The sequence below is a fragment of the Carassius auratus genome, chromosome 9, assembly GCF_003368295.1.
Source record: "Carassius auratus strain Wakin chromosome 9, ASM336829v1, whole genome shotgun sequence".
NCBI classification, from domain to species: domain Eukaryota; kingdom Metazoa; phylum Chordata; class Actinopteri; order Cypriniformes; family Cyprinidae; genus Carassius; species Carassius auratus.
The window spans coordinates 10,142,178-10,380,091 of NC_039251.1; the positions used below are offsets into that span (position 1 = coordinate 10,142,178).

The 237,914-nt window shown below is 36.8% G+C and overlaps 2 protein-coding genes across 8 annotated transcripts; both read left to right on the plus strand.

The window, feature by feature from the left end:
* Positions 1-55,928: 55,928 nt before the first annotated feature.
* Positions 55,929-93,522, plus strand: cwc22 (CWC22 spliceosome associated protein homolog). Its single transcript, XM_026271288.1, has 21 exons — positions 55,929-56,077; positions 59,712-59,811; positions 63,201-63,421; positions 64,845-64,897; positions 64,992-65,078; positions 65,197-65,457; positions 66,818-66,946; positions 67,832-68,000; positions 68,084-68,137; positions 68,231-68,366; positions 68,459-68,665; positions 70,018-70,080; positions 71,166-71,270; positions 72,471-72,555; positions 77,034-77,094; positions 87,976-88,053; positions 88,533-88,685; positions 88,866-88,993; positions 89,076-89,177; positions 89,260-89,456; positions 92,625-93,522. Exons 1-21 carry the CDS (start codon positions 56,015-56,017, stop codon positions 93,191-93,193), a joined length of 3,021 nt encoding a protein of 1,006 aa, XP_026127073.1. The 5' UTR covers positions 55,929-56,014; the 3' UTR covers positions 93,194-93,522.
* A 3,032-nt stretch (positions 93,523-96,554) lies between these two features.
* Positions 96,555-220,545, plus strand: znf385b (zinc finger protein 385B). 7 transcript variants are annotated; one of them, XM_026271291.1, is made up of 11 exons: positions 96,555-96,874; positions 107,466-107,572; positions 121,797-122,111; positions 190,536-190,678; positions 202,480-202,590; positions 210,894-210,989; positions 212,507-212,690; positions 216,031-216,348; positions 217,944-218,128; positions 218,328-218,429; positions 219,236-220,545. In XM_026271291.1, exons 3-11 carry the CDS (start codon positions 121,799-121,801, stop codon positions 219,446-219,448), a joined length of 1,665 nt encoding a protein of 554 aa, XP_026127076.1. In that variant the 5' UTR covers positions 96,555-96,874; positions 107,466-107,572; positions 121,797-121,798; the 3' UTR covers positions 219,449-220,545. The 7 variants fall into 7 exon arrangements, with proteins under 7 accessions (XP_026127076.1, XP_026127075.1, XP_026127080.1 ...); XM_026271290.1 differs by lacking the exon at positions 107,466-107,572 and having other exon boundaries at positions 96,556-96,874; XM_026271289.1 differs by lacking the exons at positions 96,555-96,874; positions 107,466-107,572 and adding an exon at positions 120,970-121,721.
* Positions 220,546-237,914: the final 17,369 nt, after the last annotated feature.

The following is a 237,914-nucleotide window of genomic DNA, read 5'->3' on the forward strand; positions in this document are numbered from 1 at the left end:
ATGCTTATATACAACTTTTATTTAAATACTGATTATCAAAGAATATTTTTATTTCAGTTTTAGTAATTTTTGTACTAATCTATTTCAATTTATTACGTTTCAACATGTTCAAGGCAATATTTCTAGTTTGAAGTTTTTCATCTAATTTGATTTTAATTGTTTTAGTCTATTTTAGAGTAGTTTAGTTTTAGCAAAAAAAGTTGCTTTAGGAGTTTTGAATGGCCTAAGGCTGAAGCTGAAGAAATTTAATTCCATTAAATTTCATTATGTTCCAAAAAAAAAAAAAAGTTTTTTTATGTTACACATGTCAGTGAATTCTAATTATACATTCAACAAGCAATGAATTTGTGTATCCCATAAGTCAGAGTAAGATGAGGCTCACTTGTGTCACACCTGTTACTTTAATAAGAGGTGACACAATGTGCCATCCTGCAGCTCTGTGAAATGTAGATCAAACCGCAGCGCCTGTGATTTGTGAGGCGGCTGGTGGTAAACGGCAGCTCCCCGCGGTCAGATGTGATAGAGGGAAGTGCTGCGGTGCTGGTGCATTAAAGAGGCATGACCAGGAATGGTCAAGGCGCCTCACCGGGACGATTCCACAAAATCATCAACAAGATTTACTGTGGTGTTTGCTTAATGTTTGTAGAATATAAACTGACAGGCTATCATGTCTTTTAGTGAATTCCTTAATCAAACAGAAATCGTGTTGGTAAAGTAAGTTATTAAAATAGCTGCTCAAATATTACTCTACCGTGTGGGAAGAATGGGTGTCTAAACAGAGCAGGAGCTAGTTTTGCACTATTAATGCCTTTTGTTGTTGTACCATGTAGACTTAGGGAGGAATTTGCTAAGAATGAATGCCATGCACCCGCTGATTGTGTCATTTACTCAGGCCCATGCCATTCCAACCCAGTTATGTTTTCTTTTCTTCAATGAAAAACAAAATGATTAAGCAAAATCTCCAAACTAGTGATGCACTGAAATTTCATCAAACAAAAATCATTGTCATTTTAGCATTTATATGTCATTTTGATTTTGTCATTTTTGTTAGCTTTTGTCTTTTTAAATATATATACAAAATATATATATATATATATATATATATATATATATATATATATATATATATATATATATATATATATATAATTTTTTTTTTTTTTTTTTTTTTTAAAGGGGGGGTGAAATGCTATTTCATGCATACTGAGTTTTTTACACTGTTAAAGAGTTTCAGCGTTTTAGTGATAAAATCAATTTCAGTGCATCTGTCCCACACAAGGAAAGTAAAATCATGTTTTTACCACCTCAGTAAAGCAGCGCTATAAAATTAGTTCATACAACGTGTGCTGAAGTCTTCTGAATCCATATGATAGCTTAGCGATCAGTGGACTGAAATATGTCAGAACTACTGTACATATGGTAAATAAATGATGACTGCTCATCAAATCCCAACCCTGGATAAGTCTTCAGCTTATTGTACATTTGCAAACTTAAGGTTCATTATGGATATAGGCACTGACAGCTCATCGTTATATGTCAGAATAGCTCTCCATTACGGCAGGGTGGTTTCATGACTTCTGACATCTCATACACGACTGTGGCGCTGCATGCATGTACACATGATTTGCATGCTTGTATTGTGAGTATTTCTCTATGCATTCATTCGCTCCATTTGCTTCAATCAGACCACAGCTGACCTCAGGTTCTCATGAATACATGATTGATGGCTTCTCACATCACCCATGCATTGTATGCAAAAGTGATGCGCTTGATAGACCTCTGGAGAACCTGCCACAGAATTCAGTTTATACAGCAGTTTGTTTTTTTGTTTTTTTCTTACCTGAACATTGTGAAACCAGTTATGGTATGGTCTGACTAGTTTAGTAAGGTCTACTAGTTTTTCTGTACTTATTAGTAATTTAGAGGCCAGATTTCTTTTATAGATTATCTAATGACAGTGTTATGCTTGGTTTCAGGTTGCTTTGGCAATTTTTTCAAAAGTGGTAAAGACCTAATTTTACTTTCCCTTTGTGGAACATTATGCACGGAAATTGATTTTTATTACTGAAACTGTGAAACTGAAAAAACGTTTTAATTTTGTCGAATCCCCAAAACAAAACAATAAAGTTAATTTAATAATAAATGATGTTAACAAATGTGTTTAATAATCAGCAATTTAAGTAAAAACAGAGTTTTATATTTTATTATGTTTCTTTTCCAGTTTATTGTTGAAATTTAAACTTATTAGTGGCTGTGATAAAATAAATATTTATTTATATTAATAAAGTTAATATAATAAAAATGAATAATATAGTGCGTATAGCTGAAATTAAATAAAATAATTAGATAAAAATTTACATTTTATCTTGACAATTTACTGGTTTCAGGTTGCTTTGGCTTAAAAGTGTCTGTTAATAAATAATAAATGTAAATGTAAATTTTAAAAACCCAGGGTGCAAACTGGAAAAAATGACATGCCGTCATTGATATAATCTCAAATTTTAATTATTATTTTTCTTAAATAATTTGTTACAGTAAAATATTACAACTGTAATTTTGCTTGATATTATTGTTAGTTATTTTATTTAATATAATAACAACAATGTTTTTATTATTAATAACAATTATTTTATTGCACAGTTTTTACACTGAAATATAACAACTGTAATTATTTTTATATATTTTTATATATACAGGCACACTTTAAAAATAAATGTTCTAAAAATAAATCAGACATTTTTACATTTTACATTGGAATCACAATACAAAGAAGCTTGAAGAACAAGCTGTTCTTTTTAGGTTTACTATAAGTTTACAGAAATAAACAGAAGCTAAATGGATGAAAAAAAATAGCATTTTATTGAGGATGTAACCATAAATGCAATATACTGTTTGAGTGTTTTTATTCCCTGTAGAAATACTACATTGACAAAACGTTAGTACATTCATTATGTAAGATGTCTATACATTCTTTAAGAAACATACTTGAAAGAAAACGTGTAGTTTTAGAGGTAGCCTACTCTTCACCTATATAATGTTGATGTAATTGGGTTTGTGGAAATGTAATGATAAGAAATCAATCATTTCATTTAACTCCCAATCATAACGTGAGATAAAGTCGACTGGGACATCGTGCGTTCACAGATTATTGATTTCCCATCTTTTTGTAAGATCATCTTCTCTGCCGCATTCTGACAGCTGAGCGAATGCTTCACTAAAAGGTTTCTTACGGTGAGCTGCGGATCACTTTATCGACATCCGTGAGGGATGACCCGGTCTGCGTGCACAATACCAGCGTGTTGTGATTCATTTAAACAAAATTTCAACTTGGGACATGATCCTTTATGGACCATTGAGAATGTGACGCATGTCAGCTGAATTAATTTCCCTTTGAAAAGCGGCTGTCATTACCGCCCCATTGGCCAGGTCCTGCTCCCATCGTGCCCAGGGCGCCCTGTCAGCTTGTTCAAGCTGGGAGAAGAGGTTAAACAGGCATTTCCGATGAGCTGACTACTCGATCGGTCCTCCCGTTAATGGGCATTCACAGGACACGAGTCAATGTCACTCAACATTAGCACACTCAGATGCGTTCAGATATGGCACTCAGGGGCTAATTGATTATCATCCAGCAAGCTATTAAAAAGATATTTTCCCTGCTGTGACGCTGTGGCTTTAAGCAAATGGAGCGCAGTGTGTTTAAAGCAGTGTTTGATTGTTTTATTGTGGTGCAGTCAGCCCACAGGCCACTGTTGGTGAGTATCAAAGTAAAAGCAACCACACGTCTATGACTTAACTGCAATTTCCAGTGCCTTGGATATGTTTAGTGTGGCAGTTTTGTAACAAGCTACTTTGTCCAGCAATTAGAGGTGTAGCATGACTAATCATCAATTATCAAATGTGATAAACTGATACATTTCTCTCTCATTTGTAGGTTGGGTGCCATTCAGGCTGGAATTTGAATTTGGGGAATTGAATTTGAGTTAATGTTGCCCTCAGAATACAGAATAGAATTTTGTTTAAATTTAATTTCAGGAAGTCAGATTTGAATTTTGCTTTGAAATCTAAGAGCATACGAATATTACATAATGCATCTATGAATATCAAGCAACTTAGAGGTGCTAATTAAATTGTAAAGAGTGGTTCATTTTGGTTGATTGGTGTGTTTGAATAAATTAATTCATGTAAACATTTAAAATAAAACCGTTTAAAAGTAAAGATTCACCAGTTAATCAGTTGTTTTATATCTATCTATCTATCTATCTATCTATCTATCTATCTATCTATCTATCTATCTATCTATCTATCTATCTATCTATCTATCTATCTATCTATCTATCTATACACACACCCACACACACACACACACACACACACATATAATAAACACATTTTATATTTCATATTTGACTAATCTTGAAAAAAGTAAATACAACTTTTAAAACGTATACTTAAAGGGGGGGGGGGGGTGAAATGCTCATTTTCACTCAATCTCCTGTTAATCTTGAGTACCTATAGAGTAGTACTGCATCCTTCATAACTCCAAAAAGTCTTTAGTTGTATTATATTTATAAGAGAAAAATAGCCTGTGCCGATTTTTTTCAGAAAAACAAGAGACGCTGGAGGCGTGATGTGTGGGCGGAGCTAAAGAATCACGAGCGCGAGTAAGCTTTTGCGTTGAGAGCGTTTGGAAGTTGTGACATTACCGTGAGGAAAAAAACATCATCCAAAACAAACCATGGCTAACAGTCAGATTCAGCGTATATTTATGATCCAGAATCAGATCCAGAGGCTGATATTTAACAAGAGCAGCAGCAGCAAGGACTACAGCAGGACGTCTCTATGTGGTATGTATTGAAACTGTATATATTTGCTTAGCGGTTCCACTTTATGTCGTCTTTTTTTTTTCTTTAAAGGTGTACAAGGTTTACTTGATGTGCTTACACGCCGATAGCTAAGTTAACAACACAGAGATATTTGAAGCAGTTTTACTCACCACCTGTGGTTCCAACACACGATCGTGACTCTTTTTCGTTGGGACTGCATCATCCTTAAGAAATAAACGATATGCAAATCCGGCGTCAAACTGGGCCTTGTTTGTAAAACAAGCATCTTCGAAATGCAGAGAACAAACACAAACACTTGCACAACTCCATCGATGCTCTATAAAAATAAACTCCGTCCACTGGTCCCTTAATGTTTTTTTTTTTTTGGTAATCTGCAGGGTTGTCTTGCCCTCGCAACCAAAAACACACTTCTTTTGTGACATTTCGCTCTCTTGCTCTGATCAGTTAATGTCTCTGCTCTACTCTATGGGAGCGCGCGCTCTTCCGGCAGAAGTGCCCTTAGGACCCATATAAGGAAATTCCACTCCATCTAACGTCACACAGACCCATACTCGAAAAAAACTTACCGAAACTTGTGACAAACTCCTTCAAACGTACAACTTAATTTTGAAACTTTGTCCATGTTTAGCATAGGAATCCAACTCTTTAACAGTGTAAAAAACTCAGTATGCATGAAATAGCATTTCACCCCCCCCCCCCCATTTAATTTATTAAAATAGCACAAACATTTAAATAAATTAAAGAGTATACATAGTATTTCACACATACACACACAATATTAGTTAAAAGTGTGCATGTTATTTAGAGATGAGCTTACATATTCATTCACGGAAAGAGCTGTCGACACAGCACACACCTGCAACCTTTAAATCAAGAGTGCATGCCCAGGGGCAACGTCGAGATTCAGATTTCAGCGTGGAGTGACAGAGAGATAAAAAGCTTTTGGAAACAGTCTTTTGAAAGGGGACTGCACGGCACCATCAGCAGAAAAAAAAACAGCAACAGGAGGGCATGGAAATGATGGCTGTGTCCCTCTCCCACGCACATGATTGAGCCGCTGGACCTAAATGCACTCTAAAAATACACTCAGCACTAAATGACTTCTCAGATTGCACTTGAGGAGGATTCCTGCACCTTTTGGTGGACTGGATCTCTGTTTTTAGGGAGGGTGGTGTGAGGATATTGCATGTGTAGTTGTTTAATGGCTCAAAGATCTGATCTGAAACCAGCTTTAATCATTTACAAACTGAATAGGAAAAACAATGGAACTGGTTTCAGATCCGCAGTAAAAATGGCTTTAATCAACACCTGCTGTTCCAGCATGCTGTCTCTGAGCTTTTGGGTGAGTGTGGTTAAGACCTGCAATCTAGTAATGTGAATATTCCTGCATGTCTCAGTGCCTCCATTAGTCATAATGAGGTTCAGCCACTGCTGCTAATGACAGCCTGTTTCAAAGTGCAGTACAGCACACTGGCGTTTGAGAGGCTTCTGTGCTTTCTAATTGATGGATTTTTCTGAGTTTACAAATTTATTTGCCTCTAATTTTGTGTATGTGGGTGGGTGGATGGGTTAAAGCATGTCTGTGTCATTTACCTTATCATTAATTCGGCCTCAAATATTCAGCAGTTAATCACATTGATAATGTTCCTCAGATTTTATGCAATGGATTTTCAAAAATGTCTATCTATCATACTATCTATAGTACTATCTATCTATCTATTTATCTATCGTACTATCGTACTATCGTTCTATCTATCTATCTATCTATCTATCTATCTATCTATCGTACTATCTATCGTACTATCTATCGTACTATCTATCGTACTATCTATCGTACTATCGCACTATCTATCGTACTATCTATCGTACTATCGCACTATCTATCTATCGCACTATCTATCGTACTATCTATCGTACTATCGCACTATCTATCTATCGTACTATCTATCGGACTATCTATCTATCTATCGTACTATCTATCTATCGTACTATCTATCTATCGTACTATCTATCTATCGTACTATCTATCTATCTATCTATCTATCTATCTATCTATCTATCTATCTATCTATCGTACTATCGTACTATCTATCTATCGTACTATCTATCTATCGTACTATCATACTATCATACTATCTATCTATCTATCCATCTATCTGTCCTATTATCACTAATCTATATAATGTATCTGTGTATAGTACTTTTTATCGCAGTTAGTATCATACTATCTGTCATTCTATCTATCGATCATTGATTCTGTCTATTTATCGTTCCCTTATTCTAACAATTGTTCTGTCTATCTATCATTCTAGCTGTCTATCAGTTTCTGCTATTCTGTATTGTCCTGTCTGTCTTTCTATCCTTCTGTCAGTCTATCATATCTATCTATCTACATTTCTGTCTCTCTATTTGTCTATTTATAATTCTGTCTATCATTCTATCTATCCTTCTATCTGTCTCTCTACCAGTCAACCTATCTAACGTTCTATCTGTCTAGTGCTCTATCTGTTGTTCTATCTATTTCTATCATTCTGTCTTTCTATCTAACATTCTATCTGTCTAGTGCTCTATCTGTTGTTCTATCTTTGTGTCTACCTATAGTTGTTACTATTTATCTATCAAATGAAACCTAGTTTATCCTCATCTTGACACTCCATTGACACCTCTTGATTGTGTGTAATCTTCATAAAGCAGTCCGGTCCATGAATGCTGTAGCAGAACCTTTACTGACTGACACATTTCTGCAGATTCAATTAAATTCAATTCAAGTTTATTTGTAAAGCACTTTTTACAATACAAATCGTTACAAAGCCACTTTTTAGCAATATTTAGTAGTAGCTTATGGTGGTGACTGTCAGTTTGTGCACGTATGACAGGATTTGTAGAAAAATGTATACAAGTCGTAGTCAGCCAGATGATGAACATTATTAATATTATTAATAATTAATAATGATTATATGATGCAGTCACACTTGTAGCAATATTTGTTAGTTCTGTTTGTTGATTCAGGGTTAGCATCATCTGAGGTCCTCTGAGGGTCAGCATCATCTCTTCTCAGGTGTTCTGGATCCAGACTGGAGCTTGTGGGATGTAAATCCCGTGGCAAAAACATAGAAACAAATAGAGACATCATTAGCATAGCTGCTGATCCAACAAAGTCAAATTAATTAGTTTAACCCAAGCTAAAGAATAAGAATGCACATTTGATCAGATACAACTATACTCACAATTTAAGATACATTATTCATATGCTTAGCGAAAGAGCTGTGTTTTGCATGCATATACCATCATGTCGCATAGCTCTAGCTAACATTAGAGGACTTCATTGAAATACAGTGCAGCAGTGTAGAATATGGCCCCCTTAATCATTATTTTTAATAAAAGACTAGAGCTGGTAGATGTGATCGCCCCATTGTGCCAGATGTTTTATAATTCCCTACACTGATGTCAGAGAACAGCCCAAACGTGCTGTCCTCCTACCATGCAAATTGTAGGCTATATTTACAGGTTATGTGATCCACCCTTCTTTTCTCTCCTCCATCTCTTTGTCTCCCTTTCTCTTCCTCTGGCGTGCTGTAATAATGATGTAAGACTCTGTCTCTCTCTCTCTCTCAAGCTCAGTTCTTCCCAGCTGTTCCAAATGACTGCATTACAAGCAATACATTTCTCTGTTCCTCACACACATCACATCAGGCACAGTAATTACGAACGAGAAACGCGACTGGCACGAATGTTTCAGAAACGTTCCCAGTATTCGATTGTTTTGAACAAAACCCCCTCAGCAGCGGCCGCTGATAACAAACAAGTAGCAGCTCGAATGGATGGAGATGTTTCCTTTACAGTCAATGCATTATTCATTACAGAGACTATTTTTCATTCATAAAATTTCAGTGCGAGGAAACCCTACTGCCTTTCTCTGCTCACTACTTGACATGCAGAGCTTTTCCACTGCCACAGCATCTTTTTTACATATGTTTACACTGTGGCTGTTCAACAGCATGACAGCATTTACATGCTGATTACAGTAACGTCCTGAGCCAGACGAATAACACAAAAAATGTTCTTATACGTTTTATAGAACAAGAATATCTATCTATCAGATCTATCTTGTTTGTATTATTTAGTAGTATTATTTATGGTGAGAATATCTTATTTGCGTTAATAAAGCCAGGTTTTACTACAGTAGTGGTTTATCTCGGTTGGCTTGTTGTGACTTTAGAGTCGATAATAAGCTTGTTTCTCTGTCAGGGGTTTGTATGATGTCAGGGTCTTTAGCGGGTTCTTTATGTGCTTGCGGTCCTGTGGGCCGCGTCTGCTAGCTGCGTAGGTAATGAAAATTGAAGCGGACCTGTGAAGAGGTGGATTATTGCTGGGATTTTCTCTGCGATTCTCGCAGGAGGAGACACAGATGCTCTCTGACTGCTGAGATAGCAGCTGACCTCAGCTCCGCACGCTCGCAGATGACGTGTCGGACAAAATCCTCTCCCAGCAAGTCAGTATAGTTCATCTTCCATGTTTTAAGATTTTATTTCAACCTGAAAATCTTTATGCTGAAACCAGTTAGACTTTTTGGGGGGGGCGTGGGGGGTTGTTACACTACCATTCCCTAGCAATATAGAATTTCAGGTTTCGTTCTAAGTAAGTAAGTGACGTGACATTCAGCCAAGTATGGTGACCCATACTCACAATTTGTGCTCTGCATTTAACCCATCCAAAGTGAACACACACACACACACACACTGTGAACACACACCCAGAACAGTGGGCAGCCATTTATGCTGCGGCACCCGGGGAGCAGTTGGGGTTTCGGTGCTGTGCTCAAGGGAACTTAAGTCACAGTATTGCCGGCCCAAGACTCGAACCCACAACCCTAGGATTAGGAGTCAAACTCTCTAACCACTAGGCCATGACTTCCCCTGTAGAGTATGTATGTTTTATGTAAGTAGAGTATGTTTTAGAAGAACGCTTTTCAAAATTTCTACTGTAACATTCACTTTATAATTCAGTTTTGCTTATTTGTATTTGTTTGTGAAATTTACTAGCAGTTTCTGAGTGAAAATTGTTTATACAGCACATCTTTGGGAAAAATAAGTTACAGTAATGTATGATATTTTTAAAAGCCATGAAACATTTATGAGCATTTTTCCCTAGACTGGATTATTATAGTCAATTAAAACTGAAATTAAAATGAAAACAAATAAAAATGGCATTACTTGAAATTAAATCAACTTTACATTTAAATTTAAATTAAATTTTAAATTAAAAACAAAACTTAAAAATTTGGTCACGCTTTATTGTAGGGTCCAATTCTCACTATTAACTAACCATTAACTATGAATTTTGCCTCAATTAACTCCTTATTTGCTGCTTATTATAGTTTATAAGGTAGTTGTTAAGTTTAGGGTATTGGGTAGAATTATGGATGTCATGCATTATATGTACTTTATAAGCACTAATAAACAGCCAATATGTTAATAATAGACATGCTAATAAGCAACTACTTATTAGTGTGAAATGGACCCTATACTAAAATGTTAATAAAAATAAATAAATAAATATTAAGGAAATATTTCATTTAGTTGCCAATTTTTTATTACATTTAAATTGATGTACTAAAATAACTAAAACTGAAATAAAAATGAATTGTCTAATTATGTCAAGAATGCACAACATAAGACTAAGATTTTAAAAGAAACATGGAAAAATAAGTATAGATTTTGTTGTGTAAAATGAAACAAGATCTATATTAAGAAAGATTTAATTTTTTTGAAGACCACCATCCGTTTGAATGACTCCAGAGGCAGTCTGTGACCCGGTTTAAATGAATGGCAGCATCTGGAGACTGATCAGCAGCTCTTATCTTTAGATGGCAGTGACCCTGTGCTGCTTCTGTGTGATGGTCCTCATCCTTAACACTCTGTGTTAGCATGCAGCCAGGAACAAACACTCAACACCGCTGCCTGCCTTTACAACAGACTGGACACTTCCAGTAACTCTCCACTTAGTTATGACAGCCTGTCATGTGATTTCAGATTGCACTATGTCTTTCTCCTCTCTTGCTGTCTGTCCCATCTCTCATTCTGTCTCTCTTTCTCTCTCACTTTCATCTGGTTCGTTTTGACCTGATTATGCTGATTAAGTGCAGTGAGTGTCTGGAGGTTCGCTGTTAGAATAGGAATATAACCATTCCGATTTCACTTAATTTCTTTACTCTATTTTAGTACTTGGAAGACATTCTTCTCAATAATTGGACCTAACTAACAGGGATATACCAATATCAATATAAAATGAATATTTTCATGTTATGGCTAATGGAGATTACATAGCTCCTAAAGGGACATGGTGATGAAAAAAAAGAGATCAAAGGATAAATAATACTTAAATATCTTTTTGAATGTGTTCCCTCCTGCATATGTTTTGTGTTCCCCTGGGAAACTATTACTTTGTAAAACTTTTGACTACTTTGTCAGCAAAAGCAAAGTTTTTCAGCAGAATGCACAAAGAATGCAAAAGCATTGAAATCAAATTTTTCATCACTGTGTGGGCTATCTATCTATCTATCTATCTATCTACTGATCACAAAATTTTGACAACCAAAGCATTGACTTTAGTATGAAAAAAAAAAACATACGCATACAAACAAGTGGAGTGTGGGTTAATGATGGCAGAATTTGTATTTTTTGCACGAACCGTCCCTTTAATACAACTCTGATGAATTGAGTCATAAGACTTCATTAGAGAAACCAGTGACTCATGAGTCTTTTTGTACATTTCATTATAAAGAACCGAGTCATTTTTCACAATCAAACATGCTGTTCATACTGCATTTAACAAGATGGCAAGTGATCTAATTATTATCTTTAAGCTCACAAAAATTATTAGAACATAAAAATAGTTGACTTCCACTGACACACTGGCTCTGATTGATGTCTTTGGCTCTCCTGGTTTTGTTCCATTACAGTTTCTGCTCTTCACGCTCAACACTTTGGAGACTGATTGGACATCCTCCATGCTTAATGGATGTCCATTCATACAAGGTGTTTCCATGAACGGCCTTTCGGAAGAATCCCAAAGGAAAATCCAAAACAAGGCACATTGTGTGGCGGCCCCTTGTGGCTGGTGTAATTTGAACGGACAGCGTCGTGAATGAGGTCCATTCTGCCATTGCCGCTTTCATTTGACCGTGATGAATGGTGCTCTGTGCCACAGGAGAGCGGTCACTCACACTGAGGATCACGGCTGGCCGGCAGAGGGATTTTCGTGCCGTTACAGGTTATTAATCGGCGGGTCGCTTCCCTCTGGTGCTTCTTGCCAGAGATGGAGGACTTGACATGGCCAGAGGTGCCATGCTGGAGGAGGGTATCACAGTCTGGGAGCTGGGCCTTCACATTCAGCCCAGAACAAAAGGCTTTGTTGTGATAGATTGGCAGAGCTTTTCTCTACGCCTCTGCCTCCACAGGCCTCTTCTGCCCTTTTCTTTAGTAATGCTCTTGTTAGTGCACTAGAGTTTCCTGACCGCTGGTTTCATTTCTGGTTGTGGAAAAAAGCTGTCACTGTTAGGCAGGAGCACGGCGCTACTTAAGAGTGATGCATTTCATGTCTTCTTGTGCTTTTTCGAGGTGATATATGTGGTTTTTTATGTGTTTTTTTTTTTTTAAGCTCTAATCTGACTTGTGACTGGCTTTATGCTTCTTAGTTACACTACTGTTATTTTATTTATTAATTTGTTAAGAAATTCCTTGCCAATTTGAAGAAAATTTAATTTGGCAAGGACACATTAAACTGATTAAAAGGGACTGTAAAGACTCGAAATTTTTAATATATTAAATAAATATATTCATATTTAAATATATTATAATAATTGTTTTGGGATGTAAAGTTTTGACTTTGTATTTATGATCAAATAAAGGAATTTAATAATAGTTTCATAAATATTTATCTGATGTTTTCTACTCTGTTACTGAACACAGGGAATGGAAGCATTTTCATTTAAACATTTTTTTAACTCCCAATATATTTTACCAAATCTTTTGATATCAGACTTTATTTGATCAGTATCAGTCAATATTGTATATTTAATTGTTTATGCCCTTTTTTACATTTATATTAGGTTTATTGTACATCATTTTGTTTAAAATTAAACATTCTCTTTTAGCAATTAAAATTATTGGTTTTTAATGTTTAAATTATTTAGTCAATTTAAGAACGTCGAAAGGGATAGTTCACCCAAAAATGAAAGATCTGTCATTAATTACTCACCCTAATGTCATTCAAAACCCATAAAACCTTCGTTCATCTTAAGAACACAAATGTTCAGTAATGTTTTTGTATTAAATCTGAGATGTCTCTGAACCTTCATAGACAGCAGGGGTTCAACTGTGAGTTTACAAAGAAGCAAAAATAATTTTTGCGCTTAAAGAAAACAAAGATTTTGAATTTATTCAACAATTCTTCTCCCAGAGTTACCGTCTTCAGCTATTTTGTAGCGTACCCTATAATCAGCGAAATCAGTGTTGTTTACGTTCAGCATGTGCATGCTTTCTGCTGAACGTTAACAACGCTGATTACGTTCTGGAGTACTCTCCAAAATGGTGGAAGATGGTAGAAGAAGATGAAGGTCTTATGGGTTTGAAACGACATGAGCGTGAGTAATTAATTTTTGGGTGAACTATCACTTTAATAAGTCAGAACTATGAATATTTAACACTATCTCACGACCAATTCGTACGTATTTTACATGGTAGCTAATTGGTACGAAATCCTTTGACCTCACTCATACAATTTTGTAAGATTTGTTTAGTGATGGGTAGGTTTAGGGGCGGGGTTAGGTGTAGGTCATTCTACAAATTCATACAATTTGTGCAACTCGTAAAATGTGTGTGATTCAGCAAAAATCGTATGCATTTGTACGAGTGAGGTCATACGAATTCGTCACATTATAGCCACCTCGTAAAATATGTACGAATTGCCGTGAGATCTGTCTGGGATATTAATGCATCACTTATTTTATTTTTAAGACCAGTAGTAGTGTCATAAAATTCTAAATGTATTTTCAGGAAACCTGTCTGAAAACAAAATTTTTGCAAAGGCATTTTTTGAAGCAGAATTTGCAGATTTAATATTAAGTAGGCAATTTTTATTATGTAGCAGAATATTTGACAGCAGTCATCTTTTTCATTTAAACATGATTTATTTTTTCCCTCACTTGGTTTGCTGAGCAGCTTTCTGAGTGTTTTCGCTCGTGGATCTGAGGCCTGCAGTGGCTGTGAGCGTGCAGCCGAGCGGAGAGGTTTGAGACTGAAGAATGTGGGTCATGTTTAAGTCGACTCGTGCGCTGAACCCCATCTTCCCATGAAGTCTTTATGCAATCCATCTGTGGCTGTCAGAGCAAACCCGAGTGTTTTGTTTGTCTCCGTGCTGCCACAAATTACTCTCCGTGCTCCCTCGGGGAGCCTCCATTAAACCTGGCTCTGAGATTTTACACAAAGCCAATTTGTCTCAGTGTTTTAAAGTCCTGAATATCACCGTCGCACAGCACCTCCGCTTTGTGTGAGAAACTAATCTGAGTTGAGTGGATCTTATCGGCCTCCTTTCTTCTTGCTTCCTCTCTCTCTCTCTGGTTGATATGAGAGTGATTCTCTGGAGTGCAGTTGTGCCGTGTAAGCAGAGAGCTGTGTGTTCTGTGTGTGGTGTTTCACTGTGCAGCACTGTGGGGCATTGCACTTCATGCACAATCAGTTTTTTTTGTTTTGTTTTTTTGCACATTTATTCAACTCTGTATGGTATACAGCATTGCTATATGGCAAAGTATTATTTTCCTCACTTTCTCCCCATAACACACTTTTCAACTTTACAAACTGCTCCTTAATGTCCAACAATACATTAATATAACCAATAATATGCTGTGGCTAAGTGACCTTTGTTTTTTTATTTTTTATTTTTTTTTATAGATGAAATTTTGGTAACACATTAGAATAAGGTTGCATTAGTTAATGTTAGTTAACTACTTTAGTTAACATGAACTAAGCAAGAACAATCCTTCTATAGCATTTATAAGTCTTAGTTCATGTTAATTTCAACATTTACTAATGCATTATTTAAATCAAAAGTTGTGCTTGTTAACATTAGTTAATGCACTGTGAATTACCATGAACTAACAATGAATAACTGTATTTTCATTAACTAACATTAACGAAGATGAATAAATACAGTAATAAATGTATTATTCATTGTTTGTTCATGTTAATTAAAACATTAACTAACATTAACTAATGGAACCTTATTCTAAAGTGTTACCGAAATGTTTTGTTAAACAACATTGCTATGTTTATTCAGCATCGTGATTTTTTTTTTTTTATCTTTTAAGTTGACTAGATGTTGTTGTTGTTACAAAACAGTTTTTAACAGCTTTTCAGAAAATTGAGAAAGATGAATTATGGAAGAATTGTGAATTTTGCCATATGACAATGCTGTACCACAATGGAAAACCTGCTGTGCTGCCATTTGGATGTTATGCATACAATGGATTATTTTCAGACAAAATGAACGTGTGTGTGTGTGTGTGTGCGCGCGTGTCTGTGTGTTTTAATAATTTAGAAAATCTATTTTTCATTTTATAGTGGTGGTTTGACATAATTGTGTCCTCAGATTTTTTTTTTTTTTTTTTTAAGTTGAGAAGTCAACTAAAAACTATGTTTTGACAGCAGGACAATTTCCTCACATTTTTAAATATATCAAAATATATAATATTCATATTCATATTTTAGGCCGTTTTAAATATATTTTCTATTAGAATGCAGTTATATGCCCCTAATATTATGAGGGCAAAAAAAAAAAAAATCTCACAAAAATGAGACTAAATTAATCCATGTTTTTCCTAGTTTGCCTATTTTCAACCAGCCTTGTTTTGTAACAATGTAGTAGTAGTAGTATACATACATGAACAATGTGTATTAACTGTTTCCCTGCCCCAGGAAATTTCTGAAAAATACAAGTTTTTGTATTTTTTTGGCCACAGCTCTTTTTCTCTGTTTTTGTCTGGAAAAAAAGTCAGAATTGCTTGATTTAAAAAAAAGTCCGAATTGTAGGATAAAAAAAATACCCCACACTGATGTTTTTATTCAGTGGGGAAATGGGCTTCCATAGTTTTCTCTAGTCGATTCTGTAATACTGTAATTAAAAACATTTCTACTGCTTAAACAGACAATTTTATTAAAACCTCATAGTGCCAGTGATGAATTACCCCTTTAATTTATCCACCTGTGTCTGATCCTGTGGTAGTGATCTGAAGAGACTGTGGACAGCAGGGGGTAGAGTTCACTGCTTCCCTCTGGAGCTCCATGTTAATGGAGGCCGCCTGGAATAGATGCCAAGGAATGAATGTCGAATGCAATGGGTTTTCAGACCCTGGCCAGTATCCCAGAGTTTAGACAGTTGTGCTCCACTTGTCCAGTCTCATCCTCAGACATGTTTGATGTGAATTGCCCTTAAAATGGCAAGAGCTTCCTCAAAATGTCCAATCTGATCAGCTAGATTTATGCAGTTTCTGGGAGTCAATACACAGGTTTTTATCAGTCCTTTGGGAAACCGTCATGTTTACAAGTTCCCAGGCAGTGAACGCTTCCAGGGAAGAACAACTAGAATTTGCCAGAGTCTATGGCATCAAACCTCTTGACTCAAAGATTAGTTTGAGACACTCAGTAGAATGTAAATAAGGGTCTTGAGCGCAGCTTTGGCAGTGTTTGGATGGAATATTGGCTATTTACTGAATACTGCACAGTAGATACTGTTTACTGCCATCAGTTATTAAAAATAAAAGTGAAAGGAGTTTTTTCTTGGTAAATTCTTGCAATACAATATGCTACATTATTGTCACGTGATCTTTTCACATTGCCTGTACATGGCAATCCAGATGGCAGATTTAATGGTTTGTGTTATGTGTTATATTAAACATAAATGCATTAATATATACTAACAATCAAAAGTTTGGAGAGATAAATAAAACTTTTATTTATTTATTTAAATGTCCTGGATTTCACACTAGTCAAATAATCAGTCAAAAAAAAAAAAGAGGTGAGGTCACGGCTGGAAGTGGAAGGCCAAACGTTGCATTGTGGGATGCATTGTGCAAAGTGTGCTTTGTTGTATAAAATTTTCATTTTCTTTTCACAATTGTTCATGCTAGTAGTGTATCAAGACTATGAAAATTTAGCAAATTTCTTCTCTCTATTGTCTGATTCTTTATTGGCCTTAGAGGCCTTGTAAAACAAAGTGAAACTATGGTTGATTATTAACTCTTTTGTGGACGTTCCTGACCAGAATCCTCTGCAGTGTGGATCTGTCTTTATGTGATGCCAGTCTCAAGCTAGATTTGCACTCTAATTTATTTAGTCTCCCTCCATTCCATTTCTCCTTCTTGCAAAGCAAAGGCCCTTCCCTAACAAGACTGCGCTATGGGAAAGTGGTCGGTCAGCAGCTGGAGGCCGAGATGTCACGGCGGCTGAGCCCAGCTGGAACATCTGTCCCCTGCATTGGAGCTTCTCTGTCAGGGGACGGTTCTGCCTCTGTGTCACATTCAACCCCCTTCAGGGAGGAGAAAAGACCCTCTGTCCCACGGGGGGAAAGAGATGCAGCTCAGTCTTAAGTGTGAGGCGTCTTTATTCTCACGTTCTCTCTCCACCGCTCTCTCTCTCTCTTTGCCGCAGTTCTCAGCTGGATTTAATTTGGGAGCAGATAGCAGTTTTGTCACGTATGGCGCTCTGTGGTCATCTGTAGTGTTGCTGTGGTTTCCACAGGGCTGAAGCCCATTGAGATGATCTTTGTGCTGCTGTGGGGTGTGCAAAAGAATAGCATTGCTCCATCTGTCGTCACGGTGTTGAATTGTGTGCAGATTCCACAGCGTCGCTTGAGAGATTTGCTGTCGGTTAATGGACTTCTTTTGCTTAAGGAAACACTGTCAGGGTATTTGTGTACCCTTCAGGGCCCTTTTACTTTTATTGCTGCTTTAAAGTTATGTTTCAGCTCAACTTCCTCTAAACATTTGTCTTTTTTGTTGTATTTTGGGGCCTTTTGCTTCTTCTTTACTGTAAAGCAGCAGAGAAAAGACGAGAAATTATGGGATAGAATGAGAGAGGGGGAATAGGATGAGGATAGGACTGTCATTATTCTTGAGTTAACCCCTTCAGGGCTTCACATTGAGCTCCAATCACCTAACCAGTGTCATTAGTTTTGTTTTGCAGTAATGACCGGCTAGCTATAGATTATTTCTTACATAAATCGTATGCCAGTGATCCTCAGTATGCCTCAGTTCAGTACTATAATTAAACTGGTTTTGTCTTTTTCAAATTTTCAATGGTTATTCATATTGCTGTTGTAGTCATTTATATAAAATATTAATTAAATATTAAAATATATATATATTAACATTTATAATGTAATGATGTAGTGGGTATATAATTTATTATGTATATAATTTATTATGTATTATTACATTTATATATTAACCCTTTTTTCATGTCGCAGTGAAGAGAATGACATTCTTTTTAAAATTATTGATGATTAGGGCTAAAACAAGTTTAGCCTAATAATCCTGAAAATGTTAAGGTTATTGCTAGAATTTAAATGTATTTTATTTGATTTAAATGTAAATTTTAATTTTAATTTTAATTAATCCCTTTTTCATGTCACAGTAATGAGAATTGGGGGTTAAAATGTGTCCCGAGTGTAATGTTGTACTGCTTATTTATTACTACATATTAATTAATTAATCAATCAATCAATCATTAATTAATAATTAATTCAGTAGCACTTTATTTTACAGTCCTGTTCCTCATGTACATACTATGTACTTATAATAGTAACTACAACTAGAATGTACATTTCCTGAAGAAAATGTGAGTGGTGCTTGCAGTGGCAAAACTCGCCCCTCTGTTGCTAGGGTGTTGCAATGAGGTTGCTAGGATACATGGGGTGGTTGCTAGGTCAGTTGCTAGGGTACCAAGGACGGTTGCTAGGGCCATTACTAGGGTACCCAGAGTGGTTGCTAGGATAATCGAGGCGGTTGCTAGGGTGTTGCTATGTGGTTGCTAGGGTACCCGGGGTGGTTGCTAGGGCCGTTGCTAGGGTCCCCATGATGGTTGCTAGGGCCGTTGCTAAGGTACCCAGGGTGGTTGCTAGGGTACCCGGGGTGGTTGCTAGGGCGGTTGTTAGGGTCCCCATGATGGTTGCTAGGGCCGTTGCTAGGTTACCCAGGGTGGTTGCTAGGGTAATCGGGGTGGTTGTTAGGGTGTTGCTATGTGGTTGCTAGGGTACCCGGGGTGGTTGCTAGGGCGGTTGCTAGGGTCCCCATGATGGTTGCTAGGGCCGTTGCTAAGGTACCCAGGGTGGTTGCTAGGGTAATTGGGGCGGTTGCTAGGGTGTTGCTATGTGGTTGCTAGGGTACCCGGGGCGGTTGCTAGGGCGGTTGCTATGGTAACCTGGGTGGTTGCTAGGCAGTTGCTACGGTACTTGGGGTGGTTGCTAAGGTGTTGCTAGGCGGTTGCTAGGGTGTTTTGGCTGGTTGCTAGGCAGTTGCTATGGTATCCTGGGTGGTTGCTATGATGTTACTAGGTGGTTGGTAGTTGTCACAGATGGTCACTATGTAGTTATTATAGAGTTCTTAGCCCATTTGAGCACTTAGCTAATCACTATTAGCATGTAGCTAATCACTGCTAGCATGACTAGCATGTTGGAAGTCCATTGTGCTAGCATGAGTCAAAAAATCCAACCGCCATGTCTGTACGATGTTCTGATGCAGAGATATAGGTCGTGCAAAACGGTTACTAGGGTACTCCATTTGGTTGCTATGGAGTGGCTTGACAGCTGCCAATGGTGATACTCCAAAGGCTGCTCGCCAATATAAACCAACCCCCATGCCTCTACGATGTTCTGATGCGGAGATATAGATCTTGCAAAACGGTTGCTAGGGTACTGTGTTTGGTTGCTAGGGAGTGGCCTGGCAGCTGCCAATGATGATACTCCAATGGTCGCTTGCTAATATAAACCAACCCCCATGCTTCTATGTCTTTCAGATGTTAAGATATCTCTCTATACTTTGGGTTGCTAAGTAGCTCTTAATGGTTGCTAGGGCGTGGCTAGGTTGTCTTGAAGGAGATACATGTTTGGCCGTTTGCTGCCCAAGTCAAACGAGCCCACCCTCATGTTTCTATGACACTTCTATCCAAAGTTATTCATTTAATCTTTTTCAATGGAAGCCTATGGGTCTTGTTGCTATGGGGCTCTATATGGTTGCTAGGGCGTGGCTTGATAGATTCACAGTGATCCTGAGAGACTGATTGGTTGCCTGATTCAAATGAGCCCACCCCCCTGTCTCTATGGCATTGTGATCCAGAGTTATGTTTAATTCAAAATCCCTATGTAATTTCCCATAGTTGGAAAAGCCCTCCCTATACTTTGTATTGGGGGCAAATTTGGGGGGCTCTTGCGCCCCAGGGGTACAACTTATACCACATTGCGGGGTATGATCTTGCACAGTCTCATAGTCTCTCCAAATGTGGTGATTCACGTGATTCTGCAAAATTTTCTCTCTGAGCTATGATCCGTCAAAGTTGGCCCCAATGCATTGTCTATGGGATTTGTCGCCCGATTTTTCACCCGGTGTACGAACATCGTACACCCGATCGCTTATAAAAGTCATAGCACACCATTCCCGTATAGGCCGCACGGTTTGACGCCTGTTTCATTGGTCTGTGACAAAAACTGCGGGACTAGTTACCAAGGGGCAAGGAACTCGACCGGAAGTTGAAGTCGGGTGGGGGCTGCCATCTTGTAGCAGAACTTCACTTGCGTTAGCATTCCCATTGACTCCCATTCATTTTGGCGTCACTTTGACAGCGAATAACTTTACATCTGAGGCGTTTAAAGACTCCGTTTGTCCATTATTTATTTCTAAAGATACACGACAATGTAAAAAGGGCTCCATTACCTTCTATGTTACATTATGGCCCCGTATAAACAGTTTTTGTAAAAAATAGGCTAACGATTGCGTCATAACCACTCGGCTCTCTGTCGCATTACCGTACAGACAAGAGGAGAAGCTCGCAGGCAATTAACTTAATATGGCGTACTGGCGTTACATTTTAAAATACTATACAAAATAATTAATCAGAATACTTACTCCTGCTCACTCACGACAAACTCTCCGCTCAAGCTCGCCGTCTCTGCAAGATTAACGATGGCAGTTTGCACGCACAGCCACTTAGAAGATTTACATCTGGCAGACAGGTTGCTGACGTCATCAAGCTTCGTTTGAGTCTGCGCGTCAGAAACGGAAGTGCTAAAAAACGCTAAAACTGGGCTTCATTTGTCTCAATTGAGTTCCAATGGGGTCGCTGTGTCCATTTCTTTTACTGTCTATGCTAGTTACGCGCCAAAATTTGTACGGATCTAGAAGAAGAAAAAGAAGAAGAAGAATAATAAGTATGTGAGATAGTAATAGTGATGCCTTGCCTACGGCAAGCACCACTAATAACTATGTAATAACTATGTACTAACCCCGAACCTACCCCTAAACCTAACCCTACCCCATGTAGTTACCTTGTGTTACCAGAACTTTCTTAGATAAATACACTGTAAGGACACTATAAGTACATGTTAGTACACGTACTGTAAAATAAAGTGCAACCATTAATTCATTTATTCATTCAGTCCATTTTAACTAATGATTCTAGAAAGAAGTGAAATAAAGGTCCCATGACATGGATCATTTCCTTATCTTTAAATGCTTTTTAATGTTCTCTTAGGTGTACTTATATTGTTAGTATGGTTTTTTAATGTAAATTTTAGAAATAAAAAGCATTTTTAGATCCTGATATTAGCCCTCTGGCTTGAATGCTCAGTTTGAAGGGGCGTGTCTGCTGTGAGACGCTGAGTAAACCACAACTGTTGTGATTGGTTGACATCGTTGCATTTTTTTTTTTTTTACTATTACAGCTGTCGAGATTAACGAATCGTGGAAGTGTGGATTATATAAAAAAAATTATATCTTTTCCACATGAAAGGCTGCAGTGATGAGCATTGAGTAGACAGCCTGTTTATCGCGTGAATGCAGTGATCTCGTCATTATTGCAACACGTTTTCTCTCACAAAATGCTTTCACCACAGCTAACAGCAAACACATGAATACAGTAAGAGCTCCGTTGTGCAGCATAACAGCGTCATTCATTGTAACGGCAGTTTGGGCAAGTGTGCAGATATACTCGTGATGTGTAACAGCTCTGGAAAAAAGCGAGCGTTCTTTGATCGCTCTCTGTAGTTAAATCACAATTTAAATAACAGATTTCTTTCATGCTACTAAGAGAAGTGAAGTTGATCGTTTAGTCACTGGCTTGATTCACTGATGCATAAACAGTATTAAACGATTTAGAAAGAAAGACTGTGTGAACTTGAATGATTAGCTACACATCAGAAATCACTGATCACAGATTAGGCATTAATGAACACTGTTACTCACTGTTTGTGCCGGTGCTGTCGAATTCATATCATAAAAGTCTGTCTGTAACACCTGTGCTGACATTGCGACTGAATTATATGTAAATATTTGGGCGGGCAAAGCAGAGAAAGGGGAGGTAACAATTCTCGTTGCAACGTCACAACGAGGAGATTCAAGATCAGCACGTTTGAGTTTCCATTTTCTCAAAGGCAGAGAAAGATAGAAAAATCTCGATTTACACCGATTCAAATTTCTAGAAACTTGCGGACCATATACAGGCTAGGGGAACTCATATTAATGTTAAAAAACCTCAGAAAGTGAAATTTTCATGTCATAGGACCTTTAATGTAAATACAGGTGCTGGTCATATAATTAGAATATCATCAAAAAGTTGATTTATTTCACTAATTCCATTAAAAAAGTGAAACTTGTATATTATATTCATTAATTACACACAGATTTATATATTTCAAATGTTTATTTATTTTAATTTTGATGATTATAACTGACAACTAAGGAAAATCCTAAATTCAGTATCTCAGAAAATTAAAATATTACTTTAGACCAATACAAAGAAAGGATTTTTAGAAATTTTGGCCAACTGAAAAGTATGAAGTCAAGACAAGTCACCTTTATTTATATAGCGTTTTAAACTAAATACATTGTGTCAAAGCAAGTGAATAACATTAATTAGGAAAACAGTGTGTCAATAATGTAAAATGACAGTTAAATGCAGTTCATCATTGAATCCAGTGATGTCATCATCTCAGTTCAGGTAAATAGTGTGTGCATTTATTTGCAATCAAGTCAACGATATCGCTGTAAATGAAGTGACCCCAACTAAGCAAGCCAGAGGCGACAGCGGCAAGGAACCAAAACTCCATCGGTGACAGAATGGAGAAAAAACCTTGGGAGAAACCAGGCTCAGTTGGGGGGCCAGCTCTCCTCAGACCAGACTAATCCAGCAGTTCAATTCCAGGCTGCAGCAAAGTCAGTCCCGGGTTTCGCCAAAATCTCCCACTCTTTTGGGGGAAGTCGTGGCCTAGTGGTTAGAGAGTTTGACTCCTATCCCTAGGGTTGTGGGTTTGAATCTCGGGCCAGCAATACCACGCCTTAGGTGCTCTTGAGCAAGGCACTGAACCGTCACTTTCACTTTTCACTTTCAGATTGTGGAGAAGAATCATCTGTTTCCTGTGGTTGCCTGAGACAAGGTCTTTACAGGGGATCTGTGTCTGGGGCTCTAGTTGTCCTTGTCTCCGCTGTCTTTCAGGGATATAGAGGTCCTTTCTGGGTGCTTATCCACCATCTGGTCTGGATACGTACTGGATCCGGGTGACTGCATTGACCCTCTGATCTGGATACAGACTGGATCTGGTGGCTACAGTGACCTCGGAATAAGAGAGAAACAGACTAATATTAGCGTAGATGCCATTCTTCTAATGATGTAGCAAGTACATCGGGTGTTATGGGAAGTGTTCCTGGTTCTGGTTTACATAATTAATGCAGCCTAAAAATCCTTTAATGGATTTGGATATTAGAAGCACATTAGTGTGTTATTTGTAAGCCAGGTTAAAGAGAAGGGTCTTTAATCTAGATTTAAACTGCAAGAGTGTGTCTGCCTCCCGAACAATGTTAGGTAGGTTATTCCAGAGTTTGCCAAATCCTGTTGGAAAATGAAATCTGCATCTATATAAATTTTATCAGCAGCAGGGAGCATGTAGTGCTCTAAAACTTCCTGGCATACGGTTGCATTGACCTTGGACCTCAGAAAACACAGTGGCCAACACCAACATGACATGGCTGCAAAACCATCACTGACTGTGGAAACTTTACACTGGACCTCAAGCAACTATGGGACCCTGATTTCCAAAGGAAATGCAAAATTTACTTTCATCAGAGAACATAACTTTGGACAACTCAGCAGCAGTCCAGTCCTTTTTGAAGCAAGACTCTTCTGACACTGTCTGTTGTTCAAGAGTGGCTTGACACAAGGAATGTGTGTAGTGGTTCCTGAAGCACTGACTCCAGCTGCAGTCCACTCTTTATGAATCTCCCCCACATTTTTGAATGGGTTTTGTTTTACAATCATCTCCAGGGTGTGGTTATCCCTATTGCTTGTACACTTTTTTTTACAGTTTTAGATCTGGAAAGTGTGACTCTTTATTATCCATTTCAAATGCCTCTGAGGACTCTCTTGGGGACGTAGATGCTGAATCCTGCCATGTTTCACAAGCGCTTGTGTCCTTGAGGGCTCATCATTTCAGTAAAGTTTAAAGAAGCTCGTCTGCAGAAAATATTATCTAGAAAATATTTAATTTGTATTAAGTTGACAGCATATTATTAGATATGAGTAGAGTGGTGTATAATCCTGAAGAGAAAGAGCCCTAAAAGGAATAGTTCTCCCAAAAGTAAAAATATTTGCTGAATATTGACTTGACTATGTTTTTTCATCAGAACAGATTTGGAGAAATTCACCATCATATCACTTGCTCACCAATGGATCCTCTGCAGTGAATGGGTGCCATCAGAATGAGAGTCCAAACAGCTGATAAAAACATCATAATAATCCACAAGACTCCAGTCTATCAACTGATGTTGGATGAAGTGAAAAGCTGTATGTTTGTAAGAACCAAACCTCTTTGTTCTATGACCAGAGAGAAAGAAAAAATCTTGAATATTTGGTTGCCTTGCCAGTGCTAGCATGCTCAATTTCATTCTTCTTCTTGTATATTTATTGTTCATTTGACTACAGCCATTTAAAATTCATTAGAAAAATCCCATGCTTATGGGTCCACTGCTTGAATGGCCTCTCTTGAAGATGAGCCTCTAATAAGAGGCCTTCTTTAATCCCTCACACCCAACTTTCAGCTTCTTGAGGCCATGAGAGGTTTAAACTAATGTTACACATCACAGAGGTTGATAGATTGGTCTGCAAGGCTCCCGCTCAAATCAAATATGACCCTGACTCATTTAGACTGACTCCAATTATGAATGGAGTGAATTAATTCAGTGATACTTTGCCTAATGAAATGTGATTCATATGGCTGTTTTAAGGCAGCGATGGGACATAAATCAATGGCTCATCCACCCGATTGACTGTTTGTAAATCGGGCTGTGACCTCCCACTCGTGTTTGGAATTTGCTGGAGCTTTCCGCCATATTCCGTCATAAAATATGGATGTTCTTCCACACTCCAGTATGTGATTTACAGAGCTCTTCTCTGCATGAACACACACCTTTGCAGTCAAACAGAGCTTAAGGTAAAGTAGGACATCTTTCCAAGCCTCTATAACAGTTAGATTTTGAAAATGGATGCAGTTTGGAAGTTGAGCGTGCTTTGAAAGTGCTGTTCTTGAAAAAGCTCATAGCTGTGTGTGTGTGTGTGTTTACTGTAACAGATGTTTGAGCTTTAATACAGCATCATTAGTGTCATTACAAAAAGCATGCCATAGAAAGATGCTTAAGTTTTTAATGCAACATAATTTCCATAGATTTGTACAACTTCTGGATAGGGGCCTTGGGAAATAAGTATACGCTTCTGCTTCTCAGCAAGGACCATGTGTGTGTATTTGAGACAAACCAGCCCACTGAAAGAAGTGCACCCCAAGGAAGCCAGTGCTGATTGCATGATTGTATTCAGAATCCTTCCTTGCTGCAACTGAGTCCCTCCCTTAAGCTCCTCTCTTTCCCTCCACCAGATGATCCAAATTAAATGTTGACTCTCCATCTCTCCTTGAAGACAGTGCAGTGGAAACACATCTCTGGACTGTTAAATGTGAAGGCAGCTGGTGATTCTGAAACACAGATGTCACAATGGGAGCAAAATGTGTCCTTGATTTCTATTTTCCATTTAGGTCAATTAGTCAGTTTATTATGGCGTTTATTATGTTTTTACTGTATTTTTGATCAAATAAATACAGCCTTTGTGCGCATGAAATATTTCTTTCAAAAATCTTACCAACTCCAAACTTTCAAACCACCTTTTCTTCACTTGAATTGTGAATGAAGATTTGCATGGCACCTCATCAGTGGAAAAACTAAAACACCTGCATTTGCCAAAATGCAAAAGTAATTAAATGATTTCATTATGAGTGTCTTGCATCTAATAATCCCAAAACCATAATCTGAGCTATTTTATCCAAATTAATTTTACATCTCTACTGTATGCCAACAACCATCTCTTGTTTCTATTTTTATTCCTCCTAAGGAGCAGACAGGCAGCAGCACACTCCCTGTGTTTTTCTCTGGGGGTTTTCAAGGCTGTAAGTGAGAAGAACACTCTAATGAAGATAGCCAAAACAAGACCAAGCACAGCCCTCTTGGGTCTGAAGTCTTATCACATTTACACTGACGTCTTACAGAATGCAAGTAACCAAAATCTCAGCTTTATTCATTGTTTATAGCCAACAAGATCTTATCTTACCAACGTTTCTGAGGTTTCTTCTCTCTCAAGCCAGTTTTAGATCTGGAAAGTGTGACTCTTTATTATCCGTCTCAAATGTCTCCGAGGACTCTCCCGGGACGTAGACGCTGAATCCTGCCATGTTTCACAAGCGCTCGTGTCCTTGAGGGCTCTTCATTTCAGTAAAGTTTAATGAAGTCTTTACAGTCACAGGGAATAAGCTGTCGCTCGTTTTTTTTACAGTTTTAGATCTGGAAAGTGTGACTCTTTATTATCCATTTCAAATGCCTCTGAGGACTCTCTTGGGGACGTAGATGCTGAATCCTGCCATGTTTCACAAGCGCTTGTGTCCTTGAGGGCTCATCATTTCAGTAAAGTTTAAAGAAGCTCGTCTGCAGAAAATATTATCTAGAAAATATTTAATTTGTATTAAGTTGACAGCATATTATTAGATATGAGTAGAGTGGTGTATAATCCTGAAGAGAAAGAGCCCTAAAAGGAATAGTTCTCCCAAAAGTAAAAATATTTGCTGAATATTGACTTGACTATGTTTTTTCATCAGAACAGATTTGGAGAAATTCACCATCATATCACTTGCTCACCAATGGATCCTCTGCAGTGAATGGGTGCCATCAGAATGAGAGTCCAAACAGCTGATAAAAACATCATAATAATCCACAAGACTCCAGTCTATCAACTGATGTTGGATGAAGTGAAAAGCTGTATGTTTGTAAGAACCAAACCTCTTTGTTCTATGACCAGAGAGAAAGAAAAAATCTTGAATATTTGGTTGCCTTGCCAGTGCTAGCATGCTCAATTTCATTCTTCTTCTTGTATATTTATTGTTCATTTGACTACAGCCATTTAAAATTCATTAGAAAAATCCCATGCTTATGGGTCCACTGCTTGAATGGCCTCTCTTGAAGATGAGCCTCTAATAAGAGGCCTTCTTTAATCCCTCACACCCAACTTTCAGCTTCTTGAGGCCATGAGAGGTTTAAACTAATGTTACACATCACAGAGGTTGATAGATTGGTCTGCAAGGCTCCCGCTCAAATCAAATATGACCCTGACTCATTTAGACTGACTCCAATTATGAATGGAGTGAATTAATTCAGTGATACTTTGCCTAATGAAATGTGATTCATATGGCTGTTTTAAGGCAGCGATGGGACATAAATCAATGGCTCATCCACCCGATTGACTGTTTGTAAATCGGGCTGTGACCTCCCACTCGTGTTTGGAATTTGCTGGAGCTTTCCGCCATATTCCGTCATAAAATATGGATGTTCTTCCACACTCCAGTATGTGATTTACAGAGCTCTTCTCTGCATGAACACACACCTTTGCAGTCAAACAGAGCTTAAGGTAAAGTAGGACATCTTTCCAAGCCTCTATAACAGTTAGATTTTGAAAATGGATGCAGTTTGGAAGTTGAGCGTGCTTTGAAAGTGCTGTTCTTGAAAAAGCTCATAGCTGTGTGTGTGTGTGTGTTTACTGTAACAGATGTTTGAGCTTTAATACAGCATCATTAGTGTCATTACAAAAAGCATGCCATAGAAAGATGCTTAAGTTTTTAATGCAACATAATTTCCATAGATTTGTACAACTTCTGGATAGGGGCCTTGGGAAATAAGTATACGCTTCTGCTTCTCAGCAAGGACCATGTGTGTGTATTTGAGACAAACCAGCCCACTGAAAGAAGTGCACCCCAAGGAAGCCAGTGCTGATTGCATGATTGTATTCAGAATCCTTCCTTGCTGCAACTGAGTCCCTCCCTTAAGCTCCTCTCTTTCCCTCCACCAGATGATCCAAATTAAATGTTGACTCTCCATCTCTCCTTGAAGACAGTGCAGTGGAAACACATCTCTGGACTGTTAAATGTGAAGGCAGCTGGTGATTCTGAAACACAGATGTCACAATGGGAGCAAAATGTGTCCTTGATTTCTATTTTCCATTTAGGTCAATTAGTCAGTTTATTATGGCGTTTATTATGTTTTTACTGTATTTTTGATCAAATAAATACAGCCTTTGTGCGCATGAAATATTTCTTTCAAAAATCTTACCAACTCCAAACTTTCAAACCACCTTTTCTTCACTTGAATTGTGAATGAAGATTTGCATGGCACCTCATCAGTGGAAAAACTAAAACACCTGCATTTGCCAAAATGCAAAAGTAATTAAATGATTTCATTATGAGTGTCTTGCATCTAATAATCCCAAAACCATAATCTGAGCTATTTTATCCAAATTAATTTTACATCTCTACTGTATGCCAACAACCATCTCTTGTTTCTATTTTTATTCCTCCTAAGGAGCAGACAGGCAGCAGCACACTCCCTGTGTTTTTCTCTGGGGGTTTTCAAGGCTGTAAGTGAGAAGAACACTCTAATGAAGATAGCCAAAACAAGACCAAGCACAGCCCTCTTGGGTCTGAAGTCTTATCACATTTACACTGACGTCTTACAGAATGCAAGTAACCAAAATCTCAGCTTTATTCATTGTTTATAGCCAACAAGATCTTATCTTACCAACGTTTCTGAGGTTTCTTCTCTCTCAAGCCAGTTTTAGATCTGGAAAGTGTGACTCTTTATTATCCGTCTCAAATGTCTCCGAGGACTCTCCCGGGACGTAGACGCTGAATCCTGCCATGTTTCACAAGCGCTCGTGTCCTTGAGGGCTCTTCATTTCAGTAAAGTTTAATGAAGTCTTTACAGTCACAGGGAATAAGCTGTCGCTCGTTTCCTCTCAAGTTCAGCAGAAAATATTATCTGGAAAATATTTAATTTGTATTAAATTGACAGTATATTTTTTCTACCTATGAGTAGAGTAATATATAAACCTGAAGAGAAAGAGCCCTAAAAGGATTAGTTCTCCCAAAAGTAAAAAAAAAAAATTGCTGAAAAATGTCTCACCCTCAGGCCATTCAAGATGTAAGTGATTTAGTTTTTTTCATCAGAACAGATTTGGAGAAATGTTCCTTCATATCCCTTGCTCACCAGTGGATCCTCTGCAGTGAATGGACAAGGTGACTTTTTCACTGGAGAAAGTATTTTGGATAGAGGATTTGTGTTTTAACTAGAAGCAATGGTTTGAATTTAAAAACGTCCTAATGATGGATTTCTTAAACACAGATTTTGGATTGCTTACAGTACTGGATTATTATGATGTTTTATATCAGCTTTTTGGATTCTCAGTTTGAGAGCATCATTCACTAGAGAGGATTCATTGGTGAACTAATGATGTAATGATACATTTCTCCAAATCTGTTCCAATGAAAAAACCTAAATCACATCTTGAATGGTCAGAGGGTGAAGAAATGTTTAGCAAATGTTAATTTTGGCGTGAACTGTTCCTTTCATACAGTTCAAACAGGTGGTGAGGGGAAACTCCTTAAAACGATACAACAAATACTTGAATGTGTTCTTTTTTTCCCCCACTTATATTAAAGACCAAGTCTGTCAAAAAAAAAAAAAACATACCTGTTTCCTTCCGGTCTTAAAAAGGCATGATAATATACTTTACTTTACACGTTTTATTCTCTGTTGCGCTTCTACATTTTAGCATTTAAAGCTATACATTAGATTCAAGGATTCAAAGATTCAAGTCTTACATTTCATGCATTCCCTGTTAATCAAACCCATGACCTTGTATCTATCATCATGTTGTAGCAAGAATGGCTCGACAGAATTTCAATGGCATTTTTCTGCTTTACGCTCATCTGAATGACCGTAAACTCAAAACAAACTGGTTAGTCGCTTGACATGTTATTCAACTGCTTTACTTCCAAAGTAGGCAGTTTTTTCTGCTTTCAGGCATGAATGCGTCGGCTAGCTGAAATCAGTTAGCCTATATCTGTTTAAACATAGATGCTAAGTACGTTTGTCCTCAGTCCCAAAACATGAACATGATCTCAAGGCTTTAATGTAGCCTTGTGTGAAAACCTACACATCAGTTTCAATTTCTGCATTGTTTCTTCGTGGTCATTACCTTATCTCTTTCCTGTCCTCCTTTGCTGAAATCTGCCATTATTGATCATGAGTGCTTCCATAATGAGCAATTGAAATTGCCTACACAAAAATTACAGTTACAATTCATTATAAATAATGTGTTGAAAAAACGATCACATGCAACACAGTGGTCAAAAACAGGGCTATATTCAGCTTCCTATTTTGCAAATTCAATGCTTTACACATCTACCAAAGTGATGTAAAGTCTTCAAATTATCGTCATTATGTGATGAATTAATCTATAAATGATTTTTTTATTGATTTGAATTGAATTGGGTTTGTATATTGTGATGAGTTTTGTTCATCAAACCAAAAAAAGTTCTGGATTTGTATAGTGCATTTTTTAATGCAGAATGCAGATCTTCTGCTCTCTGTGTCCTCTGTACTGTCTGTTCTTGGCCAAACAAGTGAAAAGGGCCCTTGAAGGCTCATGCAATCTTGCATTTCCCTTTTCATTTTTCTGAGAGAGCGCCGTAACCACAGTCTTGTCTAGTGAATGAATTGACATGAAATAAATATGGAAGCTTTTAAACTGCAATCTCTCTGAAAGGCTGTAGACTTTAAGATCACATTACAGCTTGTGAAAAAGAGCCATGCTCTTTGCAAAGCTCACACATAATAGTGGATTCATTATGGTGATTCCAGCGCTGGGGGAGATAATGAAGAACATGACACAGGTTTATCACTTGACAAGATGATAAAAGCTGGTGCGTAATAAGAGCCAGGATGAAAACTGCCTCGCTCAATCAACTGAGTACAAGTGCTTTTTTATTCAACTATGGCCATTTGGATTTTTGAATGAAACTCTCTTAAAGGCATAGTTCACCTAAAAAATATAATTTCCTCACTCTTATTTCTTGTGACAGAAAAAAAAAGCTAAATATTTCAGTTGTTTTGCCCTGTAACAAAGTCCAGTATAGAAATAAATCCATGCAAAACATTGCTCATAAACAATCATAATACTTAATTCTAATTTTGTGGTGGAAATGGCGATTTTGAAACAAAATGACAAACTCCTTTGTATTGATAAGGCTGATTTTATCGCTAGCATTTATTTATCCTAAATATATACATTTACATAATATTTTCACTATTTTTTTCTCCGGAATTTCACAAAACTGTAAACATATAAATGCCATTTATTTATAACTTTATACCATATATATATATATATATATATATATATATATATATATATATATATATATATATATATATATATATATATATATATATATATTTAATTTCTTATCTATCACTGTTGTTTCCTGGTAAACAGGTACACAGCTTTTGAAAAACCTTTATTGATTGCAAACTGTTGTGGAAACATAATGTAATTATAATATAATAACATTATATAATATAATTTATGTAAAATACTAAAAAGGTTTACCTTTATTTCCATTTTTGTTTACATCTTCGCTTTAAAAATGTCTATATTTAAGACTTTCTGTATGATTTTGACAAGAGTAAGTTCTAAATAGTATCAAAACTCAAGACAATGTGGAAGAAAAAAAGGAAAAACAATAATAAAGGCATTTTAAGACAAATTGTACATAAAAGCACCAATAAAAAGAGTGGGAGTCACCAAACAGACCTTTAGACAATACAGCATGAGTGTAATGCAGCATCGTTACTGCTAAAAGACCTTCATGAAATGTAATCACCTACTCTTGTGTAATTTACCAGGTGTTTCAATTATGCATCCCTGCCTTTCTGATGGAGTCTGGCAGATCCAGCGCGAGTCTCTTTTAAGGAAAGGAGCTGCTGTGACCCAAAGATGCTAGAAAAAGTGAAGTGCTTTCATGGAGGAAAATAGAGATGTCAGCATCATGTGGTGAAATGAACAATGTGCTTGATACGTTTTTTTTTTTAGACAAGTAGACCTCATTCATTTCACCAATTATTTCTTTTGTTCATTTCACATGTTGTTGTTGTGATGGGGAGTCAGCCATTAACCGAGCTCGTCGAGGTGTGAGTGTCTGACTGCATCCATTTGGTGTTGGAGGAAGACGGTAAGCCTGAAGATGTCTTCTGTCAGCTCTTGCTTTGGAGCAGAGAGAGATTTCCCACAGCGACTGGTCGCATGAAATATTAATAAAGAGGAAGTGGACTGGATCGCAGACACTAAAGTGAGAATTAATTCTGGAGGGCTGAAAAACTAGATCTCGCTGAGATGTCTGTCTGTTCTGAAAATCAGATGAGAGATCTGGTCACCATGGCCTCCAAAGCATCAGATCAAACTGGGTTTCTTTAAAAATAAACAATTGCCAAATTAGCACGGATATTGATTTCGAATGAATGAATGAGATCAGCTTTACTGTCCCCGAAGGGAAACCGTCTTGTATTCATGCCACACACAATTACTTTTTTGTTCAGTCATTGTGTGTCAGTAAGTGAACAATAATACCACATAAATCATCTCACAGTAGACCTATAATAAAAAATATAACTATAAAATAACATGTTCCTCTTTTTTTTGCTCAAAGTCTAGTGATCTGCTTACATAGACATCATTACTTACTATTATAGTTGCTTTCCAGAAAGGAGGGACAATTAAAATTCTTGGCCACAGCTTTGCATATGTGCTTTGTGAAGAAAGAAACTTCCTTAATACACCGTGACAATACCTGTAAAAAAAAAAACTATTAAAAAAGAATTGGTGGACAAAACAGGAAGTGGCAACTCGAAATCTACTTCATTCAGTACTTAAAAATAAAAGTGCTTCAAAATGTACTTCAAGCGATGCCATACAAAAGAACCATTAGGTCGAAGGTTCTTTAAAGAACCATCTCTTTCTTACTTTTTAATAATCTGAGGAATCTTCTTTTGCCACAAGGAACCTTTTGAGAAACAGAAAGGTTCTTCAGATGTTAAAGGTTCTTTATGGAACCATTTAGACAAAAAGGTTCTTCTATGGCATCGTGAAGCACCTTTATTTTTGAGAGTGTACTTGAAAGAATTAATCAGATGTTTTAGTGTTATCCAAAATTGACTGTAGAGTAAAATGGCATTACCTTAGCAACATACTATGACCAAACTCTTGAAAAAAAAAAGTAACTGTGGAGTTGCTCTGCAAAATTCAGTCATTTTGATAGGAATCTAGGCAAACTGGAATTTCACGTAAGGGCAAAACATTTCATCAAGCAGATTTTGCATTGTTTTGTTTTTTTATGCAAATATGCTGTGATAACCAACAGAATGCTATTTTTGTCTTGAATGTGACTTCTTGTGTGAGAGGCATGCTATTTACAATGGAAAATGTCTTTTTTTAATCTAGTATGAGATTATGATGTTGCTAATAGAAAGTAGTTGTCTATGGCTGCTCACTAGTTTATAAACCAGAACCAGAGGCATATGATATCGGTCTCCTTTGCAAAACATCTTTCTTTCCAACAATTTGCCACTAATGTGTGGTTAATTTGCGGCAGCAATGTTTGCCAAATGTTTTCTAAAGGGATTTGGCACAACTCTCTAGTTTTGCAAGGGAAGTCATTTGTAAAGAGTTATTTATTAGTGTAATTTAATCGATTTAAATATTAGATAAAAATAATAATAATACTAAATAAAGGCCTGAATCTTTAACTGAAACACATAAAATGTTACTCTGTAGAATGGGTTCAATTTACACGGACATGCAGACTGATACATGGAATATCCTCATATAAGTACAACATCTGCCAAATTAATGTAATTTAGTGGGTTTTTTTTGTTGATGTTGTTGTTTGTTTGTTTGTTTGTTTGTTTGTTTGTTTTAGATATTATGATTTGTCCTCATATTACAGTGCGGTTAAGTTGCTCTGCAAAATTGCCAGATGCGCTTTAAATGTATGACGCTCAGAAATATTGTTTCATATCGGTATGATATTTCATTTTAGTTATGATGTTGCCACAGAAGGCAGTTGCCTATGAGTGTTCACTAGGTTTTAAACCACAGACAGAGAGACTTAAGATATTGCTTTTATTTGCAAAACCTCAAAAACATATTCTTTGCAACAATTTGCCATGTGTGGTTAATTTGCGGCAGCAAACGTTTTCTGAATGGATTTGGCGAAACATTATTTTTATGTGTGTTTTTGAATATTTTTGTATAAAAAATGAAAGGCCTGAATTAATCACTGAAGCACATGAAGACATTATTCAATAGCTTAACTGTACAGCCTTGCATTGGCCTCTAAAGGTCATGATATCGATTCCCAGGGACACGCTGATACTGATAAACTGTAAATCATAATGTGTATAAAGCATCTAAAATGAATTAATGTTATTTAATGAGTTTGTTTTCTATTTTCCAGTGATACTGTCTCCCGCTCTGTCTGCTTCAGAATAAATATTTTATAAGATGGGAAAATATTCTTCTGCATGTGAAATCCCTTTGAAAGCCTCAACGGCACCAAAGTAATGTGCTTTTACACCCAGTAATGTATTTGGCTTGAGAAACAATGAGTGCATTATACGGCGTGCCCCTGGAAAGGGGAAAGTGTGCTGGCTGTTGCGTGTGTCCGGTGTCCGGTGTGGCACACAGGCACAGTCCTACCCTGCAGCAGACCAGTATGCCGAGTAAAGCTGCTTTCACACTCAATCCTTCATGTCTGAATTGGAACATACAATTCATATAGTGCAAGATACTGTAGTGTCCAAAAGTCTGTCTTTTTCTATCTGAAGTTATATCATAAAATATATTCTCTCTGTTTGTATGTCTATCTGTCTATCTATCATTCTCATACATATATATATAAAAGACATATTTAAAATTCTGCACCTTATCTACAAAACATATGAATCTGCAAGGAAAATGATCTTGAGAGATGTGTTCTGTGGTTTTCAATAGTAGATAATTCATCTGACTGTTTATTGTTCCTGTGCAACAGCATAATTGATAAACTATTCAGCTGAAAGGTGTGCTAAATTCGCCTGTTTCTGGCGTGAACATGGTGTGCAAAACATGAGCCAGGAGCTTTTCATCGACACCCTTCTCACTTTCTCTGTCTCTCCTACACACACACACACACAGTGACTCTGGGTCCTCTCTGGTACCTCTGGCATTCAGAATGTGTCCTGCCCTCCTGTGGCGCTCAGAGCGGAGAACTTTTTTCCATCCTCTCTGTTTACTATTAACCTCTTTTTCATCAAATTTTGATTTGTTCTAGACATGAATCTCCATTTTGAGACTCCATAAATGCATTTTTTTTTAAAATAAAAAATACAGTAAAAACAACACATTTGTGAAAATATTATGACAGTTTAAAATAACTGTTTTCTGTTTGATTGTATTTTGAAATTTAAGTTATTCCTGTGATTGCAAAGCTGAATTTTCAGCATCCATCACTCTAGTTTTCTTTGCCATATGATCTTTCAGAAATCATTCTAATATGCTGATTTGATGTACAGTAAGCGTTCTTCAGTGCTTAAAATGAACTGCAATCTTCTGTAACATTCTAAATATCTTTGCTTTATCTTTGATCAATTTATTGCATCCTTGAAATAAAGTATGAAGTAAAAAAAAAAAAAAAAAGAAAAAAAAAATATATATATATATATATATATATATATATATATATATATATTAGGGATGCACCGAAATGAAAATTCTTGGCCGAAACCGAAAACCGAAAAAGAGAAAACCAAGGCCGAAAACCGAAACCGAAACACCGAAAGAAATTATGCCAATTATTAGTACCATTGCATTTATTGCTATGACTGTGTACTACCTTTACTAAAATTAAGACATTGCAATTGCATAAATTAATATTAAAGTTTCAAAGATAATGACAATTACATAACTTATTTAAAAAAAAACATAAAAATACATAATTACAAACGATGCAAATATTTATTAAGCACATTGCAACAATGCACAGTATAAAATAAAATTCAAAATAAAAATGTATCCCACTCATGTGTATATTTAATAACAATGTACAGGCCTACTGGCCTGCAGAAACGTTTTAGAATGAACAGTTCTCTCATAAAAACAAAGTGCATTTAGGTGAAGTGCATTTGAAATTTTTCTATGTAGGACTAGAAAGTGCATTACTTCTCCAGTTGGCAAGACTCTTATCACTTCTGGGGATGGGGACTTCAGACAGATAACCATCTGTTTGCAGCTTTACTCGGCATGCTGGTCTGCTGCAGGCTAGGACTGTGCCTGTGTGCCACACCGGACACCGGACACACGCAACAGTGCACTTCTAGGTGGTTGTCCTGCTTCGTCAATAAACAAGCTACAGGTAGTCCAAAATGCAGCAGCTAGAGTCCTTACCAGGTCAAGAAAATATGATCATATTACCCCAATTTTACAGTCTCTGCACTGGCTACCTATTAAGTTCCGTATCAGTTATAAATTATCATTACTTACCTATAAGGCCCTAAATGGTTTAGCTCCAGCGTACCTAACTAGCCTTCTACCACGTTACAACCCATCACGCACCCTAAGGTCACAAAACGCTGGACTTTTGGTCGTTTCTAGGATAGCAAAGTCCACTAAAGGAGGTAGAGCTTTCTCACATTTGGCTCCCAAACTCTGGAATAGCCTTCCTGATAATGTTCGGGGTTCAGACACACTCTCTGTTTAAATCTAGATTAAAAACACATCTCTTTCGCCAAGCATTCGAATAATGTATCTTTTTAATTGTGAGTGTAGTTGCATCTGTTCAAAGGTGCATTTTTATTCATTAACTTGGGTTAAACTAATTTTACTTTGTTGGATCAGCAGCTATGCTAATGATGTCTGTATTTTGTTTCTATGTTTCGCCACGGGATGTAGGATTTAAACAAGCTCCAGTCTGGATCCAGAACACCTGAGAAGAGATGATGCTGACCCTCAGAGGACCCCAGATGATGCTAACCTTGAATCAACAAACAGAACTAACAATTATTGCTAAATGTGTGACTGAATCATATAATAACTTAATTAATAATATTGATAGTTCATCGTCTAGCTGACTACGTCTTGTATTATTATTATTATTTTTATTTTTTTCTAAAATCCTGTCAAATGTGCACAAACTACTAGCTACTACTAAATATTGTAGAAACATAATTTTCTGTAAAGTTGCTGTGTAACGATTTATTTTGTAAAAAGCGCTATACAAATAAACTTGAATTGAATTGAATTGAAATTGAACCATCTAGCTGTTGAGCAGTTGAGCTTGTCATCTGCCTGACATTTGAGAAACATTTGAGAGAGTGTATTTAAATAGGACCAGGGCATAAATAAACATTTTTATCAAATTAAAGCAGAAATCTAGCAGAAAATCTAGCATAAATATGGCTACAAACTGATATTATGTATGTATATACAGTATTGTTCAAAATAATAGCAGTACAATGTGACTAACCAGAATAATCAAGGTTTTTCGTATATTTTTTTATTGCTACGTGGCAAACAAGTTACCAGTAAGTTCAGTAGATTGTCAGAAAACAAATGAGACCCAGCATTCATGATATGCACGCTCTTAAGGCTGTGCAATTGGGCAATTAGTTGAATTAGTTGAAAGGGGTGTGTTCAAAAAAATAGCAGTGTGGCATTCAATCACTGAGGTCATCAATTTTGTGAAGAAACAGGTGTGAATCAGGTGGCCCCTATTTAAGGATGAAGCCAACACTTGTTGAACATGCATTTGAAAGCTGAGGAAAATGGGTTTGTGGCGAGTGGGGCGGGGCCGAGAGGCGTGGGAACGAGGAGTGAGGCCAGGTGTAGCGATTGGAGATGAGCTGCACCTGCGCCCCGCCGCCGGTCTTGAGTCCCACGTAGGAGATGGAAGGATATAAAACTGGAGTGACGACCGTGAAGGACGAAAGAGGACCAGGCCTGGGACATTATTTTATGTTTTGGCTTTTATTTATGCGCACCAGTCGTCCGTGAGGGGCTGGTGCGCCATTTTGTATTTACTTTTGATTATTAAAATGCTTTTTGATTGTGCGCCGGTTCCCGCCTCCTTCTTCCCGATGAATATGGAGATTTGTTTGTTACAGTGGTGCCGAAGCCCGGGAGAAGGAGGGACGCGCTGCTGAAGATCCCTCGCAGCTGTGGTGAATCCGCGGTGCCCTCGAGCTGGCGAGGTACGTGCCGCCATGGACGCTCGAGGCGGTGGGCTGGAGCGAGTTGCCGGGGACGGGCGAGCTCGCTGCCGACCGCCCACGACAAGGAGGGGCGGCTGCCGTCCGGGAGGGAGCGGAGGAGTCGGCGCCGTTCGCCAGGGGGCCGGAGCCTGCCGCCTCCGTGACGGAATCCGGAGGGGCAGGGAACGGGGGACTCCTGCCGCTGCCCAAAATCGGAGGAGCCGTCGCCGTCCACCGGGCGGCGGAGGAGTGTCGTGCCGTCCGCCGAGGGCCGTCCAGTGCCACCGCCGGGCACCGCGGAGGAGATCACCCAGCCGGTGGAGGGCCGAGCAGCAGTGCGTCTGGGAACCGGATTTTTTTTTTTTTTCCTCTCTCCCCTCTCTCGTCCCTGTCGCTCCTCCTTCCATCTCCTTTTCTCTCGCCTCGTCTGTCCTACCCCCAGGTTCCCGCAGGTCCCCGTGAGCGGTCTCCCCCGGGGGGGGGGGGGGGAGTAGAGCGCAGACTCGAGGGTACCCCCCGGCCTGCGAGGGGCGATGGGGGTATGTGGCGAGTGGGGCGGGGCCGAGAGGCGTGGGAACGAGGAGTGAGGCCAGGTGTAGCGATTGGAGATGAGCTGCACCTGCGCCCCGCCGCCGGTCTTGAGTCCCACGTAGGAGATGGAAGGATATAAAACTGGAGTGACGACCGTGAAGGACGAAAGAGGACCAGGCCTGGGACATTATTTTATGTTTTGGCTTTTATTTATGCGCACCAGTCGTCCGTGAGGGGCTGGTGCGCCATTTTGTATTTACTTTTGATTATTAAAATGCTTTTTGATTGTGCGCCGGTTCCCGCCTCCTTCTTCCCGATGAATATGGAGATTTGTTTGTTACAGGGTTGTTCAAGACATTGTTCAGAAGAACAGCGTACTTTGATTAAAAAGTTGATTAGAGAGGGGAAAACCCATAAAGAGGTGCAAAAAATGATAGGCTGTTCAGCTAAAATGATCTCCAATGCCTTAAAATGGAGAGCAAAACCAGAGAGACGTGGAAGAAAACGGAAGACAACCATCGAAATGGATAGAAGAATAACCAGAATGGCAAAGGCTCAGCCAATGATCACCTCCAGGATGATCAAAGACAGTCTGGAGTTACCTGTAAGTACTGTGACAGTTAGAAGACGTCTGTGTGAAGCTAATCTATTTTCAAGAATCCCCCGCAAAGTCCCTCTGTTAAAAAAAGGCATGTGCAGAAGAGGTTACAATTTGCCAAAGAACACATCAACTGGCCTAAAGAGAAATGGAGGAACATTTTGTGGACTGATGAGAGTAAAATTGTTCTTTTTGGGTCCAAGGGCCACAGGCAGTTTGTGAGACGACCCCCAAACTCTGAATTCAAGCCACAGTACACAGTGAAGACAGTGAAGCATGGAGGTGCAAGCATCATGATATGGGCATGTTTCTCCTACTATGGTGTTGGGCCTATTTATCGCATACCAGGGATCATGGATCAGTTTGCATATGTTAAAATACTTGAAGAGGTCATGTTGCCCTATGCTGAAGAGGACATGCCCTTGAAATGGTTGTTTCAACAAGACAATGACCCAAAACACACTAGTAAACGGGCAAAGTCTTGGTTCCAAACCAACAAAATTAATGTTATGGAGTGGCCAGCCCAATCTCCAGACCTTAATCCAATTGAGAACTTGTGGGGTGATATCAAAAATGCTGTTTCTGAAGCAAAACCAAGAAATGTGAATGAATTGTGGAATGTTGTTAAAGAATCATGGAGTGGAATAACAGCTGAGAGGTGCCACAAGTTGGTTGACTCCATGCCACACAGATGTCAAGCAGTTTTAAAAAACTGTGGTCATACAACTAAATATTAGTTTAGTGATTCACAGGATTGCTAAATCCCAGAAAAAAAAATGTTTGTACAAAATAGTTTTGAGTTTGTACAGTCAAAGGTAGACACTGCTATTTTTTTGAACACACCCCTTTCAACTAATTGCCCAATTGCACAGCCTTAAGAGCGTGCATATCATGAATGCTGGGTCTTGTTTGTTTTCTGACAATCTACTGAACCTACTGGTAACTTGTTTGCCACGTAGCAATAAAAAATATACTAAAAACCTTGATTATTCTGGTTAGTCACATTGTACTGCTATTATTTTGAACAATACTGTATGTGTGTGTGTATATATTATATATAGTAGCCTAAGATCAAAATAGCCAACGTATTATTATTATTTGAGGCACTTTCTTGCAGAATTCCACTGAACATATCAGACAACGATGGTGCATGCCCCTCATCTGGTGCAGAGACCAGTCTTTTTTTCTGCGCTCTGATCTGTCTCCTGCGCTTGGCGCTTCTCCGTCTCCATCTCCACGCGGGTTCTCCGCATCCAGCGCGGCCTGGATCATTTCGCGTGCGCGCTGCCTTATTTCCGCATCCAAGTAATGGTCTTTATAACGCGGATCAAGCACATTCGCGATGAAGTGCAGAGGATCTGAAAAGATCTCAGTGAGACGTGTGCTAACAGACTCTATAAGACTGTACTTTTCTTTGTTTTTACTTCGTGGTCCGTCTTAATCTCTTTGTTAGGAGACGCTTTAGTGCTGCGAATAAAGGAATACGAAGAGAGAGAATGTTCTCACTGGTGTTAAGTGAATGTCGCGTGGAGCTCGTGGTCTGCGCTTTGCAGGTGCACGTGCAGGTCGCGGTTTCTGTTTGCGTCATCACAACATTTCGGCCGTGTTGTTTCGGTGATAAAAGTTTATCGGCCGAAAACCGAAAAGGCCATTTTCGGCCGAAAATTTTCGGTGGCCGAAATTTCGGTGCATCCCTAATAAATATATATATATATATATATATATATATATATATATATATATATATATATATATATATATATATATATATATTATGTAATGGTCTAATTCATCTTGATACTTGTTGGTTTGTCTCTCAGAATATATTTTTAAAAAAAGGAGATAACATTAGCATGATATCACTGAAAGCTAACGTCCCAACCTCCCTGCAATCGCCGTCCAAAGCCACGCCCCCTGAACGCATTTATGCTCACAGAGCAGAATACCATGGATGAGACTTTCACCAGTATAACAAAAAATGTCTCTGAAGACAATCACCTATTGCACCTTTAAATTCACACTGGTGAAAATGAATGGGGAAAAAATACTTTCGGATCCAAAGCTGCTAAAAACAATTCCCCTTGTATAACAATAAAACGTCAAACCCGCTTGTAATTATGTTGTCTACTTGCTTTAATATTTTTCTTATTCGATTTTTTTATGAGACACAATTGGTGTGCAAAGAGCAATTTCTCCAGGCTGTTTAAAGCTCATCTCATTTATTTCAGGCCAGGTGGCTGTCACTGTGCACATTCTGCTTTGAATGCATTATGACAGCCTACAGCGAGCTGTTTAATACTCGATACCTAGTTTAAAGCTTACCTCAGGTTACACAGATCACACTACCCCAGGGCAATGCACTTCACTTAAAGATACATTACAATGTGCTGTCGCTTGACAATGAGCATTAAGCTGGAAGTGTCTGTCTTTGTCCTTGTCTCAACGCTGGCAGAATCAGGATTCTGTTTACTGGCCTGTTTTTAGCATGGATTAAGCAAGCAAGTCATATCATATTTATCATACTTATGCTTGTAAACTATCTATCTATCATTTTATCATTTGTTCTATCTGTCAGTCTATCTATCTATTGTTATATCTTTCTACTGTTTGTTCTATTTATCCATATAGCTGGTTTAAGTGAGTATTTTTTGGCAGAAAAACACATAGCAATACCACGGCTTAAATTTCTTTCAAACGTAATATCTCCTTAAACTATTACATTTTTTAAGGCTTATAACCTTCAAATGTCAAACTAATCTCGAAACTTCTAGGCTAGGTTTTGTCATCCCAGTATTCTAAGACTGTTTTGACAGACCTTTCTAGTTTTTAATACAAATAACATCCTGTCAGTGCTGTTATGATGGCGGATAGCTCGAATGAATAATTTGAAATCAAATGTGAAGTGTATCTAATGCATCTCAAATTATTCTAGTGTAAGTTAATATCTCACAGTTAATTTTTTTTTCTTTTTGGCATCCATATCTCCCTCTCTCAGCACAATTATCAGATATGGAAGTGAGTGAAACCTGATCAGTGTAATTAGGAGCGTATGCTCCAGAGAGAACCTGCACTGTGTATGATTATTCCAAGCTCACTAGATGCGCTGCGACAATTAGTTCCTGCCCTGAACATTAGCCGACAACATACTGTTTGCGTTTAGCAGCTGTAGTGAGAGCTGATGTTTGAAAGAGATGTCATCCTGCATTACAGCCTCAGGCTTGTTTCCTCATAAGGGGCTGGATGATAGAGATGCACAAAAATGCACAATGTGCACGGTGTGTGCATGTCAGTGGTTCCGGATGGTGCACATTTGTATGAAAAATGTTCAGTTCTGACAAACAGCTGCAAACAAGCTTTGTTGAAAAAAAATCATTAAATGAATATTTCATCCAAAAATGAATAGTCAGCTGGTCATTGTCACAAAATACACCCTGATAGCTGATCAATACATAACTCTTTAATTGTCCTTTTTAATACAGTAGTTATAGGTCCTCAAATATATTGAGATTTTTCAGAGAATCTTCATGCAAGTTGAACACACACACACACACTTTCTATCCTATTTTAATAAAGGCAAAATGGCAAAAAAAAAAAAAAAAAAAAAATCAAACAAGCTGCTGTCCTTACTAAGGATTCATCGAGGTATTTGCTCAATCGATTTTATTTTAAAAGATTGATTCATTTAGGGGATGAAAAATGTAATCATTTTTAAAAACAAGTCACTGAATCATTCACTCAACCTATTTGTTCAACCACTGATTCATTCAGGAACATACTGCATTAATAACAATGTACTGCATTCATAAGTTCATATGACTTTACGCTGTAGAAATAAAAATAGAAGACAATGAACGCAGCTCTGAAAAGGGGCGGATAAAAGTATAATCAATCATGAAGGAAAATAAAAGCATTAGTTGGAACTAAATGAAAGTAAATACTATTTTTAGAGTGAACTATATGTTTAACAGGATTTTTTATTATTATTTTGTATTTTTTTGTGGAGAACACTGATTGGCTGTTGTTTCTTTAGCTCAGATTTCCTGGATTGTGGTGGTCCTTCATACTGAATTGAATTTCCAAGTTTACATCTTCAGGATATCGAATGCATAATTTTAAAATCCATGTATATCAAAGCTGTATTTTGCAGTAACATGGTTAAATCAAAATTATATGCTTTCCAAGAACTTCAGATTACAACAAATTCCATTGTTTATGACAGGCGTTCCAAGCAGTTTCAGTGAGAAAACAGTGTTTTTTAAAAGCTCCTCAGCCTTTATGTCAGCTCATCAGACAGAATCATCTATCAGCCTGTGTCGTCATAAGTGGATTAAACATTCTGTTCCGAGTCATTAACGCTATTATTCAAAACTAATGAAATCTATAGCCAGATTACTGTAATGCTTCTGAATTTACTGACATGAAATAAACCTCCTGTCACATCCGCTCAGAGCCGGGAAGCTAACGCGGCAGCCCTGTCTGTCATCTTAATTATGCTGATGGATAGTAATGCACTTTGAAGGTGGTTGGTGTGCCGGTTAAGACTAAGATTGCTCCCTCCAATTAATCTGTGGTTATTTATGGAGATGATATTGATGAGGATGCTTATAACAAGTACACGACAAAGCTAAAATTACCTCTGTCACGGATAATTACAAGCCGGACACTTTAACAGTTTGTGAAGTTCTACTTGGTGCAAGCTGAAAATCCAAGTGATTTCATTTTAACCTTTAAAATATGATGCTGGATAACTATCACTTTTTTATTGTCAACAGAAGTACCAATTTCATCACAGCTAAGCTCCACCACATTTATTGTTGCTAACACTCAATGTTCAGTGGTTCAAACAGTTTCGCTTTACTTTCACTCTCTTCTTATTCTATTTGTTGATTTATTTTCACGAACACAAGCATTTGTTTTGGTGCTGGAGGGACCTCGGGTGACCCTTCATAAACAGACCTGCATTCTTCAACACCCTGCTCTTTCTCATGTGTCAGGGTTTGGAATGACGGGACCCCCATCGACCTGCTCCTGATGGTTCGCGATGACCTCTGAGTCATGAATACAGACTGAATTCTTTCCGCTCAAACCTGTTGCTCAGCATTGCACAATCATGGACAAAAACCAGTAACGTTCATCAGGCATTCAGAAAGGCACTCAAGGGGCCTGTTAATTGCCAGAGGCTGGAGATCAGGGCCTTTCACTGATGAAAACCGAGCGTAGTTCATGGTCAAACGACACTAACATGCACGTTTCCTTCTATTTGACAAGATTAAAGAAATAGTTCATCCAACACTGAAAATTTGCTGAATTTTATGCACCTTCGAGCCATTGAAGATGTAAAGGTTGTTTCTACAGCGGAACAGATATTGGATTACATCACTTGCTCACCAATGGATCCTCTGCAGTGAATGGGTGCCGTCAGAATGAGAGTCCAAACAGCTGAAAAAACACAATTATCCAGTCTCCAGTGACATCAATTAATGTGAAGTGAAAAGTTGCATGATTATAAGAAACAAATCCCTCATTAAGGTACTTAACGCTCACCAGAGCCGTCACTTCTGGCTAAAATATAATCCATATTCAGTAATCCATCATAACGCTTCCTCCAGTAAAAAAGTCTGTCCCTAGTTGTCCTCCCACATCAAAATTCACCAGCATATTTGTTAGATATGTTTTCGCTCTTGTAAGCTGGAAGCAATGGTTTAAATTTAAAACGTTTTTCTTGCAAACACGCAGCTTTTCTTTCCGAAGGACATGAATTGGTGGACTCTCATTCTGACGGCACCCATTCACTGCAGAGGATCCACTGCTGAGGTGTACTGTTAATGCTAAATTTCTTCATATCTATTCAGATGAAACTCATTTACATCTTAGATGAGAATATGTAATTTTTTTGGAGAACTCTCCATGTAAACAGTTTTTTTTTTTTTTTTTTTTTTTGACTGACAGAAGCCTTTGTGCTATTCAGGCCAGTATTTGTTATTTCAAAAAAAAAAAATCCAGTGAAAATGAGTTTGAAACAAAATAAGGTTCAGAAAACAATGACAGAATTTTCATTTTGGGATAAACTATTCTCTTAACTATTGTAAAATGATGCAAAACGTGTCTCATAACATTGAATTTACTACATTTCTCTGTCTTTGAATCTCCCTGAGCGTACATTCTGTATTAGGCAGCAACATAATGGGCCATTTTAATTATTTATGATGAATTTAACATTGTGCTCAGTGTCATAAGCAATATAGGTTTCAGCCGAGTGTGTGTTTGTTGGATTAAAGCAGCGCTATCATCTTTTGACAGGCAGGGCTGTGCTGCCTGAACAGACATGAATAGGCATTTATATCTGTATGAAAAAGCTAACTGCATCTGAACACATAATGCAGATAAGAGAAGTCTCATGGGCTTAACCGCAAAGACGATACTCCCTCCAGAAAAACCTTTGCAGGATGACACCACAAATTGTGTTAAATCATGTTTAATGAAAAGGTACCTCCGCAAGGCAGTCAAGTTAGATTACATAATTACAGGAAACTAGGGCATCAGCCCGGCAGCCGCGACACACACGGCATACACCAGGAGACAAACACCTCAGGGGATGAAAGGCCCACAAAACAAACAATGATTTATCATCCTTTCTCAATATTGCCTTTCTCCTCTCGCCTTTGCACTTTTCATTAATAATCAACATGAAGTCAAAACTGACACCATATACTGTATTAATAGTGTCTTATGGTGCATAATTTGTCGGTTTTAAAAAAGCAGTTAGAATCTTTCATCGAAATGCAGTTGCCTCAGGCTCCGCAACAACTTTTCTTTGGTGGATAACACCAAGAAGACTTGCACTTTACAGCCCTGGCTGTATTAATGTCCACATCAATTCCCACCTTACAATTTTTCTAGTTATTTCTGTTTCAGACAGAAATAAACTTAAGAAGTCCTCTTGTCTGAATCAGGGGAGAAATATGCACAGATCAAGTGAAAACATTCCTAAAACTTACAAACAATGATGACAACAGGGGGTGGACCTTTTTTTTTTTTACTGGTAGGAAACGGTTTATGCAGTCGTATTTTAGCCAGATGTAATTGTTTAACATTTAAACACTTTAATAATAGCTTTCTTTCTTACAAATACACAACTTTTCACCCTACAAGAAGTTAACTGATGGACTGGAGGTAAGTGGATAGCTTGTGGATTACTGAGATGTTTTATCAGCTGTTAGGACTATCATTCTGACGGCACCCATTCACTTCAGAGGTTCCACTGGTGAGTGATGTAATGCTAAATTTCTCCAAATCTCTTCTAGTGAAGAAACAAACTCATCTACATCTTTGATGAACTTTTTTTTTATGGTTATGGTCTGCTGTTTCTTGATATTGTGCTGGACCTGCTAGTTAGAATGGGATAAATTGAGCTCTTATTGCTCAATGCTCCCGTCAGGTTTTCCTCAGCTTGATAATATATTCTTTTCGTGGGTGCTCTTTGAGAGTTGTGAATGTTTCTACTGCCTCTAGGTCTTTGAATGAACAGTTTTCACAAAAGTGAAAATCATAAACTGAATTCATACAACCCAAGCCATGAGACGCGCTGGGTAAACAGATGTTCAATAAACCAGGTAGCATTTTATTGTCATGTACTGCAGATATCATGTGAAAAATGTTTCCTGAATTTAATTAAAATGTCTGCTAAATGTTGGTCTGTTCCTCCCACAGTTTCACCTCCTACTGCGTCACTTTATCACATCCCATGTTCGTTTAGAAAGAAGAGAAGCGCTGCGGTTGCCCACAGAGTAGGTAGAGGTAGACTTCTAAATAAGCATTGCTATTCAGTTCAGATAGCAGCTGCATCCCCTCTGGTCCAATTGGCCACTATTCAATTTATAAAACACAAGGTTGCAGGGGTTACAAAAATTGTCAGATCTCCCGCTTCTCAAACACAGTCTTGTCAGATGTAAATGACAGACCAGCATTAGATGTCTGCCTCCCAGCGCTATGCATCCAGCAGCACCCCTTTCAGACACTGTGATGTTTAATGGAGTGTAGAACATCTCAACAGGTCAGAAAAAAACAAAAAAAACAACAACACTGTGAACTAAATCTTGGACTGTGTCTACTCTCACATATAGAAATATAGATATGGATTATTGACTAAATGACAAGTTGTCTGCTTATTTTTGTGGATATTATGGTCTGCTAGTGGATGCTTACACTGTTAAAAGAAGTCCTGTAAAAAATTGGTAAATGACTTGCAGCTACGGCTGCCAAATAAAACTGTAAAATGAAAGTAAAATATCATAATTAAAACAAGGAAAAATATGTAATATGTATAATGTGTATATATATATACATATATATATGTATGTATAATTAAAATGTCTGTAAAATTATTGTTTTTGCTATTTATTTAAATAAAGTTATTTTACTTTAATTTAACGGTTTTTGTTTGTCAGCCATAGCTGGAAGTTGTTGTTTTTTGTTTGTTTGTTCGTTTTGTTTTTTGTTGTTTTTTTTAAAGTGTATATTGGCTGTAACCTCAACGTTTTTTTTACGTGCATTTCATGGAATGAGAGGGGGCATGAGCCAAAAAAGTTTATTTGTGTAGCACATTAAATTAGTTTAGGCTTAATGTTTACAATATATGTTGTTAATAATGAATGACATAATTTATGGTTGTTTTATATTTATAATTTCATTTCTGTTCTGTTTTGAATACTGTTAAATTTAAAGGATTTATTTTGGAGTAAAGAGAATTAAAATGCATGTTTATAGTAAATAGAACGTTTGTCTTATTTACTGGTATTTTACAGTATTTCTGAATGAAAACATAAAATTTGATTAATACACTGATGTGACCTACACAGTCTTATTCTAATTTGTAACAATTTTTTTAGTTTTGGTGAATAGGGGGCTTTGGAGTAAAAAATAAATAAATAAATAAAAATTGCTTACATTTCATTTTGTGTGTGTTTGTGTGAAAAGTTTATACACATTAGTGAAACGTTACTTTTGAATGTTCTCTGAATCTTCTGAAACAAGTAGTAATATTTGTAAAAATGTTAAGATAAATGATTCGGGGGGAAAACGTTCCATGAACAATGTGTAAGGTTTTTGTAATAATCTTTGAGAACGTTAAAGACCACATAACTCTCAACCAACATTCTATTAGCGATACTGTAAAGAACTTTAAGAACATTGCCAGAATATTTGCCAAAGTTCTGAAAACGTTAACTAGCTGGGAGATTCATATGAATTTGTACAATCTCATTTAGTACAATCTGGTTGCGTCCTATGGTTATGTTCAGCAGTGGACTTTACTTTTCTTCTAAACATTTTAAGTGTTCGTACAAAACATATCTTACGAATTCATACGAAACTGCAAACCTCATAAAATAGTTGTTTTCTCACAAGATTGGTTTAGATGTGACTCAGTGTGTGTGTGTTTATTTTTTTTTATTTTTTCTTTATTTTTTTTCTCAGCAATGCAATTTTGACCTGGTGTTATTTATAGTCAAGTGAATATGATAAATAATATTATATATAATTAAATCTAATAAAAGCATAGTCTCAACTAACTGCTGAACAGCAAACGCCAGCAAAAATAGTGAAAAATGCTTCAATGCACTTTGAAATGTACTTAGTAGCAAGTACAGATTCTTTCACAGACACGTCTTAGAAAACATATTGGAGAAAGTACTTTTGTGAGCAAAAATCAAAGACTATGATGGATCCGGCTCTCTCAATCCAGAGGCGAGGTGTACTTTTCATGAAACACCAAGAGCATGTCGATCAGTTTCTCTGTTGGCTCTGGGAACCCCAGAGAACAGTTCACTGGGATGAAAACCAACAATCACATTGTGTATCATACCATTTATTTACTTTGAGAGCTCATCTCTCCCAAAGGCTCGCCGTGGCTCTGTTCCAAAACTTACCAAGCTGCCTTGCAATCTACTCGCTACATAGACAGCAGCCATTTGAGGGAACATCCTGACTTAAATGAATCCTTGGAGAGCTTTGGAGAGGAGAGTTAACACACAGGGAGCTCGGCTAAAATTGATTTCAACAGAGTCTGACAAGTTAACGATGCAACACTTATTAAACAGAAGAACACACCACATAAGTAAAATAGCTGAATGTTTTTTTAAACCACTTTCAGATTATTCATACATATCAATTTTAAAAAATTGACACTTAAAACTGGTCTTGTCATCATTTACAAAGGGTTTATGGTAGGCAGCGACTTCCATAATATTTTTTACATGCTATGGAAGTCTATATATATATATATATATATATATATATATATATATATATATATATATATATATATATATATATATATATATATATATATATATATATATATATATATATATATATATATATATATATATATAAATCTTATTTTGATTTATCTCACACTGGTTAGAAACAACTTGTGAGTAAATGACAGAAGTATTATTTGAGGTGAACTATCCCCTTTTATCTAACAGCACTATCCAGTCCACAATCAAACATTTTTTACTTTTGAATGATTTTTTCCCCACTCTGTGGCTCTTAACATTAGGCATCTTAGAAGGCTAGACGATTACTGTTGAAACAGTCTTTGTGTCTAACACACAATGGTTATAGCACACAAGCTTTTACAGACTCTTCATGACATTCTTTAGCTTTTTTCCTTTTACCACGGTATCCTCTTGTTGTTCTTCCTGTCTCCTGTTGTGAAACCAGTGCGAGTCGTCTTTGATTTCACATTCAAACATATAAAACTCTGAGCTGTGATAACCTGCTCTCTAAACAATATTGTGTCTCATAACATCATGCAGGACCGTGATAATGGCTTGAACTCATGTCAGCTAAAACCTATTAGTCACACTTAATGGAACAGAAAGGAGATAAAAACAGGCTAATCATTTATTCATATCCTCCCTGGACAATGTGAAAATATCATACCTCTTTTTTTTTTTTCTTTTTTTTTTTTGTGATATTGAATTTGGAAATGATCTAACATGTGTTTGCAGTGCTATGAAAACATTTCTGCAAACATCCTGTGGATATTTGTTCTGGGTCACATGCTGTGACTTCAGCTATTGTGTGGTGTACTGTAAACTGTGAAGTCACAGTGGATTGGCATAGAATATAGGATCTTTTAAGACTGTGTCATCACAATGCTGCATTTATTTGGTCAAAAATACAGTGAAAACTGTAAAAATAATTGTGAAATATTTAAATTAACTTTTTCCCTATTTAATATATTTTAATATGTAATTAATTCATGTGATGGCAAAACTTAATTTACTTTGGTTTGCAGCATTTTTGTGTATTTGAACCCTTTCCAATAATGACTGTATGATTTTGAGATCTATCTTTTCACACTGAAGACAACTGAGGGACTCGTATGCAAATATTACAGAAGGTTCAAACACTCACTGATGTTCCAGAAGGAAAAACATTACGTTAAAAACAGAATAGAGATGTGTTTTCTTATTTTGCCTAAATATCTTCTTTCTTTACATTTAGTACTGTCCTTTATAGGCTACAAAAGATAGTTACATGTTTCTAAGAAGACAAAATAAGTTAAAATTACCCTGCTCTACAAATACAAAAGTTTTCACACCCCTGTCTAGTCTTAGGCCACTAGTATTTTCACCAACAAAAAATGTTTTTAAGTCAATTATTTTCATCTTTTGCTCTAGTGTGTCAATAAGAAATATCGGGTTACATTATTTTTGCTATTTTTGCTATTATTTTGCTATCCAGCGAGATTTTTGTTTGCACAAATGGTCTTGTGCCCCAGCCAGTGCTCCACACAGAGATCTGATCTCATCATCATCATCCAGCAAAAGATAAATATTTCTATAAAATAATGTGTGGAAATGTAAACTGATATTTCCTATTGACACAGCAAAAGATAGAAATAACTGACTTAAAACCATTTTTTTTGTTGGTGAAAATATAGTGGCCTAAGACTTGCACAGTACTGTACTGTATGTCAGGCTCAGAGATCCGCTCTGTATGCAGGTACATTAAAGGATTTATTATGCTGTTTGTTTATCCTGTAGTTCATGTTCAGCAACTCTGAAGGATATAATGTGTATTGCACATTTAGCAGAAGCATGAAACGTTTGGCTGCTGTGAGCAGCTCTATATCTACTGCTTCAGCTGATTCTGGACAGAATAAATGTCTCAAGTCTTCACAGCAGCAGCAGCAGCAGCAGCACGTTAATAGTAAAATGAAAATCAAAGTGAGGCTGTCTGTTCAGGGTCAGGGTCAGTAACAGGACACCCATTTCTTGTCTATTTCAGGTTATTTGGATCTTGTCTTGATGTTTGGAGATGTTTGAAATAAAAATGTCTAATTGAAATCTTAAGATTTAAAGGAAAAATGATGTGTACACTTCTGTGTATTCACCAGAGAAAACATTTCATTACCTTTTACCACCACACCACTTAACATTTAAAGTTGTAACAGAAACATAAAAAAACCAAAAACAAACTGAACCAACATGAATACAAAGATGAGATTTCTAAGAGCTTAATTAAACTAGATTTAGCTCTGTAGAGCCATATCAGGTATTCTGAACATTTGAGTACTGTCATTTTAATATTTAATTGGTTTAATAAATCGTGTGCTCTAATTTTGAATGTACTGTATGAAGTAGAGTCAATGAATTGTTTTGGGTACCAGTAGATGGCAGTGCTGTCTTTTGAATCTGAGATGCAATTAATTTATATGGACAGAAGGGAAAAACACTTCTCCTAACTGTAGTTTTAACTCACCTTATATAATGAAAATGATAAATAGAACATTCAAAAGAGCAGCATTTCTTTGCAATGTTATTTTGTAACATTAAAGTCCTTTACTGTCACTTTTTATCAATTTAATGCATCCTTGCTAAATAAAAAAATACTAAAATATAAAATCTTAAAATAAAAATCTTACTGACCCCAAACGTATGAACAATTGTTTATATTTAATACTTACAATAATATAATTATTTTTGTCTTTACAATAAATCTTAAATTAAGCATATTTGCATGATATATATTTTTTTCAAAGATGCAAAATGTTGTTAAATAAAACTGTTATCTGGAAACATGGTTTTAGTTTATTTAAATGGAAGCAAGATCACCTAACCAATGTAAACAGTTTAAATAAAATGGTTTAATTGATATTTATTTATTGATATTTGATTGATACTTACATATTTACATATCTGTTACATGCTGTGCATTTTTTATTTAATAAGATTTTTTTCTTTAATAAGATCATTTTTTTATTATAAAATTATTGAAGTAAGTTCCACAAGAAAATACCATTTCAGTCTTTCTCCTTCCAAATGTCATGCCTAATTCAATCTGTAATTTGACATTTCTTTGTACTTATTTAAAATTTACTAGCTATTTCTGAGTGAAAAAAAACAGCAAGTTTTTCAGCATATTACCCTTTACCTCTTTGTTATGTCATACTGTAAATCATTTTAAGCTTCATAATTGTTTTACTGTAAACATTTAAGAAAAAAAGGTGACAACTAGCCCCTACTACTACACCCTCCCACACACTATTGTGAAAAGCTCTGCTCCTGAAAGAGAAGGAGATGTCTTGAGTAGCCTAATATTTCATGTCCCTTGACATTCATGCTTTTGCAGACTAACTGTTTTGAGAGAGTCAGAGGTGGAAAGAACAGCAACAGCAGGGAGGCAGTTCGGGTCACTTCACAACGGATGTGTCGTTTCAGTTAAAGAAAATGTCACATAAGCTCTTAAACAAACACAGGGAAAATAAACCCCCTTCGGGATGAAATAATGTTTAAACTAAACCACTGTCTTAACCTTTACTAAAAAAGAGCTGGATGGGTTACGAATGCTTCACATGAAGTTATTAAAAGCTCATGAAGATCTTTTCTTTGTCATCATACTGTAGATAAATACAACTTATGTAGTGCATCAAAAACATGGTTTGAAAGCAAGTGTAGATATTTTTTCAAACCGCAAGATGTTCATGACTCATGCAGTACATGACGAGGCAGAATTTATAAGAATGATGCTTCTAAGAAAGCATGCAGCCAGAGCCAGAGACTACAGGTGATGTAAATAAACGTGGATTTGTACAGTGGACCAAATGCAATCCTTGACATGATAACTGTAAAGAATTATATAGAGCCTAATAAATATGGACATTGTGTCATGGTCTGTAATTAAACTATGATCTCTTATAATCTCTCATGGACATAAAGCATCCAATCTGTTTTGTTCAAGGGAATATTTCAATTCAATTCAATTCAATTCAAGTTTATTTGTATAGCGCTTTTTACAAAATAAATCGTTACAAAGCAACTTTACAGAAAATTATGTTTCTACAATATTTAGTAGTAGCTAGTAGTTTGTGCACATTTGACAGGATTTTAGAAAAAATAATAATAATACAAGACGTAGTCAGCTAGACGATGAACTATCAATATTATTAAGTTATTATATGATTCAGTCACACATTTAGCAATAATTGTTAGTTCTGTTTGTTGATTCAAGGTTAGCATCATCTGGGGTCCTCTGAGGGTCAGCATCATCTCTTCTCAGGTGTTCTGGATCCAGACTGGAGCTTGTGTAAATCCTAGTTACCGTGGCGAAACATAGAAACAAAATACAGACATCATTAGCATAGCTGCTGATCCAACAAAGTAAAATTAGTTTAACCCAAGCTAATGAATAAAAATGCAACTTTGAACAGATGCAACTACACTCACAATTAAAAAGAAACATTATTCGAATGCTTGGCGAAAGAGATGTGTTTTTAATCTAGATTTAAACAGAGAGAGTGTGTCTGAACCCCGAACATTATCAGGAAGGCTATTCCAGAGTTTGGGAGCCAAATGTGAGAAAGCTCTACCTCCTTTAGTGGGCTTTGCTATCCTAGGAACGACCAAAAGTCCAGCGTTTTGTGACCTTAGGGTGCGTGATGGGTTGTAGCGTGGTAGAAGGCTAGTTAGGTACGCTGGAGCTAAACCATTTAGGGCCTTATAGGTAAGTAATGATAATTTGTAACTGTAACTGATTTCATGAGCCTCAATGATGAGAGAGAATGTTAAGCAGGTTATTGATGCTTATGGTTTTAAGCTTTAGATGCATTTTTGAATTCGCAACAGATAACAATACATTCATGTTGTAGTTGTACTTCAAAAAAGAAACATAATTATTTAAATCATTAAACCCCATTCATCATAATCTGAGGGTTCAATGTGAATAAAGTTAATGATTAACTTTTTTGTCCCCTATAAGAAACAAGTTTTTAATGATAAAATATTATATTATTAAATACATTATATATTGTGTCTTTTTAATGATCTATTTTTATAAAGGTGTAGAAATGTTAAATTAAATTGGTTAAATTAGTCAATAAATACATACATACATTTTCTATAAGAACCTATTCTTACTTTATTGTATCATGCCAAACATTTTAGACAGCATCTTTTAAACTCTCCCATAATAAATGGATGCAATTTAAACAAATAAATACATTTTATTTGGCATATGTTATTTTGTAGTGATAATGTGAAGATCAGAATTGTTGTTCATTAAAATATTTGTCTTTCATGATCTGATTGTAGTTGTGTTAGGCATCAAATAATTGTATTATTATTATTTTTTTTTTATATATAAATATATTTTTGCTGTGATTGACAACAACAAGACAACACCTTAAAATAAAAGGCAAGGCTATGATTAGATCTTTATTGTAAGGTATGTGATAAATGAACTAAGACAGATAAAGTTACAGTGCCACTTATTGAAGAATATGACATTTACACCTGGGACACGAGAAAAAAAAAATCTTAACATTAATAATTCATTTTCACTTATTTTGCCTCGGCGTAGACATTAGCCTCAATACATTAATATAATGTAAAGTAATATCAAGACATCTGTTTCCTGTCGCAGAGCTGTTGTTGTTTTTTTCCCTTAGTGATAATCATCCAGCATATGTTCAGTAATGCAGATCTACTGCTGAGGGAAAACGCGTTGAGCTCCTCCACGGAGCCTCGCGGGCATCCGTAGCATCACTTCCGGAAGACGGCGGGAAAGATGGCGGCCGAGTCAAACGAGTCCGAAATGGCATTGAATATGAGTTCTACATCCAGAGAAGAGGTAGGAAAATCATTATTCTACCTGCGGTAAAACACGAATATGTATGTTTTCCACGGCGGTGTAGTTTAAAGCGGGTCGATTTTGTGTTAAGTTGTGTTTACGGGGGTGGGCCTGCACACATGGAGCAGATGGCGCTGCTTTAGTGTGCGCGTGAGATCAGTTGTGTGTAATATTGATATAAGCACTGACAAAAAACTATAATAAACCCTTTTTTTTTCTTCATACAAGTGTTTTATGGGTCCCTTGATTCTCTAAAGTGAAAATCTGTTTCCTAGACAAGTTATCAAAGGGACAAGACTTAAAAAAAAATAAGACAACAACGTGATCGAATCACAAAATCAAATCAATGTCAACGTTAAACGTTTTCTGACTTTTTAAGAAAATGTTAGGCATCATATAACGTGGTTATTTATTAAGTAGGCCTATTTTTTTCATATTATATGTGGAAACCCCTTTGAAAACATTCAGATTACAAGCATAAACCACAATAGAAGGTGTAGTTCAGTAGTTGAAATCATTGTTCTCTCCTTGTGGCCAATTATTGTTTACATATTGATTACAAATCATATCGCACTTTGAGAAGAACCATTTATACCTTTCTGTTTTCCTGAGAAATTCTCCAAGCAGTGTTTCATTTACGTACTTGAGGGTTCATGTCATTTCAAAGCCTTATGACCTTAAAGCTCACTGTTTTCCTGTGAATAATAACAGACAAACTGAATTTTCAGAGTCTGATGAACAAACTACCGAATGCCCTTAATGAGGCTACGTTTATTTTATCATTATTTGTGAAAAAAATTACAATTTAAAATAAAATGCTTCTTTTAGAATGAATTTTAAAATGCAATTTATCCTTATGATGGCAGGGCTGAATTTTCAATGTCACCTGATCTTTTAGAAATCATTCATGGATCCAGAAACATTTCTCATCATCATTAATATTGTAGTTGTGCTGCATAGTATGTTTGTGGAAAGCATGATACATTTTTCAGGTTTTCTTGATAAGAAAGTCTGATAGGAAAAAAAAAAAAACATTTATTTGAAATAAATCTTTTGTAAGGTTTTAAATATCTTGCTGTCCGTTTTGATCAATTAATTTTTAATTATTTGTTAATGTTTCCACATTATTTATTAATGTGTCCTTCCTTAATGAAGAGAATTACAAATATCTTAAAAAAATGAAATGGATGTAAACCTAGACTGTAAACCATGATTGTTTATTATACTAAAATGACTCGAAACCGTAAATGAAATGTAATTTAACAAATTTGATGAAACCTCAAAACCCTTAAGAACATGTTTGTCTCTCTTGACTTTTGGGACATGCTCATTTCTGTTTTGTCACATTATTTTTGTTAAATTTGACGTTACAGGTAATCCCAGCTAAAATGGTGTAAACCAAAGGTGTCCAGTCCCATTTCTGGAGTAGGACCCAAATGAGATCTGTTTTATTTGTTCACTAAATTTGTCATTATTATTACCCCACACCCCTTTTCTTTCTTTTTAGGATCCATTTTAATGGTTTAAATGTAAAAAAAAAAAACACGTTTATTTAACGGAGTTCATAAAACCTCAAAAGTTTAATAATGTATTGCCATTATTAACAGAGCCCTATGAAATGTTTTATTTTTTCCAACAAATGGCCTCGTTCTATCAGAGTTTAGCTCCAGCCCCAGTTAAACACACCTAAACCAGCTAATCAAGGTCTTCAGAGCCAAGACATACTTTCATGCAGGTGTGCTGGAAGAACTGAGCACCCCTGGTATTACCCAGGATCCAGCTGTTCGTTATTAGCTGTATTTTTCTTTTTTAAATGAATGCTGCTCTGTTACTTTCTTTATTGACATTGAAAGAAACTCCATTCTTTTCGGTTTAGGCTATGTAAAGTGCTGATATGGCTTTTGCTTCCCTCTTTTACTTGTTCTCCTTTTTTGTCTTCGACCAGGCACTGTGTTTCTGAATGATTTCTTCCCCAAGTGCTCAGCGTTCTCAGTGTGTGTATGACTCTGAAATCCCAGCCTATCTGCTGAATGGCAGATCCGTGTTTGAAAGACCAGTTTCCCATAAGCTTGCAGAAATCACTTGAGTCACCCACAGCGTATGGCCAGGGGTCAGGCTCAATGGGGACAGATAGGATGTTGAGAGCGAGAATGTTTCTTATACAGAGGAAAGCAAGCTCATGGCTATTCTTTGAGTGTCCCGCATCCGTCTGCGGCCAATGCTGAAACAGCACGGAGAGTTTTGCATTACCGACACCCCAGAAAACACGCATCTGCTTCCTGCCCGTCCTGCTGAAACAGCAAATTGAGTTTTGATTGAAAGTGTGGCAGTGGCAGGTGTGTGTGGCATATTCAGTGAAATTGAATTTGGAGAGTGATGTTTTACTGCAGCTCCAGATGTTAGTTCACTGATAGCTCCTCTGCTGTCTGATGGTTTCTCACTGCTGCTTGTAATTGAAGTTTACTTCCCTACTCCAGTATACTGCATTACTGTCTGTAGTGTTTTGCATCTTCAGCATCTCTGGCCTCTGATAACAGCCATTTTCAGGCTTCGTCATATTCCCACACAAATGAGCTTTTTTTTTTTTTTATGACTGCAATGCGACCAACTATCAAAAATGCAGTAAAAACTGCAGGTATGATTCAGCAAAAAAAATTAAAATGGACATTTTGTTGTTCCAATTCTGAATAAATTTCTTGTGTTCAAAAGAAGATATTTTGAAGAATATGGGTAACCAACACAGTTTCTGGTTCACGTTGACATTCCATAGTGTTATTTTATTTATTTTTTGTTCATAGGCATACTATGGAAATCAGTGGGGACCAGAAACTTCTAACTCCTCTAATATTTAAAGTCTATTTTGTTAATTCTTTGGGTTAACTGTCACCTTTAAGTCATAAGGCCTTTCTCCTCATCGCCTCTCAATATTATGGTTAAAAAATGTACTTACAATTTTAAAAACTTTTAATTAAGGCAACATGTCACATTTTTATTTGAGTTTAAGGTCTTCATCTACTGTTTTATTTAATTTGATTTCAGCTTTATCAGTAGAATAATTGTTTGTGCAATAATTGTACATTTTCTTCTTAAATAGAAATGGAAATCCATTCCAAAATGTTTTTCCAGTAGCTCAAACCTCATTCAAAGGTGGTCTTTAGAGACCCTCGAATCAAAATCCTGTCACAGGAGACATTTGACATGCATGTTCAGTGCTTCCCACACATAGACTTCACTTGGGCGGGCTGTGGTGGATATTTCACAAAGACAGGGCGCGACAGTGCAGGGCTTCAGTCACAAATAAAAATAGATGTGCGGATAAAGCAAAATCCCTCAGTTTTTTATTTATTTTTATTCTATGTCTTTAAATCTCTTCAAAACATGAAATGGTAAAACAAACGTCTTAATGATAATTTTAAGTTGTCTTATATTTTGATGATGAAAAAACATAAATTGTGATACAGCAAATCGATTATGAAAAATGATTTTATTAAAAAAAGAGCGCTGCATGTTGCAGTGTCACAAGACGGAGCTGTTGCGCGTTTAACAGGCTCAACACTCATACACTTAGACCTACTGTACTTGTGCTTTGTTGCACTACTGTGCTCTTACTCTGTGTCCTCTCTCTGCCTTCCAGCCTCCCAGTCCAGGAGAAATGCAGCAGCGGGAGAGAAAGGCCAGCACAAGTTCATCTGAGGATGGAGACAGTGATGGTGAGGACAGCAGGAGGGTTGTTGGTAAGTTTGTCCTTTTTATTTTTTTTTTTTATTTCTTTTTTTATTTTATTGCATTTTAACTGTAGTCACATAAAATTGTGAATTATCTTAAATCACATTTTGCTATTGATTGTTACAGGGAAAGTTCACCCCAAAATGTACTTTATTTTATAATTTGGAACACAAAAGATGTTTAAAAAAATTATATCTTAATAACAAAATCTTTTTTGTGTGTGTGTGTATATATATATATATATATATGTATATGTTACTTTTTTTTTTACATTTTTGTTTTGGTAATTTTAGTATTAAAACTTATTTTGTAATTTAATTTGTTTTTATTGTCCTATTCCATAATTAATACAATTACCCATTAATTAAATATCCCATTTAATAATTAAAAGAATAATTGTTTGTTTCCACACAAAAAAAGTAAGGAATGATAGAGAGTGAGTAAATTATGAAAATGTTATTTTTTTTAGGTGAACTGTTCCTTTAAATCGTAATTCCACTGGCCTTATATCCTCTGAAAATAATTCCGCTCCGGTAGAACAAACTGTACATACAATGGGCAGAAAACGGTTGCCTCAGCACTAAACTGGCACATGAGCCTGCTTGTTTCCTCACAGCTGAGACCTACTTCCAACCTATCCTCAGTCAGCAAAAGGACGAACAGAGTGACAGAGCAATGCTTCACTGTAGATGCACCTGTTGTGGGCGAACACACAGTTTGTGTAGCTAGCACGTTTCAATTGACATGAGAAATTACCTCAAATACAAAAGGTTTTTTTCTTACAACTATGAGGAATAAAATCTTTGGTCAAACTGTAAAATTAGGACTCATTGTTTTTCTTTTTTTAGTTCTTGCCATTTTCAGCAACTGCAGTTGAATCTGATTTGAAATGCCTTTTATATGAAAGGTTTTCAGTCATTAGTTTTTCAGATTTAGTCTCAAAGGAAATAGTTATATTTTTCCATGTGTAGTGTGAATAAATCAAATGTAATCTTGAGGGTCTTAGATGCAACTCTTCCATTAATAGTACAGCTAGTATGTCCCTCAGGTGGCTCCTAAATCTTGTACGGCAATGTCAAGTCAGTCATCAGTGTTTTTCCATAGAGGTCTGTATCTCAAGGCTCATCTGCATCCGGCCTCAGTATAGTGATGCGCAGACGTATAACCTTGCTTCTCATGCCTGTTTATCTGATCTATTGCTCCCTGGTCTCTAGAGCTCATCACCAGCAGTCTCACTTCAGTAGCTCTCATAGTCTGTGTTATCATCCATAAAATGCTTTCAATCATCCCTTCTGCTGAGCTGCTGCAAATCCAAAATCAGACCCAGTGAGAACGGCACAAGTCTCTATCCATCCCTTGACACCTGCACAAGGATACTTGAACACATTTGGGTGATTTTATTTTATTTTTTTCATATTTTTATGATTTGCCCTACAAAACCCAGGGGCATATCTCACCTGTTGTTGAGTGTGCAATTAGAATATGTATTTCAGTACAGCGCATTTAACATTTGGCACGAAATTGAGGCAAAGCTCGACCCTGGTCTGTTCTTTTGTTCAGCATTATATTGGAAAACAGAAGAATATTTGGCATTGAAGGACTCCTCTGAGGTTATGATACCATTTCATATCTCTGTAGAGTGTGTGTAGTGGGACTAAGTGCTTTTCTTAGCAAGGATGTCATGTCTGATTTTTTGATTTTTTTTTTTAAGTTGTTTTGTATTTTCAGTAGAAAAAGCAGTTTTTCGGCGAGACCACAGAGTCGCAGCATCTCGCATTTCAACCGTATGTTGTGATATGTCAAAAATCATGGTTGTAAAGGCATTTGTTACAAATTCAAATAAATGCTTTTCTTTTGAGCTTTCTATTCATTAAAGAAACTTTATAAATATTTCCAACCAAAAAGAAAGCAGCACAATGGTTTTTGACATTAAAACGTTTAAGCATCAAATCAAAATATTAGATTTCTGAAGGATCATGTGACACTGAAGACATGAGTGCTGCAAATTCAAGTTCAAATTTTTTATAATATTTCACAATATTGCTGTTTATGCTGTATAATTGGTCAAATAAATGCATTCTTGGTGAACATAAGAGGCTTCTTTCACATGCACTAAAAATTTTACTGACCATAAAGTTTTGAATTGTTTTAGTTTAATTTTATTTTGTTTCACTAATGTATTTGTTTCTGGTATTCTAATTTAAATGTTTTGTTCCCAACCATATTTATACACAGCTGTAGCATTATAAGGTAACAATAATAATCATAATAATAATAATAATTATTATTATATTTTTTTGAAATATTTTTATTTATTTTTTTCAAGGAAAATTCCACTTATGTGGCACCATGAAGAAAACAAAAACTGTAGACTCTTTAAAGTATTTAACATTTTTATAAGAGAAATTGAGGTTTTTACTTTGATTTGATTCAAATGCATATCACTTACCTTCATTTTTAGATTTTTATTTGCATACCATCTCAAGACACCTGCCAGCTGGTTTAAGTTGGTGTGTGGCAATTGTTAATTTTAAGCCCTGGCTGTGTTCATTCCTCAAAGTCTTTCTGAAATGTCAGGATCACTGTTGAAGCTTGACATTAAGAGTGAAGCTGTCACAGAGATTGAGCTCCATATCTGGAAATGAGACCAGCTGTCTTGGAGCCACTTCACATCACGACTGCAGCCATTATATATTTCAAGATCATTTAACAAGAATCATCCTTTCATGCATTTTTAAAGCGCTGCGCTGTTGTGTGCGTGTTGCGATAAGTCATTCTTGTAAATGCCTTCGAAGAAAGAGTGCAAACTGCATTGATAAAGGCTTCAGTCTTTTTGTTCTCTTTATTTGGTGGCTGTGTTTGAAGTGACAAAAGGATCCACAGGAAAACAGCAGGTGTTGAGTCGCAGGCCCACTCGCAAGCTTAGCAGAATGATCTGCTCTTTATGATTATTTCATGGGCTTTTATGCTCCCTGGCATCGATTCAGCGCTCAGTTATTGAGCTTTGGCTTCTGTTGTTGTGAAATGTCACTTCAGGTTTGCAAGAATCCTGCATTAAATCATTCTCCCAGAAGCGATTTATCTTAAATAGAATTTTGAAATGCATATCAGGATTTGACTCCAAGCCTGGGTGGTATGATGGCTTGTGCACAGTGTAACTAAAACTGAATACTTGAAATACTCCATAAAATAATAATTGGTTGACTGCTGGTACTGGGAGTCCAGTGTTTGTATTCAAGAATTGTGTTCTTCTCTGTATCATGCTTTTAAGAGGATGTAGTCTCGTTTTCTGCAAACATCATCTTTGTTTGTTCATCACTATGTTTTTGAATGATTGCAGCTGTCTTAAAACCAAGTCTTAATTAAGACTTAATGCTTTTTCTTTTTTTTTTTCCAGATGGCCAACGTAACCCTGCTGCAGGTAGACCTGAGGGTTCAGCTCAACCTGAGGATGCTGGCTCCAAAGATGGGAGTCCACGGGCGGGCAACCCTGGGGCGAGAGCATCGTCCAGGCCCGGGCACAATCAAGAGTCCAGCGGCTCAGACAGTGACAGCAGTGAAGACGACAGTGATGACGGTGTTATGCACAGGATGAAGAGCAGTGTCACGCATATCAAGGTGAGTTACAGTCATACATAGTGGAGGGTGATATGCCCAAAGATTTATATCATAGTATTTTTCAAAATTATACCGGTTTCGTGGTATATGACGGTATTTTTTCTTTTTCATGCATGACCGGGTGTAAACAACATTTTCTACTGATTGAGAGAGAAAATAGACTACTGCAGTAGATTGACTTGTAGAATGCCTATTTTATACGGTCATGATGAGGAAATATTGTAGAAAAATTCCATCCTAAATAGTGACGAAACATAATACATGTTAAACTGGAGTCACTCATTTATAATTGCAACATCGTCTGATAATATCGACATGCATCTTGAGCGGCTATGTGGTGGTTTTGGCGATATTATTATTTTTGTCTCATACAGCACACTGCCTGAGTAAAACAAAACACGACAAACAAAAAGTGCGTAATATTAACAGATGACCTATGCTCATATTTATAATTCCAAACAGTCAGTAACGGGACTCATTTATTGATGAGTCGGCTGAGGTACGGACAGCTGAAAGTGATGCTTCTCTGCTGCTCACTGCACAGAACAAAACTGAATCAAAGCTACAGTTTATCCAAAAAAGTCGCTAGGTTTGTCAGTGTATGTATTCTATGGAAAATGAGCTGCTAAAAGCATCTGAGGTTTGCTAAATCTAGCGCTGAAGTCACGCTCGTGTTTGTGTCACGTCTCGGTGGATATTTGTGGCGGTCAGTGTATATTGTGGATGAGTTCTTCTGTGTCGTCACGTTCTCCTGCTTCTACAGCTTCAGTTTCAGAACTTTCACCAATAGTAACACATATAGCCGTGTCCTCGCAACAGTGAAAAGAGACCCCTCTCAGACGCGTTCCGAACATTATTTAAACGGCACTAGTATTGGGGTGTTTTAAAAATGGATATCATGAGAAAAATAAACGCTGGTGTTCGTTATGAACCGGTATGCAGCCCAGCACTAATCAAACAGCTTTTTTATTATGTCAAAGGGTGGATGGTTCCGTTTGTAGATTCCAGATGTGCTGGTTATTTTTTTGGCTATTATACATTATAATACATATTACACATTAAGAGTAATTAACAGTCATTTCAAGTAATGTGTACGAAACATAGCTGCATCTCAACTGAATTACGTTATTTACTTGTTTAAAGGTAAATAACAAGTACTCAATCAGTTTGTTTAATAAACAATAATTTATTGACCATTAAATAAAAATTCCTAGTTTTTATAAGCCTTAAACACTGCCATCCATTAAAATATAAGTGTGTGAATCAGATATGCCATTGCAGTTTACTATTAATGTCGCACTGTTGCCATGTATAAAGAAATAATAATTAGAGCCATATAACCTATAAGTAGTTGACACAAATCCAGAGCTTGACTTATTGGTGCAACTACTATGCTTGGCTAATGTGATTGTGTTTGTTTTAGCGTGCCTCTGAAGATGAGAGCAAAAACCGACAAAGAAGCTCCTCATCTGATAGGTAAGTCTGTTATTAATCTCAATAAAAACAATTTTAAAAAGCCACTTCAAATTCAGACCTTTATTTAAACTGGTTTCATTTGTCTCCATTTTAGGGATGAAAAGAAGTCTCAGTCAAGATCCCGCTCCAGATCCCGCTCTAGATCTCGTTCTCCTCAAGAACGTTATGGAAGGGGTCGTAGGTGAGGGAATGTGTGTTTATGTTCTAGACAAATATGCTGTTGCCTTTTTCGTCCTGATGTAATAAATTGCACCTTTCAGTTCTAATGTTTTCTTTGTTCTTCGCTGTCCTCGCATCAGGTCCAGGGAGCGTGAGCGAGATCGAGGCCGCTATGATGACCGGGATCGTTATGAAAGGCGCTCCAGCAGAGAGAGGGATTGGGAACACAGGAGGAGGGGAAGGTCAGCATCCCCAGCCAAAAATGATAAATCTCCCACTGAGGAGCCTCCAGTAAAGAAGAGGAAGGAAGCGCTGGACCCCATCCTTACCCGCACTGGTGGGGCCTACATCCCACCGGCCAAACTGAGAATGATGCAGGCTCAGATCACTGACAAGAGCAGGTTGGTTTCACTACATTTTGTATCTATATATTTTTTATAGGGTTAATCATGGTGTACTGTTGTTGTTTGATATAAAGTTTATTTACCTTAGGCTATATATTTATGATATTACACTTTGAAAATCCATCAATGGGTTTTGAGCTTTCAAGAAAAAAAGGGAATTAATAAGAAGTTGGGCAACATACTGAATATTGACAATATTTCTGTGATTGAATCTAAGTGTAGAATTTATCATAATAAAATATTTTTTGTAAGATTAATATACACTATTGTTCAAAGGTTTTGATGCCAGTAAGATTGTTATAAAACATAATTTTACAATAAAAATTTTTTACAATAAGACATTACAATAATAAATAATCTATTTCCATATACTTTCTCATAATACAACAGTTGTGCTGTATTTTTGTGGAATCCATGATAATCCATGTTTTATTTTAAATAGAAATGTGTGACTTTTGTAGCACTGCTCTTCTTGAGTAAAATTCAAAAGAACAACAAAATAATGTACACTACTGTTTTGTTGTTCTTTTGATGCCTACATATTTATGGAAAAATCTGACATTATATCAGACTTTATCCAACTTTATTTCTTCTAATCTAATTGTCTTCAAATTACTATTGTTTAATGATCAGCCATTTAAGCCATAAATAATATAAATGTAAAAATACAAAAATGGTGAAAACTGCCAAAAGACCTAAACATTGAGAAATATAATTTTTAGTTTTATTGCCCAGCTCTAATAACGAGTGATCATCAGATAAGAAAGGTGATCTTTGTTGATCCATATCGAATGGGATTGATTTTGAAGTATTCTCCGATATTGTGATAAGAATAGATTGGGATTTATTGATGGTGGGAAACGCATCCACGTTAATTTAATGAAGGGGTCGATAAAATTTCCTCATGTGGCAGAATGGAGGTCACCAGCCAGGAAATATAGAGGTGTCCCTTAGGGTTGTGGGATATCTGTAGCAGAAGGAGTGGAGCTCTGGTCTGTGCTTGAGGCCAGACACTGGATGATAGGTGATCGAGACAGTGCATCAGAGATCAGTCTCAAGAGCTTAGTTGTTGGGGAAAAATAGCAGTTCTTTAAGGAGCTGAGCACGACTTCAAAACTCCTTATCATCAGCATTTTCCAGGCTATTTCATGCTGAAGTACAGACTGAGAAGCAGACGGCATTGAAGGTTTTTTCCTGCTATTACAGTTGTGCCAAATAAGACCTTTAAAATGGTCTATTACTGGGCACTAAAGACAAATGTTTCAAGATCACTGTGGTGTTAACAGGCTGAAAGTGTCTGCTTTAACAGATTTGTGTAGATGGTTTTTCATCCATTCTTTTCTTTTTCATTCCACAGTTTGGAGTATCAGAGGATGAGCTGGGAAGCCCTGAAGAAGTCCATCAATGGTCTGATCAACAAAGTAAACGTTTCCAACATCGCCAACATTATTCAAGAGCTGCTGCAGGAGAATATAGTGAGGGGCAGGTAAAGACCACAGCTCTTGTGTTTGACTCCGAAACAGAAATAGCTTTGTTGCCAGGTATGTTTACCAGGAATTTGTTTTGGTGACAGACTACTGACTCTATGGACATGTTCTAAGCTCAGGGCTGTTGAAAAGAATGGCGCAAATCAAAACATCTTACTGACATCTAATGTACTCTCTGTCACTGCCTAAAGGACATAGTATCATAATACTATTCATTTACTAACTGCTTGTTTTCTTAAAAACAAACAAACAAAAAAAAAACACTAGCTTCCCTATTCTTTTTGTATTCTATCCATTTCTTTTCATTTATTATACAGTTAACAAAAGCAACTAACACTAGCTTGCTCTATTCTTTTTCAATTCTATTTTTTATATTTATTTTTATATAAGAAAAAACCTTGTTACTTGTACTATGTTACGCTAACTGAGACTTGTTATAGCTCTTGCTTTTCATTGCTCTTTTGTTGTTTTTTGATTGCTTCCATTGTCATTGTCCATGCTTTGGATAAGGCATCATTTGCAAAATGACAATCGACAAACCGACACATTTTTTCAAGAATCTTTTGAAAAAACCCCAGCATTTTTTTAAATTGAAATTTTTGTGACATTTTAAATGTTTATTGTCAGTTTTAATGCATTTAAGGGATTCTTGCTAAAAAAAAAATTTAACTGACCCCAGATGTATGGTAGTGTATACACCAAGTTCGATTGAAATCAGTTGTGAAGTTAAGTCTCCAATGATATTTGTATGATGCATGAGTTGTTACCCATGTAAATGTAAACCAGTCACTTATGAGGTTTCATTTCAGTTAGGATGCTTCCTGTGTAGACAGGAAACAGTAAGTTTGACTAACTGTTTTTGGTCCTCGTGTGTCTCTCTCCAGGGGTCTTCTGGCCAGGTCGACACTTCAGGCTCAGGCTGCCTCTCCCATCTTCACCCATGTGTATGCTGCAGTGGTAGCCATCATCAACTCCAAGTTCCCTCAGATCGGAGAACTTATTCTAAAGAGACTTATCCTCAATTTCCGGAAAGGTTACAGGAGGAATGATAAAGTAAGTCTTAAGGAAGCTGGCTACTAAATGGAGCACCAATTTAAATTACATTCTAACATTTTTTTTTATTTCTGTCTTTTCAGCAACAATGTCTCACAGCATCCAAGTTCGTGGGCCATCTCATCAACCAGAATGTGGTATGTCCTTCTGGTCCTTTTAAAAGATTTTTGTCTATAAACCACAGCTTAGTGTAGTGCTTAACTGCATTAACTGCATTTCTTTGTCTCAAGGCTCATGAAGTCCTGTGTCTAGAGATGTTAACTCTGCTGTTGGAAAGACCCACTGATGACAGTGTAGAAGTGGCCATCAGCTTTCTAAAAGACTGTGGTCTCAAACTGACAGAGGTCTCCCCTCGAGGCATCAACGGTACATTACTTTCTATTTTATTTTATTTACTTATTTTGTTATTGAATGGATGATTTTATCTTGTGTTATGTCTACATTGTCATATTTTTCAGCTATCTTTGAACGCCTGAGGAACATCTTGCATGAATCAGAGATAGATAAGCGTGTACAGTACATGATTGAGGTGATGTTTGCCATCAGGAAGGATGGGTTTAAGGACCACCCTATTATCCCAGATGGGCTTGACCTAGTGGAAGAAGAGGACCAGTTCACACACATGCTTCCTCTGGAGGACGATTACAACACAGAGGACATCTTAAGTACGATCAGCTGCACTTCTTTAAGCCATTTTAGAGTGTTAAACCTTTTACCTTTCTCCATATTAGAAATTGTCAAGGGCAGATGACTGATTTTAGATTTCAGTAAAAATTGATTGGAGATCTCCGTGAGTACAGTTCTGATAATTTTATAAACTCATATTCTATGTGGTCTCTCTTGCCAAAAATATTGCCTCCTTTTATTTAATATTTAAATAAAGCACTTATGTGAAAGTTCTATAATCTTTTTTAGTAACCGCTGATTTGAGATTCCAGTAAACTACTGACTTAGGATATCATTCAACAACAGATTTAATATTTCAGGAATTAGAATTTCAGTTACTACCATTTTGCTACCAAGTTGGGTCTGTAGGACTTTTTCATTATTTTGAAAAGTCTCTTGCACCAAGTCTGCATTAATAATAATAATAATACATCTTATTTGTAATGTGCCTTTCTCAAACTCCAATCCATTTTTTTTTGTCAGAAATGAAGTAAAATAAAAAAAAATTATATTGTAAATAGTGCTTTATATTTGAATGTATAAAATGTAATTTACTCCTGTGATGACAGGATGATTTCAACAACTTCATTCTTCCATGAAGATATCACATGATCAATCCTTCAAGACATATTTCTTTTCTTCTCATTAATATTTGAAAGTTATACTGTTAATATTTTTGTGGATACATTCTCTTTCGAACCAAAAGTATTTTCTTTCAAAGAAAATTCTATTGACCACAAGCTTTCAAATGGTCATGTAGTTTTAATTCATAAATGTATCAGTCATGATGAAACGCATGCTTCAAGTTTCTAATTTCCACTGTCTTGTTTAAAACGGTCCGGTTTTCATCATTGTTCCTGAAGGTGTTGAGCGAGTACGATTCAGTACCTCACTCACCTAACCTGCCAGACCTCAATTTCTCATGTTTAGCAGCTAATTACCTTGATACGATCATAATGGATGACTTCCTTCTCTCTAAAGCCACCCACGAGGGAACTCATGCTCTCAAACCAGAGGCTGCAGTCCTTGCTCTGCCTGTGTGTAATTGGGAGTTTTGCTCTCTCAGTTCTCATATTTAGCTTCTGTCTGTACTGATGTTTGCGGATATGCATCTTTACTGAGGCTTCTGAGACAAAGTGTGCTAATTGAAAATCCATACAAGTGGCCCTTTGGGGAGCATGAACAGCCATTATCACATTAAGCTCTTTTTATGTATTATGGCTAATACACAGCAAATTCTTCTTTATGGGTAATTGCCTCTGATTACATCTCGTTGGCACTGACTTAATTGCTGCGTAACGTGTAATTGCAAACGAATGTCTGCTTTACATCAACAATATTCCTTTTGCAGATGTCTTCAAGTTGGATCCCAACTTCCTGGAGAACGAGGAGAAGTACAAAGCAATTAAACGGGGTGAGTTAATGACTCTTTTATATATATATATTTTTTTTTTTATGCATTCTACGTTCTCATTATTGCCTATTAAAAGAGATGCCCTCTGATACACTGTCTCTGCTAGCGCATTAGAATTTTAATTGTGTACTAATTGTACAACGGACTGGAGGCAACCATATGGTACAGGAAGCTGAAATGGTGGCCCTTGATTGCAACAATTGGAGATGCTTGTTCTCTGATGCGAAGATGATTACTTCATTTATGGCTTGAGAAGCAAAGCTAATGTAATCGTTCAGCAGTGGAAAAAGTGAGAGAACATAGTTGTGACCTAAGATGCCAATGGGATAACTGGGCAAAGACGAGAGAGTGTTTGTGTGTGTTACGCTTGTCACTTTTTCCTAAAGTCAAATCCAAATGAATCCCAAGTAGGGTGACATTTTAATTGATAGATGCAGTTCTTTAGGATAATGTAGCTCATCGGTCCCTCCACTTTCCACGCTCTCCACTACAAACATATATTGAAAGAAAAATATGGAAAATAAAATGAGCCATAAACCAAATTACAATTAAAATTCACGAAAAACACATGGTGACGACTATCATCATGAAGTCTGGTCCACTTCACAACTTTTTATGGCCTAGAACCATTCAGTTAGATTGGAAGGACAAGGATATCACTGTTATATGTACTCTTATTGATATATTAGGGGTGTAATGGTTCAAAAAATTCAAGGTTCGGATAGGACACGGTGTCATGGTTTGGAACATTTTCTATTGGCAGTGGGGTTATAATTACTTAATTCGCAGTGTTGGAAATATTTATGTTTTAAACTATGAAGGTGAGCCAATGTATATCACATAAGCAACGTGCAAACTTTGCGCAAGAGTTATGCCACTCAACTTCTTAATCTGTCAATTCACTGTGCAAAAAGTGAAATATATATATATATATATATATATATATATATATATATATATATATATATATATATATATATATATATATATATATATAATTCTTTTATTATTTGTTATTATTTAAAGTTTTATTTTAAAATTATTTCTAAAAATTTATTTCTGTCTCTTTTTTTTTCATACCTCAGAAATTCTTGACGAAGGAAGCAGTGATTCTGGTGATGACGCTGGTGGCAGTGGAGATGACGAAGATGATGATGATGATGAAGGTGAAGAGGAGGCAGCTGGAGAAGGTATTTGAAATATTTATCAAGCGTCACATGCTCTACCATATACTTATAGAAAAATAGGCACAATTGTATTAATATTCAGTGTTATGATGTGGCTTGGTGGTGCTATACTTCATGTTCTTATTCGAGCACTTATGTGTTTGGGGACAATGCTTTGCATTAGTTTCCCTAGATAATCCTGCTCCTATGGTCTCTTGGGTCTTGAGCTGAGAAAAAACTGCATAAAACGCTATGTCTGTCAGGAGACTACCTGTTCCAGACTGTAGCACATTGTGTTTCAGACATTAAATGGATCATCACTTTTTTTTTTTCCCCTCTGAGGTCCAGAAACTATGTTTCTTAAACTTAAAACAGTTTAAATCCAGAAACACACTCTGCAGAAGAATGCAAATGCAAATGCTTGGCCAGTCCTACACAAGCATGTGGTCCTATTGAACATTTGCGTTGCTACGCTAGTAACAAACCTCAACAGGCTAATAGGTGATGGTTACTTTCTGATGTCTTTTTTATCTGCTGTATATCTGTAGACATGCTCAGCACGATTGGCTTGAAATTGTTTCTCTGTCAGTCAGTTTTTATCTTCTTTTTTTTTCACTTTAATTTAAAAGTTATTTTGTTGTGTTATACGTTTTGACAATAATATTGTCTATACAATATTTATTGACTTAACAATTTATTTAATCCAAATAAATTAAATTAGAAATTTTGGCAGCTAGATTAATTTTTTATATATATTTTATTATTTCAGTCAACTTTTATTCGAAGTAAAAAAAAAAATTGTATGCCTTTGGTTTTATTTTTAGTTCATTTACAATAACACTGAAATAAATAGTTATTTTTATATATACATTTGTTTTATTAAAGTATTGTAAAATTGTGTCTATTTCTGTAAAATGTTCCTTTATTCCAAAAGATCAAAGAAGATGATTTGTTCATTATATGCCGGATGTCTCGTTGATTACAATGTGAAGGTTCAAGAGCTCCTTGTCATTGAGTGCAGACCGTGTAAGCTGTGTGTCTCTCTGCTATTCTTTAGTTCCGTTCCTGTGATCAGATGAGCTTAGCTATGTTAATTGCTTCATCAGAGAAGGCTGTGAGCCTGTGAATTAAAATAACTCTGCAAAGAACAAGTGCTATTGACCTCTGGAGGGAGACATATCATATGACAAACTTCAGCCAGTCTCTGTCTTTACTTTATTTTAGAACAAGAGAAAGTCACCATCTTCGACCAGACAGAGGTGAACTTGGTAGCGTTCCGTCGAACGATTTACCTCGCCATCCAGTCAAGGTGAGTGTGTGCATCATGTGATCTAATGGTTCCGTGTCGGCTTTCGTGCTTCCATCAGCAGAAAGGGAGCAGCTCTAAAAGCCACCAGAAATAGTCTGTGCAAAAGCTTCTTTTGGCTGGAATTGAAAGACAACCTACTTTTGAGATCCCATGTGTAGAGATGAGGCTGTTTTTTCTTGTTTTTGAACCCAAGCTCCTGAAGCCCCTGAGGGCCGCAGCATGCAGATTGAATTAATAACTTTTCAGATTAGTTGTTTTTAATTGAATTTCGCCGGCACGGTGCAGCAGAAGTACCATCACGGATCAGAAATCGCTGTGGTGAAGGACTCCAAAATGAGTTCTCCTTTAATATCAATGAAAAATGTTTAAACAACAATTCTGTGGCTGGAGGAAGGCAGCATAAGTCTATTTCCCTTGCCATCACAGAACCATTTCTCAGTATGACTGTCCTCCTCATGCACATGGAGTTTTACAGCTTTTTAATGATATTTAATGCATATTGATATTTGGGCTGTTGGAGCATGTTTTCATGAGAGAATTTTTGTTTTTAATCGTCAACATTTAATGTTAGGTCGTTTAGGAATTTCTTTTGAATTTAAGGATAGTCAACATTCGAGTTATAGGGTCTGTAACTGAATTGTTTTTTCCATAATTTTTTTTTGTGCACTAGGTTGCTTTAAATGTTTTATTTTTTGTTTTTTTTAATAAATATGCCTGTTTTTTTCTCCAGTTTTGTTAAGTACATAAAGGATTGAAGGGTTAGTTCCCCCCAAAAAGTAAATTCTGTCATTAATTGCTCTCCTTCATGTTACACACCTGCAAGCCCTGTATTCATCTTCAGAACACAAGATATTTTTTATGAAATCTGAGAGCTTTCTGATCCTGTATTTATTTATTTTTTTACTAAAACATTGAATTAATTTACAGAAACATTGTTTAACAATTAACATGCGTCTTATGAACAATTTACATTGTACATTTTTAAGTATGATCCAAAACAATTGTTAAATCAGAGTAAAGTCTATCACGTGGACTGTTTCAGCTGAACTCAACTTACAAACTTAACATGATTGCCATTTTTTCTACTGAGGTTTAAATCAGCGGTGCTACAACACCTGATTTCACACTCTCTCATAATGGTGAGACTTGAGAGCGGGGGAATGTTTGCTAAATTGCTTAATGAGGCTTAAGGAATCTTAATGGTTAAATAAAAATGCTTTAAAATAATCATAAAGTAACAAAATTGTGTATCACCTTCAAAACTACTGTGAATCTAGCATGAATATTCATGCATTCCTAGCAGGCACCGAGTCACACTCTACTCTGTGTGTGTGTGTGTGTGTGTGTGTGTGTGTGTGTGTGTGTGTGTGTGTGTGTGTGTGGACTCAGAAGCTTCCTCACAGCTCCCTGTTCCACTTCTGTTGCCTGAAGCTTTAAAAAAAAGCCTCTATTGTGGAGAATGTTTGAAAGCACTAAATCTATGAGCGCCTCGGGGCTGCCGAGCACTCGCAACTTAAAGATGCAGCGGAGGATGATTCTGTATCTAGAACTTAGAGCAGTCAGGAGCAGGCTTTGGATGTGCTCTAGCTTCATTTAACCTCTTTTTGTTTAAGTGCATGAACTCTGTATATGATCACAGCTATATGAAACACGTCTAACATGACACACAGCTTCCAATGAGGCTTCTTTCAATACATTCATCTGCTGTGTGACAAGCTTTTAAATATTTCACTACCTGGGAGTCAACTGACTGACTTAATGTCTTTAAACTCTCCTGCTGGCAGCTTGATTCACCTTTTAAAACTAACCTGGTTTATCGCAGCGCTCCACTGCAGCTCAGTGAGGGGTCGGCTGGTGCTGCAGTCTCTCTGTTAACTGGCCTGAGTGCAAAGCTTAAAGAGAGAGGCACTACAAAGATTCTCACTCTGCCTTTCTACGAACTGCTTTTAAGGCCAGGATGAAACTGATTTTGCCAACAAATCCTCCACCCAGAGGCGAGGCTGGTGTATGGACAGGAAAAGTTTGACCCAGTAGGAAATTAGATTAGCCCCTGCTATTCTTCTGTTGAAATCAAGTGCATTGTGGGGTTTTCCTTCCTTTTATATAGAGAAGAAAGAAAATGATGAGAAAAGAGGGGAAAACAGTGTCTAAGTTGGTAAATTTTGATGTTGCCACATTATAATCTGGCTGACCAGTGAAACTGGCACTTTTGTTCACGTGCCTTATGCTGCTGAAGTTGCAATAAAACACTACGTGGTGGTACTCAAGCACAAAATGGTCTTGCCGAGCACATTTGAATATCTAACAATGAAGAGGAATTAAGTAGACTGCCAAAAGGAAAATGGAATTTATTGCTGTGATGCAAAGCTGAATTTTCTGTATCATTACTCCAGTCTTCAGTGTCACACGGTCCTTCAGAAATCATTCTATGCTGATTTGCTGCTAAAAAAATATTAACTATAATGTTATAAATGATTGTGCTGTTCCTTTTTTTTTTTTAAGCAGTGTTATTTATTATGGATTTTTTTCAATAAAATTTAAAAGAGCAGAATTGTTTTAAAATATAATTATGTAACATTACAAATTAATTTTTTGTCACTTTCAACTCATTACATTTTTGAAAATAAAAATCTCCCTGACCTCAAACTTTTGAACAAACATGACCAGGAATGTTTATTAAAATGTCAAATGGAGTGGGAATGGGGGCTGATTTAGGGGTGCACAGTATACAGTGACTGTACAGCTGTGTGTTGATGTAGATAGGGACTGGGTTGACTGACAGTCATGTGAAGTTGTCCTTGTGGCTAACTGTGCAGCATGGGACCTGTAGTGTCAAGTCTAGCAATCATATCCCTCTCTTTTTAGCTGCCCCTGCCCTTTGAAGTGGTCATGGCACAGCATTCAAACATTAAAGAAGTAGAGCAGAGTGAACTTTATTTAGCACAGGGATTCAAGTTTGGTCCGATTTGACCAGGTTTCAACTCCGTAAACTAAACCATTAATCTGAGTTTGTTTCTCAGACTGTGTTGGTTTGTGTGCAGGAGAGATTAGTATCTGTAGGCATCACATGACTGTGTTTATCAGCAGTTTGTGAAACTAACTGATAGATGCAGAATTCTGACAGAAATGTCTGAAAGAGATGCCAGACTAATGACCACAGCTTTAGTTTACTTTGCACTGGTAAAGATTAGAAAGACTTGTCCAACCAAACCCTATTTAATTTAAATGCCAGTATTAAAGGGATACTCCACCCCAAAATGAAAATTTAGTCATTAATTACTTTACCCCACAATTTAAGATATTTTGGATGAACATTGGGAGGGTCCCATAGGCTGCCAAGTAAATAACACTGTCAAGGTCCAGAAAAGCATTGTCAGAATAGTCCATCTGCCATCAGTGGTTCAACCATAACATTATGAAGTGATGGGAATACTTTTTGTACACAAATAAAACACAAATAATGACTTTATTCAACAGTTTCTTTGTCAACAGTCTCCTCTGTCACTCCATATCACTGTATGTTGCATATACTCTTCTGTGTCAGCTGCACCACAAGTATGTGCTGTTTCTACGTGTATTTATGCTTTGATTTGAAAGAAAACAGTGCATCCTTGTGGTGCGGCTGATACAGAAGAGCATGTTGAGAATCCAGTGGTCTGTATGAGAGAATAGTACTCAAAGCACCAAATCTTAACTGCTCTAATGCAAGATACACAAATTTGTATGGTCCTGTCAAGCAGGCAAAAACCTGAACATGATGAATAGGACATACGACTTTGTTGCCAGCTATTTTGACAATGGCTGAATATTAAGTTATTTTTAGAGGATAGTAAATCTATACTGCTATACAAGCAATACATTGACTATACATTGATCCAAGTTTAATTTCTATAGTATTGTTCCTTGAGAAGATATACTAAAATGGTTGCTGAAAGGTGAGGGGTGTACAAACTTTCGTGTGATACTGTAGACTGCAGATTCACAGCTCAGCTATAATATAATGTCTTCATCCATACTGCTACAGATCCAACAGCTTTACAGTAAACATTGGCTCAAAATGTGTCCCAGTAGGCTTTAGAGCAAGAAAATCTTGGTCTGACCTTAAATGAAGCACTGAAGAGCCAATACAATCCCTGGATGGTCAAAAGGGTCGTCCTGCTTAAGATAGAAAGCTTCATTTCTCTTTCACGCGGACATATTTTGTAATATCTTTTGGGGATTAGGACTGTATTATTATTCTGATCATGGTCTTCCCCTTGATAACCTTCAACAGATGATGCCCTCTGGTGTTGTGATAGTTTTGCTTAATTTGGATGCAGTCTAGTTCATATTTAATGCTTATTGCATTTGATTTATTATGTGCTGCAGTTGTATGTAATGTATTAAAACTGAATGCACATTGTGGGATCTGGTTAAATGTGTTATTTTATTAGCACATGAGATGCAGAAGGTGACGTTTTCATGTTTTATTTTCACAGCTTGGACTTCGAAGAATGTGCCCACAAGTTGATAAAAATGGATTTCCCCGAGAGCCAGACGGTACGTACATAAACGCTGCTGTTCAGTCTAAAATCCTGCAGATCTGCGTTGCTTTCCATGTCCCTGCACACAGCTGTTTATCGGAAGCTTTTAACTTCATCTAAATATTTGTTTTCAGTCTCAGAGGTAATTTGTGCTTTTGTGGTCACTTGGGAAGCATTTGTCATCTTAATATCTTTGTTTTTCACTTACACAGTTGGGATAAATGGCTGTTTTGGCTTATGGCAACTGGGTGTTCCCTCCTGTTTAACTGATCAAATGTCTTTCTCCAGAAATGGCCCGTTTCTGATTGTCACCCTGCTGTTTCATAAAACGTGAATTCAGTGCCAGCAGCTCATCAGTTTGATGGAAATTTCAGTATTTGTCAGCACCTGAGCTGTGCTTTGTGAATCTGCTGCTACAGCGCTGGAATAGGGTTGGACAAAATATTGAATATTTGCTAAATCTCTTTGCAATTTTAACTATAATGAGTGGAGACTTTAAGATGAATTTAACAATCCCTTTTCTCTTCACAATGAGAATTTTTTTTACAACTATAATTAGAATTATTTATTTTGTATTTGAAACATTTAAAAGAAAAATGCTACATTTTTAGTTGATTAAGGGTCGGTTCACGCAGAACAAATTTTTCCACTCCACTTGCACTACTTATCCATTGTTTTTCTATATAAACTCAATAGACAGACATATTCGAGTTTTGCGTTCACATCTCGTCTCTTTTGCAGTGTCACGTGCAAGTTTAGCTTTAGTGAAAATGTATTAACTTTTTTTTGTTTCTTTACTAATATTGTGAATCTAATTGGCTGCAATGAAACAAAATGATTCCTATGTTTAAAAAAAAATAGTTTTAGAACAAATTCATAAATATTAACTATGTATCATATGTCATCAAATTGCTGAAGTATGGAGGTAGATGTTCTTGGCTATATTGCTCAGTCCTTCTCTGAACACATTGGTTTTCTTGGCTCTTAGCCTTTTAATCAGTCTGTTTGACCTTTTTAATGGGGAGATGTGGCTGATAACTGGATTCGATCCCCAGAGTCTCCTCTGCCTTCTTATTCCAAATATGGACTGTCTTGTTTAGCTTGTGCTGTACAGATAAATCTGTATGTTTTCCCAGGAGCATATATGTAATGTCAACATAATGCATGGTTGGGATTATCATGTTTTTTTACCCTTTTGAAATGACTTCCGCTAAGTCGAACTGTATCAAATAAGATGGGATTGTAAAAATGTCCCGAAATAGAATAAAGCCCCCTCACCCTCACCAGCGCATCTGCCGCTTTTGGCCATTTGAGAAAAGAGCCAGTGAGGTGCACAAGATGGAAACATTGTGTTTGCAGGCCTGAGGGAGATTGTGTAACAGGGGTAGCATCCTACAAATGTCGTCTTTATCGCGTCGCTCCAGCCCTCTGCACAGGCTCAGGAGGGGGAGAGACATCTACTCACTCCCCACCATACAAACATATGTCAGCTGTGCTGTGGGGGTGACATCATTACAGCCCACTATCAGCTCCAAATAAATCTTGGCAATAAGGATTTTTTAATTTTATTTTCTGTTGTTGCCAGTAGTTCAATTTTGCACGTCTCTTGCCAATAATTTAAGTCAACATCAAACATGCATATTTACACGTCAGATTTTTTATCTTATTTTTTTCAAATTTTCATGATTTATTTGGAAAAATCTGAATCAGTGGTGTCAATCGATTTAAAATAAATTAACTAATTACACATTTTTCTGAAATTGTGATTAATCCCACCTAATGTTAAAAAAATAAAATATACATTGATATTGTAATAATTCCACATTAAATCTTCAAATTAATGTAAAAACAACATACAGTATATTTTTTTATATCTGTTTAATGGCATCTTTATTTATGATTGAAGGCCAGTATCACTGATAACAATATTACTGATGTCTCTATGAAATGGTTTTCCCCCTAATATTTTACTGTTGATTATAGCCATTCAACATTACAGTATAATTGAGAGCTATCGATTTTGAGTGAACTTAAAACAATCTTCACATAAACCCATTATAATATGTCATATTTACCTGTGCCCTTTATCAGAAATATACAGGAATCGATCAAACACTAAATTCTAAATTAAATATAGATGAATACTTATAACAATATTAGTTATTGATTTATTTTCTCTCTCTCTTTGATGAACAGATATCACAGCAGCTGGTTATTAGGTTTTTATGACTGCTATTTCTTTAAGAGCTGCCGCGCGTTATACTTTCTCTTAACCTTTGAAAATCTTTTTTACCTTAACCCTCGTAAAGACGTTCTGCGACTGAATAAGTGCACTTCTTGCAAGGGGAAAAATGACAGAAACAGCAGTTGTGAGTGGGGTGGCCAACCCTAGCTCCGCCCCCCGTTAATTGCGTTAAATATTAATGCTTTAAACTAAAAAAAAAAGAATCACCTGCAGCAATTTTGACAGCACTAATATTACAATATTTACTTATATGTTATGGTTTATTTATTAATATTATTTCACAGCTGTGAGTGAACATAAACCAACAATTTTTAGCTAACTGAAATTAACAAAGATAAATATTAAATACTGTTACAGATGTTCTACTCTTCATGTTAGTAAATGCATTAATTGTTGGCAAATAGGACCTTATTGTAAGGTGTTACTTGTTTTATTTAATAAAATTATGAAATATATATTTAATTATACTATATAGTTTCTGGCTATTTGGTAATATTATTATTATTTATTTATTATTTACAGCTGTTTCCGTACATTGTTTAGAAGCGTTAAGCAAATTGACAGACTGCTTTATTGAGCTGATTAATGCAGCTCTTAAGTGATTTAAATCATGAAATAAATACATGTGTAAATGATTACCTCGTTGCAAAGAAATGCTTGTGTTTGCCAGTTTGTTAGCAGTGGGATGTACTCAAATCTGTCTCTGGAGCCAGAACTGGCAGAACATGGCTCAGTCCTTTGTCATCATATTCACACACACACACACACACACACACACACCTGAGCCTGCCTCACACCCCCAAGTGACTGTGCAACATGAGGAAACACGTTGACTACTCTGGTTTCCTTAACATCAATGTTTGATAAATAAGTTATTATTGGAACTAGACATCTGAAACTGGAAATCTGAAAGTTTGGCTTGGGTTTCATTCAGCCAATTAAGTGTACACTTATACAGGCATCTCAATGACATTAACATGTAACGTAACAGAAAACTAATACATTTTTGTCTGATTTGATTTGTCGGCCTGATTTCATTTTAGTCGTATGATTGATGTACTATGGCATATTTATCTTTTAAAGGTCATTCCCTTTAATGAGACGCAACGAACGCAGTCGCTTGTTTAGAGCTCGTTTTAACATCACGGCATGCGCTGTTTATTTCACACATATGGGTTCACGTCCTTGGAACCCACTGTGTTTTGTCCCTCCTGGGTTGTCGCTCCAGAATAAACCGTCCTTGAGTTTTTAGTGATGGCTGTTTCTACCCAGTGATCAGTCTTTGCTCCTAAATTGCAGGGTTTCCACAGTCATGGAGAACCTGGAAATATAAGGGATTTGAAAAATGGTCCATCTGAATGATTCAGATTTGAATTAGTGATTCAATCTGAATTTGAATAGTTTCTGTTTGTTGATGTTGCTTAATCCCTTATCTGTATTTATGTATTCATTCATTTTCATTAAATTCACTAGTCAATAAAACCCTTTAAACACTCAGTTTGCCTAACATAGCTGTAATTTCAAGTTGAACATTTATGGTGAGAGAACTTTTCTATTTTAGGAAAATCCCTCTGGATGAGGTCATTCACTTTCACATGTTTTAAAGATGTCTATAAAAAGGTGGAATGTAGCTTTAAATTCCGTACAGCTGCTACTGATTGGCAGGTGTCTCCATTAGGGTGGAGCTTGTTTATAGTCTGCAAGAAGTCCACCCCATGTTTGGTTTCCAGTTTCCACACAAGATGTTGACAAGAGCTTTACAGGGCTGAAGATCTACTGAACTCCCATCATTACCAAGGTCCTACATGTCCTTGCCCCTTTTGCGTTTAACTATTTTATTACATTTATGTTTTAAATAGTAATTTATCCCTGTGATGCAAAGCTGAATTACTGTAGTCTTCAGTGTCACATGATCTTTCAGAAATCATTGTTATATTCTGAATATGTGCTCAAACTTTAAATCATCTGTGTTGAAAACTATATAAAACCATGGAACATTTCTTTGAACACAAAACTAAAAAGAACAGCATTTTGAAATAAGAATTGTAACATTGTTAAGGGCTTTACTGTCACTTTTAAATAATGTAATGTAAAAGGGAACAGTAGTGCATCAGTAGGTCAGCCACTAACTTCTAGTGGAAGAAAAAACTTGGGATGTGAAAACTAGGAAGCCTCATTTTCATTCATGTCACATTAAATATTCTGTCTGCACTGAGGTCCATGAAGCTGAGATGATTCTCTCTTATTCAGCCTTCAGTTTAAAGAGATCATTTCACACTTCACCCTCAGAAAAGTGAAGGCCAACCCTTGGCGTCTGAAAATATAAATGGTTTAACTTGCTGTGTTGATGTTTACATAGAAATGTCGAGGGCAGAATGTATTGGAAACATCACAGCCAATCTAATCGTTTGCTTCAGAGGAGGATTGTAAAATGTTTCATAGTGCACACTTTCGACAAGGTTCGAGTGAAAATTAGCAAAGGCAACGAAAATTGATACTGAGCAGCCGCTGTCTGGCAGTGAAGTTGATGGTGTGATTATTAGTCTTGTGAGCAATAAACACATCAGAAGTGCAGAATGAATCATGGGACTTCACAGATGGCCTGTTCATTATTCAGCCACATTTCTGCCTCGGCCACATGGTGTACAAACGTATGGATTGAGTGCATCAGAATGAATCACAACTACATTAAGTTAGCGGAGAGATAATTCAGCTGCATGAGACGCTAATCCAATAATGATTAATTTCACAAAGAGCTTCTGCTGCCATTGTGTTTGTTTACGGAGTGAGAATGCATGAAGTGCAGAGAGGGATATGGATGACCGTTCAGAATTTTGTTTATTTGGTGTCTCTGTTTTAGTATTTATGACTAGATTTTCTCTGTGGCCTGTTTTCATTTACGATAATTGCCTCAAATTATTTTTTGTTTAGTTTTTTTCTTTAATCGGAACAATACGGAATCAGAAGAAACTGGATCTTGTAATTGGATGACAGGATATTGCTGTGTGTTTGCTAGGGTGTTGTAGGTGGTTACTTTTCTTGAAGTTTCTGTGATATATTACACATTTTTTTCAGTTTTTGTCTCGCCATTGAAAATACTAAGATAAGTCACTGATTGAACTAGCTATTGCAGTCCAAATAAAAAAACAATTGGACAGGGTTTTTTCCCACCTGGCTCCTCCTCCTCAGACTTGATGCACACACCGGTTGCCAGATTGCTGACACCAACAGGAACGAACACACTTAACGATGAATGAAATTAAATGTGCCATGTTTTCAGCCAACTGGCAACCCAGGGCACCAAAATACAATTGGGTAAACTGTTAATTGTAAAAAAAAAAACAAAAAAAAAAAAACTGACATTCCGCCCCGGAACGCACATTTTCAAAGGAGAATAACTGACTGTTACATTGTTTTTAGATAAACAAGTATGTTAATTTGGCATATTTCTTAAATCTCTGCAAACATATTATTGTATTTTACTATTATTCCAAAACCAGTGAAATTACACTAAATACTAACAAAGATTTTGTTTGCTATTAAAAGTTAATACCATTCTATCTTTTTTCAGTGTTGAATCAACATGGTAACGGTGTGCCTGTGCTTTTGACATCTTTATAAAATCTCATGTAATATTTATTCTGTATGTGCGGAGTATATTTCACACCCCATAAAGGGGTAATGGAAAATACATTTCTCCTGCACTGTGCTCTTCACCTGAGCTTTCACTCCTCCAGCTTGTTTTTGATCTTCAGCCTGACTTTTTCTGCCCGTCCCACAGGTAGATGCATAAGACTCAGGCTGCACTCATTTACGCAAAAATAAAAAGGTTATGTTGCTGAGCCCTGTGCGCTTTGCCAATGCTGTTGTGCATCTGACCGAGTTCACTCAATGTCCCGTGTGCCCGTGATTCAGTCAGGCTGGTTTATTTGTGAGGTTTCAGCTTGTAATTTTTTGATACTGGGGTTTTAGCAAAAGAAGTGATAAGTTTTTCCCAATTTTGTAATTTTTTTTTTTTGCTCTCAATATAGAAGTTTTATTGTGTTGTGGATATACTGGAGGTAAGTGGTTATTGATTGTCTGGGTTTCAGACCTTTTGTTGTTTGATCGATTTGACAGCTCTGCCAATTTCTTTTCAGAGGAAATGAAATGGTCTGAGATGGTTAAGTTTCTTTAAATGGTTAAAACCCTTCATTTGTTTCTTTGTTCTTTGTGCTGCTGCTTTAATAAAAGCTAATTGCATTTTGCCATTTCTTTTCCATCAGTCTTTGCAGAGCAGATGGTCGGTCATCTGTGGCAACAGTCTTGCTGTGCACGATTACAGATTTCACATCACGGATGCTCTCCTGCGCTCTCTTCCTCTCATATCTCTCTTCAAAAATTACTAGTCTGTCCTGAGGGAAACCCTTCTATCAGCTTCATGTCAATCACAATCTGTCCATCATTCTCTGGTTTCTCTAGATATAATGTATCCTCGCAGTCAAAACAGAGGGGATAGGGTTGAGATGTTGTACTTATGGTGCTTTTCCACTGCATGGTACAGCTCGGTACAATTCACTTTTGGGGGGTTTTCCACTAGGTACTTCACCTGTTTTTTTTTTTTGTTTTTTTTACCACCTGGGTCAAGGTTCCAAGTGAACCGTACCGTTATCAAAACGTGACGTGTAAACTTTGCTGATCACGGATTGGCTGCAGAAAATTGTTGCTACCTGCGTCACTGAACTTGTGACCAGTGTTGCAAGTCTGCAGTTTTCCTGCATAATTGGGCTACTTTAACACATTTGCCATGGATTTAAGCGACCCCAAAAACTTGATATTTAGCCCCTAAAATGCTAATTTTACCAGGGGATCCCCTTCAAAACATGATTGGGCTAGTTTTGAGTAGCAATTGGGCGGGCTTTGTTGTGTAAACCTGGCAACTCTGCTTGCGACACAAAGCTTGCTGTGTTTGTAGTATCAACACAAAGGGCCACCGTGGGATTCCGGCTGAAAAGGTTTACCTGACACCTTCCTTGACAGAATCTCTAAAGCTCCACTATGGTTTGAGCTTAAGGCAATGGGGATGATGCTAATGAGCGAATCAGAGAGTGATTCACCAATGCCAAAATATGGATTTGTGCTCCAGCGTGGCGCTATTAGAGCAGTTTACATGAGGAATTGGTATTAAATGATTCAAAAAATCATAGTAGGGTTTAGGAATGTCCCGATCAGATCCACGACATCGGAATCGTGCAGATACTGGCCCAGAACACGAGATCGATACCGATCCAACACCAACCATGGAAAAATCTAGCTTAAACCATCGCCTAAATGCTTGAATATGAGCATTTCCCTTGCTGCAAAGCGCACAGCCTGTCACATGATAACAGTAGTAGCCAATTATAGTCACATGAGTATGAGATGGCTAACTTACAGAATAGCCATGTCAGTGGTGTGGAAGTATTTTAACCCTAAAGAGGAAAAAAGTCCAAAGGTTGAATGAGCCGTTTCCATTTGAGCCCCCCTGCCCCTCCGATGCTAAAGTGCCCTTGCGGTACGGTCTGCCCTCGCTCTGTGATTTCTTCTGAGGGAAGGGGGTGTGCGACATGAATATTTTTTTATAGTGGACGATAAAAATGTCTCCACGATCTGCTTTTGAAGAAAGCCCTGCTGTTCATTTAAATGTTTTATTTGTGTGCTGTTCTAACGCTCAAAAGCGTGCGCATAAAAACTAAAAACGCTTCAAACTGCACCTGATTACTGAACTAAGTTATGTTTTGTGTTAATACTGTCAAAAAACACAAGGTTTATGTATAGCCTCAGTTGGTTATATCTAAAATGAAAGTAAACAACTGAAATTAACAGATGCATGTCTGTATATTAGATGCGTGCAGGTCTTAAAGGGACAGTAGGCTACATGCTGTCGACTGTAATTTGTCATTGTTTATTCACTCACATGTTGTCCCTGACCTACAATATATTAATCTATTTTCTTGTGCTGCACACAAAAGAAGATATTTTGAAGAAGGCGGAAAACCAAACAGTTGCTGGTCCACATTAACTTTGATAGTAGGGGGAAAAAATACTCTGGAAGTCACTGTGAACCAGCAACTGTTTGGTTTTCCACCTTCTTCAAAATAGAGTTTGTTTAGCAGAAGAAGAAAACTCGTTCAGGTATAAAAAACAAAACACTAACCTATTTTAATTTTGGGTTAATTATTCCTTTAATGTTAATAAAACACCAAACCCAGAAAAAATCACTCAATACTCTTGACTGAAAAACTAAAAAAAAAAAAAAAAAAAAACAGTCGCTTTAATAGGATCAATGTATATCGTGTTTTATTTTTACTTGTTCATTACATTATTTGAATGCTCCTGCTAAATACTATTGTACCTGCAAAACAATCATAACGAAATCATATTTCTAAAAAAGATTTTTGTCATTTTTGCCATATCGCCCACGCGAACAAACAAGGATTTCTTCTGAAACTGGAAAGCTGTACTGATGGCTGTATAGCTAATATCTGAGATATGTTGGTCTCAGAAATAAAGGCAATGCATCCTTGTTTTCAAATAATATCAACTGTCCAAAGTTTTAAAAGAGATGAATACTTTTATTCAGCAAGGATTAATCAAATGTGAAAGTAAAGACTTGCATCACAGGTCAAATATTATGTATTATAAATCTTTTTAAAATTGTGATGATAAATGTTTCTTGAGCACAGAGCACCTATAATTATTTCTGAAAGATTGTGACGCTGAAAACTGCAGTAATGGGAGCGGAAAATTCATCTTTGCATTACAGGAATAAATTACAATTCAAAATATTTAAATAGAAAACAGTTATTTAAAATGGGAATAATATTTCATAATATTAGTGTAATTAAAAAAATGACCCTGGGCTTTTGAATGGTATATATAATTTATAGTAAAAAACTAAAGTATTTAAAATGCATTTATAAGGATAATTCATAATCAGGATAATTAGGCTCTTTATATATGGACAATGCAGATTTCTTAATATTAAGCCTAAAATCTGTTTTAATGTCACTATTGGTTAGAATTGTATAATCTTTGAATATTATTGGTCTTTAAATGCCAGATATTCCAAATGTACCTGAAGTATGCTTGCAATAGATCCACTCAAATATTCTTTAGTATATATTTGGTGGACTTTAGCACTGCTTCCGCACAACTGAAATGGATATATATATATCAGGGTGTTAATATGAGAGACTGGTGCCGTAGGGCTGAAGCACCTTTCTGCTCCGCTCTCCATCTCAAACTGTCCTGTGATCAGAACACTTTACCATCACACCTGGCTCATGTGGCTCGCTGCCTGCAGGCACCTGTTAAAAGAGTCAGAACCGATCTCATCAGGTCTCAGTACTTCATCTGCCTGGACACTCTGCTTTTTGATATCCTTCTGTTGAAAGTGTTTTAGACCTTCTTAAGTTTTCCGCTTCGACTCTAATTTGGTGCCAGCCTGCAGCCTGTCAGGGTTTCATTTGTAAGTTAATCACAAGCATGCCATTCCTCATAATCCTGAGCTCCCTGATGAATAAATGTGGGGCTGAAATCAGTAGGCTTGTGGAGAAGTGTGGCAGCTCTTGTATCTGTGCAGCAGGATGAGATGTTACACCAAAAGCGAAGGGCAGCATTGATTTCCAGCCAGCCAGCCAGCCGCAGGTGTGAAGTGGGAAGAGTTATATGGCTGTTTGGAGCGGCTAACTCTTCCTTTTTCCTATGACAGGAGGAATGTTTTTTTTTATTTCCTTCAGTATCTCATGATTCTTCATAAATCATTATAATATGTTGAATTGATGCTCAAAAAATAAAAGATCAATGAAGGAAACATTTCTTATTATTTGTGGAAACGATGATACTTTTTTTTTCTAGATTCTTTGAAGAATCCAAAAAAATAATAATAATAATATATATATATATTACTTTCTATTGGCATTCTAACATGACTTCTGATCAGTTTAATGCATTCTTGCTGAATAAAACTATCAATTTCTTTCAAAATGCATATATAAATATATACATGCACTTGTTAGAAACCAGATTACTTTAATTCACCTGCATGTTTTTTCATACCCGTATGGAATTGTAAAAATGTAAATAATGTCCTGGCAACTCTTTTGAATATAATGAATGTAAATGAGGATTAAGAAACCAAAAATACAACAAAAGCAACGTAAGCGTAGTCTGTATGACTCATGCACTGTTTTTGCAAGGCTTCTGAAGCCAATGGCTTTGTGTTATCTTTTCATTAAGTAGTTTTTTTCTATTTTACAAAAACATCTTAATGATTAATCTATATCTTAAGTGCTTAGTGCTTCATGTGCCTGGACTGATATCCAGTGCACTTGAGCAAAGAGCCTTGAGAGTTCACCAGAACAGTTTTTAGATCTTCTCATCTAATGCATTCAGGTTTAATTTGTTAAATTGATCTTGAGGCTGTCTGTCGCTCTGTCTGTCTCAGAATCCAAGGCTCCTTGGTAAAGATGTGAGGTTATGAGATCAATAGGCATTAGTGGAGAAGTGCTGGGAATGGATGATCAGCCCCACACTTTTCCTTGATGTTTCTTTTAAAGTGCTGTGCCATGATGCTCAGTCTGTGTTTGAGATTTTAATTTATTTTTTTCATGTGCATTTGTTTCTCCACAGAAAGAGCTGTGCAACATGATCCTGGACTGTTGTGCCCAGCAAAGAACATACGAGAAGTTCTTTGGTCTCCTAGCTGGGGTGAGCGTGTCTTCCACTTTTTAAATTACTGTATTTTGCTTTATTCAGACTTTTTTAAATGTCATTTTTTTTTTAATCGGATTATAATTTTTAAAATGTATATTGATATTTTGGATTTTTTTTTCATTTATTATTGATTATTATTTATATTTTTTGTATTTGTTTAGTTTGCATATTAATTTCATTATAAGATTAAATGTTTTAGATCTCTTTTTTTATATATATTTATTTTACTAAGTAAATTTTGTATTTATTATTCATTATTTTATTTATCTTTTTTATGTTATCAGAATATTATATATTCATTTACTTTTGTTTAAATAAATTATTCATGGTTTATAAAATTATTTGATTAAAGTATTTATAGATTGCAACATGACACAAGGCGGCATTATTTTTTCCCTCTAAATTTATGATTATTTAAAGAGACAAGCTCCTCGTCTGCACTATTTGTATCTGATATTTTCACCTATATGTAGAGGTTTTGCCTGCTGAAGAAAGAATATATGGAGAGTTTTGAAGCCATCTTCCAGGAGCAGTATGAAACCATCCATCGGCTTGAAACCAACAAATTGCGAAACGTTTCTCGAATGTTTGCTCATCTCCTCTACACAGACTCCATTCCATGGAGTGTGAGTAACTTTTATTACTACTTTCTTTATGTTCGGCACATCAGCATTTAGACATGGCTAATAAACGAATGCATCCCGCAAGCTGTAATTACATTTTAGACAACAATCAATATGGCCAGACACATTATTGGTTTCCTGATGTAGTAAAATAGTGTTGTTGTTTTTTGCTCTTTCTCTCAGGTCCTTGAATGCGTTAGAATGAGTGAAGACACAACTACGTCCTCCAGTCGAATCTTTGTGAAGATTTTGTTCCAGGAACTTTGTGCTTATATGGGTTTGCCAAAACTGAATGAGAGACTGAAGGACATGTAAGTGCTTTCCTTTGTGTTTGCATTGAATACAGTTAATCAATAATTAATAAATGGACCATATGGTTTGTTCATTCATCAGGACTCTTCAGTCTTTCTTCGAGGGTCTTTTCCCACGTGACAACCCAAGGAACACTAGATTTGCCATTAATTTCTTCACATCAATTGGCCTCGGAGGACTTACGTACGTACCTGTGAAATCTCTTCTTTTGGGAAGGCTCCTATTATTGAGAACAAATGCTTACTGTACTTTATTTTTTTTCCAGGGATGAGTTAAGAGAACATCTGAAGAATGCTCCTAAGATGATCATGACCCAGAATCAGGAAGTGGAGTCAACGGATTCTTCCTCCTCTTCCTCAGACTCTTCATCTTCTGATTCCTCATCTGACAGCGACAGCAGTGACAGTGACTCGGATTCGTCCAGCGACTCAGACTCCTCCTCCAGCAGTGACAGCTCCTCAGGTAGAGAAACCATCTGAATTATCAGGAATCAGATCCAGAGTAGATTAAACTAGTTAAATGTTTCTTTAGAATGAAGAAATTTTTTTAGTTCTGTCGTATTGTGGTATGAAAATTTTACAGGACTTTTCTGTGAATGTGGAAAGAATGAATCATTCATAAAGGGTAAGTTCGCCCAAAAATGAAAATTATGTCATTAATAACTCACCCTTATGCTGTTCCAAACATGTAAGACCTCCTTTTATCTTCGAGTATAAAAGACTTGAATAATGCTGGTATAGACACTTGGGGTTTCACTTTTATATGAACCAGCCCAAACCTCTTTCAATAACCATAAAGTGAATAATAAATATATAAAAAAAATATATATAACTTTATAGCGCACTGTAAAATGATAATATTAACATTCACATATTAATTTCTTCAACCATCAAGCGTGTATATCCTTTAAAACACAGCACTGTGTTCATTTACACGCAAGCAGCTCATAATACGATGTTTCAGTTGCAATGAAACCAACAGTTTATATCTTGGATTTAAATTACATCCTTCACTCTCACCCTAAGCAATGTTGTGATATGGATTTTATTTTGTTACATCATGCAGCCCTACTTTATTCCCAACTTGAACATTACTTTAATCTGCTCATTGTTTTGTTGACATAACCAAAACTAAATGTCCCATTTTTATGGTTTAGATTGAATGGAAAGATTTGGATTGTTGATGTTACATTGTGTCTGTGTTGTAGACTAAACTGTTGTTGAACAAGAGCACAGAAGCAAGCCTGGGTTCCATCATAACTTTAAAACCTCATTAAGTCTGAAAGAAAGTGTGGCCATTGGCCCTTTGCCTAATTATTAATGCCATTCATGTCTGGACTTGACGTGAGATCTGTTTTGTGTTTGTGTTTGTTTTTCTTCCATAATTATTCTGCTTGTTATGGAGTGTTTTCCCCCTCCCTTCCTGAGCTCTGATCACTCATCGGCCTGCACTTCAGGATGGAGTGTCCACTTTGGAGATCTCATCACATAAATTCTTAAATTTGGCCAAAACTTGCTTTCAAATTCTGTGGTCAAGAATTTACTTTGAGTTTCAGCTATTAAGGATCTCTGTAATAATTTTATCTATTATTTTGCTCTCTAAAAATAAAGTTTCCAGGCCTGGAAACAACAATTAATTTTATTTAGGCTTTTTTTGTTTTACTAAATTTTAAAATATTTGTTTTATATAACATGTCTATATAACATGAAAATCATAGATTGATTGATCAACACGGCAAAACCTTGTTTTGTTTAATAGATCGAAGTTCCAGGGCAGAAATATCTCCATCCCAGCCAGAAATTGCTCATAAATAGCTTGTTTTGAATTACGGCGTGATGACAAACACCGTTATAAACACTTCCCCTCCCAATCTGTATGCAAATAGACACTTTCTGTGGTTTCAGCACTGTGTAAAAAGTGATTATAATTAGATTTGAGAACAGGCAGATTCTGACAGAGTCTGTGAGCCGCAGCCATTCAAGTGCAGTAATTTGTTCTCAAGGCTGTTAATGAAGTTACATTTTTAGAAGAGATGTGATGTCAGCCCTCTCATCTCCTCTGCTACCGTTTAATGATTGTTAATTGATGTTTATTGCTGCTTTTCAAGGAAGACATACTTCCTGTTCTCTAGCAGTTTCCTCATACGTGTGTATGTGCAAACATATTTGACACTGCTAATTTTTTTTATAGGTGTAAAGAAGTTAGTGGATTGATCCTACTGGGCTCAGTGAAATAGGCCAGATTGAGTGATGTAGGTTCAGCAGATCTCACATAAAATGACTCTGAGTTGATCAGTTAAAGATGTCTCTATTCAAGAATATATAGGCCTATCACAATTTTAAGTGAGTGATCACAAAAGTGGCGTCGGATATGGTAGAATAAATAAAAAAAATATTGCTTTTGGTTACATTGCAACTTAAAGGCCAGTGTATAAATGTAAAGTTGGAATTACATATGGAAGAATATGTGAGAAAAGATCTGTTTATTGTTACATCATAACTTTAAGGCCAGTGCGTAAATGCAAAAGTGGAATCAGACTTGGTAAAGATATAGTAATAGTAAGAAAAACCCTTAAGATAACATAGAAAGGAAAAAAAACACATCTTAAGCGTGCAGAATAACATAAGTGGACTTTGAACGATTAATTGCCACTTTGAACGATTACGTAATTGTGGCATCCGTAATTGTAATCGCGATAAGAAATGTTAGTAATTGTGCAGCCCTAGTGTGTAATCACAAACGTGTAATCAGATATGGAAGAAAATGTCTGTTGCTATTTAAGATGTATCGCAACTTTTAAGACTAGTGTGAAATCGCGAAAGTGGAATTAGAAATGGAAAATATTGAGGAAAAGATCTGTCACTAATACATTTTCATCTCAACAAGTCAAGACTGGAGAGTAGATTAACTTCAGTGGACTAAAACTTGAAGAAGTCTGTATTGACGTCTTTCTGCGGTTGAAATAAAATACTCTCTGATGTTCAATCTTTAAGTCAATCTTTAAGTAGTTACGAAAAAACTAACGGTTCACCTGTGCTGCTTAGACTATTAAGGCAATATACCACAAAATGGTATTGAATTCCTTAAAATTTGAAAGCTGAGACCTTGTTTCATTCCTAAAGTAACCTGCTCTGTCTTGTCTGTTGGGGTGTTGTTAGTTTCCTCTTTGTCTCCATGATGTATTTTTTATTACGTGAGAATGTGTAGCGTGAGAAGGGCATGGCTTGTCGGACATAGCAACAGTAACTAAGGTGGGCAGGTTTTTGCAAAGGGGCGATTGCCATGCCAGCTTGCTACTATAAACAAAAGCCTCACCTCTGGGGTCTTGTGATTGGAACAAACATTGATGAGTACTGCTGCATGTAAAAGTTGAATTTTGTTTAACTTGACACAGCATTTTATGCAAGCGGCACTCATGTGCAAGACACCGAAAAAGTGCAAGATGTGAGCGCATTGGTTATACATGTCTAGTGTATGTTTACATAGAAAACCAATATAAAACTAGTGCATTAGAATGGAAAGATGAGTTCTTTGTGAATGGCTTCTAAGGTATAATTGAATAGTTCAATCAGAACCAGAATTATGTTTGGTTCCTCCAAATACATACAAAATTCTTCTTTTTCTTCACAGACTCAGACTCGAGGCGTAAGAAGGCCTCGAGCAAGAAGAAGGACAAGAACAAGGAAAAGAAGAGGTCCAGCAAGTCAGCAAACCAGCGATCTCCTCTGGAGGAGCGTCCCAGCAAGAGACATGAGAACCGGCGGCAAGACGACAGCAACGAAGACCGCCGCGGATCCGACAAGCACCAGAGAGATTCTCGCCGCCAGGGACACGAGGACGAATCGCCCCCTGCTCGACAGCGTGGAGAACCTGAGCGCGGGAGAGGACATAAAGAGCAGCAACTCGCTCCGGAGCACGAAGACCGACAGCCAGATTCACGCAAGCATAAGGACGACGGCAAAAACTCCCGAGCGGACAAGGACAAAGATAGACGCAGAAGCAGAGAGAAGGAGCCTCCGAGACGGAGCCGGGACAGGTCAAAGTCACGAGAGAGGAGCCGCAAAGAGACCGACTCCAGGGGCTCGTACAAGAACGGCTTGGAGAGGGTGGATAAAGAGAACAGGCATTCTGACCGATACAAAGAGTCCAGGAGAAAAGACGAGAGGAGCAGGGATAGCTCACCGAGGAGATACAGATAGCCGCCTGAAGGAAGACGGAATAAGATCATGATATCGTACCGTTCCTCGTTCACTGTGGTTTTCACCCTTGTGCTTTTGCTTAGCTTCTGTGTTGTTATACAGTAAAACATAATGATTTTTGAGCAGTTGTTGAAAGGACTCATTGGAAATGTACCGTGATGCGGTGTGAGGTGATATTGAAACTATTTTCGCGGTTAAACAAAGCTGTGTTCATATTGTCGGGGACATTTTGTATTTTATGTATACTTGCCCAAAAAGTATCTTTGCTGTTGTTTTGGAAGTAATTGGGAAAAGCAAGATTAAAGATGACATTTGCTATAAATCTAAAAGGTTTACTGTGATTATTAAAGCCGCAGTTGATTCAAACTAGTTAGGGATATATTAAAGATGAATTGTGATGATTTTGCTAGCAATATAAAATATATAAACTTCCGTTCAAAAGTTTGGAGGTGGGGAGGGGGGCATCTTTAAACAAATATGGTATTTCCAAGGTTGATTCTTTTGTCAGTTTTCATGAATCGATTCAAAATGATTCAATTTGCAGAATGACTTGGAAATGTTTCTAGAAATAGAATATTGCTTTTAAATATTAATATATATTTTGGCAATTTAATGATGGTGTTCAAGAATATCAAGATTATTTTTATGTTTTACCTAGCCCTAGCTGATTTTCATTTTACAGATAAAATGACAAATGAAAAATCAGGGTTTTATGTTTCGATAGCTTTTCTCTCTCGGTTCATAGCTCATGTCAGTGTTAGAGCTTAATCAAGTAACATTTCTGTGGTACACAATCTGTTCAGTGTTGTGCCTCGTAATGCACCACATGTGAATTCTGTCACATCTCATTTCAGATGCACTGAAAATTCATTGCAGTGTTTCAAACAACACGTGGGCATTAGACGAGAAGCTACTCTGCTTTCACTGATTTCAGCTGTGCTGCTTTATAGGATTCACATCTTCCGTGACCTTCAGGGGTAACTGAGCCTAGACTAGCCTGATATAGAGCCAGCCCTTTTCATTGTAGCCGATGTTAATGGGATGCAGGACAAGCCCACTGGGATTGTAAAGCAACGAAACGCATATGAATGAAAGGTCATCAATAGAGAGCTGCCAGTCATTTCATAGAGGAAGGATCCCAGGATTGCTGTATGATACAAAAACGATTTCAGGTTACTTTTGCTTTTACCCATATACACTATATATATTTACACCCCCATTATAACTAATGACTTTCTTGTTTATGCTCTTAAAAGTATTTTTTATCATCAGTTTCTGCATGAGATAGGCTCTTGACCGTATCAGAGTTTACAAGAGAAGTGGAAGAGTGCTCTGGAGGGAAAAGCTTGCCTGTTTCATTATCGGTGGAGCAGTAGATAGGCCGGTTATTTCCAACTCCTTCGACACCACACTGTCAGAGTCACTTCTGGAAAAGCTCCTTCTTCGTCACCAGCATCTCTGCAGGAATTTTACACTTTGGTATCACAAGACATTTTGTAAGCAGACCCCTTCCATTCACAGCTAACTGCCAGTTTGCACACCTGACTCAAGATTCACTTTGCTCCATGTGGTCTTTATTGCAGAACGTTTGGTTTTTGTGCATAGATGCATCTGATCTTCTTCTAGTTTAAGTCACGAGATAGACTTGACACCAACATCCAATGTACTTAAGATTCATGCATCCATGTCTATTAATGGAATAGTTCACTCAAAAACCCTCAGGCCATCTAAGATGTACAGTAGATGAGTTTCTGCTTTATTGGTGTAACAGAAAGAACAGATCAATTTAGCATTATTTCACCTGCTCACTTGCTGGATCCTCTGCATTGAATGGGTGCCGTCAGAATAAGAGTCCAAACAGTTGATAAAAACATCACAATAATCCACGACTCCAGTCCATCTGTCCAGAAGCTTTTTAACTTCTAACCACTGCTTCAGGCTAATATGCGAGTCCTGTCTATAATATTTTCTCTAGTTAGTCATCTTGTCTGCATCAGGAGATCAATATGTCCAGTTCAAGCACTATTTACAAGTAAAACAGTCCAAGAGAGTTCTGAACAAATATGTTGGCTAAAAGTTAAAACCTCTTGATGGATTTGTTTCTTACAAACACAGCTTTTCCCTTCACAGGTTGGTAACTGATAGACTGGAGTGGTGTGGATTATTGTGATGTTTTTATCAGCTGTTCATTCTGATGGCACCCATTCACTCCAGAGGATCCATTGGTCCATGTCGAATTTCTCCAAATCTTTTGAAAACCTGAACCTAATCTACATATTTGATGGCCTGAGGGTGAGTAAATTGACAGCAATTTTCATTCTTGGCTGATCTATTCCTTTAATGTCTGTGCATGCACATTTTTATTTAGGATTATTAATGGAAAAATTAATTTGCACCTACCACTCTCATATACCCCCTGCTGCTACACACATCCCGCTAAAAAATGTGGCCCGAGTATTTCATATTCATGCTGTCAGTGTGAGAATGGGCAGTACTGGACAGAAAATATCTCTATGAAGGAAAGCTCTGCCCACCGTCAACACAAGAAGTGCATGAACGGGTGGAGTGCAGTGTGGGTGCTTCCTCATACCGTTTTTAAATTCTAAAATATTTTTTTTTGTAGATCACTATTACTCTATACATTCTGGTAGACCATCTCGCCACAGCAGACACCTCAAACTTCGTTCAAACCTTGTTTACTGAAGTCCAACTTGACTCAGAGCCCCTTAAAGAATTTGAGCCATTGGTTTCATTAGAGAATGAGTTTCAAATGTTCAGAAATGGTTCCTCTGTCCAGATCTTTCCATCCTGTAACATGGAGCAACATTTTGATAAATTCTTATTTTAAATCAGAATTTTCATATATCACACCCAGGACCATTGCTTAAATTCATGTAACCAGGACAAGTGTTATGGATGGGCCCATGATAACATTACCAATTGTCCTTCCGTAGAAAGAGAGAGAGGGAGAAATCAGTTCACAAAATGTGTAGTGTATTTATGTATTTATTCTTTTTAAGACTTTAGTTGTATGCTATTTGTTATTTTCTTTGATCACTTTATATTACACTTTGTTTGGATGGTATTAAATCGTAAAGGCATAGCAACATTCCAATATAAAGTTTTTTTTTTGTTTTTTTTTAAGTATTGCCATACAAGTGCAAAATGATTGCTTCCCATATTAAGAGGAAGGCAGTGTAGCCTACAGACAGTGAAAGTAGGGCATACAGTATGTGCTATCGGGTAGCGCTGCCCCTGAGTTCTCGGGATGAGCATACATGACGATTTCTAAAAAAAAAAATACGAATTCTGTATAAATACTATGGCGAAGTTTTAGTTTATGTATATTACTCACCCCGTGCTGACCTCGTGTGCCTGCCATCCAATAGCGAAGGATCACTTCGTATATATTAATGACACCACCCTGACGTTCTAGTTAACCCTCCAATGGCGAAATATTAGTGGTGAATATTAATTAGTTAGGCTGACGTTGTTTAGTAACCTGCCAATGGCGAAGGCTTGTGTCATGAATAATACTCCAGTAGCCATCGCCGTAGTAGGATTCGTGTAGACTCGAGTCTGGACGCGCGCGTCGCCTCACAGTCCGTGTGCGCCGTGCAACCTGCAACACAGAGTGACGCCGAGTCTGTTCAACTTTACCGGCAAACACCGGCTGTTCAGGTAAGTGAACCTCAGGAGAATTCCTGTGCACAATATTAAAGCTGCTTTTGACAGCTTTAATATTGACCACCGCTCAGTCTACCACAACTTAATTTTAGTGAGAGAAAGACAGCAACTTGAAGCATCAAGCCAGTATTTGATATCCCATCTCCTGTGTGTGATTTATTTATGTTTTAGATAGAAATCTCGTCTTTCTCCAACGTTTTTGGAGTCTCTGGGTAACCAGAGCGCATATTTCATAAACGACTTTGGCAAACACTTTCACCTTAACGTTACCTGTTCGTGCCGCTTTCTAATTCAGCATCAACGCAGTTGTCAATCAAGACGTCACAGGCGTTGTATCTCATCTGACGCGCTGGTTACTGCAAGAAATCAAACTAAGAAGTTTACGCTGGTAGCGAATAATGTTTTGAGACAGTTTCTCTGTATAACATCTATACCTGTATATGTTGTTTATAAGATTTAAAGGGCAAGTTAACTTATAAAACAAAAGACTGTCATGATTTACTCCTCATCATACATTTGAAAATTAATTTTCTTTTGTTGAAGGATATAACGTTACTTTAATGTTATCCATATGACTCGTGTTCTATGTTCCAGGTTTTGGTAAGAAATTATAGTCTCCTGGAGAAACATTTTAAGTTGTTATTCACTGATAATGTTGAATTGCTTCCTTGTCATTTGAGAAGTAGCTACAATTTCCGATTAATGAATAAATGATTCGTTTGAATCGGATCTTCTCAATGAATCGCCTATTGATAAATCCAATGTACTGTAAAGGATTCGTCCACGAATCAAACTGATCCGCATCTTTTATTGTTTGAGAAAAACATTTAGTTAATTATAATAAAAAATACAAAAATATTATTAATAAATATTAATAAACAATATTTATAAATTTATTATTAAATATATGATATTTTGTCAGTATATATCCATTAGTTTGGTGTTGTTCAGCATCAGACATCCTCATTCCTGTATATTAACTACAGCTGTTTTAATGTATTTTTGTTTTGGGCAAATAGAAGATGCGAATAAGGATAGTGTCAGAAATGGAAATGCATGTACGCCAGTTATTCTGGATTGAGTGTCTTTCACAGTTTGATGGCATGTTTTTGCATTTGTCCTTGGACTAAATAATCCTCTCATATTTGTAATTCTACAGAAGGCCGCATAATATATTCAAACTAAAGGTCTTTATGCTGACTTTAAGCTCTGGTCTTTGTGTGTTCAAACAACATTTGTTCATTTATTTATTTAAATAGCTGAAAATATATTAGAAATGCCCTAAATGAACAGCTGAATATGATGCATGCTCGTTAGAAAGTCTTTTATTCATGCATTATTTAAACAAAATTATCTTAGATTAATGCAGCCAGAGGCTTTGAAAATGTGACCTTTTATGTCAGTTTCTGTGTGGGGTTGTTGCGTGCTCTCTCCCTCTTTCTTACTCGTTCTTTCTGTGTAATGTGAACATAAGGCAGAAGGTGTGGCTTCTCACATATTCTCCCTGAAGTGTGGTCTACCTGTACATAATTAATAGAGCACTTAAGTGCTTTCCTCATCAAGACTAATTTGTTCAGCAGTGTTGCGTCATGCCAAAAACCTCTTTACATAAACCCGTTAGTCCACCTTTGTTCTATGCATTCTGAAGATAAATGTACCAACAGTGACAATAAGTAAGTGTCTGCAGGCACAGAATAGAACAGTGCACATGCTTATTTTCCCCCTTCCTTCCCTGCTTCTTTCCTTCTCCATTTCATTTTCCCCCCCCACATCCTCTTGGAGGAGTTTCTAGAGCATTAAATATGTCTGAAATATTGTATTCTGGAACTCTGATCTATGCATTTTTTTGAAAGTAAAGAGATCTGTCTAATTCAACTTTGAGATTGTACCACAGCTCTGCACAAAATTGTAACCCAGAGCTCTCAAATGTTCACAGGGCTGTTATTATACCTGCTGTCTCCTTTAGAAATATAGGAGCTGGTGATGTGCACTTGCTTGCTCAATAAGTGTGGAGTAGTACTTGTAGAGAGAACAATCAATGAGTTCCCTTTCTGCACGGCAGCGTTACAGCATCTCTTTGCTGCTGTTTAATATCTGTGTTAATCACAGATCCAGAGAGAAAATACAGTATTTAACCTCCTCACCTCCACTAATGGTTAAACAAGGTTTACAAGAACATCTTGCCAATTTCAATGATATCTTCAAATGAAACACCGCAGCCCTTTGGTTTTATTCAAGGTCAATAAGAATATCTCAACAATGTCATAGATTTCCTTAAAGGTGAAGTGTGTCAGTTCTGCGCCACTAGAAACATTACATAGAATTGGGGAAAAAATAAGGTTTGTTTTCAAGCAGTTTTCCCGAATGCTCCTTCTGTCTGTCATTGGTTGGTTTAATATGATGTTACTTCCTACACTGTCATCTATTTAAAAAGGAAAGTTGATTCTCTGGAGATTTTGGTGATAGCATGAGATTTTTAATGTGTAACTCACAGGTTTTCAGCAGGAATTGAGCTTCCTGAAGAGGACTGAACAGCATGTGTCAACTTGTAGTGTGATATGTGTCTGCAGCAGGGACGCAAACTTGTCACCTTTTGGTGAACCTTGCCGTTTTGAATCCAAAATAGGTCATTTGTGTGATTTGCTCAGATCTTATGAGTTTTTAAAATTAACTAAACTTGACCCTATTAATTTTTCATTTTATTGGGCATAATTCAAATTTCTTAAAATAAGTGTTTGTTTTTCATCCTATTTTATCTTCTACGATATATATATATATATATATATATATATAAATATATATACATACATAGACATAGCCAGGACACATTAAATTGATCAAAAATGACAGTAAAGATATTTATAATGTTACAAAAAAAAATTTAGTTTCAAATTAAATACTGTTCTTTTACATTTTTTTTTTATTCACAAAAAAGTTTCCACTGAAAGAAACAGCACAATTGTTCTCAACACTGGTAATAATAAGAAATGTTTCTTCAACAGCAAACCAGCATATTAGAATAATCATGTGACAATGAAGACTAGAGTAATGACTGCTGAAAATTCAGCCTTGCATCACAGGAATAAATTACATTTTAGAAACATCTTTAAATGGTAAGGAGTTCTTTTAAAATGCAATTATATTTCAAAATATTACTGCATTACTGCAGTATGTTTTGATCACATAAATGCAGCCTTGGTTAGACTTCTTTCAAAAACAACAAAAATATTTTTGTATTGATTATCCTGTTTTTTTTCTCTGAAATACATCATATTATGTAGACAGAACAGGTTGCAAATGGCAACATGTTCTCATTAAGTGAATGACGTATAGGCCTAGTTAGCATGTTGTCATGATGTTCACTAGAAACCGAGTTTCAGAGCTCACCCACGTACAATTCCAGAAAACATTTTCTTAATATTTCCCAAGTATTAGTTGCAGACCATACGTTGTGCATTATTTACAGTAAACTCGCATGGGCCATTCTCAGTAATTTGTTTCATACTCCACATGAATGTTATTGTTTGCACCGTTTTTTTTTTTTTTAATGTGTGTTTTGTTTTCCTCCAGACACTGACTCTATTGTGGTTGGATATCTTTTCCGTGTGTTGCACAAAAGCCTTGCTGTCATTCCACCATAAAGGCTGCTTTTGTGGTATAGCTTGTCCCCCCTGCAGCTGTGAGATGCCTGTATAGGTGACTGGTAATTAGTCCCATTCTGTCTGCTGTGATTTATGGAGCTCACCATCATGCGTGAAAGTGATCCACGAGCCAAAAAGGCAGTACGTTCTGCACAAGTGAGCTAGTTATGATTTCATATGTTAGGAAAATTATTTAGGTTAATCTAGTACAAACTCAAACCATTAATCGGCTCCTTACATTTCAATATATTTATAGTGTATTTTTGTGGCCTTTTTGGTTTCACATTCTTACTACCATAATAGATGTCTCTTTATAAAATCTTAAGGATAACCCAATGCTCATTTTTTTGAACCCAAAGTTTTTTGAGACACATCTGACTCCACTGTTTGACGTTATTCCATGAATCTGTCACATTTCTACTGTCATGTAGTACATGCCATCATCTCGCCACACTCCAGTAATTATTATTAACACATGTCTGAGTTGGTTTAATAGCCGTTTTTCATTGTAGCATGATTCTAGTGAGAGTCTGTTACCAGCTAAATGATATAAAACCTCTTTTGCTGTTAAGGCCACGACTGCTGTGGAGTGACACGCAATTGTGACGTGACCTGAATTAGCATGTATATTACTGTCAATATACACACACGCATGTACGCATACCTTCGTTATTGTGTGCGTAGCTCCTTTGACCTTACATTTATTTTTACTGACGGAAAAGCCCAGGAGGGGCCTGCTGGGTATGGAATGGGGCAGAAATAAATTGCCTCCACATCTCCTGCATCTCTGCGGAGTTTAACGAATGATAACGTAGCTGGGAAACTAGGATATTGGGAAGGTCAGCTAGTTCTCGTAATTAGCAGGAGGGATGAAGATGGAAGGTGAAAGAGGGAGAGAGGAAATATTCCTCTTTGGAAGGGCGTAATGAATCACTCTTACTGTATCTTTTTTTTTTTCTTTTCTGACAGGACTGGGGATATTTTGAGAGACTTATCAAATAATTGGGATGGCACAATTGGGAAGTCAACAACAATATAGTTCCAGAAGTAAATGTCTTGTTGATTTTCTCCATGTGTGCTCATCTTACTTTTAAAATTCATTAAGCTTCATTGATTCGTTATCCATTTTATTTAGTTCTTGCATTCAAGAGTCAAATTCTGAGCTACTGCAGGGATCCCGTTGAGCTGATGCTAAGTTGGCCAGTTCCCACTTGTTAAAACCCCAGTCTGTCACGTGCGTTTATATTTGTAATTTTAGCTGTGAGAAATCACACTGCAGCCGATGACAAGGGACGGATGCGATGGGTGCCGTGAGAGAAAGCAGCACAGGGACTGAGACTACATTACATTTCCCAAAGAGAAATACTGCACAACACGTATGTGAATTGACATGACAGATTTTACATGGCAGATGCATAACAGATCATTTCTATTGTGTCTTCGAAAGTCCTATGGATGCCGCAAAATATACAGTTATGTGTCTTGTCATGTGATAAAAAAAAAAAAAAGTGCAAGCGAGATGTTATGTGAGGACACTGATTGGATTGTGAACCGTGTAAAAGCCAGGTCAAGGAGATGCTGAAAAGTATTCATGGGGTTCATGAGATCACCCAAAAATGAGAGTTGTTTTAGTTAAAGGGATTCTGTCATGAAAATGATGAAAACTCATTTACTCACCCTCATGTCATTTCAAACCTATATGAGTTGTTTTTTTATGTTGGTGGTTCCATAGTATTTATTTCCATACTATGGAAGGCAATGGGAACCACCAACTGTGTGATTGCCAGCAATCTTCAAAATATATCTTCTTTTATGTTCAACAAGAAAGCAACTCATACAGGTTTGGAACAATATGCATAAATGATGACAGAATTTTTATTTTTGGGTGAACTATCCCTTTAAGATAATCAATTTAAATAAAACAGTGCAAGTTTTGTAATGAGATTTATTTGGTATCACATGCATCAATAAATTAGTTTCAAACATTGTTGACTGTATGATTTATGAGTGTGCTTTTTGTGGACTTATTGTCCCCATTTTTTTCCCCTCTATCATAAAAATAAAAAAATATATATTGGAAAGTTCAAAACTAAAGGCAAAGGAGTCAGCAATTTCAAACAATCCCTCTGTGGAATCCAATTAGAATCTCTTCAGCAACAGACCTAAAACTGTTACTCTGCATCAGCAAAATGAGGTGCAGTTTATACTGTGGTGCACGCAGAAATCAATTAACACTCATAACCGTACCTCTTTGACTGACAGTAGCTGAATTTATTCAAACAGTTTATACCGCACTTAAACTGTTGAAGTCAGTGCTAATGATGTCAGTGCTTATGAAGTCGTCATCTTTTTATGTTTTCCCAATATCTAGGATGTAACCCTGATGTCAAAAAAGCTTACATCAGTAGCTCCTACAGCCCTAGTCTGGAAGCGAGGACAGAGTGGCCAGAAACCGCTTTGAGCTTCATAACGGGTGACAAATGCTGAGTGCTACGGTTTGGCTGTGTTCTGATTCACAGGGTCCCTACACCGCATTCACTGCTCCTCACATGTCTGTTTAAATTCACTTCAACATATTAGTACAGTTTGAAATCAAATTTAGATTCTTTATCTTCTAACGTTTAAAATAGCAGTTTAGGTAAGTGCTGAGTCTGCATCCACTAATTCAGTTCAACTCTACTCCGTTTGTGTGCAGCCACTGCCTCTTAAAGCTCTTGGCTCAACTGGGCTTTCGCTGATCTTCTTTTGATTGGCTACTGGCACGAGGTGTCTGTCCTTACATAGACTTCTAGGTTCTTTAGATTTCCTGTCAATCAGCTGTGGTTAGTGGGATGGAACCTTCCTCCCACGGTTAAAACCAGGTCTGAGTAATGGACCTTAGAGAGGAACTGAACTGTAACAGCTGCCCCGACTGTAGTGGTTTATTTAACATTGCCTCAGGTTAAATGTAACCCTGCAAAAAATCTGATAAAAGCCCTTCTTCTGTATTTATATTTCAACATGTGCATTAATGATTTAAGTCATGAGTGTAGCTCATGTTGGAATATCACCGTGTACCTAATCCCAGATAATGGCATGCATGTAACTCAATCAGAGAGGATCCAGCATCAGACAGACTAGCTGCCTTGCTGCCAACACTCTTAAATATAAAGGCTCTTTATTGGAATCTGTCTGTGGTTATATGAAGACATCCATTTGACATCCCCATTGCACAAAATATTCTTTATAGTCGCCAAAGCTTCTTTACAGCATTATTTAGATAAAATATTCTTTACATTAAGAAAAAAAAAAGGGTTATTTTAAGGAAGGTTCCATACAAGGTTCTTTGGAGAACCCAAAATGGTTCTTCTATGGCAACACTGCAATAACCCACTTTTGGATTTTTTTATTTGTATTTTATTTTATTTTTATATGGTATATATTTTGTTCACATATATTTGTGTATATGGTCTATAATATTATATATTATGTCTGAATTAATCAATATATTTAGAATCAACATTTTTTATGTGTCTTTTTATAAATCTTGTTTTAAAGCTTATAATGCATTGTAGGATTGCCTTCTCTGTGAAGAACAATTTTACAAATTTATTATCAGTGGCAGTCAAACATTAAAGATGGAGGGGGGATGTGGGGGGTTGAATCTTTTAAAATGTAATTAATTTAAAACTTTAGCAGTTTTATTTTTGACAATATATATTTCCTGTTAAAATTAGAATGGAAGACAAATTGTTTAATATTCTTTAAATAATAAAGTTTTAATTATATTTGAAAATTCTGCTGTACAATAGAAATATATTTCCATTACAATTTCTTTAAGTTTAACCAAAAATGTATTTTATCAGGTTGTTGTGAAGTTGAGTTTCTGTGTTTATGCTATGACAATATTTTTGTCAAATAAAATTGTAATTGTTATAAAACTGAACTTTCAGTTAATGTGGAGATTCCTCATATATTGAGATGCAGAATCTGAAAACACCATGAGTATGTGCAGAAGACAAAACTGTGCTGCTCATTCACACTGAGACATGCAGAACATGCAGACTTCATATTCAATCTGTCTTTTTGTGCTTTTAACAATCATAGACCCTAGTCTGTATTAGAATTTAGTTTGTTGTATAAGCCTGCTTTTGATTTTCATTCAGTTTTTGTCACATTGCCTGTTATAGTGTCAATTCTATTTTTATAACTGATTCTGAGATTCTGTCCTCATTTTCCACATCAAATCCTAGCGCCTTAGACACATGCTGTCTTAGAATGAATCCAAATGAAGATATCTTACAAGGCAGCATAATCATGTTACGTGTGTGCCCATAATCCCTTAAAATGCTGCCTACGTAGTTTTTGGAAGAGCTTTTGGGTCTTTTTATTGGTCTGCACAGGTCGTATGTGTATGTGCCCCAGAAAATGTAAAAAAAAAAAAAAAGAGAAGATAACAGACCTAAAAGTTGGGTAAATATTGACATAATGTACTAGATTTAGAATATATGGATTGCGGATTAAAACAGGATCTAGACTTTAATCAAAGAGTGAGGAGTCATTTGTTAAATGTGATTTTGAGGAAAGAAGCAGCTTGCGGATCAGATGAGCCGAGGGACGGTTTGGCTCGGTGACAGATGGGAAACATTAGGGCTCCTCTAATCCTTTCAACATTGACACCAGAGTGTGAGAGAGGTAACTCATACCCACAGCGCCTGAAACCAATGCACAAAGCAGAAGACCTTACGCAGAATATCTCTTAAAGCTACAGATGGAGCAGAACTGCTGCATGGGTCAATAACCCGCTCTTTGAATAGAGAGCATTCAGTGCAGCTTTATACACACACTGGAGGCAGAATTATTGCTATTCTATCAAGGGGTCAAAGTTTGGGGGTTAACATGACCCAGTTAGCCCCTGCTGGAAGATGTTGTAATTGCACCATAAGGTGGCAAAAAGCATGTTCTCTGCTGAATGCCAATCAAAAGTTAGTCAGTCTGATAAAATTATTTTTTTTATTTTTTTTTGCAAGCAGCACATAAATCGTCTTTTATATTATCACTCTTTTTTATTATTATAGCAGATGACTTACCAGTGCCTGACCCTTTTGGGGGCTGTTGAATGCCTTAGATATAGTTTTTAGGCTATATTCATATAGCTGTGCCTTCTGTCTGTCTTTCTGTCTGTCTGTCTCTCAGCCTATCTCTCTAGTATCTATGTCTGTCTGTTATTCTTTCTGTCTGTCTGTGTACCCTGTTGTCTATCTCTCTGCAGTTCTGCCTGTGTGTCTGTCATTCTGTCTGTTTTTCCATCATTCTTTGTCTGCCTGTCAATCGTTCATTTTGCTTTTGTTCTGTCTACCCGTCTGTCTTTTTGTCTGTCTGTAGTTCTGCCTGCCTGTCTTTGTCAGACTGTCTATAGTTCTGTCTGACATTCTTGTCACCCCGTCTTTCTATTGTTCTGTCTGAAGTACTTTGGGCAATAAAGTTGCATTTAAATGTGCTATATAAATAAATGAAGTTCACTGGACTCACTGGAGCACTTCTCTCTCACTGTCAGGTATTAGTGGATGTGATGTAAGAAGCTGCTGGTTAATCTTTCATAAATCGTCTCCTATAAAGGAAACCATTGCAATTGAGCCTACTTTACCACCCTTCCTGATTATATCTTAGCGTGAGATATGATTTCATTTCTACATTTCTGCTGAAGGGAAGGGACCAAACTGATTCCATTTTCTTCCTCCTTGGATTCTTACTATAGTTAAGGATGCTGTTCACATGAATTCGATTTTTCATCAGGCAGCATCATTCTCCTAGAGGGATTTTTCGACTGTAAGATATTTTATGAATCCAAGTAAAGAATGAAATGCATTCAAATTATTACATTTATCATCAGCCGTGCTGATTTTACGTGGAGTCCCATGTTCACTCATTCTTGGAACATGAAGCTTAAAGATTATCTGTCCAGCGAGGATGCAAGTCATTTAGATTAAGAGTAATCTGATTGCATAGTAGGTACAAATTATTGCATAAAAGGCCAAACAAGTAGGGTAACAGCCGGCCTTTGTAAGCCCCATCTCTCAGATGATTGGTCAGTGATGGATTACTAACTCGTAGATAATTATGCAGCTAAATCCCAAATCCCGAATACACATCAGCTGTACGGACAAACATGGCCTTTTTTCGTGTACTGTTATGATATTGAAAATACTCTCAGCCCCTTTCTTCCTCTCCCTCTGTGTGGTATGATTGTAAATCGGTTATGACTGCTAATCCAGTGGCTTTTTCACTACACAAATATGAATGATATTGCACTATGCCTCATCCTATAATTAAATGCCCTATTCCTGACCCCCTAGTAAAATATTGGGAAAACAAAGTTGAGGGGATTTGGCCATGTATTATCTGAAAACAGAGAAAGCATTTATTTATTGCTAATTTTGCAACGTTGAGTAATTGTGTAATCAAATTGAGGGTCAAATTTGCCCCCTTTTTTTCCCCACTTAGTTTTGTTTCTTTGTTTTTTCACTGTTTTTATTGCAAAATTGCTTTGTCTAAATCTGACTGATTCGCTAGTGAATCATTCAGACCAATTTGTGATTCAGTATGAATGATTAAATAAAATTGCAGACTTGAATGATTGGCTCAGAAATTATGTCCATATGGAGAAGTATGGTAGAAAGAAAGCGAGACATGCTGGTGACCAATTTAGGATTTTTTTTCCCTGCTCGCATAGCATCTAATGAATTATTTTGAAGCAAAACATGAAAGCAGAAAAATAAATTTAATAATGTTAATTTCCATGACTTCTACCTCTTGAAAAACAATTGACTGTTTTGTATTTGTGATGATGCATGTGTGTGCAGGTGTGCTTATGCATCTTTCCTCCTTGCTTTACCCCCAGCTCTCCAACCCCAGTGACAGGAAGTGCCACTAATGCTAGGAACCGTCTCCTTGTGTGCTTTCAGAAAGGGTGGTTTTTCTTCAGGCTGAAGGGCAAAAGGAGACATTTCTCTCCTCCTTTGGCTCAGTGAGAGAGCTGACAGCCTGGTTCTGTCAGGCGATGAACTGTCAGGTAGAGTCTTTTCTTGTTTTTCTTGCTCATGGAGCATGTGGCTCTTATTCATCAGTAACAACGTCACGTTCTTCTCCTGTCTAAGCAGCCTGTGAGCTTCTGGGCTAAATACAATGACCTTGACCTATATCAGGCACTTTGGAAGAGCAGCCACACTACTATGCTCTGATCTGTGACCAAATAAACATGCGTAAGCTATTAGCGTATCGGTTATATACTTTTTGCCTTACAGTGCTTTCATGGGCCCCAAACATTACATTTTTTATGGTTATTTACTCCAAAAATGAATGACTAATTCAGCTCAAACAAAACCTACAGACTCCATTTAAGTTCAATTTATTTATAATTAATTCTTCAATGGGTGTTCACACTGAATAAGTCAAGTCTGCTTTGTCAATTCTTTCACATGTACGGTACATACATACAGAGAATTAAAATTGCGTTACTCTCAGACCCTTGGTGTATACAGATAACACTACAGTACAACATTAAATACAGAAAATAAAATATAAAGTACAACTATACAAATATACAAATAGGTCATGTAAAAAGAAAGCTAAGTAAAGCAGCACAAGGCACATGGCAGATAGTGTGCAAACCAGTAAAGTAAACTTTGCAGATATAATGATTATAATGCAAAGGAGCTTTTTCAGTATGATCAAAGTGTCAAAAATCTCAGAGAGCAGTTCTTTATTTAAACTGACAGAAGAGGTAGTTGAATGAGGTCAGATACATGCTGAATGTGGTAGTGAGCAGACCAATGCTGTACAAAGTGTCTGGTGCAGGTCTCAGTGTGTTAGTGGGAGCTGGGGTGACTGAGGTTCAGAATTCAGTGGTGCATGGGGAAAAAGTATTTTGGGGGGGGGGGGGGGGGTCAAAGTCGGGAGTTCAGCTTCCGGACAACCTGATGGATGAAGCTGTCCTCCAGTCTGCTGGTCCTGGCCTGAATAGTCTGTTCATGACCTGATATTTTTATTCATATCCAGAATGAGGTGATGTGAACAGTGAGCACTCAACACTCTCATGCAATTTAAGTTTCATTCAAACTTGAAGCCTGAGGTTGTCATGTAGTCTAAAACAGACTCATAGAAGTAATTACTTATGTCGTGCCAGGAAACCCCTAATATGGTTAAAACAAAATGGGAACAAGCTATTGCTGTATAAGCTGAATAAAACGCAGAAACATTTTGACTGATGAAGTGTGAAGACATTATTTTGACAATATGTTTTATGTGTGTTTTTAAAGTCACCTTCAGGTAATAAATAAAGTGTATATGAATAATGCAGTGCTAATTGAAATAGCATTTATTACTGTATAGAAACTATTCTGCTGCTAATTCACTTAGCTTTAATCCTGTGATAAAAAATAAAAAAGGGCTAAATGTGAAAATATATTGACCGTGTCACCACTGACTTTTTATTTCATCCATTTAACCAGAAATATGTTTCAAATTCAACAGTTTCCAGGATGATGTGCTAAAATTTGAACTTATGCCATCTTCCTTGCATCACTTCATCTGTCAGTCAACTGTGATATTGCAAAATTCTATATTTGACAAAGTACTGGTACTTTTGACATCCTCGGTGCAGAAAACTTGTGTTAATAGCTCAATAGTTGATTCTCATTCACAGAGAAAGACACATACTAAGTGTCATGACAATGGTCTAAATTGTTTTTTTTTTGTTTGTTTGTTTTTTACTTTGCAAGCACAGCCATTTTCCTCTGCAAATGCAGATCTAATTTCTATATTAATACAGCACAGCTTTCAACTGTGTTTTCTCAGCTGCTTATATACCATTGCATTTTCGTCATCATCATCTTCTGTTCGTAATAGCTCAGCTATATTGACATTCATCAGCAGTCGACGGATGCTGTCATCAAGGTGATGCCCTGCCTTTGAAACACAACTCATCGGACACATATACCATTACACGTTTGGCAGAGGTGACCACAATTGCAAGGGCACGCATGCTCTCAGCAGCTCTCTGTAATGGTACACTCAGACTGTTTGCATGCTACAGCAGCGCACATGTGAATGCCGTAGGGACTTTAAGGGTGGAAATGTTTGTATCACTCTGCTCTGGTTTCGAGGTCTGAGGTGTGGTTGTTTTGTTGCTCTGGTGCTGGATGGGGATTCTGGTTTCAAGGGATTATAGCATCAATCTAGATTGGTGATGGTCCACAGGGCTGTTCATACTGGATGCATTTTTGCATTGAAACAAATGCTGTTCAACAGTGTTTTTATTCACATATAGTAGGTCTCTTGTTCCCATAATTTACATATATCTTATGCATATGAGGTGTAGGTTATATATAGGCTACCATTCAATAGATTTGAGTTGGTAAGATTTTTTTAATGTTGTCAAAAGCAGTGTCTCTTTTTACAAAGTTTCATTATTTATTTATTAGGGATGCACGATATTGGATTTTGGCCGATATTCGATATGCCGATATTTTCTAAATAATTTTGGCAGATGCCGATACCGATATTGATATATATACAAATATATACTGATATATTTACAAATATATACTGATATATTTAAACTTTAATTTTACTGAAGAGAAATCCATGTATCTCTTCTGTACTGATTCTACCATAAATTTATTATTTTACAAATGTAGACAGACATTCACATCTAAAAAACAGGTCAATTATTTCACTTGGAGAATATCGATTTGGCTTATCGGCAGAAATATTCATATCGGCCGATACCGATAATGGTCATTTTAAGCTTTTATCGGCCGATACCGATGTTGTGCCGATATTATCATGCATCCCTATTATTTATTTATTTATTATTTCTATATATATATATATATATATATATATATATATATATATATATATATATATATATATATATATATATATGTATATATATATATATATATATATATATGTATGTAGGTATGTAGATTGTGTATATGTATGTGTGTGTGTGTATGTATGTATATGTATATGTGTGTGTATGTTTGCTGTAGGCCAGTACACTTTGTCAGAGGTCAACCCGTTGGTTCATTCTCTGTGAAATAACTCCTGGAATTGAAGTGGGTTCTGTGTGGGTTTGTGAATGCAGCTACTGTGTGTGGAGAGCTGGCACACGGTGAGGTCTGCATAGGAAGCTGAACACGAGGTTTGGTTTGACAGAGAAAAATAAAAACGGTTAAAATACAGCTTTCAACAGATTATTTCAATTCATTTTCCCTTACCTAAAATCTGTATTCTAAGTTTTATCTATACACTCTCAGAAAATAAGGTACTAATATTTGTTTTCAAAGCACTAATATGCATCTTTAAAGTACCTCTTTGTACTATTTAGGATAGGAAAATAGTACAAATATGTGCCTTATGTACTTTAGAGTACCACTGCAGTGACAGATTTGTATCTTTTCTTTCTGAGCATGTAATAGTCTGTTTTTTTTTTTTTTTTAAGCAATTAAAAAATATGTGGTAATCATCTGTTGTAGTTTAATGCAACATACACTTTATGGACAGCATATGTGGCAAATGTCAGTGCACTTTTTAAATTCTAATATATTTATTTTATTATTATTCTTAATTTTTTTTATGCTGTAAAGTTTGTAAATCACCCTTTTAATGGTGTCACTACTGGTTATGTGCTTTTAATTTACTCCAGGTAAGAATTAATTTCATGGCACATATATTGCATATCTTTCTGGTGTCCTTGCGCACATAATGTAGAAGTTACATGGCTTGTTTAAAAAAAAAAAAATGTATGGTGGCTTGAGAGTGGCTCTATCTGTAGACTTCCACAATTTTTTTTGTTTTTACAAACTGAGTGTTGAATCAAAATCGTTTTCTATGATAATCGACAGAGTTCATACTTAAATCTAGAACATTCCCTGAACTTCAGAGTCCTTTAAACTGAATGTTGTCCTCAAATCAAGGTCATGAAATGGAATCAGACAAATCCCCCGTGTTTTCTCTTGAATTTCATTTGTACTTTCCCCTCGAACATCCTGAACGCATTTCTAGCTCCTCTGTTTTGAAGAGACAGTCTGTTGGTGTTGAGTCTAACCTTGCTCTGTTGCAAATGTTGAGAATGTCACACTTTCTCCATTCAGACTGCCTACTGAGAAAGTACCCACAAATGTTGTTGTTTTTCTTAGATGTGCCAGCTAAAACAAGAGAAGGGTTTACTCAAGTCTGGACTATTTAAGAGCATTCCTCTCAGAGGGTGAAATATGTGCATGACAAATGACAGGAAATGTACCTCCAAACCAGTAGCATCCTTTCCTCTTGTTTACTCTCTCTCCTTTAGATTTTATTATATGAATCAGCTGCAAATGTTGTTGTTTTTCCCAGACATGCCAGCTAAAGCAGGAGAACGAAGTCCAAATTAGTCAAATGCACCAGACACATTTTCAGACAGCCCAATGCGTCCATACTTAGTCACAGAATTGGAGAAAAACATGATTACATCGCTTTACCATCAAGCAGCTTGTGCCTGAGTTCCAGTATGTGACACAGCCATGAAATACATACTTTGGGCCACGATGGAGTCACAGTTGAGGGAGTTTCACAGTAAGTCTGCACTGAGAGGGTGAGATTACATGGAAATGGCATGTGTGATGGTGACACAGCTCATGCACCGCTTATAAAAACCGAGTTAGCAGCATGATGCCAAAAGGCCATCTTGTGTGCCTCAGCCACTCAACTCACATAGTATTGGGAATGGAGAACCAGTTTGTAGTTTTTGAAGAAATGCAGTAACCACATTGATCTTAATTACGTTTTTTCACTGGTTTCTGCCGGTTAAATTTTTGGGCGAAAGGTGCCATGCTTTTGAGTTATTTTATTTAATAATTTATTAAAGTGCCCCTGTTATGCCTTTTCGAATATTACCTTTCATGCAGTCATTTAGCTGTATGTGAACATAAACCATCTGCAAAGTTGTGAAGCCGACAGTACACGATAAATAATGTTATTGTCTATCAAAAAAAAAGAGTCTGTTTGCAATCAAAATTGAATCTACCATTTCATCATCAGACTCAGGCTTGAATTGGTGAGGTACAATCGATATATTCTGTCATGGCAATGGGCATTTTTGTTTCCAACATGAACTGTAAGTGGTAGACCAATCCAGAGCCAAACTCTACGTAATAACACAGGACTGCACCATCTGACCAATCACAGCAGTGAGGGCTCACGGAAAGAAGGGGTTTAATGAGACTGATTCTTTGAACTGCTTTGTACGAGTCATTTAGGAATAATTTTGAAAATATGTAAAATTAAATCAATTTTTTTTTTTTTTTTTTGAAAACTAATGTGTTTTTTGACCTTGCATGCATGCAAGAGACTCATAAAATAATATTAGCAACTTTATAAATGGCATAATTTGGGCATTTTAAATTATTTGTTTAAAAACATTGATTCATTCTGACATAAAACTAGTTATTTGTATTTTTGAGTGAGTCATTGACTCATTCAGTCAGCCGATTGATTAAAAGCACTGATTCATTCAGAAACTAAACTAGTCATTGTCTTTATAAGTAAGCCATTGAGCCATTCATTCAGCTCATTCATTCAAAAACACCAAATTGTGAATAGTTAACCAGAATATTAAAGACAAAACTGTATAAATATAGTTTAAAATGCTTTTTTTGTGAGGATATGCTGCTCAAGAGTTCTTTGATGAATAGAAAGTTCAAAAGACAGGATTCATCTTAAAAGATAATTTTTGTAACAGTATACATTTCTTTACTAACACTTTTGATAAGTTTAATGCATTCTTTCTGATTAAAATAATGAATTTCTTTAAAGAGTCAAACAAAATCTTATTGACCCCAAACGTTTAGATGTAATGTCTTTCTTGTTTGCAATATGAATCCTCTATTGATCTAACTCTCACAGCCTTCTTTTTTTTATTTCTGTCTCTTTCACTCTATTTTCAAATCCCCTCTTCACTCTCTCTATCCGACTCTTTCTTCATCAGCTTGTCTCTCCATAGATCTGTTTGATAATGAGTGGAAAATACAGTCAAGTCTCATCACCGTTATTTAAAGTCCGTCTTAGAATGTGTGTGCTCATGTGCCTGTGACTGTCCATGCGATAAGCCCGTTTTATTTTCTCATTGAAAATGTATTTTTTCTTCAGTGATATGCTCTCTGTTTTATAGGTGTGGATTGCTGTTAAGTGAAAATCATTGAATACAGTATGTTTGCTAAGGCCTGTTGACTGACAGCTGATTTTAAACGTCCTCTGTACAGACGCAATTATTTTAATGTATTTCTTTGTGTCTGACTGTTTACTTGAAATATTCAGTGCCAAAATGGTGATATTTAATTGAACAGTACAACTGTTTTCATCATTGATAAATGTTACGCAATCACCATATTAGAATAATTTCTGAAGGATCATGTGACACTGAAGACCGGCGTAATGACTGCTAAAAATTTAGGCCATCACAGGAGTAAATGACAAACCTCTTATTTTAAATTGCAATAATATTTCACAGTATCTTTGGTGAATTGTAATATTAGAATTGACTAATAAAAGTTTGACAACCTTCCACCCACCCAAGCCAATATATGAGGCAAATTCCAATGCTTTTATTATTGTTACGAACCACAGGTCAAAATGTTCCTTCACTGTAAGTTAATTTGTAAGCGCAAACACAACTGACATTTTGTGTAGGAAATGAAAAAAATCTAGATTCTGCAGTTCTTTCATAACACCATCTTTCATTACGAAGCTTGTCGGAGAGGAGAAACCCAATAAGTTTGGTGAATTATAAAATTTCCCATTGCTCATGCTCCGTTTCCAATTAGAGAAGTTGAAAATACCGGTACCAAGTTATATATAAAAGCATCAGTAGCACGGTCTTTCATTAACACTTCTTTTTTTTTTGTCCAGAAACAGCCAATTATGAATTTTCTGCTTTATTGAGTTACTTATGTGAATCTGAGATGGATAATTTTAGAGGAAATGTTCCTTCCCTCATAGTTAGTTTCTTCATGTGCTGAATCTGAGAGGTCACTCATCAGGAACGCATGCTGTGTGTAACCGGCAGAGCAGGTGCAGTGATACCAAACCCCATTGTAAGCAGTTTTACCTCTTCTATTTCCACACACTTCAGCATTGTGAAAGACCCCTATCAACACAACTAATGCCGATCCAATGCTCTACTTAACGACTGTCTCTCTGTCTGTTCTGTCAGCTTTTAAGAGTCATTGTATATTTTTGTCTAACTCAAGCCAACATATGTCTGCTGAGCTCACGATCTCATCGGCACAAGAATTTTCTGTACAAAACTGCTTATAGTTGATCGGTATTAATGGCTATGTAATTTTCATGTGCCCTGGTCAAAGGCACATTGAGGACATCTGTGAACAGCTTTGCAGTTGAGACTCCAGTCCTCACCTGACACTGCTGTAAGTTGCCGACCCTCCATTAACAGACCACTTCCTGTCCAGATGTTACGCATGTGCGTGCCAAGCCCTCCCTGTGTGTGACAGACGCACACGGAGTGGAAAACTTTCACATTCATTTAGTTTTTCTGTGTTTCTGCTAAGAGCTTCCAGTGAAAGGAATTAGCGTGGAATTAGGCTGCAGAAACACATCCACGGCCTTTCCATCTGTGAGATTTTAGCTGGGGGTTTCATAATGGGCCGTAAGTTTGAAATCGGCACGGATGACAGGGTGCGATACGAGTCTCTCTCAATCTTTACGATTCGTGGGAGAGCTTTGAAGTAATTTCTTACTTTTCTGATGTGCTTTCTAGCATTCGTACCATGTCCTAACCAGGTGCAGTGTGAAAAGCTAAAAATGTATTTGGTTATACTGAAGGGAAAATATATATTTGGTGTTTAATATGCAATAACTTGGAGTGGTATTTTTGACCTCTGAGTATTACCACTGAGTATTTTTAAATGGTCAAACAATTTTAAAGCACAAATTTTATGTTGAAGTGTCCAAAAATGCATTTTGTTTTTAAATCTTTTGATGTATCATTATGTAATAATAATAAATTATGAAAATGCAATATGCATTATGAAAATTTTCATTATTTTAAAATGTATTATTTTAATTATTGTTCATTATTTAGATACAACTATTTGAAAATCTGGAATCTGAGTGTGCAAAACAAAACAAAAAAAAGAGAGAAAATTGCCTTTATAATTGTCCAAATGAATTCTAAGCATTGCATATTACCAATCAAAAATTAATTTTTGATATATTAATGGTAGGAAATTTCTAGGGGTGCTCCGATCACGATCGGCCGATCGTTAATGCGCATCTCGTCAGTAAAGCCGGTTCTCTAATCAGCGGTTAATTCCATCAGGTGCGTGATTTCACATAGAGCAGCTTTTACTACACAGAGCCCTTGTTAACTGAGAAGATGCGCCAATAAATGCTGAAAATGAAGTGGATTTGCGCATCTTCTCTATTAACAACGGCTCTGTGTAGTAAAAGCTGCTCTATGTGAAATCACGCACCTGATGGAATTAACCGCTGATTAGAGAACCGGCTTTACTGATGAAATGCGCATTAACGAGAAATAGAAATTTCCAAAATATCTTCATGGAACATGATCTTTACTTAATATCCTAATGATTTTTGGCATAAAAGAAAAATCTATAATTTTGGCCTATACAATGTATTTTTGGGGATTGTTAAAAATATACCCCAGCGACTTAAGACCAGGGTCCAGGGTCACATTTAAAATGCATGTTAAAACCAGATCTCTGTCTGTCTGTGGTTTCTTTTGCCTTTTTTTTTTTTTCTTTCATTCATTCTTTTTTTTTTTTTTTTTTGCAATTAGAGATGAATTTCATAATTAGAAGTGATTGCTGATGAAAGTATACTATTGCTTATGCTTTTTTTCTTTTTTTTTTAAGAAGTTGTGGCATTACTTTTTAAAGTTCCAGTGATGCATACTTTGGAAGTCTTCAATTATTTAAATAGTATTGAATAATTTACACAAGCGTGCTTCTATTGTTATTATGTTCGTTTTTTTTTTTTTTTTTTTTTTTTACTTGTGCCATTACTTTTTAAGGTTCCAGTGACACAAAGACATACAGATTTCTATTCTTTAAAAAGTATTAAATACTGTAATCAATAAAATACCCTGCAAAAACTGAACATTTCTAATTGATTTTTTTGCTGTTTTAGACACTAGTGTTGTAACCGAGACAAGTGTGATATCCCAGGACATCCATTTTAGATATCTGAAGGATAGACTTTTTATCTGTAGCATTCAAAGAAAAAAGATGCTTCATATCCATCTTTTTTTATCTTCTCCCTCTCTCTCTCTGTCTCTCTCTATCACTGCCTGTGGTCTCTAGATGAACAGTGATTTTTAGTTACTGTTGCTATTTTTATTCAACTCCCACAACCTGGCATAGAACTCAATATCAGGGTAAAGCTGGTAATTAAGCCCAAACTGTTATAGAAGCTAAGGGTGCCAAAGCAATAACATTTACCTTCTGCGGCTCTTAAATATTGCCTGCAGTATATTCTTCAGCACCTGCCCACACAAAGGTCACCCATTCAAACTCTGTGCCAAGGGCCACAAACCATTATACTTCAGACATGTGTTTAGTGCTGATTCCTGATTCATTGTTGAACCACATACATACCTCTATTTGGAAATGATCTCTAAACAGAGTGTAGATAAACTCACTTTTTTTCATGGTTCCCTAAGATCCTTTCTCTCTCTTTTTTTAAGATTAGTATTTCTCTCATGTACATTCTATGAGTGCAGTGCAATAAAACTAGATCACCCCCATTATAATCAGCAAAGCTGTCTAGACTGGGAGCACCAATTCTGTCGTATCATGTCACAAACAGAACCGCCTTCACTTAATAAATGGACTCTAGCTACTCTACATAGAAAGATACTGTGGGTACTGCTCTGTATGAGATGTAATCACATGATTATTCACATGACACAGCTGATTGGTGTCTCTTCACATCAGCAGATGATGAGTTTATTGCTCAGCATTCAAATATTCATCTAGTGCTTGCTGTAGCAATTGCAGCATGCTTCAGAATCCCCCACCTTCCCCAGCTCCACCTGTCTAGACCTGCTACGGAGTGATTTCATATATGTTATATATAGGGGTTATTTCATATGTTATATGTGCTGCAGCATGTCTGTGGATGCATTGGCAGTGGCAAGTCTCGGTACTTGCTCTGCCATGTATATTACCATGCTAAACTCTCTGACCTCTTTAGTAGCTTTAGTGAAGAACTGGATTTTGTTTCTCCTCTTTTTTTTTTTTTTTGCATCAGGCATCTCCTTTTATTAGCGTTTGCTTGACTGGATTGACCTGTGAGCACCTGATTAACTTCCTGTTGTCTGACAGAATCTCAACATTGATTGCACATGTCATGCTTGAGTGCCCAGCTCTCCATCTTAAAGCTGAGGGAGGAGAAGCAGTTTGGGGAGGGAGTATGTTTCATTGATTCTAATATAAAAACAAGAGTTTCCTCAGCCGGCGGTCTCCGCTTTGCCCTCAGGCGTCCATCTGACATGACCACAGCTTGACATCTATCATATCGCATTTGTTTTAATGCAATAATCACCTGACCTTTAGGAGTTATATCTCTGGAGCGCAAGAGAAAGAGAAATAGAGGCAGGTTAATAGTATGTGGATGTGTTGGGAATGATTTGAGGGTACGAAATGTTCAAGAACGGATAACTACGAAGAATGTGGAATGAAATGAACGAGGTAATCAGTCAAAGCTCTGCCAAAATCACATTCAGCTTCCACATTCTGCATACTAATATAATGCATTTGCAATGAATGTTCTCACGCTATTTGAAACCCCTCAGTCTGTCGTATCTTGCATCAAAAAATTTGCATTTGCTCTGCTATCTGGCTTAATCAGTAAATGAAACCTTGAATTCTGATACACAGTTAGACAATTTCATGCAATGGTGGACTTTATCATAGAACAATCAAGTGTTTTCCTAAGAAACAAAGCCTTTTGACCGGTTTTGAATTGTCCACTTCAGTCTGTTTTTCTCTGTACTGGAGTGCTGTAATGGATGTTTTGTGGAAATTCAGTATCCGGATCAAAGCACTCTTTATTTTGACTCTGTATTAAATGCATTTTCCGGAAAGACCTTCAGAGAAAGGTCTGAGCAATGTTTGCACTTGTCACACAGTCCAACTGCTTCATAAATTTCAAAAGGCCATAGTGTTCCACTGATCAGTCACATTGATAACGTTTTATAGTTCTTGGGCTGCAGCTTTGATCTATGATCTGATTCAAGATTACTGCATTCATGGCCTCCCTATTATATATAGAAAGAGCATTTAATAAACAATTAAAATACCAAATTATCTGTTGTCTGTTCAGTTCAGTTTTATCTGTTGTGTGATGCAGTTCAGATTATTAAAAAAGATTAAAGTAATAACTCACTAAATAATCACTCTTGTTGTTTTGTACAGGCGTGTGACAAACCATATGACACCGAATTTCACATCATATTTTATATAATTTTTTTTTATATACAAATGCAAGCAGTTTTACAAAAATGTTCCTGTACAGTGGGTAATATCACTTCTGCAATATAGTGAAATAAAGTGACATGTTCAGCATAATATTCCCTTTAAATATTAAAGCTGTCTGTTGCATGTTTGATCATTTCCACCTAGTATTGTGTATATACACCAGAATTCTTCAACTAATCAAATAATTTTGATTTCCTAGATTTCCTAGTTTGATCTGTATTAGTTATTTCTTAACTAATTTCTATCAGTGGCCTATGGATTTTTTTATTTATTAAAAAAAAAAAAAAACTTGAGGGGAAGAAATTCAGAATTGTAAGATAAAAAGTGATAAAAATGATTAAAAAAAAAAATGCAGTACACTCTTAAAAATAAAGGTGCTTAAAAGGTTTTTCACAGCGATGCCATAAAGAACCATTTTTGGTCCCAAATACATAGAGCCATTTAATAAAAGGTTCTTTATAGAACAATCTCTTACTTCTTTTTTTAGAATCTGAAGAACATTATTTCACCACAAATAACTTTTTTTGTGAAATGAAAAGTTTCTGCAATGTTAAAGGTTCTTTATGGAACCATTTAGACAAAAAGGTTATTCTATTGCCTCGTGAAGCGCCTTTTTTTTTTATTTTATTTTTTTTAAGTATATAAATTGAATATTGTGTAGAAAGTTTGAGTTCGAAGTGTTGAAGATGACCCTGGAGGAGAGTAGAGGACCCTGGCTGGTTGATTAGTTGAGCGCTAAATAAACAGATGTGTCTGTGATGAGAACTGAGCATCATAGGCGGATTACTTCCTCCAAACCCCAGGACACAAATCACACAACATATCTGGAAACCCTGCCTGCAAATACAGGTCACCAAAACCACTGCAGCTTCTCTCTCTTTTTTTCTCACTGGCCTCATTTCCACCACAAAGTAGAGCAAAGCTCAAGCTTAAGTAATAGCAGGGATTTCGAGAAACAGATTCACAACATTGCAAGAAAGTGATTAACATCAGGGATTTTCACTTACAGTTTTTCTTTCTCTGAATACAATCGATCCTTGAGAAAGTGCTAAGGAATGGAGGAGAGCTGAATGGCGCGAGAGGCAGAGGAAGTTAGAGGAAGTTTATCTGCAGGGATTAGAGTGTGCAGCTGCCCACAGAGATTACTGAGACAGTGTCGGGAGGATTACTGGACAGAGACCCAAACACGGACTCCATGTGTGCAGCCTTTATACTTGCATCCATGTCTGGGTCGTTTAACCCTAAAATCAAAAGGAAGAAACAAGAAACGTTATTGCTCTTAAATGAAATTAATTTGTATTGTGAAATTGTCGTGGTAATTCAGTATATTTCCCCTGCAATTCTGCAATATGGTAAAAGTAAATTTAAATAATATATTTTCATTAAACAACAGAAAGAATGTTATATTTAAACACTGTTTAAATTGCAGAACCACTGTATAAGTATTATTGCATAAATAGATTATTTTTAATATACATTTAGTATTATTTTATATATATATAACACACGTATGCACTATATACAGTATGTACAATTTAGATTTTATATATTATTTCTTGTTGACTATGCATTTGAAAAATAGTTGCACATCTTGGTGTGCATAATATTTGTACATCATAATATTTGTTTCATTGTCTTTTATTTATTAGGAGATTCCCCACTTTTATGATTTGAGTGCCCAGACTAAATAAATGTTTTATATAAAATAATTATAAATATATAAAATAATAATTATTTTACTGTTAATTACAATAATACTCAATAATATGCAACTCAGTTATAAGTCCAGACACAATTTAATAATAATAATAATTAATAATGATAATAATAATAATATCATCAAAATAATATCCAAATGCATTTTTTTTTTTTTGTAGGGGTTAATTGTAGACATGTTTTCATGAGATTCATTGGCTGAGCTTAGCAGCAGTCTATCTCTTCTCACAGTCCTGTACACACGCATGCGTGAGCACAGCGATGGATATTTCATCCCCAGCATGCCCTCAAAAGTGCAGCTGACTCAATTGGTATCTTTATGCTTCTTTATCCTTTATTATCCAGCCCAGGAAGCCTCCAGCCGTGGCATTAGTGCAGACTGGGTAGATCTGCAGTTTTTGCAATTTTCAGATTAAAGAGATCACCGTTTCCCAGAGCGCAACACTCCCCTTTTGCAGCTATCCATTACGCCGGCCATTCAATTGTAGTGCTGGAGAGGTCGAGGCTCGGGAGGGATGTTTTATGTAATTTATTCAGTCTTACAGACCCCAAGACACACACTAGCCATTTTGGCATCTGCTGCCACTGACAGGAATAAGCCCTTTGTAGCTGCTCGTGCCCCCCGGGACGACTGTCTTCACGATGGTTGTGTAAGAACCGTGGTCATGAGGTATGCGAGTCGGGTCTCTTACCAAAGGCAACAGATGGGCACAGGAGGTCAGTCCGTAGCTCTGTGCCCATTCCGTAAGTGAGGAATCTTGGCTTGAGGGTGCGGATGGGAGGAGTCAACCAATATTCAGCCACCCGTGTAGCCCACACAAGTGCTCCAGACATCCGCACTCACACACGTTTTAGGTTCTCTACCTTGGTGGTTTTAGGATGTAAACTCTCCCCACCTGGTTTTCGTAAAAGCTTTGTGTGGGGTGATGCAGAATTCAGAAGGTGAGTCATCACCAATCCTGGTTTTCATTAAACACTTTCTGCATTTCAGCCCCTCGTCTCTCTGTTGTCCCGCAGGTATGAAGACCCCCTTGAGCCCCACCCAGCTGATAGAAAATGGACAACTCTGCTTCGCCATCCAAGGCTGCATGGAGGTAAAGGATCCCAGCGACTCCAACATGCAGCTCCAGCAGGAGAAGAAGAAGCTGCTCTACTCGCTCTGTGAAGTCTGCAACATCCAGCTGCACTCGGCTGCGCAGGCTCAGGTCCACTACAATGGAAAGTCTCACCTCAAGAGGGTCAAACAGTTGAATAACGGAGAGCTGCCCACGGCGAGCGCCAGCTCGACTTCTACTCCTCTGCATTCTCTCAGCAGCGGCAGCGGCAGTCAAGGTAAGACATCCATAACCCAGAGGAGAGAATCCTCTGATGCTTTGAGATGACGTGCTTTTTTTGTGCAGGCGTAAAGCGCTCTGATGGTAATGCACCCTGAGTTAGCGTTTGACTCAGAGGGCCTGACTTGTCATTTCATGTGGCATTTTCAAAGAGTTGTTCTTATTAAAGCCATAGTTCACCCAGAAATGAATGTTCTGTCATCATTTCCTTACCCTCATGTCATTTCCAAATAAGTTTCCACTTTCTTTTGTGAAATTCAACAGGAGATTTTTTTTTTTCTTTTTTTTTTAAGAATATCCTGGCAAGTTTTGGGGATGTCAAACTCCGAAAATGACAAAAGGCCATCATGAGCATAGTCTACTTCTACGTATTCACTCTTATTTCCAGTCTTCTTAAAGCCATAGCATTTGTTTGTGTAAGGAACAGACCAACATTTAAATCGTTATTCACTGAAAATTTGATTTCATGAGGTTTGTGAGCTAGTTACTTATTTTGAGTAAATATTGGTGCACTGCCCAATAGGCTATCTATCGGTGCAAACGAGTCAAATCTTTTTAATGAATCAGTTGATTCAGTTCAAAGAACAATCTTGGGTGTGTTTCGCATTCAACGGTGTGGTGTGGCAGTATGATAGATTGTTGAAGAAATCAATGATGTCTGCCAAATTTCTTAATTTAAAAACTTCTGCTAATTAGTTTGAGATTAAATTAATGTCAGATTATTGCTGTAAACAATGAAATGACATCTGAGGACTATTTTGTTGATTAAAAACAATCAGTTTAAGTCTATGTCTTACTAACATGAAACTGTGTTTGTAAACACGGGTGGAGAGCTGGGTTTCCACAAAACAAGTTTGCAGTGCTGTTTGCAAATGTTTGTTGGAACTGGTTTCGGGATACACTGAATTGTTGTACTATGTCGGTAACAACAAAACTGTAGTTCGCTAACAATGCTTTTGGGAAACACCTCATGATAATTTGTTCTTGAGTTTGGATCACTAATTTGAACTTACTGGTGACAGAGGTTACAGTAGCAGCTTACTAAATGTATAAGTGAAAAAAGCCTTTTTATTACAAGCTATTAAAATTTTGCAGCCTCACTCCTCATTACTTTCATTGTAGTGAAAACAGTGGCTAATGGTAACCCTATTTTACAGGGGGATTAAAAAGTGCACACAGGTTTGGAATGACAAAAAATGATGCTGACAACCTTTCATTTCTGAGTAAGCTATTTCTTTAATTATTTTTAAATGCAAACAATCATATTAGGTGCCTTCTTTAGGCCACAGGGGTCTTGTTTTGTGGGGCTCAACCCACCTTTCTGTAGTATTTTTGTAGTGAGCCCTGGTTAATTTTTACCACAGGAAATAGCAGAAATGAGACATGTGCATCATCTTTGTAACCTCTTGGGTGTCTCTATGCTTCTCTCATGGGCCTTTGAGGATAACGTGTCTCTTTAACAGGCCTGTGGTGGTGCTGGCATGTGTTACTGGTGCGAATGGCAGCACCTGCACCTGCACCTGACCAGTAAGTGACAATTCATCAGTGTACTGTGTTCACAGTCTGGTTGGTGGGTGGAACAAAGCTATTTGCACTGTTGAGACTAAAGATGAACCATTCAGTTTATGAGTAGGAACCACATGTATGCCAGGTTACCTTTATGTTTAAACACACATGCTCTTGTTTTGCATGTTACCTGGGAAACTGTTTGGGTAGCACTGGTGGAAGATGGGCAGAGGAAGCGTGAGAAGTTGGTACTAGACTGGCAGATGAGACTGTGGCGACCCAGCTTTCACTAGATCGGTGGAAAAGTAGCATATAGCCTACAGACATTAGACAGACTGTGTTAGAGTCCATGGGAAAATTGTTGACTCTTTTGAAGGGGCGGCCAGAGCAAAATGGAAATTTTTATTCAGTTTGAAGAGCTTATTGCACTATTAGAAAGTCTACTATGTCATAGTGGATTTCATGACTTTATGAACGCTGGTAAAATAATCTGTGTGCTTTCCCTCATGAAGAATCCCAGAAAAGATTTTTCCCACCATGATGTAACTCTACTATTAAATGTAAAAATGTAAATGTCATAATGTCTGGCCATATGCACACAGACAGTTTGGGGAATTAAACAAATCTTTAAAAATGGCCTAAATGATCGTTCTGTTTGTCTACAGAAGTGTCCATTTTTGTACCTGTGATGGTTGCAGCTGTAAACTAGAAACATGAATGTTAATTTGAGGTTTAGAGGTCTGGCAGGGATTGAAATTTGTCTATATGGAATTATATTGATTTCCCAATATAAGTTCTTGTCATTGTTTATGTTGTCTGTCTCTAATAAATCTTATATTATGAAGTATTATATACCATAATACCATTATAAACTATGCGCTGATTTTATTTTTTTGTATTACTATATAAATATGATTATTTAGATTTTTGGTTTTATTTGATTGTATCTACTGTGTTGTTCTCCTGTTCTATATTGTTTGGACATGATCCTGAGGACCCCCATGAAAACGAGATGTTTCATCTCATGGGGTTGATCCTCTAATAAATAAACGTTTACAAATAAATAAATAAAAGTTTGAAAAAAAAAGTATTTTATTGAGCAAGGATGTATCAAATTGATCAAAAGTGACAGTAAAGTACTGCATAATGTTACAAAATTATATTTTAAATAAAAGCTGTTCTTATTAACTTTCTATTCATCAAAAAAAATGTACCATGGTTCCTACAAAAATAGTAAGCAGCACAACTATTTAAAACTAAAATAAGTACTCAACTATAACATAAGAGTTGCAGTTAAAGCTGGTGGTAGAACCAACTGGTGAGAAGTCTGATATTAAAATGTAGCAACTTGGATAGCTCTTCTATCCAAAGCTCTTCTATCCAAAATAGTGATGTCATTGCATTTGTAAGAAGTTATGTACAGACATCTTTAATATGCAGTTGTCACTTCCTGAACTTTTCCATAGTGAATTTGGTTATGAAATGCATTTTCCACTCTGGAAACTAACCAAGCTCAGTGTGAACAGAACAGGATTAAGCACTCAACAGAGGTGTGACAAGCATATTCACTTTTCATCTATAACGTGATGTAAGTGCATAGGGTGTAAGTGTGTCATCAAGTTTTACACATGTTTCTCAGACTATGTTTGGCTGGTGTTATGCGCGTCAGCCCACATGCGCATGTTGATGTGAGGGATATATATTTTTCATTATAATTTTTTTATTTTTAACTATATGAGTGTGTGAAAAGTAGAGGTGATGTTTGATCTGCCCCGCACAGCTGCTGCTCCTGCAGGGATGTCTGGGAGTGAAAGCTCACGTGTTTTCATCTTTCTCTCTCTGTGGGAGAGTCTCTGGTGCTCCATGGAGCTTCAGTAAACAGCAATAAGAGCTGCAGGGGCTGGTGCATTTGGGCAGTCATCTGTAAACACTTCAACTGCCATTTTAAAAGAATAGGTTTGCTAGGGCTAGGCCAAAGAGCCAAAGAAACTCAGTATTTTCAGATTTATGCAATATTTTTTGCAATTTTATGATATTTTCTATGTATTTTGGGGAACCCATAATTTTGTACCAAAACAATCATTGTCATGATACACATCATGCTTTAATTTACAGCACCAAATATTTAATTTTTATATCACATGTGAATTCATTGTGAATATTTGAAATTCTAAACCTGTAATAAGAAATATATGCATACTGCTTATTAAATAATCCTTAAATAGTATGTTTTTCATAATGGCTAGTGCTGTCAGGCGATTAATCGCATCCAAAATAGAAGTTTTGGTTTACATAATATGTTCATGTGTACAATGTTTATTTGTTATGTGTATATATAAATATACACATTATAAATACATTCAGAATATATCCTGAAAATATTTACATGTGTTTATATATTTTTATTATCATTATTATTATTATTATTATTATTATTATTATTATTATTATTATTATTATATAAACACAACATATTTTTCTTAAATATATATGCATGTGTTTGTATTTATATATGCATAATAAATACACTCCGTACACACTCATATATTATGTATACAAAAACATTTATTTTGGATGTGATTAATCACGATTAGTCGTTTGACAGCACTAATAATAATAACATTAACACAGATGTCTTTGATGTGTTTGTAAAATGAATTACCATTCAGATGAATCCATCGAGTGTTTGTGTTTGTGATTGAGTTGGACGATGCCTCGCGCTGCAGGCGGTGTCAGTGGCTCTGAATCTTTAAGCAGGCTGCTCATTATTTGCTGTAGTCTGAGCCGGACATATGTAATTACAGCAGGGAGGATGTGTCCTGTTGACTGACAGCAGATCAGTTCTGCTCAGATCTCGCTCCTCACATCTGTGCGCTGACTTTGGATTATTGAGTCTTTTAGCCGACGTGGCACTTCATTGGCTTACAGTATACAGAGTACATTTCTGTAGTCCATGTGTGTGAAAGTGCATGTGTGTGTAACTGTAGGCCTACATGTGCAGCGCATTCTTGTTGTGGTCAGAGGAGTCGTGTCCACTAGATGGCAGCGCTATCATCTTAAAAAGAGACATTTTCGTTATTGATTTGTCCATTGCAGGGTGAAGATGGTAGTATATCATATATATATATATATATATATATATATATATATATATTATGTAAGATTAATAATGTTTGTAAACCTCATAAAAAAAAAAGTCAGACTTTGAGGTCAAGTCTGGCAGACTCATATTTCCATGTCTTGTTCCTTTCCACCTTTATGTCCTTTCCATTTCTATTGATAAGGTGGCCAGAAAATGACTAATGACGTGAATAAGCCAGACAAATTCTCTCTTCCTGTTCTTTGAGTCATCATAGCTTACGCATGTCTGCTCTGATTCTGTCTGAAGAACCTCAGATTAAAACAAACATAAGCTACATTCACAGCTGAGTGTGGCGCAAATGTAATTTTTTCCCCCGTCATATGCGTCACAGATCTTTTTCTTTTTTTTTGGGGGGGGGGGGGGGGGGGGTATATTGTTACCAGCAATAGTACTGAACACTGCTGCCAGACATAAAATGTGCAAAAATTATACCTTTAGGGTTACAGCGGCTTTTCACTGGGACACTACTATTAATGGAATAACTTTTTAAACAATTACTCTTTTTACCCTCTACAATTCTAAGTCTGTGTATAGTGCATTATTATTTCGTTTTCTGTTTTCTTATTAGTGTTATATTCTATCTCTGCTGTGTTATTCTTATGTATGTTTGCACTATGTCTGTACTTTCTTCTGCACTGGAAGCTTCTGTCTTCAAGTAAAATTCTTTGTGTGCGGGTAAACATACTTGGTAATAAAGCTCTTTCTGACTTCTGAAAAACTTTGTAGCCCTTTAGTACTTATAAAGTACTAGGACTCTTTTAGGGGTAAATAAGATTAAAAGATGCCCCTTTAAGTGCACGTCCCCAGTGACAAGCGGTTGTACTCCTAAAAAATAAAACTCTTGCATTTTATTTCTGAGATTGAATCTAACCTTTTTTACCTCTGATCTGGGTCGGTGTCATGCCTGGAAATAAATTGTAAATGCATCCTTTTGTTTTTTTGCATTGTGAACAATGAAGATATTCTGTTTCACTATGCAGTTTCAGTCAAACTTGACTTTCATCATAAATGCATGTATGATTTACCCTTGGCAGAAATCAAAATACTGAACTGACTAGTTTAATACTGTTTATTACAGAACTGTGCAAAACATACAGTATTTGCTATATAACATAAGATATTTGCACAGGAACAATAGAAGCTAAAATATTAGTACTGATGTATACATTTAAGATAAAGTTATTTTAATTGCATATAATGACAAAATATATTATAACATTAAATTATATAAAAATTGTTGAGAACTTTGATGAACGTAATGGTTTTGCATCTTCATATTATATTTGAAAAATTTGGGGACAGTAAGATTTGAAAGAAGCATCTTATATTTACCAAGACTGCATTTATTTGATAAAATTAAATAAAAATATTAGAATTTTTTTCCTTGCTTAAGGTATTTATTTAATTGAAAATTTTCTTTAAAAAAGTCACCCGTGTGAACAGCCAAGCTGAAATTGTGTGCATTTATGCCCATTTTAACTCAAAATCCTTCATAAGTTGTAAGATTTGCAGAAAAATGCTGACAAATAAAGTCAAAGGGTGGCCTATTTTGAAATAAATTTTGTGTGAATGTGTTTAAAGTGTCCCATCTTTCCTGGTTCTGATTATTCTTCCATCCATTCTGCTGTTATTGAGGTCGTGTACGACTCCACAGAATGCATTATTCAAATTTTACCCTTTTTTACCTTCCGCCCTCATAATTAATCAACATGCGGTTTGATGCCAGCCTTCACTGCACATCAGCTTCACCGGCATTGCCTTCTTTTATTTGTTTACCTCTGCTGAAAGAGCCATTGTGAGGTCTTTAATGTATGCGGGTCAGTTTAGGAACCAAACTGGCGTATGGTTTGGGCCACATTTAAAAGGTAACGTGAACAACTTTAAAAAAAAAAAAAAAAAAAAATGTAAATGAGTTTTTTTGGAAATGAACTCATTAGTGAAACTGCTTGAATTATGCAGCATGTTGTTGAATAAATGTCATGAATCATTTGGCGAGTCGTCTGCCGTCTGGTGAAATGTGCTCGCCTCACAGTGATGTCGTCTCAGTTGATGAGTCATGACGTGTGCGTGAGGTACAGCCATCGCCGGAATCAAACTTTAATGGTTTCGGTTGAAAGATTTATATTATTTAGAGCAGCAGGGGTGTGAGGCAGCATTCTCACATGATGTCCTAAACGCAACCCTCATCTCAAGCTGGAAAAATTAGGCTCTCCGCGTGGAGCTGTGAGAGGATGTTGCCCCGTGGGCTTCCCTCATGACTGTATACTTCAAGCACAGACGCTGCCTTTACACCTGCCATTAACATGCATCTCATATCTGGATTACATTTATACCTTTAGAATCAAATACATCTCCAGTGTGATCAAGCAGAGTTCTGATCTTATTTACCAGCACAAAGTAAAAAAACTGTCTTCTTTTAACCTTCTTTTTTACCTTTTTCTTTTTCTTAATTTTTCTTTTTTTAATCTTCTTAACCACTTTCTTCTTTACCTTCTTCTTCACCCCTTCATCTTCTTAGCAAACCTTTTCTCCTTTTTGTTTTTCTTAACAACTTTCTTTTTTCTTTTTAACCACCTTCTTTTTCTTTACCTTCTGCCTAACCTCCTTGTTCTTCTTTTTAACCTTTTTTTACCTACTTAGTTTTAAGTCAAAAGTCTCCTCCTTCTTCTTCACCTCCTTCTTTACCTTCTCCTTCTTTACCTTCTTCTTCTTCACCTCTCACCTTCTTCTTCACCTCTTTCTTCTTTACCTTCTTCACCTCTCACCTCCTCCTTCTTCTTCACCTCCTCCTTCTTTACCTTTTTCAACTCTCACCTTCTTCTGCTTCTTCACCTCATTCTTTACCTCTCACCTTCTTCTCCTTCTTCTTCACCTCCTTCTCCTTTACCTTCTTCTTCTCCTTCACCTCCTTCTTCACCTCCTTCTCCTTCTTTACCTTCTTCACATCCTTCTTTACCTTCTTCAACTCTCATGATCCTTCTTCTCCTTCTTCACCTCTTTCTCCTTTACCTTCTTCACCTCTCACCTTCTTCTTCTTATTCACCTCCTTCTTCACCTCCTTCTCCTTCTTTACTTTTCTTCAACTCCTCCTCCTTCTTTACCTTCACCTCCTTCTTCACCTTCTCCTTTTTCTACTTCTTCACCTTAACATTCTTCTCCTTCTTAACAATTTAATTTTCTTTACCTCTTTACCTTTCTTTTTCTTAACCCTTGATCTTACCACCCCCTCCTCCTCCTCCTTCTGATTCTTCATCTTCAGTATCTTCACCTTCTTAACTTTCTTCTAATTTACAAATTTCTTCTCCTTTATTTCTTTCTTTTTCTTGAACTTCTTGTTGCTCTTTACCTCCTCCTCCTTCTGCTTCTTCTGCTTCTCCTCCTTTTTCTCCTTCTTTACGGTTTTCTTTTCTTAAACTTCTTCTCCATCTTAACATCCCCCTTCTTCACTTCCTCCTTATTCTCCTTCTTCGTCTTCTTTTTCTTCTCCTCTTCCTCCTCCTCCTCCTTATTGTTCTTCTTCAAATGTGGAATACCTCACTGACGACATTTAAATTCATTTACCAGATTGCAATACATCTTAGGTGGGTTTTTACCTTGCGTTTAATGTGGTCAGGCACATTTGATTGTGAGCTACTGTATACCAGGTGTTGAGTAGGCAACATATGTGCTGTGATGGGGAAAATGGAGAAATAAAATGCCTCCTGTTGCAAAAAAAAAAAAAAACAACAACAACAAAAAAACCTTCTCCTGTTTAAGCAAGAGAAATTATGCAAATGTTCAGATCCAATTTTCCATGTGAGTGCAAATACTGCACGGACAATTTGCTATTCAAACGCCATCAAACGTGTTTCTGTCGAATAGACCGAGGGAGAGACAACCCACCCAACAGGCGTTTGATGAGTCTAGGACGGCCAGCGCACGCCTCCCAGCAGATGGCCTGTCCTTCCCGTAGGCCTGTTTTCCATGTGGGTGTACATTTGTCCCTGTGTCTGTGAACGAACTTGCCCCCCGCCCGTCCAGCTCCTTTAGATTAACCTTCAAAATATATCCTGGAGAGAAATTCTCTGGGTCACACACACAGTATGACAAGTCACTCATGGCTGCGATGTTGTTGGGAGCATGCATGTGGCATGAATTTCTTGCTTTCTGTTTGTTTATGTGCAGGGGGCACCTTATCTTCATTTGCCTCCCTGACCTGCTGCTCTGCATGGTAAAATAAGTAGCCTGGGATTAGTTTGGTGTGGGTTTTACTTTGAATATGCCGTGCCTTGTTCTTGAAAACAGCCTTTACTCGCCTTTTGAAGTTGAAAAATGGGCCCATATGTTTGGAGGTAAACAAGGGATATTTGAATTATTTTTCACTGTTGTTTATTTCTTTTTCTCATTCTTCCGATGCGTGAGCTCATCATTATGCTAAAAACATGTTTTGCAGAGAGATGCTGCTTTGCATGACCACAAAGCTTCTAAACATCTAAAAGCACAGTTTCACAAAATGGGGCAAGAGTATGAGAGACCCCTTTTTGTGTATAACTTTGCAAGTTATGCAGGTTTCCACCAAAAACCAAGGGCCGGAAAAAAATGCTGACAAAAGGCTGGAAATCTGGAACCGTTAATAGCACTGGATAATGTTTTCAATGCCTAAAGCATTCAAAACAGCAGCTCAATGCCTAGACTGACATGATGAAACTAGATCAGTTCCATTATAATCAACCAAACTGTCTGCAGTGGCCAATGGGGACACATCAATAGACAGACACCTGGTTCCTGTTTTTTGTTATGCTGCACAGCTACTCCTGATGCTTCACTTGCATCCTTCCACTAAAATAAGAAAATCAGCTGGTCATTATCGCAAAATAAACCCAGACAGGGTGATCGGGTCTTCCTTTAAGGTGTTAATGTTTTGATAATGACCAGCTGACTGGAAATTTCTTACATATTATACAGCTCTTTGCCAAATAAATGAATGCACATGAAAAATTCATTTAAAGGATATCAGAGAGCAGAGCAGTGACATAGAATTATTTAATTAACATGTGAATTGATTCTGTGATATATATATATTTAATATTGAAGTTTTACATTTATTTATGCAATTTCTAGGAAATAACAGTAAAAAAATCACACATGATATATCCAATTATTCTTTGCTTGAGTACAGTGAATCATTGTTTCTTGTGGGGAGTCTATTGAGTGGTTAGCAACACGACTGGCTGTTTCAATATTCCCGTCTGACTCCTGTCGCACAGAAAGCTCAAAGCTAGTGAGCTGGCCTGACCAGAGCACGGATACAGATGAGATGGAGAGGAACGTAAATGAGGAACACGGCAGGAGTCTACTCCAGAGGTGTGACATTTCATTAACAATGGATTTAAGCCTAATGGCTTTACCCTCGGCATTTCACCGGATGATTGCATGAATAATTTCCTCTCATGCTCCGGCAGATTTGTCTATGAGCAGTTGTTAGGTTGTTAGGCAGTTCATTGTTTAGTTTATGTGGAGCTCTTGAGCTGGAGGGTGTGCAGTTCCACTCTAAGGCCAGAAATATGCTCCATGGATGTGTGTTGGCACAAATTCTAAGAAAACGTTGCGTGTATCTTCCACTGATAAAAAAAAAGGCTCCTAATGCATTGAATTGCAGGAAGATCAATATATATATATATATTTATATTTATATATATATGTGTGTGTGTATGTGTGTATATATAAATATATATGTGTGTGTGTGTGTGTATATATATAAATATATATGTGTATAAATGTGTGTGTGTGTGTGTGTGTGTGTGTGTGTGTGTACATATTTCCTGATATATGGGAAAGGTTCAATAAAAATTGCTTTATGAAAATATTATATATATACTGTATGTATTTACCAGTGATGCGCGGGTTGATCCAAAATGAGCGGGTGCCTGCGGTCACCCGCGGTTACGAGTCATCCAAAAATATTTTTAATGATATTCGGGTCGCAGTCAGTTGGGTTGTTAATTTATATAGTACTAGACACAATTTTGAAATACATAGGCCTACACTTTACTGGCTGAAAAACTGGCGCGAAGATGACACACAAGCTCAGTCTTAGTGGTGGAAATTTTGATTCTAAGAGATTCGTTCATTCGATCAGTGACCATTTTTTCATATTACACTAAAAACACGAAAAAGAGTGTCTTATGTGTTATGTCTCACGTCAACGAACGTATTCACTTGTGACAAAAACTGATTTGGATTTATTAAAATGTGGGCATAATCGCATTCAATAAATAAAGTTTAAATAAGTTGTTCAGATGAACAAAGCAGGAGATTTTCTTACATAATTATTTTAATTGTTTGGTCATATAGTTCATATATTATATATTCACATTCATAAATTGGGGATTAAACGTGGAGTTATGTTCTGTATGCTAAATATCAAAACAAGCGTATGTGCACAGTACAGTGTTGTGCGAGATTGAAATGCTAAATCGCAGACTCACCCGGTGTACTCTCATTAATTAACTGCTCATTAATTAATTTTGTTCACAAATGACATGTACCAGTTCAGTCATTTCATTCACGAACGGGATGTACGAAATCATGCAACTCATTCACGAATTACATGGGTACCAATTCAGTAATTTCGTTCATGAATGACAAGATCTCTCGATCTCGTTCAGACTCATGAAACAACAAATCACATGCTCAGTCACATGTCATACTTGAAGGCTGTTGGCTCAAGGTTCAGTAATTCACAATTCAACAATTCACAGATGCTGTGGAGGGAGGAATTTCAGTGAACGAGAAATATGAGTCAGTAGATTACATGAACGAGAACGATTAAGAGAAAAGGTGAAGACTGGGGAGTGGAAGCTCCGCAAATACACAAATAGAAAGAGCAAAGTGTGGGAGACATTTACCAATATAATGAAAGATGATGACCAAAGTGCTGGCTTTATTATTGCCCAATGATGCTACGATGAGCATTTACTACTTTTTAAAAAAATGTGGGTCAGGAAGGGGGTCGGGAACAATATTTTATTTATATTTTTTTGCGGTCTGGGTTAGTTGAAAACGTTGGTCGGGTGCGGGTTGTTTATACATTGTCCCACGCATTACTGTTATTTATATATATATATATTTATTCAAACAATATCACAGGTTATTAAACATGTTTGTATGCAGGTGAGGACTAGCCATCGAACCGGGACAGTTTTATTATTATATAATTGCCTGGCAAATGTACTAAAGCAATTATTCCTTAATTCACCATTCGATAATAAATCACTAATAAATCATGGATTGGTTAGTGATGACTGCAATGCTAAGCTTTGGCTCACGTTTTTGTAAAGGAAAAATACGACTTTTGTTCAGTATTAGGATTTTTCTACAGAGATATTTTAATGATTTAGTTATTATTTAACTAATTTTGACATTTAGGCTGTTTAGAAAGTATAGTTTTGTTAAATATGGAGTAGCATGTGAGAGACCGAGAGATATCAGGACAAAATAAGGACTGAAAAATAAAACAGAAGCCTAAGGATTTAAACCTTTTTTTATATGATGGCCATACAAAAATAAATAAATAGGGTTGTCCGTGTTTCAGAATTTGTTGTGGGTTTATGGGATGGCCTGGATTAGTGTGAGATTTCCCATCCTAAAAATTTTGTCCCAGTCCATCCTTGTTTTTAAGTATATATGTGCAGTAAATACTTATTGTGGGTTTTTTCTACTTATTAGTGTGTCACATCATTAGCATAGCATCATACTGCAAACATGACACAGTTTGGTTTGGTATGTTCAGTACGAGGGTACTTGGTTATGTCACAATGTTTGAAATATTTCTATTTTATACCATGAAGGCGAGCCAATGGACATCACACACAAGCAATGTGCAAACTTTACGCAAGAGTTATGCAGGTTAATGTCTTAAAGAAAGTGAAAGCAAAAATGTTATCAGGCTCCTGAAACAATGTTTTAAAACAGGTCTGTATAATGAATTATAGGTCATCACGTGCACTATTGCTGACAGCGCAATTGTCACAGCGACCATCACAGCCCTATTTATTTAATTAATTAATTAAGTGATGAAATATCAAAGTAGAACTGCAAGTTTGCAGTTTTAAGTTAGTTGTCCCTGATGTTTTAACTTAGGAGCACCATTTGTATGATCAACAGAGGTGTTTCCATTTCAGTTACAGTAGCATGCTGTCTTAGACGCACCAGTGTTCATCAGTGCAGTGCAATAGGTTTTGAAACAGAGCTTGTGTTTCATGTTCACCTAATATGTTTCGCATCACGTTGATATGTTCTGTGTAGCTTAAACTTGAACTGTGCTGTGTAGCTTAAATAAAGATCATTTTTACATCCATCTCATTCAGCCAACGGTCATCAGTGGAACATTGTCACTGTTCTGTAATTAACACACACAAACACACACACACACAAACAGGTGATGCTAGCCTTTGGAAACGATGACTAGATGTAACCGTGATAGCTCAGTGTGACATTACTGGTGGCTTGTGTAGTCCAACCAGGACTGAAATATTCAGTTACCCGCAGTGTTAGTTTGTCGTTTGGCAGCTGCTTGAAGCTTTCTGAGCCGTGGGGTAACGGGGCTCATCCGGTGACAAACTCACACATTTATCTAAGCCAGCATGGCCGTTTACTCATGAGTGTCAGGTTGTGCAAGCCACTTCTCCATTCATTTTGTCACCTCCGATGGCAGGACCCATCCATCTGATTCTCTCTCTCAGCGTCCCGGGTCCTTACAGATCGCCAATCATTCTGATTTGTGACAAGCCCCTTCTGAGCGATGGGGTGTCATGAATGTGTCATTTGGTTTAGTACAGTCATCAGCAGAGCCCTGTCATTGCTCCTTAGATACTTTCAACAATGTGAAACTATTTCAGTGATATGAATTTTGTATTATTATTATTATTATTATTATTATTATTATTATTTAATTTTTTTTACTTTTTTATTTAAATTTTTTTGCTCAGATCTATTAAGTAATAAGTGTATATAACAGTTTATTACTATAATTTTATTTTATTATTTGTTATTTAATCTTTAGTATTCTTTTATTTAATTTTGATTTTTCATTTTATATTACATATTTCAAAAGCGGAGTCAAATAAGTTGTTGGGAGTAATTAAAAAAAAATGTGTGTGAGTGTATATGCATATGTTTTGCAAACATTTTTGCAATTTATTATGATGTTTAATCTTGTGGGCTTTCTGCGTGCAAGGAAATTATTTTATACCATTTTACCTGATGGCTATTTTGTTTTTGAAACTTTTACTTAAAGAGCCACACAGATGTGAAATCAAAAATTACCTGTATTACAGTGTATGAGGTAGCTGTCCATCTGTGTAAACAATGTGCAAAGTAATTAAACCAAAAAGTACACGATTTATAAAGTTATTGGCTTCTAAAGTAAGGAGTTGACTCTGAATCGCTGAAACGAGTCGTTATAGATTTCAAATCTTTTGCCCATCTCTATGTACGTCACTAGGAACACTTTGCATAATAATCTACACCTACTGTGTTGAGAGAAACAAAACTCTGACCTGCCACACACACACACACAGACGCTCTGTTTGGTGTGAGAGCATCATGTCGAGGAGACAGTGTGTTTTTAATTGTAAAGGCAAGTTTGTTTTATTTTCACTGCCAAAGAATGAAGATCAGAAGAACCAATGGCTAAAATTAATTTTTACCACAATACCAGAGCAGTACAACAAATCCCTTTTGTTGTGTTCACAACATTTCACTGATGACTGCTTTTTTAATCTCGGTGAGTACAAGGTGGGATTTTCAAAGCGTTTGGCCATAAAAGAGGGTTCATTACCAACTTTATTTAGACCAACGAGCATCTCCGAACTCCGTGAATATTCAACGAAGAGACATGAGAGAGATATCTATAGAAAGCTTGACATGTCTACTTTAAAACTAAACAAGTGCTGCCGAAAACAGATATTCTGTGATTAAACTAATCCATATGAAAACAACACGATGTCCGTTTTTCATGTCTCCCTTTGTTATATCTAATGTGATCACGCCCCCGTTATTCAGATTCAAACTGAAGCGCACGGCTTGAAAGTGAAAGTGACGTGACATTCAGCCAAGTATGGGGACCCATACTCAGAATTCGTGCTTTTAAACCATCTGAAGTGCACACACACAGAGCAGTGAACACACACACACACTGTGAACACACACCCGGAGCAGTGGGCAGCCATTTATGCTGCGGCACCCGGGGAGCAGTTGGGGGTTCGATGCCTTGCTCAAGGGCACCTAAGTCGTCGTATTGAAGGTGGAGAGAGAATTGTACATGCACTCCCCCACCCACAAATCCTGCCGGCCTGGGACTCAAACTCACAACCTTTAGATTGGGAGTCCGACTCTCTAACCATTAGGCCACGACTACACCCACACAGAAGAAAAAGCAGCGAGACTGTTCAAGTTTTTTATTTTACTGTTTGCTTCGCGATGAGAGGAATAAGACATAATTCACCCCAAACAGATGCTAACCCATTGTTTACCGTGAAGTTGTGTGTGGAACAACCAATCAAACCTGACTATGTCAGTTGACCATTAGAACACAGTATGCTACCGAAAGGTGGGGTTTAAGGAAACGGAATCTTTTGAACAGCTTTGCGCGAACCGTTTGGGGATCTCTGAGAATTGAGGTAATATAAAATGATATTTTGACAAAATGACAATGTTTTTTAACCTTGGATGGATTTAAACCTAATGTACAGGACTTATAAACAGTGATAGGAAACTTAGAATTTTCATCTTACTGGCTCTTTAAAGCATATGCTAACAACAAATATAAAGCTTACATTTCTTAGAACATGCCATTTACCTTTTAAACTAGATTTGACAAATATTTCATATTTTCGTCTTCTCTGATATTCTTATTTGTCACTGACAAGTTTAATCATTGCATTTACAAATAAGCAGTCGTTTAGCGTCATCCATACTGCTGCTTCTGCTAGTCTATTGGAAGAAGAGAGATGGAAAATCGTGTGTTCCTGTCACTGAGCTATGACTTATGGTGCAAAATATGTGGTCTGTGCATTAAAATGAATGAGCATCAGTGACCCGCAGTAATTAGCTGGGCTGACACAGTTTTCTTCTCTCCCTCCTCCTCATGCAGATGGGTGTATGAATCTAAGTGTGCGTTTGTGTGCCAGAGACTCAGGGATTCCACAGAGAGGGGAAATGAAGCAGTGTCTGAGGAGGTGCACTGATCTTAAAGACTATTGTCACACAAATGCTAAGACGCAAGGCTTAGCCGCTGTAGCGCTGCTCACAGCACTGTGCAATCTTTGGGATTCTCGCTTAAGGTTTTGATTTTGACTCGTCATTCGAAAAACAGTACTGTTTGTGAAAATGTGGACAAGCTTTCTCAACAGAGGTGAGCAGTCTTGTTTGCATTACAAATTGCTGTTTTTTGCATACTAACTGTCAATTGGAGAATAAAATAAATTCCCTGTTCTCTAATTAAGAATGACATTGTGGTCACATTTGCACCACTGTTTTTTGATAAAAAGTGTTTTGGGAATAGCCTTAATGATTTCTAGCAGCAGTACGCATAACAAAGACAAATTTGCAATGAGATCTTTTAAATATTTCAATTGTTTCAAATGGAGTTTTTGGGGTTATTTCTATTTCTCCTGAGACAAAGATCACAGTAATGTCATTTAGAGTTTAAGAAAACATTTCAAAAATGTCTGTGCTCACATTTGTCACCAAATTCTCCGATCTAAATTGAGAGATCTTAATATGAAGTCAAATATATATAAACAAACAAATAAAAGAGCTTTGTTATCTGTTCAGTTAGCGTGCATCAGAAATTGTCTGTATTTTTTCTGGAGTTTAGGAGAAACGTCTAAAAACAGAGTTGATATCTAAATGTTCTTGAGGCTCTGTGGTGGAGCGTTGCGGTAGCAGCGCAAAAGGTCATGGGTTCAATTCCCAGGGAACATACACACAAATAGCCTGAATGCACTGTTAGTCGCTTTAGATAAAAGCGTCTGCTAAATGCATAAATGTAAATGAAACCTAATCATAATTGAAGCATTTCCTTTTATTATTATTTATTTTTGTTGTTTTTGTAATTTTGGTGTTTTATACATTCATATATTACATTATATTGTTTTTTTTACTTATTGATTTTTAGTTTTTATTTTATTCATTGAATTTATTTATTTAATATTATTTATATTGAGTTATATATTAAGAAATGGAATCACCATAATTGTACTTCATGATATTCATTAAAAAAAAAATAATAATAATAATAACTGACCAGTTGTTCAATCTGAAGTGAGAGATCTCAAAATGAACTCAAACATTTCTCAGTAAATTCTTCTTTCATTATTATTTCAAAAGGCTCCTATCAAAGGTGAGAGATCTCAACATGAACTCAAATATTTCTCAATAAATTCTTCCAAGACTCCATTTTCTGTGCCATGTTAATTTAGTTTACTGTACATCTACTTTTGTCTTTTTCTGAGGAGAATCAACTGAGAAAAAGTTGATACCTTAATTAAACCTTAACTTGTGTAACTGACATTGTAGCATGTGCATTCTGCTGTTGATTATTATTTTGGGAGTTTTAAATATTAGTAAATTATTATGGCGAGTCGAGTTTAATCTGACGCCGTTGATGCTTTCATTCGTAAATCATCTGCAGCCTTCAGGTCAGCGAGAGGAATACATGAGGGGAGGAGGCAGGAGTTTTCCATGTCTGTGTCTGCATCTGCGGGGCATAACACACACACTCTCCTGTGTGTGTGAGGCAATGGAGTGTGACAGAGGATTGGAGGATGCTGGGATCAGGTGAAATGAGAGAGAGAGAGAATTCAGCTTGTTTCGCTCAATATGGAGCAAAACGTGGATTTGAGGCAGATTATAGTGCGACTCGCTGCATGCAGATGAGGAGGTAATCTACAAGGAGAGGTGGATAATACCTGGAGGAAGATTTGATTTAGCATTGCCATCTCGGTGGCTTCTTTGAGACAATCACCTGAGCTGTGACTGTGACTAATCTTGTTGGAGGCACAGTATAATGCAGATAGATGTGAAAGACTGGTATTATTAGTAGTAGGTGTTCGTTGTTTGTTTGAATGGCACTACATAAAATACATAGCTCGAAACTATTTGCTATTAACTATCCTGAACATGAACGTCAAAGACAGATTATGATGATGATGATGATGGTCAATATAATTCATTATTTATGTAATTGGTTGCTTGGACTGCATACAATGTGCACCATTCATTTTAAACGCTTCAAAAAAAGAAAAAAAATCAGTCACTAAAACATCTATAACATACTGCAAATTATTTGTGGTTTATATGTCATATGTTCAATTCCCCTGGTAATGCATAGTAAAATGGATACCAAGAAGTCACTTAAACTTCTTTAAAATGCATAACAAATATGCATAACGTAAACAAATGTGTTTACAGATATGAGCAATGTAATGTTACATACATTTGGCATTGAAACATCAAATATTTGTTCGTGCCAAGCAAGGATGGGCTTTTTGATCATTTTTGTATTTTCCACAAATGAATGAACCCCTGCTATACGTTTGTGCTTTTTAATTGTTATTTTATTCACATCAAAGTATTTGAATGTTGCAGTGAGTTTCAATATATTGTTTAAGAGTCTCAGGTCATGAGCATCACATTTTTTATGTTTCTGGTGTCTAGTTAAATCAAGTTCAACTTTTAAAAACATTCAGTTGTGCTTTGCCTTCTTCTTAAAGGATGAGTGCTACTGGCAGATAAGACCTCCGAAAATTGACTTTTTCGCACTGGGATTTAAGCAAAAAAGGTTATATATTGTATCTGTTATATAAAGATTGTATATCTGGTTCTATTGAAGAACCTGCTTCTGAATGTAAGTTGTAGGTTACACTTGTAGTAGTCAATCAGATTGTAGACTGATTATGTTGACATGCCGATGGCTGAAGCAAAATCAGGATGTTTTTCTAAAGGTTAGTTTATTGATATCACATTGAGTATCAAAGAAATAAGTTTTCCCTATCAGACTCTTGAACTCCACACAGCTCTTCTTGGGTTTTTCCAATGGTCTTTGAAGGCTTGAAATTGCATTTGATCCATGCTCTCTTTCTCCTGTTTACAGGCTCTTTTATTGCAATGGTCAGTTTATGGTTCACTGCCAGGATTGGCCATTTTCTGTTTCTAGTCCTGATGCGGTATCGAGACAGTCAAGGTGTCCGTGTGAGATAAAACAGCACAATGACACACCGGAGAGCAGACTAACCATCCGACCGAGACGCCAAGGGCATTACTGCATTAATTCAGTGGGATCACTGTCAGTGCTGGGAAATATACGATTCATTACTGCAATCGAAATTTCTTATAATGGCTTTTTATGCATTGTTTTGTGTTTATATGCGTGGATCTGTGTGTGCTTGTCTCCGAGAATCATTGTTGTGATGTGTGAGAGTGTTTTACAACCATCACGTGAGTGAGTGTGGCTGACAATGCACATGAAGTTTACCTTCCTTGGCAGATCAATAAGCATTCGGCGTAAAGGAGCTGTATGTCAGCAGAGCCGCGGTGAGTCGGCCGGCTTTTAGAGCATGATTTTATTAGCTCCACTAATCGATTTCTCCCATCAGACCACACAGCTGCCGCAAAACAGATCTCTGCCTCTTTTCCTCCGTAATCGCTTGGCACGCAGAGTCCTTTTTGTTTTTCCTCTTCAGAAGAACTCTGATCCCTGGCTGACTGAAGTGAGGACACTTTCTCGAGATGAAAATCCTGTCATTAATTACTTTTACCCTCATGTTGTTCCAATCCTCTGTTAGAAGACAAAAGGAGAGTCTTCTAAGGACATTTATGACCCTGGACCACAACATCAGTCATAAGGGACAAGTTTTTGAAATTGAGATTTATGCATCATCTGAAAGCTGAATAAATAAGCTTTTATTCAGCAGTTTCTGTTGTCAAAGCTCCAAAAAGTCTATAAAAGCAGGAAAACAACTACTAATACAGTAAATGTAGCCTGCATGACTTGTGTGCTATATTCAGAATCTTATGGAATACAATGAAAATGTGGTTCCCCCAGGACACGTTTGGGAGAGAATTGCTCTTTTTAAAGGTTCATAGAGATTGGTTTTGACAGGACAGTGGCAGTTGTTTTTATCACTTTTTGCTGTTCCTTAACTTGTTTTCTGACTGGCTTGTGAATCTTCACAGAGAAAGGTACTCATAACCAATAGATATAGACTGTATTCTTGACTTAATCTGGAAGGGGAAAAAGAATATAAAACAAGTTGATAAAGATGACTTTCAGCTGCTTTGTGTGAAGCAAATTCAAAGATTTTAGCTCTAAGCTTTGCGGTTTTTTTTTTTCCCATGACCTTTTCGCAGACTAATTCATACAATTTATTCCCCTATAATTGCTTCTTTTCATCTTATCAGCAGTCGTAAGAAGAAATATCATAAAAAGCACACTGGCCATGAGATAAAATATAAGTCAATAGCCATTAATGCTGCTATAGAAATTAGAAAATCTGTAGTAATTAAGAAGCACCATGAAAGCAGCGTTGCTTTAACCAATAACTGCTCACGTAAGAATGTTCCTTTTGATTTTTCACTTCAAGTTACTGTTTTCATTTATTTTCCCAGCAGCCTTCATCCACCTTTTCAGTTCCATTCAATGGGATTAGCCTCATCAGTTGAAGTCACTTCGTTTCACGTGTCCTCAATTTAAAAAATATGGTTTCTCCAGCATGTCGAATTGGTACAAGGCTCTTCTGTTTTCGCTGATTTTTGTTTGCCACACAGTCCTGCGAGGCCCCTGTCAGCGTGTATCTTGGTCTCTTCATCCGCAGCGTCTCAGGAGAAAACCATCTTTAATGTTGTTACTTCATCACCTTCAAGTTGTGCTGCAGCAATTAAGATTTAAGCGTTGATAGTGTGCAAACACAGATGCTGCATCAGTGTTAACCCTGCATTACTCTGCACGCAATCTCAGTCATCTCAGATCACAGCTGATGTTAATTGATTTGGACATTCATACACATCCACCTTATCAGTGGAGTACCTTAGAGGCTGTTCCACCATTCATTATGAATGTGAACAAATATATTAGCGGTCACTTGATTATGAAGAATTTACAAATCTGTATTTGCTGACCAAATACATTTCTGGTTGTGTATATGAAAAAATAAATATGCCTACAGTCCATGCATTTGTGGTAACATCCCTGTAATGAATAGCTTTAAGTGACACATTGCATAAAATGTGCTAAAAGACACTGGTGTTCAATAAAATGTATTCACAACCTTGGATCATATTTGCTGAACGAAATCCAATAATAATAATAATAATAATAATAATAATAATAATAATAATAATAATAATAATAATAATAATAATAATAATACTAATACTAATAATAATAATAATTATTATTATTATTATTATTATTATTATTATTGTTATTTTTACTAATTTTGGAGTTCTGATTCCAAAAATAAAATGTCTTTTTTTCTCTAGCATAGTTTCTCACAAAATGTTTTGTAATAATTTAGCTTTCTACAAATTTTTGGTAGGTGAAGAAGTCTTAAAAGTATTATTTATTATGTTCCTGTAGCTCAAGTGGTAGAGCATTGCATTAGCAAGCGCAAGGTTGGGGGTTCGAATCCCAGGGAGCACATGTTAGGAGAAAATTGTTAGCTTGAATGCAATGTAAGTTGTTTTGGGTAAAAGCGTCTGCTAAATGCATAAATATATATCAGAGTTAAAAAATAAAAACGCCAAGACATAATCGCTCTCTTCCCCTGAGCTGGGCTACCACTTCTTGTTCAAGATTCAAGAGCTTTATTGTCATATTTACTAGTACAATGACATTCTTATTTTGTTTACTCCTCTCGAGAACTTACAAGGACAATATAAAAAATATGTACAAATATAGAATATACAATAAAGTAGGGGTGCTCCGATCACGATCGGCCGATCGTTAATGCGCATCTCGTCAGTAAAGCCGGTTCTCTAATCAGGTGTTAATTCCATCAGGCGCGTGATTTCACATAGAGCAGCTGTTACTACACAGAGCCGTTGTTAACTGAGAAGATGCGCCAATAAACGCTGAAAATTAACGTGATTTGCGCATCTTCTCTATTAACAACGGCTCTGTGTAGTAACAGGTGCTCTATGTGAAATCACGCACCTGATGGAATTAACCGCTGATAAGAAAACCGGCTTTACTGACGAGATGCGCATAACGATCGGCCGATCGTGATCGGAGCACCCCTACAATAAAGTATAATAAAAATTTAAAAAGTAGCACTAAAGTGACCATTTTAAAGTGTCAAGTGATGATAAAGTGTCAGTGAAATGCATTTGCGTTATGAGTGTATGATGGTCCAGCAGGTAAAATGCAGTGTTTTTGGACAGGATGAATTTACCCTGATGATAAAGGTGGAAGTGGCAGTGGGTTTTGACTGTTTATCAGTCTAATGCCCTTGGGATATAAACTGTTCTGGAGTCTGGATGTTCTGGCCGCAGTGCCCCGGTACCGCTTGCCAGACTTCATTACAGTGAAGAAATTGTGGATGGGGTGAGTGGTGTCCTTGATGATGTTGCAAGCCCATTTGCAGATTCTTTTATTGTAGATGTCCAGCAGTGAGGGGAGATCTGTCCCTGTGATTTTCCTGGCCAGCATTATCACCCTTTAAAATGCCATTCTGTCATGTGTTGTGCTTTTGCCAAACCACACAACAATGCAGTGCACTCTCCACAGTGCATCTGTAGAAGTTATGGAGTATTTGTGGTGACATGCCAAACTTACTTATTCTCCTCAGGAAGTACATTCTTTGATTGGACTTACTTACTAGTTTCACTAGTGTTCTCTGTCCACTTGAAGTCCACACACCAAGGAACTTAAAGCTGCCCACTCTCTCAACCTCAGCATCTCTGATCAGGAGAATCTGGTTGACACACTCACTCCTCCTCATGGCCACAACCATCTCCTTTGACTGATGTTCGGAGTGAGATTCTAGTCTCACACCATGTGAGTAATTCAGACACTTTTTTTACGGTATGCGGTCGCATCATTGTTTGTAATAAGAGCGATGTCTGTGGTGTCATCTGCAACTTTTATGATGATGTTGTTAGGATGGGTAGCAACACAATCATGCGTGAAAAGAGTGTACAACATTGGGCTGAGTACAGAGCCCTGAGGGGTGCCTGTATTCATAATCATGGTGCTGGAGTAGTATTTTCCGAGGGGGACATGTTGAGGTCTACTGGTGAAGGAAGCTCCGTGTCCAGTTTCAAAATGCAGAAGGCAGGCCCAGGTTATACAGCTTGTTTATGAGTTTATTTATTTGTTTTAATTTCATCCAATTTTTATTTTTTTATATATATGAATGATTCTGAAGACATCATTTTATGCTTAATCTTAATTTCAATGTTAAAATTATGGCAAGTGGCAGAAGAAAAGTTTTCTGCTACATCTAAACATCGAAAGAAAATAGCAGATTTTGTGAAAAAAAAAAAGCTTTTGTAAAGTTCTTTGACATTTAAATGGAGTATTTGAACAAATTTTTACCACTACTTTGCAGATTGTAAGTTAAAACTTTATATTACATTTTTTACCATTAAAAGTTAAACACTTAACAAAAACAATCATGAAACAATAAATAACAAATAAACATAGATATTTGAGTCATTAGGACATGTTTTCTCCCTTTTTTTCCCCAAACCGCATCAAAAAACTGTCTCCCTTTTTTGCAAAATGCAATATATCCTCTCAACCAATTCACTAGTAATGTCGACGCTTTGAATATACACATCCTAGTTTTCCTCATCTACTTTGTGATCAACAAACAAGGGCTGCATGATAAATCGCATGTGATTGCCATGCGCATCTCGTCAGTAAAGCCAATTCTGTGATTAATAGTATCAGTAAATCTCCATCACGTGCTTTCAGATGGAAGTTATTCAGTGAAAGTCATGACATTTGCCAAGTATGTTAACCCAAACTCGGATTTGGTGCTATGCATTTAACCCATCCAAGTGCGCACACACACAACAGTGGGAAGTGAACACACCATGAACACAGTGCCTTGCTCAAGGGCATTTCAGTCATGGGTATTGATGGTGGAAGAGAGCGCTGTTCATTCACTCCCTCCCACCTACAACTCCTGCCAGCACTGAGACTCAAACCGGCAACCTTCGGGTAACTAGTCCAAGTCTCTAACCATTAGGCCACAGCTGCCCATAAAAATACGGCCAGATGCATTTAATACACAAAACCTTAGATGACTGACAAGCTACGCTATATCTTGTTCATTAGATAAATTACATTCAATTATGAATGAGATATTGCATAGCTTGTGAGTGTTAGTGTTTTTATTGATGCCATTTATGTTTTTGTTAATTTTGTTAACAAAACCGCACAATTTTATAGTTAATGCTATTAAATTGATTTATAGCATTAACAAGATGACCTGTTGAATTCATTTTGAAAGTGATGACTGATGAATGTATTTTTAGTCCAGTGCCTGTGTATAAGTATTGACCAAGTTCAGAGGCTGTCATATGTGGATCAACTTACCTAAAGCTGCTATGTGAAGGTTTGAAACAGAAAATAGTGGTTTTCATCTTGCCATATTCTTGGTAAAGAAAGCACATTTTCATAAAATTGATTAATTGCATGTAGGAACTTTTCATTTATTATTATTATTATTATTATTATTATTATTATTATTATTATTATTATTATTATGTTGTTCCTTTTATCCTATTACCTAATATATATTTTTATGTCTTTTGAATTCTGTATCAAATTAGGTAATAGTAGTTCTTTTTTTTTTGCAAATCTGCAAAAGTTTATATTTTTTTTCAAGATGCAGGCCTGTGCTTTATTAATTATATTCATGATAGGTTTGTAGTCCGTAGTTGTTGTTGTTTTTTTTTAATAAGATTTTAGAACCAGTCCTATAATTCTGTAATTTTGAAGAAAAGCAAATTTCTTCATTTAGTTTTGAAGACTAATGTAAATGGCTAAATGTGAGGATTTACCCAGAGTTCAATGAGCTTTGTCGGTGTGTATTAAAGCGCTTAGAGCCACAGTGAGACTGGTTTCGTGCTATTAGAAGACTTCACAAACTGACATGACTCTTTCCACCGCAGCAGGGATGTCTCTCTGCATTTTATTATAGGCATTATGGCTTCATCCTCACAACAAATGTATTTTCTTAGTCCCCGATAGTGAAATTATGGTGAGAAAACAGCTGGTGGCTCATTCACATGCACTTTGCCAAGCTTTTGTGTGGTTTTTCTCGTCAGTCAAATGAAACCTCCGCCATATGCGGGCCATTGCTGTCAGTTTTTGCTCTGCAAGATGACTGAAATAGCTTGAGATGCCCTTGGATTAGAGAATCACATTTGATTCATGTCATTTCAAAGCCTGTGTTAACATGGTGTTCAGCTTGTGTCCTTTGTGAAGAGGCCACCATGACAGTGGGTGTGATGAATGAAATCCTTGGCGATGTCTCAAAGCTCCTCACGGTAGTGGAGTTTTGTGATGCCAGTGTTCTTGAAACAATGCTTTAAAGAAAGTAAAAAACCTGATGTGTCAGATAAAACCTGCTTTGTAATCTCTCCTTGAATGCTATATTGATGTAAGAACGCCCGAAACAAGTTCAAATCAGTTGCAAGTCCGAGAAATGCACTTTCTTATTATTTACTGATTTTATTGATGGTGGTTCCCAGAGTGAGAACAGAGTTGGGTAAGGCAGCATTTCAGTACACTGCCCCCCGTGCATGGAATGAACTGCAAAAGGACCTAAATCTTTCTGAACTTGTGACATTGGGAGAATTTAAATCTATTCTAAAGAAGCGTGAACTCAATGAACTTGGAAAATGTAACTGTTTCTAAACTTGTACACATTGACTAAATATAATTTGTTTTTTTGATGTCATGTATGTTTTTAAATTGTATGTAAATGCTGTTGTCTTGGCCAGGTCACTCTTGAAAAAGAGATTTTTGATCTCAATGAGTTTTTTATCTTGTTAAATAAAGGTTAATTAATTTAAAAAAAAATTACAAACAGTATTTCAGTTGGTTTGAATGGGTGGTAACATCAGCTCATTCTGACTGTACCACATTGGCCCTTATATGACTTTATATGACACATTGTCCTGCTGTGTGACATGTGGTAATTTCAGTTCTTGTATGATTAGTATGTATTTTTAATGATTTCAGATTATTTGAGAGGGTACATAGAATATTTGTACTTTAAAAAATTCATGTCACATCACATGATGATTGAACAAATGAAGGTCAAAATACATTATTATTATACATTTAATTTATTATTTTTTGTTTACTATTTAAAGAAATTAACACATATACCATCTATCCTTTCACATATTTTTCTTTCAGTTAATCTATCGATCTGCCTATTTTTATGTCTGTCTGTCTGTTAAATTACATTTGTGACTTTTTCCATATATGTCCAGAAGATATCTCTAACTTGTAGGGTTTTCATTACGTGTTGTTTTTTTTTACTAATTAAGCTCCCAGCAATTGTCTGCGTCGCATTCACAAGTCAAAATGTGTGTTATGGTTTAGAAGAGTTAATTCTCTCTCATTTAGTGCACTGTTATGTAAGTCTCGTCTCACGTAACTCATTTCCCCCTCTATAGCATTGTTAAAGTGTGTTTTGGTGACGCTCTGCTTACCCCTTCAATCCTATTATGCTTAAAACCTTTGTTTAGACTCAACACTTTGAACTGAGATCGCAGTTAAATACCAAGTTAAACGGTTTGCACTATTGGACTAGTTAATCTTATAAATGTCAAACTTTAGTCATAATCCTCCAACTAAAGTTTTGTTAAGTTGAATATGTCATTGGTGCCGCAGCAGTGACTGCTCCTCTTGAAATCGTTGTGAGAAATGAACCTCTTTTGTTAATGAGTTTCCTTCACTTTCATCCTCAAGAGACAGCGATAAAACTCAGATGCATAGAAAGGATATTCTTGTTCTTAAATTGGATGCATTCAATTTGAAAGGCTTCATTTCTGAAATAGACTTGAACAGCTGATAAGGCCTTCATTGTGGCGAGTTAATAAAGGATTTTGCTACCTGGCTAGCTGCTTTGAATAATGGGCAGCTCAGCTGTTAAGGATTGACAGCCTTTATCTTTATCTGATCACAGACACAATAGAGCAAGCCTATTCATAAAACTTATTGACACCTTTTATAACCTCTGTATGGAAGGATTTAGTCAATCAGAACATCATCAGCTAATCAGAAGCCATTTTCTTCAAGATAGCAACTATGTATATGTGTATGTATTAATAGACTGTCAGTAATATTTTCAAACTGCTCTATCTTCAGGATTTCTCGCAGCCATATTGCAAAAATGTATACAACTATTCATTTCTTTTCTGTCATAATTGTATACATGCATGCATGATGTTTTTCTACACTGCTATTATGAGCACTGCAGCTGGACTGTTTTATCATTTTCATAAAGTGAACATTTTAAGTGTCTTCTTTTCCAGTGCGTTCTGAATATAAAAGGACTGGATAAAGAAAGAGAGGGTAATGTGTGTATAACCTGCAAAATTACTGTATGAAGGTCTGTTGAGTCCATCTCAATTCATATGAGATCTTGCATATTCTGCTCTCTTTGTTATTGCTTAGTAGGAATGGCCATCCAAAATGAGTTAAGCACCATCTGAGCATCTAGAGACTCTGACTGTCAGGCTGTGACGACTTTGGGTTCCCTATGGTGCATTTGAATGTAGCCCGAGGTTGCAGTTCAATGAACAAGAGCTTGAGTTCTTCCAGAGTAATACCATTTTGCATGAGCTTTCTGCTTGACTGGCGGTCTTGCAAATGTAGATACATGACTTGTGAATAGTTTTCTTTGGAGGTCATATAAAACATCATCAACCTATACAGAAGGGTTACGCCCATTTAAACGTAGGAGTATGACTGGACTAACAGCACTCTTATTTTATTATTATTAAGGGATAGATCACCTGAAAAGAACACATTTGAAAAAAGTCAATTTTGGACACTAATGACTTTCATTGCTATTTTTCAAAATATCATCTTTTGTGTTCTGCAGAAGAAAGAAAATTACACGTTTGGAACTACACAAAGGTTAGTACATGTTGACTGAATTTGCATTTTGGAAAAACTTTCTTTTGGGGAAGATATCTTGGATAAATATGAACAAAATTCCAATGTTAAGCCAGTAATTTAAAAATACTGTTCTTTATTGCTTCACTACAGTAAACTTACAATAATGATTTTGGATATAGCTGGAAATTTCAATTTTACGCCACTCAATTGAGGGAAAAAGTTTCAATGCATCAACCACAAATAGCAATAGAGAGGCCAGAGTTCATTTAAACATGATTTCCTTTAAATCATGAACTGCAAGTATGTAAAATCTCTATAGTTTAATCTATAGTCTGAGGAACCAAATGAGCTAGGATTGCCATTGGTAGGCAATAGGTGCCTGTCCCCAAATCCGGTTTTAAATACTTTGGAAAAGCTGAGTGTTTTTTGAGAATAAGTGGTTGAGTCTCTGGAATGCTGGAGAGGTGTATAATAAATTCTTGGATGTAAATTCCAATCAAAGTCCACAAGAGAAAGCCAATAGTTGTGGTTTCCCTTGGAAACTCACTCCAAGGGTTATCTGGAATCAATTTTCCTAAAACGATGTTGTTCTGAGATGATGTCATGGTGAAAACCTGCAGCTGGACTCTATAGTTCAGAGAATTGTACCTTTTGGCTCTTGAACACATTTCCAAGCCTCATGTCAAACCTCATTTTCATCCTTCCAATAAGTGTTACACATGGATCAGGTTAGCTGGAGAATTGGGAGATGCTGATAGAAAAAGAAGACAAAAGCCCACCGAATCGGCACCTGTTTTCCATACCGTGCTGTTTGGTCTCCAGACTTTTTTCTGCGACTTGCTAGATTCAAGTGGGAAGTAATTATTGTGCCATTAGTCTAATGAACCCTCTTACTCTCTGGGGAACATGTCCATCGAACGTGATTGATTTCCTTTTTCTGAAGTGCTGAGACATAAACATTAATTCACTTAGCGTATGGTTATGCTTTTATGATGTACCATTAAATATCTTTCCATGATTTGCTGATATGTAGGAACAATAAAGCAAAAGAGTTGAGTCTAAAAGGGACAGTTTAGCCAAAAATGAAAGTATTGTCATAATTTCAGAGTTAAAATAGACTTTTATGATACATATAAGAAAACCTTTTTGAATAGGAGCATGTACAAATGTCAACCTTATGTGTTTCACTAAAGACAGAAACTCATACAGGTTTGGAACGATATGAGGGCGTAAACTATGACAAAATGTTCATTTTTAGCTGAAGCGTTCCTGTAATGAGTCTTACATTACTGCAGTTATATTCGGCATACTGCATATTTCCTGCAGCCCCCAGACTGTCATTTCTATTGCTCTTGAAATAACAGATACGCTCCATATGCAAGTCCTCTCTCAGAGCCACGTAGCAAGTCGGAGTTTGTCTGTGCACATATTTTCTTTCTCCGCATTGAGCATCAAAAGTAATTGCCTCTGTCTCACAGTTTGTCTTCTTTCGTGTCAATTTGATTTGACATGTCTTTAATGTTTAGGATTGTGTCTATGCGCATATCTCACGGAGACGTGAGTTTTCCAACTGTGGCAGGTTAGAGACATTTTAGATGAAAACTACAGGGTTTCACCAATAAAGATGCTCTCGAGCTGGTGTGAAAGAGTTTCAGGCCATTTGGCTAGACCAGTCATGCCAGTATGTTCTTACAGTCCAACAATCTTATGTTTGTTGATTATGTACATGTATTGGTATGACTTGCTTAGTTTAAACTTTTTTTTGTCATTGTTTGTTTGTTTGGTCAGAATTACAGGAATTATTCACGATTGTCTTGTAAGCATTCATTTAAAATACATAAAATATGAAAAATATAAATATTCTGTTGGCAGAAAGTCAAAAAGAGCCACCTAAAGTAGAATGCTCAACATATTTACAATGAAAAAAAGAGGAAATAAAAGGAGCCCCCAATAACTTCTTACAAAAATAATGGCAACATGATTTCCCTTATAATAAATAAATAAAAATTAAGGCAACTGAATACATTAACATAGAAAATGAAAGTGCTTTTTACTTGAAAGGTAAACAGCTCCCCATGCTTTATATAATGTATTTACTGGCAAGAAATTGGGATTATTATTATTATTTTTTTATTATTATTATTTTGGTTATTATGCCATTTAATTAAAAAAAAAATTCTGTATGCATCACATCAGTTATCTTATTTGAAATTGTATTTATTTATTTATTCATATTGGTATTTATTGGTATGTATAAATTAGTACAGTTATTCTGGTCATAAAAATATATATCAATATAACTACAATATAATTCTTTTTATAATTGTATTTATTTTATTATTTTATTTTTATTTATTTTGTTTAAAATAAAAAGGTACCAAAAAAATAAAATAAGCAAACAGAAAATGTTGCCCTAAACTAGGTTTACCAATGAAACATGAAAGCCATCAATTGCACTGGTAGAGACTCTGGGAAATCACATTGTCATCATTATTGTAAATTGATCTTGGGAGCTCCTTTTATTAGCTCTTTTCATGGGCTCCCTGTTCATTACAGGTTGCAATTTAGCCTTTATTGCTCTTCGGTCCTTAAAACTGGGAATTGCATGTAGTTTTATAAGAGGTCAGTGGAAGTCCTTTGTAGGTCGGCCCAGTGATTGCACTTCTAACTTCCAAAGGGGCCGACTCTTGTCTTCATTGCCAGACTAATTCATTCTGACGCAGAACTCATCTAATACTGAGAATATTTCACTAAGTGTCCCTTTAAGGATGTGATTTGGCAGTTGGAACATAGGAACAAAGAGGACACAAATGATGAAACCAAGAGGCATCAGGGCTTCTTCTTCTATAAAAAAAAAAAAAAAACAGTAAACATGAACTTCTGTGAACCTGGCAGTGGTGACCATTAAAGCACTCCAGCAGGGGTCCGGCATAAAAGTTGTAATGTGTTTAGAAGGAAAGAGAATCAGCATGAAGGACATCTCACTGGATGCTTCAGCAGACGGAAAGTCCAGATGGAAAACGACAGCTTGGCCTGTCCATTGTGCAATGAAGTACACCCAGTTCTTCACGAGCAGAAGGTAAATGCTTGACTTTGACTGGCCTCATATGCTCCTCCAGACTATGACTGGCCACATACGCTGCTCATTATCCATTCCTCATGCTCATGAGTGAAGATAAGCGTATGCAAATTCCCTTGAGAGTCGCAACCTCATTTCTGAAACTGGCATGGTGGAATAAGACATGGTTCTGCACTAAGGGAATCACTGTGCCAGACTCTTCAAGGCATATTTGAGCCTTTATTTGGAAAAAATCTTGATATGAAGGCCCTCTAATCTATTTTTGATGAGCTTCCTCTGATGGTGTAAAGCCGTCGTCCACCCAACACTAGACGCAACTCTCCCTGAGAAGCCTCTGGGTAGCAGCTGGGTAGACTGACATTTTTGAGAGCCAATTATTGGATAAGTTAACTCTACAAGCATAATTAAAAGCAGTCAGATGGGTAAATTGTAGTGAGTTGAGCACCATTCACTCTTGAGGCATTTTAGTGGTGTAACAATCAGGGCCTGTAGCTACTGTCCTTCAGAGAATTTCCCAGCAGGCCTCTGGTGCGTAGCTGCGCTGATGTAGCGAGGCGTTTAAATGTATTTGATATTCTTACTTCAAAAGCTTCAAATGTATTAGAGCAGTGTGATTCAGTTTTCCACCATTGAAAGAATGTTCTGGGTGTAATACAAGGTAAGCTCTGTTTACTACCCAAATCATTTCTCATTCTTCAGTTTGTAAAAACAAACGGAAATTGTGTTGTATAGATATAGATATACACATACACAATATATTTCTTGAGCACCAAATGAGCATATCAGAATGATTCCTGAAGAATCATGTGATACTAAAGACTTGGATGAAATGGATGTTGAAAACTCAACATTGCAAGATTGCTCTTACGTGCCCCCACATCTCTACATCACTATGTGGGAAGATTTGCATAACACCGCCCAAATGTTCACGCAAAGAAAGAATGCGTAACTTTTATTCTCTCTGTTGCCGCCGCTGCCATGTCATGAAGTCGCTGTGTGAAATTACTTGTCTGACCTTGTTAAAGAGGACAAAACTAGAAATCAGTGGTTAAGTTGTATTTCAACACTGTTCCAGAACAGTCCAACCCAATATTCAGATTTGTGCTGCACATTTTATGGAGGAGAAGGACTGTTTCCTGAACCTACAAAGTAGCCTGCAATGATTCTGTGGCATAAAGGCTGTTTCTATAAAGTTGGGCTGTTCAAACATTACAAGGACAGTCTGGCACTTCTGACTCACAGCTTGTAAGTACATTATTTATATTTAAATAGTCTAGTGATGTCTGGATCACAAGCAATTATTTTATATTTAACCGGAACTTCACAGTGAACCGGTCAAACCAGTTCACCAAATCGAACTGAATCATTTGAAATGGTTCGCATCTCCAGTACGCACTAATCCACGAATTACTTAAATTATTCGGTTTGCCTTACACTCCCTCTGACGCAAAATAAACCAACATCCAGAGTTATTCAGTTACTCCTAAGAGTACATTGACTGAACTGCTAAAAGAGAACCGATGATGGGATGTGCACGAGCAGAGCAGCTGGACTGAGTCTCGTGCTGCTGGCCTGGGAGATGGCATGTGTTAAGGGGTGTAACATTTCTGAACATGCTTGAGGCATTCAGCCAATCACAACGCGCTGGATAATTGGGCAATCAGAGCACATCTCCTCACCTTGCAAACTGAGCTTTGCAAAAATCGACGCGTTTCAGAAAGGCAGGGCATAGAGGAGAAACAACAATGTGCTTTATATGGAAAATAATGGTTTTTTTAACTTAAACTGCATTACACCAAATACACAAAATAATTTTCTTTTTAGCAGCATCATATGACCCCTTTAACTTTTATTGAACTCGAGGAATTCCCTTAACCTCATTCCTTAGATTTTGACATGACTGGTAGTATTCGATATAAATACAAATATACTTGGGATGAAGCAAGTCATTATTTTCAAAACATCACTAATAATTTAATGTGAAGCTCAGCATTGAGATTGGAATCTGTTAAAGGGGTCGTTTCATGACCTTGATCTTTTAAGATAAAAGAGTTAATTGTACTACCAAAACATACTGAAACTTTCAGACCTCAAAACTTTCTCCACAGTGAAAAAATATGTATGTCACCAGCTGTTATTATGTTATTAGATACTTTACTTGAATAGGAAGTAGATACATAGATATAGGTATAGAACAAAAAATTGACTGAAGCTATAGAAAATTTGTGTTAATATACTGACTGTGTTTAGCCCCTGCCATTTATTCATATATTTTGCAACTGAAGTTTAACAGGATGCCTGATCATTTCATATCTGACCTTAACCTTTTGAGTGGCACAATCCATCACAAATTTTAGTGTAGATCTTTTCCCGTGTAATTCAGGCTTCGAAGAGGCGGTTATTGAAGAAATCAGGTTGTTGGAACGAACCTGCTCTTTTGTGAGTGAACGCAACATAGCTTAGAAGAGAGATTTTACAGTATCAGACAGCAACAGTGATTCTGCAAATTGCCTTTTCTATTCTCATGGCCCGTGTTTCCACAGCCTGATTGGGATTGTATTTCACCCCGGTCCCGGCATGAAGAAGTCACAGCAGGATTAAGTAGTTGTGCCGCACCTGACACAAGTGATCATTCCAGTCACCGTGGGGCTGCAGCTCAAATAGCGATGACAAACAACCAGTTCCCGGGCGGTAATTCAATCAGCACTCTACTGGCATGAGAAGGAACGCTCACAGCGAGATTGGCCCCCAGCCTTGATAAGGTCCTCCTTGGAAGTCCTAAAATAAAGACGTTTAAGGAGAAACAAAGGGTGTTGAAGGACTCTGCGAGCTTCAGGAGGGGCAAGAGAACAAGATGGTGAGAGATAAAGATAGCTAGGGAGTCAGGCCCAAGGGGAGGGCTGAAAGAAATTAAAGAGGACTGGGTTTGAGACAGAACAGGCAGTCCACATTCCAACTTGTTTTTGATGTCTAATGTGCAGAAGAATCCCGTTTGAGCCAGCGACAGCACCGAGTGATCCTGGGATTGGGCTCTCCCGCTGAGGTATGCAGTCCACACCGGAATTCATTAGTGAAATGCGTCTAACATCTTTCATTTGGATTCTCTTTAGCAGATTTTATATTGTCTTGTGAGCTTATTTGATTTACGATCTGGTAGAGATGCCCAGCCATGTTGAGTGAAATATTTGTGCCCCGGCTGCAGAGATTCCCAGTGTGCGACGTGTCCAAAAGCATGAAGATGGCAGGGAATAAATCTTCTAATTGGGAAAATGTGAGCTTCCAGAAGTGGAATCTTTGTAGTGGTTGTCATCCTGATCTAATGCCCGGAGAGAAAACGATAAAATATTGTTCAATTTTGAACCGTGTGAAATCGGAAGGCCCAAAGGGTTTCCCATGTGTGTTCCAGACACGAGACATGTCAGACACCAGATCGCCTCTGATTTTGTTAGTTTGCATGATTTTTACCTTTGCTCTCTTCAGCTTTTCTTTTAATGAGAACTATCTCAGACTCAATCACAACAGCCCATAAAGTTGACATGAAACCATTATTGCATATATTTTTCTGTATTAATTTGTTCTTGGATGAATTTGTTGAGAAATATATAACATTTGATTGTAGACTTTTTCTTTTTCGGAGAACATTTTTGAGACATTGCTGAGATGCACTTGAGATTCCAAGGCTCTTTTCTCAAGAGAAAAAGAGATGCAAGAGACTTGAACAAAAATTGCCATTGCTCTCCATTCAATCTGATTGCTTTGTAGGAGGAACACTGTAGTTAATACAAACTGTTATTTTCTCATTGGCTTAATCAGGCAAGATCTATTAGGTTCTTACAAGTGGAGTTAAGATTTATTCAATCTAGTTTTCCACCTTTTTATGTTATGATGCCATTATTCATCTGATGCCTTTTCTGTGGAATAAAAAAGAAACATTTTGGAACATCTTCATACAGCTGTTTTCCATATAATCCTAAGTATTGTAAATAATGATAGAATTGTAATTTTCGGGTGAATCGTCCCTCTTATTTTCATGTCAACTCAAAAAAAGCTCAAAAAACTGCATGCATTCGTCATCTCCTGTAGTTTCTGGGTTTGTCCTTGTCTGCTTATCTGGTGTCTGCTGGCTGCAACCCATCTTTTAATCTATTAGCTTGCGCTGTGTGCCATCGTCTCAAGGCTCAATGCGCTCTGTACCTGATTTAACACTGATGTTCCTGTGACTCACTCAATCCCACCTCTTAACTTTGCTCTGCCCTTTACAGCATTAACAAATTGGAGATCTCGCCTACACATCTTAATCCATCTCATTAGCAAACTGTTGCCACAGGCTCTCTTTGTTTGTGTTGTACACCACCCACACTTTAAACATAGTCATCTAAAGGTCTGGCACCCTCGAGTCTAATGATATCTTAATGAAATACAGACACACTGTATGGCTTGTACAGCTGTACACTACATTTGATTCAGTATTCACTGGAGTTTTATGTGTAAACGTGCATTATATATTGAATGCTTTGTAAGTTTTTTTTATTTTTTATTATTTAATTGTATTTTATTCCTGAACTTCCTCTGCTCTTAAATACCTTTTAATCATTCAATGTTAAAGCTGCAGTCCGTAACTTTTAAGCAAGTACATAACCAGCCAGTGTTCAAAACTTACTTTAGCCCGATTCACAAAGTTTAGCTTATAATAATATTTTCTAATTTGAGTGGTGAGGGTAGGTTTTTGCGGGAAATTCAAGCATGGTACTGCGTCATTATGTCACGTCTGCACACATTAAGAAGTTGTACTAGGCCATCGCACGTGAGCTTCCTGCAGGTGGGCGATCGTTTAATTATAGCCTATTCCCACAGCAGCTGTAATAATTAAATGTCAAAAAATAATTTTGATGGCGGTTTGTAATCAAGAAAGATTATATGAAACACATGTGAATTAAATTAAATTATTTTCCAATTTTAAATGTGCTTCTGATTACAGATAGCCTGGGTTTACGCAAGATGTGTATTTTAAAGACAACCCGTTCGATGGGAGCATAGTTTGCTTTTTGTGTTAAAATAATTTCTTAATATGAAATTTGAATGATGTGGCAATTTAAAGATTAGACTGTACTGAAATTGAAATCTACTTGCTAATACACACTGTACTCATAGTCACACAATGATAATAATTTGCAGGGTTTGACGTGATAGGAGCTAATCGATTGTTAGATTAAATCACCATTGGTAGTGTGATTTATTGTAATGCTTTTTTCCTCTTTTGGTCAGAACAAAGCAAGGCAGACTTTTTACTTGTTCAGATGACAATATATGGGGAAATTTCTTATTTGGGTCATATATTCCAAGACGTGTGCTATACTCTGTGATTACTAAGTTCACTTTCTTTGTTTAATGGTGTTATATAAATAAAATTGACACTGACACTGTGCCGGTTTTGCGTGGGCATAAACTAAATGTAACAATTTAGTTTTATGGCTGCTGTTTCTCTTCATCGCATTAAAAATTATTCATCATGAGTGAGGAAGTTTCCAGGCACTTAGACACTTATTTATTTTGCCTGGCTAGCCTTTTTCAATTTCATTTTTCTAAGATGAACATTATTTTTTTTTAAGCATATAGATCCATCTCCTGGCGAATGAAATATGGATATTATAAAACAGATTATGGCCAACTGAAGCAATTGACTCCCTGTAAGAAGACACAAACCGCCTGGTACTCTGTGCCTTTTCTTCCGCACTCACTATTGTCCAGAGGAAAGATTATTTACAACTCTGAGGCCTGACAGTGTCCTTATAAAGGAAGCCTTTATTTACAGTGATTCCTAACCGTTCACACATGCTATATTATCATAGACAATGATAAAGGTCCAAACAAGTGCTTAGGGCAGCAGTTCTCAAATTAATGTCTTTGACAGCACCAAGGTGAAATGGAGCAGTTTACGAAATGTCCCAAATGTCCCCTCAGTGCTCACAATCCTATACTTTGCCATGTTGACTGTTGGGTAATAGTCCCCCATAAAGTGCCCAACAGTGTTGGCTTGACAAAAGCAACAATAAATGAATTGTTCTTTTTTTGGAACACAAAGGTAGAATAATTTTACCAGAAGAATGTTTTGTCCAGGTAATATGGGGTCCCAAACTAACAATTTTCAAAACATTTAATGTATATACATTTAAACTATTACAACTAAACACTATCAAAATAATTTTGTTCATTGAAATAAAGCAGAAATAAAATCCAATATAAATATTAGATCAGTTAGATCTAATTTTAGTTGAAGAAGTACAAATTAGGGCTGCACGATATTGGGAAAAAACGCAGACGCAAGCCTACATCGCATATCCTACGATGTGACTATCGTGGATTCGTACATCACGGTATCGATGCTTCAACAACACATTGTGCAGCCCTAGTACAAATAATACTAAAACTATAATGAAAATATAATGATAAAATGAAATGATTTAATAAAAAGTAAAAACTAATAAAAATAACAAAAGCACCTAACAAAAAAAAAAGTGATGTGACATACAGCCAAGTATTTAACCCATCCAAAGTGCACACACACACCGTGAACACACACCCGGAGCAGTGGGCAGCCATTTTTGTTGCGGCGGCCATTAGGCCACGACTTCCCCAAAACATAAAGCATAAAAAAAAAAAAGGGTTCATACCCAAGATTTCCCAAAGTAATCCAAAGATTGCCCCAAAAATATGGCAGAATTTTCATTTTTGAGTAAACTGTTTATTTTTGAGACCGAAGGAAACTTCACACTCTGCAACACTCCGATTTCAAGACTGCATTTTATTGTCAATGGAAAGAATCTTTGATATGCATCATATATTTATAGATCCCCCTTAGCTTTGCATGTTGTAAACAGAGAAAGGTTAAGAGTAGTTTTTGGCATGTAATGGAGGCTGTCTGTTAAGTGATCAGCGCTTGTAAGGCCTCTCTATCCAGCACTGTAACTAGAGAAGGAGACAAACTTTGTTGCTGAAATGCTGCAAACAGATGCTGCTGTCCCTGTCCCTATAAATCACATCGCCACCTCCGGGAGGAGTGGAGGGTGAGGTAACCCTCATAACCTCCTATTCTCCGCTGGGACCGACTGGACACAGTAGTATATATCGTGATGATCATGACACTGGTGTTGGGAGAAGTGCAATCTGTTGTTCTCCGAAGAGGATTTCTGCTGAAAAAGAGAGGGAAATTGCTGCTGTGACAGGTCTGTCAGCTCATTGTAACTCTTATGGACTCTGCAACCTAATCTAAGACACTGAAATAATACTCCTGGTATGTTCGAGTGGACAGCGATTACGAGTTAACGTTCAGGGCAAATGTGTAGATCAAAAACAAGCCTGCGTGAAAGTTGGAGTGGCCAAATGTAATCTCATTTAGCCATTTTGTTCTCCACCCTTCCTCAGCTGCAACCCTTGCCTGTCTCTCCTTTGTAAGCCCTGGGATTTACATTCCGTGAACCGTTGTATTCATGTATGTGAGGTCTCACACTTATCGCGAGCCAGAAGGGTAACTTGATCACAAGAGAATTCGGTTTAATTTCTTTCAAAATGTCCCCCAGGAAACTCGATACCAGATGAAGGGCTTTGAGACCTTAAAAAAGCCCGCTCACAGATGTGTCTCCCCCGGATTTGTACCTCCTCTTCACCTGTGTATTTTTATATATATATATATATATATGTATGTATATGTATATATATATATATATATATATATATATATATATATATATATATATATATATATATGTATATATATGTATATATATATATATATATATATATATATATATATATATGTATGTATATACACACACACACATTCAGAGCTTCCTTTATGAAGTCATTGTGTGGTTGGTTGTTTTCTCTGAGAGCGGATCTGGTTTCGATAGCGCTCCCGGCGTATTTGCACATGCGGTGTCTGCAGAATCATATTAGGATTTCTCTGCAAATGCGGCACATTGCTGCAGCCCAGTCACGATTTAGTTTTGTTTTTATTGTAGGTGCTGTCGCTTATCTCGGTGGCTGACGTGTGATTCTGTTCAGAGGTTTCTGTTGTTTGGTTTTATTTACTGGGTCTGTGCTTTGTCAAGGTTGCTGGTTTTCTTTTGGACACAGACGACAAGTAATCTGCCATAATACACTGTGTCTTTAAAGGATCTGATAACATGTATTTATAAACAACCAGCTGATTTGAGGTTTAAGTGCATACTGATGTAAGATTTTAACAAACCACAGACTTTATATATTTAGAATTTTTTGCAGTATCATACATTTATATATTACAGGTTAAAAGTTTAGGGACCATGTTTTTTAATTATATTTTTTAAAGAAATGAATACAAGTCCGCTATTTGATGTTAAAGAGCCAGTAAGATGAAAATTCTAATCTTCCTATCACTGTTTATAAGTCCTGTACACTGTTTGTAAATCCATCCAAGGTTAAAAAACATTGTCATTTTGTCAAAATATCATTTTAAAATTACCTTAATTGTCAGAGATCCCCAAAAGGTTCACGCGTAGCTGTTCAAAAGATTCAGTTTCCTCAAACCCCACCTTTCGGTAGCATACTGTGTTCTGATTGGTCAACTGACATAGTCAGGTTTGATTGGTTGTTCCACACACAACTTCACGGTAAACAATGCGTTAGCATCTTTTTGGGGTGAATTATGTCTTATTCCCCTCATCGCGAAGCAAACAGTAAAATAAAAAACTTGAACAGTCTCGCTGCTTTTTCTTCTGTGTGGGTGTATTCAAGCCGGGCGCTTCAGTTTGAATCTGAATAGCACATTCAGCGTGGGGGCGTGGTCACATTAGATATAATGAAGGGAGACGTGAAAAACGGACATCGCATTGTTTTCATATGGATTACTTTATCACAGAATATCTGTTAGCAGCACTTGTTACACTTCATTTTAATGACGTGTTTGTACATGACGATCAGGGCAGACAGGCTGCAGACAGCACACATACTGATAAGACGCTCGGGAGAAAACAAACACATAACTTCATAATCATACTTCGCGTTGTGATTCGGAGATGCTCGTTGTTCTAAATAAAGTTGGCAATGAACCCTCTTTTATGGCCAATCTCTTTGAAAATCCCGCCTTGTACTCACCGAGATTAGAAAAGCAGTCATCAGTGAAATGTTGTGAACACAACAAAAGGGATTTGTTGTACTGCTCTGGTATTGTGGTAAAAATGAATTTTTGCCATTTGGCTCTTCTGATTTTCATTCTTTGGCAGTGAAAATAAAACAAACTTGCCTTTACAATTAAAAACACACTGGGCCCTATCTTGCACCCAGCGCAATTGACTTTGTACACCGACGCATGTGTCATTCCTATTTTGCACCCGCGCAAAGCGCGCTTTTCCCTCCACAGAGGCACGTCGCTAAACTAGTGAATGAACTTGCGCTCCCTGGGCGGTTCAGCACAAAAAAGGAGGTGTGTTCCGGCGCAAACAATCCCTGGTGCTATTTTGCTGTTCCATTAAACAATTGCGCCACTGACCAGAAAAAATCTAGTCTAAAGTCAGTGGCGCGTTGTTCATTATGCTATTTTAAGGGCGCATGCTTGACCATAATGTATAGCGTGCACAACGCGCATACACTTTGCTCATGTAATCTACACAGATGCAACAGTTATTTTTGCAAATCATTAATTGTTATACTAAAAATATATTAACACATGAGATGACGGAAATCATTGTGGTGTGCCACGAAGATGTGAACAAAATAGGCATAAATCTAGCTTACAAATTATTCAGGCTAATTATTCTCCCATCCCCATACAACACAACTTCTCTGTCTTTTACTGCTCTTACAAAAACATCAGTCTCCTCGGCTGTGAACCGCTCCTGGCGTGCGCCTGGTAAATACGCCATAATAATAGCAATCCATAATGGAACTTGCGCACCTGCTTTTAAAGGGAATGTTGGATGACGCTCTGATTGGTTTATTTCACGTTACGCCCAAACCACACCTATGAATAATGAAGCTACTTCAGACCAACCCACTTTTTATCCCAACGGGAAAATAGCAACAGCGCCGAGACCCGCCCACAAACTTACTTGCGCTTCGCGCTTTGACACTTGCGCTTCAGATCGTTAAAATAGGGCCCACTGTCTCCTCGACATGATGCTATCACACCAACCAAAGCGTCTGTGTGGGTGGGGGGTGGGGGGGCAGGTCAGAGTTACGTTTCTCCCAAGATGGTAGGCGGAGATTATTATGCAAAGTGTTCCTAGTGACGTACATAGAGATGGGCAAAAGATTTGAAATCTATAACGACTCGTTTCAGCGATTCAGAGTCGACTCCTTACTTTAGAAGCCAATAACTTTATAAATCGTGTACTTTTTGGTTTAATTACTTTGCACATTGTTTACACAGAGGACAGCTACATCATACACTGTAATACAGGTAATTTTTGATTTCCCATCTGTGTGGCTCTTTAAATTGATATTAAAGTGACAGTGAAAACTTGTGAAATATAACGTTATTTCTAATGAATGTTGTGCTTTAAAGGGGTCATTTGATGTGATTTCAATATTTCATTTCTCTTTTTGGAGTGTTACAAGTTCTTGGTGCATGAAGAAGATCTGTAAAGTTGCAAAGACTAAAGTTTCTAATCCAAAGAGATATTCTTCATAAAAGTTAAGAGTCAACCACACCAACCTTAAATGGATAATTCTTACGTGCCCCCATGTGTCTATGTTTCGATGTGGGAAGATTTGCATAACACCACCAAAATGTTCACGCAGAGAAAGAAGGCGTAACTTTCATTCTCGCTGTTGCTGCCGCCACCATGTTGTGGAGACGCTGTGTGTTTCCTTGTGAAAGCAAAACTTACGAGGACACAAAGCAGTGGGTAAGTTGTATTTACAACATCATTCCAGAACAGTTCAACCCAAATATTCAGATGTGTGCAGTGCATTTTATGGAGGACTGTTTCCTGATCCTGTGAGAGTAGACTACAATGCTGGCTGCTCTGACTCACAGTCTGTTTCATATTTAAAGGATTTGCCTCTGACGATTCAAACATGAGTTTTGAGCAATATAGAGTAGCACTTGTAGTTTGTAATTTCTCCAATCACAAATGCAGACATGGCGACACGATGCAATGCAACACGTAAAAAGACCGTATGAGTCATATGTTCTCAATTCCAGTCCTCGCACCTCCCTGCTCGCTTCAGACATTTGTTCTATTCGAATATAAGTGCCCTGCGAAGTAGACTTCACAAGATATTCTGCCATGATTCCAGTTTGAAGCGAATGTGTATGCTCCATTCAAAGTGCATTGAGACGTGAATTTAAAAAGTATATATTTTCAGAGGTATGTGATGTCACACTTGTCAGTCTGAAGACATTGCATACCACAAATCCATGGCAAATTTCACCTGCTCAGGGAGTAGGGAGCAATGAACACTTTGTAGGGACCATGCAAATTGGAACACAGTTCATGCAAGAAGCCCACTTCTAATGAGCTGATTATCCGAATCAAGTGTGTTAACAAAGAGACATGTAAAATATACAGAGCTGGGGGACGCAAGAACTGGAATTGAGAACTGCTGGTATTGTCATTTTAATCTGTAATTGTGTCCCCACTAGATGCAAAATATTCATCATTTATAATGGGTTTTTAATTTCTTTTTGTCTAGGCGCTCTGGGACACATGGCATCACAGTATAGTAAGGAGTGTTACATTTCCATCACACGCTTGAGGTATTCGGCCAATCACAATACACTGGATAGCTGGCCAATCAGAGCACAACTCGCTTTTCAAAATGATGAGCTTGAAAAAATCAATGTGTTTCAGAAACTTTTTGAAACTTAAACCTTATAAACACATTTCATTACACAAAATAATGTTATTTTAAACAACATAAGGCCCCTTTAAAGACTATAATGTATAATTGTTAATGCATAACAATAAAAAATAAATATATATTAGAAAGAAGTCTGCACACTCACAAAAATCAAAGGTGAGATGAAAGCAATGCAGGCAATTTACAAAAAAAAAAAAACAAGTAAAGGCAAATTTTTCGGTCACATGATGATGGTTTTCAATGCCAAGATGATAATTGATTTTGAGCGTACAGACTTATATTTTACTTTTTGGGAAACATTTTTGGTTTACGCACCTCAGTTGCACAAAAAATAGTAAGCTGCACTACTTTTTTTCAACATTAATAATAATCATTAGAAATGTATATATATTTTTACTGTATGTGGATTCACATTGAACAGGGATAATTAGTTAAAATGAAAATGTTCTGCTCTGACTGAATAAGCAAGTTCATTCAGTGGAGAATTCATTCTTGCATTGGTCACACTGTATGTTTGAGGACCTCTCAATAGACACGTGTGTTAATTTTAAGCCTTTTAATATCAAAAACGCATTCATATTAATAAGCTTTTATATATATATATACACACACACACACACATACACAAACGCAATAGAAACTGATTTCTTTAGCTCTGCAAATTGGATATTTGTTTATTTATTAGTGCACCCCACACCTTACTTTCATAAATGACATTTTACTTAATATTTCCTCCAAATCTGAACTGGGGCCTGTATAGCACTCACTCAGCAACGCAGACTCTTTCAATAAGATTTGAGTGACCAGTCTGTGTTCCAGCTTTCACGAAGTGAGCCTGGGGTTGCCCCTGATTTACGAGATCCAGATTCCTACGAGCTGAATCACAGCCAGGTGTGCGATTTCCAAAGCAGATCAGCCAAAACCCTGTCTGATCAGCTGCTCTGCTGATTTTACACAGCTTCTCGTGCCACATCCACAGCGCAGCGACCCAGATTTTCCCTTTTTCTCCACGCTCAGAGGGACTGTGGGAGCCGCATCTGCCGACTCCGTCTCTGGGTAGACTCTCTCTTTTCTCTCTCTCTCTCTCTCTCTCTCTCTCTCTCTCTCTCTCTCTCCGTTTCGTCTCAGCTGAGAGCAGCACGCGTTCAGAGTGTATTCCCTCTCTGTCAGCGCTGTACTGCACGGACTGCTCTTGCACGAGTGCTTCATCGCTGAGCTTGACCTGCACAAAAACCCTCACCAGCTACTCCTAAACGCAACCATGCTCTTAGGTGAGTACAGTTCAGGGCATCAATTCGTCTGCATGCTTCTTTTATTGTGCATCACAGTGGTAAACATCTAAAAGAATGTGTCAGAATGGACCTGCCTTCAATCCCGATATGTAGTTGAAAGCGGCTTGTGATTTATTCTGTTTCGCTTTGCTGTTTGGAACTGACCTTTGAAATACAACTGTGCTCTGGATTTATGTAAGAGATCCTGTCAGCACCATTGTTTTGTTTATGTGGGTTAACTTTGGACCGTTGCTTATACAGCGTGACACCTTAGACTGACATTAACTTCTCTAAACAGACCCACTGTTTCCTTATTGTACTAAGGACAATCGATAGTTCATTTAAAGACCAGACATTTGATATTCTAATACCTGGCTTACAGTAAGACCAGATGTGCCTATTAATAGTTTTGTCTTTCATTGCGGGCACTGAATCATCTCTCTTTTTTATTTTAAAGTCTTAATTTGTCTCGGTTGTTTTTCTGACACACTTGGAGTTCTCCTCAGTTGTTTTCAATGCTGAACATATTTTATTGAGAATTTTCTCACGATATATTCACACTTACCCGCTCTGAATGCATTCTGATTGCTCCTAGCGCGACATTGCGGCGTACACGCTCAACCGCTGACGTGTGGGTGTTCGTGAGCAATCGGGCTCCTTCAAAAGCTCATTGATACCGGCACCATGGAAAGGCTCTCTCAGGAGCGTCTCGTTCGATGAAGTACTAATGCAGTGTCACATTCCAGAGGAGTGCGACTTGGAATAATCAGGCATGTCTGTGGGGAGCGAAGGCTTGAAATTGCTGTTGATGGTCGCTGTGCGGCTGTCTGCCAGTCTCCCGAAGCCCCCCGTGGAGAAGACCTGGGGGCTCAGTCTTTTGCCAGAACTTTAGCAGCTTCGTTAAGCTTGCAGCTCCATTGCACTAATAGAGTGACTAAAAGACATGAGTTCAGTGCAAGCTCTTTTTTTTTATACATGTTTATCCAAATACTTTTTTACGCCCCATTTTAATGTGCAGAGACTGTAAGTAAGCCATTTATGGGGTGATCTGACCAAAAAGAGTAAACACTGTGGCTCTGTGGCTATATCAAAACATTGTGCTGTTTGTGTAAGTATCCCGACATAGCTTGGCATGAGTTTGGTGTGAGATGATCTGGTGGATTAGGGGAAAACTCTGTGTGCTCAGGGAAACCTGGGTGACTTTAGTGGCACAAAAATCACTTATTTAATAGTTTGACAGCATTTGTGGTTTATTGTCATTGTAAATGTTTAAAAAAAAAAAATTGAAAATATATATAAATGCATGCATGCATTTAATGGTTTATTTTTTCTTTGGTAATATTTATTTATTTATTATTGTTTTCTCTTTCACACAAGCGTGTCATGATTTTTTCACAGTGTGGAGGTGTAGTACGTGACTTCTGATCTCATCAGTTGCTCGATACAGAATACTAAACGAAAACTGGTTTAGTTTTTCATCCCAGAATGTTGATCATCACCCACTGCTACCATTTTTAGAAGTATTTATGCCCACACAGATATATTCAAACATTTACGACATTTTGCATGCCCAGAATAATGTTTCAAAGCAGATTCTACATCATTTGATTTCAGAAAATAATGTCTCTCATTCAGGAGGCATTTGCATAATCAGGTTTCTTAAACTGGTATATGTGATTAAATATTTAAGCACTGTATTTGAGCATCATCCCCTGTGAGCAAAGGAGGTTTTGTTGATCTAGGGAGAAGCAAGAAGTGTGTGCGCTCGTGTGCTCTCTCTCTCTCTCTCTCAAACCGTTTCCTCTTTCTGTCAGACGAATCTGATAGTTGAGTGTTGAAAGAAGGAATGCTCTTTGGCTAGCCGTACTTGAGACAGAATAGACCATCTTAATTATGATTCATACTCTCCAGTCCTGTTGTGCCTGCTGTCCTTTTGGCCAGTTGTGCAATTGTTAAATGTTAAATACAGACTGAAATTACAATCATCATAAAATGCTGACTCACATGTGTGAAATAAGTCAAAATTATTGGATTAAATCTACAGTTATATTGTGAAATATTATTGCAATTTAGAACAACTGTTTTCTGTTGTAATATGTTTAAATTTCATTTATTCCTGTAGTGGCAAAGCTGAAATCTCAGCATCATTACTTGGAACTTGAAAAATCATAGTTTTTGTTCCACATAATAGGTCATACAGGTTCAGAATGATATAAGGGTAAGTAAATGATAGTAAGTAAATATGCAACGACAGAATCTTCATTTCTGGGTGGACTGTCTCTTTTCCAAATCATTAAGGGAAATACATTTTCAGGTGCCAAATGTCTTGTGTTGCCATGGTAGACTGCACTGATATGCATGACAATTACCCTGGTCACAAGTTGTGGACCTGATCTCTCGTCTCTTATCTGTAATTAGAGTCGAAGCGCTCTTCCACGCTTCACTGCGAAGTAATCGTAATTGCAAACATTTGTTATAGCAAACAACTTTGTCAGCAGTAACAGTCATAAATCTACAGGCCTCTCTCATTGACCCTAGGTTAATACAGACGCCGTTTTGGTTTTAATTGATGCAAAAGTGTAACTCCTGCCCTGGAGGAAAAGTGCGGCGTGGCACGGCAAGGCAAGCATACATAGCGAATATGTCAGCCATAGCTTTGAGCAATGCAATAATCCCCTTGACAGGATTTGATTTGCATGCACTTCTATGCTTCTCACTGCACTGAATATTAATGCCCAATATTGTTTGATAAAGTAAAATCAGAGAATACATCGGGGAGAGAGAGAGAAGTCACTTGGAGCATCGGCCCACACGGCGCGGGAGGAAACCTACCGGGGCCGACGCAAGGAACATTTCTAACCAGCCCTGGGGGTTTTGGACCAAGTGCCAAGTTGATAACGCTCAGAGCTGGCTGTTAGCAGGCATTTGAGATTCTTTGACAAAAAAAACACCCAAAGCACATTACCATGGGTGGCTGGAGGGGACGTTCAGTCTGTCTGTCTGTCTATGTGTCTGTCTGCTCAAGGGATGTTGTTACCAGAGGGAGCCAGGCTTGGAAACAAGCATTAGAGATGGAGTTTGGGCTCGAGCGTGACCAGAGGTTTTCCTGTTCCTGCTGTTCCTTAGTCTCCATGGAAACCACAGAGCTGAAACAACAAGTACTGCCGCTGGTAAAATCACTTTATGAAAGTAATTTGCACAGCAAGAGTGTTGCGTTTGGATACGAGCTCCAGCAAACCCACATGTACTCTTAATAGAGTGATATTTACGTTTCCGTTTTTGACCGTCCTTGTGTTAAATACGAAAACAGCCAACTTGGATACAGTGTTAATACGCCGATCCACATGAAATCATAATTATGTTTCGTTTGATCCTGGCCCGGCTAATGCTAATATACAGCAATCAGGTGAACACGCGCAGCCCTAATTGTATCGCTCTCACTTTACAGGAGGTTTGTTAATGTAGATCTGTTTCAGACGGGGAGTCTTGTCGCTCCGCTCGCTGAATGTGACAGGGTTTGTTCTTAGTGTGAATAATGAAACATGCTTCCAGAGTCGTGTGCGAGAGATCCCGCTTTAATGATCTTGTTATTGTTCTTTGCAGAACAGATGTTGGTGACTTAACGATTGTTTGCCTTTTATCATCTCCCACTTTTCCGAACATTACTATCCCATAAATCTCTGTGTTTGATTTGCCCTGCATCTATTAGCATTTTTGTAAGCTTTTAATTATCAGTGCTTCTTGCTAAGCCAGATATTACCGTGTGTTGTTCATACTTGGGGGTAGGTTCGAGTTTTTTCGGGTTTCAGTAACTTGTTCAGGATGGGATTATTCTATAATTATTTGCTGCAGTCAAGTAAGCCTTTAAATTTGTGTGTTTAGATCCTCTTTTGGTCAAATAAATGTCTTTGGGGTTTGAGGGTGTTGGTGCACCACATATCCACCTTGTTCCTGATGAGCCTACTGCATTTCGAATTATGGTTGGCACTTCCGGTTTGGGAAACTTTCATTCAAAAAGACTGAAACAATTCATTTGAAATCATGAGGTTCCCCTAGAAATAAAGCTTATCCATCTGTTTGACTGAATGAGCTGATGATTTTTCTTCATGTTTTATTTTCAGACGTCATGAGAATAACGTAATGCTTGGTAATGTTATAACGTGACATGTAAAAACTAGGATATCAATGGCAAGAGCTCTGCATTCTTTACCTCATGATTGTTTTCTTTTTTCTCTTTGCATTGCGCTGTACTAGTATGAAAAAGGTCAACATATACTGCTGTCTTGTGGTCTGTTCTCCCGATTTAATTTACGATATAAACCATGAATAATTCACTGGAATGCATGAACAATCTCTTGTTTATCTACTCAAATCTCTCAAGTGAATTTTTTTTTTCTTCATATATCATACATCATGAGCATTTTTATTAAGGCAGTTTGTTTTATAATACAGATGTATATTACTACAGTGTTATTTCACCCGCCTGTTTCTGCTGTGGAAAGAATCATGCCTTTGGGGTTCACAGTGAATTTAGAAGAGCTAAGGGGAGTTTTTTGGCACCACGTGAAGCAGTGCTGAAGTCCAAAAACATCTTTTTAGTGCACTTAGACCATTTCAACAACCAACACTTCAACACCTTCACAACCACCCAGAAAACCCTATTGTCTACCTAACAACCACCTATAGAACACCACATAGCAACCACACAGAACACCCCGGTAACCATTTAGAACACCGTAGCAAATTTATTTACCCCCATTCAGAGCATCTTAGCAATCACATAGCAGAAAACCACTCACATTTTCTTTAGGAAGTGTAAATATTTAGTTTGACTTAACTCTAGCCTTTTCTACATCAGAGCTTTTAACAGTTTCGTGTGATATTGGGAGGACTGAAGTTTTTTTTTTTTCTTTTTTTTTTTTTTTTGGTCTGTCTAGATGCAGTCTACAGAAAACGCCTAGGGAAACTAGTAATCATATTATTGACAAGCTGCCAACATGTCAGACATTCTCGGCTGAAGTGTTGTAGCTGAATAACTGTACACAGTATATTTTATCTCATTGTTTTCTTTTTCTTTCTTTCTTTCTTTCTTGCTACCATGAGTCCTTTCTTTCTTTCTTTCTTTCTTTCTTTCTTTCTTCTGGTGGTGGTTTTGATTTGGTATGCCCTGTTTTATTGTTCAGTGAAGTGCAGACCTTGGGGCCGATGATATTGGTGGTATTTCTTTCATGCTGCTTTTCGCCAGCGTTACGTGTCTGATGCATGTCGCTCAGCGGGCCAAATGTTTCCTTTCCCATCCTCCCCAAAGTGGACACGGATTTAGCTGCAGTCCCATTGCTGTCACGTCTCAGTGCTGTAAGTTCACCGGTGCCCAGAAAGCAGGCGATGGATCTCTTGAATGTTCCCAGAGCATTGTCTCCCGGCCAGTATCCTCCCGAGAACCACTAATCCTTCTGTCAACATGAGAGTATATCTCCTCAAATGATCCATCCGCGGACACGCACATCTCCTGCACTTCATTCTGATGGTGAGGGTCTGACAGATGTGGATTTTGGCGGCGGGATGCATTGCATCTTCTGAGCATCCAAACACAAGAAGTAGGCTCCAGTTTTTGCCCTCTGATTCCACCCTCATCCTCCTCCATCTTGTTCCAGCTTTTATCTCTCTTTCCATCCGTCATCTCTTGCAGGTGGATAGAGTCAATCTCAGTGAGTCACTCCAGGGTACATATATAGAGTAAAATAAGAGTAAAAGATTCACCACCCACTATTCCACAGGGTGATTGAGAGAGTGAGGGTAACCTTTCTCAGTATAGCTGAAATGCATCTGCTCATTTGCACTTTCACTCGAGGACCTCGCTTCCATTTGCACGCTCATTTTAAGTTGGTATTTCCGCCTCCTCTCAGGAGAACAAACAACACAGTACTTCTAACACACAAATGCATGCTTACACTTGAGGACGGGGCCAACTTTGCCATTGTCTCCCACAAAATGTGTTATGAAACAATCTGTAGTGGTCTGGTTCATGTATATGTACTGCATTACTCAAAAGCCAGTATTTGAGATAAGTGAAGTGCACTAAACAGATGGTAGACAGAAGTTACCCTTTAAGAATGAGATGATGTGATTTGTAACATTATCTTTGTATTCATTCAGCTAGACCCAGATACTTTTTTTATTCTAAGAAATTTGTGTTAACAGTGATTCTTACATTTTTCAGGATTCTTTGAAAACTATAATGTCCAACAAAAGCATTAAAATAAAAAAAGTTAACGGCGACTTTATCTCACAATTTAGACTTTATTTGTATTCAATCTGAGAAAAAAACATACAAATGTGAGATATAAACTTACAATCGCAAGATGTGAACTCGGAATTCAGAAAAAAAGTCTTAAATTAAAGAAAAAAGTCAGAATTTAGAAAAAAAATTCTCAGAATTCTGACTTTACGTCTTGCTTTTTTTCACCTTATACCGTATTTTTCGGACTATAAGTCACACCTGAGTATAAGTCGCATGAGTCCAAATATACGTCATGACGAGGAAAAAACATATATAAGTCGCACCGGACTATAAGTCGCATTCATTTAGAACCAAGAACCAAGAGAAAACATTACCGTCTACAGCCGCGAGAGGGCGCTCTATGTCTTCAGTGTAGACTACAGGAGCACTGAGCAGCATAGAGCGCCCTCTCACGGCTGTAGATGGTAATGTTTTCTCTTGGTTCATTTCTCTTGGTTCATTTCTCTTGGTTCATGTCAAATTAATTTTGATAAATAAGTCGCACCTGACTATAAGTTGAAGGACCAGCCAAACTATGAAAAAAAGTGCGACTAATAGTCCGGAAAATACGGTAACATAAAAGGTAATTTTACTTTTATCTTACAGTTTTGAGTTTACAGCTCACAATTCCGACTTGCGAGTTTATATCTTGCAATTCTGAGTATATTTCACAAATCTCACTTCATATCTCACAATTCTGATTTGCAGGTAGAAGGAAGATTTATCCATTTTAGATTAATAAAAAAAAAATGATGAAAGCAATAGAGTCAGCAATAGAAAAATGATCAACACATTAATCAAAATAATTATCAAAATAATCAGTGGTTACAACCTTAAAAGTTGATTGGAAAAAAATGTAATGGCCATTAATCAAGTTAACCCTGAGTTGCAATTTTGTAACTACCTATACATTTTTAAACACTTCAGTCTATCTCCAAACCCATGCATAGAGTATTTCCATGGAAAGACTGCGAGAAAAACAGTGCAGCGTGAGAATGCTCCGTTGTGACCTGTAGATGCTCTCATAATTCCAAGCTGTTTATTGCATCACCTGACAATTTCTGGCAATCGAATCATTCCCTGTAGCACAAGGACACACTGATTGTGAGGCATGATTTCATTTACCCCGTTGTCAGGAGATTTTTATTAGAAGCCACACCAACTTCGTTTTCACAAATTGTGTTTAAAGGCACAGACTGAGCCCGCTCTGTCTCGCTCTAAAGCGGACCTGAAGCACTGGCCGGTAAATCTGCATTTAAATTGAATTTAGGACATTATTAGATTTGCTTGAAATAGTGATGGCTTTGCATGCGTCGTCTACATGTGAACGTATCCACTGAAAAACACATTTGAGCAGCTGCATCATATTAAGTAGTTTCATCCGACCGCGGTCACAATGCAGTCTAAAGAGGCTGTCTCATTATACTTGTGTCTAGCTGCGATGGACAGCCCTTTGTGTCATCTATACTGACGGAGAATGTGCCAGAATTATGCCTTCTGTTTTCTTTGCAGCACCACTCATGATCTATGACTGACTTCATAAAGCCATGTAAGCTGTCTAATAGTTGGTCTATTTCAGTATCGTATCCATTTACACCAGACAGTCAGTCAATACTAAGTCCAGACTTATTAAATCCAAAAATATGTTTTGAAGTCAACATGAAATCAAAATTAATCCCCTATGCTTTTTTTCTTTGTCACCCAATTGCAACTTGATCGCAAAATGAATTTATCTCACAAATCTAATTACACTTTCTCACCATGTGACTTTATTTATCTTTTTACTTGCAACTTTATAATACACAATTTATCATTTTAACATTGTATGCTGCAATACTACTAATCTTTAAGGTCACATGATCCTTCAGAAATCATTCTAATATGCTGATTTGGTGCACAATATTTTTTTATTATTTTTATTAATGTTGAAAACAGTTGTGCTGCTTAGAAATCATAATATGTTTTTATGGATACTTTGATAAAACAAAGGTCAAAAGAACAGCATTATTATATATTATAAATATAATTATCTTTTAACATTATTTCTGTCACTTTCGATCGATTTTAATGCATCCTTGCTGAATAAAAAGTATTAATTTCTTTAAAAAAAGTTTTTGAATCCGATAACTTTTGACCCCAAACATTTGAATGGGGGTGTATATGTTAAAATTGAGACAACGGTGACTTTAAATGTCACAGTGTGCCTTTTCTCAAATACCAAATCCCATCGTTCATCAGGTTATGGAAGTAAATTATTTGCAAATTGCATTTCATGTTGACATTAAAATGTGTGTGTGTGTGTGTGACCTACCCAGTAGCAGTTAGTGCACATGCTCTAAAACATTGAGCTCTGGTGTATATGCAGGAATCTGACTCCGTTTCCAGATCTATCCACTCTCCATGAAAGTGGCCAATGTTAGTGTGTTTGATTTCAGAGCTTCTCAATGATTCAAACCTTATAATTACCATATCCAATTATAATACAGAAGAGTCTTTTTGCATCAGTGAGCAGTTTTGCATTAAGTAAATAATTTAAGCAGGTTTTTAATGCAGTGCTCTAACACATATTCACTCTTAATCTAATTACTATGAAAGGGTGTTTTTAGACACGGAGTGTACTCGGTGCACCAGCTAGTTTGCAAACATGTAAACTTGGTGTGTGGGTGGTGGATCGAGAGCTGAATGCTGCCGTTATAATAGCATTGTGTTTATATGCTCTTATGGTTTAGTGCAGTACATTTCACATCATGATTTTTTTTTTTCATGACTGTGCATGGCTTTACATCAGATGAAGCTAATATCATTGACCTGCTGTCTTCTTACTAATGAATATCTTTGTGATGGAATGAAGTGACTTGCCCTTAGGAGTCAATTTTCCACTAATTACATGGATAATCCCTCTGGAGGAACCAAGGGTTAAGTGCTGTCCTCAAAAGCCTCACTAATGAATGAAAAGGATGGTATGTTAAGTATTTCTTCTGTTCTTGAGTCACCTGACTTGAACCTGAAACTTTGATGCTAGCTGATCCAAACTGAATGCTAATTAAAATAATTAAAATTTAAATATAATTATAATAAAAAAAAATGATAGGTCACATTTATTTACGGTTTATAGAATTTTATACAATACAATGCAGCTTTATAGGAATGAAAAAGAAATAATAGTGTGTGTATGTGTGTCTGTACATATATATGAAAAGGAAAACCGTTAAAAAAATGTATGCATTTACTTGATAACAGCTTTTGGGGACCTGAAAATGCAAACTTTCGAATGCGAAAACTATGAAAATACGAATTTGTGAAAACTATGATATCATGCAGATGCGTGTTCTGGGATGGATAACACTGTGCGTACAGACATTTTCAAGGATCCGTGCGAAAGGAAATCACTTTGACAACATTAACATTATGTGTACATGAAGAATGTAAAGGAAGACGTTTGCGTTTTTAGTGCATTGTTTTCATGCAAAACGTACCCTTAATCCACAGAAGACAACTTTTATCATCCAGTTCAATTTAGTTAAAAAAAATGTTTTGCATCCAATGATGTTAAAGGGATCCCTTTATGCTCTTTTACAAAGTCTTGATTTTGTTATGGGGGTGTACGAGAACAGGCATACTAGGTTGTTCGAAGAACACACTATTTTTCACTTATTTTACATTATTACAACACCTCCGTCCCCAGTCTGGCATGAACAGCTTGAATAGTTCCAGTATCAAATGAAGGCCCACCTTCTGAAATACGAAACGTGCTGTGATTGGTTAGCTGGGCCAGTGTGTGTTGTGATTGGCAGCACTCTGTGCCTTGTCAGGAAATATCATGCCCCTTAGCATAGCCACCTGCTGCTAGCTTCAGTGTAAATATTGCATCAATATAAAATCAATTTGAGCGCGATTTAAACCTGGATTATTGTAACCACTCTAAATTAGTCTGCATTGGGAAAGCTGGCGTGTCTCTGACATAGTAAAAGCACTCGTTGCCTTCTCTAGTGCAGCTCAACCAGGTCTCGTCCCATTCGTCAGTATTTGTAATATCACAAATCCTGGAAAATATGCATTGCAGTCCAAACAAGTCATTCGTTGTAGTTTTTGAAAAGTGATTTCTGTTAAATAAAATAGTTTTTAAAATAGTGGACTTTGATCTTTGTAACTTTGCAGATCTTTTTTATGCTCAAACAGGAACATTACAGACTAACTTAAGTTGAAATGGTGAAAAAGCATAATAGGACCCTTTTAATGCAGTTAAATTGATAATATTATTAATATTACATGAAGTGTTTTTAAACCCTAACTAAGCAAGTCAAAGGTGACAGTGGCAGGGAAACTAAAGTCTGTCGAAGTTAGATTAAAAGTCAGAAATCGGGCTACATTGGTACTGGTACATGTCAATTACAAATTTTTGTTTTTTTGGGTGAGAATCAAACTGATATTTTAGCTGTGACTCCACATTGCTCTCCAATTTGAATCCAAATGTTGCATTCAATGAAAAACACCCAATTGCATAGAACCAGTGTGGCTTGTAATATAGTGCAGGAGTTATATGGACCTCTTGTGTATCTATGCTCTTTCACTGACAAAAAAACCCCCTTTGAAATTATGATGAATCATTTCGTAATTCCGTAATTGAAATAAAGTCATACATGAGATTGGATAAATGATGACAGGATTTTCATTTCTGTCTGAACTACTCCTTAAACAGCGGAAGCAAACCACCATTGAGTTTAATCGTGCACCTGCTCGTGGATATACTAAACACTGTAGATCACGGAGACAGTCTGCTGTTGGGCTGAATTATTCTCCTCTCCTCGGAGATCTCCTTTATACGAGCAGAATCAAATTCAGATATGTGTGTTCGTCTGCACTCTCAGAGAAAAGCTGCAGCATTGAATGTTCATCGTTTATGGCAACGATGAATAAGCCCATGTATGCCGGGCCTGATGTGTGTTCATTTAATCCCAAACACTTTCCTTTGTTGGCGTAGGAAATTGTCCTCAAACTGTCAGCATTGAGTGTTACTGCGATTCAGAGGGTTCTCCTCTTGTTTAATTCTGCAAGCTGCATCGCACCGCAGCTTTTCTTCAGTTTCCCGTTCAGTTGGTTTCTACGCTTCCAATAGTAACAGCCAGAAAAAATATGAAGTCATAACCACAGTATCTGTTTTCCCCTGTACAAAAGCTTACGAAACATTATCCCAGTCTAATAACGTACACCCTTTGGAAGGCCCTTTTTTAGGAATTAGCGATGAAATCATTCTCCGAGGGCCATTTAATAGGAAAAGTCACTCTCGGTTGGGTTTGGAAAGCCATCAAGGTTTGGGAGGGCTTCATTTGCTCAAAGTACTGGTCTTGCATGTTTTTCCAGCTAGATCTGAAAAGCTTCACCCCGACCCTCATTTACTGTACTCTACCATAATTGCATAAATTCAGCTGTTATTTTGTCTTATGGATGTAAATATCAGGGCAGTGCTATGTGAGAACACAAATGCAATGTTTATGATCTCTGAAAACACCCCTGCTGTAGTGTTTACTGAAGTGCAAAGATGTGGTTTTTCATTGGAGCTTGGTTTAGATTAGGTTTCAAATGACATCTGAGCTGGTCCAGGTCCAATATGATTTCTCTTTGCCGCTCATTTGTTGCACCAGGTGGCTAGAGACCTGCAGGGTGCGAGCGAGCGACCACATCTCAAGATCTCCCTCGCTCGCTCTATCTCTCTTTCTCAGCTTGGTGTCTTGCTTCCAGTACAAGGATTAAACTGATTAAATCCCACCTGCCACAGATGCACCCTCCCCTTGAGGAGACCCCCTTCCCCAAAACCTTCCTCACCTTTTCCATTCCCGCCTGGGAGAGATGGAGCGAAAACCTAGACCTGATGAACAGCCTGGACTCAGAGAACACACAGTATAGTGAATGAATCATTTCTTCCGAGTTGGATCTTTTCAGTGAATCAGTTTGCAAAATATACAGTAAGAATCATTCGGTCATGAATCATTCATATATCATGTTACTTTAATAGATAAAATTTTAGAAAATAAATGATATTGGATATATGACCACATAAATGAATTACATTTTAAAATATATTGCATTATAATTTTTTTTTACTATTATTTAACATTAATGCTGTTATATTGTATTTTCAAGATCAAAAGACTACTACTTTAAAAAAAGATTGAAGCCTCAAACTTTTTAACTGCTGTGTAAACTAAACAATAAATTATTACAATTAAAATAAATGCACATCTCTTTGTTGTTTTTACACATCAATAATTACAAACGGAAAACATTACAAAATGTTTTAATAAAATGTAATTTATGAAATTATATTGTAGTATTGCAAGTGCTGTGCTTGTTACAAAGCATGTTTTCATTAATATTTTTTGTTACATTAATAAATATTATTGATTTGTATTTATTGATGTGCAAAGAATAATTTTTTAGTTTTAATAATTCATTTATAGTGTACCTATTATTTATAGTACCTGTCATGTATGTTGTTCAAAATACAGTAAAAACTACTATTGTAAAATATTATTATAATATAAAAAATGTTTTCTGTTGTAATATATTTTAATGTTTAATTCATTCATGTGATGGCAAAGGTTCTTTTATGTATTGAAAGTTAAAATAAAATAATTTAATGAATTCTTGCTGGATAGAATTATTTATTTCTTTTTAAAAAAATCATACCCAATCATGATCCCAAACTTTTTCACACAAAAAAATAAATAAATAAATAAAAACTTTCGAGTTATGTTTGGGTTCTAAATTTGTTTATTCCTGCAAGTTGAATCATTATCAAATTGAACTAATAAATATGAAATTACTTTATTGGCTTTATTAGAACATTTTAGAACATGCTAGAATGTCACGGACCACTTGATGATGTAAATGAATCACTAAAAAAATGTTTGAATTTGTTTATTATAACAAACTGTTCAGTAGAAGCGATGTGCCGTGAGTCAGAATTCCCATCACTCAGGATGTTCATGTGTAGCTCTGACATATTTCACAAAGCTGTCCAGTAGTGGGAGAAAAAGACGCACAGAGAGTTCCCCAAACTTAGACTTTTGACTCCAAATGCTCTGCTTGATTCCATGCGTTGTTCCAAAGCGTTACAGTTCAGTCACTGTGATTAATGGAGAGTGAATTTTTGGCGGTTGTTGTTCTGTATGCACTGGATTAATTTTAGGAGTCTATTCAAGGACACGTATCCCCTGTATTGTGCTGCAGGCTTCTTTACGCTGTCACACTTCTCTGATTCATCAGAAGGCATTTGTATAATATTTCTTGCATCATGCTTTGGAGGATACTTTGGATTTGGTTCAGTTAAAGGTAAGATATTCAAGATTTATGTGTGGAAACTGGAAAGTCTCTATTTGTGTGGTTTTCTTCACTTATTCTTATCTCCCAGAGTGCCCCTGTGAGATAAAGTGCATGTTGGCTAACCTTTGGGAAAAGAGCAGCCTCACACAGTGTACCATTTGATTTGCCGTTGTCAAATTCAATCAGACGGAGAGACTCCGAATTGCGAAAGGGTGAAGGTGAGCCAAGGGGCTCTCGCCAGCTCTCGTTCCTGCTCTGCGGGAGGGTCCAACCTCTCACTAAATCAACACTGCAAATGTCACGGCGTCCCGTCCGACGAGGCAAAGTACAGATAAGCACTTCGTTCCTGACCTACCGTGGCTTAAAAGGATTTTAGACACTTAAGTCACACTTAAAACTGTACAGCTGTCAATGCTAACTAAACAGCCAGAAACTAACTTTCATGGCTGTTTGAATAATATAATTTTTTTGTATCATTTTGAAATAACTCTTAAAACTCACCAATGATAAAGACAGTAATATTGTGAGATACAGTATTATTACAATTTAAAAGAAGTCTTTTTTATTTATATATTTTAAAAGGAGTGCATTCCTGTGGTGGCAAAGAAAAGTCTAATATTCTCATTTGCTGCTCAAGAAGCAATATTTTTCTTGTTATTGTCGATGTTAAAAATGGGTGTGCCACCTAATATTTTTTTGAAAGCTGTGATGCACAATTATTTAATCCTACAATAAAGAAATAAATAATCAGATTCAGCAAGGATGTCTTAAATTAATGGAAAGTGACAGTAAAGGTATTTGTAATGTTAAAAGTTCCTGTTCATTGAATGTTCTATTGATTAAAGAAAACATGTTTACCACAAAAGTTTTCAACATTAATCATAAGAATCATTAAATATTAATTGATAATAACCAAATCAGCATATTTGAATGATTTCTGAAGAATTGTGACACTGAAAACCGAAGTTCTGGCTGTTAAAAATTCAGCAGTTCGATCTCCGAAATAAATTACATTTTAAAATATATTCAAACTAAAAACAGTCATTTTAAATTGTAATAATATTTCGCAGTATTACTGTTTTTACTGTATTTTTTAAGAGACTTCTTTCAAAAGCATTTCAAGTCCTTAATATTCCACACATTTGACCAGCTGTGTATATTAACAAATTGACATTTTCAAAGCGTCTGACTAGTGGAAAGTGTGTCCAATGTAGGTTTAGTTTGAAAAGTGTGTTTGTGCAATCTTTTGATATTTTACTATGCATTGATATAAAAAAAAAAATGTGTGTTGCTGAAGTGTCCAAATATTTTTTGGCCTCTGTATGTTGAAGTTGAATTAATGGCGCCGATGTCAAAGAGCAAATCTCTGAGAGACAAGTGCCGCTGCCAGCTTCTGCTCAGGCATTTCATTTCTCGAATCAGACTTGCAAGCACGTGGCTAGATGATGAAACCGAGTTGAAAGAGAAACTTGGGTCAAGGCTGATTTAAATATTATTTTATATCTTCTCGATTTCAGACTTCATTCTCTGCAAAAAAGCAGATGACTTTGAGTGCAAATGTGTCATTCTTGTCCACAGAAGATATTTTGACCGCTTCTGTGAGCTTGGATTGCAGACTCTTCAATCACTCTCAGTTAAATGGTAGTTATCCACCTAGACTGACCTTTGAACTCGGTTTCATCGCTGTACACCTTGTACCTTGGACTGGCTGCTTTTCCACAATCAGAAGTGGTCTGCGATGGTTTCTTTCTTTTGTGATTCTGCAACTCAAGGTCCGTCAAGCCAGATATAGTCTCACGCCCCCACGGCCCGCTCACAGTCTGCTCGCTGACTGTCTGATGCATATTGCAAACACAAAACTGAAAAAGCTACATGAAATCTCAAGGTATTCTGATAGTTGGGAATCAGGAGTCCGCCAGTCCACCTGGAAACAAAGATACAGTAAGCACTTTTAGTGAAGAAAGTAGATGTACATGAAACAGAAAGTATCTTTAAACTAATTTGTTTAGTTTTCCAATTTCTTTGTTCCAGTACTTTTTTCCCCATGATGATTTAATTGCTATATAAAATAAACCAACACTATATGGCACATAATGTCTTGTCACTTTTCATAGACAGACATTTCTGTTGGGGCAGATTCTTGTCAGAATACATAATTGTTGCATATTTTCTCTTTGCACATGCAACAGATTTCCTTTTTACAGTAATATATATATATAAATTGAAAGAAAGTTATCTGTTAGAAGACAATGTTTTGAAAGTGCAAAAACTGCAATATTCTGAAATATAATTTTAACAAAATTAAATATTGTTTACTATTTTGATATATTTTAACATGTAATTAATTGCTGTGATGGTAAAGCTGAATTTTCAGAAGCTATGATTGCAGTCTTCAGGGTCGCATGATCCATTCATTTACTGATAAAGAAACGTTTCTTATCCATGTTGAAAACAGGTCAGAAGGCAGAAATTGATATGAAATGGAAATCTTTTGCTACTTTATAATAAATGCATCCTTGCTTTTAGAACAATGCTGTTGATAATCACAACCTCAAACGTCAAAATCTTCTCAAACCATCAATCATACAGCTTTGTTCACATATAACAGAAATACAGACGTTTTCCAGTCAGCAGCTAAATGACAAATTTGCATTTTAGAAAGAAAATATATACTATTACATTGCAAAACAATTCAAGAATATGTTTTGAAAATGAAGAAAAGGGTGTTTAAGGAACCTCAAGACTGTCTGCGGACACATTTTCAGCATTGCTAACAAGCTAAAGTTAGACAGGATGCTAAAAACACTAGCGGGTCTTTGTGAGGTTGTTAAAAAAAACCCTGTTGTTTACCTGGCCGAGGTAGTTCAGCTTTGGATTATATGCTGCAGTTGATTCTAACCTTTCAGTTACCTTTACTAATGACATGCAGCTCGTAAGCTTCTGGTGGTGCAGCTGTTTTTTGTTGTTGTTGTTTTAGCATCGTTAGGAGAAGCTAACCTTGGAAACAACAAAATGGTATGATCATTACAGTACCTGCTTTAACAACTGAATGCAGTATGTTGGAGTGCTTTGTGTGAGCTTAAGGCTCTTTAGCCTTTTGGAGGCTGATTGGAGATTGTTTGGTGCTGTTTTTCCCTTTTAAGAGGTTAATTACTACAACAGAACCAGATGCATAATTACCCATTTTGCCTGTTTTTTCACCTCCAAATAAAAACAACCTATGTTCAGATTGAATTATTATCAGCATATGCAAACCAAATAGGTTTAAAAAGGTAAATGAAGAGTTTATTTTTACCCTCTCTGTTATCAGGGTCATTGCAACATGTTCTCTGGCTGTCACCAGCGTTTCCCAGGTAACAGTCATTACTTTCTCTGGATGCTGATGTGGTTGAAGAGATGGTGCTTTTGAATCTGTTTGAATGACACATACATTCAGAGCTCTGATAGACCTGACGACTGCTGCTCTAAGAGAAACAAATTGAATATCACATCAGAAGCTCACTGTCGATTCATGTTCGGAGTCTATAATCTTCTTGAACAGTATAAACTGAATGGATGTTTTTGTTTTTTAGAATCCAATGAGTTTTTGGACAGGTACTATGGTAATAGCATTATGGTAGTTATTCATTTCCATAGCTACATGGTATGATTCATATGTCTATTTATTGTGCTATCTCATTATTCCTTGGTTTGCTTTGAGTCATAATGTCGGTCTGTGTAATAAGTCTGGAATAAACTCAATTTTCAATCTGGAGAAGTTGACACTAGTTGCCAAAAGTTAAAGTCCTTCTGCATATTTGAGTTGACAGATTTCACTGAAAATTTTGTGAAGTTTATGATGGTCACAGATTTTGAATCTTTTTTTTTTTTTTTTTTTTTTTTACTTCAGACTGTGATTCCATTCATTAATAGGATACCAAACAAGTTTTAAGCCAACTTTAGAGCACTTATTGATTTCATTACATATCTCCTTGTTGTGAGATGTTGAGATGCAAACAACTTTAAAATCTGTTATGATCCTCACTTTTTAATGTATGATGCCCAAATTTTCCTTGACTGTTTACAAAGTCAGTAAGTGTATGATGTCTAACGTTTTAAAATCTGATCAGATTTTAAAATGTTTGTATTTTATTCGAGGCTTTATTGGAGACAATTTTAAGGGTTGAGGATGGTTGACTCCGATGTTTTTGCAAGTTACAGTTAATGACTGTTTATGACTGTTAATGACAATTAATTCATTCAGTCAACTGATTTGTTCAAACACACTCATTCCTTTGAGAACAAAACACATGAATGTCTTTATAAGTTAATTGAATCATTCATTCAGCCAATTCACTCAAACATCCAGATTTATGCATGAAACAAATGTGAATGTCTTTATGGCTGCATCCAAAATCACATACTTCCCTGCTATATAGTAAACGAAAAACAGTATGTAACAAAAGTACTATGTCGGTATACAAAAAGTAGTACAGTATCCATAAATTACCCGTATAACTGACTTTTCCAGCAAGATTCTGAAATGTGTATACGATTCATTTTTCTAATACACTGGAAAGGATTTGTGAATGGTATAGAGTGAAAGAATCATTCACTCAAAAGATTCTTTCAAAACTCAGTTGTGGTTTGGAGCAAAGCAAGAATATTAATGTAAGCACAATATTGTGTCTGCAATTTATGTTACTAAAAAAATGCTCTCTTAAGTGCTCCGAATATTGAGAACAACAACATCACTTGCTCATGTTAAATGTTTTGTTTGAATCTCAAAAATATTGTTTATTTTAAACAATCTATTATGTTTGTGTGTGTATATATGGCAATATATGATACGGTAATTTTATCATTAACAGGATTTTACTGTAACGTTTTTACAGTGCACATCATAAATCACCGACTCTCGTGCTGCTGTTTTCTTCCAATGCTCTTTCTGCTTCATAACACCTGATCTGGCCAAACACAGCTCTTTGGCTGCAGAGTGCACAATGAAGAACAGTAATTACTGCGGCCTCTTTCACACACAGACTTTATCCTGTCATCGGTTTTAGTGATTGGCCCTGACCACAGACTTCAAACCACTGGCATGTCTGCCTTGCAACAGAGCTCCATGTCTCTCTCTAATGGTCTTCTAGTATTGTTCCCAGCAATTTAGGCTGGCGCTTGAAGTCGAGTATAAGTGTGGTAAAATAAATAGAGAGAAACAAAAGAAACTGTTAGGGAAATATGCTTTGATGCATGGCATCGATCACTTACCCCAGGGTTTGATGTTACATCCTAACCACCATGGCTGTTGACCATAGTTATGTGACTGTTGTCTTCATATGTCACAGTGACAGCATTTAAAATCGCCTACTCTCTGAGCGCTATCATAGACCTGGCGCAAGTGTTTTTGCTATAGTTTCAGCCCGACCCAAATATAATTGTCCTGTCCTGCGCCACTTTGTTTAAATAGCATTTGCATTTGCGCCCATTTCTTCGCCCATGGATGTGCTAGTCTGAAAAAGAGGTGTGTTCAGGCGCATTGTTGGTGCGTTGCTATTTTGAGAAGCTGAAAATAGACTATACACCAACTCAAACCTGGTCTGAAGTCTGCCGAAATGTTACTTCTTTGATATTTAAAGATCGCGTTAATAATATGCGCATATAGGAGGGTGCACAGCGTGCTTATTACACGCAGCAGCACACAAACATTTTTAGAAATTAAAAATTAAATTCCACCATGTAAATAGCTATTTTGGATGCAGCCAATGACTTGTTACCTACTATTTTTTTGCATACTGTATAGTAAAAAAGTATGCGATTTTGGATGAATCCTGTGAATTCTGACATACTTTTCATATACCGTTTTTCACCTACTAGAAGGGAAGTATGTGATTTTTGCATGCAGCCTGTGAATTTGTACATACTACTCTTCACACACTGTTTTCACCTTCTGTATAGGGAAGTAGGCCGATGTGATTTTAGATGCAGGCTGTTAATTCGGAGATACTTCTCTTTTCACCTTCTATATACTGGGGAAGTATGTATTTTGGATGCATAAAAGAGAATGTGTACTTGTTACTCTTCACATGCTATTTTTGCCTGTATAGTAGGGAAGTATGTGATTTTGGATTCCTTCCTATGAATTCTAACATAATTTTCCACATACTGTTTTTCCCCTTCTAGAAAGTAAGTACTGTATGTGATTTTGCATGCATCCTTTGAATTTGTGTATATATTACTCTTCACATACAATTTTCACCTACCCTGTTTCTTTATAGTACGGAACTATGCAGTTTAAGATGCAGAATGTGAATCTGTAAATACTACTCTTCACATACTATTTTTGCCTATTGTATAGTAGGGAAGTATGCGATTTAAGATGCAGCCTGTGAATTCAGACATATTTCTCCTTTTACATACCATTTTTCACCTACTATATAGTGTGGAAAGTATGCAGTTTTGGATTCAGAATGTGAATCTGTAAATACTCCTCTTCACATACAGTTTTTACCTACTATATAGTATTGAAATATGTGATTTTGGATGCAGCCTGTGTATTCGGAAAGTTTTCTTTTCACATACTGTATAGTATGGAAGTATGTGATTTTGGATGTAGCCTGTGAATCTGTACCTACAACTTGAATTACTATCTTTTATTGCAATGGCCAGATGTGCAACTCTCTTAAAATGAATAATTTTGGCAGAGAAAAATATTGGTAATGATTATAGTCTTGTTTTGAAGTAAAAAGGAATTGCTAGGAATATTTTCCTTTGCGATTAAACAATCCATGCATCAAAGCAGTTCAACTAATACAGTGAGTCAAAACCTAAATGATGAGGACAATCATTACCCATCTGAGTCTTTGCATCTCTGATGGTTTCATTAAGCTTTGAAATATGCAGCGTTTCGCCTCATCTGAACCATGAAAACGCAGTTGTTTTATTGAAACTGAATGTTCTGGTCGGGCCACAGAGCTTCAAATCACGGCTATGAATTTTGATGCCAGTCAGAGGGCCAAGTTCAGTTATTGCATGTGGTTCTCATTAAACTCAGCAAATGGGAATAAAATAGGTCTGTTTCAGCACTCGGATGTACAGGTGGTGAGGGAGAGACATCTGTCTAGTGATGGAGAGAGTAGGCATTTGTATTATACCGAAGTGGACTTGTTCAAGCCTGTGCATTGCAATCATTGATATTTTGGGGAAAAAAAAGAACATGTATTTACACAAATTAGAAGCAATTTTCTTGAAATGTTGACTCTGACAGTCTGAACACAGCGCAACCATAAGTTTTCCTTCATCTCCATAATCTGATTTATTTAACAGCCACAAATGCAGTTTTATATAACCAAATAATGCTTGTAAGGCAGCCACAAAACATACTACAAGACGCCTCATTGAGGGCATCTAGTCAGCCTTGACTTGTTGGGCGACATCTGAAAAGAAAGCCAAAAAAGCATTTCTCGTACACTGCCTTACTCCTTTTGCCATTTAGCTCACTCTGACAGGCATTGATTCCTTGTTAATTGTTCAGACTTTCTTCAGACAGACCGGATGTCAAGAAAAAAGCACATTTGCATCTTGTTTTTTTTTCTGCAAAGAGTACAAACGTGCCATGCTAGCTTATGATTAAAGCGGCATTAGTGGCATTATACCTCCCAGGGTGCTGTGCTGTAGCTTTAGATGTTCCTGTATCCCCTGCCATGCTAAAAGCATGTTTTCTTTAGCATCGTTTTTTTAGGTGCATTACAAGGCTTTGTTAACCATTACACACAGAAGTTTAAGACTGAGATGACATTTTTGCTTTACTCAAGCTGATTATGTTTCACAGCTTGACCTCTGATTCGTGGAACGAAGGATCTTGGATCTCTTTTAATAGTGCAGAGAACTGAAAATGACCCTTTCCCTTTCGTCACATACATGATTAGATATCTCCATGGCGCATTACACAAGATCCTTCTTCATTACACATCCGATTGGAGCTGTCATTGTGTCATATAAATGGATGTGGTACTGCTCACGCTGATCAAAGCCCATTAGAGGCCAATTTATTCAGCAGTGTTTCACTAGCATTATGACTCGCTTCTATTATAGCGGAAGTATGCGATCCAGATCTCCAGTCAGAATGAATAACTGTGAGTAAATGAAAAGAGACTGTTACTGATTGAACAGAAGTAAAAATGATTTAAATGAACGAGCTTACTTGGGACAAATATGCATGTTAAATTGACAAGAAGTCATTTAGAAGACGCTTTTATTCAAACCCACGTACTATAGACTTGTCATTGTCACAATAATGAAAATTTAGAAACTCTCCAATGGGCTCAAACTATTAGTGTTCGAGCTAAGATCATTATCCTGTCACACTACCCCGTTGTTACAAATAGTGATCCACACATGAGGAGAAAGGACTCACAATATATTTAATTAGCATTTGGTGCACTTTTATTAGTCTTATGTACTTTCATAATGTTTATCAGTATTTTGAACTCTACATTACTTTTACAGAGACTGGTCATTATTAATTTACAGGTAATTTTTTTGGCTTTCATTTTATTTAGTTTTTGTAATTTATTTTTATTTGTGCTTGCCATTTTTATATTATTTTGTTTATATACACACACACACACACACATATATATATATATATATATATATTTATTAGTGCTGTCAATCGATTAAAAAAAATTAACTAATTAATCGCACAATTTTTTAAAATTAATCGCGATTAATCGCGATTAATCGCAATTAAAAGACTGAAACTTTTTGGATATGTAAATGTAAAATGTAAATAATTAATGTAAACTCAAGACAAAGAAACTATTTAAATTCAAAATATGATTGTTTATTGGAATTTTTGTTTAACTTGTAACACAGATTTTCTCATGTAAACAACATACCTGCAATAAACCATCAATATCCTCCAAATTAACTGTTGGCTTGAAAGCCATATTTATTACAGAAATAAAAACACAGGCATGTAAGTACCATTTGAATTTCAAAACAATCAATGCCAATAAAAAACTAAAATGATTTCCATGTTGAATTCTAAGTGGACTGCAACAAAAATTCCAAAGTATAGTCATTGCCAGTGCTTTAAGTGGGCCAGTATGCACCCATACTCAGTACTGCCACTTCCAAATATAGCTCTTGAGCGTACCGCCACCTCTCCGTGCGCCCAGAACGTGCTTGTAGCGTACCGGTACGCTCATTTGGACATCTGTTTTAATAGAGGTTTTAATCTTTTACCTGCACTGCCGATTTTCAGAGCGCCCTTCACAATGCAAGCTTCCTAATTCATCCCACCCAGAGCAGAAACTACATTACCCATTCACCCTTAAGTTATACAAGTGAATAGCGCATGTGTCGCTTTTCCCACTGTTAAGTGTCAACAACTCAACGTGGCCGGAGAAGGTGTGTGAAACTCGTTGTGAGTTATAATAAAGCAAAATCTTGAGTATTTATTGTCTGATAAACATTAAAAACTGTCTGCGGAGGTTGAGTTGTCCTGCAGCCCCCGCTGGCTGCTCATTGGCTGCAGCATCTTTTTTCTAAGTTCTAAAAAAATACCATAGACGGCAAGGCACAAATTTAGATATTCATTTATCTAATTAATCTATAGCCTATGCACAAAGACAATATGATATTTTTGTCCCCTTTTTGTTTTAAAGCTTGATGAAGAGAGAGAGCGCAAGTTGCTGCAGCTGCGAGGAGGACAGTGATGCACGCGCACAGGAGTGATTGACAGTTCGCGGCACTGTGTACAAAAAATACTCCGCTACACAATTATTTCGTTATTTTCATTTAAGCTTATTAACGTTAGCGTTACAGAAAGGTCTGATTTACGCACTGTTACAGTCATTGTTTTTTTTTTTTTTTTTAAACAATGACATTTGAGTTCATGATTTTAATGTTGCTGTTTCTTGTGGCAGACTAAATGAAGAGTAATGTTTCTTGTGGCAGACTGAAGAGTAATCCGGCAGAGTTTTATACTGAAACTTTCCGTCTAAAAGTCCTTCCTTGGTCTTATCCATATTTCTTTGCACGTTGAACACACATAGGCCACAACTGGAAATAAAAAAAAAACTACAACCGCGTTAATTGCGTTATTTTTTTTTAACGCGTTAAATATTTCAAATTAATCGAATGCGTTAACGCGCTAATTTTGACAGCACTAATATTTATATATAGTTTTAGTAATTTTAGCGATTTGGTTGATGACCATTTATTTTTACATTTTCTTTACATAACTTTTTTCAGCTTTATTTCAATTAATGAAAACAAATTTTAATCATTTTAGTTAACAATACTGGTTTATTAGAGTATGCTTACACCAAACCAATGTATAAACAGATATAAAATATTACATTTTTTATCAATACAATGATGTATTGAATGAAGTGAACATATTATAAAGTAAGCTTTATACTCGGCATTCTTTTAGATTGTTGCATCAAGCTTGTTGCAGTTAATTATGAGATTTGTTTCTCTGCAAATAATATACATGCCAATGATTTTTTATAGGGATAGTTGACCAAAAAATGAGGAAGAGTAAATGATGAAAAAATTGTCATAGGTAAATTAACAAAGTTTGGAACATTGCATAGCATTGCATAGTCTTTCCTGATCTGTTTTTCACCGTCTGTCAACCTTTCTCTCTGTTCTGTCTCTGTTTGTGCCAGTCTTCCTCCCTAGAGTATTCAGCTTCTTTGGTCGATGATGTTGAGCTTCCTCTGATCATTGCCTGTTCTCTAATGCATCTTCTCTCGCTTTCCTCATCTGTGCATGAGTGGATGCAAGTAGGGATATTTTGTCCCTAAAGTTTTGTCTCTTGTGTCCTAACTCTCTCCCTCTTCTTTCCCTCCAGGAAGTTCCTGTCATAGCAACACACTCCCTGCATTGGTTCGGACTCCTTCTCTAATGATGCAGTCCGGTCTGGACATGAAGCCTTTCATGACCTTCCCAGTGGAGAGCTCCTCTCCAGTCGGCCTGTTCCCCAATTTCAATTCGGTAAGTAAGCCTGCTTTCATCTCTCTGCTCTTGGCTGTCTGTCTCTTTAATGTTGGCTTCGTTCCTGTGTGTGTTGACACTGATGGAATTAAAACCTTCACTGAAAATCATGGCATGTGGAGGGATAATGTTCTTTGTTAGGTGGATATCGTCCTTCACAAACTGCAGCGTGTGTGGTTGTTTGGAAGAGGGTCTGATAATTGCGTGCTAGCGGCTATTTAGAATGGCATACTACATTGGAGGCTCGCCCGAAAATGAGCCATGAGGTTAGCAGACAGCAGGGAAAAAACAAAGCTGAATGCAAATAACTAAATGCAACTAGCCATATAATCCTGCATAGTTAGGACAGCAAAAGAAACGTTTTTTCAATGTTTAAAAGATAATTAGAAATATTGTGGCTTGCAGAAACCTATAGCCATGCCAAATTAGTCAGGCTGTGCAACATGCCCTCATCAATAACTAAGTATGGTAAAGAAATTGTTTATTTTTTCAGAAATGAATTATTTTATTTTTTTATCAAGGTCACATTAAATTTATCAAAAATGACACTAAAGACATTGGTAATGTTACAAAAGATAAATGCTAGTCTTTCTAACTTTCGTGAGCTGCAGATCAGCACATTTTTTGATTTCTGAAGCATCATGTTACATTGAAGACTTGAGTCATGATACTGAAAATTCAGCTTTGCATGTCAGGAATAAATTGTTTTAAAATACATTATTTTAGACAACAATTATTTTAATTTGTAATAATAATTCACATTATTCCTGTTAGCCTAAGAAAGTAAAAAAAAAATGATTAAAAACAAGTGAAAAGCTTGGGGGGAAAATAAGAGGAAATACACTAATTACAATAGATAAATACAGCAGGATAAAGTTACAAATAAAATAAGGACGACAGTATTCAGGTACAGAAATGTAATAATTAAGTGCAAAATAACACTGCATAGTGTTCACTGTATAAATGACATGTATATTAATCTTTGTCAAAGCTGTGTTATTGTTTGATTAGCTGTAATGACAGCATCAGGTATTTATAGGCTGCTGTCCCTTTAAGACCTGATGCACGTGTCTAATGAAACACATCCAATTTCTTTCTTACATTTACCACATTGATTGTCGAGATGAGTATTTTATTAGAATTTTATGTGTATGTGTCTGTTCAAACACAAGGAGATGCGAAAGCGTTATCTTGTTGGAATGGTTTAAAATCACTTGAGTCAGTAAACAAGTACAAATGATAAACTTTAATTGAATTATGGTTAAATTTTCCATTAAATCCTCGGATCACATGTGTGCCGAACCATGGGGCCTGGTCTGTACAGATCACGGATCAACTACGATCCATTCAACTTCTAGTTTGGCCTGTGCAGTTTAAGGCAACATTAATACATTTCAATGCGAATTCAGTGTGATTTGTTTTTTATATTTCAGCTTAATTATCTTCTGGATCAGCTGTTAGTATTTGTTTTGAACCTCCTTAATTAAACACTTTCCATTCCTAGCAGACCGTAGGCAAGATATTAAAAACCGCATTGCCGACAAGTTGGTCATTTTTGCTCACCCTGTTCAACACGAGATGATGTTTCACTTTTTCTTTTCTGTGTTTTGTTCTCGTAGCCTTGATATTAAAACAGTAGCAATATCAGATGTTCAGTTTATTATATCCCAGTTAATGGCAGCAGTCCTAGTATGTTTCATTCTGAACGTCGCCAGTGTGCGTTTGAGGGAAAGTCTGCAGTCGTGTCGACCCCTCATGCATTGATTCCAGCCCCTAACCACCCCCCAAATAAGAGGGAGCAAAATCGATTTGTGCTTTTATCTCCACACCCAGACCGCTGTGGTGATGGCAACGAAGGGAGACAGAGAGAGAGGCTGATGGGATCTGAAATAGAAAGAAAGTCAGTCTGAATGTGGGGCTTGTTTAACTGCCATGGTTTTATTGTGTGGCTCAAAACCTTTCTCCTTCTTTCTTTTCACTTACTCCCTCTGTTTCTTTCACTTTCTTGTCACTCTTCTCACTCTCCGCAATGCATCGTCCTGCTGTGACTCAAAGTGACTGTGCTCTCTTTAAAGCAGTTAGTAAAGGCCAAGCCTTGGGTCATTGTGAAACAAGGATGGTGTGCCATTCCAAATTAAATTACAAAGTCTTTTCAATTTCAATTCAATCATATATATATGTTGGTCTGAGTATTTCAAAAACTGCTGGTCTACTGGGATTTTCTAGGGTTTACAGAGAATGGTCCAAAAAAGAGAAAATGATTGGTACCAGTGAGTGGCAGTTGTGTGGACGAAAATGCCTTGTTGATGTCAGAGGTCGGAGGAGCATGGGCAGACTGGTTAGAGATGCTAGAAAGGCAACAGTAACTCGAATAACCACTTGTTACAACCAAGGTATGCAGAATACCATTTTGAATGCACAACACATTGAACCCTGAAGCAGATGGGCTACAACAGCAGAAGGCTACAATTCGTACAGTCTCACCAAAACTGGACAATAGAAGATTGGAAAAACATTGCCTGGTCTGATGAGTCTCAATTTCTGCTGTAGCATTCAGATGATAGGGTCAGAATTTGTACATGAAAGCATGGAACCATCCTGCCTTGTCTCAACTGTTTAGGCTGGTGGTGGTGGTGGTGTAATGGTATAGGGGATATTTTCTTGGCACACATTTTTGGCCCCTTAGTACCAACTGAGCATCGTTTAAACGCCACAGTCTACCTGAGTATTGTAGCTGACCATGTCCATCCCTTTATGACTACAGTGTATCCATCTTCTAATGGCTACTTCCAGCAGGATAATGCACCATGTCACAAAGCTCAAATCATCACAGACTGGTTTCTTGGGTATGACAATGAGTTTACTTGACTCAAATGGCCTTCACAGTCACCAGATCTCAATCCAATAGAGCATCTTTGGTATGTGGTGGAATGGGAGATTTTGCATCATCTGCAGCTGACAAATCTGCAGCAACTGTCTGATGCTATAATGTCAATATGGACCAAAATCTTTTTTGGTATATATGTCCATATGTTTCCAACACCTTGTTGAATCTATGCCACAGAAAATTAAGGCAGTTCCAACCCGGTTAGCGCAAGGTTGGCTCTGAATTCACGTACACACAAACCAAGGGTCACAGGAGGGGTGGGATGTTGATCAGTTTTGGCTTGCGATGGTTGTCATCATCGATCTCAACCAATGAAATATTTGGGTTGGCCTAAGACTAACCCACCGTCTTACGGAGCACGATATCTCAAAAAACACATTCTGCCTTTTGCATGATGATAACAATATAATGCACACTAGGGATGAGAATCGTGAAGAATTCAACAATTTGGTCTTACCAAATATTCAAAATTACTAAGACTGTAGTAGAACTCACATGAATGCTCCAGATCAAATTATTTAGGCTAAGCATCAACATTAACAAACCACTGTTCACTGTTGTTTTTAACAGAAAAGAGCTCGAAATCACGACTTCATAAGTGGGATAGGACCTTTTTACGATTAGCATGTGAAGACAGCAGAGAAGCGCTGTGGAGTGCATTGTTTTGTTAGCGTTTTGGTTTATTATTTTGAGTTGTTTGGGACACTGTAACACACAGCCTTCTCACAATTGCTTTACACATCTATCACTTTTGCCGCTCAGAAATATATATACATATATTTATATAGCGTGTGTTTGTGTGTGTGTGTGTGTGTGTGTATATGTATATATATATATATATATATATATATATATATATATATATACATACACGCACACCCACACACACACACAAAATAGAATTCAGTATATTCTGCTTCCTGTTCTTCAAATTTGATTTCAGCTTCCTTTGTGTGAATTTGATTCTTTTTACAGCTTAATTTTATTCTAATTGCAGTTAAAAGGAAGTAAATTCTTAAATCTCACAGATCTGTCTGCAGTTGACTGCACTGTTTTTACGGCCCAGCACCCAACGGATTGCACAAAAAATAAACAAATAAACACAGCAGAAGCTGTCATAATTACTGCTTGACTGTTGGTGCAAATCAAGAGGTTCTCTGGGCTGCAATCACACCACCGCAAAATTAGCGTAATTATACCGTCTCCCTGCAAGGCCATCAAATGAATTATTTTCTCCTAATGAAACTAATCACAGTAGTCTCTGTTGAGCTTTCCAGGAATGGCATAGGCTAATTATAGTTAGTGGTGCACATGATTTGTGGGTATTTTGGAGGTATCGCTTGATCAGCGCTGTTGTTTGTTTGTCCCTTATACTGAACTCACCTCTCCTACCTCTCTTGTCATGGTGACTCCCCTCCAATCAGCATCTATGCTCGGCTCATTTACTATGCAGTACATTTCCATGTGTCTTAATATCTTGAATAAAACATTTAACTTTGAAATCAGTTTTCTTCAGGACATCACTAAGTGAGAATTTCACCAGTTTGGTTTGAGAATATGCTGATTGAATTAAAATCATTTCTAACTAATAACCAAATTATAAGGTTTTGTCCTCAGTTACACTTCACATCCAGTCCGTCTTTGGTACTATCCCTTCACATAACAAAAGCCATCATCTTTCAGGAAGTGACATCATTTTGGAAGGGAAGGTAAACAACAGCACAAGCTTTAGTGATATCATCATTTTAAAAATAAAAAAATGTTGAAATGAACTTCAGTTGAATCCCTCACTTTTATCTGTAGAGTAAACAGTCAAATTTAAGTTTCTGGAAGTTTGGTATAGTGGAAGTTTGGTATATCCTCTTTTAAATTACAGCATGAATATGATTATTGTTAAGTTACTTTGAAAGTACTGCATAACAAGCATGACTCAATAGAGATTCAGAGGAAAGAGAACTGCCGTTGTGTCATAAAAACACGTTGTGCGTGTGTGTGCCCTGACATATGCCTCTCCTGGCACACTGTCAGAGCTCACTGTGTGTGGAACATCATGAGCAGGTGTCCTTATGTATAATTAGTGCTTCCTCCACTCCACATGCAGAGAAGCCTACAAGTCCTCCAAGTAGCTATTAACTAGCCCACCGTCTTACGGAGCACGATATCTCAAAAAACATATTCTACCTTCTGCATGATGATAACAATATAATGCACACTAGGGATGAGAATCGTGAAGAATTCAACAATTTGGTTCCACCAAATATTCAAAACTACACATTTTTTATTAATACTTTTACACAGGAGGAGATAGTTAAAATTAATAAAAAGTGAAAAAAAATTTCCTATATATATATATATATATATATATAAATTTTTTTTTTTTACTTTATATAATATTTATATAAATATATATTTGTTAATACAATTACAATTTCTAACAAATGCCTTTGAAGTACAACTTAATTATTTATATTTCAAGTTGGATAGTAACAACTTTCTGCATCTGTGACTCATTTATCATTTTTATATATATATATTTTTTTTTTCAGAACTGGCTGTGAAATTTAGTACACTTTCATGTGTTTATTATTATTATTATTATATATTTTTTTTTATTGTTTTACATTGGTGGAAGAAAAATGTTAACCAAACCGATTGAAACCTGACACTAATGAATACAAATCATAACAACAGTAAGTGGTATCCGGCTAATTTGTTTCATGATTTGTGAAATATATTGAATAAATCTCTGTGATGGAGGCAGTTGCGGTAGCATTGGATACTATTCATCAGCGTGATTGTGTTTATGTGCTTGAGAGCACTGCGCCCGATCAGGGATCCCAGCCTGATTACAGCGAGCGCATAGTCACGGCTCTCTCTCTCTCTCTCTCTCTCTGTGACTGAAATCAATGCTGCCAGAGTCACAACAGACTGAGGCCAGTTTGTGCTCGGCCAGGTGTTCTCAGCCATGAAGAGAAGCACCACATTATCCATCTGCTGTGCTTTCTGTGCTTCAGAGACGGTCTCTAGCCTTGGCAAGGTCACAGCTATCAATTCACTCCAAGATATTCTTGCTATTACAGAGCTACAGATATCATTGAGGGAGCTCGAAATATGTTCAGAGACAGCCAGAGAAAGAAAGAAAAAAGATTGTTGTATAGTGAGTGTTGTCCCTGAGAGATGCCACAGTGGACATTATCATGAACTCTATGCTTCTTGGGCTGTTTTCTCTTTCCATTTCACTAATGTCATGGCTTGGCAAAGGATTTGATAAGATTTGCATGTTTATATCAATCAGTTTTTTTTGTTTTTTCATTTATTTGCTTCCTTGACTTTGCAGGTGATCTGTGTGAGTGCATTCTTTCTGAATAATACTACTTTTCAGATTTCATTTTTGTTTACTTTTTAATTACGTCGGAATGGAGGTGAATGGCAGGGAAGTGTAATTTATATTCATTTGACAGTGACCGAGCTCTTCACTTCCACTCAAGCTAATGTGATTAACAACGCCTGATTGACAGGTAAATCTGATGAGATGGAGCTCCACCCACAAAGCCTGACATCATCATCTGTGTTTGTATGGGAGGTAAAAAAAAAAAAGATGGAGTGAAGAGTCAGAACAGACTTAAACAGAGATATAAATATGAAAATCATATGCAAGATGTAGTGAATCTTGACTGATCGAACATACGAAAAGCAAACTTTACATTTAAATTTTTGTAATTTTAACTGGTTTAAAGATACATTGATAAAAAATAAATAAGATAGTCACGTTCATGTGATCTTGTGCATTAAGTGAAAAGAACAAATTTATACAACAGTATTCATTGTACAGTAAGTATGCATAAAAAGTTTTGTGAATTGGTTTAATTTTCACCATTATTCAGAAGGAATTAGTAATTTATCATAAACATAGAATCCAAATATATGTATTTGTTTTTAAATTAAACAAACAGGAAAATTATTGTTAAAATTGCAAGAAATTATAAAATCGTTAAAGTCTTATGAATTCGACTTATTGGGCATCCGTTTCTATTATTAAAATTTAATTACAAAAATCATTCAACTCAGGGAGAAAGGAATTTCATAGGGCAGTACAATAGCCCTTTAGTGTACTGTTTACAATATACAATTTATTTACATTTACTCATGTTTTTGAATGTTATTTCTGATTTCATAGTATTTCGACATTTGACATTTAAAAACTGATTGTCCTTTTAATTTAAAATCACATTGTTGACATTTGAAATTCTAATCCCTGAGCAATGTCAGTACAAACTAATTAATATTCATGAGCTCATATTTTGCCATATAAGGACATTGCAACCCCTCCATCGTCAGTTTCCCCCTTCTGTCTAATTTATTCCAGCACCACAGGATGAGCTGGGTACCGTACGGCAGATTTTGAATACACATGCAGTGGAAGAGCACAACAACAGTCCCACCAGCTGTATCTTCCCCCCTGACCCCTCCATCTCCCGCAGTCATTATATCTTTAGCCTGTAACTTCCCTGCACTGATAGCTGTTGTGCTTGTTGTGGTGGGAGAGCGAGATTTTAATTACAGATTACCGCTGTTCAGCATCATGCACAACAGGTAGCATGTCAGAGAGCTGACCGACTGCAACTATGGACTTTGGGTTCTTTAAAAACAGGATGTTTGGGGGTGGTGGGGGGGCGTTTTCTGTGCTGTGGTTTTGTAGAGTTGGTCGAGTGGTGAGGAACTACATTAGTGACCTGCAGAGGTCATGAATGGATGGCTGCTAGTCTACTTTAATGTCCCCTAATCAAATAAAAAGGAAGGAACTCTTATCCAAGGATAAAATGGCATCAGCAAAATGGCATCAACCAAGTCCGCTTAAAAAGGTGGTGGGTTCATATTTAGTCCAATAGCTATCGGACTCAACAGAAGAGAACTGTCATTGATTACATAGTTTGCATATTTGTAGCATGATAACAAAAAGTGTAGTTTAGTGTGTGTAGTTGTGTGTGTGTATAGTATTTTTTTGTTTGTTTGTTTTGTTTTGTTTATAACAGGTCTTTTTACAGACTTGCTGATTTCCAGTGATTTAATTGCTGTCACCGTGAGCGGGGCTTGAGACGTCATTAAGCTAAACATCTAGCTGGGAAATTCAACAATTCAACACATTTTAGTTAAATGAAGTCACGCTTTAGGTGTAATCCATCCATCTCAAAGGGTAACTGTCATAAATACTTAATGGACCAAGTTCATACAAACTCTTATCAGTAGTGAACAGAATTGGCTGTGTAGAGTTGACTCCTGTTTACCCAAGCTCATCGGTTATTCAGAGCTAATCAGCCTGAGATGCGAGGATCAGCAGGCAGGCAGGGTGACCGCGAGTGAGAGAGAGCGGGAAAGAGAGGTGTTGTTGTGAGAACAGACCTCCACTGCATCGCTACCGGAGCGCACGCCACACCGCGTCTCTGTCTGTCTCTGTCTCTGTCTCCGCTGGTGTCTCCTTCTCTTGTGATTCCACACAAAAGTGTGCTATGGACACTCTCCGTTTGCTCCAGGTAAAATATGCCAGGATTGTGTTTGAAGTTGAATACGCTGGGGGGGTTTCTGTCTGTCTATTAAGTGAGCTGTGAAATGCTTTCCTGCTTGGAGAGACGGCTGTAGTGAGGGTGTGAAATGGTTAAATGACTTGGAGGCAAACTCAGAAGTCCGCTCTCTCGTGCCAGGGTTTCATGCATGGCTTCGAGAAGTAGTGAAACACTGTGCGTAATCCTGTTGGACGCTGCACAGCACATATTTTAGAGCTTGTTAAATTTTGTCCGTTTATTTTCTTGTCTCGTTAAATTCTCAGATCCATGAGCACAGATTTGGGACACCATATGAACGGAAACATGTCCCTACCACAGTTCGAAACTGCTGAACTGTCCTTATCATTATTGCTGCTGTAATTGTGTGTAATTTAAGCGTTACATGTTTGTGGCATATTTTTATTGGGTTAATTATTTTATCTATAAAAGCTGTTTAAACTTTCTATTCATCATACAATCCTGTAAAAACAAATATGCTTTACAAAAAAAAAGACGCTAATCAGCACAATAGAATGATTTCTGAATGATCACGTGACAGTAATGGCTGCTAAAATTCAGGTTTCCATAACAGAAATAAATTACATTTTAAAATAAATTCAGAGTTCTTTTAACAGGCAATAATATTTAATATTGTGCTGTTTTTACTGTATTTTTGATCAAATAAATGAAGCCTAGGTGAGAAATAAGAGACTTTTTTTTTTTCAAAAATATTACAAATTCTGATAGCTTTGCTGATGATGTGGGGCTTGTCAATGAAATAAATGTTTTTTATTTAAAAGTTATCAAATGAAGTTTTAGAGCCTTGCTGGATGGAAAATATCGCTCAGATCTGATGTACTGATGGTAATTCTATAGTGTTTTGGAACTTGACAGTTGTGGTAGCTATGAACTATAAATGAGATGTGTGAAGATTATTAAAAAACATTCTTTTGTTAATTTTCAGCAAAAAATAAATAAATTAATAATATGGTTGGTATATAATAACAGACTGTCACTTTTAATCTCATTTATGATTGACATTCACTCTGGCACAACTAGATGTTTACTTTTACATGTCTTATAATTGCTTTTAAGCTTTTAAACGAGAGGAAAAAAAGATTTTTTTTAGAAAATGATTTTTTCAAATCATCAAAAAGAATTGGTTAGGATGTTTTTATTCCATGTTCAAAAGACAGAAGACAAATACATTTTATATAAAAAGAACAGAGTCTTGAAAATACTTTTTCTGTTGTTTAGATGAAAATATTCATTTGATTTGAAAACATGCTGGTGAATGTTAAAACCCAACCTACTCTGAGCTATTCCTGGATCACAGTAATAAAGTGTGTTTGCTGTGTCATTTTGCTGTCACATTACGAGCATTCAGAATTTAATTGGAGAAAATGAGGACATATTTGTAAAGGTTTATGAAAGGCTTTTGTTTGCTTGAATTAAGGATAACTAGCTGGTAGGACTTCAGAAGCTACAAGTGATCAAGTCCACAGAGCTGCTTGGATGCCCTCCTGTTCTGATGTGGCAGAGATCACATTTGCTTTCCTGTCTTCATCCTCCTTGGTTCAGTAATCAGACTATCTGTTTTTATCAGGTAGAGCCCAGGAGACCAGCAAGGCCGCCATTGATTCTCGCCATTAAACAGCTGTCTTGCCTGCAGCTTGGGATCCTTATTGCTCTCATTTCCACCCAGCGTTCAGGGTCGTAGAGACTGACTAATGCAGGGGACACTCTGCGTGTCTGATTCACATCTCACTAACTAACTCTCTTTTCTAATGCTGATTCCACACTTTACAAATGATACTTTTTGGTGCTTTCACCAATGCGACCGTATTATGAGTACTAGCAGCAGCTGTGTCCCACTGGGACTAGGTAATGAGTCAGGACGAGAAGATGCCAGCTTTACTGTTTTATTCGTATTTTTGTCACTTTGAATTTACAACCAAACCTTTGCGTGCACAGAACACAGGCGCTTGCATCCTGACGATATATTGCAAAAGAAGCAGCTGTTGAGCAGAGATGGAATCTCAACGCTAGTTTGCTAAATCAACGTGACTCGATACTTTGGCTCCAAATTAAAATCTTAAAGTTTGTGAAGAGGAATATTTTCTGCAAATTTTATGATACAAATCTCTGTCACACTTTTTATTTGGTTGGTTTGTTTACGCTGTCATTTGTTCAAACATTAGTCAATATTCTTATTCTAGTAAATCAGGAGTTGTTTACCTACCTTATTTAACCCAAAATAGTGCATATTAGTTCCTTAAAGGTACGTATTAGTACCTTAATAGTACATATGTGAACCTGGACCACAAAACCAGTCATAGGTAGCAAGGGTATATTTGTAGCAATAGCAAGAAATACATTGTATGTGTCAAAATGATAGATTTTTCTTATAAGCCAAAAACTATATTACATAAAGATTATGTTCCATTAAGATATTTTGTAAATTTCCTAGCGTAAATATATCAAAGTTTAATTTTTGATTGGTATTATATGCATCGCTTCATTTGGACAACTTTAAAGGTGATTTTCTCAATATTTAGAATTTATAACAAAAAATTGGCACCCTCAGATTGCAGATTTTCAAATAGTTGTATCCCAGTAACAACATTTTTAATAATATGAAATTGTCCTGAAATGGGCTTTTTATAACTAACCCAAAGCATATACCATACCTGTACCATACATGATTATGCTCACCAAGACTGCATTTATTTGATTTAAAATACAGTAAAAACAATAATATTGCAAAATATTATTACAATTTAACATAACTTTTGGCTGTTTTAATGTTTTCAAATGTAATTTATTCTTCTATTTTAATCAGTAATTGTTCAGTCTTCAGCGGAACATGATTTGTCAGAAATCATGCAGATTTACTGCTCATGAAACATTTCTTACTATTAGTTGTTTAATCATTTTTGCAATCTGCGATGGATGTTTTACAGGACTCTTTGTTGAATAGAAATTTGAAAAGAACAACATTTTATTTAAAAAAAAAAACAAATTTTTGATAACATTATAATGCTGTCACTTTTGATCAGTCTATTGCATCTTTTATGGATAATGGCATTTATTTGACTTTGAACATGTCAGGTTATTAGAAATGATTCATACAATTACGTGTGACCATAAACATAAAAAAGATGCTAAATTAACATCATTAATAGTAGTTCACATCTACAAATTAGACAAATTATCTTTGCGAACTGAAATTTTTTTTAGTGCACACTCACTTCAGAAAACCGCTTTCATACCAGCCAAACGATTCAAACTCTGACAACAAACAGACTCTGGTCCACACCAGAATCTCTAATGTGAAAGCACCCTCAAGTGTTCCTCTGCTCTTTGTCTTCCAGATGGACCCCGTCCAGAAAGCAGTAATCAACCACACATTTGGAGTCTCCATTCCTCCCAAGAAAAAGCAAGTTATTTCTTGCAACATCTGTCAGCTCCGCTTTAATTCAGATGTGAGTACAAAAAACTAACTTTTCTCTGGTTATTTGTGTGTTTATATGAGGACGTGTAAATGTTTGTCTTTGGTTTGTGCATGTGCCGCATCTCCTTCCAGTGTAAACTTTTCTCTTTAATATGGAAAGAGAAATGATCTTAGCCCTTTCTAGTTCTGTCTGTGTAAAAGTGGCTGTTATAGTGCTGTGTTTGGCTCTGCACGCTGATGGCTGATTAAAAGTAGCCCCAGTACAGCCGTTTAGGGTTCAAGTGGCAACGCTCTTCATTAATCATACAAAACAAGGTAAGTGTGCTAATGTATGGTGATTTTAACAGACGTGATGCTGCCAGTTCCCCCAGCCAGCTTTTAATGAACACTTCTCAGCCATTTTCGACAAGATGCATGTTGGATCATTTGAATGGTTTCATTAAATCGATTGTTATGTTTGCTGTTTTTCAGTGCTCTCTCATTCTCTTTCTTTACCTGTGTTGATTGCACTCCATAATACACACAGCAATTCAACACAGATATCACAGTACGCCTTCAAAATACATTTTTGATGTTGTTAGATGAATATACAAAATCTATGTTTTTATATACAATTGGGAATCAAAGATCTTTCTTATTCAGAACCATTTCATTTTTAGTAAATTTTTTTTTTTTTTTAATGGTTCCAAATTATTTATACAATGTTTGGTTGTATTAAATGTGCTTGATTGCTGGCTCATGAATCTTGCCCAATAGAGAGAAAAATGTGTGAACAAGATTGTGTACCATTTGGAATTGAATTGAGAATGCCTTTTAAATTCTAAGTCAGTTCTGAAATAGAATCCAATTTAAATTTGAATTCAAGGAAATGAATTGATCAATTGAAATTCAAAGCAATTCACTGATTGCTTGAAAAAGCCTTGTTTTAGTGATTTGAAAATAATAGAGCCTTGTAGATTTGTTGAATGTTATTCCAGTTTCACTTCTGTGGGTTGTGATATTTTCAGTTTAACTCATAAATTTAAAAGGCAAGTGAATTCTCTTCATTCTGAATTTTTCAAAACCCTGGTTGTGAGCTTGCCGTTTAAATTGAATATGAAGGTGAAAGACGACATCAAAAGATGGCAATACATCTTTAATCGTGTACATTGAAACATTGTTATCGGTTTTGTGAATCATTTTTTTCAATGAAGGACTCTTTTTACTAGAGATTATTTTTGATGAATCATTAAAACGACTCACAATTCGCTCTTAAACCACTTTATTTAAATTGGTTGAGAGAGAGAGAGAATTGTCAGAGTGTGTATTTGTATATGCGTGTGTGTGTGTGTGTGTGTGTGGGTGTGGGTGTGTATATGTATATATATATATATATATATATATACAGTACATACATACATACAATGGTGGCCAAGAATAAAAAAAATAAAATATGTCATATTCTAGGTTCTTCAAAGTAGCCACCTTTTGCTTTGATTACTGCTTTGCACACTCTCTGCATTCTCTTGATGAGCTTCAAGAGGTAGTCTCCTGAAACGGTCTTCCAACAGTCTTGAAGGAGTTCCCCGAGAGATGCTTAGCACTTGTTGGCCCTTTTGCCTTCTGTCTGCGGTCCAGCTCACCCCTAAACCATCTTGATTGGGTTCAGGTCCGGTGACTGTGGAGGCCAGGTCATCTGGCGCAGCACCCCATCACTCTCCTTCTTGGTCAAATAGCCCTTGATGCCTTCAGTGTGATTTTATATTTATAATGTATATGTATGTGTGTATATGTGTGTATGTACTTATATATATATATATATATATATATATATATATATAGTATATAGTGCAACTAAAATCAGTTTGTTGGTTTGTCACTCAGCTGCTGTTTATGATTTTCTTACCTTTTTGTAATCTATAATAGATTTTCATGCATAATGTCCCAAATAAAATGTGGCATTGTTTACTCACTGGCAGAGCAGTAAAATCCCAGCGGTTGCATTAAACAGTACCGTTGTGTTTACGAGTGTGCATACAGGTGTGGGGCTCTGCACACAGTTCGCTTGTGTTGTGTTGTTCTCTATGGGAGAGGGGTAATTACTTACTGTACTGCCATGTTGTTCCACTCTGTCTTGGCATTGATTAAGCCATTTAATTTAAGATGAATGGCACAGGGTGGTAATAAGCCCTGGCTGACAGAGGGCTCCCACTGCGAACGGTAATTGAGAAAAGGTTTCTCTCCGAGTGGAAAACAGACGCAAGAGCACCATTGTGCATCTGTTTTGTCTCCTCCAGGTCTTTTTCATCTTTTATCGTGACAAACAGGCAGGAATGCAGCACAAGAACCCAGGGAACCCCTTTGGACTTCTGAGCAAAGGCAGACGTGGTCCTGTTGTCTCAGTGGGGTGGCTGCTGGGTGTCCCAGCCGTCCTGTTGTTCCCTCCTGCGGTGCATAATTGTTTGATTGCTATCGAGTTTGAAACCGTTTTCCAACACAGCCAACGTGCTTCTGAATTGAAGTGACTGCTAGAGATTAACTAGAGATCTCAGCTTCCTGTTATCGTCTTCCCCCCTCTCTCTCTCCCGCTCTCTCTCACTCCAAACAAGCACAATAAAGCGGAAAGTGAAATGACTGCCTTTCTTGGGATAATTTAAAACAGTTTCCTCCTGCAATCTCCCATTTGAACAATGCTTTAAAGATTAAGTGGCGTATCTGAGCTAGCGTGGGGCGAACAGAAGTGTCAACGGATGTTCCCCAGACCGCCGAGCTCTTTGATGCTAATTCTGGGTGCATGTGTTGCCACGTTGTGATCTTCACCGATAGAGCTGTCTCTCCTGCTCTCAGTGCTCCCTGGAGATGCTCATCTGCAGGCCCAGTCCAAAGCACATCTTGCTTAAGTGGAAGTGATGCTCTGGTTGGCGTGTCAGAACGAATCAGCCCACGTCCCGTGTTTACCTTCGTTCTGCGCAGGCCTGAAGATGCCGTGTTTGTCGAGAGCTTTGCCCTTACCATTTTACGTTCCAGGAGAAGAGAGATTCGCAGTCATTATTCACAGCCAAAATGGCTCGTATTCGTCTCACAGGTTTCTCATGAAGATTAGCCATTGCCCTCGGAAGCTACAAACTTTATTCATGGTTTTATTAAAGCTCAAACGCCTCTTCATTTTGCCACAATCCTGCGATGTAATTTAATCCCATATTTAGTGCACGCTTTAGACTCACTTTTTTCATCCAATCCTGTTGCCAGAGGGGGAAAAAACATTGTGTAACCAAAGGTTGAGCACATCCTCGGCCAAGCTCTAATGAAGTTTTGAGGGAAGCGGTAGTTCCACTCAGTGCTCTTGTTTCCATAATGAGTCCAAGTGTGTCGCTGTGAAGTGTCTAATGGGCATTTTCGGTGAAAATACACCATAAAAAGATCAAATAAACAGTGTTTGATATTCCTCCCTGTTTGTTCTGTGAAATATTTCCATAGTGATGTAAAATAACAATGATGTTCAGATTCGTTTGGACTTTAAAAACACTGTCTGGTACATACATTTATGTTGTATATAAAACCTATTTAGGTAGTCCTTTACATCATTTATAGCATATTACTATTTTGCTGTAGTGTTGCTATGGTATTATATTTAAAAAAATAATCAGCTATTTCTATTATTTCTGTTAATCACTTATGTAATATACTTATGTAATCTAATTTAAATGTGTGTAATTTATGTAATCAAATAACTTTTTTTTTTAATAAAAATCTGCATAGTGCATGCTTGTGCAAATCAGTGTTCTAATCAGTGGCTAAAATGTTCTGTAGGTGGTTGCTGGATGTTTGGTGCAAATTATTAATTTTGAATTCAAATTTAAATGTAAAATCATTGCATCCAAGCTTCATTAAAACATCCTGAAAATAAAATGTATCATGGTGTCCACAAAAAATATTTAGCTGCACATCTTTTTTCAATATTAATTATAATAAGAAAGGGTTTTCTGAAGGGTCATGTGACAATTGGAGTAATGGATGCTGAAAATTCAGCTTCACAGGAATAAATGACATATTAAAATATGTTAAAATAGAAAACTGATATATGAAATTGTAATAAAACTTCACAATCTAACTGTTTAGCTGTAATTTAACATTTTTACTGTATCCTTGGTGAGCATGAGAGACTTTTAAATGGTCATGTAGCTGCTGTCACATAAAGTATTTTAACTCCTCATCATCAGTCTTCACGATTGTGACTTGCTGGTGAGCATCACCACTGCTGTTGGGCTAATGTGTATAAATGGACACACTCGCACACATTACATGTTTCCCAAGTCACTATAGATTAGCACTAATTAATGGCTCAGATCAATGTGTGTAAAAGCCAAACCTTAAATGCCATTTATGTCCATTATGTTTTAAAACTTTGCCATGCGCATAATTACAGCCTTTAACTGTTCAAACCCACCACGCAATTTGCTGACCCCGTGAGAGTTTATTGTTCAACTTCAGCCTCTGAAATGCCTCATATAAATGACCTTACCATTAATGTGTTCAGCATTTTATTTTATATGCTTTCCACCAACTAAACGTGCTCCCATTTTCTCTAGAATGCAACTTTTTGTAATGCCATAATTACACTTCAGGCAGGGCCTGCAGGCAGCTGACAGTTCTAGAAGTTGTTTTTGGTTTGATATGGTGTTTTTATTTAATATTTAACTCTGAAATCCTGGCTCTCTATTTAGCTGTTAAAATAAATTCTTGCAGATGTGGCCTGAATAAACTGCTAATGTGGGAAAAATTGATGCTGAATAATCAGCTTTTCACTCTTTTGCCTTTTACAAATTCACAGAAACGGTTTATACTGAAACCTTTTGTTTCCCGACAGCATTGTCTTTTTTCAGTTACATTACTTTGTGTGAGAGTTTTTTTTTCACCTTTGCAAGGTGTGTGTTTTGAAGGTTGTGTGTTCTTTTGAAGACTGCTTTATGCCTGGCGTATGCTCTTAGATTTCCCTTATCTCCGGTAAATGAGCTGTTTTATCTCTTTTTGCACTCAGCGAAACAGAGAAGCCCCGGCCATTTCATTTGAAGTTACCTGATCTAAAGGTGTGTGTCCTGCTGTGATGTGACATTAGGTGAAGTGGTGGCTTCCCTCCAGACAGAGACCTAAAGCCCTTATGTGAGAACATGTCAATGTGGCAGATAACCAGCACATCTCATTAAAGCTTTATGGTCTCTTATACATGCTGTGTCATTGCAGACGACACACACTCGCAACACGTGTTTCGTTGCTTGACTAATGTTACCCAGCAGCATAAGGAGATCCTAGTCTCAATTTTTTTTTTATGTTTACACCTGGTATTAAGATGGTGGACACTGCTAAATTTAAACAGACTCTTTCTTTGCACTGTAATCTGTATATATATTTGTGTCCCATATTTGTATTATATGAATGACTTCTGAAGGATCATGTGACACTGAAGACTGCTGAAAATGTAGCTTCGCCATCACAGAAATAAATAACATTTTAAATTACATCTTATAATGTAATAATCTGCAAAATATTTTATCAAATTAATCCAGCTTTGGTGAGCATACAGTATGAGACTTTTGAACAGTAGTGTATTTTTTTTTTTTTTTTTTTTTTTTTTTAAAGAGATGTTTAATGTAGTGCTGGGCAATAATTAATCACGATTAATCGCTCCCGAAATAAACATAATTCTGTGTACATATAATATGTGTGTACTGTGTAAATATATTTTTTAAAAATTATATTATATATATATATATATATATATATATATATATATATAGTACACATGCATATAGAATATAAACAATAACTTTTATTTCTGGATGCGATTAATCACGTCCAGCATTAGTTGTAATATATTATGTCTAGTCCCTCAGAATGTCTGCAGGATTATAGGGTTTTTCCACCTTCAAACCTCAATTTAAAACCATTCTAACAGTTGTACACAGTGATATTTCTTGGATGACTGCTCGTGATTGGATCACAGAGACGGCTCTCAATACCAGGTGTGTGCAGAGCTTACATGTGAGGAGATCCGAAAAAAGCTGGAAATAGGAATGTTTCACCGCATTGAGAGCTGCAGAAACTCTTGTGAACTTTTTGTAAGATTGTTACCATAATACTGGTACTAGGGTAAAATGCTTCAAATGTCTGGGTTTCCCTTTTGACATTTTCTATTAGAGTATGTAAATGTGTTTGCGTCGCTTTGACAGTTTTCTTCTGTGTTTTTAAAATGCCTAAAAGAAACAATAATGGAATCGTTAAGGAATTGAAATCAGAATCATTCAAGTACTTGCAGTTCCCATCTCTAGTTAGAAAACACAGCGAGTTCTTTTGTCTTTTTAAAAGTAGTTATTTGGAAGATGGATTAACAGTGGGGATTCAGAACAAGACATGTTCTGCTAAAAGTCTTCTGATGTATTGTGCTGCAAGTTGTTGTTGTTGTTTTTTAATGAAAATTAATATTATAAGCTAGACAAAAGCACTTTTACAGTATCTGCACTCTGAGATAAAGCACTGAAGAATGGAAATTGGCTAACAATCAGACTTTTGGCAAGTGTTTTTTTTTTCATCAAATTAAGTTTGTTATTGTGCTTAAAATAATTTTGACGGCTGAAGTGAAGGGAAAGAGTATGTCATAATTGCTGTATGACTTCATGCATTGAGGGAGTTTGTGAGCAGAGGTTTTGTGGCAGGGACCTGTGGCCTCAGAAAAACAACAGCAGTTGGTACTAATAATGCTTGTATTGCATAATTGGCTGAATCATTTGAAATTGCCAGTGCCAGACCACATTTGTTGCATGTACAACTACAAGCACATATATGTTTAAAAGTTGAACAGTAGCAGCAGCAAACCATTTCAGATATGACTGTTTCCAAACAGGTTTTCCGGACTATACACCGATCTGCATTTGTTTGGAAAAACAGGTAGTCTTGCTACAAATATAGACATTTCTTCACACTAGTCTGTCCTCTATTTTAACATAGAGAAAAAGTATACGAGACAGTTTTATGTGACATATTGAAGTGGGATCAGAGGATAACACACACAAAAAAAAAAAAAAAAACCTATGAGAAATAGAAAAAGCAAATACATTTCTGACAGTGATGCCCCATCTGAGGCCAGTCTGTTTATTGCATCAGCCAGCCTCTGAAAACCACAAAGACAAAGCATGTATGCATGAGAAAATAGGCTCTCTACAAGATACAAGATCAACTGTGTACTTTCATACAACAAGCTGTTACAATGTGTAGGTGTGTGTCTTTGACAGGTTTCTTGTACAATACATGAGCGCTGAACGGGAGGATACACAGACAGCTGTAGGGTAATGCACTGATATTGCTGGCAGCTCCTATTTGCAAATATCAGCAGAAAGGCTTACTGATGCTTATTGCATATGCAAGCCTTTTTTGTTTGCTCGTTCGTGTCATGCTCTTGTTGCAAAGACATTTTGCAACATGGCTATTAATAAAGAGTGTATGTGGCTGACTATTCACTGAGGATTTCATATACTGTACGCTCATCGGGCCTTATTCATGAAACACGAACAGAAGGAATTTCGGTGTAAGAAGGTTGTTAAACTAAATGGCAAAATTGAGTTCATGCAAATCTAGAATTGTAAAATTGTCTGGCAAAACCTTCTTGAATACAAACTTTAATTAATCGTGATCATCTCTGTACACTGCCATGCAAACGTTTAGGTTTAGTAAGATGAAAAAGATAAAGTGACTTTTAATTGATACTTTTTAATAATAAATAATAAAACCACTTATATTTGACAAGGATACATTAAATATATCAAAAGTGACAGTAAACACATTTATAATGTTACAGATAATTTATATTTGTATTTCTAAATATATTGTGGTTACCACATAAATATTAAGCAGAACTACTAGATTAAACATTATAATAAGAAATGTATAATAAGCTTATAATAAGAAATGATTCTTGAAAACCAAAATCAGCCAAGCCATCACAGGAATAAATTACATTTTAATACAAATAAATAGAAAAAAAATAAGAGACTAGGAGGCTTCCTTCAAAAATATAATTATTAAAAAAAATAAATAAAAAAAAAACATGGAAAGTCTGTTTGAATTTGTATTTGTTTATTTTTATATTTAGGTTATATTTTCTTTTTTCTTTATTTTTTTAATCAACATTTTTTTAAATCAGTGGAGCTGATTTCCAAGTGTCAGTTCCAAACTGTTAACAACTGGAATTTTACATTTATTTGTGACTTTATCAGTGGAACACAAAAGAAAATATTTTGAAAAATGCCTGTGTGTTTAATTTCCAATGTTGTTTGGACCCCAAAATTCTTTTGTGTTTTACAGAAGCATAGAGGTTTGGAGCGACATGAGGGTGAGCAAATGATGACAGAATTTTTTTCTGGTGGAACTTTCCCTTTAATGTTCGTGAAACATAAACAGGTTTGTAAAACCATTCTTAGTTTAAAACAATTTACAGAGAAACTTGTGCTGCTCGTGTTCCATGAATGAGACCCCATGATTGCTAGAACTACGCTGGAAGACACTTGATGTTTTGAAGCCTGAAATTACAGTCAGAGTGGGGATGTTTTTGTAAATATTAAAATGGACGCGTACACAGTTAGCTTGAGAGAAAGTCAATTTATAAATGTCAAGTGCATTTACGCCTGGTCACAGGAGATGCTTACATTTGCACAGTGCAGAGAAGACAAAACGCCCCGAGTCGTCAAATCATTCTCTCCTGTCACTGTCTGCAGCAGCGTCCCATGTGTCATTATGATTCCCATGTCTGTCACTTGAACAAGCAATCTGTGCAGTTGGTTCGACAGACATTACGCACCTCATTTTCGCTTGGACTGTCTCTCTCTTTCTTCTATCTTATCATATTTCATGTTTTTCCAGCTCTGGCTCAGATGGTTCAACACACATTCACAAGATCACTAGTGAACTGAACAGAAAAGAACTTTGACCCCTCTTTAATCACAGCACTTTTGCGACATGCTGTTAGCCGCATGCTTAGTTATAGGTATACTTTTGTCTGTCTGTTTGTGTGTTTGTTTTGATCAAATGTATATATGTATTAACTAGTGAAGTTAATATCTTTCTTTCAATAGAGGCACATCCAATACTGTTCTGAAATCAATCAATTATTAAATCCATGTTCCCCAAAAACAGGTTCAGTAATGGTGTGTTCAGATTTACAGGGACTGAACTGACTGTGAGCACCAGTGAATAGATAAATACATTTTGACAAAATCTTATTGCTTCAAATGTTTGTATCTCATTACTGAAGGACGGTAATTCATACAAAAGCAGTGACGTTCCTGTAATTGCTATTTAAACACCTGAAATACCCCAAACTTTGAATAATCTGTAGTTAAAACATCTATGAGCAGTGCTGTCTGGCTTTTCCCGGCACTGTCAGAAATCCCTTAAACTTGCAGTTAGTGAACGTGACCGAGTATCAGCATTTAGAGAGAAAATCCATCTGCAGGTCTTTGGGGATTTTGTCACTTTTGATGTCATAAAAATGAGAAATTGAGCTCCTAATTCTTAGCAGTCAGATATTCAAAGGACCCTAATCCCTCACAAGCACTTTCTCTCTCCCGCTCCATCCCGCTCTGTTTAAGTGTGAAGTAGTCATTTTCCTTTAAATCTTCACTTGGAAGTTGAACTGATGATATGAGTAAACCCTCCATTAATGGCTTCAATGAGTGCCGCCTATCGACGCCCATTTAGTTTTCTCCACTGACAATCAATTCCCTCCAAACAGACAGTGTCCAGCTCTATTTCTTAGTGTCTTAAAATTCCAGTTACCTTGATTGGAACAGTGCCTGCTATTGAAAGCACGTTTGAGATGTGTGTGTATCTGTGTGTGTGTGTGTGATTGCCGTCCTTGATGGTAGATGCTAGTGTGAGAAATGAGCCTGATTGGATGGTTCATTTGTTCTCCTTTGTAGAGCCAAGCCGAGGCGCACTACAAAGGCAGTAAACATGCCAAGAAGCTCAAAGCACAGGAGTCCACGAAAAATAAGCAGAAAAGTGCAGCCGCCCAGGACAGCGGCGCTAAGACAATCACCACCACCACCACCACCACCACTTCCTCCTGCACTGCAGTCACTGCCAGCTGCTCTGACCAACCAGGTTAATAGCTCCTTTTGTTCTTGCTCCACATCACCTGTCCCATCTTCTTTTCCTCTCCGTGTGTGTTTACTCCCATGCTTTTCTTCCCGCCGCTCTAACCCTGACCCCTGTTTTCGCTCCATCTATGTGCTTGTGTTTGTGTGTACTGAATGTAGTCGTATTTTTCCTTGTAAAAGCCCATTTAGGATGACCGGGGGCATCCGTCAAGCTCAAAAACTTGCTCGTTGCTCATATGCCGAGGTAAGGTGCAGCCCTGCTGCGGCTGTAAATCAGTCATATGCTTCATCATGCTAACAACAGATCACTTTTCCCACAGCTCTGTTTGCTCGTTTCATCATGACCCGCAGATTGAGTTTCCAGCACATGATCATTTTGTCTGATTTTGTGTTGCTTTTAAATGTTTAATAATGGAAAACGCATACAGAACTGGAACAGGCGGTAAGAAGCGTGCTGGGATGTTGCTATTTTCTTTCTCCTTTTTTTTTTTCTCCCTGGCCTTTGATTTGACTGAATTAGATTTGTGTTCCATTTCAAAGAACATAATCATCTGATCTTTGCTTCACGCTGTGACCCACTCAATTTCAGGCCCTTGTGTCTGATTAAGAATCAAGACTGGGATGTACCAAGACACATGCCCTACGGGGTGCAAATCCGAGCCAGTGCATACTTTCCGAATTCGCTCGTTCTTTAGCTGGAGACAGATTTGGGTGCGCTTCATCTATTAGGCAGTGGTGGTCCTCATTGATATGCAGTGTATTTGTGCAAATCAGGCCAAATGAATGTCAGCCTGATTCACAGATGGCTTATAGGTCTTCACTGTCACAGCGTCGTTTTAGTGCGGCGTTGAGCTCGGCCCGAGACTCAGGAAGGGGGCTGCTGTTGCCATCTCTCCACGAACCCTGGCAATGCACAATGCAGTCAGATTTAGTTTACATGGGAAAACTTCAAGCACTTAATCATTACAATTGCTAGCTCCAGTGCTTTACATAAGAGCCTGCTTTATGTGATGTTTCTGGGGTTTTTTAAGATCCAAGAAATGTTTCGCACTCACTGATTTTCTCAGAAAGGTAAGAGCAAGGTCCTTTCAACAAAGCGGTCACTGCTTGATCTTCGTCGAAACAACAAGTGCCAATTTTGATCACTTTGGCTCTGTTCCAAAACCTAGGGAGCTTCCTTTGTAGGCTGTATTTTAGGGCATTTCTGGCACATTATTGTTCCAATGCTTTTGTTCGCTAAATTCTAAATCAGAATGATATGCTACCAATTTGAATGGCAGTATAGACATTGGGACAGGGACAGATTTGGTGGTATGGGTAGGTTTAAGGGTGGGTTAAGCTGTAAGGGATGGGTCAACAGTGTAATTATAAATGTAATTACAGAAATTAATTACAGATGTTTATTACAGAATATTGCTATAACTAAATTACTAAAAAATATTAATGAATGTTTAATCTAATAAAAAAATTGACTGTTTTACCTAATATATTGTATGTGTGAGCTGGCTAAGAAAGCAGTGGCCTATGTAGGCATTGAAAAAAAATTACTAGGTTTTGAAACAGAGCCTGTATTTCTTTCAGTTTTGAAAAGTTTTCAAAATAGTTGTACTTTATCTCTGATCTATTTTCTTATACAGCTAAAATAAGTTCTTTATGACTCACTGCAAAAATATTGAGAACAGGAACAAAGAGTCATATGTCTCTACATCTACCTACCACGCTTTGGAAGATTTGAAATATAAACTTAAACTTGGAGAGAGAGAAGAAAAAAATGCAAAAGAGCAGCAGTTTCAGTCTAGAGGTTCAGGTTGGTGTCAGTGGGTGCAATGTCACTGTACGGGGGAACATTAGACAGTTTTGGCTGCTTTGAGTCCTCCGGGAGAGAGAAAAAGCACGAGCAGAGAGTGACATTCATATAAAGCAGCAGAGTATTCCCTCAGAGGGCTGTTAGAGAGTGGGTGAAGAGTACAGGCATCCAACATCAAGTGCTTGTAGAGCCTCCCGCGGAATGTGACGCTATGACAAGGGTGTAAGGATGGTGGGCGATCCAGGGGTCACGTCCTATCACAGGACCCGAGTAGGAGCCTGACCCAGTGGAACTCATCTGACATAGAATCTAGAGCACTTGCCTGCAGCTAAGGGCCTTATATCTAACCCAAACACACAAATAGGTAAAACAAATAAAAAATAGACAGGAAGGAGTTCAAATATATAAATAAAACGATTAGTAAAGTAAAATAATAATTAATAATAATATTAATTATTATTATTATTATTATTATTATTATTATTATTATTATTAAAACATGCTTTTAAACCCTCAAGCTTTTATTTTGGTGATATTAAGTTATTGTTGACTTTTTAATATGCTTATTATTCAGAAACTTAAAAAATCCATTAAATATGAAAAGAACATGGTGCATGTAGACTATAAAGCTGAAAAATGTGTGAAAATAATTTTTAAATATTAGTGCTGTCAAATTTGCTATTACTATTACTTACATATGTGTGTACATATATGTGTGTGTATTTATATATACAAAGAAAAAACATTATGTAAATGCAGACTTTTGTTTTTGATGTGATTAATGGATTTGTCAGCACTATTATATATATATATATTTATATATATATTTATATTATATATATAGTTTAAACGTTTTGAAATAATAATTATAATTATAATTATTATTTCAAAACGTTTTAACTATATATATAATATATATATATATATATATATATATATATATATATATATATATATATATATATATATATATATATATATATATATAATAGTGCTGACAAATCCATTTATTATTATTATTATTGATTAATCCATTTATTATTATTATTATATGCATTCACTAAGTCTAATTAATCCTTCAAGCTTTTATTTTGGTGAACTGGTGTAACACATTTGAGTTTCTGCTTATAATTGACTTTTTTTAATATGTTTTTTATCCCCCCATAAAACCTAAAGACTCATAAAACCAAGGAAGAGTGTGCATATAGACTATATACGTTTCATTACATCTCAGCCTTTTCTGAATTATTAATCGCATTAAGCCATAAAATCTTTTCTCTTCAATTAAATGTGTAGCTTTAATTTCTTTATTGACATACACACTGTTCTTGCTTCTTCACCCAAGTCATAGAAACTAGAGCGCTTAGCTTGCAGCAGACGGCCTTATATCAAACCCTAACCCACGATGCTGGAAAAGTATATAGACAGGAAAGAGATGAAAAATGTGCCAGTGCACAATACAACATGTTGAGCCCTTCACCACTAACTGTCAGATTTGCTCTTTCCTTGTTTCTCTCTCTCTCTCTCATCTTCCCAGAGAAAAGCATAGAGCCGCTGGCTGCGCTCAATGTCCCTGCCTCCCCACAAGCCTTTGTGCCTGTTTGTGCTCCCGCTGCGCCTGCAGTGGCATTAGTGCCCAGCCCTTGCAAGACAGCACCCGCGCATGCCAGCCCCCCCACTGAGCCAACAGGACTCACGGTGGCCCTGAAGAACACCTCCAAACCAGCAGCGCTGCCAACGGCCCCGTCAGAGCCCAGCGTGGAGTCCGAGGAGGAGAAAGCCAAGAAGCTCCTGTACTGTTCGCTCTGCAAAGTGGCTGTCAACTCCCTCTCACAGCTGGAGGCGCACAACACAGGTGTGGCCAACATCTGCCTCTGCATCGCAGGGTCTTTCCCACGGCTTTCTCTGCGTTATGCGTTCTTCTTTATCATAAATGTTTCAGTGAGTGACCCTCCGAGGCTTGGGAGTGTGGAAATGTACTTGCAGTTAAGACATAAATCAAACCCAGCGTAGCGACGTGAGGCTCATCATTGATAATGTATGAAGAACTGGAAAATGTAGACTGGGTTCCCACGGTCATGGGAAATCTGGAGATATTGTGGAATTTTAAAAAGGCAGTTTCTAAGCCTGGAAAAGTCATAGAAACTAATCAAATATTAAAAAGTCCTGGACATTTATGTAGCCGGTATGCATTTCTCAGCTTTAAAATATTTAATCTGCAAGAAATTGCCTTAGAAACATTATCCAGACACACCGAGGGGAATATGTTCAGATGTATGGGGCTGCAGTCAGACTAGTATTAATATATTAATTATATTTTTTATGCTTTTGATAATTCATTCACTATATGTCTTGATATTGCATATGTAAAAGCCAATCAGTTTGGATGTAGCACAGTGCTCATTCAATAAATGCACAGCTAAACAAATGAGTTTTGAGTCTTGATGTAAAAGTGGCTAATGTTTTAGCACATCTGATCTCTTCTGGAAGCTGATTACAGCTGCGGGCGGCATAATAGCTAAAAGAGGGCTCCCCTTGTTTTGTGGGAACCCTTGGTATTTCTACTCGATCCTAATGATCTGGAGATTGAGTGATTTATAAATGAGTAAAAGTACTTTAAAAATCAATCCTAAATGTAACTGGAAGCCAGTGTAAGGTCCTGAGGACTGGTGTGATATGCTCAGATTTTCTGGTTCTAGTCAGAATCCTGGCAGCAGTGTTCTGGATGAGCTGCAGCTGTCTAATGGTCTTCTTGGGAAGAACGGTGAGGAGCCCATTACAATAGTCCATTCTTCCTGTGATAAAAGCATGAACGAGTTTATTATTTATTATTTCACCTTGAGAACTTCATCTTTGTTTCCAAATATAATGGCTTCAGTTTTCTCTTTGTTTAAATGAAGAAAGTTCCGGCACATCCAACTATTAATTTCATCAATGCATTGGCAGAGGGAGTCAATGGGGCTGTAGTCATTTGGCGATAAGGCTAGGGAAATCTGGGTATCATCAGAATGGCTGTGATAGGCAATTTGGCGCTTTCTCATTATGACTTTTTCCCAAAATAAAATCTTCCAGGCCCCCCAAACTTCAACACAATTCATGGAAACAAATCAAATTTACAGTAGCAACACTAATGCCTTTGTCGCATCTGAGCTGTTTTTTGGAGACTCAGCATCTCTTAATATTCTCATACTCGTAAAGAAAAAATATAATTAGTCTAATGAGTCTTTAGCAAACACAGTGGCCAATAACATGCCAATTAAACCATAATATTGATATTATTCCCACAACAAAATCACTGTGTACTAGTCCATTCCACAACCTTGTAAAAGCTGTAAAAATAAGAGCGTCGGCGACTGACATGATTCAAATATCCAGTGTTAGTTTGTATTGAATAAACAGGATTGTTTCTGTGAAGCCAGACAAAACATTCTACTCTGTCTGTTTCATCAGGTTCAAAGCACAAAACCATGCTGGAGGCGCGAAATGGAGCGGGTCCCATTAAAGCGTACCCCAGACCCGGGTCCAAACTCAAAGTTCAGGCCACACAACTGAACAAAGGCTCAGGCTTACAGAACAAGACGTTTCATTGTGAAATCTGTGATGTCCACGTCAACTCAGAAATCCAGCTCAAGCAGGTATTCAGTTCGGTTTGCATGCAATGATTCATTCAACATGAGCATTATTCATGCAGTTGACAACAAACGTAACGCGTACAGCGCTGAATAATGAAAGCACTATAAATAGTAATGTGATTCTGTGGCTTGATCGTACCAAATTTGCAAGTTGTACTTCCTGTTATGCAGTTTAGGCTTTTAAATGTGTTTTTCTTCACAGCATATCTCCAGTAGGCGGCACAAGGACAGAGTGGCAGGCAAACCCACCAAACCCAAATACAGCCCTTACAACAAGCAGCAGCGGAGCTCCAGCTCTCTGGCAGTAATGCATTATTTGTGCTCTTTATAATCAAGCGCTTTCATCAAGTGTTTCTGGCATCTCAAGTGTCAGTACTGTGAGGAGATTGTTGCACACTTTCTAGGCTGACAAATGCCTCTTGCTTGTCATTTTTCAAGTTAAATGCAAAATATGTTGGGAACAACTTGCTGGTTGTAGAGCAGTTGGCCCTTCGCTAAGCTCCACCTACCTTGCTTCCTGTTGATATCTCAGACCAGTTTCAGAATGGATTCCATTTCTTCTTCTTCTTCTAAGTGTTCCCTTATTCTCTGTTTGACATATTTGTGAATTATTTATATAAATCTTTTTTGAAACTATCCATAGACTTGCACTAGAAAAGACTTGTAATATTTTAATACTTTACACATGACAACAACAATTCTTCTTATTGTTGTTTTTATCAGCAGTTTTAAAATATGTTAAAAATAAATAAACATAAAGTAATAATTATACCATTAATAATAAAAAATATTATATTAATAAAAAATATTCAAATGTTAATTATAACACTAATATCAATTATAGCAACAATAATAAAATAATCATTATTATTTTTAAAGTATTAAACTAATTTTATTATTATTTTCACAAATCTGTAAGATATATTATAAAATAGAATCACTCAGTCTCAGTGTTTAATTACATCTCAGGCTTTTGTGGTTTATTATTCGCTCTAGGCCATAAAATCAATTTCCTTTCGATTAATTGTGCAGCCCTAATTTGGTTATTGACATAGACACTGTTCCTCCTCCTCAGCCAAAGTGACTGAGTGTTTTTCCTCTTTCCTCCAGGCCAAACTCGCCCTGCAGAACGACTTGGTGAAGCCCATTTCACCGGCTTTCCTCTCCACGACCTTCTGCCCCACCACAGTCCCGTCCATCTCCCTCCACCCTCGCCCCAACACCTCCATCTTCCAGACAGCCTCTCTTCCGCACTCATTTCTCCGTGCCGCTCCGGGACCGATCCGACCCACCACAGGCTCCATCTTGTTTGCGCCTTACTGAGCGTGCAGCCACACCGGAGCGGACGTTTCTCAACCTATGCCACGCTACGGCTGTATGCTTGAAACAGTGGTGTATTTATTAAAACTTTATCCTCAACTGTCCTCACCGTCACAAAACCCAGGAAGGATGTCGTCTTTGTGAGGGCTTTTGCATTTGAAACACTAAAAATAAACAAGAAAAAGTGTTGAACTGCTTCCTGAAAGACTTGAATTATCATGGTCTTCCTTTTCAACTCAACCAACCAACCAACTCCAGGCAAGCACATGTCTCGAGGCGCTGTCAGAAACCATCCCAAATCCTACCATGTTCAGTCAACGGCTTGATGTTGTCAGGGAGCCTGTGATGCAGTTTTTGGCCTGTGTGCTGTCTTGTATCGTGTTGTCAATAAGCTCAATCACCAGTACTTCAGTGGCGCCCACTCTTTCCCTTTTAACAGGAAACATAGCATTTCTCTTCTCCACATGTGTCCGGGTTCCTCTTCTCAGCATAGAAGCAGATTCAACTTGTTTTCATCACAAAACCAACTCTCTTTTGTGTATTAGGAAAACCGTGGGCTGTATTCATCTTTCCGAGATATCCTTATTTGTCACGAGACACAGCTCTCTGATGATGCAATAATGTACAGATCATTAAATATTGATATTCTCCATAGTGTATTTCATGTTTACCTAAAAGGTTGCAATACAAGTTGTATTTTAAGAGCTGAAGGAGGCACTAAGAGAACTAGATACGATATTTGGTACATTCTTTTTCGAGATAAAGAGAGAACGTTAACTGACAATTCTTTATTTGGCTGTGGAATATCATCATTCATAAACGTATGTATGTTTGAGAGTCTGTACATAAAGATACTACATTTTCAATAAAATAATATATTTAAATGATTTCTTCATGAATTTATACTGTATATTACTTTTCAGGAAAGGTTGTTGCTCATTATTAAATGTTTAGTGAATTGATCAGATGTCTTCATATTTATTTTCAGATGCTTTTTTTTAATTGTCATTTCTAATGTAATGTTTTCTTTGAGTTCATTTATTTGTGCAGGAGGTTTGTTTGGTGGATTTGATTAAAAAAACAGTTCAGTGTTGTGTAATTTGATTATTAAATTTAATGTGTTTCCCCCAATAGTCCTTAGTCTTTCATGTGCATTCATCTCCTGGATGAATGAGTCATTCGAATCATGTTTGCTAATATAGATAACAAGATCATATCTCAGATCTCTGTTTGCACAATACAATTAATGGGAATGATGTACTGTAATCAACTTGATTCACCACATTCTTGATTTTTATATATATATATATATATATATATATATATATATATATATATATATATATATATATATGCAATTATATTCAATTATTCATGTATTTTTTACTTGTCAAGGATGTAATCTGTCAACATAGGCTTCAAAAGTCTAAAACCACTTGTGAAAATGTTGCTTTTTATTAATAATTTAATTTTTTTAATAAGCATTTTTTTTTTCAACAATCATTTTATCATCACAATTTAATACATAACAAATGTACTTGATTAGCAACCTAGTATAAGTGTACCTTAAATGTTTATTTTTCATTTTATATCAAAACATTATTATTTAAATCTCCGTGTATTATATTATTATGTTTTGCACCCCAGTGTGTATATATATTGTGATCATGTTTGTGTTGTAAATGTCACCGCCTCACTATTTCTCCCATATTGTGACTTCATTTGTCTGTGATTATGAATGCAATGACAACTGCAATAAGACGCCGATCAGGACGTCTGGCTGGTGATTGCTGATATAATGGGACTGCCCTTCACCTCTGCTTTTACTTTTCATTAGGATTGTGACAGTAATACTGACTGACAGATGTCCAGCAGCTTAGAGGCGCACAATCCTTTCTGACATACACCCTTCAAACACTCAGAAGAGCCAATCAAAAGCACAGGCCTGATTCTGGTTCACCCCCACTGACCTGTACCAATGTCACCCTTGGCATCACTATAATGATGCTGCTACATTCAATGTACAGTACTTTTAGAGAGGTAAGTCGGAGGTTATATTTCAGTTGACCAGGGGAAGAAATTAATCATAAATGTCACAGAAAGTGGTAAAAATCATTTCAGAATGTTATGATTCTGATGCTTCAGCACTGTAGTCAGCAGTAGCTGACAGATTCAGGTGAGTATTGTTGAATATGGAGCTTTGAAGTTGTTTTGATGAAAAATGAGACTAAAATCAGCTATAAAGAGCCAGAATTTGAATAGGACTTATACATAAAAAAACATAAACATTAACCAGTAAAGATCTGTATAGTCTAATAGAGACAAGCTAATTATAAATAGTGTATGAAATCAAATTCATTGTGAATTATTTAATGCTGCTTGGACCTATAAAGCCTGATTTAAGAAATAATAGTCAGGATTTTCTTTTTCAATGGAACAGTTTATCGAACTACAATATTACAAGGGGGGAAAAAAAGAGATTTACATTTTTGTATCAAATAATATCGTACATCAGGCTTTTATAGCTTATAGTGTGATATATATTCAAGGAGCAAAAAACACCTGTTTTATTCAGAGGCCTAAACTGAAAATAAAAATAAAAAAGTGCAATTTGATGCAGTTGCTGATGTTTATATGGGCAAAAAGATGATATATTTAAATTAGATCTTTTTAGCAGTATAAGAGACTACTTACATAAAATGCATGTTAATATCTGGTTTATATCTCCCGATAATGTTTTAGTAAGATGCTATTTAAATGTTTAGTTTCATGATCAAAGCTCTGTAGTTTTTATTTTGGATACATAATGCAATACAATAAAATTATGATTGAGTGATGTACAACTAAACCTTCCACAAAAGCGTCATATGAGATACATTTTAAAATGAAAAAGGTAAGGATAGTAATACCTTGAAATATTATTAAAAAATATATTTTATACTTTATCCTTATCCTCATAGAAAACATAAAAAAGTACAAACTATCAATTAGTTGATTTTGATTATGATAATCAGCTATTTTTCCTCCAGTGAAATGATTCAAGTATTTGACACAAACACAGGCTGAAAACAAATATTCCCACATAAAAGCCCTGAAAATCAATTCTAGAGTGTAAATGTTGTTCATTGCAGTTGACTTTGTCAGTAATGTATTTGAGTTGTGTAACTTCAATGCCCCAAGAAAGTGCACATATGAATCCCAAGAGCAAAGGAGAATCATTTTGAGAAGAATGGGTTCTGTGTGGAGCGGATGATTGGTAAGCGCCCGTATCATCAATTCTACAATAGCTTTTTTTGTCTTTTCTTGTATGCTTTTCATATTTTTCTATCCTACAGGCAGAAAGGTAGTGCGGCTGCTGATGCAAAAAGAGGGTTTGCTGAAAGAATTGAAGATTTTCCAGACGTTTCATCCACAAAAGCATTCATCTACAGTACAGGCCTACATCCAAAAACATATTTGTTTGTTAGATAACGACAGAATGTACATGATGTTCTCCACTGACTCATACAGCGCTTTTGATGCGGCAGCCAGATCATTTTAAGTGCCCCAATTATTCGTGCCATTTTCTCATTTTCAAAATACTTAGAGAGCGTTTTGCATCAAAGTCTTAGGGTCTAGGTTGAGTTGCAACATTTTTGGTAAACCAGATTATTAAAGTGTAGATTGTGTTGGATGCCTGCATAGCTACACACACCACTCTTGCATTCTTTAATCAGCATAAAAAAAGAACAAGAATTATTGTCAGAGGATATTGCTGCTACAGCGGCCCGGTCACTCCAACCTTATCCGAAAATACATAAAGAACTGCTGGCAGGGAAGTAATGTAATATGAAACATGACCACTAATGCTGGCTGATTGTAAATCCTTTTGAGTGACACTGGGGGTCTATTTGAGCAGCTAGTGTGTGTCCAGCTCATGCTTTGAGACTCGAGAATAAATCAGCTGTAGAGATCTTAACATGGACACAACATCGTGCCTTGGAGACTGAATCTGTTTTGTCAATCCTCACTGTTTGCTCAGCATTTCAATAAGAACTGAAATCATTTGTCTTCAACAGGATCCGCCGAGCGAAGAATTACTCGCCATCTCCTGTGGCACTCTGACATATTTGGAAAATGTTGTTACTCAGTGGTTGATCTTTCTTAGATCAGGAGGTCATTTATTCAGAGATGGGGACTCGAGTTTGAGACTCGGACTCGAGTGCGACTTAAGTCGCACAAACAGTGACTTCAGACTCGACTTGAGACTCGTCCTCGAAAGACTTCAAACTCGACTCGGACTCGAGCTCCGGGACTCGTGAACAATGTTAATTTTTAGTAAACGTCAGATGAGCTCGCTGTTAGAGTTGTGACGTTCGCGAACGAACCGATTCTTTTGAACGGCTCATAAACATGAACGATGGGAGCCGAGTCACGGCTGGAGGGGAGCCGTTCTTTCTGTCGCTCTTTTTTCCTATGCGTGTTTCAGAGCGCGTGTTTCACACAGATGCACACAAATGAGCTCCTCCGCGAGACAGAACAGTTATAGGGGGAGGGGCGGACCCAGCGCAGGCCAACCCTTTATAGCGTGATGATATTAGTTATTAGTTGTGCACGCATCCTTCACATGAGTACTCAAGTTGAAAAAAACCTGCGTGCCTCTGTCATTGGGTAGGAGCGGAGCCATGACGTTTTGCACAGATATTCATTGCAGCCCACTTTGTTATTGTTCATTGACTTGAAGGGGCTGATGTCCTATTTGCAAAGTTTACAGTAGTAATAGTATGTAGACATTTCCATTTTATTTATTCTAATTTTATCTACTTTAAATATTTTTGGTTCTCTATCAAAATGTTCTTGTGTGATAACAATGTTCTTGTGTGGAAGTGTTTGTAGTAAAAGCTGTTTTGCACAGAAATTCATTGCAGCCGGCTTTGTTTTTGATGTTTATTTGTGAGTAGGTATTGTATGAATAACATAAGTCAGTGTAGCTTTGTTCATTCTTAAGCCAGACAAGAGGTGTGCAGCTACAGCCAGGACAGACAGAAGGCCGTTACTGAATCCATAAATGCAAAATACAGATATTAACTTAAAAGTAAAGCATTCTTGGTGTTTTTGTCATGTTGCAATAGCCTGTTTACACTGATTATATACCAAAATCAAAGTTGATATTGTATGCTAATAGATAGAGTTGTCATAATAACATATTACATGCTTTGAATTCCTTATATATAGCTATGCAGTGTTCTAAGCAGCTTGGATGGGTCGCTGTACGTGATGCAACATTTATTATAACCAGAGACTTAATATAATAAAGAGACTTGAGACTTGACTTGGACTCTAGCTCAGAGACTTGAGACTTGACTTGGACTCTAGCTCAGAGACTTGAGAGCATCTCTGCATTTATTGCATTTAAATATAATCTTTGTATCAAACAAGTCCATTACTGACATATAGAAAGTATACAAAGCTATAAAATGATGAATCCTTTTGTTCTTTAGAGAATCTTATGAGGAGACAGGAAAAAGAGTAGTCTACATGTAAATCGTGTGCACTATTTACTATTTTGTTCCCTCGATTTGTAAATGATTTATAAATGGAGAGAATGAATTAGTAAATTGTGCGCACAATTTAGCAAATCGAGGGAACAAAATCGTAATCGTGCGTACGTTTTAGTACATTGAGGGAACGAATTAGTAAATTGTGCGGACAATTTATAAATCGAGGGAACGAAATAGTAAATCGTGCGCATAATTTAATAATTTTTTTCTAGAATGTCATGTGCTGGGCTCCGTAAATTGCAAACATGTTCTGTAAAGAAAAAGAATTATAATTGTAACCTGTAACGGTTTTACAGGATGAACCTAAATTTACAGTTAAACCGTATATTTCATTAATTAAAAAAAAGACAAATTATCAAAATTCATCATAAGTTATAATTTATAAACCCTAATTTATATAACTGAAAATAAATAAATAAATAAGAAACAGTGAAAAACCATCAAATGTGAGAACTTTTTCACTGTAAATTATAAGATGTTTTTTTTTTCACTTTCAATAACTACAGTCTTTTACTGTAAAATGACTCTGAGATGTACTTTTAGCTCTGATACAGTTTAAGAGTAAGGCAATACCATTAACCAATGAACAGGATTTGACTGTAGCAATTTTATACAGACAAAATCACATTTTAGATATTGCGTTTTATTATATTGTGCTCTTATCAAAGCAACTGTGAACACATATTGAGACACATGCGAGAATACTCGGATTTTTCTCAGAAAAGTCATCTGTGGCCCTGTCCCAAATGGCACTCTACACCCTCACAATCTTCTTCTGAGTCCACACTTTATAACATAATGCTGCTTTTATATAGTAACTCATTTCATAAGCTAATTTCATACAAACAGTTCCTCTCTGCTACACAAGCACAGCCTACACAACTTGAAATTGCTTGTATTCAGCTTTTTTTCTGATAAGTACTCTCGAAATTCTTGTGTGCCAAAATGTTAACTAACTAAAGTACACTGACTGTAGAGCTGTTAGTGTAAATCAAGCTTATTGTCACTTACTGCAGTAAGACACTTTACCATTTTTACAAGGGCTCTTTACTTCTAAACATCAGTCAGCTCTGCTTCAGAGCACACCATAATAAATACTTCACAGCAATAAAGCTTAGAAAGATAGCAGTGCTTATCAAATGTATTTTGTTGGGGGCCTCATGTAAATCTAGTTTTCCAACGCTACAAACCAGTTATTGACCATTTCCGTAACTTTTACCACAGCTATATGCAAAGTTAATATACATTCCCTATATAAATCAAGTCATCGCTCATATGGCAAAATAAATGACCGCATTGGATTCTCAAAACAGTGATGCTTTAGTCTTTAATGTAATTAATTTTACTTTTGCAAAACTGATCGATACTAGTTTTTCTACATAAAATGACCAATAATCCAGTGCCAGCCTAAAAAATTACATTACATTTCTTCTGAAAGTCCCAGCACACCGTCTATTTACAAGGATGAATTGATTTCATTCAGACTTGTTTGTGAATTTCCCATTTATTTTTGTAAATTAGATTTGTAAGATAAAATGTAATCTCGTGAGACTGCTGGAAACTGCAGAAACGTTGTCTGTAGTCATTAAGGCTTTAGTTTGCATTCTACATTAATAGATCAAAATTGAAATGACTTGTCGTCTACATGCACAACAAAGATCATTTTTAAGGTAAGTCAGTTCTTGGCAATCATCAAAGGGTAGAGATTTGACACTCCAGTTTAGAGCCAATCAAGCTTCTTAACTGGGGCAAGCCTATAAAACATTAAACAGGCAGACAGCTATAAAAATGAGATTCGTTCTTTTAACTGGGCAGGATTTGACCCAGAAAGTGGTTTGGCTCATTTATCTGTACATTGACAGTACCTTAGGCTCATTTACATTTATCTGTAAAGCAGGGCTTCCTTTTATCAAAACTGGGATTGAACTAGAATGTGTTCGGCTATACACCTGCCATAATTAGTGTGATGATTTCTCTCTCTATTAATTTATAAATGGAGCATATCTATCCTTTTATACTGTCTCTTATAGCAACAACAACAACAAAATTCTACCCAGAACATACGGCACAATGTGCTTAAATCCATGTATGGACATTGCTCTCTGGCATCGCAGTTATGTAATGAATTAATTTACTTTGCTATTAACCTGTTGATTCACAACTCATTGAAAACACACTCAAATGTGCTGTTGATGAGGTGATGAATAAGCCACATAATTGCTATTAATTATGGCCATTTGGAGTCGCCAGGATCCCCCAACAGACAGAGAGTGGAGTGCGCCCTCTGTTGACTTCATTTAGTCTGATGTGATTTGGGTGAGTGTTTCAAACTACCTTTACTGAGGTACTCAGTACTTTACTGAGAAACTTACAATAGGCTACTACACTAGATAGATAGATAGATAGATAGATAGATAGATAGATAGATAGATCGATAGATAGATAGATAGATAGATAGATAGATAGATAGATAGATAGATAGATAGATAGATAGATAGATAGATAGATAGATAGATAGATAGATAGATAGATAGATAGATAGATAGATCGATCGATCGATCGATCGATCGATCGATAGATAGATAGATAGATAGATAGATAGATAGATAGATAGATAGATAGATAGATAGATAGATAGATAGATAGATAGATGGATGGATGGATGGATGGATGAATGAATGGTAAAGTAACCTAAATGCAAAGATTTTTTTTTTCTTTTTTTTTACTAAATATTTTGCTTTAAAAATTGTATATTTATTTATGTATTGGCATACATGTTACAGTGATTTATTTTAGTGTATAAAGACTAAATTCTGTGTTTTTTGAAGATATGATCTTAAAAAAAGATAGGACCTAAAAATGAATGATACAAAAGCACCAGCACATCATGCATCCAAAAGAAGATGAGAACCAATTTAGCTGATGCCTAGGAAAACAGGAACAGCACTAATAGTGGCTGGACACATTGTCCTTGGAATGTGAGTTCCAGGAGAAACCCCTGTGTGGGCAACACAGATGCCCTGCCAGTCGGCTCTTGTCACACTGTCCCCAGGGGTGACAGGCAGTAATTACATATCAGCACAATTACTGTGCACTGCCCTGAGAACAACAGGCTGAGCCGGCCGTATCTTTGCATCTGCTCATTACCGCAGTAAAGCTCATTGTGTAATCCAGCAGCAACCGTCTCACTGGTGGCTGCATATCATTTCCACTGCCATTCCACCCAACAGCTTTATTTGACTTACAGCTTTATCTCGCCAAATCATTGGAATTCAAGCCAACAAAGTGTAAAAATCAAATGCACCAGTGGCCAAACAACCTGTTCAAGGGCTTCTGGGCTTGAGACAAAGGTGATTTCTAAAATAGAACTGCTCAGTCATGACGGATATTTGTAGGTTGCCGTGAAACATCTCAGCTGAAGAGTCAAATATGTCCAGGCGTGACATATTTCCAAAGATATCTACGTTTGTTTGTGGTATAATGATGAAAAGAAAGATCTTTAGAACAGCAGTGAAATTTTTAAAGGAGCCTATATATAAAAAGTGTCTGGACTGAAATGTATCCTTTTATTGAAATGGTGCTCTGTTGGGCCATCAGACATTTCGAAACATAGATTTACGGTGTAAATTCACTTTTGCTGCACAGACCTTTCACTGGGAGGGGCTATATTATATACACACACATACACACACGTACACACATGATTCGCGAACCTGCTCCAAATTCCCGAACTGACTCAAATGATTCACGCTCTGAACTCCCAAACTGACTTAAATGATTCGCGAACCCACTTTGAACTCCCGAACTGAGTCAAATGATTCACGAACCCGCTACAAACTCCCGAACTGATTCAAATGATTCGCGATCCCCCAACTGACTCAAATGATTCGCGAACCCGCTTTGAACTCCCGAACTGATTCAAATGATTAGCGATCCCGCTCCGAACTCCCGAACTGATTCAAATGATTTGCGATCCCCAAACTGACTCAAATGATTCGCGAACCCGCTTTGAAATCCCGAACTGACTCAAATGATTTGCGAACCCGCTACGAACTTCCGAACTGATTCAAATGATTCGCGATCCCCAAACTGACTCAAATGATTCGCGAACCCGCTTTGAAATCCCGAACTGACTCAAATGATTCGCGAACCCACTCCGAAATCTCAAATTGATTCAAATGATTTGCAAACCGTTAACTGTCTCTAGCGGCTGAGCATTGCGATGGATACATGCATGCCCTAAAGTGATGTCATTCCGTCATGTGCTCTTTTGATCGACAGCTGCTTGGATCCTATCTCCAGTGTGGCTATATTACTTTTTTATTTGAGCTCCATGTAGTATAGCAGTCTTAAATGCAATAACTAAAATAATTTATTTCCTAAATAACTTTTCTCGTCGGCTTACCAACAGTTTATACAACACAAGTTTATTTATATAGCACAAATAAACAGTTTAATACGTAAATGAAAATAATCAATTTATTTGTCTTACCTGTGTTATTTTTCACTTTCTTTTCTTCATGTTTTCCTTGGCATTCATTCTATAACATTCTAGTAGATCTCCTGGAATGCAAACATATTTTCTTCATTCATGCATAAACCTAATTGTAGCTATGTTCAATTATATTATTTTAAAGGCATCATGATTTTGATATTTAGCCTAAATGCTGAAAACAGACTCCTGATTTAATGACATTTTTCATTAAAGAAGTTACTCCTATTTTCTTTCTCCAGAAATGAAAATTATTAATTTAACATTAACTTTATTTTACAATGTATTAAAATCTATATAGTAAAAAAATAATAATATCAATCTGCAAATCAAAACATTTTTTTTTTATTTTGCAATCTGTTATTATTACAGTTTATATTATATTTTATTATTAAATTTATAAGAGAAAGATAGTCTGTACCGATTTTTCCCGGAAAAAAACGAGGGCCTAGAGGCGTGACGTGTGGGCGGAGCTAAAGAATCACGAGCGCCAGTAGGCTTTTGAGTTGAGAGCATGTGGAAGCTGTGACACAGATCCAGAGGCTGAAATTTAACAAGAGCAGCATCAGCAAATGCGTCTCTATGTGGTATGTACTGAAACTGTATATATTTGCTTAGCGGTTTTGGAAAATGACTAAGTTCCACTTTATGTCATCTTTTTTTTTTTTTTTTAAGCTGTACATGTGGAAAGTGCAGTTTGATGACAACATCGCATGTTGTTTACTTGATGTGCTCACACGCTGATAGCTAAGTTAACAACACAGAGATATTTGAAGCAGTTTTACTCACCGCATGCGGTTCCAACACATGATCGTGACCCTTTTTCGTTGGGACTGCATCATCCTTAAGAAATAAACGATGTTCAAATCCGGTGTCAAACTGGGCCTTGTAAACAAGCATCTTCGAAATGCAGGGAACAAACAAAAACACTTGCACAACTCCGTTGATGCTCTGTAAAAATAAACTCCATCCACTGGTCCCTTAATGCTGTTTCTCTTTTGGTAATCTGTGCAGGGTTGTCTTGCCCTGGCAACCAAAAACACACTTCTTTTGTGACTTTTCGCAACGCTCTCGCTCTGATCAGTGAAATGTCTGTGCTGCTGAGCCTCGCTATACGGGAGCGCGCTCTCTTCCAGCAGAAGTGCCTCAGGACCCATATAAGGAAATTCCGCTCCATCTAACGTCACACAGAGCCATACTCGAAAAAAACGTTCCGAAACTTGTGACAAACCGGAGGTTTTTTTGGAACAGAAATACTCCTTCAAACGTACAACTTAATTTTTGAAACTTTGTCCATGTTTAGCATGGGAATCCAACTCTTTAACAGTGTAAAAAACTCAGTATGCATGAAATAGCATTTCACCCCCCCCCCCCTTTAAGTAATGTAACTGATTACATTTGATTACTTTTTGATTACTTTTCTAAATTTCTATTGTTTTCTAAATTGGTTATTTTGAATCATCTAAAGCAGGAAGGGTTAATGATACAGTGGCACTCAACACTGATTACTCTCAGATTTCAGAATCCTTCTTCACTTGAATTCAGATTGTAAAGTACAACCACCTCAAAATAGGACTTTAGCAGCTCTTATTACTTTGCAATCTTTTTTTGGGGGGGGGGGGGGGTTAAATAAAGATTTAAAATCATAACATATAGTTTAATAGCTATGATATGTTTTTGAAATCAAATCTTTGCATAGCTATGACAGGAAACATTGGCATCTTACACTGCATTGGAAAAGTATTAAGCATTAAGTAGAAGAGAAGAAATGACATTCAGCCAAGTATGGTGACCCATACTCAGAATTTGTGCTCTGCATTTAACCCATCCGAAATGCACACACACAGAGCAGTGAACACACACACACACACACTGTGAACACACACCCGGAGCAGTGGGCAGCCATTTATGCTGCGGCGCCCGGGGAGCAGTTGGGGGTTCGATGCCTTGCTCAAGGACACCTAAGTCGTGGTATTGAAGGTGGAGAGAGAACTGTACATGCACTCCCCCCACCTACAATTCCTGCCGGCCCGAGACTCGAACTCACAACCTTTTGATTGGGAGTCCAACTCTCTTAACCATTAGGCCACGACTTCCCACGACTTCCCACGTGGTTGATTCCATATTGGAATGGAAATGACAGATGAGGGACGAAACAGGGACGTTCACAAACTGTCTCAGACGAATGTCTTCCGAACGTCCGCCAGCGAATGTCAAAAAGCGGATCCAAATCCAAATCCAAATCCGTGCAGAACGTCTGGGGGATGTCCCCTGTTTGTTGGGGAACTGACTCAAATGATTCGCGATCCCGCTCCGAACTCCCAAACTGACTCAAATGATTCGCGATCCCCAAACTGACTCAAATGATTCGCGATCCCGCTCCGAACTCACGAACTGACTCAAATGATTCGCGATCCCGCTCCGAACTCCCAAACTGACTCAAATGATTCGCGATCCGCAAACTGACTCAAATGATTCGCGATCCTGTTCCAAACTCTCAAACTGACTCAAATGATTCGCGATCCCGCTCCGAACTCTCAAACTGACTCAATTGATTCGCGAACCCACTCCGAACTCCCGAACTGATTCAAATGATCCTTGAACCCGCTCCGATCTCCCTAACTGATTCAAATGATTCGCGATCCCGCTCCGAACTCGCAAACTGGTTCAAATGATTCACGCTCCATACTCCGAACTCCCAAACTGACTCAAATGAATCACGCTCTGAACTCCCAAACTGACTCAAATGATCCACAATCTGAAGTTCCCATCCAAATCAAATGACACCTCCAGCGCTACTATTGGCTTAGTTCTCTCTACGAAAAGTATGTTGGTAACAAATAAAATAACAATATTTCCATTCCGAACTGCTTTTCCACGTCAAAACATCCACGAACATAACCAGGTGAGCATCCACCAATCAGAACATACGAGAACTCTTTGACCACAGCTGCTGTGCATCTAAAGCTCTTGCAGCAGCTCAACACTGGTTTTCTCTGAGGTGGTCAGATCACATCAGATTGTGGTTAATCTTGCAGATCATGACTTATCTAGCTACTCTTCCTCTCCCTTCAGTTTGGTTATAAAAAGGTTCCTCATTTGATCTCCCACCTCTTCTTTGGGTTTTATTGTTCTGGGTCTGAATTTTGGCTCCTGGGGTCTCAAAAAAGAAACATTTTCAATCTCCAAGGTGAACGTTATGACAACACACTCTTGGAAAAAAGGGTTCATTGTGGTTCTATATATATGGGTTCCTTACCCAACTCCAAAGAACCTTTTATGCTAAAAAGGTTATATAATGACAATGATTAATTTTGTGATCATTCACATCAGGGGCATAGCCATCTTTTCAGAAGTGAGGGGGAAAGAAATTACACACACACACACACACACACACACACATATATATATAAATATAACATTACGATATAACATTTCTGTAATCTATATAGCCTAGTCAACAGTTTCTTAACTGTAAGATTTTTAATGTTTTGAAAAGAGTCTCTTCTGCTCACCAAGCCTGCCTTTATTTGATCCAAAGTACAGCAAAAGCAGTAATATTGTGAAATATATATACTATTTAAAATAACTGTTTTCTGTCTGAATATATTTTAAATGTAATGTATTCCTGTGATCAAAGGTGAATTTTCAGCATCATTCATCCAGTCTTCAGTGTCACATTATTCAGAAATCATTCTTAATATGCTGATTTGCTGATCATCAATATTTAAAATAGATGAGAACATTTTTTTCAGCATTCTTTGATGAACAGAAGGATCCACAGATCAGAATTTATGTGAAATAAAAAGCTTTTGCAACATCATTCAAAAGCTTAGTCAGTATATGTTTTCATATCATCAAAAGACATAATTTTACAAGAGATTTCTATTTCAGATAAATGCTGTTCTTCTGAACTTTCTATTCATCAAAGAAACCTGAAAAAATTCTACTTAGCTGTTTTCAACATTATCATAATATGAGTTTTTAATTTTTTCATCTTCTTTTTCTTTTCTTTTTTTAGCAGCAAATCAGTATATCAAAATTATTTCTGAATGATTGTGTGTCTGGCGTAATGATGCAAAAAAAAAAAAAAAAAAAAAAATCAGCTTTGAATTCTCAATAAATTACATTTTGAAATATAATAGAAAACAGCTATTTTAAATAGGCTAGTAAACATATTTCAATATGTCACTGATTTACAGTACTTTGGATCAAATAAATGCAGGCTTGGTGAACAAAAGTGACTTCTTTAAATAAAATATATAAAAAAAAAAATATATATATATATATATATATATATATATATATATATATATATATATATATATATATATATATATATATATATATTCACACCAGCTCTTGAAAACCTCTATACGAACACTCTTCATCAGCAAAAAATGAAAAAAAAAAAAAAAAAAAAATCTGACTCCTGGTGTAGACAAAGTTGGAAAGATTCATTGACTCAAGTGACAAGCCAGAGAAGTTTCCATTAGTGACTCAATGAGCAAACAGAGACATCTAGTGGCATCTTTCTACGCCTTTATAAACCTCGATAATTAGGCTACTCTGAGCTAATATTATTACCATAGCAACTGAATCTATCCATGTTCTTCTATTTTTGGAACCCACACAACATAGGATGTGAGCCCACTTATCTTCATTTCCCTTTCATGCATCTTAAAGGGAATTTAGATGAGTCTGTCATCAGTTAAATCATGATATTTCTATCATATGCATTAGTTTGTATATTATGTTTATTATTAAAATTATGGGAGTGACACTGTAGTACTCAATGCACATTAGAACGTTTTCCATATAAACACAAAATCATTTTTAAAAATTCATATTACATTAACATTACATTAAAATAGCCTACATTATGTTTACAATCCACAACATCATGTTTTCATCTTGAGCCAAAATTGTTTTATAATAGATACATTTTTTACTACTGATTGCCAGTTATACTATAGATAGCTGAAGAACAGTATGTGGTTGTGATTGAAGGGAAACTCAGTGAACTCAATGAGACTTATAGCAGTCTAGTCTCCATAGTTGAATATGTATACTCTTTGTTTTATTTAATTGTATTCACAGGTATGGCAATATACCAACACCAAATGTAAAAAAATAAATAAATAAATAATTGAGCAGAAAGTAAAAAAGAAACATAAATGTGCATAAATGTAGGCTTGTATAACAACTATGGACTGTGGGAAATAATGGGGTTTACACTGTGCAGTGAATGTTAGTTGGTTTATTAGGAATGTCAATAAATGTCATACTTCAAAACAGAGAAAACAGAGTATTGGTTGCAGAAAATATATGAAATATGTCCAAAATATACAGTTCTTTAAATATAGGTGCTTCTCAATAAATTAGAATGTTGTGGAAAAGTTCATTTATTTCAGTACTTCAACTCAAATTGTGAAACTTGTGTATTAAATAAATTCTGTGCACACAAACTGAAGTAGTTTAACTCTTTGGTTCTTTTCATTTTGATGATTTTGGCTCACATTTAACAAAAACCCACCAATTCATCTCAATAAATTAGAATACTTCATAAGACCAATAACAAAAAAAAAAATTGTGAATTGTTGGCCTTCTGGAAAGTATGTTTATTTACTGCACATGTACTCAATACTTGGTAGGGGCTCCTTATGCTTTAGTTATAGCCTCAGTTCAGCGTGGCAAGGAGGTGATCAGTTTGTGGCATTGCTGAGGTGGTATGGAAGCCCAGGCTTCTTTGACAGTGGCCTTTAGCTCATCTGCATTTTTTTGGTCTTGTTTCTCATTTTCCTCTGGACAATACCCCATAGATTCTCTTCAGGCCTGGTGAGTTTGCTGGCCAGTCAAGCACACCATCACCATGGTCATTTAACCAACTTTTGGTGCTTTCAGCAGTGTGGACAGGTGCCAAATCGTGCTGGAAAAGGAAATCAGCATCTTCAAAAAGCTGGTCAGCAGAAAGAAGCATGAAGTGCTCCAAAATGTCTTGGTAAATGTGTGCAGTGACTTTGGTTTACAAAAAACACAATGGACTTTACTAGAGTATTATTTTTTTCTCCTATACTTCCACTTTTACTTCAGTACATATTTTCGCTGAGTTTAATACTTTTACTCCGATATTTTTTTCATGTGCTCCATCGTTACTCGTTACAATTATAAAAATGTTTCGAATCATTCCATTACAAACCACTGCCAGAACTGTAGATTCAGAAGCTGGCACATCATTGAGCGAATCAAGCGATTAAGAAGACTGCGCGTGTTGACTGAACTGCTGTGAAGAGAGAAATGAACACCGAGCCGAGCCAGATAATGACTCGTTCACGAGTCAAGAACCGGTTGCATCGGTTCTCGGATGACCAGTAACGTTAGTTCTTTCTGACAGTTCGATTCAATAAACCAGTTGAAGAAAACAGTTCACCGATTCTTTTGCGCTCGACGCAATGGCGTCATTGCCGTTGACTGCACCTGGGCTAATAACATTAACACAGAATTAGTTCAGAATCAATCACCAAAAGAATCAGTTCGTTTCAGACGCTCTGTGTGTCGGTTTGCTTCACGCTAAATCACACATGTGCAGTATCATCAGCTCCTCGGTTCACGAATCGGACGCGTCTGACAGAAACGGTTCTTGACTCGTGAACGAGTCATTATCTGGCTCGGCTCGGTGTTCATCTTCAGTTCTCTCTTCACAGCAGTTCAGTCAGTGTACTGTTTGAGTCAATGATTTACTCCGGGTTATTGGTTTGTTTTAACTCAGGGGGAGTGTCAGACACATTAAGTTAATCTGTGGATTAATGCGTATTGGAGACGCGAACCGTTTAAAACGATTCAGTTCGATTTGGTGAACTGTTTCAAAAAAAGATCCGGTTACATTGAATGATTCGTACGCGAACCGGATATCACAAACTGCTTTGTCTTAAAACAGACATGTAAGAGAAGACAGTGCTGAATAAAGTCATAGTTTTTGCTATTTTTGGACCAAAATGTATTTTCGATGCTTCAAAAAAATCTAAATGACCCTCTGATGTCTTACCGGTTTGAAACAACATGAGGGTAAGTTATTAATGACATAATTTTGCAAATTGGGCTAACTAACCCTAGTAACCGTTTTTTGTTTACAAGAAGTTACAGTCAAAGGAATTGTGATTGTCCTTTAGGTTAATCATTTGAAATAGTAAAAACAATATGTTCAAACTTTTGACTACTTTCTTTAATAGCTACATATCACAATACTTCTACTTTAACTTTCAATACTTGAGTAGTAAATTTTAAAATAGACTACTTGCAATACTTAAGTACAAAATTTTTTGAATACTTTAGTACTTCTACTTAAGTGTGGTGCTTAAAGAGCACTTCAACTTCTACTCAAGTCACTTTTTTGATAGAGCACTTGTACTTTTACTCAAGTATGGGTCTCTAGTACTTTATACATCTCTGAGCAGATGACATTGAACCCCAAATAATCACAGACAGTGGAAACCTAACACTATGAGTTCCAACCTTCCTCCAGACTCTATCCTTGGTTTCTAAATTAAATTCAAAATTGCTCTCAACTGAAAAGAGGACTTTGGGCCACTGGGCAACAGCCCAGTCCTTCTTCTCCTTAGCCCAGGTAAGACGCCTCTGATGTTGGTTCAGCAAATTCCTTGACACTTCTGTGTATGTTGGCTCTGTATGTCTTGACCCCAGCCTCAGTCCATTCCTTGTGAAGTTCACTCAAATTCTTGAATCGATTTGGCTTGACAATCCTCATAAGGCTGTGGTTCTCTTGGTTGGTTGTGCATATTTTTCTTCCACACTTTTTTCTTCCACTCAACTTTCTGTTAACATGCTTGGATACAGCACTCTGTGAACAGCCAGCTTCTTTGGCAATTAATGTTTGTGGCTTACCCTCCTTGTGTAGGGTGTCAGTGATTGTCTTCTGGACAACTGTCGTGTCTTCCCCATGATTGTGTAACCTAGTGAACAAACTGAGAGACCATTTTGAAGACTCAGGAAACCTTTGCATGTGTTTTGAGTTGATTTGAGTTCACAATTTGAGTTGAATTACTTAATAAATAAATGAACTTTTCCACAACATTCTAATTTATTGAGAAGCACCTGTATGCTTGTCATGTAATTTAAGGTGATATTTCACTGGACTTCAGTAGAATGATCCTTTCAATATTAGACACTATTAAACCATATTTTACAATTTGAAGCCATCACATACAGATTTCTGTCATTTATTAAACAGAATGTATTGTTCTAAAGTGAGAGTAAAACAACAACAACCATGAAACACCACAAATTCCTTTATCAAGTCTATTTCTAATACTAGTTTATTTGTGTAATTTGTTGGGTTTTAGATAAAGAAGCCAGATGATGGAGTATGAACTTCTAGATTCTGTATGCCAAATAATAATATATTCTCCAACAAATATGT

What these genes read in the sequence shown, in the direction of transcription:
- cwc22 (XM_026271288.1), top strand. Translation starts at nt 56,015, where the DNA reads ATGGCGGCCGAGTCAAACGAGTCCGAAATGGCATTGAATATGAGTTCT. An exon ending in AGAAGCTCCTCATCTGATAG is followed by an intron (nt 64,898 to 64,991) that starts GTAAGTCTGTTA and finishes TCTCCATTTTAG; the next exon opens with GGATGAAAAGAAGTCTCAGT. An exon ending in GTACAAAGCAATTAAACGGG is followed by an intron (nt 70,081 to 71,165) that starts GTGAGTTAATGA and finishes TTCATACCTCAG; the next exon opens with AAATTCTTGACGAAGGAAGC.
- znf385b (XM_026271289.1), top strand. An exon ending in TGTTCCCCAATTTCAATTCG is followed by an intron (nt 190,679 to 202,479) that starts GTAAGTAAGCCT and finishes TTTGTCTTCCAG; the next exon opens with ATGGACCCCGTCCAGAAAGC. An exon ending in CAGCTGCTCTGACCAACCAG is followed by an intron (nt 212,691 to 216,030) that starts GTTAATAGCTCC and finishes TCATCTTCCCAG; the next exon opens with AGAAAAGCATAGAGCCGCTG.